This window comes from Carettochelys insculpta, chromosome 10 (assembly GCF_033958435.1).
Source record: "Carettochelys insculpta isolate YL-2023 chromosome 10, ASM3395843v1, whole genome shotgun sequence".
NCBI lineage: Eukaryota > Metazoa > Chordata > Testudines > Carettochelyidae > Carettochelys > Carettochelys insculpta.
Genome location: NC_134146.1, coordinates 48842644 through 49123329, shown reverse-complemented (window position 1 = coordinate 49123329; position 280686 = coordinate 48842644). Strand labels below are relative to the sequence as shown.

General features: G+C 52.8%; 9 protein-coding genes across 19 annotated transcripts; 4 read left to right on the top strand and 5 right to left on the bottom strand.

Moving 5' to 3' along the window:
* The first annotated feature begins 48527 nt into the window (after positions 1–48527).
* MASP1 (MBL associated serine protease 1) lies at positions 48528–119191 on the top strand. 6 transcript variants are annotated; one of them, XM_075004199.1, is made up of 16 exons: positions 48528–48781; positions 51872–52097; positions 68921–69098; positions 70653–70784; positions 71902–72098; positions 73373–73520; positions 75092–75210; positions 76393–76471; positions 88986–89123; positions 91843–91917; positions 110457–110591; positions 111290–111403; positions 111868–112053; positions 113637–113704; positions 117109–117208; positions 118612–119191. In XM_075004199.1, exons 1-16 carry the CDS (start codon positions 48777–48779, stop codon positions 118800–118802), a joined length of 2091 nt encoding a protein of 696 aa, XP_074860300.1. In that variant the 5' UTR covers positions 48528–48776; the 3' UTR covers positions 118803–119191. The 6 variants fall into 6 exon arrangements, with proteins under 6 accessions (XP_074860300.1, XP_074860301.1, XP_074860299.1 ...); XM_075004200.1 differs by lacking the exons at positions 111290–111403; positions 111868–112053; positions 113637–113704; positions 117109–117208; positions 118612–119191 and adding an exon at positions 94216–94281 and having other exon boundaries at positions 110457–110473; XM_075004198.1 differs by lacking the exons at positions 110457–110591; positions 111290–111403; positions 111868–112053; ... (1 more) ...; positions 117109–117208; positions 118612–119191 and adding an exon at positions 100854–103436.
* A 12671-nt stretch (positions 119192–131862) lies between these two features.
* On the bottom strand, positions 131863–133774 carry LOC142018669 (receptor-transporting protein 2-like). Its single transcript, XM_075004624.1, is given in 4 exon segments — positions 131863–131927; positions 132256–132532; positions 132534–132699; positions 133605–133774. Coding segments are annotated over 4 exon segments (678 nt in total).
* Positions 133775–138470: 4696 nt separating this feature from the next.
* On the bottom strand, positions 138471–141867 carry LOC142018668 (receptor-transporting protein 4-like). Its single transcript, XM_075004623.1, has 3 exons — positions 141804–141867; positions 140768–140936; positions 138471–138984 (listed from the first exon to the last, which is right to left on the bottom strand). Exons 1-3 carry the CDS (start codon positions 141865–141867, stop codon positions 138471–138473), a joined length of 747 nt encoding a protein of 248 aa, XP_074860724.1.
* Positions 141868–143400: 1533 nt separating this feature from the next.
* LOC142018571 (receptor-transporting protein 3-like) lies at positions 143401–147626 on the bottom strand. Its single transcript, XM_075004495.1, has 2 exons — positions 147481–147626; positions 143401–143977 (listed from the first exon to the last, which is right to left on the bottom strand). Exons 1-2 carry the CDS (start codon positions 147624–147626, stop codon positions 143401–143403), a joined length of 723 nt encoding a protein of 240 aa, XP_074860596.1.
* Positions 147627–167284: 19658 nt separating this feature from the next.
* Positions 167285–183093, bottom strand: PDCD1 (programmed cell death 1). Its single transcript, XM_075004622.1, has 6 exons — positions 182935–183093; positions 173752–174075; positions 170793–170925; positions 169272–169323; positions 169035–169037; positions 167285–167491 (listed from the first exon to the last, which is right to left on the bottom strand). Exons 1-6 carry the CDS (start codon positions 183017–183019, stop codon positions 167285–167287), a joined length of 804 nt encoding a protein of 267 aa, XP_074860723.1. The 5' UTR covers positions 183020–183093.
* A 23878-nt stretch (positions 183094–206971) lies between these two features.
* On the top strand, positions 206972–213749 carry DYNLT2B (dynein light chain Tctex-type 2B). Its single transcript, XM_075004283.1, has 5 exons — positions 206972–207098; positions 208425–208558; positions 210771–210840; positions 212193–212256; positions 213296–213749. Exons 1-5 carry the CDS (start codon positions 207019–207021, stop codon positions 213341–213343), a joined length of 396 nt encoding a protein of 131 aa, XP_074860384.1. The 5' UTR covers positions 206972–207018; the 3' UTR covers positions 213344–213749.
* Positions 213750–217195: 3446 nt separating this feature from the next.
* PCYT1A (phosphate cytidylyltransferase 1A, choline) lies at positions 217196–247698 on the top strand. Of its 3 annotated transcripts, XM_075004274.1 has the most exons (10): positions 217213–217316; positions 226311–226356; positions 227055–227207; positions 233083–233182; positions 235796–235912; positions 237395–237546; positions 239180–239258; positions 241887–242029; positions 242594–242782; positions 243419–247698. In XM_075004274.1, the coding sequence occupies exons 3-10, from the start codon at positions 227091–227093 to the stop codon at positions 243623–243625; spliced, it is 1104 nt and encodes a 367-aa protein (XP_074860375.1). In that variant the 5' UTR covers positions 217213–217316; positions 226311–226356; positions 227055–227090; the 3' UTR covers positions 243626–247698. The 3 variants fall into 3 exon arrangements, with proteins under 3 accessions (XP_074860374.1, XP_074860375.1, XP_074860373.1); XM_075004273.1 differs by lacking the exon at positions 226311–226356 and having other exon boundaries at positions 217196–217316; XM_075004272.1 differs by lacking the exons at positions 217213–217316; positions 226311–226356; positions 227055–227207; positions 233083–233182 and adding an exon at positions 233284–234263 and having other exon boundaries at positions 235448–235912.
* An 821-nt stretch (positions 247699–248519) lies between these two features.
* On the bottom strand, positions 248520–274278 carry SLC51A (solute carrier family 51 member A). 4 transcript variants are annotated; one of them, XM_075004523.1, is made up of 10 exons: positions 273164–274278; positions 261139–261216; positions 260258–260352; positions 259738–259892; positions 259180–259253; positions 254998–255156; positions 251951–252062; positions 251358–251504; positions 249588–249693; positions 248520–248982 (listed from the first exon to the last, which is right to left on the bottom strand). In XM_075004523.1, exons 1-10 carry the CDS (start codon positions 273244–273246, stop codon positions 248741–248743), a joined length of 1251 nt encoding a protein of 416 aa, XP_074860624.1. In that variant the 5' UTR covers positions 273247–274278; the 3' UTR covers positions 248520–248740. The 4 variants fall into 4 exon arrangements, with proteins under 4 accessions (XP_074860624.1, XP_074860623.1, XP_074860626.1 ...); XM_075004522.1 differs by lacking the exon at positions 273164–274278 and adding an exon at positions 272907–273137; XM_075004525.1 differs by lacking the exon at positions 273164–274278 and adding an exon at positions 269415–269539.
* Positions 265469–272889, top strand: ZDHHC19 (zDHHC palmitoyltransferase 19). Its single transcript, XM_075004526.1, has 7 exons — positions 265469–265945; positions 267612–267751; positions 269289–269461; positions 269851–269956; positions 270951–271036; positions 272072–272219; positions 272662–272889. Exons 1-7 carry the CDS (start codon positions 265669–265671, stop codon positions 272797–272799), a joined length of 1068 nt encoding a protein of 355 aa, XP_074860627.1. The 5' UTR covers positions 265469–265668; the 3' UTR covers positions 272800–272889.
* Positions 274279–280686: the final 6408 nt, after the last annotated feature.

Here is a 280686-nt window from a genome sequence, read left to right as displayed (position 1 = left end):
TTGCTAGAGAAGGTTCCACCCTTATTTCTGCACCCTCTCAGGGTGGCTCTGATCTCCCCACCAAGGAGGTGTAGGGGAAGGACAATTGTTCATAGTCATTACCGAGCAAGTAATAAAGAACTGGAACATCAGGGAGGATCAGGACCTGCGCAGACACAAGAATTGCAGAAAAGCAGCACCATCAATCAAATGCATGACTGCTAGTGACCCATTTGGTCTTAGAAGAGAGCAAAAGGACCTGAGTCCTCCCAGTCAAAAACCACCTCCTTGGCCAATCAGCATCTAGACTCAGAGCCAGAAGGCAGAGAGGGCTCAGCAGAAGCCCAGAAGTACGGCCCAGGTCACCGTGGGCGGGAATCAGTCCAACCCCAGATCTTTGTGAGGGTCCTCACAGTGACAGCAAACCCTTCTCACACACTCTCCTTGCTGGGGACAAGGAGGAATGGAAAAGGGGGGAAGAAGCAAGAGAGGAGAAAGAGGGAGGGAAGGAGGACAAGGAAAATATAAAAGGAGAAACTCCCAATGCCCCAGTGATTCTATGAGACAAAACCCTTGGTAGGAGATCAAAGCAGCTTAACTGAGTGATTTCTACGCCTGTCATTCACCTGGTACCAAGTGGATTCGACTGAACAGATTGCAAACTTCTCTCAGTCTCTCACCTTCTAACCAAGGACTACAAAACCAGCAGTTATGGAAGAAAACTCCAACAAGGCACCTCCTGATACTCACTCACATTAATCCTAATTCCCTCTCAGTGCCCAAGGAGACACTGTGAGAAGGAGTCTTGTGCTGCAAAGCCACGGGAGTCTCTGGGTTTGTCCTGCCTGCCCCTCTGTCCTGCCTAGTGGATGTCATGGTCTCTCTGTGAGGTTACCACCTCCCCACCACTGTCCCCCAGTAGGCTGAGATCCTGCAACAGCCCTTTGGGATGTCACTGCCACATCCACCCCTCCCTTGTAAGGCTGATCCCCTGACCCTGGCTACCCTCTCTGGAGGTTTGAGAGGCTTTCTCTGGGTCATCCCAATTAATGACATCTGAGTCTGGGGATCAAACTGGCTGCACAGTAAAGCCCCAGTGGGCCGCTCCCTGTGCCACACTCAGTTTATCGTTAAGGAGTAGACTTAAAGGCCAGAAGGGACCATTACAGCATCTATCTGATCCCTTCATATCCCAGCCCTCTTGTATATCACAGGAAGTAAATTTTGATCCAAACACACACCAAAAAGGCATCTCATCTGCATTAGAAGACATCAAGGAATGGAGAATCCATCACCTGCTTTGGCAGTTTGTTCCAGCGCTGATTCATCCTCACTGAGAAACATTTGTGCCTTATTTTTAGTATGAATTTGTCTGTTTTCACTTTCCAGCCACTGGTCTTGTTCAACTTTTCACTGCAACATTAAATGGCCCTTTAACACCTGACCTTTTCTCTCCCGCAGGGCACTTAGACACTTCAATGAAGTCAATTCTCAGCCTTCTTTTGTAGACGCTAAACAGATTGGTCTTCTTTCAGCAGCTCACAAGAAGGTGTTTTTCTTTTGGCCTCAAATCACTGGTTTCTTTTCAACCTCTTTTTAAAACATGGCCCCTAAAACAGGTTGCAGTATCCAATCCCAATCTCACTCAATCTGTGCCATCTCCCTGCCCTCCTTTCTCCTCTGCTCATATGTCTAATGATGGAGAGAACTGGACAAGGCATGGTTTGGGTCATGTCAGTCAGTCAGTCCCATCCCTGAGTGAGAGGTGTGTGTGTGTGCGAGAGACCTCTCCCTGTGCAAACTTTAAAGATAAGAAGGTAAATAAAAGACTCCAGCTATGCCATGTTTCCATTTAACAGGGCTCCATCAACTTGATGTTAATCTGAATGTTTGAAGTGCATAGTTCTGCTCAGTTGCTGTTGAATTCACTTGAGTACAGGTAATTTACCAGGTATCCCATGTAAATTATCCATGTACCAGGATAGGGAAATGTAGTCACCCTAGCAGGGAGCAGAACTTGTTTCTCAGGGTTAGACCAGGTGTCTGGGAGATGCATCCCCAAGTTTGCTCAGGAAGACCAACATTCCCCAGCTGACAAACACTGAGAGCTCAGGATCCGGCCGCCTTTCTGGTATTCTCTTTCTGCAAGCAGCCCGTAGAAGCTGGAAATTGAGATGATAAATGCCTCGCGGATCTCAAATGCTTGGAATTCTCGCTCTGGCTCAGACAATCACATCTTTCAAAATCATCAAGACAATTGGTCTGCGGGCAAAAGACGAAGAAAGAGATTCAGCGTCCCTAACCTACGAAGAAACATTCATCCTCAGCGTTATCGCTTAGGTTTTGCTCACTTCATATTGCGTACATCAACACTGATGGTTCAGACAGAAGGAGCCCTGATAGCACTGGGAGGAAGAAAAGAAAACATGCAGGTCAGAGGAACATCCAACTGCAGGGGCTGGATTGAAAAGATGAATGAAGATGCTTTTGTCAAAGATCTGTCTGCCCAAGACGAGGCAGCGCTATTGCAAGCACTGGACACAACACATGGGCTTTGAGAACAATGGGACTAAAGAATGCAGGACTGTTGCTCATCCAGTGTCAATCAAGACAGTGCCTGGACCACTGCCGAGCTGCTCTGATTCACACCAGCTGAGGGTTGTCCCCAGGGTGGCCTTTGGCAGGCAGAATCATAGGCCTTTAAGGAAGAGAAATTCGGAAGGTTGATATAAGTGCTGAGCAAGAGGGAGCAAAGGGTAAATCAGTCACTCTACTGGAAATGTAACCAAGGCTACATCTACACATGCCCCAAACTTCGAAATGGCCACTCAAATGGCCATTTTGAAGTTTACTAATGAAGCGCTGAAATGCATATTCAGCGCTTCATTAGCATGCGGGTGGCAGCGGCGCTTCGAAATTGACACAGCTTGCAGCCGCGCAGCGCGTCCAGACAGGGCTCCTTTTCGAAGAGACCCCGCCTACTTCGAAGTCAGCTCATGGGAATAAGGGGAATATGCATTTCAGCGCTTCATTAGTAAAGTTCGAAATGGCCATTTGCGTGGCCATTTCGAAGTTTGGGGCACGTGTAGACACGGCCCAAATGTTTCAGATGATGAAGGAGCATGTGATGTGACTGGCTGCAGTCATATGACCCTCGGCAAAAATGAACAGTAAATGAACTGCTAGCTTGTGCTGATTCATATATTACAGGGCTACTAGGGCCCACTGTAATCATTTAACCTGGTCTGCACAAGGCAGGGCCATAGGGACTGCCTGGGGTTAATGTCTGCTTAAACTGGAGTAGATTGCATGGGAAAACAGTCAAACTTTCCAGTCCTAGAGAACCCACTATAGTCTTTGGTAAATTGGTCTCATGGCTAATTACCCTCACCAGTGCTTTTTTTTGTAGAAGAAGAGGAGCTGGTACTGAGGTGCGGCTAGCCAGCCCTGTTATCTAGACCTGCTGCTTAAAAATTGTCCAGTTTTAGGACACCCTCCTGAGCATTTGCTTATGTAGGTCCACAGGTTTCAAACTGTTAACGAGTCATTCATAGATTTTAAGGGCATCAGGGACCGTTGTGTTCATTCAGTCAGATCATCTGCATGATGCAAATCCACGACACACACGTCCTTCTGCACAGACTTTAGCGGTGCCTCCATTATGCCACATCTCAGTGACGAGATTGCCCCATGGACGTATCTACCCTTCTGAGAGATTGCACCGATTCCACCTCCCATTTGCAGTCAAGTAGCCCCAGTCTACAACAACAGCGATTGCTCTCTTGGGAAAAGAACATGAAGTTTCAAATGTCTGTTTATGCCCTTTTAGGGTGATTTAGCAGCAGCCAAAAGAAGGCCGCGTCAGAACAATGTGGCTGGTCAGCTCCCTACAGAGCATCGCAATGGAGAGTTCCAGGAACCATTGTCTGAGAGCAGCTGATGGGTGCACCGGCATGAGGCCTCAACACTGGAATTTTGCAAACACCTGATCTGAACATTCGCCCACTTGGAAACATTCGAAATCAGGGTCCAAAGAGTGCAGCTCACAACCACCTGTCATATAAAAACAAACCAGCAGTCATGTAGCACTGTAAAAATTAACAAAATAATTTATTAGAGCTTTCGTGGGACAGACCCACTATAATGAACTAATGACAGATTCCATCTGTCTCCATCCTGTGCTCTGCTCTCAGGATAGGGGGATCCAGGGCAGATAACATGAGATCAGAGTTTACCTTTGGCCCTGCGCTATAAACCAGCTGACTGCTTCCTGGCTCCAAAAAGCAAAGAGCACAAGTGCTTCTCACCAGGCCTTTGTGCCCTCTGTGTTACCTGGTTCAGGGGCTGTGCCAGCGCCAGAAGGTGATGGAAAGAGCCATTAGCAGCTTCTTTCCAGCCAAGTAGCAGTGGAAAAGAGCAATGGCACTGGAGCTATTTTTGGGTGGAAGTCCTAACCCTGCACACCAGCCCCACCCTCCACCACACGCCCCCCAGACCTTTGGAGATTGGGTTGCCAACTTTCCCAGACTGAACGGACTGGACTCCATTGCTAGAAAGGGCATTGAGTCCATCTGCTCAGTCCAGTCCAGGAGAGGTGGCAACCCTCACCACCTCAGGCTGGGGCTGCAGCTGGGGGCAGTTGCAGAGCCCTGCACTGGTGGTGGGACCCTGGGCCTGGCCGCTGCCTAGCGGAGCCCACAGCAGAGCCAGTGAGTGACGTGACCTCTGGGGGCCATCAGGGAGCTGGATGCCGGGGAGCTGGTGGAGACCACAGCAGGGCCAGTGAGTGACAGGACACGGAGCCAGCCGGGGGTGGGACACCAGGGAGCCAGTGGAGCCCCCGGCAGGGCCAGCAGGACCCTGGGTGGTGCTGCCCTGTGGCATGAAGAGCTGGCAGTGAAGCCGGCCCCCCAGGTGCAGGGAAGCTGGGGGCACAGCCTGGTGGTGCTGCAGTCCCCCTACTTCCCAAACCTCGGGAGCAGAGCAGCCATTCCGAGCACACCCCCTCTGCTCACTACCATTTAGTTCCCTGCAGGTGGGTTGCCCATCAGAGGACACTCAGACAGATCGTTGCTCTGACTGGGGGCTTAATCTGCTCCCAGAGCCATGCTTGGTGCCACGCCATCGCCCGTGCCTCAGTTTCCCCATTTCACGGCCAGCACCTGGCGATGCCTCAGTCAGAGCTGAAAGGCAGCGGCCGCTGCACACAGTATCACAGTGCCTGGTTTACCCCCTGGGGCCGTCAATGGAAAATCTGCAGGGAAAGGCTCTTTCTGAATAAGCTCCTTATGATCTCTGTCTCTCTCAGATTTTTCAGGGCAGGCAATGAAACCTGCAGCACTTAGACCTAATTAACTGAAAACCGGTGGCTGTATCAGGGTGGCGAGCGGTGGCTAGAAGCCAGAGGTGCTGCTGATTGTCCAAACCACCTGCTAGACTGGGCCACTCTCTGTGCTGCTGCTTTATTGTCCTGAGGCCCATAAATTGAGGTGTTTTGACTTCCCCTCCTGCTTTACATGTTTATCTCTGCACTGCCTAGGCAGGAGAGCAGCCTGTGGTGGGGAGGGGCGGGCTTAGCACTCGGCCTTCATTCGTTCCCCTGGAAAGCCTCCAGCCCCTCAGCAGCCCATTTTTGCCTGTGCAAGGAGTGATCAATTCATGCCCTGCCGCTCGATACCGTGACGTGGGGCTCGTTAGCGTCGCCGAAAATAGATCCATCCCTGTCATGGATTGGCATACGCAGCTGATCGTTCCCAACCCTTCGGAGCTGCCGTTCAGCTGCTCCTTGTCGGCACTGGGTATTGATGAGTGAGTCTGTAATGATATCTAATGGACGCCTGGAAAATCCTTGCCCCTTTCCCTGAGCCGCCATGGACGGACCCACAGCACCCTCGAAATGGAAGGCTGTTTGCAAGGAAATGAAAGCAGGGCCTTCCGCCAGACTCAGAGAGCAGGAATAAGCAAGGGTGATTCTCGCAACTGATGGACCTGAGGGGCTAGAATGAACATTGCTGTCCTCCGCTAGACAGAATCACACCTGCTTACCTTTGTGTCAGAGCCCCTACGCTGCCAGCAGGAATGTTACACTGACTCACTTGGGGTCTGTGATCCAAGTTCTCCCCTGCTGCAGCTGTGATTTTCTGAGTGCCCTTTGCCTATCGCACTGTGACCTCCACAAAGACGTGGTTTGTTGCAGCAAGTGTAAATTCCCACCCGCTCGCTGTGCTCTTTGGGGTTCCCAAGGCCAGGGGGGTTGTTAAAGCGAGACGTGTCCAAAAGGAAAAATAAATAGCTCCTCTAGCTGTGATAATGTGGACCAGCCAAGGACCTGACAGACAGCAGAACAAGGAGCAAGGGTCTGAGCTTACAGAAGCAGAGAAGTGGGTTTGATACTGGGAAAAACTACCTCACCAGGGGGGTGGTGAAGCACTGGAATGTGTTACCTAGCGAGGTGGTGGATTCTCCATCCTTGGAGGTTTCTAAGTCCCAGCTTGACAAGGTCCTGGGTGGGTGACTTAGATGAGGCTGATCCTGGTTGAACCAGGGGGACGGACTAGATGACCTCCTGAGGTCCCTTCCAGCCCTAGGATTCTATGATTCTATAATCTGCATTTACATCTGCCTGGCTCTGTCTCACTGCCCTGATTTGCTCCAAGCATGAGCAAAATGTCCCTGCTCTCCTGACTGAGTTCTTCACTGCCGTAGCCATACTGAGCCAAGATGGCTACTCCTGCAGAAAAGCGTCCCAGGTTGGAGGCTGGAGGCCACAGAGCAGCATGTGACTGTACTGCAGAGGTACACAGGAGCATTCAATTCATGTCATGACTTGTTCTGAGATGTGCTGAAGGGATGTCACCTCCACAAGAACAAGTCACGGGAAATCAAACGGTTACCCTGGAGAATGTGCCATGGCATCAGGCCCCCGGGGACACAGAGAAAGGGAGGGTTAAAACCAAGCTAAGGAAATGGAGATGAACATCAGGAAAAGTTTCCTAAGAGTGCAACCTATCAGGCAGTGACAGTCCCCGGATGAGCCGGTTAGCCAATACACCAGCCAGCGGAGAGAAATTAAATCTTTGGTCAGAGGTGGCTTTACAGGCACCAGGAAGAATCCTAACCAAGAGTGACTCAAGTCGGAACAGCACCATCACACAGCCTTTCCCCTCAATCCGCCAGTGGGGAGGAAAGAGAAAACAGCATCCCCTTTCCTTCCTGCTTAGCCCCCTCTCAAATGAGCAAGGAATCTGTTAGCTTCTCGAACAGAAGGAGCAGCATTTCCCCCTGCTAAGCTCCCCTCGGCGAGCAGAAGCACTAGTAGAAGGAGAACAATCCAGTAGTCGCTTAGTCAGTCAGATAGGCCTTTTCTTTCCCTTGTTTGTTCTGATAACTCTCACACCACAGCGGCAGTTGATTGAAATACCGGCCTTGACGCTGGCAGTGGCAGACAAATGAAATTGAGATTAAAGTCTTTCCATCTGCCTAAAAGACTAATTTGAACTAGGAACTTCCGCAGACCCGCCTGCGTTCTCCAAGCTTTATGCAAATGAACCCCAGCTTTCAAGGCAGCAAATGAGTGCAAGAGGGAAATAAACAAGCCAAAGTATTGAACAGGGTGAAAGGATCTTATGGTGAGCGGAATACTTAAGTCAGATCAGATGAGGAAGACAGATGACTTGCGGGATGTGTGTGGGCCTAGGCAGATGTGCAGCTTAAAAATACGATGGTTATTGATAATTATTGCTAATTTGTGTTGCTGTAGTACACCAGAATCTGAGTCATGGGCCAGGTGCCCACTGTGGTATTATTAATTAATTAATTATTGTTAGATGCTCTTGGGTCTTAAGACACAAAAGATGTGGAGGAACTGGAGACGTTCCAGAGAAGAGCACCAAAAATGATCAAAGATCTAGAAGACATGACCTCTGAGGGAAGATTGAAAGGACTGGGGCTGTTTAGTTTAGATAAGAGAAGACTGAGGGGGGGACAGGATAGCAGCTTTCAAGTACCTAAAAGGGTGTTACAAAAGTGAGGAAGAAAATCGCTTTCCTTGTCCTCTGAGGATAGAGCAAGATGCAATGGGCTTAGACTGCAGCAAGGGAGGTTTAGGATGGACATTAGGAAAAACTTCCTAACTGCCAGAGTGGTTAAACACTGGAATAAATTGCCTGGGGATGTTGTGGAATCTCTGTCACTGGAGATATTTAAAGCTAGTGAGGTAGACATCTATCAGGGATGGTTTAAATGGTGTCCGGTCCTAACATGAGGACAGGAGACTGGACTTGATGGCCACTCAAGGTCCCTTCCAGTTCTAGTATTCGATGATTCGATGCCACAGAAGACCAGCCCGTGTTTCCCCGCCATCCGTCTAGTGCCAGGGTATTCGTTCAGTTGTACTCAACTTCCATGACAGTGCTATCTTTATGAATGGTTTTCCCATAAGCTATTATCTCTCTCCTTTCTGTCCTCACCAAGCAGCGTCGAGTCCAGGGCTTGTCTAGGAATACGGCATTTTGACATTAGCATAACATGCTGATCAACAGGCATATCCAGTGGGGTCCCACAGGGACTGGTCCTGGGTCTGATTCAGTTCAATATCTTCATGCACGATTTGGATAACGGCAGAGTAACACTTCTAAAATGCGCTAACAGTAACTAGCTTGGAGGGGTTAGAATCACAGAACTCTTGACAGCCCCAGGGGGAATTCTTTGGATTCAGTCATGAAGTGATGAGTTACTACAGTCCAGTAACAACCATCTTTCATCCCTTGCTTCTCACACTGCTGAGTGGCAACCCACAGTACGGGATTGGGTTGGCACAGCCGACTCGTTCACGCCTCATGTCCACCACTTCAGTTATGCCAGATAATTTACACAGTCTGGCTAATGTCAGCAAGGCAGCCCGGCAACTTTATTCTGGGGCAGCCTCAAACCAATCAAACGACTAAGGCTCTCTGAAGAGGGGACCCCTGTGATGCAGGGTGAGGATGCAGCGTCCACCGCAGCGTGGAACATATTTGCCTGCTGCATTTCTACGAGGATTGATGGTAAAAAGGGAGTCGGTTGAGACCTGGCTCCACTTAGGTCCCATAAGCAAAGCTGACTTGAGGCAGCATCCAGCGACAGAGCGGAGTTAGCCTATTGTCCGTCCAGAGCAGAGAGACAGACTGCATTTGAACTGCTTAAACACACGCTGCTGCTGCAGAAGCCGTGACGTATTTGTAAGGGAACAGGCAGATGACAGCCCATTGAACCAGCCACAAAGCTCTCAGTGAATTCAGTGGGATTAACCCGTGGGCCCTTGTTTTTTTCAGCAGTGTTCCCTTCTCCCTTCTGCCCGGCATCTCCTGCTTACTGAGCAATGTGGGAACAGGGCTGGGTGTGAACTCCCTGGACACGTGCTCACAACCCTGTAACTGAGAACTGGTCTAAAAGGACGACAGTGGCTGTCCATGGGGCTCCCCTCTGACGTACTGAGTTGGCACCTGTGTTCCCTGTAAGCTGAGCACTTGGGAGAGATTCAGGTGCCACCCAGATGAAGAGCAGAGCACCCACAGCCAGCAGCCCGTGTCTCTATTGATGGTGCACATCTGTGCATGCTTCAGCACCCATAATAAAATTTATCCCGCCCATGGATGGAAAAATTTGAGGGAACCCTGAATGGAAGATCCTTGGCTAATCTAAGGAGCTGCGACTCCAACTTCCTCAGTGGTTCCTCTTATCTTCTGCTGTGCATTTTAATTTTTCCAGCTGCATCCTGAAACGAACATAGGGGAAGAAAACTAGCCAGGCTGACGGGATGAGCCCGGGAGACAGCTGGGGTGCATCGAGTCTGGAGCGGGATCAAAGCTGACATCTTGCATCTGAAGCTTCCTTCCACACCAAACACTGACAGCTCAGGTCAAGCAGCCCAGGTCCAGGGCCTGCCACCGACAGCACCACTTTTTCTGGTATAAAGACATTACTTACAGTGATTGACTAAAACACTTTCTAACAGAGGGCTAAAATCCCCTGTTTTAAGAAAAGATGGGACTGATGCAAGCGGAGATCTCAGAGCAGAGGAGACGGGGTGATGGAACTATGGGTGAGGGGATCATGGAAGGGAAAAAGATGGAACGGGTTGAAAACTTTTTGTCTACCAGGGCATGACCATGCGCCTCACCATAGTGACCCAACCAGCCATCCCCTGAGCCACGTCTAGTCTCATTTTGCAAATCAGATGCCTGATCCAGGAGGTTCTGCAGAAGGAAAATCCACTTTCCTTTGCTTGGCTTTGACCAGCTCTTTATGTCACTGTGTGGGTGGGATGGCATGAAATTCCCTACGTCTCTTGTTCATTTGAAATTGTACCGCCTGCAAAATTAATTGCCAGGTTTCTAAAAGGGATTTAAATTTAATAAGTTGGGGGGGGGGATGGATGCAGCTTCAGTCACCCAGGGTTTGTTTCATTTCAGGGCTGTGTCACGGTGAAGGGCAGGGAGATGAACACGGGCTGGACAATTTAACTCAAGCCTGGGAAATGTTCTCAGAAGCCCATAGGAATGGAAAGAGAAGCATTGCCAGTGGGAATTCATTTCCACCCCTGCCATCAGCGCAGCGATCCTACAAAGCATTACTGTTCACTGACTAATGAAATTCCTTTACGTCTGGGAATAGGGACCCAATCTGTGTTCTCATTAAGCTGAGTGCTGGCGCGGCCGCCCAGGAGCGATTCACATGCTGCCCAGCTGACTAGCCGAGCGCCCACAGCCACCAGCATGTCTTCCTACTTGTGGTGCACATCCCCATAAGCCTTGGTGCAAATAACAAAATTTATTCCACCCGTGGATGGGAAAAATTAGAGGTCACACTGGACCTGAGCCAAAGCCCACTGGGACTCATTGGGAGATTCCATTGACTTCACTCCAGGCCCTGTGGGAATCTGACTAATTGGCTCTCTTCCTACATTTTTAAAAAGCTCTTCCTGAGCTGAATCTACCAATGCTGCTGCTGCTGTTCAGCCAGCCCTCAGGGAGCTGGTCTGTTTACATGCCCAACTCAGCCTGCACCAGACTTTAAGCACCTGCCTCCATCTTACAGAGATGAGATTTTGTGCATGAAGAAACTCCGATGTGGAGAAACTGGCCCGGAAGACTCCTGGCTGACCAAAGCTACTATCCCACTTTTAGAGGCCGTTTGGACAAAAGGAGCCCCGAAAGCTTTGCCAGTGGTGCTTTTAAAAATGAAATCAAGTCAAAGGAGAGTCACTGAAAGCCCTGCATTGACCACCTTGGAGACAGACAGTCTGCACCCAGCAAAGAGATGGGAAACATCAATGTAATCCTTCCTACTCTACTCCATGCTACTGTCTCTTTGCCTTGTCCTGGAGGGGTCACACTCCACTGTTCCGTGTAAGCTGAGCTCTTGAAGAGATCCAGGTGTTGTCCAGCTGATTGGCAGAGCACCCACAGCCAGCAGCATGTGTTTCCACAGGTGGTGAACTCTGCACATGGGTGGAAAAAACTAGAGGAAACATTGCCTCTCTCCACAGCATGGGGTTACTGCCGTCCATGGCCTAATTAGGTCTTAGCCTTAGTGGGTCAGTTGTGCTGACGAGGGTGATGTTCTTCTGCTGTGCATATCTTAATGGAGTTGAGGGAACTTCTGGAAGGCTTGGTATTTTCTCCATACTGATTTACCTAATTTAAACCCCGTCAACCTCCCAGGTGCTCTGAATGACCCAGGGTTTTTGCATTGCCCTAGATTTCTGATCTCATGCAGAGATGGTTGTCACGTGGTACCTACAGTACTTTCTTCGTAACTGTTACAAAACTGCATAACTCTCTGTTGTTTTCATACAGATTAGATCGTCTGTCACTGTAATTAGGCTGAGGTTTTTTATTCTGATTTTTAATGTACAAGAAAAAAAGACAGATAACAGTTCATTCATTTTTGTGGCAGTGATTATTAACAGCTTATAAAAAAAAGAGAAAAACAGAAGAGTACAACGTGTCTCCATTCTTCTGACAATGCAAAACTACAGGCACCAACTTTATCCATGAGAATGGCACCGGAGCATAAGGAGAAGAGTTATAACATCCATCTGTTCTCAAGAAACTGTCGTCTGCAAGAATATTCAATTCTTCTTCCCATGTGCTAGATAGAGTCATTTACACAGCATGTTTTTTTACTTAGCCCAGTAAGCCTCATTCATCTCCTTTAACAGCAGGGGTGATGGACTTCAGTGACAGCTGGACCTGGAAAATGTGCCTAAATATTCACTTAGGTGCCCAGCTTCTGATATGCAAGCCCTTGGCTATGTGGTATAATCTGCCCCACAGTTCATAAATGAAAACTGAGATTCTTACATACTCGCCTGAACCACAACCCAAAACATGACATATTGCACGTTTCGGATCAAATCACATGGGCCGACCCCACTGTGTTACACAAATCCCACCTGATTTACTGTCCATTATTTCCCTGTGGGATTAGGTCTTGCCTTTGTCTCTGCTTGGACCAGGAAACTGGATGAGGTGCTGCTTGTTCTCAGTAGTGACGGATGGCAGAACAAGGAGCAATGGTCTCAAGTTACTGTGGGGAATGTCTAGGTTAGATATGAGGAAAAACTACTTTGCTAGGAGGGTGGTGAAGCTCTGGAATGCGTTGCCTAGAGAAGTGGTGGGATCTCCATCCCTAGAGGGTTTTAAGTTCCAGCTTGACAAAGCCCTGGCTGGGATGACTTAGTGGGGCTTGGTCCAGCTTTGGGCAGGGCGTGGACTCAATGACCTCCTGAGGTCCCGTCCAGCCCTGGGATTCTTTGCTTCTATGAGCCAGTTTCACTTTTCTTTCTTGCTCTGGGGCCTGGGCACACTCACAAGGTCCCAAGCAGGGCTGGGTGATGCATGTTGAAAAAAGCTTCTCCATGGGAACTGGGCAGGGGGAAAATCCCACAGCAGCAATACGGCTGCTGCCTGAGCTGCCAGTCAGAGAAGGACTTCTTCAGCCTGCGCCCTGTTTGAAGCATGTGAGCCGGATGGAGGTCAGTAAAACCATTCCAGGGCTTTAAAGTTGCACATATTCTGGCAAGGACCTTCCCAGCCCTGCACCCAGCTTTGCAAGCCATCGGTGGGGTGAAAGAAGGCTGTACCTTCAACCCAAACGTGTCACTTCAGAGCCAGGTCACCACAACGCCCAGCCCAAAGTAGAACTGCTCGTCGCCGAGAGCCAATGTCCACGCTCCGCAGTGCCTGGCAATAACTGCACCCCTCTCTCCCCAACCTTGTCAGCAGTCCCAGTGGAGAAGAGGATTGTCCATGAGACTCCCCCACTGCAGTTTTGCTGTCCTCTGTAAACCAGCTCCACCTGGTGGCATTGGTGTAGGCGTCACACAGGAGCAGGCCAGAGCTTCTCTTCTGGGATCCTCAAATAAGTACCCCGGCGGATTTTTCCAGACTCAGCACAGCAGCGTCCTCAGAGCTGATCTTTTACCTTTTATGTTCAAACAAAGCACAAACTTCTGGGCTGGTCAGAGCCCTCCCTGCCTTAGCCAGCTGGTCTCAGCCAGTGCGCCCTGTAAACTGAGCATTTGGACGTCTCACCACAAGAGATACGATTGAGGAGCAGAGCACTTACAGCCGGTAGCATGCGTTTCTATCGGTGGTGTGCATCCATAAGAACATAAGAACATAAGAATGGCCATACTGGGTCAGACCAAAGGTCCATCAAGCCCAGCATCCCATCTGCCGACGGTGGCCAATGCCAGGCGCCCCAGAGAAGGAGAACAGAAGACAAGTGATTTATCTCCTGCCATCCATCTCCTGCCCTTGTTATGAAGGCTAGGGCACCATACTTTATCCCTGGCTAATAGCCATTTATGGACCTGACCTGCAAAAATTTATCAAGCTCTTTTTTAAACCCTAATAGAGTCCTGGCCTTCACAGCCGCCTCGGGCAAGGAGTTCCACAGGTTGACTGTGCGCTGTGTGAAGAAAAATTTCCTTTTATTAGTTTTGAACCCACTACCCATCAATTTCATTTGGTGTCCCCTAGTTCTTGTATTATGGGAAAAGGTAAATAATTTTTCTATATTCACTTTCTCCACACCATTCATGATTTTATATACCTCTATCATATCGCCCCTCAATCGCCTCTTTTCCAAACTGAAAAGTCCCAGTCTCTCTAGCCTCTCCCCATATGGGACCCTTTCCAAGCCCCTAATCATCTTAGTCGCCCTTTTCTGAACCTTTTCTAATGCCAATATATCTTTTTTGAGGTGAGGAGACCACATCTGCACGCAGTACTCGAGATGTGGGCGTACCATAGTTTTATATAGGGGAAGTATGATATCTTTTGTCTTATTATCGATCCCTTTTTTAATAATTCCTAACATCCTATTTGCCTTACTAACTGCCGCTGCACACTGCGTGGATGTCTTCAGAGAACTATCCACTATAACTCCAAGATCCCTTTCCTGATCTGTCGTAGCTAAATTTGACCCCATCATGTAGTACGTGTAATTTGGGTTATTTTTTCCAACATGCATTACCTTACACTTACCCACATTAAATTTCATTTGCCATTTTGCTGCCCAATCACTCAGTTTGCTGAGATCTTTTTGTAGTTCTTCACAATCCCTTTTGGTTTTGACTGTCCTGAACAACTTGGTGTCATCTGCAAACTTTGCCACCTCACTGCTTACCTCATTTTCCAGATCATTGATGAACAAGTTGAACAGGATCGGTCCCAGGACTGAGCCCTGGGGAACACCACTAGTTACCCCCCTCCATTGTGAAAATTTACCATTTATTCCCACCCTTTGTTTTCTGTCTTTTAACCAATTCCCGATCCATGAAAGGACCTTTCCTCCTATCCCATGACCACCTAATTTACATAAATTACACACACGCCTTGGTGCACAGAACAAAATTTATTCCACTCATGGATGGAAAAATTAGTGGGAACCTGCTCACCAGCCCTTCCTAGTGGGAGTGATTTACCTGCCCTGAGAGTCTTCCCTGGAGGAACCTCTCCGCTCTTTGTTGTGAAGGTCCTCACTCCCCTCAGTTCACTGCATCATCAGGGTTGGCCTGGCCCTGCAATCTCCTGTCCAAGTCACCCGGTTGCCTCCTTGTTCTGTGGCAAATCAGTTTTTAGCCTCACTCCAGGTAATTTCACAAGCAGTAAACTCAGTGGGAAGGGTTTGTGCTCGTGCATCGATTCCCAGGAAAAGTTTTCAATCCAGAAATAAAACCATAAAGCCCCTCAGAGAGAAATTCCAAATGGGATTCCCTGCCCCCCCGACCCCTGAAGAGGGCCTGGCGTTGGGGTGACGTGACGTTATCTCCGGGAGTCAACACAGCGTCAGAAGCAAGGAAGAAATAATTTCACAAACTACCTTTCACAGAGTGGCCAGAGATTAGCCATGTTGTTCATCTGCAATCTGCGGTGCAAACCCTGTGTGTTTCTCAGGGAAGGAGGAAAATGGCTACAGTGTTTGCATTGGGCAACGGGATGGGTTAACGAAGTCTTTCGCTAATTACACTTGATGCTTATGCATGGCAGGGGTTGGTCTCATTTCTGACACACCCTGTCCCCTCCTGCTTCAGCTGTGCTAGCTGGGAGCAGGAGAGGAGGTCTTTGTCTTTAAATAGCATTTATGCTTCAGAGTTGGGGTTGGTTTCCAGGGTAAGAATCACAGTCTGGTTCTCAACCCCATGAGGATGGTGAGAGCTTACGGGGTTATAAGATGAACCTGCAAAACACTATTGCAGCCCCCGTCCTAGTTTGTACCAACACTTGTGCCATGTGGACCAAATGAGGTGTCTTTTGAAAGCTGGAGATTCACTGAATCTGTGTGTGCTGCTCACAGGTTTGTATCACTGGAGTTATGAGTGTTGGCTCTGTGCTTGTATCAGAAATCTTCGTTTCTAGGAGACCACAATAGGAGGTGTGGCAACCTATTGTGAAAGGGCTCCTAGCCAGGTGAAGCTGTATTTCTCAGAGAACAGGTCTCATTAGATTCCAATCCACACCTGTGGAATCTGGCTGTGAATGTGCAGCCCAGCAAACAGGCAACAGCTGATCACCTAAAAAGGACTTGGAGCGGGTGACCTGCTCATGTGACAGGCACCATCTCAGCCATGCTTCCAGACAATGGATTTCCCTCCACATGGGCAAGAGTAAACAAGGACCCTGAGGTTCCTCCATCTTTGTCTTCAATCCAGCTCATCTCTTCAGGAGCAAGTCTGCTGTGGACTGTGCCTTGAGTGATGGCTGATCCATCCTAACAGAGGATGTTCTCCAGAGCCTTTTAAGACAGCAGCCTACCCCACCTCAGCTGCAAGCCTGCACCAAGAACTTTGTGACTGATGTATGTCATTTGATTGCTTTAACAATTTCACGCTCACCCTCTTACCTCTTAGTTCTTTTGATTAATAAACCTTTAGATTTTAGATGCTAAAGGATTGGTGCAGCGTGCTCTTTTGGGCAAGATCTAAGTATATATTGACCTGGGGATGTGTCTGGTCCTTTGGGACTGGAAGAAACTTTTTTGGAATTGGCGAGGTTGTTTTTTCATAGCGTCTCCTCTGTGCAAGTTGGGGACTGGTTGTGGCACATGGGAAGCTGAAGTTGCTTGTGTGACTTCTTGCTAGCCAGAGTGGCAGAGAGACTTGCTTTGTGTGACTGGTTTGGTGCCTTAGAGAGGAGGATCCCAGCCTAGGACTGCCAGTAGTCCTGTTTTAAGCAATTTACTCTGGTTTGGCCCTCTCAGCTGGGCCCGGAAAAACCTCCCATGTTACGTGGGGGAGGGATAGCTCAGTGGTTAGAGTATTGGTCTTGTAAACCCACAGTTTTGCAGTCAGTCCTGTTAAGGTTCTGAGGGCACGTGAGGTTTTTATTTTTAAATCTATGTGGGATGGTGATAGGGCCGGCTATGAGGGCAGGGGACTGGATTCAGTGACCTCTTGAGGTCCCTTTCAGCTCTATGAGACACGTATGTCTCCATAGCTGTGTCTACACGTGCACGCTACTTCGAAGTAGCGGCACGAACTTCGAAATAGCGCCCGTCGCGGCTACACGCGTCGGGCACTATTTCGAAGTTAACTTTGATGTTAGGCGGCGAGACGTCGAAGTCGCTAACCTCATGAGGGGATCGGAATAGCGCCCTACTTCGACGTTCAACGTCGAAGTAGGGACCGTGTAGACGATCCGCGTCCCGCAACGTCGAAATTGCCGGGTCCTCCATGGCAGCCATCAGCTGGGGGGTTGAGAGACGCTGTCTCTCCAGCCCGTGCGGGGCTCTATGGTCACCGTGTGCAGCAGCCCTTAGCCCAGGGCTTCTGGCTGCTGCTGCTGCAGCGGGGGATTCATGCTGCATGCACAGGGTCTGCAACTCGTTGTTGGCTCTGTGGATCTTGTGCTGTTTAGTGCAAGTGTGTCTGGGAGGGGCCCTTTAAGGGAGCGGCTGGCTGTTGAGTCCACCCTGTGACCCTGTCTGCAGCTGTGCCTGGCACCCTTATTTCGATGTGTGCTACTTTGGCATGTAGACGTTCCCTCACAGCGCCTATTTCGATGGGGTGCTGCGCAACGTCGATGTTGAACATCGACGTTGCCAGCCCTGGAGGACGTGTAGACGTTATTCATCGAAATAGCCTATTTCGATGTCGCCACATCGAAATAGGGTACTTCGATGTAGGCTTCACGTGTAGACGTAGCCCATGTTTCTTATTTAGATGGTCACTCCAATTCAAACGAGGTCCATTCAGAACTCTAAGCTGCCCTCCTGGCCTGGCTGCGATTGGCTGAAATCAGAGTGGGTGTTAAGTGATCACAGTGTCTCTGCCCGCATTGAAGGCATGTGTCACCACCTGTTTGCATAATTAGCCAGCCAGACGGGGCTCGGGTTTGGGTGCATGAAGCCCTCCTTCGTGACCTCACACCTCCCTGGAAATCACGGCCCAATTTGGAAGAGGAAGCCCTGTGACTCTCACATGCTTCCTGGTGCAGCACAGCTCAGTTCAGCTTGGAGCGGAATGGCTGGGCCAGCAATCAGGCCATTTGCTGGGGACTTGGGAGATCTGGGTTTTCTCCTGCTCTGCCACAGGCTGTGGGTGTGACCCCAGGTGAATCACAGAGCCTGGTTGTGCCTCGGCTCCCAGCTGTAAAATGGGTAGAACAGCGTTCAGGGACAGACTGTGATCCCAGAGGCCTGCACTGCTTGCAACCAGCCTCTCTCGATTGGCTTTACACTAGCTGGAGACATGGCCTGACAACGCCAAGAAAATCTTAGCCCCTTCGCTTCTTCCAAATCCCTTCCCCTTCAGCTCCACAATCCATCTCACTCCCACAACCCACGTGAGCTAAAACTGGCTCACCTGGGCTGCTCTTCGGGCTTCCAGGGTGATTATAGCCAATTGAGCAGCATAATGAATGGACGTGCGGCACAGTTCTGAGTCAAATGCCTTCATTAAATGTAGTCACTGGCTCCTGGTACAAAGTGACAGCCCTTCTCATTCCTGCTCAGAGCCGGTGACTAATTGCAGCACAGCAGCTCTTAAATGATCCTCTGGTTAAATGATCCGTGTTCCTCCCAACTAATGCACCGTCAAGCCGCGCTCGCACCAAATCAACCTGATAGCAGCTTGTTCAGATCGATAGCACTCCGCGTGCCCGCTCCCCGTGATGCTGAGGTACTGCCTCAGTAGTTGTGAGGGACCAGAAGCACCTCTGACACTGGGAAGGGTCAGAGAAGCTGCTAGATGTGCCAGGGGAGCTGTGCTGGAAGCAAGGGCAACTCAGAATCCAGAGGTGAGGAAATGACAGGGGTAGTGGCTAAGCTCTAACCAGAGTAGAGTCAGGTACAAAGTCCTGAGTTTCTACCCAGCCCCAAACTCTCCAGCCAGAGACCAAGAGTCAACATATGACTGGGCAGCCTCAAACCTGGGACCATCCTGCAGGTGCCTCCACAGCTTGAGCTAGAGGCCTGGTGGCTTTCACTTTAGGCTGCAGAGGACACTTATTCTTCCTTGGTGAAGGGGTCTAAGTACCACACAAGGGACAGCTAACCACACCTAGGTGTGTGGGTCACAAATGCACCCAGGAAACACCAAGGGTCTGTCTGCAGACAGCAGCTGCCCCAGGTTCTTGGCGCCCATCTCCGAGCACCCAGGCTCACCTCAGTGTGAGAATCTCGGGTTACTATATCTGAACTTTCAGAAAAAGAGGCACCCCAGCGAGGGAGCGTACCTGTATCAGTATGTACCAACTCCCCTGGTATTCATGGGTTACAGTGTATCTAGCACATGAATGCAAGGCGAGTGGGGAGATATAGCTGCAGGTAGACTCCCTCGCAGGGGTGCCTCTATTTGAAAGGTCAAATATGGTAACCGTAGAGAATCGTGTGCCGAACCGTGCACTCTGTGTCTGCCTTCGCGGTGTCAGGTCGCAGTCCTTGGCGTGGAAGCGGTCCAGGATTCACACGCGGCTGGTTGTGCCAAGTGCGGGAGAATGTCTCTGTCTCTGCCTTCAGAGGGGCACTGAGGGAAGTCACTCGTGTGACCCTTCCAGCCCTTGGGCGGCTGAGCCCATTCTCACCCGAGTGAATGGAAAGTCTCCCGTCCCTGTGCCCAGACGTGACAGCGAGTCCCTGCTTCTGGCGCTTCCAACCCTGAGTTCCAGGCTCAGGCAAACAGCCCCCTGACACCCACGCAGGTCACGTGTTTCTGAGCTCCTTCACCACCGTCATAGACTCTAATGGGCCGTACAGCAAACCTGTAGCGGCTCTGGGGCCCAGAGGGGAACGGTGACCCAGGGTTGGGGGAAGCACTGCAATTAGCACAGGACTACGCTGCCTGCTGAGTGCCCCCATTGGTCTGAGCTGACGACTGATCTGATCTCCCGTGGGCAGCTCTGGGACTCCTGCCGTATCTAACACCTGCATGTGTGGCCTGGAAACCAGGGGAGACGGGGAAACGGTCCCTCCTCGCCTGGCAGATATGGGGGAAGGGGGTTAGGAAAGGGATGGGAGCAGAGTAGAGAGGCAGATCCCAGGGCCGTGCAGGTGGGTAAGAGATATTGGGGGCAGGGCTTCTCCCACAATTCACTCACAAGGGACTCCCCTCACCCCAACCCAGCCACTGGCACTAAGGCCATCGGGGACCCTCATGGCAACCCTGCACAAGAGCTGATCAGGAAATGCGACATTGCTGGGTGAGGGCTATTTATAGGCTCCCCGACCTGAGCAAATGGGACAGTTGTGCCCAGCTGCTTGGACACAGGCCAGGCAGGGCTGCCAGCAGACTTCCTGGGCCCATGGGCAGGGCGGGCTGGTTCTGGTCCCCGGAAGGAGCAGGGCCTCGGACAGATGGGGCAGGCTGGGGGCTAGCCTCTCCCAACCAGCCCTTCAGTGCTGACCTCTGTGCGCCTTCTGGGGCTCTGCGGTAGTGGCGGCAGTAGTGGCTGGGAGCCCCAGGCCCTTTCCAATTGCCAGGCCCCTCCACTGCCCCCCGTAGGCAGCCCTTAGGCCAGGGAATGGCCCCAGAAGAATTCCTAGAGCAGGTCCCCTAGACACACACAGGGCGGGAAACCCCCAGGTGCATCCAGCCCGCAGCTGGTCAGGATCTGGCCCCACGGCTGGTCAGGATCCGGCCCCGTGGCTCGGGGCTGCCCTCCGTGGGACTTGCCCCAGGGTGCCGGGAGGGCTGGGAGCCTTGCAGGCTGGATCCCAACCCCAGGCTCAGCGGAGCCGGGGACAGCAGGGTGGTGCCTCAGCTGACAGGGAGGAGGGGGACCAAAGCAGCCTCAGCAGCCTGCCCAGTGGCTTCAAACCGCTGCTGTAATTGGCTGGAATTCCAACCAATCAGAGGGAGGGGTGAAGAGCCATGTGAGTCTGGGGGTGAGCAGGTCAGGGCCCCACATCATCCAGCACCGGGGCCCCTTGACCGTTCCTGCGCCCCCTCCCACCCACACCCCCATTCCCACCCTCACTTCTGACCCCTCCCTCCCCGGCCCTGCACCCCAAACCTTCCACCCCTCCTGCCCAGACTCCCCACCCACACCCTGTTCCTGCCCTCTCCCTCCTGGCCCCATCACCCCCACCCTCACTCCTTCCCTACAGCTCCTGCACCCTTCCTCCCACCTAGACCCGCACCCCCAGCCTGCTCCTACACCCCGTCCCGCCCAGATCCCCCACATGCAGCCTGCTCCTCTACCCCTGCTCCCACCCACACACCCCACCTCCAGCCCACTCCAGCACCCCACTCCTGCCCGGATCACCCATTCCCAGCCTGCTAATGCACCCTCCAGACAGGCAGGGACCATGCCAGCGAGGGGGCTTCATTTTATTTGTTTATTTATTTTGCTTCTCACTTGTGTGGTCCCTGACTGATTTGTCTATGGATCAGCATCCCCCACCCAACCCAAAAAAGCTTCCCCCAACCTGGAGACTCTCCCATGACCCCTGGCATTCTGGGACTTCCCAGCCACCCAGCTGCCTCGCTAGTTTAAGGAGCTTCCTGATCATACATGGGAAGCAGGGGTAATTGGACAGAAGCCACGTTACTTGCCCACACACACAGCCTGGAGGCCACAAAGATTCCTGCCCGTTCCTGTCCCCACTCCTGCACCATCAGCTAAGTCCCTTCTACGGATTTTCCAGCCGCCGGGCACGTTAATCACAGCCACAGGGAGCAGCGATCGGTGACCTCCCGGGAAAATGGCCCTGTGGCGACAGGCAATTCTTATTCCTCTCCAAAAGGCGCTGCCGGGCTCCAGCTTGCTGTGCACGGCTCACTGCCCCCGGCTCTGACCAGGGATTTATAAAAGCAATTACCACACTAATGAAAACTGCCACTTTCGTCTCCCCACAGCACCTTGCAACAGCACGTTCTAAACCGTGTCCAGACTCGCCTGCAGCCCCCGGGGCCCCTCCGACCTCTCGCAGTTCCTATGGTGTCAGTCAGCAGGATTCAGGAGGCTGTTCTGTACCCCAGTGCCGGGCGCCGGCTCCTTAAATTAACTCAGGGAAAGCTTAAATTGTCAGGGCCGGCCGAGATGAGAGCCGATGCCACTGCTGACTCCCTTAATCTTGGGGCTGTCAGGTGCCCATTCGGCTGCTGCAGCTCAACGTAGAGCAGCCTCGGGAGTGCTCTAAGCTTCACACGGCTACAACAGTGGGCAATTCTGGCTGCTGGAGTTCCATGGACCACAGTACATTCTTGCCAGGTGCTCTGGGTCCTAACCTGACACCCCCACCCACCACAATGGATTTGAAAGAGACGTGGCAGCAAAGATTCCCCTGAGCGAGAGACTATTCACCTGGCCAGGTGTAAGTAAGGTGACCATCCGTCCCCTATTGAGCAGGACGGTCCCATATTCGGGACGCCATAAAGGCATCCCTACTTATTGTTTAAAAGGAACGAACTGTCCCATGTCTGGGCCCAACCCCAGTGACCTTTTCCACCAGCAGTTGGACAGGCACAGCTGCTGGCTGGAGAACATGTAGGTCACTTCCCTTAGCCTCAGGGAAGTGGGGGAGCCTGGGCAGGTGCCGCGTCCTTGCCGCTTCCCCCGGGGAGGGCCAGTGGCTATGCTTTCTTCCCAGCTCCCCGGGGCTTGGTGGAGCCGGGAGCAGCTGCCCTACCCCCACACGTCTCCCTGTCCCATATTTGGGACAAGGAGATAAAGTCGCCTGAGGCGTAAGCTGATTTGCATCACCAGACTGGGTCTTTATATGCCTGTATCTGTATTTCCTGGCTTGGCCCCTGCCCTTCCCTCCAGCCCACATCTCTTTCCCTGGGACCGGGACAATAGAAAGACCCTTCAGCTCCCTAACGGACACTGCAATGTCTCAGGCCGGTAACAAACCATTATTGCAAACAGTCTCCAAGCCACGCCTCCAACCAGAGCTCTGGGAAGTCAGCAAAATGCTCCACCCATGTGCTGAATCTTGGATCAGGCCTCCCCTGAAAAAACAAGAAGGATGAAGAATTCAGACCTGCTCGTGGACAGCTTAAGAGGTGACCACCAGGGCTGAAATCTGAGGATTGAATTGCCCACCCTGAACAGTGTATCCCCTTCTGTTGGAATGTCTTTGCTGTACTCAAACCCATTTGTATCACAGCTTCTGAGCTTCTGAGGCCAGAAGAGGTCAGATCTCTTGCATAGCACAGGCAGGGGGGACCTTACCTTCTAATTCCTGCATCCAGCTCATAATTTCTGATTTAAAAAAAATTCTTTTCAGAGTTTTTAGTCTAGCGCTCCCTAGGCATTGAGGCTAGTGTTGAGGGTGGCTCTCTCAATATCACCAGCAACTTTGTTTTATTAGCATTAATTATTTTCAAGTCACACTTTGCTTCTGTGTGTTAGCTTGTTTGCTTGCTAGTTTGACTGCTTGTTTTATTGCTTGATTGCTTGCTTGGTTGTTAGTTTGCTTGCTTGCTTGCTTGATTGGTGGTTTGCTGGGTTTTAAGATGTTTTGCTTCTCCAAGCAAACACGGGGTCATGGGATCATAGAATTCTAGGGCTGGAAGGGACCTCAGGAGGTCCTTGAGTTCAGCTCCCCGCCCAAAGCAGGATCAACCCCAACTAAATCATCCCAGCCATGATTATGTCAAGCCAGAACTTAAAAACCTCTAGGAATGGGGATTCCACCACCTCTCTAGGTAACACATTCCAGTTCTTCACCACCCTCCTGGTGAAATTTTCCTACTATCCAACCTAGACCTCCTCCTCTGTAACTTTAGACCATTACTCCTTGTTCTGCCATCCATCACCATGGAGAACAGACTCTCTCCAGCCTCTTTAGAGCCCTTTTTCAGGAAGTTGAAGGCTGTTATCAAATCAACCCTCACTCTTCTCTTCTGCAAACTAAATAAACCCAAATCCCTCAGCTTCTCCTCATAGGTCAGGTCCTCCAGCCCCCGAATCATTCTCCTCGCCCTCAGCTGAACCCTCTCCAATGTGTCTACATCCTTTCTATGGGGGGGTGCAGAACTGGGTACAATACTCCAGCCAGGCATCTGCTTTCCCTTGTAAGTCTCACTGGGCTGGGCACTGTGGCTGACAATTCAAACAAAAAGATACAGTTTCTGAAATCCACCCCAGAGCTGCACATGGGGTTTAAAATAATAAAAAAAAAAAAGCCAGGGGATCCTGGTGTGATAAACAAGGATATTAGCCTCTGGCTAATACAGTACAGAGATAGGAATGCTATGGATTGGATAATGCAGGACTTTAACATACATTTGCAAAAGACTTCCCAGTGAACTTTAGTGGTGATTATTCTATGCACTGAACGTAACACTGTTATGCTAGAGCTTCCATTATTAGCATAACAGGTAGGAGCCCCAGGCAAGGCCCAGAACCCTGCTGTGTCAGGGGCTGTACAACCACCAAACAGAAGGCAGCCCCTGCTCCAAAGAGCTTGCAATCTGCGAGACACTAGACAGATACAGACGGTATCACTGTGGTACTTTCTACATTACGGCCGGCTTCCATTTTTCCCGTAACGCTGGCATTGCCTTGGCTTGTGTGACAGGGCAGCTGCCAGGCAGTGGTCCGTATGGGTTAAAGCAGCCCTGGTTGGAGGCGGGGGCTGGCACCCAATCAGAAGAGGGCTAGAGACAGCCAATCAGGGCCTGGCTAGGCCCTATAAGAAGGGTGCCAGGAGGGGAGGAGCTCTCTCTTGCTCCACCTGTGGAGCAGAAATGACCTGGCGGCTTGGGTTGGCTGGAGAGGGTACCTGGGACAGAGCAGTGCTGGGAAGGGCAGGCAGAGCTGGGGAGTTCTGCCCAGGCAAACTCCCAGGCTGCAGCCCAGCTTTGAAGGCCTGAGGGACCAGGGCTCCAGGGAGGTGGCCAGGGCAAGTCCACACTCCTTGCCAAGGACGTGTGGCCGTTTCAGGCTGTGGTCTGCCCCGAGGGAAAGGGCTGGATGCCGACGAGCAGTGCATCAGTGACGCTAGCTGGCTGGGGCTCCCCGGGAGGGGAGGTTCCCCCAGTTTGGAAGCCCTGGGGGGTGGGAGGGACACCGGGCCTGAAGGGTGGTGGAAACACTACGAGAAGGTCAGCAGAGGGTGTTAGCCGAAGAGCTAATTCCCAGGCCGGCCAGCAGGAGGCACCACTCGGGTGAGCTGTATGAATGGCTAAGGACAGTAACGCTGGTTGTGCGCACACGCGCCACAGCCGTCAGCGGTGCCCATACACGCTTGCACCACTGGCGGAGGAGGCGGGTGAGGGCCTGCTTTTCTGCCAAGGCCTAGAGTGGTGCCTAACCACAGGCACATCCTTCCTCTCTGATGTCTGATGGGTCCTTAGAAGTATAATGCATTAAGGTCAAGATTTGTAAAACTGGCTTGTCACTTGGGCAACTTCAACTTTCAGGGTCCTTCCCCCACCCAGCACCCCCCACTTGAGACATCTCGGTGGCCTGTGGCTTTCAAATGGCAGAGGCTCAGCATGTCCTGAAAACCAAGCCTCTTACGCTCTCTCAAACTGAGCTACCCAAAATCACAAGTCACTTAGATCTTGGCCTCCCTCTGTACTGGGACCCTTTCCATGACTGGGTCTGCTGGCACTCCGTTTCCGATACCAGTGCCACATATGCACCCACAAACCACACTGCCTACTAGCAGCTAATCCTAGTGACCACAGCCACTTGCCATCCACTTGCAGTTGGAAGGGTCCTCCTGTGGCAGGGGCTCATGTAACCAGGCTCAATCCCCCAGAGATGACAGTAGAGTCTGTAATTTGGCTGGCTGCACACCTACTGGACAGAGTCATGGATGGCAAAGCTGGATGAGCTGGGGAGCTGTTTCTTGAAATAACCAGCACAACTGAGTCACTTTGCATGGAAGAAATTTACAAGCAACTATTGTTCCGGCATCAAGAGAATGTGGGACTGAGTTTCCTCTTAGTTACATGGCACTGCAAAGACACCTAGCTCTGCCGGCAGGCAAGAGACAGGGCCAATATAAAGCAAGGCAGAGAGCAGGCCCTGAAGCACTTAAAATTTAAGAGGACAGGACAAAGGTGTATTATGGGCTCCATGGGGAAACTGAGGCACAAAGCCAGGGCCCAAGCAATGTGTCCAGAACCACGCAGGGAGTTGGGCCAGAACTGGATCTGAACCCCGAGTTCTGACGTCCCGGTGAAATAACGAGAAAACCAGTTTCTCCCAACCTTGTCTAGACCCACTTTGCTGAAGTAAGCGGGGTTAGTCCCAGTTCAGCCCAGTCTAACTTAGATCATAGACTCATAGAATCGTAGAACAATAGAGCTGGAAGAGACCTGAAAAAGCCATCGCGTCCAGCCCCCTGCTCTAAGCAGGACCAAACCCATCAGATCAGCCCTGCCAGGGCTTTGTTGGGGCAAGACTTAAACACCTCCAGGGATGGAGACTCCACCACTTCCCTGGGTAGAAAATTCCAATGCTTCACCACCCTCCTAGTGAAAAAGCTTTTCCTAATGTTCAGATTAGAACCTTCCTCTTGTGTCTATATTCTCCTGTGAGCCTTACCTGGCATTACAGTGTCCGCCTCAATCCCCCTCTCTCTGCATGTCTGGCAACAAGACAGCAAGATAAAACAACACTTACAAGTCCTAAAACCTTGTCCCCTGTCCTGGCGGCTGGGTGGGCGGGAGGGGCTGGATGCTTCAGGGAAGGGAGGGGAAATTTATTTGTTTTTTCACACACTGAAAGCTCTTCCATTGCACTAAGTTGTTTACCAAAGGAGGACATAATTCAAAATGCATAGATGTCATTTTATTGATCATGATGAACATTAATTAAAGATAAACACCACAGCAATATGAATTGAACCAGGACTGGAAGCTGAAAGGCAGCTCTGGATCAAGGGTGGTGTTTAAACTTTCGATAAATGAAATTAGCCAGAGAGAAGGCAGAGCAACAGAGCCCTTCGGGGGCACTGCCGGACAGGGTTGGGGACGTGGCCCATCATGGGAGAAGTGGAGATGAAGTGCGCAAGGTTTATGAATGCTGTAGGAACTGCTATGTATTAATCTATGAGTTCTGCTGTGAAGTATCACGGGGGGCCCTGTATAAGACCCGGCTGGTATATGGGATGGCATTGATCTAACTTCGTTTGGGCTTAGGGAAACATGTTATACACCCACACTGCTCATATCGTGTTAGAACTGTACAGGAAGGCAATGCAGTGGGTTCTCAGATGAGAAGCCCGAGGTACACAGGACAAAGCTAAAGGTTAGCTTCAGAGTGCCTCAGTCTTGTGATCTGGGAGCTCAGCTCAGTGGAGTACGCTGCTAATAATGCAAAGATTCATGGGTTCAGTGCTGATGCTTGCTGGTTGACAGCTGTTATTTCATCAGGAGGCTGGTGAAGCACTGGAATGCGTTACCTAGAGAGGTGGTGGCATCTCCATCCCTAGCGGTTTTTCAGCCCTGGCTGGGATGATTTAGTTGGGGTTGGTCCTGCTTTAGGCAAGGGGCTGGACTCAATGACCTCCTGAGGTCTCTTCCAGCCCTGGGATTCCATGACTGTGTGTCCAACATATGCTGCAAAGCTCGGCTGGAAACTAGGGGCCCAAAGGGGACTAGAGTTAAAAAGGCTCTCACACAGGTGGAGGAAGGGGGCAGGCTCACCTGGGAGTGGTGTCTAGCTGTTGCTACTCTGTTTTGATTTCTTTATGAGCTGTATGTATACTCGGTTATCTCTGGGCACCCCACTGTGCTCGGGGAAGCGCTGTGCTCATTCATACCAGCTGCACCAGCAGGGAGATGCATTCTGATCAAACTCACCCCCGGGGCACTGAAAGGCACAAAGTCCATGCAAGTGTTTGAGCAAGCCTAATGCCAGTGGAGCCTTTTCCCCTTGCCAGAGTGTCTGCAGAGCATCACACTAGAGCACAACAGATCAGCCCATTCCCAAATCCCCCTGAGAGTCCTCAGACCCCTTTGCCACCCCGGGTAGCAGTTTATATGGAACTTCCTGGATGCCGTCTCTCGACTGAGCCTCCAGTTTGCAACCCTGCTCAAAGGAGTGAGATCTAGGGAGAGAATGTAGCCCCGGTGGCTGGCAGGCGGCTTCAGGGCAGTTCCATAATATTTCAAGAAATGCCCAACCTTGCAGACCTGGGAGATGGGTAGAAAGTGAAACTGACCAGGGTGAATTTCACCATACAGTCCACAGCCATACTCCTGTAATAAGCTCTGCACAGGCTTGGGGGGCATCACACTCCTTTCTCTAGGCTGTGCACCTGAAATCGTAACCGTTTTAGTCCCAAAGACCAAGGTCTGACTAGCCCTGTGCCCTGCTTGCATTTCAGCTCAGGCCTCCAGGCCCTGCCTTCCTAGAATTCCCCCTTTGCTTTCCATCAGAGGCTGCTGTCTTCTTTCTTTCTTCTGTTAAAATATGTTGTGCTGTTCGGCGGTGTGGTGTGCTCTGCCCCAGGGGTGGCTGCCTTTCAGGGATGGGTGAAATGATTTCTGTATAAATCACTTGAAGATGCTGTATAAACAAAGTATTGATCTGTTATGGTGGAAGGTGGTACTGAGATTCTCTCATGGAGGATGAGTGAAAACATTGCTCTTCCTGACTAAAGCCTGGGGTACCATCTGTTACTGAAAGCCAACGTATTCCCTTCAAATTTGTTTATTACTCTGCTCCTGAAATGCACGCTTAATCTTTGGTGTTATTTTTTTGTCATGCTTTTTATTGTGAGGGGTGAGACACAACAAGTCACAGGGCTCGATTAAGATGGTAAAAACTGCACCATGTCACATGGGGAATTGTACCAAAAATAATTATTTGCTACAAGATCTAATCAATACGGCTAAGTCCTTAATATTAACCCAGTGCGCCGGCCCTCTGCTCTGCGATGCATTCCGACGCTTGCTTCCCCAGACAATACTGTGCCTTGGCTGCAATTCATAGTGTTTTGAGCGGGTCCCACTGGCAGGCGGCTGGCAAACATTTAACAGGTTATTCATGAGAAAGGAGCCGATGACTTATCAATACTATTCAGTAGCAAGCAGGGAAAAAGTCCGAGGAGATGCATATGAGGAATGGTCATTAGCTGTTGGCTTTGGAATAGTACACAATGTTTCCCTGGACTAAAACGAACAATTTCCAGGCTGCATCTGGTCCTTCTCCTTTATCTGCTCCAGTCCTTCATTGCCTGGTGTTTTCACAGGTTTGTTTTGTTGATTCAGGGAGGAAAACCTGGGAAATACTCATCAGAAGCGCTTCAGCAAAGTAAGCAGCCATAGGCTAAGAGGGCCAGGCTTGTCCGGGCTCAGTAACTGGTGAAGGGAGAGGATAGAACAGGTGGGACTGGATGAACAGTTTTCACAATGCAGAGTGTTAGTGGGATCCCCACTGGCACCTGTGCCATTCAGTATGTTCATCAATCATCCGCAAAGGGGCTGAATTCCAGCGTTCCTGTAAGTTGAGTGCTGGGGCAGTGGCCCAAGAGAGAGTCACGTCCCTCCCAGCTGATTAGCAGAGCACCCACAGCCGCCCATAGCTGGCAGCGTGTGTTCCATAGAACACTAGAACTGGAAGGAACCTCAAGAGGTCAGCGAGTCCAGTCCCCTGCCCTCACGGCCGGACCAAACACCAGCTAGACCATCCCCGATGGGTGTGTATCTAACGTGCTCTTAAATATCTCCAGCGATGGAGATCCCACAACCTCCCCAGGGAATTTATTCCAGTGTTTAACACCCTGACAGTTAGGAAGTTTTTCCTAATGTCCAACCTAAACCTCCCTTGCTGCAGTTTAAGCCCATTGCTTCTTGTTCTATCCTCAGACGCCCAGGAGAACAACTTTTCTCCCTCCTCCTTGTAACCCATTTTGAAGTACTTGAACAAACATTATCATGTCCCCTCTCAGCCTTCTCTTTCCTAAACTAAACAAGCCCAGTTGTTCGTCTTCTCTCCTAGCTCATGTTCTCTAGACCTTTAATCATTCTCTTGGTGGTGAGCATCCGCATATGCCTCGGTGCACATAAAATTTATTCTGCATGCGGAGGATGAAAATTAGAGGCAGGAGGTGAATACAATCAAGAGGTGCTGCTTTTTTCACACCATTAACCTGTGTGACTCATTGTCAAGGGAAGTTGTGAAGATCAACAGTATACCTAGGTTCGAAAAAGAACTAGATCGCTCCATCCTCCGGGATTTTGTCAGTGATGGTAATTGGCCAGGGTAGGCAGGGATGCAGCTCTAAACACGTAACTGCCAGAGGCCAGGAGGGGTAGACTGACGGGATTCTTTCCTGTGTTCCCCTGTGTGGTATGTTGCCCACGACACTCTAGCACTGGATTGTCCGTCGACAGCCTCCTCGGTGAGACGGACCATTGTTCTGACCAGCATGGTCATTCTTATAAGGTTAAATGGATTCAGTTCAACTGGGGGAGTTTTTAGACCTCTAAGGCCTAGAGTCCCAGGCCAGCGGTGGGGTACGTTACCTGCTTCAGCTCATGGCATTATAAGGACTCTGTTCTGGAAACACCCGGTTTATTCTAAAGCTGATTAAAGATTTTTCCTCAATTTATTTGTATCGACAGGCTTTTTCCTGGCTCCATCACCACCTTCTCTGAACATCTCCCAGGAATTCGAGGGTTTATCCTCAGAGAGCCACTCAGACCTGGGGCAGTGCTGGTTTCCCTGCGTGGCAGCTGGGGAAACTGAGGCGAGGTGGAGTCAGGTGACCTGTCTCAGGCCACATAAGGACTTGACGGCAGAGCTGGCGGGACAGTGGGGAAACTCTCCTGTGTACCTGGACGGTACCCGATGGGTCCCCACTTAGCAATATGAGCTTGGGGTTTAGGTAACTATATCTCTGTGTGACATGGTGCCTGCCCGGTGCTGGCTCTAGCAAGGGTTGAACCCAGCTGGGAGAGGACTCAGGCTGAGGAGCCAGCAGCTGAGGCAATTAAGCCCCAGCTGGGGCTGTATAAATGGGGGATCTGGGGCAAGGAGGAGCATAGACTCTGGCTCCTGCTGTGGAGCAGGAGGGGCCTGGCAGACGGGGAGCTGCAGAGGCTTCCTGAGCCAGAGCAGTGCAGGGGAAAGGCAGACAGAGCTGGGGAGCTCTGGCCTGTCCCCACGCCCAGGCTGTGGGGCCTGAGACAAGGCCTGAGGGTACTAGGGCTGCAGGGAGGCAGCAGGTCCATCCCCTTGCCCATGAGGAGTGGCCATTTCAGACTGACATTTGCCTGTGGTGAGGGGCTGGATGGTGACTGGCAGTGGGTCACTGAGGTAAGGTGGGTCTAGGGGGTTGGGGTTCCCTGGGGGGAGGACCCCAGAGAGTGGGGCCACTGCCAGTGTGTCAGCAACCTGAGGGAAGAGCACAGTTGGCCAGCTGGGACATGGGGCCTGCAGTAACTCAGAAGACAGGTAACTGAGGGGAGCTATGGGTCAATAGGGGGCATACCAAGGCTGGAGAGCTAATTCCCAAAGGGACCAGCGGGAGGCACTGTGCTGGTGAGTCACGCCCCGTTACAACCTTGTTAACGATTTGAGCCAGGGAATGATGGGAGCTCGTTCTCAGACAGTTCTGCCTCTCCGTTGGAGGGCATTGTGGGTGCTGACCTGCAGAGATGCTCAGTTGTGGTCCCTCCTAGCTGGCTAATTGGATGTGATAAGCACTGCAATGCCACAAGGTCCACATGACAGGGTTTCTTCATGCCAATGAAGGGTGACCTAAGCGGTAAAGGGCAGGAACTAACACACCTTGTGAAGGACCCAGGTTCTAGTCCCCTCTGAGCTTCCCAATTTCTCAGTGATCTCCTGCAGATAACTCAGGACCAGGTTCCCCAAAGGCATTTAGACTTCCGTTGCAATCAGACTCCCCCAAGGATTTTGATTTCAATGGATGTTAGGAATCAACATGTCCTTTTAGATCTGGATCTTTGTCCCTCTGTGCCTCAGTTTCCCACCTGCACCCTGCCACTGCCCTACCTCCCAGGCACACTGGTGAGGAAGCCACATAGGGAGACAGACAGAACATTCCTTCTGTTAGCGAAAGAGGCTGTCACAGCCAGAGCTGGGGCCGTTGCCTTTGTGTCAATGCACTCACTGCATTACCAGAGTCTAACTCATTACTGGGTAAAGTGCTCCGGGAGACCTTGACCATGAAAGGCACTAATAGAGACAACTCACTGATTCTCTGCTCTCCGAGCTGCCTCCGTCCTGGCCAATTTGGCGCCTAAAGATCTGTAGTAAAGAAAATAACTAAAGTGCACCTGAGAGCCGCTGGGAAGACAGGGCTGGCAGAAAGTTTATATTTTAAAAAAAAGGAAAAGTTTAAGCATGAAATGAGGGGGAGGAGGGCTGCTCAGCTGCTCAGCTTGTTCCCAGGCATGGGCCGAGGAGGGGTGGGATCAGAGCAGCAGGGGAGGAAAATGAGGAAGAGTTGCCCCAGGCTGGGCTGCATGGGCTGGGTTTGCACCCTGGGTGCCTCAGAGACTCACGATGACCCTTCCACTGCCTTAGGTCTTTCCAGCGGCGAGGGTCTCCACTACCAAGCCATTTTCATCAGCAGCAAGTCACGAGAGGGGGGCACAATCCCTTTCGAAGGGTCAGATGCCCCTGTTCTTCCACTAGGGTGGCTCCCAAGGGGAAGGGTGGGAGGAGCCCAGGCCCACCCACTACGCTGAACTCCGGCCCAGGGATCCTTGATGGGAGGCAGCTGATGGGGCTTTTCCCCTGCCCCAAACACAGCAGCCTTTCCCTGGGCCAATTCTCTGACTGCTTCCCTCTAGCACCTTCCCCCTGTCCCTGGCTGAGCCACTTCTGTCTTCTAAACTTCAGTTCTCCGACCTCTCTTACTGGTCCACTCCTCTTCTCCTTCCCCCTCCATGCCTGGGGCAAAACCTTTTATAGCAAGCCAGGAGGCCTTATCTGGGAGCAGGTGTTTGACTGAGCCTTTTTGTTGCAGTCTGATTCTTAAAGAGCCCCAGCTGCCTGCCCTGACTGCTGGGCCACTCTATGTGAGCCTAGGTGGGGAACAAAAAGGCACTGACCCAGCTCCTAGGATATTTACCTTCCACCTGGCGCTTGTAATGTGCTGTCACAATGTGCAGAATTTGAAGCTGGAATGGAGACACATAGCACTTAAACAGGCCACTTGGTCCAGAGATCTCAAAGTAGGGTGAGGGCAGGTATTTCAAATGGGGGATGATGATTCAGTGCACATAACAAAATTTATTCGGCCCAGAGCTGGAAATAAATTAGAGGGGACCATGGGTTGAACCCCTGTCTCTCAAGGTCTAGGACCCCAAGACCGTGCTGCTCCCCTTCAAAGGCTGCCCGACCAACTGCATCCTTGCATCTCTGCTACGAATGCCAATGTGGAGACCAACAACATCTGCCCAGGGAGGACAGGCACCTGAGCAAGACATGAAGCACAGGAGCCTCAGTCCTGGGGCCTGATTCCCCAGGGCAAGGAGATGACCCACTGTCCCCCAGCTGCTGCACACACAGAGGCGATCGACACAAGTGTCTGAGGAGCTGAATGTGTTGCACCACCTGGAGATGATGAAACTCACACCCCTTGGGCTCCGGACCAACCTCTCTGACTCTCTGACTGGGTGGATCTGAACTCCTCCCCTCCGCTCCAAGAGGACGGCTGTGTCACGCACGGATCGCGCCTGCGTTGGCAATGGGGTCTCAGGTTGGACGTAGGAGGTCAATGTCCCCTAGCTATTAATCACCTTCCAACAGGGGGCGAACTAGCCCAGGAGTCGGGTTCGTTTTACAGCTTTCCTAGAAGCTGATTTGGTGCTGGGAGGATGAGTTAGCAGAACTCAGAGCTCCTTCGTTGTGAGCGACACCACCTGCCTTGGCCAGCTCCTGGGAAGGTGAAAGCTCAGCGATGGGCAAAATGGGAGAATAATTACTACTGGTGCTGTTTAATCCCTGGCTTCCCCGGAGATCTGGGCAGCCTCCCAGGCCCAGAGCCTGTCTGGCTTTGGGGTGCTCCTTGGGAAACTCCCTGACTCTTGACTTCGCGTTGTTAAAGGCCACAAATCTCACGCGGCCCCAGTGATGGCAGAAAACACATCAGCCTGGAGCTCAGGCCACCACTGCTGCTACAGCAACAGTGGCATTGGCAGTAGCTCCGGGCCCCTTTGAAATGCCCCGGCAGCGCTGCTCTGCATGGCTCTGAGAGAAGCGGGGGGACCAGCGCTGAAGTCTGAGCGGCACTATCAGCTGACTGCCCTAGGCCCCGCCCCTTCTGCCCTAGGCCCCGCCCCTTCCTGGGATGTGGAGCTTGGCCTCCCCTCCCACCTGGCCCAGGGCCCGCAGGGGTTGTCCGCTCTGCTGCATCACTCATTTCGTACTCTGCCCATCCAAACCACCGACAGGGGCCTGCACCAGAGCCAGCCCTGTCCGAGCAGGTCGTTCGTTCATTGTGATCAGCTCCCGGGGCCAGAGGACTAGCAGCAAGTGAGCCAGAAAGGCCTGCGTGGACCCACCCGGCGTCCGTGTAACCTTATGCATTTCAATGGGGGTCAATATCTCCTCTTGTCCTTCTAAGACCCAAAGGAGACGGCTGCACTGTAGTCTTTATGTGGGGAGTTTTCCCTGCACATCTCCCTTTCGGGAGCCATCAAGCGGCTCCCCTGGCAGACATGGAGCACAAGCCTGGAGAGGGATCCAGTTTAGCTATGCAGCCTGCCCCCCACACCCAGCCCAGCCTCTCCATGCCTGCCATGTCCTTGCCAGGAACTGGCTCAGTGCCCCAATGAGTGGGGCTCCCAGACCCTCTTGGGGCTTTGGGAGGGGCAGTCGCGAGTCCTGCAGCTCATGCTGTCAATGGCCAGGCCACGGCACATGGTCGAGATGGGAAGATGCCACTGTTAGCATCCCAGCCTCCCCAAGGTCTCTTTAAGCCTCCACAGGCATCAGTCACCGTAGGAGAATGGGTGTCTGTGGCCCACTCTAGTGGCTGCACTTAGAGGATAAGAGCCTGCTACAGCCACTGGCAACACAAGTTACTCCTTCCAGTGCAGCATCAGCAGAGGCCTGCTTGTTAGACCCTGAAAGGCGAGGGTTCAGTCCCCAGCATGGACGCAGGCAGTGCTGGTTATGCACACAGGTGCCTGCAAATTAGCCAGCCAGGCACTGTGGGAATCTGAACCGGTTCTCTTGAAACCCCTTGCTCAGCCGAAGGACAGGCAACGCGAAGAAATGGCTGAGCCAACGAGCAGAGGGTTGATCGGCAGCTGGCAGGCAGTCCCTTGCAAACCGGGCAGCTGTGCTATCATCCTCTGACACTCGTGTAATCGCATTGGTCACACCACGCTCCTCCACTGCTGCAATTTCACAGCTACTCAGCTGGGGAAATTGTTCTGATCTGGGCTGGTCTTAAGGCACCTTGCCCTTCCCATTAAAGGGATGCAGTAGATGTGGGAGGGGGTAGGGCTGCACTGGGAGGAGACATCTCGCCCCTGCCAGTGCCCAGCACTCCCCAGTAATAACCTTTCAAGGCCACTTGCCTGGGTCTTGCATACACCCGGCATTCCAGGAACGAGGGGCCTTGCACCCAGTGGTGCGTGTGGCCTCCACTTTTAAAAGGCACTGGGTAGCAGCTCCTCATGGAGCTATGCGCATGGGAGATGCAGAGGGGCTACGCTATCATAATGGAGTCTCCGGCCAGTGTTTCCTCTAATTTTTTCCAACCCGATGCAGAATAAATTTTACTATGTGCACTGAGGCACTTGCAGATGTGCACCACACATAGAATCACAGGCTGCTCCCTGTAAGTGCTCTGCTAATCAGCTGGGCAGCCCCTGAATCTTCCAGTGTGGTCACCCGAGCACTCGGCTTATAGGGGGCACAGGCCCCTGCCTGTTCTTGTCTCTGCAGCTGGCGAGACACTGGGGTAGGGGAGGCAGCTCACAGTCTCCAACAATCACTCCTCTTTAAAAGGCCAAGCTGATGAGTTGGAATCACACAGAGGAACTCTTTGCACCCAGCAAAAACCCAGCCAATCAGCCCTCCTCCGCTCCATCAAAGAAATCAGCTGCTCCGCCTTACACCTCAGCACTCTGCAATCAGACCCTGCTTGTCTGCATCGCGTCTGGAATTAGCGAGGGAGAGAGAGCAGATGGAGGAGAAAGTATCTTCCATGGGACCTAATACCTCTGGGCCAGGAGGGCTCCCTGGAGTCGACAGCTTCTCTTTTGCCAACAGTACTCAGTCTGGTAAAAGATGTTTTCTCACCTGGCTGGTCTCTGTTGCACCTTGGCACCAGCTGGCTCGTACAGCACTGCAAAGTGCATTTCAGTCATGGCTGGGAGCTGCCAGGGAGGTCGAGCCTCGTGATTCAGGGCAGAAGCTGGGATCAGGAAGACATTTCCGCCATAGGCTGGTGCTACCCAGTTGAGATCTGGGCTCTCCAAGGCAGTCTGCGTCCTCACACATCGGTTACAAGACTGAAAAGCTCATAGCGATAGCTCAGCATGGCAGCTAGGTTGTCTGCAGACCGTTCTCCTTTTAGGGTTCGTCATCAGTGTTCCCTGTAAGTTGAGCGCAGGGGCAGCTCCCAGGAGAGAGCTGGGGCTACCCAGCTGATTAGCTGAGCGCCTACAGCCGGCCTGTGTTTCTAGTGGTGGTTCACATCCACACATGCCTTGGTGCACATAACAAAATTTATTCCGCCCACAGATGGAAAAAAATTCGAGGGACCCCCCCATTTGTCATACCCAGCTAGGAGGGCACAGGGCCTGGAGTTGGCTGTTCCCACACTCAGAAGGCCAAGAGCAGGACAAAGGGCCGGAACAGACTTTGACCCTACCTGTATGACCAGTTGAGAGCTGGGCACAGGAAAACAGAGGCAGATTGCAGGTAGACGAGGAGGAAGGATTGTTAATGCTAAGCCCAGGGCAGGCTCAACGCAAGCTTCCCACAGGGGCAGCCTGTTGAATTCTGCTGCACAGGATGGCCTAGGGCTTAAAGGCGCAGTAACCCCCTGGGATCTGTACTGCTCCATCCGTCGCCTGGACCAATCTGAATTCTTCCTTCACAGCACAGCTGTCACTGCCTGGGGAGCTTTGACACCATCATGCCACTGGGGTCTCCAGAGTAAGGCGGTGTGTCATTACAGCACACCTGTGACACTGGCGGGGGAGTGTTTACTGACGTGTCCCAGCGCCTCCTGCTGGCGAGAACAAGCTGGTTTTACAGCTGCCAGCCACCCACTGAGCTAGGAGGATTTGCAGTCCCTGGAGAGAGCCCTGTGTTGGGGGGTTCTGCTCTTTACAAGGCTGGAGGGGTTTTGCTCGTGGCTCGATAAAGCCAATCTGAGCTACAAGTCCCACAGTGCGCAGATGAGCTTGGGCTGTTATTTGAGCCAGGAGCCAGCCCGCTCCCGCCGGGCGGTGAGGAATGCCACGCTTTCAGCCCCGAGTCCTGGGGCCCAGCATGGAACTGCAGCCACCTCTGCGGTGCAAAGTCCATGCAGCAGTCGGGGACTGGCAATGAGGATGCATGTTGCAGCCGAGGCCCACAGGCAGGCGGGGAGACAACACGTAATGGCTCAGGTGGAAACGCAGCAAGGGCAGTGGGCTTACGCCTGCGCTCCGGCCCAACTGTCTCAGTGCTTTGACTCTCTGTTTTGCGTAGCCCCAGCAAGAGACAAGGCCAAGAGCGCAGCCTCCCTTCCCCCGACGTTGGGGCCTTCGTTCACCAGCAACTGGCCTCTCATCCTCCAGAGCTCCCATCCAGGGCCATCACTGCTCAGCCGGTGAAATCCAACCAGCGGCCAGGCCGCAGTCGGGTATATGGGCTGGTCAGGGAGCTTTGACAGTGGGGGTGTTTGCAGCTCACTGGTTTGAGCATTGGCCTGCTAAACTCAGGCTTGTGAGCTCAGTCCTTGAAGGGGCCATTTAGGGATTGGGGCAAATAACATCAAGCATGGTGCTTGGTCCTGCTAAGAGAGCAGAGGACTGGACTAGATGCCCTCCAAGGCCCCTTCTAGCTCCATGAGAGGTGTATCCCCAACAGGAAAGGGGGGACGCTAGAGCAGCCCTTAGCTGGGTTAGGCCAGACAAAGTGACTCATTTTCCTGGGCTGCAGAGTGGGTGAAGACATCCTGGTTGTGCTAAAGAGAGGTTAAATCGCCATCTGGTGGGCAAAAGAAGCTCCTGCGTCACTCCAAAAGATTCACGGCCTCCTGGCAAAAGCCACCTCGCAGCTGTTCTTGTTCCTGGTGTTTTTTCAAAGCAGGTGGGGCCCCGGAGCCCACGCCACTGCCAGAGACAAGTTACAAAGAGAGAGAAACAGGTAACGTCCCCGGGCCCTTGGCAGCACGCAGGCGAACTCCGGGGGTTGGTCTCTTAGCTGCACGGTGTGGTGGAGGGATGGCTGACAGCCTGAGCATCCTCAAGGGACCGGGCGATGCATGAAGAGAGACAGGAGTTGAGAAGGGGGTTGGACAGCACTGCCCACCACCCTTCTCTGGCCCCCTTGACCGGAGCTTCCAAGCTCCTCGCAGTCCCTCACGTGGCTAGCCTTGCACACGCCTGCGAGGCTGGGTGTTACCCCACTGTCCGGCCACACACAGGGCTGGTGAGCGCTGCTGGCAAAGGGCCTTCGGCACCCCAGGGTGACGTGTGTGAGGGCTCCTGATGGCAGCACCCTGTGCGTTGGGTGCATCAGGCGAGGTCAGCGTTGTTTCTCCATCCGCGGTGTGTTTTCTTCTCTGTGGTTACCGGAGGCGCGCACACACACACACACACACACACACACACACACACACACACACACACACACACACACACACACACACACACACACACACACACACACACACACACACACACACACACACACACTCTGGCCAGGTTGCTTATCTGCACCAGGTCCCAGCAGGAAGGCTGTGCTGGTCTCCTCAGGGATGTCGACCACTCATATTAATGTGGTAGAGCTGCTGGCTGTCTTTGATGCTGTTGGCGATGGGATCCCCTGGGAACCCTGACCAGGACTTTGGACCAACTCATGATGGGACGGCACCCCTCCGACCCACGCACACACACACACCTAAGGCCTCTCCAGCGCATCATCAGTGATCTGCAACCCATCCTGAACAATGATCCTTCACTCTCACAGACCTTGGGAGGCAGGACTCTCCCCGCCTACAGACAGCCTGCCAACCTCAAACAAATCCTCACCAGCCACTGCAAATCACAAACCAGTGACTCTAGGCCTGGAACCAGCCCCTGTAACAGTCCTCGCTGCCAACTCTGCTCACATATCTACACCAGTGACATCATCACAGGACCAAACACCAACTATACCATCATCAGGGGCTCCTTTACCTACACATCTACTAATATAATTTATGCCATCATGTGCCAGCAATGCCCCACTGCAATTTACATTGGCCAAACTGGACAGTCTCTCCGTAAAAGACTAAATGAGACGTCAGGAGCGGTAATGTACAGAAGCCTGTGGGGGAACGCTTCAATCTCCCTGGACACTCACTGGCAGATTTAAGGGCGACAGTCCCAAAACAAACAAATTTCAAAAATCAAATGGAGAGAGAAATCTCTGAGCTGCAATTTATTTGCAAATTTGACTCCATTAACCATGGATTAAACAGAGACTGGGAGGGGCTCGCAGCTTACAAAGGCAGTTGCTCTGCTTTGGGTGCTAATATCTCCCCATTAGACACTGACAATGGCTCACCTCCCCCTGTCTGATCTGACTTGTTTTTTCCTCTTTTGGTAAGTACTGTTGATACTGGGCCATTTCCACCTTGCTGAATAGACCTTGTCAGCTCTGGCCCTCCCTCTTACTGGGACCCCACTCTTTAAATACCCCTCTGAAACCACCCCCCCCCCCCGCCACTCATGCATCTGATGAAGTGGGTCTTTGCCCACGAACGCTTATGCTCCAAAATATCTGTTAGTCTATAATGTGCCACAAGACTTCTTGTTGTTCTCAAAGCTACAGACTAAGACGGCTCCCTCTCTGTACCCATCCTTAGCAGGTTCTGAGCTGAGCCCTGAGTGCTGGGACTAGCAGTTTAGTCAGCACTCTGTGCATGCAGGATCGCTGCCACTAGGGGGTCTTGGGAGTCGTGTTGGGTGGCTCTGCTCTCTCCTCCAAGGGCTGTGCCTGCAGGGAGCTCCAGGCCGAGGCTGGGAAAGATCGTGAGCTACCCTGGGCAAAGACCTCGCTCTGCAGTGCCGGGAGTATGGGCAGCACTGCCTGCTTTGTCAGTGCCAGGGAAACGGGACTGGGGGGCAGCACGTCTGGGCCAGGCTTGGGCCAGGATGGAGAAGCTCAACCCATGCAGCCTGGGTGGCCATATCCCAGGCCTAGTCCTTTTGGACTCTTCGTTGCACATGGACACACAAAGGCACCTGTGGCCAGCCAGGCTTTCCCGCACCTCTGCGGCTGGGCAGCTGCACCCTCCCCTCTGCTGTGCCACCTGCTGGGTGAGAGCACATTACCCGTACACTCAGCACCAGCTGCCAGTCCCAGCCAGGGCCAGCCCCTGCCCAGGGGCATCCCGATTAGGCGAGGGCGGGGGTGCAACTCAGGATCTCCTGGGGGTGGCACCAGGCCTACGAGCGGTGGTGGGGCAGAGGGGGGCCCAGCTGGGACCCTGCTCCCAGGCCCTGGCAGCCTTTCCATCATGCCAGCCCCATGCTGTTCCCGGGAAGCCAGGCCCAGCTTGCTGGATGTACAGACGTGGCTGAGTCTCTTACAGAGCCCGCTCCAGCACACGGAAACGAGCAGCTGGTGGGATACATGAGGGGGCCGGAGAAGGACAGCTTGGTGCTGCAGCTGCTGCAATAGCCTGCAGCTCTCCATCCGTACTGCCTGGGGGCTCCCTGTCCAGGTTCTTCCTTCCATGTTGCCTGCCTGCACCTTGCCCAGGACTGACCCAGAGCCAGGCTGCACCCTCGTGGCAGCTGCAGACCGCCAGCCCTTGGCCACTCAGGCCTCCTCACGACCACAGGCGCCCTGTGTGGAGGAGCAGCCGTTGGCGGCCAGGGCGCAGGGGTGGCTGCAGACGTCCAGAGATCACCTTGGGCAGAGAGCTGGGGATGCAGCCGTCACTGAGCCGGATCATGTGTAAACAGAAGCATCTCCTTGTTCCAAGGCACAGACTGGTCTCTCCCTGCTGAAAACAACACTGGGGCCTCCACCCCAGATCTATGCAGTTGGGCCATGTGACTCACGTCTATAAAATCAGAAGACTCGCACACTCCATCGTGCCAGGGTGCAGCAGGGAGCAAGCCAAGAGACAGGGGCAGAGCCTCAGCTGGGGTCGGGGGAAGGCAGCTGAGGATTTGACCCAAGGCTCTTTTTATTATGAGGCCGCTGGTCTCCTCTGGCAGCAGGTTGGTGTTTTGCGCAGGGCCATTGGTGCTGCTGTGCCTGATTCGCACCGTCAGCAGGGAGGGGAGAATCAGGCCCCAGAAGTGAAGGAAATGCCTGTTGGAAAGCAGCTGGATTGACTGAACAATTTGCTCTCGGGGCTGGGAGCAAGTGGCTGCAGAGTGCGATGCCCTCTTAGCGAATCGAGCACCGCAGGCCCGACTCGCGGGGCTGGAGCTTGTAAACATACACAGGAGTGATGCGTCGGGGGGGCTTTTCTGCAGCTGAGCCAGTCCTGAAGCTTGCGCCCGCGTGGAGCTCTCAGCAGGCCCGCGAGGTGCAGAAGGAATGCAGCTTCCGATCAGAGACATGTTGCTTCACCAGCAAGCAGAAAAGGTGACTGCAAAGGCGGTGGGACGTGGCCCCTGTGCATTTTAGCCCTGCTTGATGGGAGATGAGAAAGGCCTAAATGGTTTAAAAACCAAGTGTGGAGGACTGGAGATGGTTTTTCACCTAAGGAATGCACCTATCTTGTTCAGTCTAGAAAACTCAGTGGGTGATTGGGAAACTAGCAGGATGATGCCATGCCAGGGGCCAAGAAAGGTGAACATCATTTGCTGGAAATAGGAAGTGATTTGCATTCAGGCAGTTTCAAGTGCTCCTTCCTGATTGCTATCACTTAACTCAAATGCCCAACCAACGCTCAGGACAAAGGCTGTCTGTTAAAGACCACAGAGGTCGCCATGTTAGTCTGTAGCTTCAAGAACAACAAGAAGTCCCGTGGCACCTTATAGACTAATAGATATTTTGGAGCATCAGCTTTCGTGGGCAAAGACCTGTCATTATTTAGGCTTTAAAGTCTATTCATGCCTGTTATTATTCATGATGCATAACAAAATGACACTTAAATTCATTCTCAAATAAGAATGACGTGATGCATCTCATGAAGCAGGTCTTTGCCCATGAAAGCTCATGCTCCACAATATCTGTTAGTCTATAACGTGCCACAAGACTTCTCATTGCTCTCGGTCTGTTAAAGAGTCATTCCGGCGGCTAAGGACTGAGGTAGCTGCTGAAATGCATCTAAATCCTCCAGCAAGACATGGGTAATAAGACTCAATGTTTCAGATGTTTCCTATGGCCCATTGCTAAATTTTGTTGTCCTATCACCTTCCACCAACTTGCCTGTCCATCGGGGCGGGATAGGGCCCAAGCCTCTGCACAGAAGCCAGGGGATCAGAGGTATGGGAGTGTGCCAGCACCCTCCATCGTTAGGTGGGGTCCCAGCTCCTGTCCCCACACCTGGGGTTCTGCTCCCATCCCCAGCTGTGGTCTCAACCTTAGCCCCCTGGCTCCTGTCTGCATTCCTCCAACGCAGTCTTGGCCCCAGCTCTGGGCAGAGGGGCAAGGACAGAGGTAAGGCAGGTGGCAGGTAATAAGTTTGGGCACCACTGGCTTTCACCACCCTCACTGTAAAAAGTGCTCCAGCCCCATTGCCACCGTGGCCACCATGGGGCTGGGGCCAGGAGCACGGGCTAGCCCTGCTGCAGGGAAGCCCTGAGCCTCACATGTCCCCATGGGTGACTGGCCCACCATCAACTTTTCTCTGCTGGTCAGTGGTCTGCGGCAGAAAAAAGGTTCCACTCCCCCCAAAGTCATCCTGGTCAGGGGATGGTTTGGGACAGCCACCCCAGGCCCCATGCTTCGGGGCCCTGCAGGCTGGGGGAATACTGGGGGGTCTGCCACTGGTAGCAGGAGGTGGACCAGCCCCCAGCACTTACCCAGGAGCCAAGGGACATGGAGAGCCCCAGCTCGCTCCACTCCCCCGACCGATGCAGTGGGGAGCTGGGCTTGCGGAGGGCAATAGACTGGGGCCAGGTTGCTCTGCTTCCCAGCCTGGCGGTGAGTGCTGGGTGGGTGACCCCTGCTGCCAGCACCAGGTCCCCTGGGAATCCTCTGGGGCACCTCAGTTGGGAGACGGGGCTTGGGAAGAGTGAAAGGGGCAGGAGCAGGGGTGGGAAGCGGCACGGTGGGGACAGAGCAGGGGCAGGGCTTGGGGGAGGTGGGGAGAGTGGGTTGGAAGAGAGAGAGCAAGGCCTGGAGCAGAGCTGGGGGGTGTCCCAGGCCTCACCACCTCCTAGGGGTGGAGCTGCCCACCGTGACCTAGACCAACTCTACCAGGCATTTGTCCATCTGGGTCTTAAAACCTACAGTGGCAGGGACTCCACAACCTCTCTCGGCAACTTGTGCCTGTGCTGAACCAGCCTGATACGTAGGAAATGTGTCCTCATGTCTGACTTAAATCTCCCTGCCAGCAACCTAAGGCCATTGCTTCTAGTCTTGTCCCCAGTGGTGAAGAAAAACAACTGGCTGCCCTGCCTTTATAACAGCCTTTTATGTACATGAAGACTGTTGGCATGTCCCCCCCAGTCTCTTTTTCTGGCAGACCAAACAAACCAATTTTTTTTCAATCTTTCTTTGTAAATCATTTTTTCTAGACCTTTAATTTTTGTTTTGTTTTGTTTTGTTTTTTGGCATTCCTCTGGACTTCCTCAGCTGCTCCATATCTTTCCCAAGCTGGTCACGAGTCCGTGGCTGTAGCCATTCGGAAGGTGCAAGAAAGCTCACTGTAAGTAGATGTCAGATAATTTGCCCATGACGTTTGGTCTCAACCTAGTCCTCAGCAATTACAGATTGGCGTAAACCCTGAAGCAGGTCTCATTCTCCTGTCAGACTTGTTGTTGGATGCAGTCTTTGGTTCCAAGCTATCAGAGACAAGGTGCGGAGACCGTGATCCAGACCATTTGGCATTCACGTCCTTCATGCTACTCTAATAACCTTGGTCACAGAATATGCCTGGTAAGTCTTATCATCACATGCACTGTAGCAGTACACACACCACTTGTTAAAAATGTTGTGTAATCTGTGTTAACAGACTCCTAGGGCTAGAAAAGACCTCAGGAGGCCACTGAGTCCAGCTTCCTACCCAAAGCAGGACCAACACAAATTAAATCATCCTAGCCAGGACCTCGTTGAGCTGGCACTTAACAACCTCTGGGGATGGAGATTCCACCACTTGACTTACTTGACTTAAACCCCTGTACTCTGGGTGGAGCAGAGGTCATCAGTGAGTCTCCTCCACTTCACTCTTTCCCAGGACAACAAGAACGCCTGTGGCACCTCATAGGCTACATCTACACTAGCATTCCTCTTTCGAAAGAGGCATGCAAATGAAGGAAATTGAAAACGTCGACGAGGCACAGATTTGCATATCTGGCACCTCACTCGCATATTCTTCTTTCAAAAGAGGTTCTTACGAAAGAAGAAAAGCAGTGTAGATGCAGCACTTTCGAAAGTAAACCCCATCTTCAAAAGACCCCTTCTTCCTAAAAAAAATAAGAAGAGTTCTTTCACAGGTGGGGATTACTTTCGAAAGAGCTGCGTCTACGCTGCTTTTCTTCTTTCGAAAGAAACTCCTTTGAAAGAAGAATGTACAAATGGGGTGCCAGATATGGAAATCTGTGCCTCATTTGCATTTTCTATTTCCTTCATTTGCATGCCTCTTTCGAAAGAGGAATGCTATTGTAGATGTAGCCACCATAGACTAACAGATTTTTTGGCGCAGCAGCATGCATCTGACAAACCGCGTCTTTGCCCAAGAAAGCTTATGCTCCAAAAAAATCTGTTAGTCTGTAAGGTGCCACAGGACTTCTCTTTGTTTTTGTGGATACAGACTAACATGGCTACCCCTCTGATACTTGTCTTGGGACAAAACTTCTAGCTGACTCCAGGAGTACCCCAGTTGTTGTCCTTCAGTCTCAGTAGATCTTCTCCACGTTGTCTGAGGTCTTTCTCTTTTACGTTTTCCTTACAGGTTCCATTGGAGAGCTTGACAGGCTATGCTGGAGGATGGTTTTCTGAGAGTGTGGCCCAGCCATCCCCACTTACTTCTCCTGATTTGAACCACCTGTCTAGGGGTCTCATTCCACTGCTTCACCACGCTCCCCGTGAAATAGTTTTTCCTAACATCCAATCTAGGCCTCCCCCACTGTAACTGAAGACAATTGTTCCTTGTTCTGCCATAGATCACTGCTGAGAACAGTCTCCTTCCATCCTCTTTAGAACCCCCTTCCAGGCTGCTATCAAATCGCCCGTCACTCTTCTCCTCTGCAAACTAAATAATTCCAAACCCCTGAGCCTCTCCGCATAGGTCAGGTGCTCCAGTCCCTGAGTGGTTTGTTTGCCCTCCACTGGACGCCCTCCAATGCATCCACATCCTTTCTGTACTGGAGAGCCCCGAACTGGGCACAATACTTCAGATGTGGCCTCACCAGCGCCGAATACAATGTGTATAAAGAGTTATGAACATACAGTGAATTCATGACTGGAGCGTGTTTACAGACAAGTCTGAAGAGGAATTAAAACTGCTTCGCAGAGATCAAGTACAGTTGATGCCTCTAGCCAGGTATCATCAAAGTTGATTGGGAATCCCCGGTCATTGATGATTCTCTCCCAAGGAATGTGGGGAGAACAGACATGGAACTTCCTGCACTATGAGATTCCTTTTCTCCTTCTTCATAGATGGAATGAACTTTATCTGGGGACCCCATGGGCAAATGTATTTTCAAGGGTGACTGGACTGTAAAAAACACACCAGGACAGAGCTGGAGAACCTATGGCCCACACAAGTGATCTGGCCCATGCCTTGCTCTGATTCAGCACATGGCATCGCTCAGGCTTTCTACCCGCAGCGGGGTGAGCCAGCCCATGAGCTCCAGCCAAGTCTCTGATCCTGTGTTTCTCCCTCTCACCCCTCATCCCCCCATGAGGCTGGAGCACAAGCGAAGCCCTGATGTCCCACTGAGTGAGGTGTCGATGTGTGAGGGGTGTTTTGAGTGGTGCTTTTCAGTTGGGGGCCAGGTCAGTGAGGATTTTGTTACTTGCTTTTCGCTTGTATGTAGCCCCTGACTGATTTTTCTGCAGGTCAGTGGCACCCAACGGTAAAAATTTCCCCATCCCTGACCAAGGAAGACAAAGGAACCAGCTTTTCGACTTTGCAGAGAGGACGGTGGGGAATCCTGACCTGAGCACGGGGTCAGCCATGTTGCTAGAACTGGTGAGAAGGATTTGCTCTTGACTCAAGTCTAGCCCGTTCGGTTTTGGCAACAAAGAAGTGTTTTATTGTGACTTTTCATGTAACAAGTTCTGATGTTAATCCCTTCGACTTGTACTCACTGAAAATCTACCCCTTTGCAGTTCAATAACTTTGTTTTGTTTTTTTTAATCGAAACCAATCCAGGGCTGTGTTAAAGTGAAAATGTTTGGTAACTCTAGTTAGAGCGGCAAACTGTTGCACGCTGACCCTTTGCGAGGGCAACGGACTGTGAACATCTGATTTGTCCAGGAGACAGCTGGGCCGCAAAGAACAAATTGGGAGGAAATTCAGGACTGGTAGTATGTTCAGGTTGCCCTGCATGGGGTAACCAAGGCTGGTGGAAGGCAGAGTGTGACTGGCATGTTGCTCACAGGCTTCTGTGCTTAGAGTTGCTGGCTGAGGGCTGCATCTATACACAGATCCTCCAGGTGACCTGCATGTCGACAACACACAGCGAGGCAGCCAAGTTTGCAGGCCAGGCAGCGATACAAACCCCACTGGTCTGGATTGCAGGCCACAGTGAGACAGGGGAGGAATACACTTCATCAGTCCCGCTTCTGGGGTTAAGAGAGACTGGCTGTTAGGCTTGCACAGAGCTCTCCAGCAGGGCTGGGAAACACACTCCAGGGATAGGTCAATTGCGCAGTTAGACACTCTGTGGCCGGGCTCGGGGGCTGTTTATTGTGCTGTAGATGTTCAGGCCCAGGCTGTGGGATCCTGCGAGGTGGGTGACTTTGAAGGGGTTTCTAAGTGAAGATGGAACCCTGGTGTTAGTATCGTGATGATCTCTTAAAACGTCCTAAATAAAACTGTTATCGTGGTGGGGGGACTGCAGCGGCTACAGACCCTCCCTCCCTGCCGATATTTTGTGGCTTTACAAGGCCACTTTCCTATCTTCTTTAAAAAACATTATTTCTTCCCCTGCAGCTTAGAAGGAGTCCTACATGGCCAACAGAGGGCAACTGTGAAACTGACCACATACCAAACACTGACAGGGAACATGGACAAAAGCAGAGCAAAATATCTTCCTTTCTCCCTTTATAATCACTCTTGAGGTCATAAGGAGCCACAGAAGATGAAGGGCCTTTCCAGCTGAAGTACAGGTCTTAAATCAACAGGGCCCCTTTAACTGCAGAGCCACCCTCTTGCATCAGATTGCTGGTAATGTCCCTGGAGCTTTAGAAACATGCTGTTTAGAATAAGCTGTGCCAACACATCCTCATTTCCCTGCTGGGGTCTGTGTTTAACATGCTGCGTATGTACCCAGGCCTGCCTCTGGATGTCTGCAGGATTTACATGCACTGGATTAAGCAGACGCTGGCCAACCGCTATTTAAAATTGTACTCTGAAACCCTCAAAGAGCATCTTATCTGGCACAGGAGTGGGTGCTGCCTTTGATTCCCTGATGACAGCCCCCTCTTTTGCAGCCTACACAGACTTTGTTCCCATTATTGGCTGGAAGCAAATCTTTCCTTTTGTTCAGAGACAGGGGAAATTAATCTATTCTGGGTGGGAAAGTGTTCGGGGGTTTATCTGTTCCTTTTAGAGTGGGCCTGGAGCAAAAGCACTGGGCTTTGAGGGGCTCTAAACCTAGAACCAACGCCAGACCTGCATGTTACCTTTCGCTCCATAATGAGAATCCTGAACCCTCCCCTCCTAAGCTTTGTGGGGTTTGGAAACCTGGATCTGAGCCTAGAGCTGATTGTCATTATCAGAATCTTTCGCTGAAACAAGAGTGGAACCCCAAACTGCAAACAACTTAGGCGCTGTAGTGAGAAGAGGATGAAATCTGCTGTCAGAAACCCATATCTTGGTTCCAGCACCAGGGCCCAAGTCTAACTGCAGTTGTTTAAGTTGGACAATTTTGTGTTTCATAAATTCCCAGCTCGTGTGTGGCTGGTGCCTCTGAAGCATGCCCTCTTGAGAAGCAATTTTAGCCATCTGGCACGGCTGCCTGGAAAAAATACTTACAGCGCAAATTCATACACATAACCTGGCAGATTTAGAAAGACAAAATCCTAGCTGAGCCTGATGGCTTTTGTTGGAAGTCCAGGAGACAGCCCTGCGGAGTCAGAGGAGGGAAGGAAAGACCAGCCTGGCTGAGCGGAGGACGAAATCAGCGCAGTCAGGTTTGTGTGTGTGTGTGTGTGTGTGTGTGTGTGTGTAGAACTGTAGCAGGCAGAGGAAGGCGTGACCTGCATGGAGAATGCCAGACACACACACACACACGCTCACACAAATCTCTGCTGAACAAAGATAAGGCAGACAGCCCAGCGTTTGGGACAGGGCAAGCTTGTACCTAAAACACCCTCAATTCAAGCACATCGAAACACACCAACAGCAGGAAAATGAGGTATGTAACCATCTTGGAAACTGACAAGAAAAGGGATTCCCACGCTACTTGGGCAGGGCCAGGGTGGGGGAGTTGCCTCTGGAAAATACTTGGATGATTGTTTTATGGATTGCTTAGTCCGCAAGACAAGCAGCATATAAACTAGTGCCCGCATCTCAACCCCATGCAAGTGCTGAGATTGTGTGCCGGACTCCTGGGGAATTCTAGCTGACTGGGGGGATGAGTCGCCATGCCGGCTGGCTTTTTTGGGTTGCAGAGAAAGCGTGTGATATTACTGCCGCTTAGTGCTTTATTTACACAGCCTTTGCTGGGTTGCTGAAAAGTGCGAGTTTCAGCAGAGGCGTTACATACTGTACATGTTTCTGCTTCTCCGTTCATGCCAGTCATTTTTTTTTCTCCCTTTCCTGAGAATAAGACTTTCCTGGCATGGCAGAGAAGTTTGATCTTGTTTTTCCTCCCCAATTACTGAGAAAACGAAGCAAAGACATAAAGGGCCAAATCTTTAGCTGGTGCAGATTCGCATAGCTCCATCAAATTCAGTGGGGTTACATGGTTTACACCCACTACAAATCTGGCCCCATAGATTTATTTCTGCTAGAAGAGAAACAGATTTTTCCCTTTGCACATTTTTGTGGTTTTGAAGGAGCCATCCGAAAGTTGCATGTTAACACTCACTTGCACCGAGAGAAAAAATCATCCAAATTTCTCAGTTCTCATTAACTTTCTCGGCTTCTCAGCAAAAGCTGAAGAAAGCGATTGTGGTACATGACACCACCACAGATATCTACTGCCCTGCTTTGAAAGGGATACAATCAGGTTAAAAATTACCCGTAGATATATTTTTAATTTCTTCACCATCACAGGCAGTTCAAGCCCTGAGCTTGAAAACATTTATACCCACTTTATACCCAAATAGTTCTGTTGGCTCTCATGGTTTGCAATGGTCAAGGCCTGAGCATCACGTCTTTTTAAAACTGAAATGATACTTTAATGGATCTGATGTTTTACGCGGTCCCTTGTTGATGGACTTTATTCATTTGGATAATGGAATTAAATTGCTTCAGATCTGGACAGCGTCACACACCGCAGTGGCAGAATGTCGAGTGCCAAGCAGTGTTCTTTGGTTTTGTTTACAAAAATACTTAACTCATATTAGATTTTGTGCCAGAAGAGGAACAGACGACTTGGCATCACAAAGGCTGGATTATTAGCAGTAACTTCCGGGGACCTCAGACAGGCACAGAATCCAAACTCTCTTATGACTTTGGGCACATCACCTACACCCCCAGAGGAAAAGCCTGAGAAATGGATTCTAACTTCCATTGATTTTTAGAGTTCCAAGCCTAATGACCTTTGAGAATCTGAGCCTTAACCTCTCTGTGCCTGTTTCCCCCTCTGTAAGAAGAAAGAAAGAAAACTACTCTCCCCTTCCGTTAACATCCAGAATGTCTATTGCCGTAATATTATGGAGATATATAAGCTTGGAGAGTCCGTACCGGTGTACGCTGGGATATTGCACTGGCTTAGCTATGCCTCTCGAAGCTGTGATAAATCCACACCCCTATGACATGAAGCTCTGTCGACCTAGCCCCCACTGTAGACAGTGCCAGGTCAACAGAAGAATCCTATGTCTACCTAGTGACTGCCCTAAGAGAGGTCCTTCACCTACACTGAGCCAACAACCTCTATGGGCTCTGGGGCAAGGTATGAGGGGGGCCCAGCTCCACATCCTCAAAGGGGCGGAGCCAAGGGTGGAAGGGGCGTGGCCTAGGGCAGCCAATGGCACTGCCCCACACATACGCCACGCGGCGTGGTGAAGCAGCACTGCCGACCCTTCAAAGGGGCTGGGAGCTCCAGCCAATGCTGCCACTACTCTGAAGCATCGGGCCCCCAGGCAATTGCCCCCACTTTAGTCAGTGGGCCGGTGTCTAAAGTGTAGTCACACCCCAGTGATCCAGGTTTCATGAGAAGAGGGTAAATAATACAATGCTTAGTTGCCAGCGCCAGGAACCTTTCATTAAGTCTGTTTGGAAGTTCCGTTATTGCAGTGAGCTTTTGTATGTTTATTCTTCCACAAAATTAAATTGCCCAGCCCCACGGCCTGAGTTCACAGGCTGCTTTGCGGACAGCTGTCTGTTCCTCCCACAGCGTTAGGGGCCTTGGGTCTGGGAGGGGGCCACATGCACAGGGAGGAACTATTAACGCATAGCAGAGTGTGGACTGCACCTGTGCCCTGTAGATTTCAAACAGATGTGACTCCCTATTGTGAGTCCGCATGGACACCACCCTCCAACATGGGGATAGAGGACGCTGGGCTCTGTGAGTGTCTGCCAGTTGCGGGGGATGAAGTCCCATCTGCTTGCAGTTGTTGGGGATCCTGAACAGCTCCTGTTGGAGTCGGAGTCTTTGCCCCAGTAGCTCACCAAATCCTAAGTCTGCCTAAAGGCCTCCCCCTGCAGGGAGCCATCCTTGGTTAGAATGTAGGGCCAGAAGGTACCATCTGATCCTCTCATTTCACCCAGCCCAGGCTGATAAATTCCACATAATTTGCCCCATTTTATGCTCAAAGGGTGTTTCAACTGTTTTAGTGCCATGGGCTGAACGCCCATTGTGCAGGGCACCACCAAGGGCCACATACAGATAGAGGCGCTCTACAAAATGGTGTCCTGCATGAGGTGTGACCTCACGGTTACGGTGTGTGTGAGCAAGCGCCACTCAGGGGGCGCCATTTTATAGAGTAGGTCTGCAGAGGAGGCAGACATGTTGAAGGGCTTGGTGGAACCATTCCCTGGGCTAGACTTCACCCAGAGGCTGCCAGCTGGACCAAGAGGTCACCAAGGTTCCTGCACTTGTGTGGAACTATTATGTGAGACATGGCCAGGGAATTTTGGCAGGCAAATCACGTCCCATGCTACAGAGGAAGATGAAAAAACCTTTCTCGCTTCCTCTTAAAGCCTTAATGAGCTGGTCTGAGGCATTTTCAGAATAGAAATCCCTCATCCCCCGAACTGGGGATAAGCCACGTAGATCATGTGCTTGACAGGTTCATCACTGGGAAACATTAATTTGATCTTAATGTGTGTTTTACAGGTACCTTCTGGCCTGGTCCCTTTGTGCCTTTCTCCTTGGTAATTCAGATGCCATTGAGCTGACGGACATGTTTGGAGAGATCCAATCTCCTAACTTCCCAGATTCCTACCCCAGTGACTCTGAAGTGACTTGGAATATTTCTGTGCCGGATGGATTTAGAATCAAACTCTACTTTATGCACTTTGACCTGGAATCGTCCTACCTCTGTGAATATGACTACGTGAAGGTGAGATGCACAAACTCCTCTATGCCGTCATTGTACTGTCACAAAGCAAGAGCCAGGTGGGCACGCGGGCACCAAGGCGGGTGGCCTTTCCAAAGGGGAATCTAGGAGGAACCTGAATTGGCACTTATCAGCCAATGGATACATGGACAAAGGCAGATCAGGTGATGCTCTTAATTAGACTAAAGAGTATGTTGCCAGGAGGGATGCACAGAATGTTCAGCTTTCGGCCCCAAGTGTAAACCCAAACCCAAATGCCAAAACACTGTGATGCTCACTCAGGAGCACCTGTGGTGGCAAATGTGCTTGGGTCATGATAGGTGGGAAGGGTATCATGGGCATGGTGCCAAGGCCATGCCCAGGAGACACAAGGGACAAAGAGCCTACCTGGAAAATGTCTTTCATTTGGAGAGGTTTTTTATTTTCCGGTGCTTCGCCTACCATCTCGGAGGCTAGCTGATCCTTGCAGGCATTGCTGCTCGCGCAGAACAAGCCTGTGTCCGGTGCAGACTGTGGTCCGTTCAAGCCACTAGATATGGACTCGAACGGCTACGTTTGAATCTGGTTCTAGACTTTCCCGAAGGTTATCGGACCCAATGGTTTTGTCTGGTCCATCCAGGAGCAGGGATTGGCCGTTAACATTTGAATCCAGACTTCCAGGCTGTCTTTTACGGTCACGCAGGATGTAGGCAGGACAGTCTGATTGAGATACGTCTCTGGGAGCTCTAACAACACTGAGCCAGACAAGAGTTCAGGTTGATGGCTGCTCTGAAAGACAGCACCTCCAGCCACACCCCCGACCTTACTCTCATCTTGGGGCACACTGATAAGTGCTGCCAAATGCGCCCCTCCACCTGAGAAGGCAATGCAGACAAAGCTATACGTCAGTAGTAAGCTCTGGGCTTGCCCTGGCCTACAGGACTGGACATATGTCACCCTCTCTGTAGGTTATCAGTAGAGATGAGTCCAAATTCAGCCTCCAGTTCCGAACTCTGCTGCTCATTGTGACGGGAGGCGCATGCAGTTGAATTTCAGGCTTAGCCTCCCTCTCTCATTTCAGCTCATTTAGATTTCTGCTTTGAGAAGTCAGGCCCCAAAGGCTGTATTTTATTTTTCCTGCTCTCATTGTTGCCTCCATCTTGCTGGCACCGTTCTTCTTCCTAACCGCATGGGCTGCTCTTTGATCAGTCCTTTCTGCTTTTCCTGGATCTCCTCCAAGAACAAAGGTCACACACACACACACACACACACACAGATACAGACACAGATAGATAAATAGCTTGATAAAGAAGCAATGAGCTTGAAGACCAAATTATTACAACCCCCAGTTCCAAGCCTTACCCCTCCACCCCTCCCTCAACCCTCACTTTTTTGCCATTGCAAACTATTCCGTTTGCACCTGGCGCCCCATGGCAGCAGAAGTCTCCTTGCTCCTGAGTTTCTCCAAGAAGCTGGTATTTTTCAAAGGGATTTAGCTCTCAGCTGTACAAATTTGCCCAAGGCTGAAATCTAGCCTGCAAAGCCTCAGCCAGAGAATTACATTCTTGCTCTGAAATGCTCAGGCGTGTCCCTCTGGCTGTTTTGAGGGTGACCTGAAAACCATCCATATATGTTTAAATGAAATAATGAGACAGTTCTGAGGCAAATGACCTGGCTAGGAGAAGTAATGTCCAGGTGGCTGTGTGAATCGATGAAGATTTCCATCCTGGGGTCATCTGTCCAGCTTTGGTTAACATCAGTAGATAATGTGAAGGACTAAAGCCAGTTAAACTGAGCGGTAGACCCTCTGTTGATTGTGATGGATTTTGGACCAGGCAACAACATCCCTGCATAAACACCTAGGCTAACCCATTGTGCCCAGCACTGTAACACAGAAGTAAATCCTGGGTCATGTTTGGAAGAGGAAATGCACATGGTGCATCAGTCGATGACCCCTATTTCCCAGAGGTCAGCCTGGCTGCAAACAGGAGCTCTACTAGCCAATAAGCCCACATGGGTGAAGGCCTCCTGACTGACAGCTGCAGAAGTCAGGGCAAAGGATGAATCCCCTCTGAGCCAATTGGAGACCATGTCCTAATCTCTGCTTCCTGACTGGCTCATCAGAGGGGAATAATGACTTTTCTGGTGCTGTCAATCCATTCCTGGTTCAAAACAATAGGCATAACAACAATAGAGGACAAGAACTTGCTTCTTTCAGGAACTGGCCAGTGAGAGAGAAGAGGCTTTGGACCTGCCACAGCACAGGGAATCCCTCCTGCAAAGAGAGATTGAAAGGGATGGGCAGGTTCACCTGAGAAAGGAGCCGAGGCAGAGGGGCCTTGAGAAACGTGTGTGAAATTACACCCAATAACCTACATTACAGGGCTGGGGAGGGTGTAGCATCAAGCACTTAGAAACTAGGTCATCTGTGCAATCTTCATTCACCCCCTTGTATTCCTGTGCTGTGCCAGCATCCTTAATTGTATGAGCACGTGCGATTTTTCCCAAAGGAGCTCTGCCATATTCAGTACATGGGATGGATGGTGCTCACTTAATATCTTCTTTTATCCTCACTGTTCTGTGGGCAGCCCCGGCCCTTCTCTACTGCTCACCTTTCCCAGCCTGCTCTGAAGTCAGAATAATTCATTTCCTGTTGGGGTTTTCCATGACAGTGCTTATAACAAAGTGCTTTACGGATGGTAATGGTGAATAGTTTCACAGCTGGCCAATGAGGTAGGGCAGTGCCATTACCCCCATTTTACAGAAGGGGAACTGAGGCACAGGGATAATAATGTCACAGTGTTTGCTAATTTCGGGTGGCTGATTTGAACCACCCAGGCTGTAAGTTTCCAGAGCGCTTAGTGTGATACAGCACTTTGTGTTTTCACAGCATTGGCTTCAGTTGCAGCTGTGAGCGTGCTGGGCTTCTATAAATTAGGCACCACCATTTCAAATCAGGCCCCAAGAAAAGGAGGAAACCACAGCTCTGACACCCCTGAAAAGGCAGATTTTATGTGACTCTCTCAGCACCCAGAGACTCTAGGGATGAGGCAGAGACAGACAATAATTCTCCAACACAACGGTTAACATGAATGTGTCCCTCAGTGTTGTCGGATGGCAGAACAAGGAGCAATGGTCTGGAGTTACAAAGAGAGGTCTAGGTTGGAAAAACTATTTCCCCAGGAGGGTGGTGACGCACTGGAATGCGTTACCGAGACAGGTGGTGGATTCTCCATCCCTAGAGGGTTTTAAGTCTCAGCTTGACAAAGCCCTGGCTGGGATGATTTAGTTGGGGCTGATCCTGCTTTGGGCAGGGGGCTGGACTTGGTGACCTCCTGAGGTCCCTTCCCACCCTAGGGTTCTATGATTCTACAGTTCTCTTGCAGCAGTCTTCCAACGTCAGCAACAGAGGAGACAGAGGTCCTATGGATAACAGCCAGCTGCCCTACAAAACCTGATTTATCCCCCAGCAGTCTAACCTGTTGCAAGCTCTTCCCTTCCCCCACCCCAAGTCTGCCTCTTGTCTCCTTAGCATTTGAGTCAGGCAGCTTCCTCCACCACACCGCAACTGTGATGGTGATGCTTTGCGTGAATGAAGTTGTTAGAATCTAGTGGTGGGAAAATCTGGCTCCAGCTTCAGGAGATCCTGAGCTGATTGGGGAAGGTGGAGGCTGGGCAAGCGTGGCTGTACAAACCCACCCCCCAATCAGCACAGGTTCGCCTGCAGCTGGAGCCAGATTTTCCCACAACCTGATTCCAACAGCCTCATTCAAGGTGAGGCAGGTGGGGTGGAATTTCTCAGCTCCCTCAGACTCAAAAAATCTAGGGGAGCTCCCAGGGCTGTGACTCCAGAATTGCAACAGGTTTGCAGGATTTCCTGCAAACCAGACCTAGCCGCTGCAGCCAGGACAAGACAACATCTCTGAGAGTCACCAAAACACACGTCAATGAGATTCATTGTTTATGTCACCTCTGAGATATCCAGGGCCCTTTGCTCGCAAACTGGGAAGAAACGGCCTCATCCCCAAGGCGCTTACTAGGTTGGGTTGAGGTTTTCAGATCTGACTCAGGGGTGTAGACGCATGACTTCCATTCCTTTTGAAGGAGGGATTCTGGCGAAAGCCCTGAGCTGAACGCGAAAATCTCTCCTTACGACCCTGTGTTCTTACGGGCCTGTGTACACGCCAGGCATCTCTGGCATAGAAGTCAGCCCGATGGGTTTGATAGCAGGAGCAGGGCTGAGGTGAGGCATTCCTGACATTAATTTTTATTCTGGTAACGTCTTCATTATAATTCAGCCTCAACCCTTTGAATAAGTCGGTTGCATCGCACTCGGTACATCATGCGCCTTCGTAACCCATAACCTCTCTGCCCCAGCCTTTTCATCAGCCCTGATTCAGGAAACCACTTCAGTTTGTCCTAAGGCCCCTTGGAGTTAATGAGATCTTACCATGTGCTTAATTGCTTTCTGGAACTCGGGGCTGTTTGCAACTGCAACTTGTTGCAGTCGTTGCTCAGATCAGGGGTGCCATGAGGCGCTGCAGATTTTATGTTCAGAAATAGATGGAGCTCCCCCTGCCCCCGCATCAGGGCTCTCTGTAAGCTGAGCACTTGGGCAGCTGCCCAAGAGACATCCAGGTGCTTGCCAGCTGGTTAGCAGACCGCCCACAGCCGGCCACAGTGGATAGCATGTGTCTCTGTTAGTGGTGCACATGAGCACATGCCTTGGTGCCCATAACAAAATTTATTCTGCCTATGGATGTTAAAAATTAGAAGGAACATAGAGCTTTTCTAAACCACATTCTAAACTCTGAGCCAAATGAACTGCTGGTGAACGGGCCTTGTGTCCACTGCACTAGCAGGGAATACGTTCTGAACGGCCTATTTTCTACACACACATTTGCTTGCTTGAGAACCTAGATACGTACCTGCTTTCCACAACTGCATGCGCATTTTAAAGGACCATTTTGAAAGCATTGCCCATGAGCTGTATATGCCCCTAGAATCTTCATTCATACCACCTGCCGGCACAGTGCGACAGCTGTGCTCTCTGGCCAAAGAGATCTTGGTGTCATCAAGGACCCTTCTCTTTTCTCTGAAAACATCTGCTCTGTGTGCAGCAGCCATAGAAAAGTGAACAGCTCTGGTCTCTCCCATCTTAGAAAAGACATTAGAATTGAAAAGCAGACAGTGAACAGCAGCACCAATATGCCTGAGTGTGGGACCACCTCCACGGGGAGAAAGCTTGAAAAGTTTCAGCTTAGAAAAGAGTCATGGGAGCAGGGCTATGATAGAGGTCTATAAAATGTGAGTGGTGTGAAGAGAGTGCTATTTGCCCCATCACATAATGCAAGATGCTGTCCCTTGGATGTCAGTTAGTCAGGACACAGCTCATGGGGAGAAGAGGGTGGCAACATCTTGGCCAAATTGTGACCTGGGTATACGCAGACCATCTCTTTACATCTCTGCCGGGGTGCCAAGGGACAGTACCATTCCCACACAACGTTATGGCATTATTTAGAGAATCGCCTGTGACCCCAGAGGCACTGAGACCCCTGACAAGGGTGAGGGAAGTCTCTGCTCCACAGCCTTGGATAGGAAGCAGTTGGCTTTCAGCTCATGCGGTGGAGCACAAGGCTTTAGCCCCTAAGTCACAGGTTCGTTCCTTCCTGATGACAACCTGAGTGCCTCGGCCTTACACAGAGAACATTAGAACCGGAAGGGACCTCGAGAGGTCATCGAGTCCAGTCCCCTGCCCTCATGGCAGGACCTAGCACCATCTAGCTCATCCCTGATGGATGTTTATCTACCCTGCTCTCAATTATCTCCAATGATGGAGATTCCACAAACTTCCCAGGCAATTTATTCCAGTCCTATTATCAGAAGTCAAGGAGAATAATTTTTCTGCCTCCTCCTCCTCACAACACTCTTTTAGGTACTTGAAAATGGTTCTCACGTCATCCCCCCTTTCCTAAAAGGAGACTCTTCTCATGCTGTGTGCCTCTTCACATGCATTTCGTTTAAATACACATCTCATAGAGCTAGAAGGGACCTCAGGAGGACAACAAGTCCACTCCCCTGCCCTCTTAGAAGGACCAAGCACCATCCCTTCCAGGGATTTTTTTTTAAAACCCAGACCCTTAAACAGCCCCCTTAAGGGTCAAACTTACAGCCAGGAGTTTAGCAGGCAAACATTCAAACCACTAAGCTAGGCCAGCCTTCTGTGTGCTCCAAGGTGGTCATAAGGAGGACAGTGATCAAATGTTCTCCATGTCCACCCACAGCAGGACAAGAAGTCACAGAGTTCAGCTGTAGCAAGGGAGATGGAGACAACATATTAGGAAGCATGTTGTCTCAGAAAGGGCAGTTAAGTATGGCCACAAGTGACTCAAGCAGGCTGTGGCATCCCATCGTTTCAGGTTATTTTGAACAGACACCTGTCCAAGATGGTCCGGGTATGTTTGGTCTTCCCTCATCACCAGTCACTGAACTAAATGACCCCTTGAGGTCCCTTCCAGCCTTTGCTTTCTAAACTTCCGTATATAGAGAGACAAACACAGAGCCAGAATCTGGAACCCTTCCACGCAATGGCTGTTTCTCACAGGGCTAGTCCCCGGGCTCTCAGAAAACAGCAGGGACTCGCTGAAGGTATCTGAGCCTCTATATCTGTAATGGACTCCATCCTCTTCAACACACGGCACAGTGACAGCCCTCTAGCAATAAAATAAACAGTAAGGTCATCCTCCCTGGTTAATATTTGCTGCTGCTGCTGAGGACTGTATACTTTTTCATAGATCATTTACATCCAGAGAGCCGGCTGGTAATTAAATCTCGGCTGTTTGTTTGAATCTCCCCATGCAAGGTCATGATGTCAACATTTTCACTAGAGAAGATGTGTCCCTTCGGGAAACATCAATTGCAGAGGAGAAATTCACTGCAAGAATGCAATGAACTCAGTCCTTGCTTTGAAAACAGCAACATTCTCTCTATTGTGTGCTAAACCCTCTTAAAAGCTGGACAATCAAATGCCCTTTCCTGCTCCTCTGGTTTCCAACTGGGTCCATCTCACATCCAAGGCACAAAGCTATTTGCACCCAGAGCAATCAGGAGCGTAATGGCCAGGGCATGTCTTCTTGGACAATTGCTGAGAGGCCCAGAAGAGATGGGGTCTCCCTGGGCAAACCATGAAGCAAGAGATGCTTCGTAGTCAAGGCCAGATCCTCAGCTGGTTTCAATTGTCTTAGGCCCTTCAGTTTAGGCAGAGCTATCATGGCTTTATTGAGCCCTGAGACTGCCCTTCATGTGATGCCAGCGGAAGGATAAACAGGGCAATGACACCTTGGACATCTCTTTTGAAACCCCCAAGCTAATGACATTTCACCAGCTCCAAATGTTATTTGGTCTTTCAGTTCAGAGCTGAAAATATCTGCAGCAGGAAAACAGGACAAAGACTAATAAAGACTGTGCAGCCATCCCCGCTTCCTGCACCCTCGCAGGAATGCACTAATTGGACTGCAGAGAGTAAAACATACCACTTGTAATGTATATAAATGGCTCATTAGGCAGAGCAATCTGAGGACAGGGCTGAACCTCTCTGGGAACATGACATGAGGAGGGGAGATATGGACAGATTGGAGAGGGACATTCAATGGCATCTGCAGAGCTTCTCGGCTTTAGCTGGTACAGCCTTCTCATCTCAAATGAGCCACGGATTATGTAGAATCCTCACAAAACTAGCAGAGATGCTGCTTATTATTAGAGAGGAGGCCAAGCAAGTACATGTGACCCAAGCCGCCTCAGTCTCAGCAGAAAGGATGAAGTCTGAAGCATGTGGGACAGGTTTTCTGCTGCATCAGGACCACACGAGATCTACACCCCTCAAAGCTTGGAGGAAAGTTTGGGATCAGAACTGAAGACAGAGACCTACCTTCATTCATCGCTCAAATCTGGGGGTTGGGAAGGGAGGCACTAACATTTCGCTAGCGTTCATTTGAGTTCCCCAGGCTACATCCAAGTCCTATGTCTGACCCTTGTGGTCTTCCCCATTGGTGGACAGATCCAGTGTTCCAGCACAAGGGAGATGTATTGGGAATTAGTTGCAGAGGCGTGGCGTGTCTCAGGGAGCAATGGTCAGTCCTACGGAGGGCTTTGAGTAGTGGGGCAAAGACCTGGTGAGGCCGTGCAGAAGGGAACGCGCACAGGGGAGGCCTTCACAGTGACTAGTGCTGGCAAACAGAGGGACCTCTGCATTTTGTACCAGAGGGAGTTTTCCTGTGAACTTTCATTCTTGATATGCTTCCTCGGCCTTACCGGTGCCATGTCACACACAGACGGCTTTGTGCGGAGGGCCCTGTCTGCAGCTGGCATTTGAATTGGGTCAGTCGGACATGGAGGCCAGCTGAGAACCAGTCACCATAATGCAGGGTTACACGTGCACAGATGCTGCGAGAGAGAAGGCTGTGCCCGGAGTTGGGGTTAAGTCAAACCAGGGCTATGGAGGGGTTCCACCTTGACGTGTTTCCCCTTCATTACATCAGAAATCTAAGCCCCTGAAGGTGCACATGCTGCCCCCTTTCTCGGTGGGCTCTGGCCCAATAGAACCATCGCCACTGCACGGCAGAAAGGGCTGGGTGGGCGTGGAGGCCTATGTCCTTCTGGGGATCCTAGCACCCTTGGGTTGAGGGGGGACGTAGGCATGGGCTCAGACGACTGGGGCTGGGGTTGGGGTGCACCACAGCAAAACCCTCCAGCCCAGGAAGGGGGATCACATGAGCCCAGGGCTGCTGCCGTCTTGAGACAATGGAAGTGGGCAGGTCAGGATGTCAGCGAATGGATGGCGTGCCAAGTTCCACGGCCCCTCCTGCGGGGAGCTAGGCGGCACGCATGGTGTTATGTGAGGGGACAAAATTTTGCAGCTCTGCCCGCTGGTGAGCATTAGAAGCACCTTGAAACCTCCTGCCTCTCACACTCATCATTTACTCACACACCCCACTCACTCTCACAAATACAGCCCTGTTCAGCTCACGTCCCCCCACGCACCCATTCCCCCTACTTTTGCACACACACCCCATTCCTCTCACATACACACTTGTCACGCTCACCCCACACATCCACTTCCTCGCACACTCACCGGCCTCTCTCCCACATCTGTTGCACTCTCAGATCTCTTCATTTGGCTGGGGCGGGCCCCATTGTTACACCCATCCCCATCAGGAACTCAGCAGCTTGGCGTCCCCCCGCCCACCCCCCTTTCCCAGGACAGTCCAGATTGTTCAAACCAACCAGCATGCCCAGCTGCCTCCTCTGCAGGGGGAACCAGCCATTCCAAACCCTGAACCGGCCCGTCAGAGGGAGAAGGAAAGATCAGTGCAGACTTAGTGCTGACTAGCCTCTGGGTGAAGCCGGGGGGCGGTGGGGAGGGGAGCGCCTTTAGTCATCCCCTTAATAGAATTCCCTTGGCATGCCAGCGCTGGCATGAGCTGGGACAGCAACATTCCTGGACACCTCCCCTCCCCTTCCTATTCAAATCTCCTCATAGAAATGCAGACAGGGAGCCGTAAACAGCAGCTGGAAGAGGTTACAATGCACAGGCCAGCATGGAGCTCAGCGAGAGTGGAGCAAGAGGACAAGCTGACAACAGAAAACCACAGCAACAGGCCAAGACGCGTTTACCAGGGCAGAGTCCCTCTGTGCTCTGAATGGCAGGCAGCCGTCAAACTCCAGCGTTCACTGAGGGTCTGCCAGCACTTGGCGAGGGCGGCCTCATTCCCAGCGTGGGTACACAGTCTCCCACCAGCCTTGATGGAGTTTGCATGCTAAAAATAGCAGCCTAGCTGCCATCTGAACGGGCAGCTACCCCCCCCGAGACACGAGGGAAATGGGACATACACAGGGTGGCTCATGCCCAAGACCCTGCAGCCTGTACGACCACAGCGTCAGCTGCGCTGCTGCACCAGAACTAACACAGGTACATTTAGCCAAGAGGGAAATTGCACCTTCAGTGCCAGGAGAAGGCACATGGGACCTTGTTCAGATTCTGAGCTCAGGGTAATGAAATAACACCCACCTAGGGAATTCCCAGGCTTAACATGATTCCTTCGTCCCTATCCACAGAAAGAGCACAAAGGGGGATATTTTCTGAAGCCTCCAAAGCTCCGTTTTCAAAAGTCACTTGCAGGACTTCCGGTGGGACTTTGGCTCTGAAGCCTTTTCAAATTGGGAACCAGGCTCCAAAGTCATTTCAGGTGCTTCTGAAAAGTTTGCCCACCACTTTTACCAAAGTTAATGAGTTTAGCCTCCCGGCCCACTGGCAGTCAGGGACTGGCTCCATTTTATCAAGGAAGATGAAGAAGCACAGAGCCACTTGCTAGAAACCAGAGGCAGCGCTAGCGTGCCACACCAGAGTCCTCTCTCCTTTACCATAACACCTACGAACAACCTTTCAGTAATCAGGTGGCTGGTGGATTGTGATCACTCCCTCTTACATTGGCCAGCATTGTTGTGCTGTGACATTGTGTGCCTCTGTCTGCCTGTATCCATTGGTATACTTAGCCTGCCAACCCTGCAAGGCAGGGTGCGTTATGTCTGTTCTGTGATTGTGCAGAACCTAGCACAAGTGGGTCTTGGTCAAAGACTGGGGTGGTTATGTACCCACACAGCATGACTAGATAACAGTAGTAGTAATCACTTACACATGTTTAACGCAGAAGCACTGCAATCCATGAGAGGGGAAAGCTACTCTACAGAGTCATCTAATGGATAGTTAACTTTTATTTGATGCAGTAGATTCTTGTGGCTTTAGCATTTAAGGTCCCAGGTTCAATCCCACCTGCTAACAGCCGTCAGTGTTACATACAAAACAGAGCTAACTGGGTGCTTTCTACCACATGAGATTTCACTGAAATAAGCTGTTTCATCAAAGTTGTAATGTTTTGTGGGGACATAACAGTTCCAGTGAAGTTTCATCAGAAGGGTTTTGAGGTTCAATGCTCTCTGGTTATTTCTAAGCAGAGAGAGTGAGCCAATAGCATTTTGACACACTTCTATCTAGTGAAATATGTTCACAAGGTTTTGCTTTTGTTCCCAAGTATAACCAAAACAAATTTTGAAACCTCAGAAGTAGTTGCGAAACGGAATTGTCATCCCGTGGACAAGTTCTAATAATCTCTGTGCATGCCAGCTAGGTCCCTGGAGGCGAACGTGCAAAAACGCAGGCATGGAAAGTCAGAGGAGATAGGTTTGGGTTGGGGGGTACTGGTCCCATCTGTTTATTTGAAAAAATGTTCCTGCCTCCGGTCCTAATCTCTCTTTCAGACATTAAAACTGAATGCAGTTCCACATGTCCAGACGCAGTGTGGTTACTTATTGCACTTTGCTCAGCTGAGGCAGTAAAACTAAGCTGGCCAATTGCACTTTGCTTCCTAGTCAGTTTCACTTTCTGGAGGTTTAGGCAGAGGACTAAACCAGTTGTGTTTGGGTCTCCAGTACTGCAGGGGAAATGCATATCCCAATAACTCCCCCACCCCCAAGCCTTTTCAAGTCAGCTTTAGAAAATAAGCATGCAGAAGCCATTGGGTTCGTTTTTTTCAACAAAACCAAATGCTGAGCCTTTCCCTCTTTGATGGCCCACCTTGAACTGGCTGATATCACCCTGGTGCTCTTCTTGTTTAAACAGCCCGGAGAGCTGACAGTCTAAGGCTACGCTCCCAGTACTAACTGCAGAGAAAGGCTGTGCCTGGTGAGCTAATCTGTGTATAGGCAGGAGACCCAGCCAGAGGTGAAAGGCTGTGAATACGAGCTGCACACCTTGACTGTGATCTCCACAATCTGTCCTGCTCTCCCATCTGCCACGGCAGACTTCCCTCCCCTCTGCTCTGCTTTGTGGAGCTGATATTACTAGGGCTGCGTCCACACTATGAGCTAAAATCAATTTTCTTAACATCTGTTACTAACACTGGGTTTTATCATTTCAATTTCGAGCTTCCTCACCTTCCCACATGCTCCCCACAAAATCGACTTATTTCTGCCACACACAAGTAGCTTAATTCAACTGCTGCAGCTGTGTATTGTGGGAACCTGTCCCACAGTTCCCCCTGAGCCCCGTAGCATTCTGCCAATTGTCCCTGGTGCAGCATGGGAAAAACACGCCCCATGAGTGCATGTGGGTATCTGACACCTTCCCACATTTCATTCCCCTCTTTCCCCTGCCATGATCACCAAATGTCCCTTTTTCCAGATGGGGTCTGGATTGCCTTTATAAGAGATGTGCTTTTTATATGGGTGGGGGGGTAAAGCACATAAGACTGGTTAGAAAAAAAGAGTTTGGGTTTCCCAACCGACAGGTTATTGAAAATGGGATGCAAAGGCACTGGATCTTTGCAGGCTTGGATCTGGATTTAGACCTCCTGGCAAAAAAAGGACCCTTAGAACAAGAATTTGTGTAAGTAGACACAGGTGCTACACTGAAACTGCAACGAATCATTGAAACAGTTATGACTCAGGGCAGCTAAAAGACCCCAGACTACAGCCAGGCTTGGATCTGCCAAAGACGACCCTCAGAAGAAGAATGTACCTCGCTGCAAGCCTTACTTTGAGAACTGTGCTAATTGTATAGCTACTACATTGCCTTCATTGAAACAGTTACAGCTCAGGGGGGCTAAAAGACCCCCGGCTACAGCCAGCACCCAAAAATCGTGACCACCGAGGGAGACTTCCCCTGGGCTGCTAAAAGACCTGCGACTATAGCTAGCCCATTGGCCTTTGGCTAAAGCCCGTCCAAAAATTTCCTCTTGGAGGACAGCCACGCTAGTAACCAAGTAATTTCTTCTGTTGCCCTAAAATCGTGACTGACCAGGGAGACTTCCTCTAGCCGGCTACAGGACCCTCACTGCGCAAGCTGCCTGGCACCTTGTGCAGCACACCCTTATATTGGTTCGGGGCCAAGCCACGTGATGTGTCTGGGCATGGGGACGTTCCTGACTGCGTGGCAACCCCAGGGAAAGGCAAGGGCGGGGATGTGGAGTCAGGACAAAATGTAAGAGGCTGAAAAGAAGTTTCTTATCCGAGCATGACCCCCACCCACAGCCTAGCTGCCGCATGGTGCAGGGGGCTGGGGGGGAGCAGCAGCTGGCGCCAGGCAGTGCAGAAAAGAAAGGCAGCTCGCAGAGGTAGACGCAGAACCACAGACCCCACAGCTGTGCTAATAGCAAAGAAAGGAAGAAGATTTTTCAGCCTCATGACCCTACAGCACAGGCTTCTGGGTGACAAAACGGAACGGTCTTCCTGTTGCTGAATTCCTCCGCACCTGAGAGCAGTGGAGAGGGAAGAGGCCAGAGCGGAGAACTGTGGGGCACGTACAGGACATCTCTGGAGGCCAATGGATTCGATTTAAAGACACGGCATTTCCTCACTACCCTTCATTCGGAATTTTAAATCCAAACTGAATGCTACACCTGTCCAGTTATTACGATATTATGATACCGATATTTATGTCGACTTTAGTGCTCCATAAATTGAGCTAATGGAAATTACAGCGAAGACAGGCAAATGCGGCTAAGTGACTTAAAATTGATATTATCTCATAGTGTAGACATAGCTGAGGTCTCTTCGGTGTCTCCCTCTGTGTGACAAGGTTCAGAGGTAACGCTAGAGAGGAAAGCGGGGGAAACAGCTGCTGCAAAGGGGCCAGGGACCATCCTACTACTGAACTATTTGCAACCCCAGCTTGGAAGACTGTGAAACAACCTGATTTCTGTCCAGGATGAGAACCCACGGCACAGTATCCCTGACCCTGCCTGTGCACATCAAGATGATGTTGCATTATGTCCGTTCAATGTTGCATCTTACGGCAAGTTTACACTGGGGGGTAATACTGACATAATTGACACAACTCCAGCTCTGTGAATACCATTGCTGGCGCCGATGTAACTTACGTTGATGTACTGCAGGGTCTCCTCTGCAGGAGAGTCGGGGGAAAAACTCCCGTGGACTTCCCTCAAGCTTCTCATTGTGGGGGAGTACCAGCATCAATGAGAGAGTTTGGCAGTCGATTTTGTCTTCACTAGACCTGCTAAATCCCCCCAGGGAGATTATCGCCACAGCACTGATCCCCCACTAAGTGTTACCTGCCCTTAGGGACAGAGGAATTACCGCACAGCGTCAGCTCAATGGCCCAGCTAATGCATCCGTGAGAGCATCTAGTACCAGCTGCAATTTCAAACACATTATAGAACAACCTCCCAGGGAGGAGGTTTCTTCTTACCCCCAGGCAGCTGGTTGTGGCTGCAGTGATGTCATGAAAACTGCCTGGCTATGGGCTCTGTGAGCGAGACAGCGTATGGGGAAGCCTGCAGGATCCTTGCTGACACAGGGCCTAGGAGGTGGTTACGCAGAAGAGATGTAAACCTGGCAAGTTTCAGTCTGGTGGCTCTTTGGCAGCCGGGGAGAAAGGAGTTGCTGGTTTCTCAGTCTGGTTTAAGTGAGCAGGTGCCTCCTGTATAAATCTCTCAGTGGCCTTGTGACAGGGATGGGCATAACCACAGTGCCTCCCGCTGGCCATGCTGGGAATTAGCACTCGTTTCCCAGTGCACCTTCCACTAGTGGCATCTCATGGTCATCACCTTTGCTGTACCTCTGAGACACGTGCGGGTCCCCATCCCATGGCATCCTCTTCTGGGCATGGCCCTCTGGCTGTGCCCCACTTCCTTCTCCCCTTTACCAGTCTAGTCCATGCATTTGTCACTGTGGCCTACTGCAGGCTTCGGGCTAGTCCCTCGCCTCAGCAGCACACTGTAGTCCAAACACTGGCCACCCCTTCTGTGGAAAGTGGGACAAAGGGGGGGGCTGCTCCTGCCCCTCCCAGGACACTGTAGCCAGCAGCCATGCGCTACCACTCCTCCAACTCCTGCTGCCCGTTTCCCTGGCCAGTTCCAGGCTGGCAGGTGTGAGCTCCCTGTTGCTCCCAGGATCGTGCCCAGCACTGCTCTATTTGTGGTAGTCCTCTAAGGCAGCCAGTCCTTCTTCCATGCACTCCAGGAAGCCCAAGCCCCTGCTCTGTCAAGCAGCCCTTTTTATATGGCCTTCCATGGCTCTGATTGGCTGCTCTAACAAACCTCCTGACTGGCTCTCTGCAAGCCCTGCTCCCATTGGCTGGATTTTGCAGAGCCTCCCTGAGGGCTGATTTAACCCTCCATTTACCTGTGTGGGGCAGCCACCCCACCAGAAGCATGCTGTTGTCTGGCTCAGTAGCAAGGTTAGAATTAAATGGATGGTGCAGCATGGTCTATGTTATTCACGCTCATAGGGAGGCTCCCTGTTTACTGGTGCACCGGCAGGGTTGGGGGGTGAATGGAAGCTCGTTCAGATGCCATACAGAGAGAGAGGGGGCGTTGGTCTCCAGCAGGGTCAACCCAGCATTGCTCACTAGCTCTTTATCCTCCAAAATATAGAGGTACCTCTTTAAAATAAAATAAAAATAACAACCCTACGGAAACTGCGTCTCATACTTCCTGAGAGTCATTCCACAGCTGCTTCTGAGCCGGGTTAATGGAGACAACCTGCTGAAACATTTCAAGTGGTTGCATGACAGATGGGGCTCGAGCCTCAGCCGCAGCAAACAGAATGTACGTTACAGAGGAAGGGGGACTTTATGGAGCTTCAGAATGGGTCTGGGCCAAGGCGCAAGCACCCAAGAGAAATTGCAAAGTTGCCGGCATTGGAGCTCTTCAGAGATAATCTGTTCCTCATCACGTGGAGATGCCTTTCTCAGTGTTCAACCACAAGTTATTGGGTGCAGGAGTGTATACTCGCTCAGGCAGGGGAAATAATTCCCTCCACTCCAGAATTTGCTGAGTGACATTTTGTGGCGTGTGCTGTGCTGGGAGTTGTTATGAAGTGGGGTGGGTTGGATTGCATGTGTTTCCTACTGTCCTGTAGTAACTCTAGGTATGTGCCTCAGTTTCCCTAGGCGCAGCTTCGGTGTGTAGTAGTGACCGGAGTTTTGACATGATGATTTCTCACATGTACACAATGGGCCTCCCTGCTTTTTGTAACCTAGGCAACTCGGTGACACCTTTCTTCCCTGGAAAACAGCACAAAGGAGGGAGAAGGGGCCTGGCTGGTTTGAACTGGAACTGAGCAGTTGAGTTGAGAGTCTCATCTGTCTGGAGAGGGAGGAAAGAGGCATGGGACCCCCTTTGGGCCACCTCTCCTCAAAATGGACTGTACTGACACCTTCTGTTTTCTGTGCTGATAAGTCTGTTCTACGCTGTGTCCCTGGCGCCTAATAAACCTTCTGTTCTCCCTGCAGAACTAGAGCCACATCTGACAGTGGACAGGGTGCAGGGCCTGGTGCACCCACGCTCCATGACAAGTGTCTCATTAGCTAATCATGGTGGGCCCTTCCAGTTATAGCCTCTCTTAAATGGCTGGTTTAGGAAGAAATTAAACTTGCCATGATACAGGCTTGACTAGAGAAACTCTTCCAAACACAAAAAAAAAGCAGTCAAGTTGCACTTTAAAGACTAACAAAATAAGATATTAGGTGAGCTTTTGTGGGACAGACCCACTATGCCCTGAAGAAGTGGGTCTGTCCCATGAAAACTCACCTAATAAATTATTTTGTTAGTCTTTAAAGTGCTACTTGACTGCTTTTTTGTTTTGATAGTGTATAGACTAGCACAGCTCCCTCTCTGCTACTGATCTTCCAAACCAAGGCAACCTACTTGTTGATGTCTCTGGTGTCCTGTGAGCCCTTTCCTTGCGCACCATGCCAGCTGTCTCAGCAGACCAGACAGGTGAGTCTCCAGCCATGGCTTGTGTTAACAGAGTCTTTCTTGGGCTTTTAACAGATTGAGGCTGAAGACCAAGTCCTGGCAACTTTCTGTGGCAGAGAGACTACGGATACAGAGCAGGCCCCTGGACAGCAAGTGATATTGTCTCAAGGTTCTTACATGGGCCTTACATTCAGATCTGACTTCTCCAATGAGGAGCGCTTCACTGGCTTTGATGCACATTATACAGCAGTGGGTAAGTAGCCCTTTGGCGGTCAAGTACCAGAAACAAATACACTGTTATGGCTACACTCCTATAGCCCTTTAGGACACCAGGGCTCTGATGATGATGCAAAACTTTATGGCTCAAGATGGGATAAGCCCAGATTCTTCTGCTCCAAACTCCCAGGGTCCTGCTTTTGGAGCACAGAGAATTGCCATCAGCTGTTAGCCGTGCAGGGCCTCTGGCAGCAGGAAGTGTGGCATGCTAGGGGAGCCAGGCGCAAAGGCATTTGGCATATGGAGACATTTTCAGGGCAGCAGAGAATATGTGAATCCCACCATCATGACACTGGCCAGCAGCAGAGACTGCCCGAACTGAAGGCTGCAGGACACGTGCCGGTGGTGTGCGAAGAGCTGGCTGGGCACATGGGGCTGGCTTCTCCTCGCTGCTCACAGCCATTAAATTGCACGCAAGACAGTTAAAAACTCTCATGTTAGTTTCCTAAAATTACTTGCTAATGACAGCATTTCCTGTGGTTTTGGCTGAGAGATGGAGATGCTGTGAATGGCAGGGCAGTGGTCTGGGAGTTCGCCACTGAGAGGAGAGTTGTCCAGGAGACAGTCTTTGTGCTAAGATGTGGTACATGCTGTGGACAAGCTTGACAGCTGCTGCTGGACAGTGTGCCAGTCCTTTCTCCTTCCAGGCCATCTCTCTCTCCTTCTCTCTTCTTTATCCTCTTCTGGTTTAGTCTGGACCCCTGCAGCAGTAAAGTCTGTTGCAGGCAGCACAGGCTGAGTAATAACATCAGAGGGCTCCATTTTCCTAAACTGAACTAGTTCTTTGTTAGGAGAACTATTTACAGGGCTCCTCTAACAGCAGCTCACACGCCAGCCATGTACACACAGACTGACTTGCTCTTCCCCCCATAACCTCTCCTCCTCCCTTCAAGTTCCAGGCAGGTTGCTACAGAGTAACTGCAGATTGTCTGGCTGGTTTCTGTCTCTCCTCAAAGTGCCCCCGGATTCTGGGAATCGGGCTTCAGGCTGATATACCAGCCCAGCTCCTACACTCCAAGGCTAGTCCAGCATCCCCTTTCCCCTCATTCCCTAAGGAATATCCAGTTAGGTCACCCTGGCCTTAGCCCTCAGTTTTGGGGACCAGGCTTCAGACCCTTCATCCACACTTGCAGGCTTTGAAAGGCAACGGTTCCAGCTACCATTTACCACTGCTTGAAGATACTCTTGCACCAGGGCGATATCATGCATTGACTCTAGAATTATACAGGTGAAGCTGAGAGCAGAATCTGGCCCTAGGCGTCTGGAAGACAACACACAGTGACGGAAGCAGGAGGAGATGCAGGGATAAGCGTGACCCTTACAACATACACACAAACACACGTGCATGCACACACACACACACTCCAAGGGCCCCAACCGGAGTGGTACTCCTGCCAAGGATAGCGAGCGGCTGTTACAAACAAAACACTCACTTCCTGCTAGGTGGCTGCAGGCGTAGGGCCGGGAGATCTTATCTCCTCTCCCCGTGCCTGCCTTTCTAACGCCCGACTCTCCTCCCTCTCCCCCGCAGATGTGGACGAGTGCCTGGAAAAGAGCGACGAGGAACTGGCCTGTGACCACAACTGCCACAATTACATTGGGGGTTACTACTGCTCCTGCCGGTTTGGCTACATCCTGCACTCTGACAACAGGACGTGCAAAGGTGCCGCCCATCTCTAGGGTCGGCACTTTGGGCCCTGGGACAGCTCCCACTGTGCTTCCTCTGCCAGCCTGAGAGCTTTACCCCACAGGGCAAGTCTGCCCTCCCTCGACGGGGTCGTCTTTCCCTGCCCAGCCCCACACCCCCAGCTGGGACTTTGGGAGCACACTGGCCATGCACTTTTTTCTCGGCGTGCCCGTGCGCATGTTCAGCCAGTGTGGTGGTGCGGCCAGGCTCAGCCCTGCTCTTGGCATGCGTGACACCACAAAACCCCCCAAAAAAACCCACATAGCGATTATCTGAGGCCCTGATGCTGCAGCAGGATGGGCTGGTGCAGATTCCTGCACTGTGCTGAGCTCTGCTGTACACGAGGGTCTCACCAGACTTGGTTTGAGCCCAGCTGCAAGGGGGTTCCCTGCACACAAGGAGCCTGAGTGGCTTACAGCCAGGCAAAGCCTATGACTGTGTTCCCTGTAAGCTGAGCACTTGGGCAGACGCCCAAGAGAGATTCAGGTGTTGCCCAGTCAACTGGCAGAGTACCCACAGCTGCCCAGAGCTGGCAGAATGTGATTCTCCGCACATGCCTCGGTGCACATTACAAAATTATTCCACGTGCGGATTGGAAAAAATTAGAGGGAACGTTGGCCAGAGGACCAGCAAAGACACAGATCCTTCAGCTACCCCCACCCCAGGGAATGAGGGGTTGAAGTGGCAATGGGGACCGAGACAAAGACAGCAGAACGGCCGGGGGTGGAGCAGTCCTTCCACGGATCCCAGCAGACCGCCCCTGGGTCTGCAGTCGTGCTCGGGATGCGGAGGGGGCATCCTCAAAGCAGTGATGGGCCCGGTTCCCCTCTGGCTCACACCAGTTTTACATCAGGCTAACTTCATTGGTGTCAGCGGCGCCAAGCCTGATGGAGACTCCTGGAGCAGGGGTTCCCTGTCAGAAAGGTTAGGTGGAGGCACTGAGGAGGGAGATTGCCCTGGGCTAGGACTAGGAGACAACAGGGGGTCCACGGGAGCACCAGCTGCTCTGTCAGGGCAGCAGGCTGGGTTTTAACTCTGGGCGTCCTGCGGGACCTGCGAGGCCAGTTGCTGAAGCTTCTTGTGTGCCGTGCAGTGGAGTGCAGCGACAACCTCTTCAGCCAGAGGAGTGGCGTGATCACCAGTGCGGACTTCCCCGGCCCCTACCCCAAGAGCTCAGACTGCCTGTACCGCATCGAGCTGGAGGAAGGCTTCCTCATCAGCCTGCAGTTCGAAGACAGCTTCGACATCGAGGACCACCCGGAGGTGTCCTGCCCCTATGATTACATCAAGGTGAGCTGGCTGGCCTGGCCCCTTCTCCAGGAGACCTCTCGGTGTCCTCACAGGATTCACCCCATGTTACCTAACCTTCTTGTCCTCCTTACCAACTGCACCCCAGGCCCAAGTGGGGATGGACGTGGGAGCTGAGCCTGCTTACAGCAGGGCTGAAGCGGCTGCTTGTTTACAAGCGAGGGCTCTGTAGCAAGTGGTCAGAACTGGGCTTTTGCATCAGCCCACTGCAGATGAGCCGTGAAAACTGGACTGAAGCCTGGTCACCATTTGGGTCTGAAATAGCTGTTTCCAGGATTATCTACGTGTCACCAGACGGTGCCCTCCTCCTCAGCATCCTGCATCGCCTCTTACTTTACACCTGGGCCGCCCTTGCGTGAAAGGTCGCAGGGGGAGCTGTGTAAGTCTGTAACTTCGCCAAAAAACCAGCAGTCCTGTAGCACCTTAAAGACAAACAAATTTATGTCTCACCCACGAAAGCTCCTGAGATAATAAATAAATTTGTTATTCTTTAAGGTGCTCCAGGACTGCTTGTGTTTTGTCTCATGTGAAAGGTGCTGGATGGGTTCCCAGCCATCAAGGCTTCACTGTTCACAGAGTATTTCCCAGACCACAACTGCCACAATTAGACTGGGGGTTACTACTGCTCTTGCTGGTTTGGCTACACCCCACCCCCACCCCACCCAACAGACTATAACAACTCAGGGGTGTTGAAAATTTTTACCTCAGCTCCGCTCCAGATGGCTCCGGTGAATTTAAGCTTAGCCTGCAAAACCTAAAGCCCAGTGCTGAAGATGTGCTCATGTTTAACTAGAGCAAACCACCTCGTGCCATGCTGTGAATCACTCGCTATTTGCAGCACCCTTCCTGGCCCAGCACTGGCGCCCTGCTCAGACCCCGAGCATTGCCAGTACATCCCATTCCTGAGCCATCAGGCAGCACGGCTGCTGGGTCTCTTCTGGGTTTCTCATGGCAGTCCTGGTCTGCACGTGACCTTGTGGCCTTTGAGTTTTGGGCAAAGATTCACTGGAGATGAGCGAGATGTGCCCTTCCTTACTCCTCCTCCACAGGACGTTGCACAGAGGGCCTAAGATGTGTTTATATCCACCCACATGGCGGCCTCAGGGCATAGACAGGTTCACGTGCCGGCCTCAGGGTATAGACAGGTGAACACACCAGCTTCAGGGCGTGACAGGCCCAAGCGCCAGCCTCAGGGCATAGTGAGCTCCCCAGTGGACCTAACTCTCTACATCATCAGCTCTTGTTTCTCTGGGCAGATTAAAGCCGGTCAGAGGGAGTTCGGGCCTTTCTGTGGGGAAAAGTCCCCAGGACGTCTGGAAACCCAAAGCAACAGTGTTCAGATCCTGTTCCACAGCGACAACTCCGGCGAGAACCAAGGGTGGAAACTGTCCTACACAGCAGTCGGTAAGTGCTCTGGCTTCTGCGCTTCACTGTGCATGGGGAGCTTGGCCCTGTGGAGAGAGACCCAGGGGCCACCTACTCCAAGCTCCTGTCTCGGACAATAGGCAAGGTCAGACACTTCAGGCAAGAGATGGCATCGATCTTCCATTGAATTTAACTGGGCAATCCCATCCTTTGGACGGGGACTCTCCCTGAGCCTGGCTGTGCCCTCAGACATGGGACCAGGGATCCCCTGTGACCCTCACTAACCAGTATAACTACTCATGCTGCTGCTGTTCAGACAAGCATCAGTCCCTGTGCTCTGGTACTGACCAAGCTCTTTATGTATCTCACTGGCGTCCTAGGGCAGCGAGTTCCACAGCTTAACTGACCAAGCTGCCTGAGCTGGCTTGTGTTAATTTCCTGCCATGGCCTCCCTTGGTAACGTCTCTCCCTAACATTGCCCCAGCTGGGTCATGGTTTGGAGTCTGAGTGCAGCCTGCCCATCGGCACAGTCCATACTGGTGTGTAAGAGCCAGCTGGCCTGGAGGTGTAACCAGCCCACATGCAGCTCAGTGCTCTGTCCCCCTCGATGGAGGTGGGGCCGCAGAAACAGGTGGCAGCAGCCAGAGCTAATTCAGCCAGGTAGTGGCCTGAGCTCAGCAGAGGCTTTCGGCTCCAGAGGTTCCCAGGTTCAGTCGCTGCAGCTGGTGTCCCATCCTGGTACAGCATTGCACAGGGTGGCCAGCTGGGGGACCTGGCCTTGGCTGTGTCTCCGAAGGGTTGTAAAGGCAGCAGCTCTGTTGGGCTAGTGGCAGGGGAGCGTTTGCCAGGCAGTGGCAAAGCCTTTCTCTCTGTGCAGCTCCCCAGGGGAGTTCTCTGCCCCCTCCAGGCTTTGGCAACCAGGATTTCTCCAGCACCACCTGCTCTTCCTCCACCTTCCCCACCTCGGCGTGGGCAGCCCGGCAGAGGCCACCTAGGCTGTCCTAATCATGCACGTGCCACTCCACGCCCTATCTGCAGGGAACCAACACCTAGCTCCTTCGCCCCCCTGCTTCACTTGCCCTGACCTGGTTCCATGGCAGCGCGCTGCACGGTGTGCCAATCACATTGCAGGCACAGCCCAGGTGCCCGCTCACCCCGCGCATTGGCTTAGCCACAGGGATGACCTCTCCACCCCACCGGCCCTGCCAGTAAATACTCTTGCCTCCCGGAAATCACTTTGCTGGAGCCTGACTCTCAACAGCAGCAGCGCTGGGCATGGAACAGTGCAAAGCATTGGGCCCCAGGGAGGATCAGGATCTCTGGTCTATGCTCAGCCTCAGTGAGTCTGCAGCCATTGGTCCTCATTTCATCCCTTGTGCCCGGACAGAAACAGCTGTGCCAGTGAGTGGGCAAGGCAGCTCGTGGGCAGTCCAAAGGCCAAAATAGCTGTGACACCGTCCTCTGCCTGCGCCTGCCCCCGTGAGACATTGTGGGCACTGTCATGCCAATAAACAGCCATGGTGCTGGAACACAAAGCAACCATGGTTGGATGGGGCCCCCTGCTCTCGCCTGTTAATCGGTGTGGTCTTTCTGTGCCCCCACTACCAAAGGGAACCCGTGCCCACTGCTACAGCCGCCGATCAATGGGAAAATCGAGCCGTCGCAGGCCGAGTACACTTTTAAGGACCAGGTGGTCATCAGCTGCAACACCGGCTACAACGTGCTGAAGGTACAGGAGCCGCTGGCTTCTATCTGAATGCTGGGGGTGGGGCAGATTCTGCTCTCCCACACCACCAAGGAACCCAGAGTTGTACTGGGGGGGGGGGCTCCACGTGTCTGGCATTCCATCCAGAGACCTGTCCTTATGTACAGCCACGTTTGGCATTCGCTGGTATCGATGCAAAACCCGGGCACAGGAGGCCACGCTGGATGAGCTGATGATCCCTTCCACCCTGAGCTCTCTGAAACCATCTCAGGATGGACAGCATGGCCATGGCAAGGCTGCAGTTGTGCTCTGCCAGGCTTCAGCCACTCCCGAGCCAGAGGCTGCTTTGCCCTCATTGGACCAGTTTCTTTGGTGCCACGAATTTGGCTCTACTTCTCTAAGAGGATCCCTTCATTTCCGTGAGACTAGGCTCTGCTGCTAGCTCCTTTCCTTTCCCGAGAGAGGGCTGGGAAGCCCGTCAAACTCTCTGGGAGCAAGGACAGTCCCCAAGGGCCTGATAGCGCCTCAAACTCAGCACTGAAGAAGTGGGAGGAGAGAGAAGCTAGTGCACCTCCCCCAGCCACCAGCTAAACTGCTCGCCCGCACCAGGACACTAACTTCCTGCAAATACGCCACCTGGACATGAGGTTTGTCATTGCCCCAGAGACGGCGGCACCGTTCCTGCTCTGTCTGCGTTGCCCCTCAATGCTCTCCCAAGCTAAGCCTGGATCGTCCTGTGGGAGTTGACCTCCACAGAGCAGCTACCCACTGAAGGAAGTGCTGATGAATTATTAGGCGGGGCTCTGTCCTCTGAATCAGCATTGAGCTGCGGGCAGTTCTAGCTACCCCATCTCTAGGGCTTCATGAAAGGACCCCTCTCTCGCTCTTTCTGTAGCATCCCTCCTGCAAGCTAGTAGACTGATACATATGAGAGGCTGCACCACCCTCCTAGCTAGGTTCTACTCCTGTGCCCACTGCCATATCTGAAAGAAAACCATGTTGGCTTTCTAGAATTCTCTCAGACTCAATAAATGTAGGAGTTCTTAACAGCAAGGGAACTCTCTTCGTTAGGGCTGCCGCGTGCAGAGAGGGATGTCTCTGTAATGAGGATAAGGAGGTCCAGCCAGGCCCCTGGGAAGTTCACAGTGAAAGGAGAAGGGCCTTGAGCTAAGTGGATGATGGTTTCCTCTTGTCCCTCCCACTCAGGACAACGTGGAGAGCGACTCCTTCCAGATTGAGTGTCTGAAGGATGGAACATGGAGCAACAAAGTCCCTGTCTGCAAAAGTAAGTAACCGGACCCAGCAACTTGTTCAGTCACTGAATGCTAAATGGAGTTACTCTGCCAAGCTATTAATTATACCTCTGCAAAACCAGGGCGGCTCTTTCTCCTTAACAGAACAGGACGTGTGCCAAATGCCACGAGTTAGATGCTTATTATTTTCCCTGGGTGACTTACTAATGTAATTAGTCTCAGAGGGGTACCCCTGTTAGTCTGTATCTGCAAAAACAATGAGTAGTCCTGTGGCACCTTATAGCCTAACACATTTATTTGGGCATAAGCTTTCATGGACAAAAAAACACTTTGGCAGGTGCATCTGACCAAGTGGATTTTACTCACAAAAGCTTCTGCCCCAATAAATCTGTTAGGCGATGTCTACACAACAAAGTTATTTTGAAATAACAGCCGTTATCTCAAAATAGCTTTGCTAGCATCTACACTACCCAGCCGCTATTTTGAAATACATTCGAAATAGTGGGTGCATTATTTCAAAATTGGTAAACCTCATTGCAGGAGGAATTGCCGAAGATTCTGGGAAACAGTGCAGCTCAGAAAAGGCCCCTGCATTGGTTGACCTAAGCTTTTTAGCTTCAAAATTATGAGTGCAGGCACTGACCTACAGTTTCCAGTACCTCCAGCCTTTGTCTTTTCTGGGTGTGCCGTGATTTCCACTTCTGATCCCATACGAACCCAGGAACCTCACCGCCAGCCTATGAATTTTGGTGGAGCTCAGACTGGGTCCTGATTCAAACTCTGGAGTCCTGGAACCCATTCGGCTGATAAATCCAAGCCACTACATGGAACAATGGATCCAAATCCAGTGACTTGGATCCTGCCGTCGCGTGAGAAAACATTGACTCTCCCCATCTACTTTCTCTCTGTCTCTTTGCACATGCACAGCCAGAGATAACTTCCGTGATTCTACTTGCTTGCTAATCCCTGCAATTGCTTTGAGCCACAGTTGCTCATTTTGGCTTTATTTTCCTCCCGTGCATTGGTAACACCTTGGGATGGGAGATAGGTCTGAGGGCTGGCTGGAGTTTTCCTGATCTGCAATGACCTCTTGCAAATATCCTTGCAGACAGGATCTTAATTTTAGAATAACACCACTATACACACCTGGAGAACCCACTGCACTGTGCTCTTTATAAGACATCATTTTGGTTTGCAGCTCTCACGGAAGATGAAAAGTGTGATGCTGCTAGAATTGTAAATATTATCCTGTCTTATGCATCTGGAGCAATTACTATGATAAAATACAAAAGAATCCTGCTAACTCAATCAATTCTATTCCCCTGTTACTAAACCAATCTCCTACTGATTTCATTTGAGGTTGTGCTTGAACAGAGACAGAATAGCAACAAACTGGTTGCAAGTTTTCCTCACAAACTCTTTCTCCACTAGCCTTTGGACAAAAGAGACGTGTTCATCTAAATCTTTTTAAGAGTTTGCTGAAAAATTGAAAGCTCCAAAACTAATAGTTTTGGTTGTCAAAAATGGGGCCACAGAGCAGGAACTGCAGTCAATTGAAATCCCTCCCAAGAAATAATTGACAAAAAATTGTGCAAAAATGAAACTTTGTCCTCCAAAACATTTGGCAGTAAATAAAAAATATGTTTTGGGATGAGCTCTCATAAACGTTACCGCGGGAGCTGGCTCGTGTCTGGCAAGGAGAGTTTCTTTGTAAAAGCAGCTGGCCAAGCCGGTGCTGGCGGCTTCCCAGTGTGGAATTTTGTGCAGTAAGGCCAAGGAGGACAGGTGGAAGGTGAATGCCTGTTGAACCAACAGAGGACCTTTACGCTGGGCCCGTTCCATGATCATGCCTACAGACTCTTAGTACACAGAGCAGCATCCCCGGGCAGAAATTCCAGCCCAGCTGGTGTGTATTACCCAACCTGCTTTTCATGCTTTCTGATTGATACTGCGTATTGTTAACTATTCCTGGTCTGACTGGGCTGTTTCCTGCATGAACTTGCTCTGCCTGTCCACTGATTCTGCTTTCTCTCTCTTTGTGCTTTCCTCTTTCTGCCTTTCTCCTCTGCCTCCGGTGCAGCTGCAGCAACAACCGACCCCTGGCCGGAAAGAGGAGCTGAGTCGGACCAAGCGACCGCGTGACCCCCATCAAGCCACAGCCCCTAGAGTGAGCAGAGTGTGTCTTAGATGTGTGAGGGAGTCGTTAGGGCTCCAGTCGGGGCGTCCTCATCCCCATCACCCTTCCCGGTCTGCATGGGACACAATGGAATCCATCAGTGCAGTATGTAGGGTGCTGTGCTCTGTTAACCCCTTCCTGCCCGGCGCACACGTAACGCCAAAGGAGTCCCCAGAATGGGGAAGTAAAAGAAAACTGAAGCGTAGGCAAATGAGCAACCCCCCCCCACCCCCCCATCCGAAAAAATAAATAACCGTTGAGGCTGCTGGGAGACATAACACATCATGGAGCTCAGATCCTGGGGCTTTTCATGGACCCCCTCTCTCCTCCCACTACACGACAGCCTTGCTCCCACCCGCAGAAAAGTCCTTCTGCAAAGGTCAGTAGCTTTATTTGGGCGCTTATGGTTCGCTTGCTTTAAATTCACTCTTTGCTGCCCTGTCTCTCTGAGCCATGCCAGGCGAGCTCGGGATCTGTTCCGGCACAATGAGTAAGAAACATTCCTTCCCCTAGCTAAATAGCATCTGGCCAAAAAAGTCAACCTAAGTCAGCATTTCAACCCTCTCTCCCCAGCATTTTTGTGACTAAAAGGTGCTTACAAAAGACAGACCCACAAGGAGACTGTCGGCGATCACAGGTCTCTTTCACCTGCTTTTGCCAGCTCCTCTGCAGCTTCTCCCTGGCAAAACCCTGACTGGACTCTTCCTTCCTCCATGCCGAAGGTTCTGCCTCTTTGCACCAGGGTTCCCTGGAAGCTGAGTGCCTGGGCAGCCTCCCAAGAGAGACTCAGGTGCCACCCAGCTGATTAGCAGAGCACCCACAGCCATGTACAACATGTGTTTCTATTTTTGGTGCACATCCGCGCATGCCTTAGTGCATGTAACAAAATTTATTCCACCCATGGATATGAAATATTAGCGGGAACCCCACCTTGCACCTATCCCAGGTCTATCAGAGGTCTCCAGGGCCAGGGAGCACTGGCGGGAAAGAACTGTTCCATGCTACTGGGGAAAGAAAAACAAGCAGTCCTGTAACACCTTAAAGACTAGCAATATTACTTATTAGGTGATGCACTTTTGTGGGAAAGACCCACTTCAGGACTGGAGAGTCAGGAGCCAGGCAGACCTGATCGTGCACGGACAGGGGAAATGGTGGGCTGGGCGGTGGGGGAGAAGGGGTGAGGATGGGGTCTTGGAGTAGAAAGCTTTGGGGCCACACAAACAGTGAGCAGAAGCCCTTTGAAATTGCTGGAAATCTGGGCTCCGGCCCTTAGGGAGCCAGGCTTGAGCAGGAGCCAGACCTCCATCGAGGAGCGGGACAGGAGTGGGAGGCGCACAGGCTGGACGCCAAGTGAGTGTGGGAGCAGCAGAGGGGGTAGCTTGCGGTGGACAGAGCGAGGGGAAAGAAAGAGAAGGGCCAGAGAGCAGAAGCCCAGGCCTGGCGGGAAGAGCAGCTGTGAGGGAACCGGCAGCTGGGAGCAGAGCTGCTCTGAGTGCAGCCAGGCCCTGGTGCCAGGTTCTGAAGTTAGCCAGGGAGGGAGCCAGAGAAGGCCCCACATGAGGCAGAGGGAGCTGGCAGCGGAGGGAGTAGTGGGGCTAGCAACTGAGGGAGAGCCTGGCCCCAGCAGGGTTCAAGCCTGAGGCAGCTAGCCAGGGGGGAGCAGGAAGAGCGGATCCGGCAGTACGGAGAGGCTGGTACATGAGGCGAGTGACCACCAGGGACCTGAAAGCAGGATGTTCTGCAGCACCAGGACTGGCTGAGTGGGGACCCAGAGCCAGTGTCAGGAAATGGGGCCCAAGGAGGGACCTCTGTCTGCAGGGGCCCCAATCCCACGTCCCACCCCGGCCCAGGCCAGGGACCAGAGAGCGCGGCTCCTCCAGGGTGAGTGTCTTGGCAGCTTAAACACAAGCAGACCCAGATTTGTGTTTCACTCTCTGAGCAGCAGGGCCTGACTCCCATCACAAAGCCCTAGTGGGCCAAGGGCAGATGCAAGAAGGCCCTGCCAGGCCTGGCATCTTCAGCGTACGTCTGCACTGCAGCTGGGCGGCTGCTCCCCAGCGCACAGAGACAAACCACGCCAGCTCTGCTCCAACCAGTGGGCTTAGAAAGCGTGGGCATCAACCTCGGCAAAGAGGCCAACGATGGCTGCACCATGGAGTACAAACTTTGAGGTGGTTCTTACAGAGCAGGGCCCAAGGACACTGCTGGGGTGACACAGAGGAACTAACCCTGCCATTGCCTGTTCTGGACCCGTCCCGTCTCCAGGGCTGGCTCTCTGGTGCCTGCCAGCCCTAGATGTGCTTTTTCGATTCCAAACACCAGCAGCTGCTGTAGTGTCTGGGTCCCTCCCCACCCTGCTCCCCTGCCCCAAGCGCGTGGAGCAGGGGAAGCTGTTGCTAGAACTGTAGGTACGCTCCCTGGGTGATCATTAGAAAGATGGCGAGAGATGGCGTAAAGTTTTAATGGTGAGAGTAATTAACCACCTGGACCCTTTGTCAAGAGTCGTGAGGGATTCTCCAGCGCTGGTCAGTTTTAAATCATGCTGGGATGTTTTCCTATAAGCTCTGCTGTAGGAATTACTCTGGGGCAGTTCTATGGCTTGTGTTATGCCAAAGGCCGAACTAGGATAACAACGGTCCCTTCTGGCCTTGGAATCTCTGAGTCTCTGACAGGACAATTGGCTGCTGTGCTGGCTAAGCCAGCAGGAGCCGGGGCTCAGGAAGCAGTAGGAGCATGTGTTTCCACTCTGCCTTCTCCCAGACACGTTGAGACAAACCTAGGCATGCTCAGCTCATGCCTTCCTGGTGGCCCATGGATACTTGCTGCTCCTGCTGTCCTCCCAGGAGCAGGCAGCTGGGGGCAGACACTCAAACACAAATTGGCTCCAAGAAACTCTGGCAAATTTTCACCCAAATTGGCAGGTTTACTGGGACACGCCTGAAATTTTGCAAATAATTCCATCTCCCTTGTGTCCTGTGGCATTTCCATGGTCTCCCTTCCCTCTCCTGCAGGTCCCCGTCACCTGCCCCACATGGGAAAACAACAGATTGTCTTCTCTTCCCTCCCCAGGGAAGACCCTGTGGAAGGAGAGCAACAGAATTCATAACTGCCTTCACTTCCAGCTGGATACACTATCTTGGTTGAACCTACCTTTTGTGAGAGCCCCATGCTTAAGAATCTACCTGCCAAGACCCCATCACCTTTGCTCTGTTCCCAGGAGTCTGCATTGGCTAGGTCTGGGGTCACAACCCCCAGCACGGGTGCGAAGAGTGGCACACAAGTCGATTTTCATCGGCACTGGAGGTGGAAGCTCAGTCCCGCCCCTCCTCCCCCATGGGGCTGGGAGCTTGCTCAAAGCCAGGCCGCCTGTGGATTAATGAAAAACCAGCTAATGCTACTAACCCCCACCTAACCGGGAAAGCTCTGCATCTTCAGTTATTAATCATAGACTCCCAGGGCTGGAAGGGACCTCAGGAGGTCACCAAGTCCAACGCCCTGCTTCAAGCAGGATCAATCCCAACTAAGTCATCTCAACCAGGGATTTGTCAAGCCGTTAATCAAAGAAGCTGTTGTGAGTAGGACTATTAGTGACTTTCAAAAGTATCACTGGCACTCGGCCCATACATAGAGGTCACAAAGTCAAATTCCAGCTCTCCGCCTTGGAAAGGTTGCCTGCCCTTGGGCGAGGTGGCTAAAAGAGAATCAGGGACCATTAGGAGAGACGTCAATCATAGGACAGAAAACACCATAATACCACTGTATAAACCCATGGTACGCCCACCCCTCGACTACTGCATGCCGTTCTGGTCCCTCCCTGCCTCAGAAGAGTTATTTGAGAATGAGGAAAGGTACAGAAACAGCAACACAAATGAAGAGGGGTCTGGAGCAGCTTCCATATGAGGTGACGTTAAAAAGACTGGGGCTGTTTGACTTAGAAGAGAGGACTAAAGAGGGAGATGATGGAGGTGTATAAAACCGTGAACGGTGTCGAGTAAAGTGTTACTTACCCCTTCACATAGCACAAGAACCCAGAGGTCACCCAATGGTATTAATAGGCAGCAGGTTTAAAACAAACAAAAGGAAGCGTTTCATCCCCCAACAGACCGTTAACCCCTGGAACTCATTGCTAGGGGATGTTGTGATGTATGAGGGGGTTCAAAAAAGAAATGATAAGCGTGTGGAGGAGAGGTCCGTCATGGCTATAAGACAAGGTGGTCAGGGCACAGTCCTATATGCTGGGTGTCCCTAAGTCCCTGACTGCTGGCAGGTGGGATTAGAACAGCAATCGATGGATCACTCAGTAAACCACAGAAGTTCCTGGACCAGAGAGCCCCAGGGCCAGGAAACTAGTGGCAGGAAGGTCAGTGGCTGGTTGCCCTGCTGGGCCAGAAGCCAGGTAGGGCTGGTGTCTTCAGGGCTGGCATCCAGCAGCCCAGCTGGGGCTGGGGCCAGCGTCCACAGAGCTGTGACTGGCGTCAAGGGCTGGAGGTAACTCAGCAGGGGCCAGCATCCAGGATCAGGGCCAGTGGCAGCCCGCACTGGGGAGAGGGGTGCAGAGGTAAGGGGACCCAGCAAGGGCGGAAGCTGAGCTGGCAGCAGGGAGGAACAGCAAGCTGGAGGGGTGGAAGCAAGGGACCTCTCCTGGTCCAGCAAATTCCCTTGTTCAGGACCTGAGGATGCCTGACCGGGAAGGTCCAACCTGTCAAGCCTTGTGGAGGACATTGATTGACTAACACTGGTCCCCATGTAATGCTGCTGCCTATGGGCACTTGAATGTCCAGGGCTCCTTAGCTCTCTTCTAACTCCTGACGGTCAAGAGTTAGTGTTGGGGCTTTGCAGTCACAAAGAGCATCATCTGCAATCTCAGACCAGATGCCTTTGAGATCCAGGAGAGCAACTAGCAAAAGGCAGAGCAGCTGTAACGCCCCCAGGCAGCAGAAGGCAGAGTGTGTCTGCCTGAAGACAGATTCTCCCATAAGACCCGACCTGCCCCTCTGCTTGTTCTTTTGCAAGAGGCTCTTTCACCGCTACCTAAAACCAGACAAACACATGGGAGACTGAGCCGGTGTCCATCTCGGTCTGGGTCCTCCCCGAGGTTTCCCTGGTTAAAGGGCACTGATCAATGATCTCATCACTGGTTTCTGAGCCAGTTTTGCAGCCGCTTGTGAACTTTCATGCTTGTGTTATCCCAGGTTAGTAACTACAGATTCTTCTGTGTTTGTGCAGCAACTCACACAAGGGGTCGTGACTAGGATTCCTAGGTGGCACCCTAACCTGAATAATAATAACAAATACCTACATTAATTTCCCATGGGCTTTCGCCAACACCCTGTAATTACTGCTCACTGTCAGCCTGGTACCACCTATATTAATTACCCCCAGAGTCGTGACAGCAGACTGCAATTCTGGCCCAAATTGTGTGGTCACTTTAAAACACATGACAAAGCCCCAGCCAGGGAGATGCAAGATGCTAAAGCAGCTGGGGGAGGAAGATTTGAAATGATGCAGGGTTAGTCTGGCTTTACCATGAAGATCCATTTTTTACTATAACGTCAGTTGCGTGCCTCACCATTTGAGACATCAAAGACGTAGCCCTTTGGCTGGCTATTATCTCTACAAGACTAACCACATGCTCCACAGCTCAGAGACAAACATGAGGTCCTTGTCCAGGAGACTTCTCAGGGCTTGCCTTCAAGATATAACTTGAGCATTGCCGCTACCCTGTTGCCACTACTCTATCCACGCGCACACAGCTCTCGTTCAAGTTCAAGGAGGCTTTGAACAGGACTAGCTGATGCATTGCAGAGGTGGAAGGTGGAGACCTTGAAGCTCTGGTGGTGCTGGTGCCCCGTGTAGTAACGCAGTGGGCATGTGACTACAGGTGATGTTAGCATCACTCATCAGCTGTTCAGCCAATGGCTCTGTGTAACCCATGTTATTTTACAGCATGGCTGTTCCCGCTCAAGATAAACCAATTCAGGGGTAGAAACCATCACTAGCTGCTCCAGTGGAGACAAGCCCAAAGGTTCCAACCCATCAAATCTTTCCCAGCTGGCATGGTACTTGCTAGGGGAACAGGGCTGTTGGATTCTAGTAGTATTTGCAGGGCCAGGCTTGAGACACAGTGAGGGATGGGCAACAACTAAAACCCACATTTAAGCAAAAACATCCACTCGAGCAGCAATGTGAGACGATGGACAGAAGACTGGGCTGGGACCCAGAACAGGTGGTGTGTGAGAGGTTCCTACTGATGGCAGGGTGGCCTAGTGGCTAGTCCCCCTTGCCCAGGCTTAGGGTGTGGGTCTTCAGCCCCACCCAAGAGGCTAAGGGATAAGTTTGGGGCATGGCCCCAAGAAGCTAGTTTCCCCTCCAGCCAGAGAGGGGTTCCCTGGGAGGGGCTCTCCCCTATGTGCCTGGCAGAGGGTCTGAGGCTCTGCCCTCTGGTGGCAGCTCTGGCTCAGGCCCCAGAGCCAACTCCTGCCTCTTGGCTGCTCAGCCTCAGACTGGGGTGGCTTCCCTCCTTTTATACCCCTCCAGGCCTGCCACTAGCTGCGGGTGAACCAGGGTGGGGATGACTGGGCCAACAGGCCTTGTTTAACCCCTGCCCTGCCTGGCCTCCCTCTCACCCTCTTAGAATCATAGAATCATAGAAGAGTAGGACTGGAAGGGACCTCGAGAGGCCATCGAGTCCAGCCCCCTGCCCTCATGGCAGGACCAAGCACTTTCCAGACCACCCCTGAAAGCCATCTATCTAACCTCTTCTTAACTATCTCCAGTGATGGAGATTCTACCACCTCCCTTGGCAATTCGTTCCAGTGTTTGATCACCCTGACAGTTAGGAACTTTTTCCTAATGTCCAACCTGAACCTCCCCTGCTGCAATTTAAGTCCATTGCCTCTTGTTCTATCCTCAGAGGCAAGGAAGAGCAAGTTCCCTCCCTCTGCCTTATGACACCCTTTTAGATACCTGAAAACTGCTATCATGTCCCCCCTCAATCTTCTCTTTTCCAAACTGAACAAGCCCAATTCTTTCAGCCTTTCTTCATAGGTCATGTTCTCTAGACCTTTGATCATTCTCGTTGCTCTCCTCTGGACCCTCTCCAATTTCTCCACATCCTTCCTGAACGGCGGTGCCCAGAACTGGACACAATACTCCAGCTGAGGCCTAACCAGCGCAGAGTAGAGCGGGAGAATGACTTCTCGTGTCTTGTTCACAACATACCTGTTAATGCATCCTAGAATCATGTTTGCCTTTTTCGCAACAGCATCACACTGTTGACTCATATTTAGCTTGTGGTCCACTATAACCCCTAGATCCCCTTCTGCTGTACTCATTCCTAGGCAGTCCTTTCCCATTCTGTATGTGTGACACTGGTTGTTCCTTCCTAAGTGGAGCACTTTGCATTTGTCCTTATTAAACTTCATCCTGTTTACCTCAGCCCATTTCTCCAATTTATCCAGATCCTTTTGAATTATGACCCTATCCTCCAAACAAGTTGCAACCCCTCCCAGCTTGGTATCATCTGCAAACTTAATAATTGTACTTTCTATGTCAATATCTAAATCGTTAACGAAGATATTGAACAGAACGGGTCCTAAAACAGACCCCTGTGGAACCCCACTAGTTATACTTTTCCAGCAGGATTGAAAGCCATTAATAACTACTCTCTGGGTATGGTTATCCAGCCAGGTGTTCACCCACCTTATAGTATTTATAGTACTATATACTTATAGTATACTCTTACACGGGGACTCTTCCTGTCTCTGACCTGATTCACTGAATGACTTTGTAGTAGGTGTTTTCTGCCTCTGTTCATCTTCCACCCTGCATCAGCCCATCGTCTGTTTTGAGTGTAAGCTCCCTGGGGCAAGCACAGGGAGGCTCACATGGCAGTAGGTGTTGCTAAAATGTTCATAAAAGTAATGAGCCCTTGAGAGGCTCAGCGCTAAGAGCACACCCTGCTTGCTGCCCCAAGCTACTCTAGGCTCAGATCAAGTGGCCTTTTTCCGAGGCTTCATGGCGGGAGAGAAAGGCAATTGGAGGGATAGTCTGAGCGGGCAGCTGCCCTTGGAACGCCTCACCCTGGGGTTTATATCATTATTTTGCTCTTGTGTGGGCGACGCTACTGGGCCTGCCAGCTCCCACAGGAGACTATTTGCTGCCTGACAATTCTGGGCGTTTCTGTCCCAGCATCTGCGCAGACAGCTAAAGCTACCGATGTGTTTGTCATGGGATCCTTCCTTGGCCAGGAGAGGCTGGTCAGATGATGTCAGTGCCAGCCCCTCCCTGGCTGTGATGGGAATGCATGCCCCTCAGGAAGCAAGGCCAAGGGTAGTAACTGAGGGCACCTCTTCAATACAGGCCCTGCCACCGTCGATCTTCCAGAGTTCGATTTAGCGCAGCTAGCAGACATACTAAATCGCATCGGCACCGGTCCTCCAACCCCTGGAAGTCAACAGGAGTGTTCACTCCCATAGACCTCCCCTATTAGCGACGTTCTGAGTTAAGGTACGTCGACTCCAGCTAGGTACTTAAAGTGGCTGGAATTGCGCACCTTTATTCAACCTTCCACCGTAGTATAGACCAGCCCTGAATGGCCTCCGCACACGGAAATAGTCTCAGACCAGTTCAGCATGAACCCTCCACGCTTCATTGCCAGAATTCCCACAGTGCCATCCGAACCCTTTCGACAGGCACGTCCGACCGAATAGGTCCTACTCACCTGCACCGTCTCCAGTCCCTGCCTATAACAGGAGTTCACAGTAATAAATCCACAGCTGCCTATTGATTTCAGCTCAGTCCGGTCAGACACACTTCAGTGTCTCAGACTTTCACAGCAACAGCAGGGCGAGAACTCACTCTCCTCTTCCCAAAGCCAGGAGCTAAAAGAGAATCTCCCTTGGCTCTTGACAGTATAGCACCTATGACACACAGCTGAGCCGCCCTGGTTGCATTCAGTGGCGCACATACACACTAGCTAGTTCAACGGTCAGCAACCTTTCCGAGGCAGAGAGCCGAAATGTGATCTTTTGACCTCTGTGGATAGTCCGGTGAAACTTCTTAAAGTCACCAGTCGGCCTCTTTATGACAGAGTCATTAATAACTGAAGCTGCAGAGCTTTGCCATTTAGGTGGCAGTTGGCGGCATTAGCTGGTCGTTGGTTAATCCCCTTTGAGCAAGGGGGAGGGGGACGGAGCTGAGCTCCCACCTGGCGTGCCGATGAAAATCGGCTCTCGTGCCGCTCTTGGCGCCTGTGCCGGGGATTGCTGACCCCTGAGCTAGTTCCCTGCATCAGTGCCTTGGACTTGATCTGGTTCAACAGAGTCACATCTGCTCACAGACCAGCTGGAGTTACGGCTCATCCCCGGACAGGGCTGGCGAGGGAAGGGCTGGTTTGGGGCGCAGTGCAAGGTGTGAAGTGAGGGTTAAGCATGAAATCCCGACCTGCTGTAATCAGTGCTGTATTTCCCTTGACTTGAACGGGGCCGCTCTTCAGTAGGCAGGAAGGAGAGAGTCCCACAGGGCAGGGCTTAGGGGCATGCTGACAGGGAAGGAAAAAGCAAGGCACTAAAGACAGACATGCTCCACCTCAGTGTCTGAAAGGGTAAAACTGTCTCTCTCATGCACACCCCAACCCTGGTGCTGGCAGAGCCATAGCTCAGTGGGTCGAGTGTTGGCCTGCTAAACCCAGAGTTGTGCGCTCCATCCTTGAGGGGGCCATTTAGGGATCTAGGCAAATAGGTATTGGGGGGGTGGGGTAGCTCAATGGTTTGAGATTAGCCTGCTAAACCCAGGGATGGGAGCCCAGCCCTTGAGGGGACCATTTGGGGCAAATAAATTAAAAAAAAAAAAGGGACAGTGCTTGGTCCTGCCCATAGGGCAGGGGACTGGACTCCATGACCTCCCAAGGCCCCTCCCAGCTCTTTGAGATGAGTATCTCCATATATTTCTAAAAGCTGGCCACACCCCCACCTTGGTGCTGGAAGAGCGATAGCTCAGTGGTTTGAATATTGGCCTGCTAAATCCAGGGCTGTGAGTTCAGTCCTTGAGAAGGCCCTGTAGGGGTCTGGGGCTGGAGGGATGGTGCTTGGCTCTACCAAGGGGGCAGGGGACCAGACTGGGAGACCTCCCAAGGTCCCTCCCAGCTCTATAAGATGTGTATCTCCATATACTTGTAAGGGTGGGCCACACCCCCACCAGGGCACTGGAAGAGCTAGCTGCCAGCTGGCGGATGAGCCCCTTTCAACCTCCCCCTGGCACAAGCCATGCCTGGCCCCTGTGGCCAGCCCAGACAGAGGGAGTGGGTGGGCCCTGCTGAGCTGGGAGAAGTAAGCCAGCTGCTAAAATCTCCTTCCCTTGCGGACTTGCAGTGGCTGACTGCAAAGCGCCCCCAGCTCTGGAACACGGGTCCGTCGCCTTCGCCACGAGAAACAACCTCACCACGTACCGCGCGGGGATCCAGTACGCCTGCCAGCAGCCCTACTATCGCATGGCCCCCAATGTCACAGGTGAGGCCACCCGCAGCGGGGAAGGGGCTGACGGGCTGTGGCCAGGGAAGTGGGTGGGGCCCTGTCCCCCATCCCTCAGTCGTGTGCTGACTTTCACTGAGCTGGGGGGTACTGGCTCTGGCTGGGGGTGTGGGCTCCAGGGTGGAGCCAGAAGTGAGGGGTTCAGGCATGGGGGAGACTGGGGGCTCTGTGCTCTGCTGGCACTTGCAGGTGCCACCTCACAGCTCCCATTGGCCAGGAACCACAGCCAATGGGAGCTCTGGAGCAGGCACTTGGGGCAGGAGCCGCTGGATTCGCTGGCCACAGCCAGGCGCTGTGCAAGGACCTGCCTTAGCCCTGGTCCTGAGGCTGCACCGTTGGCTGGACGATTAGTGGCCTGGCCAGTGGTTCTGGCTAGAGCCGCCTGGTCCCATTCTGGCCAGAAGCTGGATGTCTGGCAACACTAATCTGTGCTCCAAGGGCCTTCTGGGCTCTGAGAGCCCGCAAGGGGCGAGGGAGCCAGAGCCCAGGCTCCAGCCCGTGTCTGGACATCCACACTGTGATTGTGGAGCCCCGTATCCCCAGCCAGAGTCGGCTGCCTCGGCTTATGAGCAGCGGTGCCCTGGCTCTGTGACTGCGGCGTAGAGACACTGTACGCTGCCCGGGGCTTTGCTTCCATCAGGTAACAGCTCTGCTACTCTCCCCTTGCAGGGAGTGGTCTGCAGCCACGACGGGGCGCAGCACGCCGTGCTACCAGCTTATCTGAGCAGCACAGCAGAGCCATAGGCCCAGATCCTCCCAGGCACTTAGGTGCCTGAATCCAACGGGTGTCAGAGCTTCCGAGGGCTCGTACTGGTCCTTAGCTATGGGAGTGGCACTGCAAGCCTCCATCAGCCACCCTCGTTCTCAGGGCCAGCCTCTGGGCACGCCGTGGCCACTGGGGACATGGCTCAGCGGCCCCCCAAACCTAGCCAGGAGAACACAGTGGCTGCTCCAGGCTAGGGGTGGAGAGCACATCCTAGCCCCCTGCTCATAACCCTGCTGCTACCCAGCCTCCCGGGCCCAGCCTTATTGTGCAATTAACTTTGGCCTACTGGCTGCTTGTGGGGGATGCTTCCTGGTTCGGACCAGCCCGGCGCCTCTGTCCTGCAAGACTTTACTGGGGACTAACAGCCCGAGAGGGAAATGCAGAGCAGAGCTTTCAGTCTCACCCCAGTGGGCACCAGGCGCTGATTGGCACTGGAACATGGCAGTGATGCTCCACAAGCATTTGGAAAGAGCAGTGGGGGAACAGAGGTGCCCATAAACCGCAACGTGTAGGTGCCTCCAGGTGCAAACACAGTAACTGCCTTAATTTCTCCCTGCCCTGCAGAACCATTTCAGGGCAAAGGGAGAAGGCAGTCGGCGGGGGGGGGGGGCATTCACACCACCCACCTCCTCCCTGACAAACACACAGGGCCAGATTCCACCTTTGTGGCACCTCCATGAGCCCAGCGCAGACAATGGCCCCTAGAATGAATATCTATCTATCTACCCACTCCCACCCCATCTATCTATCTCTCTATCCACTCCCACCCCATCTATCTATCCACTCCCACCCCATCTATCTCCTCCCACCCCATCCATCTATCTATCCACTCCCACCCCATCTATCTCCTCCCACCCCATCCATCTATCTATCTGTCTCTCTATCCACTCCCACCCTATCTATCTATCTATCCACTCCCACCCTATCTAGCTATATATCTATCTGTCTATCTATCTATCTATCCACTCCCACCCCATCTACCCACTCCCACCCCATCCATCTATCTATCCACTCCCACCCCATCTATCTCCTCCCACCCAATCCATCTATCTATCTGTCTATCTATCTCTCTATCCACCCATCCCATCTATCTATCTGTCTCCTCCCACCCCATCTATCTGTCTATCTATCCATCTATCCACTCCCATCCCATCTATCTATCTATCTATCTATTCATCCATCCACTCCCACCCTGTCTATCTATCTATGTATCTGTCTGTCTATCTAGCTATCCACTCCCACCCCATCTATCTATCTATCTATCCATTCCCACCCCATCTATCTATCTATCCCCAGCCACACCATCTATCTATCTATCCACTCCCTATCTATCTATCATCTATCTATCTATCTATCTGTAGCAATGCCCTGTAGACCAGGGATCCCCAACCTTCAATGGTGTGGACCTCCCAAACTGTTTGTGCACCCGCATCAAAGCCAGTTCTAACTCCTACGTGCACATAATTAAATGAAAAAGGAAACCACAGCATAGATTTTTCAGGCATTGTTGGAAGAGATTTAATTGAAAAGCAGTACTGGATTGTAACTTTGCAATTTATTTATAACTTCTTTGTGAGGATCATTTTTATTTATTTTTCTTCCCCTCAGGCCCCAGGTCGGGAACCCCTGGTGTAGACTGAGCATTTGAATGTGGGTGACTAAACCTCAGCCACACATGGCCCCCTGCCTGCCCTGGCTCCGCATCACTCCTGGAAGTGGCCGGCATGTCTGGCTTCCCCCTCCCCAAGTGCCTGCTCCAGAGCTCCCAGTGGCTGGGGTTCAGAGCTGTGGTTGTGGAGGTAGCTGGGCTGCCCAGGGTAGGCGTTGGACCATTAGCTGTGGCTGTGGTGTAGTCCCACATGGCAGGGCAACAGGCCACTGGAGGTGCAGGGGTGTGTCTGTGCTCACAGGTAACAGGTTGCTCTCTTCCAGGCAGGTACACCTGTGATGCTAAGGGGGTGTGGAAGAGCGAAGAGCTGGGGACCAAGCTGCCGTCATGTCGACCAGGTACCTAACGGGCTGGGGCCTGCTGGGCCAGCACCCAGGCTGCGCCTCAGATCAGGGTTGTTTATGCCACGTGTCAGCCAGTCCAGCATTTGCTCTCCATGGGGTTGCAGCGCAGGATCCATCTGGTACAAGTGGGGGAAGGAGGCGGGGGCTGGTCAGCACAGCTCTGCAGCTTCCGCTCCATGGCTGGGCCAGCCCGAGGCCTTCACTACAGAGCTGTGCCCCAGGCTGTGATCTGCAGCCCGGCACACCGCCACAGCCACCAGACTCCCTAGGAGTTGAGCCCCGAGGTCTGGTTCAAGGCCAGCACTAATGCCAGGTGGCCAAAGATTGCACTTGTCACCTTGAAACCTGCCTCAAGCAGCCACCCCAGAGCCCAGTAAAAATCCAACACCCAGCAGGGCGGGTCTTTAAATAACAGCCCAGCTCTGTCCCCTTTGGGGGTGTGGGGTTATACTGTGCCAACCAAGAGCCACTCAGACAGCACACAGTGCTTCACTGAAATTCACTGACTGGTCCCCACTTGGCCCCTGGCTGAGAACTAGCCCCACTTTACAGCTGGCAACACTGAGGCTAAGCATCTAAGGTAGCACCCCAGGCCACAGGGAGGGGCAGTGTTAAAGTTGAGAATTAGGCTCAGAAGCTCCTAGTTCCCACATCTGCATCTCATGCTGTTGCTTACGTCAGTGGTTTTCAACCAGTGTGCTGCGGCTCTGGTGTGCCCTGAGAACTGTCCAAACGTGCTGTAAAATTTCATACACTTCCCCTCTCTGTGGCTCTTTCCAGAGCCACTGCAGAGGGGAGGGGAACTGACAACTCCAATCCAGCTGGGGCTCAAGCAGCAAAGCCCACTGAGTCCCAGCTGGTGAGAGGTTCGTCAGTTTCCCCCTGGGGTTGGCTCTTCGCAGATGCACTGTGAAGGGAAATGCCAACCGTGCAGGATCCCAGCCTGCACAAGCTGCGGGGAGCCTGCCCTACTCCCTGCTGCGGCAAGGGGGAGGGAGGGTAGACAGGACCCTGTTAGAGCCGAGATGTGGTTTACGTGCTGCGTCCTGGCTCCAATGGGCTGGCGGGGAGGGAGCTGCTTTCCGTGGTTCCTTGTTTACTCAACATCCCTGGCATGGCCTTGAGCAGATTTTGAAACCATGTCTGCGCTCGCTGTCTAAGGCGGTGTCTTCTAGGGCAGATTGGAAACATTCATGCATTTGATCCTTGTTTGGCTTGTGGTTCGCGCTTCTGAGCTGCAAACCTTTCTAGTAAGAGCGAGGCAGCAAACCTCAGCTGACTCTTGGGTGAGGACAGAGACGTGTCTGTTCCTCTTCCATCCCCACTTCTCTTGCTCACGGCCTGCTTTACCTGTGCGCAAGGGAGAACCCCGACTCCGGCCCTGCACGTGATCTGCACACACAAGTGATGGGTGGTAGCACTCGGGAGGTGCAAGTCTCCGCCTGGGCCCCAGATTTGAATTGCTAAATGGGGGGCCCCCAATGCTTCCTCACCAGCCCTGCATGGCTCACCCTACACCTGCTCCCTCAGCAGGCAGCAGTCGCCTGTGTCTGCACACGCCAGCTGCTCTACTCTCTGGCAAGCGCTCCGGCTGAACGTCCTCTGCAGCACACGGCCTCGTTACAGTGCATGCTGCTACCTTCTGTACCCCCGGCTCTGCAGCAATGAAGAAGGCAAACATTCCCCTCGGCCCCAAGCAGCACTGGGCCAAGCTGTCTGCCATTCGGAAACACTCGCCAGCCCTTTCCCTCTCCTGACTGTGCACCCCACTCCCACCCAGCACTGGGCAGTTTCCTGCACATGGCTTGGGGGAATATTTGCTGGGGTTGCTTCGAGACTCCCACACTCCTTTAATAGACTTGCCCTTCGTGCGGTCAGGGTCTGCAGGCTGGGGTGTTTGCGGACAGTGAATTTCAAGGCCAAGTTCACAGCTATTCACTGAACCTGAGCACTGCAGCCATGCACACCTCTAGGGAGGGTTTGCAAGCTGACCCAGGCAAGCAAGACTAGACACAGTCCCATGGGACTTTGCTGGCAAGTCACCCCTAAGTGAGAGTGCAGGTGTGGCATGTTTCAGTGGCAGGCCCTCCGTGAGAGAGCCCCAGATGCAAAGCAAGGCTCTGCATCTGGATTTGGACTCCAGCCCGCTTTGGTGACCCGGCCAGAGTTTGGTGACGCCATACCCTGCCGCCTCCACCCGTGCTGGGCCGTTTCTGGGGACAAAGGGCTGTGAGTCCTGGGGCTTTCAATTGCGTGAAATGCAGTGATCAGAAACTTTCCTTTTATCCGCAGAGGTCCAGATTCTGTAAATCCAGAGCCTCTCCATGGGTTTCAATGTGCTGATTCCATCGTAACAAGGTCAGCTCCTGGCCCCAGAATGGGCATGGAACAGACATGCTGGAAGTCTCAGCTTTAAAAGCCCCTTCCATGCTGGAGGACCGCTCACCCTGGCACCCCCCCCCAGAGCGTGTCTGGTCACAAGGGCAGAGTGTCTCTGGCAGCACTGGAGGAAAACACTGAGCTGGAGGTGTAGAATGAGCAACCCCGCCCCCGTCCGTCAGTCCAGCAGCCTCCCGTGCAGGTTGTCTGCCACTGTTCCTACCTTCCCAGCTGTGCAGGCCGGAAGGAACCATTGGGATCCTCTGGTCTGACCTCCTGCCTCCTGTGGCCAGGAACCCAGCAAGCACTGTGCTTGCCTGGAGGAAGGATGCTGGAAAGTGACCACGAAGCATCCGCTTCTTGGGTCCCAGCTGACCTCACTTTGGTCACTACCAAGTGAGCTCGATTTGGGCCAGCGACCCAGAGGTGAGAAATGAAGCTTCCTGTCCCAGCGCCATTCCTCTCCCTGAGCTACGCACCGCGGCCTCCGTGGGGAAACAAACACGCCCCACTCATTCCCACCCCCTTCATCAAACTGTGCGTTTAAGCGGAAACCCAGGCCTTGTCGCACAGAAGGGACACCCTTACCAGACCAGGGTTCCCCAAGCTCCACCCGAGGGTCACTGGCTTTGTAGCCAATGGAGAGTGAAGAGGATTATTACGCTGCATGGGTCATTTAAGTACAATTACAGCCCATACCCTGCACTTGGATTTGCAGGGACAGATTCGATTGCAGGGGTGGGGCCAAAGCCAGAAAGCCAGGGATGTTGTGGCTCCATAATTACTGCCTCTGAACCTCTGCCAAGGACACCGGAGCCCCAGCCTGCAGCCCCAGGGCCCGTCCAAAGGAGCAAACTTTCCAGCAGCGTCCCTGCCAGGTGCTCCAAAAGAAGCTGGGAGAATCGCCTGAGCTCCCTTTGGACCTCGGGAACTCAAGGCTCAGGCTTGTGGCTGGGTCACTCTCCACACCCCACCGTGGCACTCTAGCCCCAGGTAGCCTGACTGGGAGCCTCTGGTGTCTTTGGGGCCTCCGTTTGGGCTGGAGAGTAGAGGCCGGTGGCCTTCATATGCCCCTCTGTGCTCCTTCCCTTGACGCCTGCGGGAAGCCAGGAGTGCCGAGGACTCAGGGCGCATGACGAATGACCGCAGGGATGAAGCTATCCAGACCTCGGCATCCGTCCAGAAGCGGTGAGACTCCAGTCCTCCCGTAGCTTAGGCCAGCTGGACCAGCGCTGCTGAAGCCCTCTGCCAGCCCCTGCTCCGCAGCCTCCATCTGACATCAGCAAGAGCTGTGCCAGGGATTTCTGGGCGCCTTGTATATTTTATTAGGATAAATATTTGGCTGGAAGAGCTTCCTCTGAACACAGCCCATCTCCTTAGGAGCAGCAGCTTCCCGGCCGCCTGCCAGTTGGGAGATGGGAACCATTTGGCTGTGCGTGTTCTCCAGTCTTGACAGCCTTTGACAAGGGAGAGAACTTAAACACACGTGCATTGGCGCACACACATCCGCACTTGTACACACGCACCCATGTACACATACACCCATGTGCATACATGCACACATGCACAAGTACACACATGTACTCACATCCAAAGGCCTGTACATACACACATACATGTACACATACACCCACATACACCCACGTACACAAATATGTACAGATATCCACACATGCACATGTACACCCCATACACACATGTGCAGACATACCCATGTGTATATACATGCATCTGTACAAATATGCACATACATCCAGGTACACATGCCCAAAAACACACCTGCACACATATGTACCTGTGCACAAGTACATGCATGTACACTCATGTCCTGGGACACGCATGCACACACGTATAGTTGTGCACATGTACACACACATAGCTATTTCCAGAAGGTTTCCCTTGTACGTCACCTTTCCCCGTGGCTTTCAGATGGAACAATGTCACACTGCTGTCACTAAGTCGGCAGCATGGGGGGAATGACGATTGTGTCCCTCTTCCATAACGTGGAACTCAACGTTATTGTCCCTCCTTAATCGTCTGGGTCCTCTTCCGGAGAGGCAGAGCAATCTTAGAGCTGGAAGAGACCTCAGGCGTCATCAGGTCCAACCCCCTGCCCACAGCAGGTCCAGTCCCAGTTAAATCATCCCAGTCTACTTATGTGACCACCCAGCGAAGTACTTGTCTGCATCTGCATCCCTGGTTTGCTCCATGACCCAGTTTCTGAGGTACCAACCTGACAAACACTCATCACACAAAACCTTGGAGATCTTTCCTCCCATTGCTTTCCTTCAGCGTCTCCACTCTGTTAAGCACCGAGCTGGCCACCCTCAACTGCCTGGCTAGAAATCTGAGTTACCACCCATCTTCCTCTAACAGCCCCTTTCCATCCCAAACAGAGTGAAGTGAACTAGAGAACCACAAAAGGGGGTAATTCACAGGCCTGCGAGCTAAGCTAGTCAAGGAAGTAGCATATTACGTCTCTTGAGGGAGTAATTTGGGGCCTGTTGATTATTGAGAGCAAGGGATCAGCCTCTAAAATCTAGAGTTTAGCACTTGGCAGTCAGATCCGTTCACTTGCTGAGCAGCCAGAAAGGTGGCGGGGTTTGAAATGGAGTAGCTGCTAGCAGGCTCATTAAGAGAAGGTCTACAGAAAGCACCAGAACGCTGGAGATCCTCCATCACCCTCCGGGGCGAGCCAACATACCCACCAGGTTTCCTTAAAGAACACTGGCATTGGAAAGACCCTGCGAGCCAGCGGTCAGAGCATCTCTGCCAAATGTCGGCGCCTTGCAGGAGAGTCTGAGCTCAGCAATGCTGAGGTGAGTCTGCTGTGGCGCTGGCTTACCCGAGAGCACGACCTGCCCGGGTGAGAATGTCGCATGAGAAAGGACAGTATCAAAACTGCACAAGAACTTCAAAAACAACGAGACGTCCTGGGGCACCTGACAGACCAACAGATATTTTGGAGCATCAGCTTTCGTGGGAAAGACCCACTTCGGCAGATGGCTTTGCCCAGGAAAGCTCATGCTCCAAAATATCTGGTTGGTCTCTGAGGCGCCACAGGACTTCTTGTTGTTTTTGAAAATGCAAACGAACTCGGCTGCCTCTCTGATACTTGTCACAAGAACTTCAGGAGTTCACAGACTCAGATGTGTGAGGCTGAACGTGGCCTCAGGTGGACAGCTTGTCCAGCCCCCCCTGCTCTGAGGTAGGACCCCCTAAACCTGCACCAGCCTGGCAGGGGTTTGTCCAGCCTGTTCTTAACCTGCTCCAGTGACGGGGATTCCACAGCTTCCCTTGGAAGCTTGTTAAAGTGAGAAAACTTTTCTTAACATCTGACCTGCATTTCTCTTGCAGCCTACACTTCACCTAACCTGTCAGCAGGTTCCCCCATCAGTCTTTTCTCAAGACTAAACTTGCCCGCTTCCTTTAACCTTCCCTCACAGGTCAAGTGTCTAACCCCTTTTGCATATGTAGCTCGGCTCAGTTTACTCCTATCTTTCCTGAAGCGCAATGCACAGAACTGATCGCAGTGCTGAGTCAATCAGGACAGTTACCTCCTGTGTTTCCACGTGACACCCCATTCATACACTGCAGGATGAGATTAGCCTTTTTCACAGCCACGTCCCACTGTGGACTTAATCACTTTGTGATCCACTCTAGTTCCCAGATCCTTCCCCGCAGGGCTCCCACTTAACCACTGATCCCTCTGGTTGTAGATGTGCCTTTGCGTTTTCCTTCCTAAGTGCAGCACTCGCCTGTTGTCTTTGCTGAATTTCTTTTGCCTGGTTTCAGACCAAATCTCCAATTTGTCAAGGTTGTTGTCAAGTCAAATCCTGGCCTCCAGAGTGCTTGCAACCGCTCCCAAGATTGATGTCATCTGCAGCTTTTAAACACGCTCTCTCCGCTCCATCATCCAAGTCACTAGTGAAAATATTGACCAGTACCAGACCCAGGTCTGACCCCTGCAGAGCTGTTAGATGTGCCCTCCTAGGCTGACAGTGAATTACTGTTTTTAACGCTGTCTTTCAGCCACCTGGGCATCCATCTAGAACACAGCTCCCTAGGTTGCTGATGAGAAGGTGATGTGGGACTATGTCAAAAACCCTACTAAAGCTTTGCTGACAATATATCATGTCTATTTCTTCTCCCTCGAACCCACCCACTGGGTCAGTAAACGTTTGACCCCTTGTTATCAGAGCAGAATGGCCATACCAGGTCAGACCAAAGGTCCATCTAGCCCAGTATCCTGTCTTCCAGCTGTGGTCAATGCCAGATGCCCCAGAGGGAATGAGCAAAGCAGGTCGTTATTAAGCGATCCAACCCCTGCCCCCCATTCCCAACCCTGACAAAACAGAGGCTAGGAACACCATCCATGCACACTGTGGCTAATAGCCACAGATGGACCTATCCTCCATAAATTTATCTAGCTCCTTTTTCGATCCCTGTTATACTCTTGGCCTTCACAACATCCTTTGGCAAGGAGTTCCACAGGTTGACTGTGCATTGTGTGAAGAAATATTTCCATTTGTTCATTTTAAACCTGCTGCCTGTTAATTTATTATTTCTCTCTTTTATTTCTGTATGTATTTTGCTGGATCAGGTCTTTATTTAGTATCAGTTTACACCTGTCTTGTTAATAATAGCCTTGATTAATGCATTGTTTTAGGATGGTCACTTAATTGCAAACAAGTTTCTCACTGAAGCACATGGGACAGCCCTGCTGATTTAGGAAATTGCAGAAGTCCAATAACAAAGGCCTGATATTTTGGGGTCTTTGCAGAAGTTGGGTGATACCCACATGCAAGATCCATTGATAAAGACCAGAGGCCCGATGTTGCTCTCAGTGACACAGGAGGAAACCCTGATTCAAGTCAATGGACTTCTTACACACTTCAGGTCACCCACGGGTTTAGCTGCTTTCCTGGGTCAGAGCCTAACACCTATGAAATCTGCTGAGTTACATCACCGCCGAACTGCGGTCGGTAACATCAGGCTCAGGGTTCATGTTCCTGAGACTCTTCAGGCACCAGCCCAGTAATATGCAAAGTGCCTTCGGAAACAGAGCTCTTCCTTGGAGAGCAGCAAGAAAACCAGCAATGCCTGTTGTGGGGAAAGAAGATGGCCACAAGGTCTCTGCTGGGGGCAGAAGAAAGGATGGGGATCTTGGGGAAAACGGAGTCCTTCCCATTAACCGAGCCAGGTCTTAGGATCAATTCAACTTCCTCCGCACAGGCATCGAACCCCAGCTCAACAATGGAAAACAAGGGGGACCATCAACTTCTACGGACCGCTCCGTCCCAGGGCAGTGGTGGCACAACTTGGTTTTGTTCTGTTTCCTTGCCAGCCTGGGCTAGGACCGAAGACCTTCCCCTGGTTGGTGGGGCGCACGAGCAGCAGGACCCCTCACATCAGTGTGTGTGGGTGGCGGGGGGGAGTGTTCCAACACTTCCCCCTCCCATGAAGGTATTCTGGGCTCGGAAGGGGCAATGATGGATGGCGCTAGGTGGCGTGTATGCATCATTGCTGGTAGATTATGCCATGGGCTTTTCTTTTGTGGTGTTGGTAATACGGCACATTGCCTACTGAGCGTGTGTCCTTCCTACAGCATGGGCCCCCCCATGCAATCAGAGGAAAGCCTGCCGGAGGCCTGCAAGGGTAGCATGTGCATTGCTAGGAGAGGGTGAGGTTGTGAAATTAATTCAATACGTAAGTGACAGCATGGGACAGAGGTCACCGAGGAAAAGCAGAATGACCTAGAGCTCAGGACGTGGGCATGAGAGTCAGGAGACTGGGTTCTCATTCTGGCTCTGCCACTGAGTTATGCCTAAATAGACAAGACAGAAAAATAGGGGGTGGTAGAGGTGGGACTAGGACCCAGGTCTTGTGGGGTATGTTCCAATGCGGTACCTACCAGGCTGCTCAGACCTGGAGACACAAGCACGTTAGTCCTGCTCCAAAGCCCAACAAAATCAGTGGACAGACACATAGGCCTCAGCAGAAGCCGATGCAGCCCGTATAGGCCCTGACTGGCATTAATGGGAGCAGAACAAGGCTCTGGAAATGCTAAGCAACTATGGTTATTGTCACCCTCATCAGCATCCTGGCCACAGCCCTGCCAGCATGGACCAAGGTGCTCCACTAGATGGCCCTTCCCAGCTCAAGCAACTCCGCTTTCCACCACGCTAGGGAGGGCTGGGGGTGAGTGACTGTCCTGAGGGACTGAGACAAGGTAGAAAATACATGTGCCCCTCTTCCCAGTGTAACAGAGAGGGCCCATTCAGGGCATGGCACTGGGGTGCCCAGCTCATTTAAAACCAGCCTGCTCCACACCCATGTACTGTAAGAACCAGACCTGCAGTGGCAAGCAGGGCTGGGTCTTTTCCAGCATAGATGTCCACAAGAACGAGGGCTCTCCCATGGGGGCAGAAATAAGAGGACGCAGTTCTTAAGAGACCGATCCAAACTGGCATAATCTACTGTCTCTTCTGCTGTTTCCCGTGGTTGTGCTTGCCCTGTTAGATTAACTGGCCTGTCCTTTCTCTCACCAGTGTGTGGCCAGCCCATTCGCCCTCTGCCAGGGATAATCAAGCGCATCATCGGTGGGCGGAACGCTGAGCCTGGCTTCTTCCCGTGGCAGGCCCTGATCGTGGTGGAGGACACGTCCCGAGTACCCAATGACAAGTGGTTCGGCAGCGGGGCCCTCCTCTCTGACTCGTGGGTGCTAACGGCAGCTCACGTCCTCCGCTCCCAGCGCCGGGACAACACCGTCATCCCAGTGTCCAAGGAGCACGTCACCGTCTACCTGGGCCTCCACGACGTGAGGGACAAGAAGGATGCTGTCAACCAGACCGTGGAAGAGATCATCCTGCACCAGGGGTTTGACATCCAGAACTACAACCATGACATTGCTCTGGTCAAGCTGAAGGAGAAGGTGACCATGGGGGACTATGTGATGCCGGTCTGCCTGCCCCAGTTTGAGCATGAGTTGGAAGGGCCGCACCCCAACACCTTGGGCCTGGTGGCCGGTTGGGGCATCTCCAACCCCAACATCACCGTGGACGAGATCATCAGCTCGGGGATGAGGACGCTGTCCGACATCCTGCAGTACGTCAAGCTGCCGGTGGTGCTGCATGCCGAGTGCAAGACCAGCTACGAGTCCCGCTCGGGCAACTACAGCGTAACCGAGAACATGTTCTGTGCCGGCTACTACGAGGGCGGGAAGGACACCTGCCTGGGAGACAGTGGAGGAGCCTTTGTCATTCAGGACCCCAGCACCCAGAGGTGGGTGGCCCAAGGCCTGGTCTCCTGGGGGGGACCAGAGGAGTGCGGCAGCAAGCAAGTGTACGGGGTCTACACCAAAGTGTCCAACTATGTGGACTGGGTGGAGGAAAAGACGGGATCCTCGCTCAAGTGGACATTCCTGGAACCAGAGCTGGAGAGATGAGCTCCCCCCACCAGCCAGCAGGCACCACTCTGGTCTTCTGCCACCAACAGCAGCACTGCTCCGTTCTCCCCACACCCTGGCCTCATTTCATGGGATGTGCTTGGGCTCCTGTCCCTGCATCAGCTGGCATAGGAAATGCCTGCTCATTGGCTCACGGGAATGAGCTGGTGGGTTTTGGCCAGGGACATTAGCAAGGCAGGAGCCACAGTCACCCAGAAGATGCCACCACAATACCTGGCCTCTGCGCCAGCATCCCCATAGAGGGCCAAGGACTGGGTGGGGCTGTGGAGACCGACTTCCTCCTGCATGCTTGCCAGGGAATGGCTCCTTCTGGATGGCACCCTGCACTGTGCCCAGAGGTGCCATCAGTGGCCAGGGCTGCCAAGCCAGCACGCCCCACCAGCACAGCACCTGTTTCTGCAACTCCCCCAGAGAGGGGAAGGGCAGGGAAACCCAGCTGCCACAACACAGGGCTCCCCAGAGCCCCTCACCCTGGCTCCAGGCACCACCTTGGTAGCAACAGGGAGGAGGCAGGGACCTTACTGACCTCTGGATCCTGCTTTCTTTTCAGCCAGAGCTCTTGCTGGGAGCTCTGTTCAGCACCAGGGAGCCGGCCATGTCCTGGCCTCAGCCCAGAATAAAGGCCCTGCTTCCACCAGGGCTTCTGGCTAGTGCAGGTAGATCAAGTCGCCCGCATGCATGTTGGGCAGGGAGGGGCAGTCACGAGAACCCCGGGTGAAACAAGACACCCCCTCACGCACATCCCCCGAGACCTGGGAGCATCTGCTTCTCCCCCAGTGCTGCCCTCTCCACTCGGCCAGCTTCCTGCACGCTCCTGTTCCCCGTCTCACCCTCCCCATTCCTCTCGCCGCGCTCAGGGCCAAGCGACGCCCCAGCAGCTTGGGGTGCCTTTGCTCTGAAGCCATGAGGCTCATTTCCCACCCTTCCCCCAGCCTGGGTTGAGTGTCTCCCCTGCCCTGGCTGCCCGCCAGCCTCACTAGCTCCCAACAGCATGGGGCTGCCTCCTGGCCCAGCTTCTTATTACACAGCACTTCCCAGCAAGGCACCAGCGGCTTCTGGTCTCACCCTGCCTCTCCCAGGCCTGGGGCGCCCCAGCCTGCTTTGAATGGGAGGGCTCCCAAAGCCAACCCCGCAGCCCCAGCACGCTCCCAGCTGCTGGAGGCCTGATAAGCCATTTGCACGAGCTTCTCGGGTCAATGTCTCGCTTTTCCAAGTAAGTCTGGCGAGGGGCTAGCTGCCAGCAGGCCAGCTCCTGGCGGCATTTCCACTGGCGCCGCTCCAGAGTCACTCCGCTGACTCCTGCAAGCTCAGGAGCCATGTGCACCAGTGCAAGCCAGTTCCCAGTCCAGCCTGCTGGTCAGCCAGGCCAGGGGTAGCTTCACTCCTAGAGAGCACAGCCACTGCATGGCAGTCCAGCCCTGGCAGCTGCCCTCCTGTGCTCACCTCCGTCTCTTCTGCATCCAGACAGCACAAGGGCTGCACGTGGGGCTGTAACGCCCCTGGCAGAACTGAACCTGGGACTGCTGAGCCTCTGCCGCAGCGGCGCCTGGTAGGAATGCAAAGATCGCCACGCTTGCGGTTGTCGCCTTCCATATTCGCCACCTTATAACGTTAAGTAAATAATTATCTAAATAAATGACCTCCCCCAGAGCCAGGTACCCCCGGCACCCCCAGTAAATGCCCTCCCCCTCCCCCAGAGCCAGGTACCCCCGGCACCCCCAGTAAATGCCCTCCCCCTCCCCCAGAGCCAGGTACCCCCGGCACCCCCAGTAAATGCCCTCCCCCCCCCCCAGAGCCAGGTACCCCCGGCACCCCCAGTAAATGCCCTCCCCCTCCCCCAGAGCCAGGTACCCCCGGCACCCCCAGTAAATGCCCTCCCCCTCCCCCAGAGCCAGGTACCCCCGGCACCCCCAGTAAATGCCCTCCCCCTCCCCCAGAGCCAGGTACCCCCGGCACCCCCAGTAAATGCCCTCCCCCTCCCCCAGAGCCAGGTACCCCCGGCACCCCCAGTAAATGCCCTCCCCCTCCCCCAGAGACAGGTACCCCCGGCACCCCCAGTAAATGCCCTCCCCCTCCCCCAGAGCCAGGTACCCCCAGCCCCCCTTCTTCTAATTCAGTGCCAGCAGTCACAGGAGCTGCCACCAGAGCTGTTGACGGGGCGGCTGCTGGGGCCACGACAGCCACCGCCACGCTCCTCTCCCACCAAGCGATGGGGTGCGTGCGCGGATAAGCCCTACAGCACCCCCTGCCTGCGACTCTCAGGAGGAGCCACGTTTCAAGGCTCCAAGAGCCACATACGGCTTGAGAGCCACAGGCTGGCCACCCCCGTCTTCGCCACAACGCAGTGTTCTATTCACCACGTGGGGAACGTGTTGGCCCCCACGTCTCTGCCACATGAGCTAAAACCAGCTGCCTGATCCTGTGCAAGGCCCTGCTCCAGACTTAAATAAGCACCTTGTGGCCCACAGGCTGTGACTCGTGGCCTGAGCTTATCGCCACCAGCGCCTGGCGAGAGGACGAATGCCTCCTGGTAGCAAACCCAGCTTGTTCTGAGAGCAAGGCGGGCAGAGGAGAAAGCAGAATATAGCCAGGTGTGGGAGCAGGGCTTCCACCCCCACCACAAACACATGCACCAACCAGAGCTGTGGGGCTTGGCAGGCTGAGTTCACAGCAGTCCTTCCCGGGCACTCCATTGCCACTGGGGCGTGCCCTGGGCTGCCTTGCATGGGCATGTTCCCAAAGCTGAACTGAGTCAACCCTCCCATGTTTTCCTGGGTTGGACACTGCAACCACATCACACTCCTGCATCAGGGTGGTTTCAGCACAACCCCATGCACTGACCCTCATCTGTGCAGAACCCCTGGCTCCCAACTGTAGGGCAATCAGCACTGCTGACCCCTCCTGGCCCCTCTACGCACCACTCCTGCCCTGAGCCTCAGGTCTCCAGTGCTCACCGGGGGTGCGTCTACACTAGGAACTAACTTCGAAGTTAGGCACTACATCAAAGTAGCCAGCAGAGAGTCTACACCCATTTTCCCTTACTTCAACATTAACTTTGCAGTAGGGAGCCCAATTCTGAAGTCCTTACTCCATTCCTGGGGATGGAGTAGTGCCCTACTTTGAAGTTTAACTTGGAAGTTGGGTGTGTTTAGATGCTCTACTTCGAAGTTGCTTACTTTGTACTTCAAAGTAAGCAACTTCTAAGTTATTTTTGTACTTGCACAATTCTCCCATGCTCCGATTGGGTCTGGGCTACAGTCCCGTTACAGTCAGCGCCTGCATGGGGCTGTGTCGGTGGACCCCACTGACCAGCTGCCTCCTCAAAGCAAAGTGTCATTAATTTACAGCAAAAGCATTTCAGAGAAAGCAGATCTTAGCGTATGTCTACGCTACAGAGTTATTCCGGAATAGCTAATTCTGGTGTTAGAATTCCAAAATAAACTATTCCAGAATAACATGTCTGCACTACAGGGAAGCCCCAAAGTTAGCAAAACTTATTCAGAAATAGTGTGGAGCTTAGTTCGAAACTGCCTGTCTTCCCTGTCTACACAGCCCCTATTCCACAATGGCTATTTCAAAATAGGTGCTATTCCTCGTAGAATGAGCTTTTCTAAACTTGAAATAAGCCATCCACTATTGTGAAATGATTTCAAGAGTGGTTGTGTTGTGTGGACACTCGCAAAGCTATTTCGGAATAGTGGCTGTTAGTCCAAACTTTGCTGTGTAGACCCACCCTTACGTAACCACACACCTAGGTGTGGTTAACTGTTCCGTGTAGTGGTACCTAGACCACTTCACAGAGGAAGAATAAGTGTCCCCTATAGCCTAAGCTAAAGGCCAGCGGGCTCTCAAGGACACTTATTCTTTCCTCTGTGAAGTGGTGTATGTACCACCACATGGGACAGTTAACCACACCTACATGTGTGGGTTACATACTTCCCCAGCTAAGGAAGCACATCCCACGCTTTGGAAACCCAGTTGAACTCCTGGACAAGCCTCCTTGTGTAACTGCCCCCAGGCAGACTCAAACCCAGGGTCGCTAGAGCTTAGCGGTCTTTAGTGCAGGCTGTAGAGGTGTCTGCATTAAGCTTCAAGCCTTCCTGTGGGCAGTTACACCGACACACTAAGAAAACCCACTACCTGCATGTCTAGCTGGCCAGGTGCTTAAACCACCTCCTGCATGAGGATCTGGTCTCCTCCCTGTGCTTGGAAGCCTCATGTATGCTCACACAGCAATGCCTGTTAGTAAAACACGGCAGGGTAGTTTTGCTCTCTGATAGCTACATGCATGTAGTGGCTGTTGGGCCAAGCCTTACCGTATTGGCTTGGTTTTACTCGGCTCCTGCAGAATTGTAGCTGGATAAAGGTTGAGTAAACCCAGCGAGACCCCCCAGCCATCTAAGCAGTGTCTAGAGGAGCAGGACCCTTCGGAGACTGCAAAGGACCGTGTCTATTGCACACCCATGCTATGGCCTGTATTCCTGATTATGCCGTGTAGCTAGAAGACCTCGTAAGCGTGATATGTTTGTACTCCGTGCTGTCCGCTGTGGAGCGCCGTGTGTGGACAGTCTGTATCGTTCTTACTGGGAACAGAATAAAGGCACACTAGGTACAAAGCATGTGTGCTGCCCCATTGCCTTTGTAACCAGCTGAGTGGAGTTCGTGGGAATGCATTTCGGTCGCCACCCATTGCAGCCACGGTGCTGTGCCCTGCCCTCTGCCTTCCCCAGCTGCGGGGCTCCTGGTTTCTGTGCGTCTCCTCCCAGTGCCCAGGCACCCTGAGAGTCTTCCTCTTCTTAAGCCAGTCGGAAAAACAATGCACTGAAGCACGGATAACAATGGGTTGGGTGAAGCAGCCACATGGCCCTGCAGCCACATGGAACTGGCCATATGTGACATGGCTATTTGATCCAGGCAGCCAATCCCTGCTCCCCAAGACAGAGGTGAAAAAGTACCCAAATGTTACTTGAGTAAAAGTACTGCTGATTTGGGCTGAATGTCCTTAAGTACAAGTTGCGGCGGCCCTCTGGAAAACTACCTGAGTAAAAACACACGCACACTTGTGCTTGCGCACATCACATCTAGATTGTATTCAAGTACCCAGAAATGAAAGCAGCTGCACTTTTACTCAAGTAACATTATGGGTACTTTTTTCACCTCTGCCCAAAGGGAAGTGAACCATTACTCTGGGTCCCACCAGTGCACCCCGGGGTGTGTGGAGGGTTCCTTCCCGCTGCTCCATCAAGTGTGTCAGTGGGATTCAGCTTGCCCATGGCCTGGTGTCCTCTCCTTGCTGAAGACTGCAAATTGGAGACCCATCTGCATCAAGAACCTCCATGGTGTGTCTCGGGCAGAAAAGAAAGGAGCAGAGGAACTGAAGCACACGACCCCATGCAAACATTCTTCTCATAATGAAGAGCGGAGGACTACAGAGCTCACCAGAAGGCTGCTTGCAAACTTTCCCAGTGTTTAGTCAGTGTTTCCTGCCATGCCAGAGCATCCCCGGCTGGCCTGTGTCATGCCTATCCGCCACCTCAGTCCTACCTGGTCCCACTTCCAATGTAGTTAATTCTTTGAGTGCAGTCCACCCCAAGGCAGTGCCAGGTCTCTGATTCCCATCCTGTCCCCAGGGAATCGTGCCTTCCTTTAGACAGACTAACCTGCATGCTTCAGGGTCACATCAGGGAGGCCCTGGACCATGCACACACCGGAGTTACGATCAGTGCTGCACTCTATGTGCTAGGCCAGTGGTTCTTAACCTGGGGTGCACGCACCCCCGGGGGGTGTCTGATGCCCTTTCCGGGGCTGCGAGTCATGCCAAGATTTTTTAGAAGGTAAATCATCGAAAGCACAAATTAAGCCCAGTCACGTAAGTGCAACTCTTTGTTTCATCAAACCTCTGCATTTATTAACATTACACATGTTAAACGATTCCTGTAACAGACCAACAAAAAATTTATTTGCAAGTTTTTAAGCTAATTGTAGTGAAATTATCTTGCTACACAATACAGCGTGCCGCCACACTTCGGGGTATTTCTAGACGCATGCGCAGGTGATGCTGTGGCAGTACAGTGGCTTTGTTGGAATTCAGTTAGCTGCTAACTGTTAGCGCGTCGGTTACAGTTTACTTCCACAGCAAAACTCCGCCACATGCCTGGGTAGTACTTGCTTGTTTTTGTACGCCTGTTATACTAGTAGGGTGTGTCTACACTTGCATTTCTCTTTTGAAAGTGGTATGCAAATGAGGCAAATCAAAAATGCAAATGAGGTATAAATTTGCACATCCAGCACCTTGGTTGCATATTCTAATTTCAAAAGAGCGTCTTTTGAAAGAAGAAAGCCAGTGTAGACGCTGCTCTTTTGAAAGTAAACCCATCTTCAAAAGACTCCTTCTTCCCTTTATTTAATGGGAAGAAGGATTCTTTTGAAGATGGGGGTTTACTTTCGAAAGAGCAGCGTCTACACTGGCTTTCTTCTTTCGAAAGAAGCTCCTTTGAAATTAAAATATGTAAATGAGGTGCTGAATATGCAAATTTATACCTCATTTGCATTTTCAAATTGCCTCATTTGTGTGCCTCTTTCAAAAGAGAAAGGCAAGTGTAGACACACCTGTATTTGTGGTGAGCAATAACATAAAATTATTTGGGATGGTCTAGACAGTACTTGCTCTTGCCATGAGGGCAGGGGACTGGACTTGATGGCCTCTCACGGTCCCTTCCAGGCCTAGCATTCAATTATTCTATTTTAAGTATATTTAATATGCATTTAAAAATGTACAGCCCTCCCATCTCCATTTTTGATAAGGGGCGTGAGAACCTATTTGATTTTTGGTAAGGGGTGCGAGAACATATTCTGAGCACCAGCGGGATGCAGGCTGCAGTAAAGGTGAAGAACCACTGGGCTAGGCTATTCAGAACTTTTGTAAAAGGCTGGATCCGAAAGCCCATTCTGGCTCATTCTAGGAGGGATTTTCCAAAGTATCTAAACTGTGCATGAAATCCAGGCTCAGACGCAAGGGTCAGCCCAAGCCAGCCTTCTGTCCACACTCAGATCAGGCTGATTCAGATCAGCCAGCCCTCAAGACCCAGGGCCTAGATCCTGCTGGGGAGCGGGTCAGAACCTGAGTCCCACTGTGACTGAGACCCACACACCCTGTGTGGGCACAGGTCAAGCCACAGACTTCAGTCAGGAGAACCGTGCACTTACGGACACATTAGCACAGCTGAGACCCAGGTCCAGCCACTGTAACCCCACCTTTCCAATGCAGCGTGGCCACTCAAGCAGTCTTGGAAACACCCAGCGCACAAGCCTGGGTCCCACAGAACCTGGCTGACAGCACAGTGTAAGACCAACTTTCAGTGAACACGTGTCCCATTGATGTTCTGTGGCATTTGTGCTTCTAAGTCACTTGGTCACTTCTGGACCTCTCACCACCTACTGCCATCAGCTTCCACAGCAACTTCCCTGTGTAATAACAGCCATGGGACTCAGGGCACATCCCAGAGTGCAGCTATATTTAAAAATACCCCAACATCTAAGGAATACAGGCTGTCAAGTGAGTTGCTCCCTGACCCTTTTCTCTCTGGGGGCCTGGGGTCCCCTGGTTTGGTTTCAGGGGTGATATTTTGCTCTGTGATAACCCAGCTCTCTCACACTTACTCTGGATGTGCTTAGAGAAATGACATTGTGGGGTAGGGAGGTGAACGGAGGGTCCAGGGGTTTGGGCCCCTGTTTAGAATTCCACAGGAGACATTTTCTTGTTGACGTCTTGTAATAATGTTTGAATAGGCCAAATCTTGAGATCCTGGTGCACTCTACACAGACGCATAGGATGCCAGGGCTGGAAGAGACCTCAGGAGGTCATCGACTCCAGCCCCCTGCCCACAGCAGGACCAAGCCCGACTAAATCATCCCAGCCAGGGCTTAAAAACCTTTAGAGATGGAGATTCCACCACCTTTTTAGGTAACCTCCTCGTGAAATATTTTTCCTATTCTCCAACCTAGACCTCCCTGCTGTAACTTGAGGCTATTGGTCCTTGTTCTGCCATCTCTCACTACTGAGGAGAATCTCTCTCCATCCTCTTTGGAGCCCCGCTCCAGGAATTTGAAGGCTGCTATCAAATCATAGAATCATAGACTCATAGGGCTGGAAGGGACCTCAGGAGGTCATCTAGTTCAGTCCCTTGCTTCAAGCAGGATCAACCCCCACTAAGTCATCCCAGTCAGGACCTAGTCAAACCAGGGCTTAAAAACCTCAAGGGATGGAGAATCCACCACCTCTATCAGCAACACATTCCAGTGCTTCACCACCCACCTGGTGAAGTACTTTTTCCTAATATCCAACCTACACCTCCCCCTCTGTAACTTCAAACCATTGCTCCTTGTTCTGCCATCTGACACCACTGAGAACAGTTTCTCACCCTTCTCTTTAGAGCTCCCCTTCAGGAAGTTGAAGGCTGCTACTAAATGGTCCCTCACTTTTCTCTTCCACAAACTAAATAAGCCCAAATCCATCAGCCTCTGCTCATAGGCCATCCTCTTCCCTCCAGTTTTATTCAAATGCCAGATAAAATCCACATAAACGAATGATCTGGTTATTGGCCACCAACTGCTCTGGAAAGTCATCCTCTCAGGTGGGCTTTGCATATGTCACTCTCGCCCCTGACCTTACTCCCTATGGTTTCAGTGTGTGGGAAGCCAAAGTTTTCCAGGAGTTTGCTGTCCAGAATTTCTGGTGGCCACTATGCCCAACGCGGAATATCTCCATGGATTGCCATGCTGTACAGGGGAGGACAGCCCTTCTGTGGAGGCTCTCTGCTAGGTAAGCAACTTTCTTCCATGAGTTAGACACTTAATGTTCAAGGTGGGTGGAGGGCTCTGAGTGCGGTAGATCCCATACAGCCCTGGAGAGCAGAGTTTGTTTTACCAGGAGAAGGAAATTCAGACCAGACACAAGAGTTCTCCCCTGGTCTCCTCAGACATGACCTTTAACTTCCCAGCAGGCAGCCTGTAGAGGGGAGCTGAAGGGCTCTCAGCTTTACACCTCACATCCCCAGGGTGGGGACCTTTTTGGGTCAGGGGCCATCGACCCCAGAAAAGCCAGTCAGGGCCACACAAGTGAAAAGGAAAAAAAATCCAAAATTTGGCCAATGAGAGCAGTGGGGGCGGGAGCCTTTCCAGGCAGCGCTGCACTGCCATTCTGCCAACTGGGGGGAGCGATGGCAGTGCACAGGAGCCCAGACCTGCTCCCTGCCCCCTGCCGGATGGGTGCTGGGAGCTATCCCATGCACTGGGACTGGGACTGGGCCGGACGGGTGCTGGGAGCTATCCCATGCAGTGGAACAGGGCCGGACGGGTGCTGGGAGCTATCCCATGCAGTGGAACAGGGCCGGACGGGTGCTGGGAGCTATCCGATGCACTGGGACTGGGCCAGACGGGTGCTGGGAGCTATCCCATGCAGTGGGACTGGGACTGGGCCTGGGCCGGGCAGGACAGACATTCCGACTCTCTTATATCTAGGAACCAAGTGGATTGTCACTGCTGCTCACTGCCTCCACCAGGAACTGAACCCGGAGGACCCCGTTTTGCGCAGCTCGGATGTTCTCAGCCCTTCCGCATTCAGGATAATCCTGGGTGAGTGGCAAGCAGCCAGCCCTGCCCCCTGCCTGCAGGGGCGGCTCTGGGGCAGACAGGCCATTAACCCCAGGGCCCTGCTGGTGGGTGGTGGCCTGGTGCTCTCCCAAGGCCACCATGGCCTGGGGACTTAAAGGCCTGATGGACTCAGGCCAGCCCCCTTTCTGCCATCCTGCTGCGCAAGCCCGTGCAGGTGCCTGGTTCATATGCTGGAGCTGCTCAGTGAAGATGCTCTGATGTTCACTGCCGCTGAGCCGGGCTCCCTGCCGTGGCGGCCTGACAGCCTGGCTGTGCCATGCTGATGCGCAAGGTCTGCCAGGCGGCACAAATCGGCTTGGACGCGTCCTGCGCTGAGCTATTTGCTCCTCCGAGCCCTTGCACGCCTCCGAAAGGAAGTCGGCCCCCATCGGCGCTGCCCTCCCACAGCTGCGCCAGCCCCATCTCCCGGCCTCCTTCCTTCACAGGGAAACATCGGACCCTCAAGCAGGACGACACCGAGCAGCAGCTGCAGCCGAAGAACATCATCCTCCACCCCTCCTACCGGGCGGCCACCTTCGAGTACGACCTGGGCCTGGTGGAGCTGGCCGAGCAGGCGGTCCTGAATGACTACGTGATGCCGATTTGCTTTCCCGATGGCTCACACCACAAAGGCAAGGGCTGGCTTTTCCCCCTCCCCCAGCCAGGGCCAGCTCAGAAACCAGCTGTGGAGCTCCAGGGAGTGATTTTGCAGCATTGCCGATGGGCCGGCAGCTTCTGCTGCGAGCAGGCCGACAGTCTGGCTAAAACAAGGCAATATGCATAGGGAAACCCAGCAATCAGTGCAAGGCAGAGATCCCAGGGAGGCTGGGCTCAGAACACCTCCAGGGACAATGAGTGAGAGCTCGGGGGCAAAACTGAGCCAGAGAAAAGAAAGATTTCCACGCCACCCCGCTGAGCCGTGAGCAGTCTGTTCTGGGATGACAGCACTGTCTCCCTGAGGTGGGGCTGATGTTTCCTCCTGCATGCCACTGGGCAAAGCCCAAGCAAACACTATCGGGACAATCAGCTGGGGGAACTCCTCGCCAGAGGATGGTGTGAAGACCAGGATTTTATCAGGGTTCAAAAAAGAGCCTGATACATTCATGGAGGACAGGTCCATCAGTCCTGTTAGCCAGGATGGGTCGGAAGGGTGTCCCCGGCTCCTGTCAGAAGCTGGGCTTGGAGGTCAGGAAGGGGATCACTCAATGTTTCCCTGTTCTGTTCACTTCCTCTGGGGCACCTGGCCTTGGCCACAGTCAGAAGACAGGACCCTGGGCTAGATGGACCTTTGGTTGGACCCACTCTGGCTGTTCGCATGTTCTTAATCTGGGGTTGAGCTCAGGATGGACTGGAAGCCTAGAAGCAGTATTCCCTCTAAGCTGAGCCCTCGGGCGGCCACCCAGGAGAGAGTCAAATGCTGCCCAGCTGATTAGCAGAGCTCCCCCAGAGCCCACAGCCAGCACCTGTGTTTCTACTGCTGGTGCACGTCCACACATACCTCAGTGCATAGAACAACACTGATTCTGCACACAGATGGAAGCAAATTAGAGGGAACCCTGACCGAGGGGTGCCCAGCTCTGGCCCCTGTTGTTCTTTGCTCTTACTCACCCCCTGAGTTTTTTTCTCTCTTGCTGGCTCGCCTGCCTGCCGTGTCTTAGTTCCGTTGTCTCTAGGCAAAAGGGGATTAAGGACTGTTCCAAAAAGTATCTCCTCTGCCTGAGACAGAGTCACACGCGCACACACACACTCTCTCTCTCCCGCTCTCTCTCTCTCTCTCTCCAAGATCTGCTCACTGTGTGTGCAAGCCTCATGTCTTCCCAGGCAGCTGTCTCGCCAAGAGCTGCCTATGTTCAGGGCCCGTCGGCCCTCCCAGCACATAGAAAAGGGCTTACAAGCTAGGATCAGTGCCACAGGCCAGCAGCAGAGCAGTTAATCTGCACAATTAAGGATGCAGTTGGCTGCATGGAAGGGCTTTATACACCTGCCTTTGGCTCCTCTTGTAAAACAGACCAGGCACGTTGGATACAAGCTCTGCCTGGAGGGAGATAACAGTTGCCTTGGTACAGGCCAGCTCTGGGGCAGGAAAAGGTTAGCTTAGAAAGATGCTAACATGGACTGATTCATTGCAGTGTTTGGCAGGGTCCAGTTAAGAGCAGGGCCCTCTCCCCACACTTGAGTATCCCATCGCTAGCGAGTTCCTCTCTTTTGCTTTCAGATGCCATGGTCATTGTCAGCGGCTGGGGGAAGCAGTTCTTGCAAAGACGCCCTGAAGCCTTGATGGAGGTGATATTGGCTTTTATTATTCACATGCAAATACGGGGATCTAGGGCAGTGTCCCTGTAAGCTGAGCACTTTGGGCGGCCACCCAGGAGAGACTCAGGTGCTGCCCAGCTGATGAACAGAAAGACCACAGACACCCACCGTGGGCAGCACGTGTTTCTGTGGGTGGTGCACATCTCTTGTGCCTTGGTGCACATAACAAAATTTTTTCCACCCTGGGAGGGAAAAATTAGGGGGAACTCTGGTCTTGGGGCCTGAGCCCAGGGCTGGGGTCTGACACTGGTGTTCTCTGCGACCTTGGGCATGTCAGTGCCTCTGCTACTGCAGCTGTCCAGTGAGGGTACTGGCACTGGCTTCCTTTTAGCAGCTGAATGAGTTAGTGGTGGTCCAGCTGCGGGGGAAAGAGGGGGACTGTACAGCCCAAGGGACACAGCAGGAGGTGCTGCCATCAGGCTGCCTCCTAACCGCATGCCGCGTGAGTACACTGCCACAGTCACACCGCCACCCGACCTTAGATGTGAGTAAACACACCTCTCAGCCTTGCGTCATTTCCCCTAAAGCTCTGTGCTCTGGTGGCCCCTCGGGAGAAACCAGTGGCCCCGTGAGCCACCACTGAGCAACGAGCAACAGCAACTGCAGCTTCACTGGTCCACGAGGCGCCGGTGCCTTGGACAGACCTTGGTTACAGGCCAGGCTGCCAGCGGCAGAGTCCAAAAGAGAAGTGGGGCCAATCTTCAGCATAAACTGGAGATGAGCAATATCAGCTGGGCTGAGGGAAGCAAACAGAAGGGCTTTCTCTCTGTTGGTGGAATAGACCATGTTTCCATTGGCCATCCAATGGGAACGTGGTATGTTCCACTAACAATAACCCCACCAGTGCCCACCAAGGTTTCTCCTGTGGCTTCGTTACGATGTTCTCACACAGAGTCACGTTAGAGACGATCTCTGCAGGTCAGTCCCAGTGCCTCCTCTTCACCATCCTTTTCCCAGACAAATCCCAATGGGAGCTGGTGGGCAACCTACAGGAAGTTCTCAGGATACCAGTTATTGGTTTGGTTGGTGGTGGTATCCCCAGTGTGGTCAAGAGCTGTCCACACACAGTAACAGGGGGGTTCCTGCCTTGAAGGCCTAAAGCCTAAAGGCACATCTACACTGCAATCCAAAGTCCCAGTGCTATCACCACTCATTACATTTCAACGCCCCAAAGAACCACTGTCCTCACCTTACCAAGCATATCACAAGTCCTCAGGCTTCCCCCAAAAGAGTCCTCTTTGAATTCAGAAACATGCACGCAATCACAGGGTCTCTGGGATGGCCAGGCAGCTTATGCTGCTATATTTACACTGAGACTTCTCTCTAGGCTGGCATGTGTAACACCAACAGACCTGAGTTGCTGGCACCAGGGATTGAACCTGTGATCATAGGGGCAAAAGCGCTGTGCTCTACTGCATGAGCTGAAGACCAGCTGACTGTCAGCCAAGGCTGTAGAGCAGAGACTTCGTGAGGTCTCAGTGCCTCTGGGTCCTACACATGGGCAAAGTTAGCTTGGCTCTGTCTACTTGATTTGGAGTCACATTTGGGACCTCAGTGTAGACATAAGCCAAAGTGGGAGACAATCAAGACTAGGCAGGATTTATCAATAGGAGGGGAGGGATAACTCAGTGGTTTGAGCACTGGCCTGCTAAACCCAGGGTTGGAAGCTCCATCCTTGAGGAGGCCATTGAGGGAGTAGGGCAAATAGATGTCAGGGATGGTGCTTGGTCCTGCTTAGAGGGCAGGGGACTGGACTAGGTGACCTCCCAAGGTCCCTTCCAGTTCCAGGAGGTGTGTATCTCCATTATTTTCTTTTCTACATGTTTTGATATGTACCAGATTTGAATGGGGATAGACAGACACATAAATACACAGCTGCCCTTAGCCTATCCATGGGGCCAGTGTCTTGTGGGCATCATGGTAAGGGGGAGGCTAAAGGAACCCACGCTGGTGGCCTTGCAGATCCGTACTGTGCAGGCACCATGTCCCTGGGGCAGCAGGAGGGAAGGTGCACAGTGGTGTATGGGAGTAGCAGAGGCATAGATGGACGAGGCCGTGGCGGGGGTACGTTGATGGGAACTGGGAGCGATGCCGTGGAGACCGGAGAAGATCTGGGAGGGTGTATTACACTTTTTGGCAAATACTGGGCGGGCCAATAATAACCACCACACCCAGCTTCTAGGGGTCCTGCATCCCTCCCCTCCTCCACCCACCCCCGCTGCTGAGCCAGAGCAGCCGTGTCCTGGTGTCCCTTAGCTACGTGTGCCTGCCTGGACTCACTCTGGTGGCTTGCCAGCTTACGCCCCGTCACAGCCCACAGGGGGGCCAGCCTGCATGGTGAAACACGCGTGTGAACAGGGTCCGACACCACGCCTCTGAGGGCAGGATCAGAGCCTGAACGTCCATTTCTGCCCACCTCACGTAGGACATGACGTGGACGCTTGCAGTAGACACAAGGAGCTGGGTCTGATTTCTGCAGGGGAAGTGAAGTCTCACGTGTACACCCCCCCAGGCTGGCTGGAGGCAGGGATGTCCCCCTCTGACAGCAGCTAGGCCAGAGAGCAGTACAGGAACCCACCACCGCTTCGGGTAGGGGCAGGCTCCTGGGGCTCAAAGCGGGAGATGCTCTTGCTTTGGGATCCAGCTATCCCAGACTGAGGCCCAGCCTGCAGCCAGGGGCGTGTTACAGTCAGGCAGGGCATGCTGCTGCAAGAACGTCTGATCAGGCTTCCATAGCTGTGGCTGTGTCAGTCCCCGGATATTCAAGGGAGACAGTGGGTGAAATGCTTGGCAGATTATTTCAGCATACGATAGCCGTATTTATCAGTAAGCTATTGTTCCAGTTTTGCTCAATTTAAACATTCACAGATGTGGGAGAGACTGGGGCCAGGGTGGGGGTCGCCTCAGGCAAAAGTTGGGATCGAGCAATTGTGTAATGCCAGAGATGCTGAAATTCTGAAAGGTAAAGGCTTTATGAGCATCACAATTCAAACTGCAACCAGCCGATGTCAAAATTTTAGCCTCAACTCAAAAACTCAGAAGTTCTCCAGCAGCATATTTCTGTCTTGGGCTCTATATACATTTCAGTGGCTAGTGACAGAGATGTTTTTCCCATTTTTGTGTGTGTGTGTGTGTGTGTGTGTGTGTGTGTGTGTGTGTGTGTGTGTGTGTGTGTATCTGTGCATAAATTTCAGTGGCTAGCAACAGAGATGTTTTTCCCATTGTTGAGTGTGTGTGTGTGTGTTTGGTCTATGACATTTCCTGCTAAAAGTCTGAGCCTTCTAAGCCTCCCTCCATCCAGCAGCCGCCCCCTGCCACCTCGCCGCTGATAACCAGCTGTCCTGTCTTGCAAACAAGAAATATTTTGACTGCAGATTGAGATCCCGCTCACGGACCATACTGTGTGCCAGGAGGCCTATGCAAGGCTGCAGAGAAAGGTGACCGACGACATGACCTGTGCTGGAGAGAAGGAAGGTACAGCTCCCTTCTAGCCAAACCAGCTTTCATGCAACAGTGTCCATCCGTCCCTCCCCGTGATAAGGTCTCACCGTCGGGCTGCCTGTCAGAAACCTGGCCAGCAGTGGGGAGACTCTGAGGGGGTCATGGCTTTTTAACCAGCGCCCTGTCTGAAGAGGGGCACGGCCCACTGGGCAGAGGTTAGTATGAGGCCAGCTGAGTTCATGGTGGACTGAAGAGATTCACTGTGGTGACCTGTCACATGGGGGACCTTCAGCAAGGCACCATCAGCTTCCCCCGCACAGGCTCTGTCCATCTGGGGACACAGATGAGGCCCTGTGCCCCGAGGCTGCGCTGAGGCTTGCAGGTGGGCTCTGTCTGGCAGGGAAGGGGCAGTATTTGAACAGTGCTTCCTGCCTGCCTTCCCACAGGCAGAGTCCTGCCTGCCTCCCCAGCAGAGCGGGGATAAGATGGGCAGGGACTCTGATCCTGGCAACTGCAATGGCCACACAGATCCCCCGCTGATCCTGGCCCTCCGGGGCAGGCCTGTCCGGCCCTTGCACCTCCCAGGAGGCCATGCCGCAGACTTGGAAACTATCTGACCTCATGCAACCAGAAATGACTGGGGATGTCAGCAGGGATGCTGGGTGAGCTCCCTCGGCCTGCGTCAGACAGGATACGGCTGGCTGCTCCCTTTACAGCCATGCCCTCTATGGGGAAGCTGTGAACAGGGATGGGTTTATGGACAGAGATTCACTCACTGCAGTGGCTATAAGAGATTCAGTATCCAGTTTGGTTCAGAACAGATAGGCTCATCCACACCATGCCAGGCCCTCTTTCCTGATAGACATGGTCACACCTTAACCCCTGGTTTTCACATCTCCTTGAAACCAGCATGAGAAGTTACTACCAGCTTTGCACCTATGACGCAGTCTTTGGATTAGGGAGATCGGGTAGCAGGATGGGGTTGAGGGGTAATGGGTGCCTGTCTAAGACAAAGCCCTGAATCTCAGGACTGTCCCTGTAAAATTGGGACATCTGGCCACAGAGCTTTGGATGAAACATCAGACCAGGGTCCTGACCACATGTGGTCAGTGAAGGTTCCACAGCACTTCCCCCTCCTAGGGTGTTAACTCTGGTGTCCTGGCCAAATTTTACAGTGGGTCCTTCTGTCTCCCATCCTGTCTCCTTTATTTTCATCTAAGTCCAGAATTCTTCCTCCCTTCCCATCCTAAACCACTGCTCAGCCTTGCTGGTAAAGAGGTCCCCTGTGCTCCACTCAGAGGTGGCTGCTTTTTAGTGTGGACACACAGCTAATCCTGTCCACTCTGTTGGAGTAGCAGTTGGCAAAGTCTGTGGAGTGTTGGGGTCCCTTGGGGGTGTCAGATGCCCCAGAAATGACCCTTCTTCTCTTCTCCCAGGAGGAAAAGACGCTTGTAGCGGAGATTCCGGGGGGCCCATGGTCACGTTGAGCACCCAGAATAAGCACTGGCAGCTGCTGGGCACGGTGTCCTGGGGAGATGGCTGTGGGCAGAACGATCGGTACGGCGTGTATTCCAGTGTGCCCAGGAGCTTGGCTTGGCTTAAGCAGGTCACTGGGGTGGAATATTGAATTCTCTAGGCTGCTCACAACCCTGGCTAGGTGAGACCTGTGCATGGTGCACAGACTTTGCCAGGTCTGAGGTGGACAATTAAGCTAGTGAAATGGTCTAATTTCTTCTGCCAAAAAACCCACCTCAGGGAGAGTCTTGGTCTGCCTCCGAGTGGAAATTCCCTCTGGACAGAGGGACAGGAAAGACCACGACTGGATTCCTGCTCTCATCTGAGCTGACCTGTGCTCTGAGCCCATCACTGCAGCTATCCAGGAGGGTCAACCCATTTCCCCTTGATTTCCGACATCAGTAGTCAGGGGAGAACAACTCTGCAATTCCACTGTCACTGTGCATTTACCAGGAAAGTGGAGGATGAATCCCATGCCATAATAAACCCTAATGATTGAGACTGAAAGGAACTCTGCTGGATCTTGGGCTTCTTTAAAAAAACCCTGGGGTTTTGCAAATCTTCTCTGCTATGAAACAAGGCACAGGAAACTTTACTCCATATGTCAAAGGAATATCTTAAAGGCCACAGAATATTTGCAAAGTGCTTCTAATTGTCTTGGCTGTGCAAAGAGAGGGCCCAAAGCCGCCAATATTTCCCTGTCCCCTGCTGTGATGCTACTAGGAGCATTCAAAGTACAGTGCCTGTGAGTTTTTCCAGGATCAACCTAGAGAAAGTTACTGCTTTTCTGCTTCTGGGAGTCGAGTGGGTGAAAGTCAACCCTCTGTCTAAGCCAGCACAAGATCTATTTCACTTTTAAGGGCAAAGTGACACTTCGGGGGTACGTATGACTCCGCCCAAGGGTGAATTTCACCTGGCAGGAAGAATCTCTCAAAACTGGCAGCAGCCCCGAATTCAGGACCTGCCAGAGCAAAAGGGTTCTGGAACCTTGGCTGTTTCAAGTGCTTTTCTCAGCACCCAGCCGATGTTCTTTAGATGGGCCCTACGTTTGGCAGGGTGACTTCTCCATCCCCTTGCCAAGGGCTGCAGTTGCTAGGAGGCAGCTGTATCTCAGTAACCCACAGCTTAAGCTATGTCAGCCTTTCCACACCAACTATTCCTGCCACATGAGAGCTGCAGGAGGGTGGGCTGGGGTAGGGGAGCAGAGAGCTGAACTTTGTCCAAATCCATGCAAAACTCCCCCTGAGCAGAGCCGCAGCGGGGTCAGATTCGTGGCCTACTGGGCTATGCAGCCCAGCTGGTGACATGAAGGCTACATCTCCACTACAGGGAAGAGCGACCCTGCCATGATTGATCTTCTGGAGTTTGATTTAGTTTGCCTGACAGGTAGGGTAACCCCACTGCCCTAAGAGAGATACGGGACACCAGCCTCCAGGGCGCCTTGGTGCTGGGCACTGCTGCCCCATGGCGAGGCACTGGAGATGGGAGCTCTGCAGCCTCCGCTGAGAGAGAGTGGAGGATGGGAACTCCACAAGCTCCTGGCTGGGGCAGGCAGGGTGCCAAAAATAGGGGCTCTGCAGTCTCCTGGCAGCGGGGGCGGGCGGGGAGTGAATGTGGCAGCTGCCCTGCAGCGGGGATCCCTGGCAGCCGTGCTGGGGAACAGGGTAGCTGCTCCACAGAGGAGCTTCCCTGCAGCAGGAGCTGCCACCCCAAGGCACGAGATACCTGTGGCAGCCGCCCTGTGGTGGAGGTCGCTGGCAGAGGGGGCTGCTGCCATGGTGAGCCAGCGAACGGGGCAGCTGCCTCCTGGCGGATGTCTCCTGTAGCGGGAGCTGCTGCTGCAAGGCAGCGGAGAACTGGGCAACGGCTGCCCCAAGACACTGGGGAACAGGAGCCTGGGAGAATATGGCACAAGTTGCCCATTTTCTTAAAAAAGCCTGTGAGACAGCTCAAATAAGGGACTGTCCCAGGAAAAACAGGACAGCTGGCCACCTCGAGGGAGAGGCTCTCCTGGCCTGTGGTCCAATCACTGCTGGGGAGGGCCAGAACATGGGGGCAGACGAGAAAAGGGAACGCAAGGGCAGGCACCACAGTTGCTGGCACCTCTCGGGGGGCAGAGGCCCCATTCTGCAACCAGGCGCCAGCTGATTCCACAGGGTGCGCAAGGCTGCCTGGTGTTTCTCAGCCTCTGGCGTCCTCATCCTTGGATGCAGCGAAGGTCTGGGGATGAATCGTGTCCACTTGCCGACGTCCGTGAGCAGGAGAGCTGGGCGCCCGCAGCCGTATGTGCCTTTCCCACGGTATGTACCACCAGCGGGGGGAGGCCAGGCTGCCCCAGGGGGAAGCCAGCTGTATGGGAGTGCCGCCAGCTGCCCCTGCCCACAGATCGTGGCCAGTTTTCCTTGTAAGCTGAGCTCTTAGGTGAACACCCGGGTGAGATTCAGGTGCTGCCCACCTGATTGACAGAACACCCATAGCGTTAAGTGGTGCACATCCACGCGCCTTTGTGCGTGTAACACAATTTATTCTGCATAGAGATGGAAAATGTTACCTGGTTGTGATGGAGATGCCCAACCTCAGCAGGCAGCGTGTGGTCAGCACTGGTCCTCGCTACTGCTTTAGGGCCAGCCCCTGCACCAAACCCTCCCACCCCCTCCAAGCCTGGCCTCTCTCTGCTGGCAGCAGCATGGCTCCCCTGCGTCCTGCCCATCAGACAAGCTCAGCCCCAGCCTCCCGTCCTGCTAAGGACAAGGCAGGGAGCGTGGCTCAGCTGGGAGCACCATGCAAAAACTGCCTGCTTGCTACACAAATATTGACTCTGAGGAACTGGGATACCAGGCCAGGGGGGCAGATGCACCAGGCTCTGGCAGCGATTCAAAGGATCTGAGACTCTGGCTGCTGGCATGGAAGCAGCTGGGAGTTCCAGGCCCTTTTAAATCTCCGGCCCCCATAGCAGTTGCCCCCTCTGCCCTCTCCTCCCCCATCGGTGGCCCTGTCCAGGGGCTACATTGGGCCTCAGGAAGAGACATACTGTCTGCAGTTCCTAGCTCACCCTGCCATGCTGCCAGCTGTGGGAAAGGCCAGCTGACCCCCAGCTGCAGTGACTGACCCTCGCAGGCACACAAACACAAACGCACACCCCCATGAGCTGTGACTCTGTCTCTGATCCTTGTGGTGGTGGAGATGCAGCTCTGCATCTTATCCTGCAGCCCCTCCAGGCTCTTGTGTAGCTCCACTGCTGTGGCCGAGGAGCAGACTCCCATCTTGGCTTTTCTTCGTCACATGACTGTGTGACTCAGTTTCTCTGTCTGCAAAGGGAGGCCATAGGGCTCCAGGAATGCTTGTCCTGTGCTCCACATCCTCGTAGTTGCCCAATAATCTAGCCTGATTAACTCTGATCTGAGCAGTTCTCATAATGCCTGGTGAGCTGAGCCTTACCCAGGCACAGCATTGCAACAAACCCTGCAGCTTTCCTTTGACTAATCAGTTATCGTGTAAGCTCAGTCAAGGCCAAGAAAAGAGAGTGACAAAGGGGGAGTCTGGAGCAGGAGGGGATGGATGCTTTACTTCAAAGTAAATCAAATTCCTTTCCTGGGCCACTTGCCTGAGGGCTTTGAGATTTAAAAGGCAGTGGGGGGATTGGAATCAAACAGAGCCAGGCCCTGACCTCATGGCCACGGGGGTAGAACTTTGATCTTGAGATGAAGCCAGTGCTACACAGATCCTGCCCTAGAAATGCCCCCAGAGCGGCCAACTCAATTCGCCAGAAAACCACGCCGAGGGTACCTTAGGTTTCCGCTGTCGCAGCAGAGCTCAGCATTGTTACAATCTGTACTGCAGTTTGTGCTGGGAACTGTCCAAACACGTAGCAAGAACCAGGCCCTGTCTTGCAATGATTCAGTCTCAGACAAAAGAGAGGCACAATGCATTGATTATCCCCTTCCTTTTCCCTGAGAGGAAGTGGCATGCCAAGGTCACCCCATGAGTCAGTGGCAGAGAAGCCGCCACAACAGGACTTTTTTCCTTCTCTATTTGGGTTTGAAGAAAAAAAGAGTTTCCTAGAAAAGGAAATCAAGCCCTGAGCTGAAGTGGGTATGTTCCTCCAGCCTCCGTCCCAGGAACGGCACTGGGTGCGGTATGAATAGACCCGGGGCAGGGGCACAACAGAACCAGTCAGTGTTTCTTTGGCGCAGACAGGACCTTCCAAACAGGGAAAAGGGGCAGCACAACTAGCACTGGGTAACGCTCTTGTCACAACACACCCGGCCCAACCCCAACTCACCCTGCAGGCTAAAAGGAGGCACCTGGCCAAGAGCGAGTCTAGGGAGAAAGGGGACGCGACAGCCCCCTGGGCCCAAAGCCCCAGTGGTGTCCGAGCTGAAAGGGGACGTGGCGTCTGAGCAGAATGTTGACTGCCTGGTCTGCCTGGGGACCGGAGAAGCCTCTGTCCTGTTGACTGGAATGGGGCCTCTCAGACACAGCCCCCGATATTGTTCTGGGTGAGGGGCCTGGCTGGGCTCGGCTCCCAAAGCCATCCAGTCCCGGAGACTGGGAAACACTCAGAGGCAGAACCCAGCCTGGGACCTTTGGTGCTCAGTGTGAGCTAAACGCACTCAGCTAAGTCTGGAGAGTAGACGCATCCTTCTCCCGTATGTGGTCTAGGTGCCACTCCATGGGCAGGGGCCCACATGCAGGAGGTGTGGGGCTTACAGTGGGTCTAGCAGCTCACCTGCTGGTTCAGGGAGTGGGGCTTCCCTGGCCTTTCCCCCCAGTGGGAATGACCGCTCCAGCACAGATGGTGGGAGTGAGTGGTGTTTGGTCACCATCTGTGCTGGTGCAGCAGAAGAGGGACTGGAAGGTGAGCAAGGCTGAAATCAGCACCCGCTCCAAGCTCCTTTCTTCTTCTTCTTCCTCCCCTCCAGGGAGACCCCTAAGGTCAGAAGGGCCTCTGGCAGGTGGAGCCCACAGCAGAGTACTTAGGGTGTCATTTCATTTCTGTCTCACCCGCACATACATGAACAATGTGCACAGGTGTGAGGGGGGCATATTCGTTTGAGTCCGTGTGCATGGGCACAAGCAGTCAGGAGACATCAGTCCACACCCGCAAACACAGTGGTGAACACAAGGGACACAGCGGCTCGTCCCTAAAAAACCCTGAAAAGTCCCCACTGCCAACATGGGCCTGGACTCCAATCTTGATCACGGTGGAATAGCGGAAGTTGTTGGCACCAGTGACATTTCAGCAAGGTGACTTTGGTCTGTTATGTTTCGCTGGGTGAATATTTTCACATCTCAATAGCTAAGAAACAGCATAAACAAGCAGACATTGTGGGAAGTCCCTAGCCAGTTCATAGCCGCCAAAGGCCACTTTGGCTTGAAAGACAGAGCCACAAAAGAATTCAGCTTCGTTAGAATGCCCAGCTGTATCCAGTGGGTTTAGTACACAGCAAGCAAGATAATTAACTCAATCACAGCCACTTTCTCACAGCTAAGCGAGTCCCGCAGAAGTTTTCAAATGCCTTAGCTGGTGATTAGGGAAAATACAGATGAGCACTCTGCAACGGTGGCCCAGCTGAAAGCTTGGAAGCCTTTACACTAGGCCAGAGGTATGTTTGACTAAATACCCACTTGGGTATTCCAGGCTGGATTCTGTGCAAGGCTCAAGAAATAATTCCAAGGATTGACCTACCTATCTACCCCCATCCTTCTATCTGTTGTGACTGGTTCCCTGTCGGCCCCTTTGAGGTGCCTGTACTTCCTGGCAGTTTTCTGGTGTGCCCCAGAGACTCACAGTGGCCCCTTCGCTACCTGAGCCCTCTCAAAGGGAAGGGTCTCTGCTTACTGAGCCATTCTCATCCCAGGCAAGTCCTGAGTGGGAGTGAGGCAGACCCCACTTTACAGGTTTCAGGCTGCTCCTGTTGTCCCAGCAGGGTGGCCTTCCATGGGAAGGGCAGGGGGAGTCCAGACTCTGGCCCAGGGTCCCTGGGAGAGGGAGGCAGCTAGTGGGGAGGTTCTTGCCCCCGCCCCTCCGTAGCATCCTCTCCCTGGACCACTTTGCCCACCACTTCCCTCTGGTACCTTATTGTGCTGCAGCTGCTCTGCTTCCTCCAGCCTTCTTCTCCCGGGCACCTCCCAGCTCTCCTTCCCTGCTGCCTGGGGGGTGGGGAGCCTTTTATAGGAAGTCCAGAGGCCTTAGCTGGCTGCAGGTGCTTGATTAACCCCTTCACAGGCTGGCTCCTAACGAGGCCACAGCTGCCTGCCCTGACTGGGCTTAGTTAGGGAACCAGAAGGCATTAACCCCACTCCCAACAGATCTGCCTTCTTTCAGGACTTTGCAGCCCCTGGCCCTGCGTGCCTCCCAATCACCTCCCCCTCTTCACCCGAGCCAGCTGCGCACCTTGCAGCCGGTCCCCTTCCGAGCCGCACCACAGCGTCCCCTGTACGCACTCATGCTACACACGCTCCACTTCCCCACCCTCGTATCCTGCCCACACCCCCAGTGGGGGAGATTTTACCACCAGTGGAGGGCAGAGAGCCCCAGTGGGCCCGATGGTACTCGACCTCGGTCCCACAGCCCGCCAGCAACATCAGCTGGAGGATTCTCCACGGGGCGGTGAGCACGGGCGTGTTCTTGGTGCAGTTGCCCCCAACACCTGTTCTTTCTGTGGCACCAAGGAGACCCTGACCCACATCTACCCTGAGTGCACCAGGCCATAGCCCCTCTTCCAGCTCCTCCAGAACCTTCTGCTGAGGTTTTGCAGCACTTCTCCTCATGCCTCCTGACCCTCCCACACCCCATCTGCGGCCCCACAAAGTCACAGGGCCTCCCGTCAGCTTCCTCCTGGCTACGGCCCAGGTGGCCATTTTCAAAACCAGCGAGGGGAGGGGGGCTGCAGGGGGGGGCCTGTGGCTGTGGGGCCGACTTTCATCCCTCGCTCCAGTCACACATCCAGGCGGAGTTCCGCTGGGCAGTGTCCACGGGCTCCCTCAACCCCTTCCGGGAGCAGTGGGCACTCTCTGGGGCTGTCTGCTCGGGTCCCCCTGCAGCTCCCTCATTTCAGCCCTATGATGTCCACACCCATCCCTGTTTTCCTTGTAGCTGCCCCCGGAATTTATTTGGGGGCCATGTTTTAGTGGGTGCCCCCTTGCAAGGGGGATCTTGTAGCTCTAGTTCTCGGGCCTCGACAGGATCAGAACTTTGCAGCCTGCAGGCTGTGGTCTGCCACACTATCTACCTATCTATCCTCATTCACACCATCTATCTATCCCCATCCATACTATCTACCTATCTATCCCCATTCACACTATCTATCTATCCCCATCCACACTATCTACCTATCTATCCCCATTCACACCATCTATCTACCTATCTATCCCTATCCACACCATCTATCTACCTACCTGTCTATCCCCATCCACACTATCTACCTGTCTATCCCCATTCACACCATCTATCTATCCCCATCCACACTATCTACCTATCCCCATCCACACTATCTATCCCCATCCACGCCATCTATCTATCTACCTATCCCCATTCACACCATCTATCTATCCCCATCCACACTATCTATCTCCATTCACACCATCTATCTACCTATCTATCCCCATCCACACCATCTATCTACCTACCTACCTGTCTATCCCCATCCACACCATCTATCTATCTATCTCCATTCACACCATCTATCTACCTATCTATCCCTATCCACACCATCTACCTACCTGTCTATCCCCATCCACACTATCTACCTATCGATCTCCATTCACACCATCTATCTATCCCCATCCACACTATCTACCTATCGATCTCCATTCACACCATCTATCTACCTATCTATCCCCATCCACACTATCTACCTATCTATCCCCATTCACACCATCTATCTATCCCCATCCACACTATCTACCTATCCCCATCCACACTATCTATCCCCATCCACGCCATCTATCTATCTGCCTATCCCCATTCACACCATCTATCTATCCCCATCCACACTATCTACCTATCTATCCCCATCCACACCATCTATCTACCTACCTACCTGTCTATCCCCATCCACACCATCTATCTATCCCCATCCACACCATCTATCTATCTATTTCCATTCACACCATCTATTTACCTATCTATCCCCATCCACACTATCTACCTATCCCCATCCACACCATCTATCTACCTACCTGTCTATCCCCATCCACACCATCTACCTATCCCCATCCACACCATCTATCCCCATCCACACCATCTATCTATTTATCAAAACAAAAAAGCAGTCAAGTAGCACTTTAAAGACTAACAAAATAATTTATTAGGTGAGCTTTCGTGGGACAGACCCACTTCTTCAGACCATAGCCAGACCAGAACAGACTCAATATCTGAGGCACAGAGAACCAAAAACAGTAATCAAAGTTGACAAATCAGAAAAAAATTATCAAGGTCAGCAATTCAGAGAGCAGAGGGACAGTGGGGGTGGGGGGTGGCGGGAAGTCAAGGTTATATTAAGCCAAGTATGCCAAAGAGCCCCTATCATGTCCCAGAAAATTTGCATCCCAGTTCAAACCACGTGTTAATGTGTCGAATTTGAATATGAAAGAGAGTTCAGCAGTTTCTCTTTCCAAAGCAGACTGAAAATTCTTCTTAAAGAAGACGCAAACTCTTAAGTCATTAACAGAATGGCCCACTCCATTAAAATGTAGACTAACTGGTTTTTGGACCAGGAATGTTTTGATGTCTGTTTTGTGCCCATTAACTCTTTGTCTAAGAGAGTTTGAAGTCTGTCCAATATACAAAACATCTGGGCATTGTTGGCACATGATGGCATATATGATGTTAGTTGAGGAGCATGAGAATGTGCCCGTGATTCTGTGAAAAACCTGGTTAGGTCCAGTGATGGTATCACCAGAATAGATATGTGGGCAAAGCTGGCAGCAGGCTTTGTTGCAAGGAGAAGTCCCAGGACTGGTGCTCCTGTGGTATAGACTGTGGCTATTGGTTAGAATCCTTATAAGGTTGGGAGGTTGTCTGTAGGAGAGAACAGGCCTGTCCCCTAGGGCCTTCTGGAGTGTGGCATCCTGATTAAGGATCAGTTGTAGGTCTTTAATAATTCGTTGCAGTGGTTTGAGTTGGGGGCTGTAGGCAATGACCAGTGGTGTTCTGTTCTTGGCTTTTTTGGGCCTATCTTGGAGCAGCTGGTCTCTGGGTATTCGTCTGGCCCTGTTGATTTGTTTTTTTACTTCTCCTGGTGGGTAATTCAAGTTTATGAATATTTGGTAGAGATCTTGTAGTTTTTGGTCTCTGTCAGTTGGATCAGACCAAATGCGATTGTACCTAAGGGCTTTGACTGTAAACAATGGATCTAGTTATGTGTGCAGGATGGAAGCTTCTATCTATATATCTATCTATCTGTCCCCATCCCTACCGTCTATCTATCTATCTAGCGTAGCATCTGGTTGCTTACCAAGTACAAACAATTCCAACAGCAAAATCCATAGAGGACTACATGGTATTTCTCCCTGTTTGAGGGAAATCATGGCTTGGGGTAGGGTTACATGGTTTAGATTTTTTTAATTTCCTTTCGGCTTTGGCCGATAGGGGTTGATTAGATAAAGGGGCAAAACTGAGACAATAGAAGGAACATTCCTTGTCTTCTACTTCAAGAGCAGAGGCCCCTGAGGGACGTTTAAGTAAACCAAGTTTTTACAGTAACAGAGCGGTCACTGGGTTAGTCTGTGTTGTAACCAAACAAACCAGCAGCTGTGTAGCCCTTGGAAGATGAACAGATGATTTATTCGGTGATGAGCTTTCTTGGGGAAGACCCACTTCTTCAGATCTATCGTCTTGTGTCAGTCTTTAAAGTGCTGCATGACTGCTAGTTTGTTTGGTCAGGTTTTTACGGGTTAAATCCATCCCTGAGTCAACCATTGCACCCAAAAGACAATGCTGTAGGTGCTTTAAAATCTCAGGCTAAGGGTGCACCGCTCCATCTGGAGGCACAGGCTCTATGCTGCACTTTGGTTGATGCCTCTAGGTCCGGACAGAGATTTCCCGTCATACCCAGCCTCGTGGGGGCTGGGCAGGTGGAAGTGGGGGCCTGCTAGGGGCTGCAGGAAACTCACCACAAGAGGATGTTGTGGGAGCGCCACACAGCTGCACTAAGTGAGGTGATGTAGCTTCATCTCTGACAGCCTGTGGCAGGGAGTGGTTACAGGGGAGGCTTGTCTGTGCCCATCAAACACCTCCTTGAGAGAAGTCGGCACTCCCCTTCCCATGACAAGAGAAAGGGGCAGCGTGGGAGCTTCACAACATTACAATTCCAACACCCTGAACTCAAGAAATGCCAGGGCTGAGGTTGCCTGGGCCGTTGCAATTCAGTATCCTGTGCCTCTAAGTTACAGAGTAGTGAGTCCAGTGCTGGGCACCACATTTCAATAAAGATGGGGCTAAAGTCCAGAGAAGAGCCACAAGAATGATTAAAGCTCTAGAGAGCATGAGCTACGACGGCAGACACAAAAAACGGGTTTGTATAGGTTGGAAAAAAAGAAGACCGAGGGGTGACTTGATAGAAGCTTTCAGGTACCTAAAAGAGGGTTACAAGGAGGAGGAGGGAAAAAAATTATTCTCCTTAACCTCTCAGGATAGGACAAGAAGCAACGGGCTTAAATTACAGCAAAGGAGGCTTACGTTGGACATCAAGAAAAATGTCCGAACTATCAGAGTGGTTAAACACTGGAATCAATTTCCTAGTGAGGTTGTGGAGTCTCCATCTCTGGAGATACTTAAGAGCAGGTCAGACAGACATCTGTCAGGCATGGTCTAGACGGTGCTCGGTCCTGTCCGGCGGCCAGGGGACTGGACTTGATGATCTCTCGAGGTCCCTTCCAGCTCTAGTGTTCCATGGTGTCACCTGCAGGACCCTCCAAGACCTTTGCTTCCTTCAGCGCACATCCTGGCAGGTGCTCTGGGGATGAAGCAGGGCTGGGACGTGAATGAGGCTAGCCAGCCCCTTGATCACTTGGTGCAGAAGCTGGTGCTGTGGCGTGGGACCCTACGCCTGGCCTCTCTGCCGAGAGAGAGGAACCACCGAACTGAAGGTACGAAAGAACCCTTGGAACTTCCAGTGGACTGTAGAGTCAGTTCCTTGACCATTCTGTGGTTCGTTACGAAATATACTCAAGAGACTCAATAGCCGACGTCACTCAGGTTTGTTAACATGATCTGGGGGAAATGTTCTCTATATCAGTCCCCAAAGACCAGTCCCACGCTGCTCCCCAAATTCACACCCCTCCAGCTATTTTATACCCTAAAAATAATGAGAAGTCCTGTGGCACTTTATGGACTAACAGATTTTTGGAGCGTAAGCTTTCGGGGGCAAAGACCTGCTTCATCGGAAGCATGATGAAAAATGTGCTCCAGAAATAGTCCATAAGGTGTCACAGGACTTCTCTTTGTTTTTGCAGGTACAGACTAACACGGCTACCCCTCTGGTATTTTATACCCTATTTATTTACCTGCAAAATCTTTATTTCTCCTTAACAGGGCTTCATTCATGAGCTTGTCACCTTGTTTGTTCCTGGTACCATTATGTAACCCTCTATCTTTTGTTCTTCTGACCCCATGCATTCCAGCCACTAAGGAGCGTGAAGACATCCTCTAGGCCAATCTCAGTATAAACAGGCTTGCCTGGGTAACTCCCTCTCTGTCAAGAGGAGGAAAAGATCCTGTATGCTGCTAAAGAGCATTTTCTCATCTACTCAGGCCAAAGATAATTTCAGCTAATGCGTCGTGGGACAGTTGGCATAAGTAAAAAGCATCATAAGAAAGTCATAGACCAGCCTGGACTATACAACTGCTGTCTTAATGCTTCACATGTGTATTCTTCAAGGCTTGGAATATAGGCTGCGGGTGGTATTATCAGCATACAATAGAAGAATGCAAGTCAGCCTGCATTAGTCAACAGGAACAACCAGTTTCAAGGGCAGCCCAAAGAATTGCTTCACTGTTAACCACAACATTACAACTGTGGCTTGGTAACTACCCAGCCTGCTTCACGGCCTTTAAAGAGACAGCAATGAACTGTCCCATAACTGTGGCTCTTCCAGTTACTTTTTTTTTTAAGAGACACAAAATTACTGACAGAACGATTCATTTCTTGCACAAGGAAAACATAAGGAACACACCCAAAGGGTCATTGTATACATGGCAGTGAAGGCACACACGTTTCCAGGCCTGCCGACAGGCGAAGGGGGCAGTGCCTGGTAATTCAGAAGGGCCCAGGGCTCCAGGTCCCGCTCTTGTCCTTTAAATGGCTTCTGGCACACAGCACCATGCACTCTGGGTGGCTGAGGGCTGCCTGGTGGCAGAGGGGCCACAGGAGGCCTGGCATGCTCTAAGCGGGGCTGAGGCCTGGATGCCCCAGGCCCGCCCCTTCCGCCTGAGGCCACACCCCTTCCAGAAGCGCAGAGCCAGGCTCCCCCTATTTTACCCGGGGGTCTGGCGACTCCCCCGGATCAATTTTGCCTATGTTACAGCCACAGATTTGGGCATGTTTAGTCCAGAGAAGAGAAGGCTGATGGAGGATGTGATAACACCTTTCAACCATGTCAAAGGCAAGACGAAGGTGATCCATTGTTCTCCAGGACAACACGTAATGGGCTGAGTTTGCAACAGCTGCAATGCCCACCAGATATTAGGAAAAGCTCTAGGGACAGCAAGGCACTGGGCCAGGTTACCAAGTGAGGCTGTGGAAACCATCACTGAAGGTTTTTAAGAGCAGGTTAGACAAACATCCTTCCAGTTGTGGGTAGATTTACTTTATCCTGCCTGAGCACAGAGGGATAGACTAGATGACCTCTTGTGTTCCTCTCTAATCTGATTTTCTTCTGAATTAACTCAGCTCCTTTGGCCCATCTTCCCTCGAATAGTTCAGTTGCTAAATCTAGTCATGCTCACTATAAGAGGCCTTAATAAACCTGAAGGCAATAGCCAGCTGAATGAGTTGTAACAAATAATGTTCATCATTCATGTAGTGCCTTTCTGGGTTCATAGAGCCAACCTGTTTGTTATCTGGATTGGCCAAACAATCCAGAAAAATAATTTCAGCCCTGCGGGCTGTTCACAAAGTGTTTGCTCTTGCCATTTGTTCCTTATGATGTGTGGTTGGTCACCTAGGTCACATGGTGTGGTTTCTGCTCCTTTGATTGGCCACCTGGAACTTTTCAAAGAGAAGAACGATAACTAGAGAGAAGCCAGGGAGGAATGGTATGGTATCATTCTGGGTTGGAATTTCAGAGGCAGAATTGTTCCTACCAGAATTCAGGACATTTAGGGAATTTCAAAAATGATCCTGAATCTCCAGCAATTAGCTAGATCATCAGGTGAAATAAGAAATATAAACTCACCAATTAGAGAAAAGCAAACTTGGTGACTGTATTTGAAATTATTTATGAATGGGGGGGTTTGTATCCCCCTTATTTGCCCTGCCTTACTGCATAAATCAAAATCAAAATCAAAATGAGAATAGCACAGAAACCACAGCAAAGCATTAAGCAACAGAAAGGGGGACCCTGGGGTAAATTGTTGGCTGATGGCTGAACGAGTGGCATTGTGTCCATGGTTGCCTCATAATGCACTGTGTCTTTGGGTCTTCCATAATGCAGCGTGTATTTGGGCCGCTGATGTATTCCCAACTGACAAGCCTCACAATGGTCACGCCTGTGTGGGCCAGAGTGCCATCCTCCCACGATCGCCTCAGATAACTGGGTGTGGTCCATGTATTCGCCATAGCATTTCTCCCTAATGCTGTTGACCAAGTTCTCCAATATCCTGTGGACACTTTCCTCCTTGAAAAAGTGGATCTTCTAATCTGCCCTCAGAACACTGGTAACATTCTTGTCTAAAGACTCTCATCTTCACCCGACCTCTCCTCCCGTGCGGGTCCAGGTTCATGTGGAACAGAATAACCACTTGAGCCGATGACCAGGAATGCTGGCACCATGAGCACTGGAAGCTAAAAGGAGGAAGGAGATACCATATGCACAAGGAGACCAGAGAAGGAGACTAGACAAGATATTATCAGGACAGTTCCAATATTAGACCCTGCTCCTTCGACCTGTTTAGCCAAGCAGGGCTTGAATCCATGTCCCGCCGCCTTATGACAGTGCCAAAACCAGGACCATCATAAGGAGCACACCTCCTCCAGGGTACAGTGCTTACATTGCACTGGGGCTTGCTGGCATCCCTGGCACCTCTGCATTTGATAATTCATACCCCTAACGCTGTGAGGCTCCCTGCCAGCAGCCGCTGCTCTCCAGCTGCCCAGCTCTAAAGGCAGCACCATCCCCTGTAGCAGCGCACAAATTAGGGTGACAACACACCGTATCAGGCCAACCTTGTTTCTGTGCTGCTGCTGGCCTGATGCCAGCAGCCACTGCTTCACAACTCATCCAGCCAGAGCTCACTTTGCACTGCGGCTTGTTTAGCTGAGCCCCAACACCCCATCCATTACAAAGGACATACTGGCTGGGGTTGCCATCCTGGTGCTACATCAATGTACAACAGCTGTCAGTTAGCATATGAGAGAGACAATAGAACCCAAACAAGAAATGAAACTGCTAAAACAACTGAAGTGTGGGCAGAAATGGGGGGAGGAAGGGAGATGCAGTAGCTGAAACAGAAAATGCCTCTTAAAAGAAGAAGCGATTTTGAAAGAAGGGGATGCATTTAAGGGCATCATTCATTCCAAGATATAATTAAAGCAATTGCATGACTGCTGCTACACCCCCCTGCCCCCCAGGCACAGACAAGCTCCATGTGTTGTTGAAAATAGATCATTTGGTAATGACTAAGGAGGTGGTGGGATTCGTGAAGCACCCAGAGGCACCCCCAGCTTCCTTATCAACTGCTGCTCCTCACCTGCCAAACGCATGCTCTTGCACTGACTGTTTCCAACCAGGTCTCAAGTCATTGTAATCAAGGTCCTGGTGCATCTTGAGGTCCCATTCATTTTGTGGCTTCACCTGGTCTACCTTCTCATAGAACATTTCTCTCCAGGAGTCCATGGTCAGCCTTTTCCTCTCACCCATGGCTGTGAGCACAGTCTGGAGAGGGCCAACCTGCAAATGGAGTTTCTGATTGCTGACTTCCCACTTCCAGGTCTTCACCTACTGAGCCGCAGGGTGGAGATGTGAGTTCCTTTGTCTTGCTACTCGCATTCGCTGGTCGAGAGACCAGATAAGCAGACAACTTCTCTATGTGTGAAAAACAAAACTGAAAGGAGTTTTATTTCCAAAGCTGATCCAGTTCTTGGGCTTCTAGATGTCATTGGGAACATTTCTACGTTTCTGTTATTCTATGATTAGGGCTCTACCAAATTCACAGCCATAAAAAACATGTCATGGACCATGAAAGCTGGTCTTTTGTGTGCTTTTGCCCTATACCATACCAGATTTCAATGGGGAAGGGCACAAGCATTTCTCAAATTCGGGTGTTGACCTAACAGGGAGTGGCAGAGGGGAGGGGGTTGCAAGGTTATTTTAAGGGCATTACCATATTGCCACTCTTACTTTTGCACTGCCTTCTGAGCTGGGTGGCTTGAAAGTGGCAGCTGTTGTCTGAGTGCCCAGCTTCAAAGGCAGCGCCCCGCCAGCAGCTGCACAGAACGAAAGGTGCAATACACGACTATACCACCCTTGCTTCTGCACATCTGCTAGCGGAGGCTTCGAGCTGGGCTCCCAGACAGCAGCTGCTGCTCTTCATGTGCCCAGCTCTGCAGGCTGCACCACTGCCAGCAGCAGCACAGAAGGAAGGGTAGCAGTACCACAATACACCCTCAACCCTCACCACCCCCCCCACACACACACACTATAACCTTGCAACCTCTCAACTCCTTTTTGGGTCAGGAAACTTACAGTTACAACACCCTCCTCGATGGAGCTGTCTCCATTTACATCAGCTCTGCATCTGAACCACCATGTTTTGCATAGACCACAGAGTGCAAACAGGGCCGGTACTCTGACTTCATCAAACCAGGACACTCACAGATAAAACCAGATCTCACCAACCATTGTCTTGGTAGCTGTTTCAAGGACTTACTGCTGGGTCAAATTTAATGAGGCAGTTAAAGCATTGAGAATACAGCGGGCAGGTGTATTCACAATGACATTCTTGTCTGCTGGTAGGGCATGATGGGACAGATATGTGCTGCACACAGCGTGGCCCATCATATGTTCTCCAGTGGGTAGCCTGCGAACTAAGAGACCACAAGATGCTGTTAGGCCAATAGCTTTCATTCCAGACCCTACCCTTATGGTGTAGATATGACACACAGCTGTGGAGTCCCCACACACCAGATCTGCAGCAGCACTGTGAAGGCCAACCCCGCTATCGGAACCGTGACTAGCTAAAGGATGGGCAAACACACTCCAGCCTTGAGGTGCCACCTCTCCTCTGCTTGGAAGTGGGGCGTGACAGCGACCTGACACAGTGAGTTTGCCATTCCAGGAGGGACAGCTCAGCCTGCAGGAGATGCACAGGCCAGCTGGACAAAGCCAGCCTGCAGAACTGCCTTCAGAGCTGCATGAGCTCTGCCAGGCCTGAGCACATAGCTCCTGCTCACCTTGCACTGCACCTAAGAACCAGCTGCTGCCCAAAGAGAAGGAGATGCCCCAACCTGGACCAAGGAACCGAGGCTGGAGGGCTGGTGGAGGCTGTGGGTGTTGGACCAATATAGAGCTTCCTCTTGGACATCTGGGATATCTGTTACACTCTGCCCCCTCGTCCCCGCTGAGGGGCTACTGTTTGCAGTGACCCTGGGGTGCTGGCCATGCTAATAAAGGCGCGAGGATAGATCTGTGCACTACAATGGCCACTGGGGGATTCCTGCCTCCCCAAAGTCTGTAGGGACTCTCAGCACCCCATCAGAGGGGGAAACACTCCTCCTGCCCCTTCAGTGTCAGTTTAAATGCGATGCTTTATTGAGCAGATGCACTCAGGACAAAATATCAAAGCCAAGGTTTGGTCTATCTGCATGTATTTTGCAGGGCAAGGAACTGCTCTATCCAGGACAGGCGCTAACATCCAGCAGGGGCTGGTTTTCAACAGGGACCCAGGTGGAATTGCCTTTTCCCTGTTCTGTATAAACCAAGCCAAGAACCCCCTTCACCTTCAGGCTGTGGAGTCGCTGGTGGGACAGACAGCAGCTGCAAGGAAGGCTGGGACCGAGGATTGCCAGGTAAACCCTTGTTTCCTGCCAAGCAAATGCCCAAGTTGATAATGCCCAAGAGGGCCATACTTAAGGATCTGAACTTGCTGTTCTCTGAACATCCTGCTAATGCATCTGGAGCCACAAGGCCAGCTTCTCCCTGACAGTTCTGCTCCAAATCAGGCTTACCTCAGCCCCTCTCCCAGGGCCTAGACAAACACCAGGGACCAGATCCTTGGCTGGTGAAATTGACACAGCTTCCTCGTGGCCCAGAGAGCAACAGGACACAGGCCCTGGTGTTTCCCTCCCACCAATGCAGAAGGAGATGGGCGTGGCCCTTCAGCTGCACCCATAAGACAGGATGCATCTTGCACCCCAGGGGAGCCATGCTTGGGTCCATCCCCCTCCCAGGAAGCAAAGTCCCCCTGGGGTTCCACCCTCCCCTCTCCGGGCAAGGCCATCCCTACCCATCACAGAGTACCCAATCGCTTCGGGCACCCTGCAGGGCGCATTAAACTGCCCCAAATTCTGCAAAAACAACGCAGAGTCCTGTGGCACCGTTACTTGGGCAGCAATAACCCACCTGTGGGGGTTCCCACTCCATGCAGCTGAACAAGTGAGATTTGTCCCCCAACTCTTCACCCCAGATGAATCCATGAGGCTCTAGGGTGCTACAGGAACCCTGGTTGGCTTTGCAGATTCAGACTGACATGGCTTCTCCTCTCATGCTCATTACAAACCCCTGGTGCCTTAGGCAGATGGGTGCTGCGTCTGAGGTGGCACCACCTCCAGTGGACAGACCTGTCCCCTGCCCGCCCCCACTCGTGGGCTGTGCCCATCGCTGCTGTCCCTGGTCAGGGGGCAGGAAACCTCTCCCCTGCTCTGCCTCCATCAGGCCCCCTACCACCCCCACCTCCTCCCCCTGAGCAATGCAGCCCCAAGGGTTGTGGGCGCTGACACTGGCAGTAGGGGGTCCCCCTGCCCAGCAGCAACCCAGGCCTGGCTCACTCCACCCTGCCAGCTCCCAGCTGCATCACTCCCCTTTCCAACAGCAGTCTGTGCAGGGGGGCAGTCCCCCCAGCCTCAAATCCCCTCCTGCCCCATGGGCTTGGGTGCAGCCACTGGAATTGCTAGGGGCAGCCTCAGCTCAGAGAGATGGAGCAGGAAGGGGATGTGGCAAAGAGCCCAACCCAACGCCCTCTGGAGTCAGTGGGAGGCTTTCCACTGAGTCCTCAGGGCTGGGCCTCTGCAGTGGATGGGAGGGGCTCTGACCCCTTTTCTAGACACCCAGTAGTCAGTTAACTAAATTGCCTGTGTAACTCCAACAGATGCAGGTTGCCAGCCCCAGGGATTGAACCTGTGAGCATAGGGTCTAAAGCCCTGCGCTCTACCACATGAGCTAAAGGCCAGCAGGCTCTCTGCTGAGATTGTAGAGCAGGGACTTCACTCACCCTACTACGAGGTCTCAGTGCCTCTGGGTACTACACCTGTAAAGGGTTAAACCTGGAGAGAGGGGGTTCTCTGTTAGCAGGCAGCCAGGTGAGCCAATGGGAAGGTTGGGGGGGATTTTTGAATGGAAGCAGTTACCTGCTGGGTGAGTCTTTTAGGTGGCCAGAGGCGAGCTACAGAGATGGAGTAAGCCTAGAACCGGGCGTGGAAGATGTCCGTAATATCCAGGCCTCGAGAGGAATCTTGTAATAACAGCTACGTGAGTAGAAAAAAGAAACGTTTAGTCAGACACAATCAGGTTTTGTTTTTTATTTGGGGGTGGGGGGTTGGTGAGGAACTTCTCAGCCTTCCTGGCGCACCCCACTGCACACGATCACTGTCACACCAAATCCCAGGGAAGAGAGTCTCCGGGTTTTAATCGACCTTTCTTTAGCTGCTCTGTAACACCTAGCGACCAACTATACTCGCCAAGTGTCTCTACTTTGTTTTGCTAATAAAATCGCCTTTTTAAAGACTCCGATTCCTGTGTGCTAGGGGAGGGTCTGTGTGTGTGCCGGCCTAAGGCTGAAAGCTCAGCTACTGCAGCTTGTTTTCTCTTTGTTTCCAAGGTCTTTCCCTAGGGAGGGTTAGAGCTCGGGATTACCCCACAGGGAGACATCCCAAGTGCATCTGCCTGGGTTCTAAAGAGGGGAGTTTTTCATTCGGGTGGTGGCAGCTACCTGCCAGGGTCAGGGGATCTGTGATTAACACGGCTATTCCTCTCATACCTGTGATTAAATTCCCCAGTGCCCGAGGCAGCTGTGTGCTGTGTATGAGGCAGCACCATCTCCAATGGACAGACCCTTAAAAGCTTCCCAAGGTCAAAGATGCCCTGACTTTGGGAAGCTTTTAAGTGGAAGCCAATAGAGACAAGGTATTTCCAGGTCTCTTGCTGGACCTGCCACCTGCACTCAGAGTGCCAGAGTGGGGATCCGCCTTGCCAGCATCTCCCTAACGCACGTCCCGGTGACATTCAGTGTGTGATGAATTGCTCAGACGAGGGTCCCCCCCCCAACCCCCGTGGAAAGGGGAAGGTGCATTAGCAGAACCTCTGGATGATACTAGGGAACCCACCCTGACCACTGCATTTCCTACTTCCCACTCCAGAGCTCAGCAAGCACCAGCAGAGCTGCCAGAACTAGTAACACATAGCACAAGAGCGTCCAGTTCTTCTTGTTTTCCGCTCCCCTCCACGCCAGATGCCTGGACTGAGAAGCTGCCATCTGCGAAGTGGAGATAACGAAGTGGGAAGTAGATGAGCAGGGCTGGGTCTGCGGATAACAGATCCCCAGCGCACACACCTCGCATCGGGCCGTGTCATGTGGCCCTTCCACCTCCTCTTCGACAATGAGATCCACTAAATGAGGGTTTGCTTTGAACTCTTGGTAGCATTTCTCAAGGATCTTCTGCATCAAGTTGTCCAGGATCCTCTCAGTGTTCTCCTGGCTGAATGTGGGCTTCTCATATTTAGCTCCATAGCAATTCTTACACTTCTGGCCAAAGAACCTCATCTTTACCTGTCCCTGCCTCCCCTCCAGGCGCATATGGAAAAGAATCATCACCTGAGCCGAGGCCCAGCGACGGGAGCAGTGAGAGCATTTGAACCTGCAGAGGCAAAGGAGGGGACATTTAGCCCGACACCCACATCAGCCCCCAAACTCAGTGCTGAAAAAGACTCATCACCCACCAATATTGGGCTTGATCCTGCTAGGCCCTGAGCACCCCCAAGCCCTGCTGCTGTCAATGGAAGCACCTCCCGGCAGCAGGCGGCACTCTGCAAGCCCCTACATGGCCTTTTCCTATAGCACTAACTCACCTTCATCTTCCACCCTGAAGGATCATGCAGCAAAGTGTTGGACAAGTTCAGCCAGGTTCCAAAGCCTGCTCCCGTTGGACTCAGCTCCACTACCGTCCAGACCTTTCTACCGCCACTTGCCCACTCAGAGGACTCCCCCGGTGAAAAATTCCGGTTTGACGACACTTCCTCCCCTCTAGCTGTCAATGGGCACAGCTCCACTTACTAATCAGTCCAAATGAAACCCAGTCCTCATTGCGTGTCGGGTTTTGCAGGGGAGAACAGTCACTGCCTGCACATGCTGCATGCCAATGGGTCAGAGCGCGCCCACGGCCGCTTTGCGACGGCTTTCCAACCGGGCACCTTCCAATTTACAGCTGAAGCCTGGGCCCATCGAGGAACAACCTCTAAGTAGAATTTATTTGCATTTGTGGATCAGTGGCTCACCCATAATAAGAGCTGAATAAAACTATCCTGCGGAACCATTTATTCCCCAGCGTTAGCTCTCCTGCTCTGGCACGCTGCCCAATGCTGTCTAAGTTTCCTGACGTAGCCATCTATTGGCTCTTATCTTATATTTGGACTGTGAACTCCTTGGAGTAAGGGTGGTCTTCATTCTGCATTTGCACTGCAGCTACAGGGCCACCCTTACTGGGTCTCCTAGGTGCCTTGGCAATGCAAACAAGATGCGGTGGTAATAAAGTGCTATTCGAGGGATAAGGCCTGTAAATAATTCATGACCTGCTGCAAGTATTCGACATTTGAAATGCGCTCAGCATTAGCGAGCTGCGCAGCTCACATGATAAGTCTGTGTCGCCAGATTGGCTGAGTGTGGCTCAGACGGCTGGAGGGAAGGTGTGTGGCCAGTTAGGAAACTGAAAGAGGCATATATCCTACCAAGTAAAACCACAGCTCCTGCCAACTTTCGGCTTGTTCGCTAACCTACGGGTGGAAATTCAAGGGAATTTGTTTAAATGCTGCTTTGCTCTAACCATGACAACCTTTCCCCTCCAGGGCAGTGGGACGTAGAATGCTGGGTCACAATTTCCTGTCCTACGGACTCTTCTGGGGTGGAAGATACGAATGAACAGGAGGCGAATGTTCCGTGCCATGAGGGTGACTCATCAGCACTGCTGACAAGGAACTGCACTGCCGAATCCCTCTTACAGGTGTGTGCAGCGAACACACGGTCTAGCCTGATGCATCATTACACTGCAGCTGTTCCCAAAGCTCTCACTCCGCCCCCTCGCTGCTTCCTTCCCCGATGAAACCAGTGTCCTGGGTCTGAGCCCTGGTGAAGTGCACCTTGGAGTAAGGGCAGCTCACCCAACCCAGGCCATGGCCGTGGCCATGCTCTGCCCCAAGACCTGCCCTCAGTGCCCATCTGTAGGGGCTCCGCTTGTGCCAGTGGCCAGGCCTCAGGATAGTTTGTTTGGGCTCCTCTGGCTGTAGTGGGATGGGCTCTTGGGACTCTGGTGGGTCAGGGAGGTGGACAGGGCAGGACCTCATACTGCAGGGGCAGAGGCAGGGCTAATTTCCCTCAAGCCGCCCTTCATGCATCATTTACTGGCCAGTTTGTCTGCTCCCCCTCACCTGGCAAATGCCCTTCCTAGCTGGTAGCGGCGCCAGCCAGGTTCCCGGGGTCCTGGCTTGAGGTTGTCCTCCAGGGAGAGAGACCAGCTGTCCTTGGGCTTCCCCCAGGCCATCTTCTCACGAAAGCTGCTCTGCCAGGTACTCATGTTCTCACCTTCCCCTTCACAGCCTCTCGGGTGGGGCGTTTACTGCCTGCACCAGGAATCTGATTTACCAAAGGGAGCCAGCTGCACCAGGGAGGCTCCTGGGTCTGCCACCTTTCCCTGTCTCCGAGCAGCAGACTTGTGCGCTCGGGCTCCTTTGCCTCCTGGCTGCGGGCTTGGGATCCTGAGGGAGTAACCAAGCTCTGCGCTTGTGAAAAATGAAACTGACCAGGTGCTAACATCCCACAATTGCCCTGCCCACAGGGATCAGCTCCACCGTGGGCCAGATCCCCCCAGGGGAGCACACGTCCCCGCTGCAACTCCACCGCTTTCACGGCACCTCTCGGGGACCGGGCTCCACGGACGGGGGGGAGCAGCAGACCCCGCTGTATCCCAGCTGAGTGGCAGCACTGACCCCTGCCTGTGGGCCTGGACCAGAACAACCCCAAACAGGAAGGGAGGGGCCTGGCAGCAGGGCCTGCCACTGGGACAGATGGTCTCTGGATGACTGCTTTTGCCTTCTGCACCACTCAGACGTCCTCAGCTCCCGCCTCACTCTGCAGAAGGCTGCAAGCCCCTCTCTTAAGGACCCCTAAAATGCCAATGCAAGAAGCCATTTGCAGGGCCTGGGGCACTGGATGGTCCTACAAAGACAAGAATTATGTATGCCTGAGCACTGGCTCCTGCACCTTCTCTAACACCTGCCGTGGGCTCTCCTAATGCCTCCCCCTGCAGAGAGAAGGACGCAGAGGAGAACTTGCCGCAGGCTTTCCAAGCCTCCCAGAGATTTTGTCACAGGCAGGCAATAGCTGGCCCTGGGCTGAATTGCTTTCCAGGGCGTTCTGTGTGAATTCACCAAACCCTGGTTTCATGGAAAGGGCTCCAGCCCTGACCAATCCACCAGGCAGACAAAGGGCCCGAGGTCGTGATGCTGCCTCTCGGTAGCAGGTGGGACATTTTGTGCCTACAGTCCCTCAAATGAAGGTGTCTCTGGGGTATTTAGGTGCCTCACAACTCACAGCTGTGGAGATGTTTAAGCAGGAGGCTGGCTGTCCGCAGGCACCTTTGAAAATCACACCCAAGGTCTCTACGTAGAGGCAGGGAGTTCTGCAGGTTCAAGAATCAATGAAGCCCTAAGATCAGGGGAGCTGATTCAACCATCTTTTGCCTGAGGCATATCTTTCTATTCTGTTGCTCAGCTTATCCTCAGCTGGATCCTGGGAAATAAAATATCCGTGACTATCAAAGGGCAGATCTACTCTGAAAAACGACCCCCAAAAAAGGGCTTTTAGGGGTCCATAGCTACTACTCCTCAATGGGTCCCCAAAGAAATCTGTTCAGCTGGTAGATAAACAGATGTTTTCACGAGCTCTCAGCCCAATGGTACATTCATCCCTATATATCCCTGCCTGTTCTTCCCTATGTATCCCAGCACATTGTCTATTACTAGATTTCCTTAGCATTGCTCAAGTCCTGGAGGGCAGGGTGCGGGAATCGAGGCAGGGGACTGGGAGGTGAGGGGAGGACCCAGGGTAGGGAGTGGGGGTGGTAGGCAGTGTTTCTCCCCAAGGCCAGCCGGGGTGGTGGGGGCCATGCTGCCCAGCCACCTGCATTGCTCCCCAGGGTGGGCCTGGGGCAGTGGGTGCTGCACTGCCCAGCTGGCAGGTGATGGGGGCCAAGCTACTTAGCAGGCAGCCGCTCCACTGTTCTCAGGAGATGTTGGTGGGTGTGCTTGCTTGCTGCCCCTCTGTGGTCAGTCTGGAGTATAACTGTCCCTGCTACCAGACCCCTCCCTTTCCAGCTGGTGAGAAACAATCTCATTCCAGGCACATCCTATTGTCCTAGCACAGCCAATCCCTGGCCTTGCTTTGAGTTTGGATCAGAGGAAGATGCATAGCAAATTTGGTGGTCCTTGCTCTCACCATTTAGGAGTTGTTCTTGAACGGACAGACTCACAGATGGCCAGATGCACACTGAGATAGGCAGATGTAAACCCCTCTCAAATATGTAGGAGATTACGCTGCCTGGCAAAATTTGATTGTTTTTACAACTTAATGGAAAATTTCCATGGTTATTTTTAAACTTCTTTTTATTTTTATCTCTATACATTTTCACAGCTGCAAAAAAAAATAATGGGGTAGGGTTATTTTCCCACATTTTTATTGATTTAAGCTCTATAGTTCTGGGAAATGATGAGGCAGGCGGATAATGTGGGGGTCTGACAATTATTTAATGACAGTGAATGTGGCAATTCAAAAAGCTAAAACTTCATAACTGTCAATGCACAAATTGTCAACCTCGCTTGTCAAAATATGCCAAGTAAATATCCAGAAATCAAATTCTAACAAAGTCTCAAGCAGTATTTTTCTTGCTTTGCCTACTGGTAAATTTCGATGACTAATGGAAATATTTTTTCATTGGTTTGTGTGACATTATCCGGGTTATGCCAGTTCCGTCCCATTCAGGACGAGTGTGAACACTGAGTTGCTGCTACTTGGCTTTGAAATAAAGCAGAACAAAAATGGGCACAGCCAAAAAAATGACCAAACAAGAACTGTAGCAGCAGCAGCGTCGCCAGTCACAGCTGCTCCTCCACCCAGAGCGGCTCCCTGTCTCTGCATCGCTCCTCCCTGTCTCTGCATCGCTCCCTTCCTGGTGGTCTGGGGGGACACGTGGGAATAGAAAAGCAGGCCTAAAGAAGGTGCTGGCTGGTGCTGGGGCTTCCTGTTGCATGTAACAGATGCCCGAGCGGCAAGCTTCACAGTGGGCACTGTCATGTGGCCCCATTGTTTGATCTTCCACTATGATCTTGGCCTCGGCTTTGGGATTGATGGCATCCCTGTAGCATTTCCCACTGATCTTCAGCACCAGGTTCTCCAGGACTCTCTCAATGTTCTCCTGGCTGAATTCGGGCGGTTCCAGTTCCGGCACAAGGCATTTCTTGCACTCTTGCCTAAAGATTCTCATCTTCACCTGGCCCTGTCTCTGCTTCCGGTCCAGGTGCATGTGGAAGAGAATGTTCACCTGAGCGGACTGCCAGGTGTGCCAGCACTGGGAGCACTGAAACCTAACGGGAGAAAGCAGGAGACAAAACTTAACCCACATTCAAAGCCCTGATCCAGCTACAGCTGCTAACCTGAGAACTCAGCTTCTACCCGCAGGAAGGGTCCCAGAACATTGTACGTGGGTGCGGCTGGAGAGGGATAGGTAGTGGAGCAGGGCAGTTGCCCTGCACTGGTTTGGAAAGGGTTAAAAACAGCCCTGGGGGAGCGTTGCCCCACAAACCAACTGGGGTAAGGTTTGTGGCAGCCATTTAGAGCCCAGGAGGGCTGTATAAAAGAGGCGGCTGGCCAGGCTGAGGACACTCTTGCTCCGGCCCTGGAGGGGGGAAGGAGGGTCCTGGAGGGACCTGCTGATTAGAGATGGGTGCCACAGAAAGGCAGGGTGAGCCAGGGGAGCCTGGCAAGCCAGCCCCAGGTGACAGGGCCTGAGACAAGGCCTGAGGGTACAAGGGCAGCAAAGAGGCAGCAGGTTGAACCCCTTGCTAATAACGAATGGCCATTTAGACTGCGGTTTGCTCCTGAGATAAGGAGCTGGATGAAGACTGGCAGTGGGTCACTGAGGCAAGGAGAGTATAGGGGGTTGGGGCTCTGGGGATGGGAGGACCCTGAAGTGCAGGGCACTGCAATAGGACAGTACCCTGAGGAAAGGTCCCATGGTCAAGGAGGGATGAAGGTCAAAGGTGGAGGACAAATGAACAGGCAACAGTGAGCGACCACCCAGCAGCAGAGGGCCCTGCGGAGACCGGAAGAGCTGATTCCCATGTGACCAGCTGGAGGTGCCGCAGGGGGAGTCACGCCCATTACAAGTACAGTAGTTACGACTCTACAAAGCTGCGTCGACTAGCACGGGGGAACATATAGCGCAGCTTGTTCGCTAGCAGATTCGATGCAGCTCTACACGGGACGCTTCTCCTCCGCCAGGGGACGGACGGCGAGAGCGGGTTTTGGCTACAGATGTCGGCAACGTTTTGTGCCGCTGCCCTGCATGCAGTAGCTAGGGCCAGGAAATAAAGCCCAGTCTGCTACCAGCCCACCCAGCCCCTGCACACAATGCCCCTCCTTGCATCCGGCCCCATGGCCACCTTCCCAACCCTCCTCCAAAGCAACTGCTCCGCAAAGGCTCCCGAGCAGCAGCCCCTTGGGCGTTTTAAAAATAATAATGGGCCTGGTCACATGACTTCCCTTTCGCCCGGTCTAGTGCGAGTTTCAGCTTTCTAGGGACAGACTTGCTCCTCCGTGGCTGGAGAATGCCGAGCAAGTTTGCTGGGGCCAATTGCCACAAATGCCTGTGCCTGGTGTGTGTTAGCCTCCCAAGTGACCACTCGTACATCCTGTCCTCTCCTTCCTCTCTCTCCCCTTTCTGGGCTCCTGGATCTCCTTAACTGAGACAGTCAGCTCTTTGGGACAGGGAGTCCTTCCTTGGCTGTCTTGTACAGCCCCATGGGGCCGGGTAAGAGAAAACAATCTTCTAAGGGCTCGGTAGAGCGATGTATTGTTTGCACTATTGATTTAGCTGCTGCCACACCCAAATTTGTCCCCGGAATCCCTTCTGCCAACCGGCCCTATGCTGCCGCGTGTCCACGGCAACCAGCCCGTGGTCCTTCCGTGGCGGCCTCGATCCAGACAGGCTCCTAGAAGCTCCCTCTTCAACTCAAGCCACGACTGGCCCCCCGGCGCTGGAGGTGCCCCCGAGGACAGCTTGTGCTGCAGCAGTCAGTGTCTGTGAGGCTGCAGGCTGGAGGCCCGGAGGTGGGGAAATAGAGACCGGGAATGAAACTCAGCAGAGCGCGTGGGCAGAAGCATTGGGGCAGATTGCGAGATGACACTGACAGTCTAGAGGAGCGGAAGTGGGTGTGATACGCTGCTTCCCACAGCCCTATTCATGTGTGTCCCAGCAGCCTGGCCCTCTCTGTCACCTTGCGTTGCCCTGCCTCGCTCACACATGCCCATTCTATCCCCGGCCTCCTCATCACCTCCTTCCTGCCAGCTTCACTACAGGGAAGATTAACCCTGCCACGGTCCCCTTCTGGAGTTCGGCGCAGAGCCTAGTAGGGACCCTCTGAATCAAACTTATGTGGGTCTAACATGCTCCAGAGCACTCGATTAGCATCCTAAAACTCCAGCACCTGGATGCGACGAGAGTGGTCGCTCTACAAATATTCAGGTAAATAAACTCTGTTCGAATTGGTAACATGATTCCTTAAGATGATTTGAAATGCCTGCTCCTTGTGTCAGAGCTCCTTATCGGTGCATCTGCCAAAGTGGGTGTTCTCCCATGAAAGCTTATGCTCTGATCAATCGGTTAGTCTATAAGGTACCACAGGCCTTCCAGCCGTTTTTTCCTTATTTTGTGGTTAGTGAGTCATTCATAAACAGAGCCTACTCTTTTTTCCCACAGGTTTGCTATGTGTAAGGAGTCACTAAATTAGTTTGGGCTAAAAGACTTCACCCACATCCATTGCTGCCATGCCAACTCTTTACGTGGTCCCCTGAACCACGTGGTGGTGCTTCCGCTCCCGGACTGGAGGAGGAACGTTCTCAAGCAGAGGCTAACGGACAGCAGAGTTCAGGGGTGAGTTTTTTCAGGTGATGCAGCAGCCGTGATTGATTTGGTGAAACTCCTCGGTTTTGCAAAAGTTTTGAGAAATGCGGTGCAGCTGTGTGCCCATATAGAACAGCGCGACCTCACGTAAAACAGGTACTGCAATTTGGCGTCTGTGTTCACAAGAAGAGTAGTGAATAGGTCTGGTCTGGAAAGTTCAAAAGTGGTGCAAAAAATGCACAAATGTCAGTGCACATCTCTTGGTTAGAGCTGGACATAAGTGACTTCACCCCCTCTCCCTGGGAAAAATTTTGAGGATGTTGAAAAAGCAAAGCAGTTTCACTCGGGGGTTGGTGGAAACCCCACCGCTCCTTGGAACGCCAGCTGGCTTTTGTGGAAGTTTTCATGCTACCCAAAAAGTGATTCCCCTTCGAATAATCCTTTAGGACAGCGGTTCCCAAACTTCTCAGCATCACGCCCCCCTTTTGAATTGAGAAACCTCCATGCCCCCGCACCTCTTTTTTTACCATGGACCAGCTGCCTGTGAGCTGCCTGCCTGAGCCCCTCCCCTCCCCCAAAGCCAGGCACCACCAGCCCACACTCACTCCCCTTTGCAGGAGGCAGCTAGCTCCACGTGGGCCTTGGCCGGCTGCCTGCTTTTTATAGCGGCTGTGCCAGGTTGCCCACGTGAAATGGCAGGGGTGAGAGCCAGAGCAAGGGTCGGCTTTTTCTTCAGGTGGGGGAATGGCTGCGGGGGGGCAGGGGTGGGGAATGGGTTGCCTCGTGCCCCACTGGGAATTTCTTCACGCCCCCCATTTGGGAAGCCATGATTTAGGAGGAAGATTTGTGACATAGTTCTTCCTTTGCTATTCAGCCTGCTCGAACGGCCCCTGTGAGGGCTACCAGAGGAAGATGCTGCTGCCCACGCAGCCATCAGCTGGCCCCGTCCTGCTGCCTGCCCCTTACCTGGCAAACGCATGTCGTTGCAAGAACTGCTTCCATCCAGGATCCAGGTCGTTGGACTGAAGGTTATAATCCATCTTCCGAGTCCACCTGTCCCCAGGTTTCATCTGCTCAATTTTCTGAGCAAATATTTGCTGCCATATCTCCATGGCCGCCCCTCCTCTGCCTGCAGGGCTGGTTTCGTTTCAGGGCTGTGCTGGGGCCCTGCTGAAGGGAGCTGGACTGAAATGGGGTCTCCTGGCTTGTGGCTTCCACAGCTGGGGCTGGCTCAGCGACCCGGCAGGTTGTTTTCCTTTTGCCACCAGCAGGTCCCACCCTGTGGCACAAAAGCAAGTTCTGCGTTTATGGGGATGGACCTTTGCTCCTGAGATAAGGTCCCTGCATAGAGTCACACGCCAGATGCGCTCCGGGTGTGGCTGTGCTGGGGGGCCATTCAGGGCCAGCTCACAGAACGGGGTCACAACGCACTGTGGACTGCCAAAGGTGTTTCACCTGCCGGGTGTAAAGTAGCGGAAGTCCAGGTCCAAAGGCAGGAAGAGCTTGTTTGTACGTATGGACCTCCCCATCCCACAGCAGGCCCTGCCCTTCTGCCCCACCCTCCGCTCTGCAGCCACCACCCCACCCCACCTCCAGCAGAATAAACCTCCTTGTAAGGCCCCAACATCCTTCCTTGCCTGAGCACAGTCCCCCCACCCCCTGCTCAGCCTGAATGCCCCCCCTTTGGCCCAAACACTCCACCCCCACCCCTACTCAGACTGACCCCCCCAGGCGGAAACTCCCCACCCCACCCCAGCTCATCCCGAAGTTCCCCTCCGTTGGCCTGGGAGGGGAGGGTTATCTGGGGCAGGGGATTGTCTCTCCCCCCAGCACTCACCATGCAGCATTCCCCCTCCGCCAGCCAGCCGGCTGAGCCCTGTCTCGCTGTGGGGGGTGGGGAGGCCCCCAGCAGGCCACAGGCAGTGGCGGAGGGCCATGGGGAGATCCCCTGACACTGCCCGGCTCCTGCCCCAGGTAATCCCCAGCCAGGCTGCTCAGGGAGGGGGCTGGGGTGAAGGTGGGGACAGGCAGCCCATTGGGGGAGGTGTACTCACATCCCTCGCGCCTCCCCACGGCCGGGCCTGAGCACAGGGTTCCCTGGAAGCTGAGCACTGGGGCACCTGCCCAGAAGAAACTCAGGTGCCGCCCAGGTGATTAGCAGAGCGCCTACAGCCGGCAGCAGGTGTTTCTATGGGTGGTGCATAGCCGCACATGCCTCGGTGCACCGAACAAAATTCATTCAGCACATGGGTGGGAAAAACCAGTGGGAACAACGGTTCGGACGCCCCTTAGTGGATCTCTTTGCCAGCATCTGTGAGCACCTCCCACTCCCGCCTCGCTCCAGCAGGTGGGTGAGCTTAGGGAGTGTTGTCGTTCGGTGGGGTTCCAAGGACAATGCTCAATTAGCACCCGGGTGTTTCTAGCCCCCCCCAAAGGAGCTGGCTGCCCACCCCCCACCCCCTCTGAACATATAGCAAAGGCAGGTCTCTGCTCCAAAGCATTTGCAGTCTACACCAGGGGTCAGTAACCCCCGGCACAGGCACCGAGAGTGACACTCACACCAATTTTCGTCTGCATACAAGGCGGGAGCTCAGCCCTGTCCCTCCTCCGCTGTGCAGCGGGGAGCTTGCCCAAAGCCAGGCAGCCAGTGGGTTAACAAAAGACCAGCTAATGCCACCAACCACCACCTAAGCGGGAAAGCTCGGCCTCTTCCGTTATAACTTACTGAAGCTCTTGTAAGTAGCACTGTCAGTGGCTTTAAAAAGCATCACCGGCGCTCGGCCAGTACATAGAGGTTACAGGGACAATTTTCAGCGCTCCGCCTCGGAAGGTTGCTGACTCCTGCTCCAAGGTGACATAGAGGGGAGGGTTCCACCCTTGCTCTTTTCGTTTCGCTTGAATCTACTTCCTAGGTAGTTGTCCACCCCAAGCTAGGGTGTATAATAGCCATAGGCAAACACAAGTCATTTCGACCCCCCTGTGACTTCCACTCCCCAGTCTTCTTCTGACAGCTTCTTCGAGATGTTTCCCAGCCCCACCCAAAAATGCAGGGCAAAGTTTCTTATAAGAATGTTGTTTGTACCTTGTTTTCCTTTCCCCAGGGTCTCCCCTGATCCTGCAGGTTTGATCTACCGCCTCGCCTAGAGGGACCGCTGAGCTAGCTGTCGCTGGGGAAGTGGATGGGCCCTCCCTAGGAATATCTTTTGCACAGGGAGATATGGATTTATTTGGGGGTTTGAGCCCATCTGAGGGTGGATTTCCTGGGCTCTATGTCCTAGATCTGCATCCCACACCACCAGAGCTGTGGTAAAAGTGTCTGCCTTGCTCTGCAGGGGCGTGGGAGCCCCAGCTCTGTGCATGTCCAGGGGAGACCAGAGGCTCTGGCTCAGCAGGACAGAGTGGTGGGGAGCCCCAGAGAGCAAAAAGATGGGGGTCATTGGCATGATCAGCACACTGGGGAACATCCCAAGGGGTCACCTGTGACTGGCCCCATCCCAGTATGTGCCCAGGTTGAAGGCTGGGAGCTGGCTGGCCCCTATCTCTGTGATTCACAGTCACTCTGGGTGCAATCTAGCTGGGTGTGATGAGCAATACAGGGGCGTGGAGGGCTTTGCTGGTTGCCCCTAGCAAAGCATTGTGTGAGCCAGCCCAGGCTGGAGAGTTTAAAGGGGCGCAGTGGTCCCACAGTCCCAGGCTGCAGCCAGGGGATCTCATCACAGCATATAAAATTAGCCATCCACCGTGGTGTCTCAGTTCGGCCAAGTGTCTGACACGCTATATGGCACCATATGCATGTTATATACACACACGTATATTTAATATGTATACTACTAATGATCTCATGAGCCCCAGAGCCCCCAAGCCGTACAACCAAACTCCTTTGGAAGGGACGAGCCCATCCACTTGCAAAGAAATGTCCATTCAGGATCTGCTTCCCTGGAGCGTTCTAAGCCCTAAAACGATGGCCTGGGTGCTGCCCGGCTAAGCTTAAGCAGCTTGACAGTGACAGGTGATTCACGTTCTCACCCAGACTCAACGAGTTTTAACTTCAAGAGAACATCAGTTTCCACTGTAGGAGGAAGAAACGTCTGTCTGGGGCTCGTGCCCTGGCTGCAAAGGTCACGCGCTTTGCTGAGCAGTCGTAGAAGTTCGGTGTCGGGGGGTAAGCGCCGGCTAAGTCAGACACAGCCCCTCTGCAGGTGGATCGCTGCTGGTGGTGGGGTTGGAGCCCTGTGGAAGTATCCTCTGGGGGCTGGTAATCAGAGGCTGAGTCTGCAGGAAAAGGAACCGGCACCGGCACAGCTGGTGTTTACACTCTGAAGTCTGGGCCCAGTTCTGAGCTCAGTGACGTGTGGTGAGGCCACAGCTGGAGTATTGCGTCCAGTTCTGGGCCCCCCATTATAGAAAGGATGAGGATGCATTGGAGCCGGTCTAGTGAGGGCAACAAACACAATTCGGGAGCTGGAGCACGTGACCTGCGAGGAGAGGCTGAGGGGTCTGAGCTTATTTAATTTGCAGAAGAGAAGAGCGAGGGGCAATTTGATAGCAGCCTCCAACTTCCTGAAAGGGGGTTCTAAAGTGGAGGGAGGGAGGCTGTTCTCAGGCGGCAGAACAAGGAGCAATTGTCCGAAGTTACAGAGGGAGAGGTGTAGGTTGGGTATTAGGAAAACTACTTCCCCGGGAGGGTGGTGAAGCACTGGAATGTGTTACCTAGAGAGGTGGTGGCATCTCCATCACTACATGGAAGTTTTTAAGCCCTGGCTTGACAAAGCCCTGGCTCGGATGATTTAGTTGGAGCTGATCCTGCTTTGAGCAGGGGGCTGGACTCGATGACCGCCTGAGGTCCTGTCAAGCCCTATGGATTCCATGATACTATGTCCGGTAGCTCCAGCGTGATCCAGGTAGTCCCTGCAGACTGCGGAGGGATGCTGAGGGTGGGCTCTGGGACAGGAGGTGGGAATGTCACACTAGGTCATCGGGAATTCAAGAAACGTGCGGAGCAGAAGGGGTGAAATGCGGGTGTGTTTTGTCTGGCCTGTAGTGGAAACTGAGGGAACAAGAAAGCAGCCCACAAACAGCTCTGCCCCTGCCGTAAACATGGAAAGTCTGTTTCAGGGCAGGTCCCTCAACAAACAGCTCAGGAACTCGCTGGAACCACATGAAAGGCTCTGGCAGCAAGTGAACAAGAACCCCAGGCTGGCGGGGGCAGGCGAGTTACATGCAGGGGGTTAACAGCAGCAAAACTAACACAGCTCCCGTCCCTGCCCTGCAAAGTGCATGGCGGACGGCTCAGCCGGGGAAGGAGCAGGTGGAGCTGGTTACTGGGCCAGGTGGGATTATGAAGGGGAGCAGAACTGAGCCGAGAGGTTTTTTGGCAGGCTGGATGTGAACAGCAGCAGAGTTGGACTACAGCGTGGCTGGGGGGGCGGTGGAAGGGCCCTACATGCCAGGAGCTCTCCTGGGGCAGGACTTTCCCTGTGGAAAGTTTCTCGTGTTTCCAGAACATGAGAACTGGAAGGGACCTTCACAGGTCATCAGGTTCAATTCCCTGCCCTCACAGCAGGACCTGTCCCCTCCCTAACCATTTCTTTTTTAATCTGTTTGTCCCGGACACCTAAATGGCCCCCTCCAGGGTTGAGCTCACAACCCTAGATTCATAAGGCCAATGCGCTAATCACTGTCTAACCTGCTCTTAAATACCTCCAGCGATGGAGATTCCACAAAACCTCCCTAGGCAATTTATTCCAGTGTTCAACCACCCTGACAGTTAGGAACTTTTTCCTAATGTCCAATCTAAACCTCCCTTGCTGCAGTTTAAGCCCATTGCTCCTTGTCCTGTCATCAGAGGCCAAGGAGAACAATTTTACTCCTTCCTCTCTGTAACATACTTAAGTACTTGAAATCCATTATCGTGTCTCCTTTATGACGTCTCTCTTCTCAACTAAACAAATCCAGTTCTTTCAGTCTTCCCTCCTAGCTCATGTTCTCTAGAACTTTAACCGTTCTTGCTCTTCTCTGGACTGTCTCCATTTTTTCCACATCTTTCTTGAAATGTGGTGCCCAGAACAGACCCTAATACCCTGAAGAAGAAATAGCTCAGTGGCCTGGGCATTAGCCTGTTAACTCCAGGCTTGTGAGCTCACTCCTTGAAGGGGCCATTCAGGGATCTGGGGGAAAAGTAGATTTAAAAAAAAAAAAACTGGGGGGGGATGGTGCTTGGTTGTGCAAAAAAGGGCCGGGGACTGGACTCAATGACCTCTGAGGTCCCTTTCAGCTGTCTGAGATGTGTATAATTGAGGCTTAGTAAGTGCTGAGTAGAGCAGAAGAATGACTTTCTGTGTCTTGCTCACAATGCCCCTGTTAATGCATCCCACACTCATGATTTTTTTCTTTTTTTGCAACAGCCCCACACTGTTGACTCCAGCATCCTTCCTTTGAGTGGAATGCCAAGCCTCTCAGTCAGCTTCTTCTCCCCTGGCCTGTTGTGGCAATGGCTAGGGTTCCTACCAGCCACTTTACCCGGTGCGGCCCTGGCTGGCAACACTTAAGATCCTTGCATAAACCAGCAATGCCCTCAGGGGGGAGACCCCCACCCACGCACACACCAGTAGCAAACTCCTGCTTTTATCTAGTCTTTTAGACATCCTCCAAAATGTTTGCCAAACACACTGAAGTACTGTAAAACAGACGCTACACAGTGTCCCCTGCCAGCCACACACGAAAACTATTGCGATTGTTTCCTGGTGCCTTGCTGTCATCTCTGAGGAGCTGAGAGCTGGCTGATTCCCCAGCTTACAGCACGTCTTACTGACAATCCCATAACTTGATAAGTACTAAAGATAGACATGTTGGGCTAGAACAGGGTGGTTCAGCGGTTCATATTCTTCCCGCTGATGCCTTACATGGCCTGCCTGAGATGCACGATCATAATGAGATATAAATGCAGGATGTGGGGGTTACAGGGTGCTCCCCCGTGGTATAGAATGTCACATAAGGAACTTGGTGGTGGTTGTTATGATGCTAGCCCTGTATCTGGGAATGCCAACCATGGCACAGCCCCCTGGGGTCAGATGCAGACATAGGCTGGTGTCATTAACAAGAGGGGCAGATGGGAAAGGACTGGGGGTCCAGAACTCAGAGCATCTGGTCACCCCATTGTAGTACCTGCCCATCTTCCTCAGACGTTATTGGTTGAGATTTTCAGGGCAGGCTAGGGGATTGAGACACACCCCTTCCTTTTATTTTATAGCAAATGTGTCCAAATCCTCTAGGCTGGTCTAAACATGGCAATGTATTTTGAATGGTAGTAAAACTTCTATGAGGTGAGCCTGTTATTGGTGCATTGTAACTTTTTTTTCTTGTGCCCGTATAAATAGCCTTCCTTCCTGTCACCTGCTACGCTGCGCAGGAGGGTGCCTGGTAATGGGGTCTATTTTATCCCCATTATGTAGCTGGTCCCAAACAACATTTCCTGTAAGCAAAGCGCTTGAGCACCCACCCAGGAAAGTGACATGACACCCACCTGATTAGCAGAGTTCCCCCTGCGCCACAGCCGGCCACGTGTGTTTCTATTGGTGGTGCCCAGCCACATGTCACAGTGCACATAATTTTTTTCCCACACACAGTTGAAAAATGTTAGCAGGAGCATTGGTCCCAAATACCCTTTAGTCTCCACACTGATTATGAGAAAAGCGCCTATAGCAGGTTTAAAGTAAAACCACGTTGCTTCCGAGACCCCGTGTCTGAAATGGTCCCCGCCTTAGAAAAGTTGGTGTCATGGAAATATCAGCCCTCACTGTATCACAACAGCACGACTCAAATCAGAACTCCTCAAGCTCTGAGATGCTGGAGTCATCGCTGGCCTCTGCTCCCTTGATTAAGTCTCTGATCTGCTATTACTAAAGGGGACTTTCCCATCACCACCCACAAGGCTGAAAGTACGGTGACGTCCGATTCCATCGTGCACCTACCAGCCCTGCCCGGGCATCCTGCCTTTTCCCAGCAGTCGCCATGGAAATGGAAACACACTCACTAGCGCCAGCAGTGGTTGGCAGGATGCCAGGCCCAGACCTCACTGATGGATGCTCTTACAGAATACAGAGAGATTTTGAAGGAGGCAGACGCTAGACACAGGCCAGTGTGTTGTGACTATGCTGATTCACACCCCTGACACTGTTTGTCCTGTGTGAAGCATCCAACCTAATCTAAGCTCAGCTCTGAGGCAGGCTTGCTAACTGAGTGGGTGAAGCTGGGCCTCTCTCCTTCACCTCATCTCATCAGTCATTCCTTCTCTCTGATGCACCCTCCCGCTAGCCTTGGGTAGAGCAGTCCACAGCTTCCCCTCAGCCTGTCACCCCAGCGCCCTCTCTGTTTGTGAGCCACCCCATTGGGCAGAGGTAGCACAGGCAGGGGAAGGCTGAACCTCCCCAAACAGCCGGGTGTGGCCCTGTCCATTCTCTGCCTCCAGACTTTCTCCCACCTGCTCCCACTAGTTCCCCACTCCTCCATGGCTGAGAGGCTGGGGCCAGAATGCACAAGGCCCAGGGCTGGAGACCATTCATCTATCCACCTCTCTGGGGTACTGGGGGTGCTGGAGCTTCACTGTGTCCCCAGTGCTCCTGGGCTGGGGGTGTTCTGGCTGTGCTGCCCATCTACCTGGGGCTGGGGGAGCGCCAGCCACACCCCATACCTGGAAGTCCAGGGCTGGGGGTGCCAGCAGCCTCAGAGAGATGAGTAATCTGGCAGGGAGAGGGCAGGGAAGGAGGTGGAGGTGGGAGGCTGGAGCCTAGTTACTCCCACTGTTCACTTGCCAGCCATGCCCACTCCATGCCATGTAGGACCCTGTACCAGACACACCATTCAACCTGCTCATCCTCTCTGCGCCTCCACACGAACTGCAGCTCCCTGCACGCACCCTCTCCCCTGGTTCTGCATCACAGCTGGCGTTCCAGGGCACTCCCCCCATGTCTCCAGACAAAGCTAGGTCTGCCTTGGGACGGGGGTCTGGAGCCTGCGGGCACAGCACCCATAGCTACACGCCATAACGAGTGGCTCCGGCAGCAGGGAGGTAGCAGGACAGAACCCTGCTAAAACTAGCAGTGTGCACATGGGAGCCATGGCTTGAAGGGCAGAGAGCCAGGGAGGGGCATACACTGGTGCTCAGGCACGTAGGGCCCTCTACTCTCCCCACCTAAGCTGTGGCTTCCCGTCTTCACTGTTATTTGCTGCCATGTTATCTGTGTGTGCTGTTTCTGCACTCTGCATGCTGCCCTAAGTGGTGGTGCACCAGACAGGAAGGCTTTCCTAGCGGTTATGGCAGTGGGTAGGTATGCAGGTGGCCTGGGCTCAATTCCACACTCTGCCACTGCTGCCCCATGAAACCTTTGGTATGTCCCTTAATCTGCCCATACCTCAGTTCCCCTCTGGCCAATTGTCCTGCCACACCACCCAGAGCTGTTGGGAAGACAAGTATGTTACTGACTGTGCAGTGCTCGGGGGGCCCATTAAGTAGCTGGACCTGTCATCGTCCTTCGGTTCTTGGCTGTAACCCACTGAGAGACATTCTAGCTGTGATGCAGACCCCTGAACAGGAACACCAACCTCCTTTTGCACAGGACAGTGATTTCTCCATCCTTGGGAAGGGAGGAAGCCACAGAACAAAGAGTTGCCAGAGCAAACTCAAAGCAAAACTAGAGAAAGCAAAGCGAGTCAACAGGGAGGAAATGCAGGCAGAATACAGCCCTGCTCAGTGAAAAATACCTGTCCTGCAGGGGAGCAAGGGAAGAGGGGAATTGGTTGGGAGGTGCCAGCTGACAGCATGCAGCTGAACTTACCCATAGATCCACTGATGATTACTGTTCAGGGGCCTTGCAGCGTGTCAGGATGCAGCAAGAGAAGGCTGAATTCTCAGCTCTAGGTCATCACGAGCCCCTGACCAGCATCAGCCGCTGTCCCCAGTGAGAGCTGGTCCCAAGAATGCTCCAATCTGTGGCTCAGGCTTAGTCACCAAGGCACAGTCCCCACCTTGGATCTGAACTGCCCCATAACCCAGGATGCCTAGTTTGTCCTTTCATAACAGCTCCTTCTACCCACAGACCTCCACACCCTTCAGAAACATGAATGAAGTTCCCAGTCCCAACCTGAGCAGGGACATACTATGGTCAGCCCCGTTCACCGGCACACAGCAGAACATTCCCTATCAGGGTGAAAGCAAATTTGGAGAACATTGACCTGACCGACCGGCAATCCTCTGGTTTCAGGCCCCTCTCGCCGGGAGTAACTCCACTGAAGTCGGAAGCAGGTCACCTGTCTAGAAAACAAGACCCAGAGGAGGGGAACCAGCAGTTTGGTCACCCCGTAGGGACCCCATGAGCTGGAAATGGGTGTGGTGGCTTCCCCTGAGACCTACACCAGTAGGCAAGGCTGAAGGTGGGGAAGAGGCAGGGAGTGGGTGGGGTCATGTTGGGAAGGGTGGGAGACGGTCTCTCTTCCTAGTCTGAGCTCAGCTTTGACCAAGGAGCAGAGGGAGGCTGGCGAGAACCTCACTGCAGGGAATCAGAGTGCTCAGCCCTTTCCCTCTGTAAGGCGTTTAGCGCAGCTGGTGGGAGAACAACAGGGCAAGGCTGCATGTGACTGGACCCGGCCCGGTTGTCAGAGCCATGCAGGGTGTCGGTGGCCAGACGTGGTGTTCTCACTGACAGCCCAAAGGAAAAGGGCAGTGGCCCTGAAGGTCTCCCAAGCTTGATGCAAACCGTGCCCTGGGAGCAGGTCTGTGTGGCAACCAGCGAGAGGATGAGCCAAGCTGGCCACAGTCTTGTGGGGGCAGGAGGAGCCACGTACAGCTCCAGGGACCACCTGCCCAGCACAGGGACAGCAAGCGCCTGGTGAACAGAGAGCTCTGCTCTGCTCTGCTCTGCTCTGCTCTGCTCAGCTCAGCTCAGCTGCGGGAGTTTCAGAGAAGTGTGGGGTGCCCAGGTTAGTCTGTAGCCACAAAAACAATGAGAAGGCCCGTGGCACCTTATAGACGAACAGATTTATTGGCGCATGAGCTTTTGTGGGCATCTGACGAAGCGGGTCTTTGCCCACGAAAGCTCATGCGCCAATAAATCTGTTTGTCTATAAGGTGCCACAGGACTTCTCGTTTTCCAGAGACGTGTATCGTGTATGCGGACGTGCGTGTGCGGGAATTCCACGAACCATTTCTGAGCGGTGAGCGCTACGGTGTTATTGGGCTGTGCAATAGTCTCCCTTGGGAAGTGGTGGGATCCTCCTGCTTTTGTGCAGACCACTGGAGAATGTACAGCCAGGGGCCAGGCTTCCTTTGCCATGAAAGAGATCGCAAGCGTCAAGCAACTTTTTTAATTGCATAAGTGACGCAGCAAGCCCAGAGGTGCTGGGCTCTGAACTGCCAGACCCAGAGGTACCAGGACTATGAACTGCCACGCCCAGAGTTGCTCATGCTCTGAACTGCTAGGTCCAGAGGTTCTGGGGCTGTGAACTGTCAGGCCTATAGGTGCCCGAGCTTTGAACTGCTAGGCTAAGGGGTGCCAAGCTCTGAACTGCCAGGCCCAGAGGTGCAGTGAGGCCAGCAGCAGGCGGCCAGAATCTTCCACGGACCCCCAGGCAAGGTGTGGGGGGGCATTGGCACACCCCTCCGGTAGAGGCGGGGCTTCTGGCAGAAGGGGCGGGGCTAGGCAGCCAGCCCTCAGCACCACCCAGAGCGGTGCTCCAGCAGTGATTTAAAGGGCCTGGGGCTCTGGCACAGGAGCAGCGGCCAGGGGCCCTTTGAATCGCTGGGCCCTGGAGCGATTGCCCCCTTCCTCCACCCCCCATCGTTGGCGAGCCTGCCCGGCTGTCACTGCAGAGATCTGTGCGCGTACCCCCGCAGAGCTGGAGGGTGGCGCAGAGGTGACTTAGTCATTCTAGAGGCAGCCCTAGCTACTCCCTCTCGCCAAAACCAATCCCACCGAAACCACAGAGCCCACCCTTCCCGCACTCGGCTCCTAGAAAGACCAGCTGCTGGTGCTGGTGCTGTCAGTTCAGCAGTGGAAGCTGCTGCGAGGCCGGCGGTGTGCTACCAAACCGCAGCCAGCTGGCCGCCTCCCCCTTTAGGCAACCTGCGGCCCCAGGGACAGCCAAGGTGCTAAAAGAGACAGCAGGGGGGTCACGCGGCATTAGACTTTCCCCTCTGGAGGAGCCGTGACCCAGCTCGCCTGGATCCCATGTGAAAATGAATTTGTTGGGTCTCAGCTTAGTCCAGAGTGGACAGCACCAGGGCTGGTCAATGCCCTTGGCCGCCTGAGCTGTAATGAGCAACTGATTGGGAACAGCCGGGGGTGATGGCATCGGCAGAGCTGTGGGCAGGGAACCACAGGACTGGGATAGTGCTGGGTGCTGCCATTTGGCATGCAAGGCTGGAGTAGTCCAGGGCAGGATGGGACCTGCAGGGGTGCTGAGGGTCAGTGTGTAAGGACGGAGCAGTTGAGCGCAGGATGGGACCTGCAGGGGTGCTGAGGGCCAGTGTGTAGCGACGGAGCAGCTGAGGGCAGGATGGGACCTGCAGGGGTGCTGAGGGCCAGTGTGTAGCGACGGAGCAGCTGAGGGCAGGATGGGACCTGCAGGGGTGCTGAGGGTCAGTGTGTAAGGACGGAGCAGCTGAGGGCAGGATGGGACCTGCAGGGGTGCTGAGGGCCAGTGTGTAGCGACGGAGCAGCTGAGGGCAGGATGGGACCTGCAGGGGGTGCTGAGGGTCAGTGTAAGGACGGAGCAGCTGAGGGCAGGATGGGACCTGCAGGGGTGCTGAGGGCCAGTGTGTAGCGACGGAGCAGCTGAGGGCAGGATGGGACCTGCAGGGGTGCTGAGGGCCAGTGTGTAGCGACGGAGCAGCTGAGGGCAGGATGGGACCTGCAGGGGTGCTGAGGGCCAGTGTGTAGCGACGGAGCAGCTGAGGGCAGGATGGGACCTGCAGGGGTGCTGAGGGTCAGTGTGTAAGGACGGAGCAGCTGAGGGCAGGATGGGACCTGCAGGGGTGCTGAGGGCCAGTGTGTAGCGACGGAGCAGCTGAGGGCAGGATGGGACCTGCAGGGGGTGCTGAGGGTCAGTGTAAGGACGGAGCAGCTGAGGGCAGGATGGGACCTGCAGGGGTGCTGAGGGCCAGTGTGTAGCGACGGAGCAGCTGAGGGCAGGATGGGACCTGCAGGGGTGCTGAGGGCCAGTGTGTAGCGACGGAGCAGCTGAGGGCAGGATGGGACCTGCAGGGGTGCTGAGGGCCAGTGTGTAGCGACGGAGCAGCTGAGGGCAGGATGGGACCTGCAGGGGTGCTGCAGAGCGTCGGCAGAGCTCCGATGCGGCGGGGGCTTGGCTCCTCGTGTTTTGAGCCCCACCCACACCCGTGCAGTCTTGCCCAGGTGTGCTGCGGTTGCCAGCTCTCCAGAGAGACGTTCACCAGGGTACCTCCTGCTAGAAGAGCCCGCCTGGCCTGCAGCTCTGCGGGCAGGTGGCAGCCGCCCCACAGCACCTGGCGTGGGAAAGGACAATGTGACTGATTTTCTCAGTTTCACGTGACCTGGAGCTGCCTCTCGACGAGCGCCTTGTGGGGAGCGCCTGTTCGTGGCTGAGCAAAGCCCGTCCCCACACACCCCTTCCACCTCCTCGGCCCTTCCTCTTCCTCTTCTTCCTTCACGCCCTCGGAGCCTGACTGTCGTTGCAGCCCATGGCCCGGACAGGGAGACAGTGCACCCAACGCACACGGACAGCGTGGGCAAAGGTCCGGGCTGGGTGAAAGAGGCTCAGATGTCATCCCCACGGCAGGAGCTCACCCACAATGCCACTTGAGAAGGTGCCCCCACTCCCCGCTGGGCGCTGTGCAGGCTCTGCTGGCAGGTGCCGATGGGATGGGCCATGGCCTTGTCTCTTCCCTGCCCCTTCCTTAATGTTTCTATGGTCCCAGGACCATAGAACCTCAGGGTGCCAGTCAGGATCAGAGGCCCTATTGCATGGGGTGCTGGACAGAGGTGACACCTTCCCCCACTAAGGACCATTCCCTGAGCTCAGGGCTGCCCAGCTCCAGTGCTGTGGGCTTACGAGGGGAAGGATCTTCATCCCCTCCTCACCTGTGCTCAGTCCCCTCCTCTCTGTTCATCGCTTTGCAGTGTCGGGGGGCTCTCTCCTCTCCAGGCCGCATGCCACTGGGCCCAGCGCTCTGGGAGCATCTCAGAGGCCCTACTGGAAGGTGCACTGGGTGCTACCCAGGCTCTGATGCCACAGCATCCTAGAATCCTACGGCTGGGACGGACCTCAGGAGTCCAGCCCCCTGCCCAAAGCAGGACCAACCCCAACTAAGTCATCCCAGCCAGGGCTTTATCAAGCCAGGACTTAAAAGCCTCTAGGGGTGGAGATTCCACCACCTCTCTAGGTAACACCTTCCAGTGCTTCACCACCCTCCTAGAGAAACAGTTCTTCCTAATATCCAACCTCCCCCCTCCCACTCTGTAACCTGAGGATAAGGGAGAACCACAGCTCTTCACTCCCCATGGTGTGTTGCCCAGCGTATGAGTAAAATCCTGGCCAGAAAATGGGGGGAAGGACCTTTCCCACCTCTGCCCAATGCAGTGGCACAGGAGCGGGGACAATGAAGGCCCCACCACAGACTTCACCCCTGCTTCTGCTGATGTCAGCCTGAGCTTTACAGCTGGCTTCAGAGGAGCAGACTCATGATGCCTTGGGGAGGCAGCGTGGCTGGCCATGTCTCCACAGCCAGAGGCAGGAAGCTGTAGCCAGACCTCCAGCCACACTCTTGCTGCCAGCAAGTTCTGGAAACACCATTGGGAACCACAGCAAGGAGCACTTCTCCTCGGCTGACCTGCACCACCTGCCCTGTTCGGCTGCTGCTGAGAGCCATGTAAGCCCAGAGCCTGTGTGCTCACCCACACTAGTGGTTTGTCTGTAAAGAGGGTAAGAACCTACTACTGCTCTGATTAATGGAGCTTCTCCTTCCGCTGATGTGATTGACCCTTGTGTTTTCAGTCCCATAATACCAGCACTTCAGGCCGCGTGCCCAGAATACGGATCGAACTTCCTGAAAGTACCCTGAGCCCTGGCCAAACACCCTTCTTTCCCAGGAGGCTGTTCACTTCTAGCAACAGCCCTGCCCCCTCTCCTTGGACACACCCCACAGCCCCAGACTGTTTCCTGGGCAGGTAGAAGGTACCGAGAGGCATAAACAAGCGCCTGGCAGGGTCCATCTGCAAACGTATGGGTGAGCTCAGCAAACCACAGTGCACGAGCTGTGACGGGGCAGCCAGCGATACCTCCTCCCAGCTCCAATCCCTCTGCGATGGAGGCAGAGTGGAAAAAGTGAAGCAGGCCCGGGCTGCAGCTAGAAAGTGTCAGGTCTTACAGGAAAGCGAAAAACAAAACTGCTGACTGAGTTCGCACTTCACCCCCGCGGCCTCCACATCTTTGGAGCTTTTCTGATGCACTCAGCAAATACGGCCCGGGCTCGCTATTAAAAGCAAATGGCTGATGCTTATCAGCACTGTCTTTCTGGTGCCCTGGCCCCAGCTTTCTGGCTGTGTGGTCTTCAGGCCTGCAACTACAACACTTAGCTCATGCAAGAAGCCCTCTGTGACTTGTGGAGAGCCGGGTGTGCGGACACCCTGAGGCAGGAGTCCAGCACCAATGTCCTCAGTGTTGCTCTGACATCAGACCGCAGGGTGTGGCTAGCTCTTTGGAGGACAGAGTTAGAATTCCCAATGACCTGGATGAATTGACGAAATGGTCCGGAATTCAACAAAGACAACTGCAAAGTACTCCACCTAAACCAAACGCACAGCGAGAAAATGGGGAATAACTGGCTAGGCAGGAGGGGCTCTTGGCCAGAGGAGGTCGTGAAGGCCGGAACTTTAAAGAGGTTCACAAAAGAGCTAGATACATTTAAGGAAGTTAGGTTCATCAGTGGCTATCGGCCAGGATGGGCAGGGAGGGTGTCCCTAGCCTCTGTTTGTCAGAAGCTGGAAATGGATGACAGAAGAAGAATCACCCAGTGATTACTGGTCTTGTTCACTCCCTCTGGGGCACCCGGCACTGGCCACTGTGGGAACACAGGACTCTGAGCTAAATGGACCTTTGGTCTGCCCCTGTGTGGCGGTTCTTTTGACTGCAGAAGAGGATCTGGGATTATCTGAGCTGCAATTTATTTGCAAATTTGACTCAATTAACCATGGATTAAACAGAGACTGGGAGGGGCTCGCAGCTTACAAAGACAGTTTCTCTGCTTTGGGTGCTAATATCTCCCCATTAGATGCTGACAATGGCTCACATCCCCCTGTCTGATCTGACTTGCTTGTTCCTCTCTTGATAAATACTGTTGATAATGCGCCATTTCCACCTTGCTGAATAGACCTTGTCAGCTCTGGCCCTCCCCCTTTACTGGGACCCCACTCTTTAAATACCCCTCTGAAACCACCTCCCCACTCATGCATCTGACGAAGCGGGTCTTTGCCCGCGAAAGCTTATGCTCCGAAATATCTCTTAGTCTATAAAGGGCCACAAGACTTCTTGTTGTTCTGGGATTATAGTGCACCGCATGAGTCAGCAACACGATGCAGTAGTGAAAAGGGCAATGTCATTCTGGGGCGTATCAGCAGGGCTGTAGCAGATAAGATGTGGGAGGTGGTTGTCCAGCTCTACTCAGCACTGGGGAAGGCCCAGCTGGTGTACTGTGTCCATTTCTGGGTGCTGCTCTGCCAGAAGGATGTGCATTAACTGGAGAGAGGCCAGAGCAGAGGGAAGGTGAAAAAACTGAGTGAGTTTAGTGCAGGGGAGAGAAGATCAAGGGGGCACTGGATAACAGACTTCAAATATGTGAAGGGCCACAATAAAAAGGAATGTGCCCAGTGGTGCTCCACGTTCACTTAAGGTAGGACAAGCACCAGCTACTCCTCAGCAACTAGTTGTAGGTGAGTTAGGAGGTGAACCCCCAGCTCTACAGGGAGTTAAGATGTGCAACAGTCTTTCAACGAAGACTCTGGAACCCCATCACTGAAGGTTTCTAAGGACAGGTTGGAGAAATCCTGTCAGGGACTGTCTAGGCATTCTTGGTCTTACCTCGGCTCAGGGGCCTGGGCTTGATCCCCTCTGGAGGTCCCTGCCAGCCCGACATTTCGAGGATTCAATGAATGTTCAGATGGGTTCTGCAGCTCCAATCCTGCCTGTTCTGACAGAGCTCACCCTTACAGATCCCCCCTCGCTGGGTGGAACCCAAAGCCTCCCCCGCCAAGGCCACTCGCATGAGTGAAGCTTTGGAGGCTGTAACCCTCCCTGGGAATTGGAGGGTCCCCAAGGTAACTCCAGTCGGTGGTAAGAAAAAGACCCCTATGGGCATCAGCCAGTATGTGCGAGTGAGTGTCTCATAGTGATCGTTTCCTAGGGACGCGTTCAGCTCACAGGCCCCTCTGTTCCCTTGGAGTGTCTTTAGTCCCCAGGGCTAGTTTCTGACAGAGGTGAAAAAAGCACCCAAAAAGTTACTTGAGTACAAATGCACCTGCTGGGGGGGGTACTTGAGTACAAGTCACCAGTGTCCCTCTGGAAAACCACTTGAGTAAAAGTACACGCGCGCACACAGAGACACAAATGCTCTCACACACACACACACACACACACACACATCGCATCTTTATTGAACTCAAGTACCCGGCCATGAAAGTAGCTGCACTTTCACTCAAGTAATTTTTGAGACACTTTATCCACCTCTAGTTTCTGTGCGTATTGTGTGGAGCTTAGCTGAATATGAATCAAAAGCAATAATTAGGTTCAATGCAAGGGCCCAAGCCTGAGCTGCAGAGTTTGGATCCGATGGGAACTTTCCCTATGGCAGGGCTAATGCTGAGGTCCTTTGTCAACAGCACACCCACCTCATTACCTCTGGCAAAGCCACTCACTGGAAGTGAAGGGGAGCTGGATGCAGCATAACTGTGGCCGGGTTGGTCCCAGGGCAGGGTAGGCTATATCTGTTATTGGACCACTTTCTGCGGGTGAGAGAGACCAGCCTGAGCGACACACCGAGCTCTTCTGCCGGGCTGGGAAAGGCACTCCCTGCATCACAGCAAAGCCAGGGGGACCAGAGTGTTTCCCTTCAGCAGTTAGTATGTATGGTAAGGCAGAGACACTGGGTTTATGAGTTATGACAATAATCTGAAAGAAACCAGAGGAAGTATTAACAGGCCTCTGCCTGGAATGGACTCTGACTGTGTTTGCTAATTACTTATGCTAAACCATCTTGTCCCCCTTGCGCCTTGCTGAGACACTGGGCGTTACTTTCCCAGCCCTAAGGAAGAGTGGAAATGCTTGTCTCTCTCCCCCGCAGAAGCTGGGCCAATAAAAGATGATCCCGCCCCTGCCTTGTCTCCCCAAGAGTCCTCAACCAGTGTGCGGTACGCCATCACGCACCAACAATGCCCCTCTGCTACCTACATTGGACAAACAGGGCAAACACTTCGGCAAAGAATGAACGGGCACAGAGCAGACGTGAGGAATCGTAATACGCACAAACCTGTCACTGAGCATTTCAGTGGAGTGGGCCCTTCTCTTAAAGGCCTGAGAACGTGTCCTATGACAAAGAGACTATAACAGCAGATTACAAAGGGAGATGTGTGAACTGCGGTTCATGCTCAAATTCAATACATTAACACTTGGTCTTAACTGAGACAGCAATTATCTCACGCATTACAAGGACTGTTTCCCTTCCTTTGGTATTGGTAATGCTCTTGGGCAAGACTGTTATATCTCTCCTCCTCACCCCATCCCTTAAGTTCCACGTATCTGATTTGTCAGCTTTTATTTCATGGTTTTTTGGACCTCTGTGCTCTATAACTGTCAGTCTAAACTGGAAATGTGACAGCTCTGAAGAAGTGGGTCTGTCCCACGGAAGCTCATTACCTAATTAAAGACTAACAAAATACTTTAAGTGCTCCATGGCTGCTGGCTGGTTTTGTTAGAATACAGACTGACCCAGCAACCTCTCTGTCACTATTCTCCAAGAGGAGTTGGAGTTAAGGACTGAGATCCACACTGAAACCCGAACCGGGGCACCTAGATCCAGACTGGCCTGCGATGTGTGAATGCGAACAAACCCTCAGCTGCTCTGAGCTCAGACAGGCTAGAACTTTGTAAGTCCTGCATCTTGTTCTGATTCTAGAACCCACAATGCCTGAGTTGGTTCTGAGGCCCTTCTCTTCGAGCTGGCCCATTCAGCCAGAACTTCTCAGCCCCCCAGGGTCCCACTGGAGTCAAAGAGCCCAAAATTCAGCCCCCAGGGATCCAGAGGCAGGACTGGGGCCAAAAGCTGGCAGAACGCTCTCCCCCAATCTCCTGCACTTTCCTCACCATTGACCAGTCAGGAAGCAAAGAACAAAACTGAAGGGAAAGTTCAAGCTTCGTTTTATTCACAAAGACCATCGATTGCTTCAGTGTAAACTCCCGGGGCCTGACCCCTGGGTTGCTGAAGCCCAGGGTGAAAGGGCCACTCAACTGGGCAATCCATCTGGGCGACTGTGGACCTCGGGCATGGCACCTACTGCCCCATGAGCTCAGTGATTCCAGCAGGCCTGGTGGAGAAACCAATTCTTCCTCATGCCTCCCAGGCTCTGCACCACCTGAAACCACTCGCGCCCAGGCCCTGGCCTGGCAGACCTGTATTTCCACCTGATTTGGTTTCAGTCCAGCTCTGCCCACCCGCAGCTCCTAAATCTCAAGTGCAAATATGTGAAACGGCAAAAAAGAAACGACCCATTACAGTACATTTCCCATTCGTCTTTCCAAGGCATTCCGTGTGACACAGCTTCCCACGCAGAGCGCGGAGAAGCCCCTTGCTCGGTACTTCTCCTGTCTGCCGCATCCAAGAAGGCCCACTGACTTCAGCTGGGTGCGCAGAGAACACAGCACACCAGGGCTACCGGCTGTTTCCTAGGACCCCTTCGCACTGCAGCCAGGTGCATGGCTTTATGAACTTCTCCCAACGTTTAGGTTTCTTAGTAGGTTCAAACCCAGCCTGACTGGGGAGAGCAAGGAGTGAAATATCAGTGCTGCAGATCAGCATTGGTTTGTCGGCCAGGTGGCAGCTTGCAGCCAAGTCCATGGACTTGGAAGACAGTGAGCAAGGCAGACTTTGGCTCTAATAGTCTAGGGTTGTACCTTCCAGGAGGAGTCCCTGCTTCCGCCTTTCAGCCCTCGAGATCCCCTCCTTTTCCCCTGATTTGCCCTCTCCCATCCTCTAAGCCCAGGGTTGTTAACACCAGGCTCAGGAATAAAGAGAACTGGCAAGACCTCTCTTTGGAGCCAGCATCATTGACCAATGGGGTAACAGCTGAGTGAAACGTGACTCTACCCCTTCCCCACCTGCACCCAAGGGTGCATGACGTGGCCCCCGCAATACACCCCTGCAGCACAAGAACCCAAGGACGGGGAATCAACGTAGGTCTCCAGCAGGGCAGCTGGGGCTTGAACCACACGGCCATCGGTCTAGCCCCTCAAGCGTGTTCTGACTGCACGTCTTTCTGAACAGCTTGCGACCTGCCATCGGCAGGAAAGGCCACAGCTCAGACGGGCCAGTGTCAATCATTACATGGCTGCCCGAGCTGAGGCAGGAGAGCCAGGGGCTGGCACACCATCACATGCAGCATGTCCAAACGGGCCAGTGCTGCTCCCTTCCTGTCCAAGAAAGCGGTGGCGAGACGACGCACCGGAAGGAGAAGCCCGGCTGGGCCCTGGCCCATCAGCAGGGCTGCGCTTGGGTTGATGGGCTTTTCGTCTTCTTGCCCCTTTCTGGCGTGACAGGCTTCTCGTCGAGGAACATGATGGTGGCATATTCTGTCTGGTCACAAGGGGGACCCTCCACTGGGGCCTTTAGGTTCTCCTCCGGCTGGAATACCAACACGCCGTAATCCACCGTGTACACCGTCATCTCTGGGGGCTGCTCCTCCTGCCGCACAACAAGAGGGGTCATTCTTACTAAAACGTCCATCCACATGGGAGTCCCACACACACGCCCACAGAGTCACACCTTGTAAGGCCAGAATAGGCCACTCTGACCAGCCCCTCAAAGCTCCTGTGTGGCACCGTCTTTAAAACCTGACCTGCAACTCCTTTTTGAGCAGGAGCACACACTTTTCAAGGCCACCCTGCCTTGGTTTAAAGGCTCCACAAAACAGCGGGCCCACCCCCATCTCCAGCAGCCGGTCCCAGTGGCTCATTGCTCTGCATTTAAAACCCACACCTTGTTTCTAGTCTGAATGTGTGAAGCTTTAGTTTCCAGCCCCTGGATCTCATCATGGCTTTTTCTGACAGATTCAGTCTCTTCCTGGGGATCTACTTTACAGCCCAGGAGCAAGTTCTCCCTGAGTTGCCTCTGGTACAAACTAAGAACAAACTCCTTTAGGCTCTTATGACAAGGCAGGATGAGAGAGCAACCAGCTGGGTGGAATCAGGAAGGCTGCAGTCAACGCTGCTGCCACTGTAATCCCACGAGTTCACACAAACGCAGAGGGATGGACCTGGCTCAGAGCGCATAAGATGTCTGCCAGGGGTTGGAGGCGCTAGTGATTCTGCAGGGAGCTCTCTTGGGAGGCAGGGCTGTCCCAGGTGGGAGCCATCAGACACACCATGTGCTGCAGCTGTGGGGCCTCGCTAAGGTTTGGGTTAGGGTTAGGGTTGGCACCTGGGGCCCTTTTACCAAAAGGAGGGCTGTTAATACAAGTGTCCAGGTCCAGGTCCAGGTCCTGGTCCAGCTCAGAGAATTAAACTGTCCCTTATTTGTTTCCATTTGGATCATTGTGTCCAGTTCTGGGGCTCCCCGTATAGAAAGGAGGTGGACCCAATGGAGAGGGTCCAGCAGAGGGCAACCAAAATGATTCAGGGGCTGGAGCACCTGACCTATGAGGAGCGGCTGAGGGATCTGGGCTTATTTAGTTAGCAGAAGAGGTTTGATAGCAGCCTTCAGCTTCCTGAAGAGGGGGTTCCGAAGAGGCTGTTCTCAGTGGTGACAGACAGCAGAACAAGGAGCAATGGTCTCAAGTTACAGAGGGAGAGGTGTAGGTTGGGTATTAGGAAAAGCTATTTCCCTAGGAGGGTGGTGAAGCACTGGAATGTGTTGCCTACAGAGGTGGGGGAATCTCCATCCCTAGAGGTTTTTAAGCTTGACAAAGTCCTGGCTGGGATGATTTAGTTGGGGTTGATCCTGCTTTGGGCGGGGGGCTGGACTCGGTGACCTCCTGAGGTCCCTTCCAGCCCTGGGATTGTATGATGCCACGCATGCAGTATGCTTTGCCGTGCTAGGGGGCTGCTGAGCACTGACACCGCATAAGCGATCTATATCGGGAGGGTTAATACCACAGCTCAGAGTGTTTGGGTTATTTGAGGCTAAAATGGGCCATATAAACATACAATAAATCAATTCCTGTTGTTGATAATCGTGATACATTATTAAAGCAAAGTACTTTGGCTGCAGCTCAGAGACTTTCAGTTACTTTCTTTCCTATCTTTTGTTTCTCTTTCTTTGCTGGAAGGTGCCCGGTGGCGCTGACCCAGGAAGAAACTGGGCAGGATTGTGGGTACAGGCGGGAAGCCCTGGCCTGGGGCAGTTCTGCCTGCAGCCCTGGCCTGGATCTGGGCACTTGCTGCTAAAGACCTGCAAAGCCCGGGTGCTCTCCTGCCTGGCCACACTCCACAGCAGCGCAGCCGCCTGTGCACACTGGGGGACTTACCAAGGGTGCGTTTTCTCGTGGTGGTTTCTGCTGCCCTGCAAAGTAACACATTCGGTTAGACCAGACCCAGGCGCTGGGCTGCAGCAAACCTCACAGCGGGAGTGGGTGTCGGGGTTAGCTCGGCTTCCTGCTGCATTATGGCTCCCGTCTGGCACACCTCTGAATGGCTCTGAAGCAGCACAGACTCCCTCGGGCTCCCTCCTTCCCGGGATATTTCCTGAGCGCCTACCGGAGGATGTGCCGGCATCCACCGATCCAGGCAGAGGTCCTCTGAGCCGCTTCCCAGGTCAGCTGGAGCCTCACCAGCACACGGCCAGCAGAGCCAGCCCCCCCGGTTCCTTTGCTCATTCAGAGACCAGAGCTGGAGCCGAGGTCCATTGTGGGGACAGCTGTGCCTTGTTTGCTACCCTAATGCTCTGGCCAGGAGCAAGTGGTCTCTCCAGGTTCTGGGCCAGGAGTTTGGCTGAGGGAAGTGAGGTCCTGGAACCAGCCACCGCTCCGCTAGGACGGGTGGGCAGGAGTCTCCTCACAGGTCTCTGGGGGGTAGCTGGGGTTCTCCCCTGCTCAGGGATGCACAATAAACGCACCCCAGCTCTGCCAGCCGAACTCATCAACCGGCCTTGCTGGATGGGGACCGAGTGCCTGACGAACAGCTGGGGGCCCTGCACTGAGACGGCCCCGGCCGCCGGGGGTCACTCAGGCCCTCGCCTGGGGATGGGGCAACATGAAGGGGAGGGCTGGGAGTCATGGCATGTGCTGCAGCCTTCCCTTGAGACCTCCCAGCCAGCCTCCCAGACCTCACACCCAGGTCCCTCTCTGCCCCTCCCCGTCCACCCCGGGCAGGGAGCCGCCCATGCACCTTGGGCTGGCTGTCCCTCATACAAGGCTCCAGACAGGGTCCTTGGACCTCCCCCCATCCCCCACCCTACAATGGGTCAAGCCGACCTAATGTGGGGCCAGGGGAACATCAGAGACCTGGGGCCCCATCCTGGGAGGTGCTGAGCACTGTCCACCCACATTCCTGCTAACCTTTTCCATCCACAGGCAGATTTTTCCCTCCGTGGGCAGAATAATTTTTTTTGCGCACCGAGATACGTGCAAGCGTGCACCGCCCATGGAAACAAAACTCCGAGCTGCGGGCGCTCAGCTCCTCAGCTGGGCTGCATCTTGCGCGGCCGCCCAGGTGCTCAGCTGACAGGGAAGGCTGCTGTCCGCCCCCCGCGAAGCAAGGGAGAGCTTCACTCGAGTCAGCACCCCGGAAGGGCCCCAGCTTTCTGCTCATTGAGCTCAACAGTGCTCAGCACCTCTCTGGATGGAGGCAGAATGGCAGAGCTATCCCTCCTATTCACAGTGGCCTGTGAGGCCTGTCTATAAGCTTCTGCTCACCACTGCCCCTCATCACCCCCCCGACGCTCTCCCTTCTTCCCCCAGTCGAGGCACCGGAGAGGAAAGGGCAGCGGCGTGCCAGGACCAAGCTCACCCCACCAGGACGCACCTCCCGGCTGGTGCGTGACCAGGAAGAGCATGTAGGCGATCAGCACCAGCAGCACGGCCCCTGCGACACTCAGGATGATGATGAGTGGCACTTGAAAGTCCCCCACCGAGACGTCCTTATCGTCCGTCACGCTGGGAAGGGTGGTGAGGGCAGGCGGTTCTTTGGGGGAATTGCAAAGAGAAGGAGAAACACGGTCATCTCGGTAAAGCAAAGCAAACCAAGTTCTCCCCTCCAGCGTGACGAGCCCCCACCCCTGCCTCGGGACAGAGGGGCCAGGGCATGGTCTCACCGCCACTGAGGCATCACTGCACTCCGCAGCTGGACTTAACGGCTCTTAAGGGAGCCCTGTGCCCACTGGGTTTCAACTGGTGACAAAAGCAGGACTTCATGGGGGTTCCTAGCAACGTTCCCTCTAATCTTTGCCCTCTAAGGGCAGAATAATTTTTGTCGCATGCACTGGGGTATGTGTGGATGTGTACCACCCATAAAAACAGCTGCTGCTGGCTGTGGGCGCTCTGCTAACCAGCTGGGCATCACCTGGATCTCTCCTGGGTGGCCATCCAAGCGCTCAAGGAAAAACACTTGTACTCAGAATAAGGCAGTGCCCAGCCTTCCTTTCAACTCAGTGGTGCTGGATAACAGGCTCACCAGGATGCAGATCTGGCCCAGTGTAAGACGGCGTAAGAAACTAGTTGCCACATTTGTACTGGCACCGTCTGCCCTGGGTCGCAGCCAAACCCAGGACTTCTGCATCCAAGACACATCTGGATCAACTGAGAGCAGAACATAAGGACAGCCAGGTGGGGTCGGACCACTGGTCCATCTATCCCAGGGTTCTGTCTCCTGCCAGCAGCCTCTGCCAGGTGCTTGAGAGGGAATGAACAAGGCAGTTAAGGAGAGATCCACCCCTTCCCCTCCCCGTTGTCCTGCTTTTGGCAGTCAGAGGCTTAAGGACACCCAGAATATGGGGTTGCATCCAATGTGCCCTGTAATTATTTTCCATTCATGTGCAGAATAAGGGAGCAGGAACAGCCAGCTCAGCAAAGACACCTGCCCCAGGCGCAGGCCAGGATGAGGGTTCCTCTAATTTTTAAACATTCATGGGTGGAATAAATTTTATTCTGTGCACCAAGGCATGTGAAAATGTGCACCCCCAATAGAAACACACTCTGCTGGCCAAGTGTTCAGCTTACTGGGAACACTGAGGTACATTCCTATTTTGACTAATAGCTATTGACGGACTGGGGAGACGCATGTGTAACCCCTTGGCTGTGTGTAAGCCAGAGACTGTCACAGTCAAGTGACTCGTTTGCCAGAGGGGTGCAGAGTCACACAGACGAAAGACAATTCGAGCGGTTACATTGGGGGCCATTAATTCACAAAATCAATTGAAACCTTGATGATGTTTCCATCTCACAGGCTGCAAATGGTCCCCAGGCTTTGGGTGGGGGGGTTCAAAAACTTTCCCGACATTTTCAAATCAAAAAGACTCGTGAAGCAGCCGATGAGACGTTTCACTGAAAAACGAGCTTTCGGTGGGCACAAAAGCCACCCCAGTTTTTGTGGCAAACAAAGAATGCTTATAATAGTTTTAACGATGGTTCCTGTGTTTTACACCACATCCATCGCCAACAATTTATCGTAACATTCTTTTTTTTCAAAAGGCCGGTTTTGACCCCAAAAAATGGGATTGAAAAGTTTGCCCGGCTCTAAAGTGAAGGCTTTGCATTCCTGCAATGTTCTGCGGGTACAGACTGGCCTTTGGGTCTGTGTCTGTACAGCACCTCACCAACGCTTCCATAATACATCGCAAAAATAGTCCCCGCTTATCCCAGGCATCTTAGTTCAAATTCTGCTGGCAGTGCCCTTTCATAACAATCTACAGCTATGCAAATAGACATCAGGGTTGTGGGGGGAGAACCTTCAGCATCTAAAACACACACCAGAGAGGAGCTGGGATTCAGAGGAAGTTTGAGAGATGTTTATGAGTTTGGCCTTCAACCTCCCCGTTAACTGTGGTATAGGCAGCCGTGGGTTCTTACAGCAGCAGCAGATAATTAGCTGGGGGGGACAGTAAAATAGGAAAATATCCATGACCCAGTGTTGGCTTCCAGGTAAAATGCTGTGGTTTATTATTTCTTGATATGGGTCAAGCTCTCCCCACCAACATGCTTTCATTAACCCACAGCAAACCCCATGGGGCCTGCCCCAGCACCGGTTTGGTCTTGACTGAGGTCAGCTGCTGGAAATGTGGCCTTGTGGTTTTTAAACTTTACACCCGAGATGGTTATTACTTCATCTTTGGCCAGGAAAGTACTTATTTTGTGTAGTCCTGGGGGCCCCGGCCCCTGTGTGGTGTCTTTGGGTGTGGCCATAGACTCAACAGTGGAAAATGTACCCCAAAAGTTACTTGAGTAAAAGTACTGCTGCAGGGGGGTGTAATTAAGTACATGTTCCCACCGTCCCTCTGGAAAACTACTTGAGTAAAAGTACATGCATATGTTCATGCACACAAGTCATATTTTGATTGTACTCAAGTATCCAGAAGTGAAAGCAGCTGCACTTTTACTCAAGTAACTTTTGGGTACTTTTTCGACCTCTGGCCATGGTGTATTGGTTGGAAAGAGGAGGCCCAGCTCTGGCAGCTGTCTGACCACCTGCAAAAGCAAACTCTTCAGCCAGCAATGTGGACTGAGTTGAGTGGCTAGGAGCTGCACAATTCTAACCTAGCTCTTTGGGGCATCGGGGGGTGGGGCGATAGGATGTTGGGCTGAAAATATTCGGGCCAACAGAGCATTGTATCATCTCCAGCCTCACGTGCATAGCACGGCCACCTGTAACGTGCCACTCCAAAAGCACGAGCCCCTGCCACCGCCGCTAACGTAGGGCCTACGGCACATGGCTCGGCTGCTCGGTGCCCCTCCAGCAGACAGCAGCAGTAGATGTGCCTACACCCTTGTTGGTTACACTGGCTCTGACACACACCTGTGACCGTGAGCTGGGACACGTTGCTTTCCACCACTTTCGTGGGCGAGGAGAAGTCAATCAGCCCGCAGTAGTACTCGCCGGTGTCGTTCCTGGTGAGGTTCAGAATCTTTATTTCCACAGCGGAGGTGTGGTTGACGAGGCGGAATTTCTCCTTCTGGATGCTCGGCGGATGCTCAGTGAGCTCGGCAATTTTCTGCGTGTAGCTGGAATTGACTTTTTTGTACCAGTTTAAACTAAACCGAGAGAGCGCTGTGGAGACGTTGCAGAAGAAGCTGGCTGTGTCTCCCTCGGGCAAGGATAATTTCTTCGGGTGGAACGTCACTGGGTCAGAGAAAGACACAAAAAACAAGACACTGTGATCAGCTGGAACCAATGTGCTGATGGGGGAGGGATGTCTCGCTGGCACATGGCACAGCCGTTATCATGTTTATTCCTTGTATTACCCCAATCACAGACACGGCCCCTCTGTGCCGGGTGCCCTGCAAACGTAGAACAAACAGACCACGGTTGTTACTGATACGGTGGTAGCACCTTGTGGCTTCAATCCAGGCTCCAGGCCAGTGCTCCCTATAAGCTAAGTGCTTGGCTGGCTGCCCAGGAGAGAGTCAAGTGCCACCCAGCTGATTAGCAGAGCACCTACAGCCGGCAGCTTGTGTGTCTACTGGTGGTGCCCATCCGCACACGCCTGAGTGCACATAAATTTATTCCGCCTGTGGACAGAAAAAATTAGAGGGAGCCCTGGTCAGGGCCCTGTCATTCAAGGGGCTTTATGAATGAGCTGCACAGAGGCAGTCTGTGCTCTGGAGTGTTTAGATTTCTGGACTTTCGCGCTCCCCACAGCTAAAAGCAGAGGGAGGATCCAGGCCCAATACACGTGTTAGACGTGGGTACGCTCCTGCACAGCAAACATTGCTCGCCTTGGAGAATAGGACCTTTAACCCTCGCCCCATGTGTGTTGAGAAGCCCGGTGCAGTGCTTGCTGTGTTCTCAGGCTGTGCCTCAGCTTCCTGCCTCACAGGGGCACAGAGCGGCAGGGTGAACTAGTGGGCTGCACGCTACACTGGGACTCAGACATTCTGGGTTACGTTCCTGGTTTTGCCATGGGTGAGTTGGGTGACCATGGACAAATCCCTTGCCTCAGTGTCCCCATCTTTACAAGGGGCATAAGTATCCCTCCTTTTTCAAGTATTTTCAGACCGACTGAAGGGAGTGGTGTAAAGCAGAGGAAAAGGGCTGCACTTGTACAACTAATGAATTTATTAATTACTGACCTACTATTACCACACCAAAAAACCAAGCAGACCTGTAGCACCTTAAAGACTAACCATTTTATTTATTAGGTGATGAGTTTTTGGGGGTCTTGAAGTAGGTCTTATCCCCAAAAGCTCATCACCTAATAAATAAAATGGCTAGTCTTTAAGGTGCTACAGGACTGCTTGTTTTTTGGTGAAGCTATAAACTACCACAGCCACCCCTCTCAGACTATTACCAGATAAAAACATGCAGTGAGCCTAAGCTCTAGTTACTGATTCGCGCCCTCCTGGGTGTCTAGGCAGAGCAGTGACCAGAATTAAAGCTACAGTCATTACATCTGTTCTGTCCCTTCTTTGTCAGCAACATGGGGCCCAGGAAGAGCTTTGGGAAATTTACAGGCTCCCCCCACCCTCCTGTAGGTGCCTCATTGGCAGCCGGCTGTTCTGAAAACCGCTGGACACAGAGGGCCCTGAAAACGCAGAGCTCCTGGTGAGTGAGGAGCAACTGGGTGTCCCATTCGAGCCACCTCTGCAATTCTTTGCCTGAGTTATAAGGTTTGTCTTAACTATTCGTTGTGTCGACCTGCGCAGGCGGAAGCTGTTTATCTGTAGGTACCACACAGAGTCCTGCTGGCCTGCCTCCGTGGCAATCTGGACAGCAAAGGATCAGGTCTTGGTGCTAAATAACAAGCTAACATTTAATCATTGGTAATATAACTGCTCTGTTAAATGTTTCTATCGGGGCCAAATTCTGCTTTCAGCTGCACCCACTTGACCACAGAGGAACTTCCAGCTGTAACATATGAAAATTAGGATCTATTTTTATACCTGGTTAGTCATCCTTTCTGCAGCTAATTTTGCCTCTGAAAGCCCTCAGGTGAAACTGACGCAGAGTCGATTTACAGGGGTATAATTGATCCTGTTCCTGATTCAGATCAGGGTGCGTGAGGCGACCTTGCCTGCCTTGGGAAGCTTGCCTAGCCATAGCTGTGTCACTTTGCTTGTCACTCTCTGTCACCTTTTCTCTTTGCTGGCCATTGACTGCGTAACAATCAAATTAGCTCTGCAGCAAGAGATTGATGCCCCAAACACAGAATTTTGGGTCCTGTCAAATCTGTGCTCAGCTTGTGGGACCCCTGTTGACATCAGTGGACGAGGCCAGGCCAATCACTGAGAACAGAGGATGGCCTCTGGCATCATCACAGGACTGGGGCAGGTGATGATCCCGGGGTGCAGAGAGGGAGACTGGATTCTAGGTCATACAGAGACCCCCTGGGGCCAAGGCTGTTCAAGGTGAATAGTTAAGCAAGACATGGGAAGTCATTCTTCCACTCTACTCCGCATTGATTAGGCACCACCTGGAGTACTGTGTCTAGTTCTGGGCCCCACATTGCAAGAAAGATGGGAAGAAACTGGAGAAGGTCCAAAGAAGAGCAACAAGAATGATTAAAGGTCTAGGGAATATGAGCTAAAAGGGAAGACTGAAAGAACTGGGCTTGTTTAGTTTGGAAAAGAGATGACTGAGAGGGGACATGATAGCAGTTTTCAAGCACCTCCAAATGGGTTACAAGGAGGAGGGAGAAAAATTGTTCTCCTGGGTCTCTGAGGACAGGACAAGGAGCAATGGGCTTAAACTGCAGCAAGGGAGGTTTGAGTTGGACATTAGGAAAAACTTCCTAACTGTCGGGGTGGTTAAACACTGGAGTAAATTGCCTGGGGAGGTTGAGGCATCTCCATCCCTGGAGACATTTAAGAGCAGGTTAGACAGACACTTATCGAGAACAGTCTAGAGCCTCTAGCCAGGGCTTGGTCCTGCCGGGAGGGCAGGGGACTGGACTCGATGACCTCTCGAAGGTCCTTGCAGTTCCAGTGTTCTATAATTCAATGGCTTTAGGTGCCCAACGACTGACCCCTTCAAGGGAGCTGATCTTCTGGTGCTGAGCAGCCCAACCCAGAGAACTCTTGTTTGGCCGGCCACAGCCTTGCCAGGCACACCTGACTCAGTTTCCCCCCCGCAGGTAACCCAACTGCTCTATGCCGCGCTCTCCCGCTCCAATGATACTCTTCCTTCATTAAAAATCATGACGCACACCAGCCCATTACGCCATGTCCCAAACACTGCCCATTTTCCACGCACAGTACAAGCAGTCGTGACAACTCAAGACAGCTCATCCCTCACTGCCCCACCTACCACAGCCTGGACCATGGACCATGGACCACGCCCACACTCTCTGGAAGTCCTCCTCTTTCCCTCCAGTCCAAGGGAGTCGCCCAGACCTTCTAACTAGAATGCAACCCTGCTCTTCCCAGTGGGAACCCACCCAAGCCAGCTGAGCATCCCTGATTGCCCCGCAGCTCTCCCAGCTCCTCGGCGTCCAGTGCTGTAGCCCTGGAGATAGCAGCAGGTCACCCCCTCCGCTGCCCTCCCACCAGGTCCCAACCATGCCATCTCTGGCAGTTCCCATCACCAGTCCATCTCCTGGTGCCTCTGACTCACCTGGTCCCTCTTGCCCTCGGACTGTCACCTCCCAGGCCCAGGGGCCTCTACCAGTCACTCCCAGAGATCTTCCTGCTTCTGGCCTCTCTGCCTATTCCCACCGAGCACCCCCCACCTGTTGTCTCTCTACCTCCTTCCCAGACTGACTCTGCACCCTGATTCCCCCAGGGATCCCACGGGCCTCCTCTCCTAGATCATTGTGCCAACTAGCCCAGCACAGGTGCACTGGTCCTGAGCATCAAAGGTGCACTGGTCCCCCTCTCCCACCTCAGTCATGACCTGTTGCTTTGCCTGCGTCACCCACCTCCTGCTTCTTGTCCTAGCCTCAGCAGTGAAGGATCTGGAGCAAGAGCAGCCTTGTTACTGTGCATTTGTGTAGGGCCTAGCAGAAGGGGGAAGGCACCAATGTGCTCTCCGATTTAGCCATCTGTGTGTAGAATAAGTTTTGTTCTGTGCGCTGAGGCATGTGCAGATGTCCACCAAGCTGAGAACACATGGTGCCGGCTGTGGGAGCTCTGCTAATCAGCTGGCCGGCATCTGACTCTCTCCTGGGCAGCCACAGGAGAGACGCTCGGCGTCCTGGGAACACTGGCTGGCTCCCTGATCGTTTCTAGGCACTACTGCACTCCCGGCCAGTCGTAATTATGATCATTGTAAAATATCAGTTTAAAGAGCAAAAGTCGTATCTGTCCCCTCTGCGCCACGATCATTAACAACCAGTCAAGTGGGCCCCTGCCGCTGAGGGATATGGGAAAGCACTGAACCACCATGGGACCTCCAGTCTTCAGCTACCCTTCTCAGACCACTGGCAGCCGAGCCAGACGAGCCCGTGGGATGTTGGGAATCATTAAAAAAGGGGTAGAGAATAAGACAGAGAATATCGTATTGCCCTTATATAAAACCATGGTACGCCCACAGCTTGAATACTGCATACAGATGTGGTCTCCTCATCTCACAAAAGATATATTGGTGTTACAAAAGGTTCAAAAAAGGGCAACTAAAATGACGAGGGGTTGGGAACGGGTCTCATGTGAAGAGAGATTAAAGAGGCAAGGACTCTTCAGTTTAGAAAAGAGGAGACTGGGGGGGATATGATGGAGGTGTATAAAATTATGAGTGGTGTGGAGAAAGTGAACAAGGAAAAATTATTTACTTGTTCCCATAAGATCAGAACTAGAGGACACCAAATGAAGTTAATGGGCAGCAGGTTTAAAACAAATAAAAGGAAGTTCTTCTTCACTCAGCACATAGTTAACCTGTGGAACTCCTTGCCAGAGACGGCTGTGCAGGCTAGGGCTGGACCAGGGTTTAAAAGAGAGCTGGATAAACTCATGGAGGTTAGGTCCATTGATGGCTGTTAGCCAGGATGGGTCTAGCGTCTGTCAGAAGCTGGAGATGGACAGGAGGAGAGAGATCGTTACCTGTTCGGTTCACACCCTCTGGGGCACCTGGCATTGGCCACTGTCAGCAGACAGGACCCTGGGCTAGACGGACCTTTGGTCTGACCCAGTGTGGCCGTTCTTATGTTCTTATGATGAACACTTAGCAATCAACAGCCCAGACGCTCCTGACACCTAAATTCAAGCCAAACCCTCGCAGGCCCATCTGCAAGGAGTTGCCCATTCTGTTCGTGTCCCGCTGGTGTTTATCAGCCGGGTGTCTGTGAATAAGGGGCTGTGAACTCAGTGGGGCCCTGCCTGGAGAACAAGGACTTAGCGGGTGAGTGACAGGGGATAGAGTTGGTTTCTGGAAGAGCCTGATGCTGGCAGACCAGCTGCCAGCTCCTGCCAATGTCCCCATGGCTGGCAGGACGCAGGGCTGGAGCCGATCTGGCTCCATGTGGGTCCAGCTGTTAAAGTAGGTATTAGAATTATAAGATCATGTTTCAGTTTTATTGAGTGTTAGTTGCTGCCTGAATTAATCTCACTCGTCACGTCTGTGTCCCACAGTGCAAGCGAGTATCTGTATTGCGAGCCGCTGTGACTACGTACAGCACCAGACAGCAAAGAGACGTGCACTTGGATAAACTGCTGATCTGCAAGAGGAGCTTTTGTGTCCTGCTCAAAAATTGTTGTTACAAAGGGACAGAAGACTCAGTTGTGTGGCTCTAACGCCCACGCCCTGCATGGAGGATCATAGAACACTAGCACGGGAAGAGATCTTGAAAGCTGATTACATTCAGTCCTCTGCCCTCGTGGCAGGACCAGCCACTGTCTAGACCACCCCTGACAGATGTCTAACCTTCTCTTACGCGCCTCCAGTGAGGGAGATTCCATGAAATTTATTCCAATGTTTAATCATCCTGGCAGTTAGAGAGTTTTTCCTAATGTCCAACCTAAACCTCCTGAGTCATGCGTGCAAGTTCTACCCATCATCCGAGTTTGCAGCCCCAAGCACAGGGCAGGAGGGGGATAAAAACCCCAAAGAGAGAGAACAGCTTGAAACTCTGGGGAACAACATTTCTAGGCACAAGCGAGAGATCCCCATTGCTTAGCCTGGAAGACATAGAGTGTGATGATAGTAGAACCTTCTCTTACCTGTTGCAACTTAGGATTGTAACTCAGTTGTGTATTCGTGTAAATAACTCTCCTGTTTTCTTTACATACTTTACACACCTGTACGTAGTTTATTAGAGGACTGGCTACAGGGCTGCCTTTGGTATAAAATTTAAGGTGTAATTGACCTGACTGGTCCTTTGGAAGTGGAAGTGACCTGAATGTTACTGGGACTCTTGGTGTAAGGGACCTGCTGGGAAGGCAAGTTGAGCAGGGTGGCGAGACCGATCAGGGACCAGGTTGCGGTTTTTACAGGGCCTGAAAAGTTTACCCAAGATCCTTGGTCGGTGTAATTGAAGCAGGGAGCTCACAACCGCATTGGGATTTGTGCCCGTCTCCCTGACAGTCTGCGCTGAGGTTGGTACCAGGCTCTTGAGTCACGGTAGTCAGCCTTACGCTCTCTGCTGGGACTCACTATCAGAAGAAGGCAACCCCTGAAAAGCCGAGAGACCTGGAGCTCACTCCAGCGTGGCTGGGGGAACTTCTCTGTCTTAACCAGAACAAACAACGTGTCCACCTCTCTTTTCTTCCCCTAACGTCGGCACTTGCAATGCTGTGTCCCAGGGGACAACAGAATCCTACCCTGCTTTGAAAAGGCTGCCTGAGTGTCATTGCAAATACTAGGGGAGATGCATTAGTCCCCAAGGAGGCTAGAACCCCTTCTAGGTGTCTCACTTGGGCTCACTGCACAGAGCCCAGGGTGTGAAACGGAGTGGCCTAGCCTAGGAGAAAGTGAGGCAACCTGGCCAAGCCTGAAGGAAGAGTGGAACCCCGCGGGGGTCAGGTACACTAAAGGGTTCCTCCAAAAGCTGGGGCAGCTTGTTCAAAGCAGCAGTGCACGGATGTCTGAGTTTATCAGCAGGTCAACACAGATGAGCCTAGCTCAGACCAGGCACCTCCTTGCAGATTGGCACCTGAGTGGGCATTGTTTAGATCAAAGCTACAGGAGTGCACAGAGCTGCAGCCATTCGTAGCGTGTCTCCAGGGTTATTAACATTAATCCTCTGAACCTGGCCATGAGCTAACCCTGGGCAAGGTCTATGTTATGACTGTATTTTAGCTGCTTACAAACACCATTGCTAAAACCTTGGAGGTGGCCGGAGCTTTATAAATACAACCCCAGAGTGGAGACCCTTCGCTTCCGCTGACTGAAGCCAAGGGGGCTAGAGTCATAACGGTAATGGGCATCATTGGGAAGAAGGGTTCCCGGTCTTCCCTATGATTATATCATTATTGATAATAAGCTTCTTGGGTGCTTTCCCCAATAAATCTGTCTGTCTGTCTGTCTGTCTGTCCAGATCAGCAGCAGAAAGGCAGTGTTTGAAACCAGATCTAAATCCGTATGTTGATGTGAGGCCCTGCCTGTCACAGCCTGGGAGACAGACACTACATTTCCAGCCCTTTCCCAATAAAAAAAGGCCATAGGAAGGCGTTTCTCTCGCCAGTTATAAGAGCCAGTGGCCCAAACTGGCAATCTCGGGAAAAGACGTGATTTAATAAATCCTTTTTCACTAAACACAGGGGATTCAAACCTCCTAGGTCCAGGCCTGAACTCTGGCACACAATTCCCTCAGCTTCTCGGGAAATTCTGGGTAGGCAAAGAACACAAGATTGGGACCACTAATGACTTAAAAAATGGTGAGGGGTTCTGATGAGATACAAAATTAGAAGGTCTATGGGTCTGTTGTGACATGGCGAATCCCATGATTAGGAGTAAATGACAAAGGGCATTCTAATGAGAAGAGACCACTGGAGAATGATTGCAGATTCCCCAATTAGGCTCTTTGGGGGCAGGGTTTTATTTGTACTCTGTGTCTGTGCTGCAGTTAGCACGCTGGGATTCTGCTCCATGACTGCTACAGCAATATACATATAATAATAATAATTAATAAGTAAAGGAGTTTGCTTGGGTTTTGCACTTGTTGCTATTATTAATTTCTGGTGGTGGTGGATTTTATTTGACTTAGAAAATTTTAGACAGGTTGGGAGGGTGATTTTTTTACACAGTGCACCTCTTTGTGCTGAGCATAGCAGGCAGAGGAGTTTATAATCTGACACTGGTTTTTTTTTCCTTAGCTCTAAAAAAACAACTTGCAGAAATTGCTCGTTTCTAGAACTTGGTTTACCGAATTTAGAACCCCTCCAAAACTTGTCGCAGTTGGTGTATATTTTGGCTCTGGTAGACGTGATTGCTGTGCATTCACACAGCTTGGATTCGATTCCTTTTTCCCTCAGCTCATCCTAAAAGCCAGACAAAGACTTTCAGGCCCAAGTTGTTATTGCTCTTCAGGCACGAGGTGTCGGTCGCTTACAGGCGCATGGCATTTTGGCTGGGTTTGTCACTGATGGATCTAAAAGGGCTTTACAAACATGGCTATGTCTCATCAGGCCCCTGGAGCCCAGAGACAGGACGTGGCCTGGCCACACATCAAGTCAGCGGCAAAGCAGGTACGGAAGCCTGGGTTTCCGTATTCTTTGCCCCATGCCTGTACGGGACCACGCCATGTTCCATTTCCAGCAGATCTCCTGAACATCAATGGATGCAGGGCCAAACCCTAGTGTTCCAGGGACCCCCACAGACAATCCACCTTCCCTTTCATTAGGCCCAGGCTGCTCCCCGCCAGCTGCACCCCAGAGTACAAGGCAACCAGATCAGGGCCCCACACCTGCCCCGTAAGCTTGTGTCTGTTTCTATCACAGTGCTCTGGCCCCCTCAGCATTTCAGGCCAGGCTTTGGGCTTTTCTGCCCTTCTCAGTGCTTAGCTATGTCCACCCCGCACACAGCCCTGTGCCGAGCTGGCCCTCCCCTCTGGGCGCAAGCCTCGCCACCTTCCTTCAGGGGCAACGTGAGCGTGTCGCAGCCCCAGATACATACCATGCTGGGAGAGCAGAGGCGCGGGCTGGCAGGTCAGCAACGCCGCACAGAAGCTGAGCACGAGAAGGAGCATTGTTCCCGGCATCGCCTTCGAGGAGCCAGGAGCTCTCTGGGGGGCAGCTTCCTGCCCTGCACGTGCTCCGCGCCAATCAGGTTACAAGCCGCTCCACCCAGGCTGCGTAGCGGGAGGACGCTTCGGGGGTCCGCGTCCTGGCCAAGCCACCTCGTGTCCCAGCGTTGCTGTCTCCCCAGGGCTGGCACAGAGGCAGGCGGCTGGCTGCAGCCAGAGCACGAGTGGAAATGAAATGTACCCATCTCGGAGGGAGAGGGAAACCCTCCCTGCCTTCCGCCCCCGGCTTCCCCCTCCTCCGACACAACGCGGCAGCTGCGCCCGGCCCCGCTCCCCCACCCCACGCCTGGGAGCCCGGGCACGTTCCCACGCACCAGTCACCCAGCACAGAAGAGAAAGCCACATCAGCAGAACGTTAGGGGGCTGAGGCACGAGACCACAAGTGGAGGAGGGGGGCCATGCCCTGAATTTCCTTTGCACATGTTTGACGTCACTCACAGGCTGCTCCTCCGGACAAACTGCTCAGCATTGCCGGCTCCTGGTGGGGGAAAGCTTCTCCGTGTATTTATTCTGGTTTTTACAAGGCTGGTGCCGGCTCCCAGCCTGGCAGCCCTAGAGAAAGGACTGCTCTGTGTACCCACACAGCCAGAACATCACACTGCCCCTAAGCTGCCCACCCGGTCTCCTCAGCCTTGGTCCTCAAGGATAGCCTAGAGTGATGGAGAGGGTCCCTCCGGCCCACCATCTCTGGTCACTCCTTGGCTGAGATTCCCATCCCGGAAATCTCATTAACTAGTGCTAATGGCTCTGCTTGTTGTAAAATATGGACACTTGTCAACAGGGACACCAGACTAAGAAGGCATGTAGGCCAAATTGCTATCAGGTGGCAACCCCTTTGATCCACCATCTTCCTAGCCTGCGTTGAGACCTGCAACCTACAGCCGTTATCAATACCTTTGGTTATCCAGATAGGAGTGGGATGGGGGCAGCGTTCCCTGTAAGCTGAGTGCTTGGGCAGCCCCCAGGAGAGATTCAGGTGCCACCCGGATGATTAGCAGAGCACCCACAGCTGCAGCCTGTGTTTCTACTGGGGGTGCACATCCGTACATGCCTCCATGAACATAACAAAATTTATTCTGCGCATGGACGGAAAAATTAGAGAGCCTATGTAGATAGGTAGACAGACAGACAGATCTTAATAACTGGAGTATTCTATTGCACCCAAACTCAAGAGCCTGAAGAAGTTGTGGTGGCAGATTTTTCTACCAAGCCAATTCCCAAGCTATAAGTGTAGTGTCTAAAATAAAGAGGACAAAGAGAAATGATCTGTGTGGCATGGCCGGGGGTCTCTGTAACTGAACCCATCACAATATATACAGAGGGTTCTGGCCCCACACACAAGGGAGCCATGTACAGAAAATCTTAAGGCCAGTTTGGCAAGAAAGAAGAATTAGATACCCCTTAGAAAACCCTATGCTGGGTGATGAGACAGCTGACCTATAGCACATGTTTGTCTTCTTGACCCACTTAGCTTCTGTGTGTCTGCAGTGCTGATTCAGATTTGCATAGGAAATCAGCTATGATGGAATCACCCTGCTCTCTGGTTCTTCCTGCCTGTCTTGAATGGAATTTCATTACCTTTAGAGCACCTCAGTGGAAAATTAGTGATTTTTTCTTCCTTGTCATTGTGATCTGGTAAATTTCTGTGCTTGTAGATCTGAACCCGGCTGTTGTGGTTAGCTCAATGACAGCATTCAAATCCAGAAGGAGGCTGGGCTAAATGAGTGGTTCTCAACCTGGGGTACATGTACCCTTGGGATATGTAAAGTCCTTCCAGGGGTACCTCAACTCATCTTGATATTTGCCCAGCTTTACCACAGGCTAACCAGGGAGCCCTAGACAAGTCGGTACAAATGTCGGTTTTATACCATGTGTTATTTACGCCGCTTTATATACACAGTAGATAGCACAGGGGCCACCTGCTAATTTGAAATGGAATAATGGTTAAGATTTCAGATCAGGAGCTAGAATGGATTTAACCTGGGTCTGCTGGGCTGTTTTCCCCCATCAGCCCAGAAAGGGTTAAGGTGGCCCAGAAGAGGGGAATGAGCCCATTCTTGATCCTGGGGCTGGCTGTGAGGCAGTAATCTCTGTAAGCTGAGTGCTTGGGCAGCAGCCCAGGAGAGAGTCAGATGCTGCCCAGCTGATTAGCAGAGAGCCCCCAGCCGCCCCCTGTGAGCAGCCTGTGTTTCTGCTTGTGGTGTACATCTGCACATGCCTCAGTAACAAAAGTTATTCTGCACATGGATGGAAAAAAAATCAGACCAGGCAGAGGCCCGGCCAGCAGGAGGCGCTCTCGCAGTGACAGGGATCCCATTGTCCTCAGGTTATGGGTTTCACCCCAAGGCAGAACTGGGCCAGTGTTCTGCAATAGAACTTGATGGCAAGGAACGCTTGTGCTACACGTTCCTGAAATGTCATTCACCACCCGCAGGGGCCATTGTGTGAGATCAGGTGAACACATGAGGGTTCTTTTGAGATTTGTGGCCTCACCTTAAAAAGCGGCTCCTTCTCCCTAGCATCTGTCTAAGCTCATTGGTAGGGTTCACTGCCCATCGAAAATCCAGCCTGGGTCTCTCCTAGAGGCTTGGGACTTGGGTTTTTTACGAACATTTGCATATTGGCCCCAGATGTGGACAATGCACAAAGTCTTAACAACACTCAAGTGTGGCCTGGCTGCTGGGTCACAATCAGCCTCTCCTGTAAGCTGAGCTGCTCAGGCGGCCACAAAGGAAAGATTCAAATGCCACCCACCTGATTGGCAGAGTGCCCACAGCCGGCATGTGTTCCTACTGGTGGTGCACAGTCACAGCGCATATAGCAAAATTTATTCTGCACATGAATGGGGGAAAAAAATAGCGGGCACCCTGGTCACAATGCCACTCGCTCGCATTCGCCTGAGCTGTCAAATCCTGAGCGGTGCTGGAAACCCATGCACCAGGTCACAAATCCTGGAGCAGGCAGCCAGGCCTAGCCTTGCGGGACAGGAGCCGCCGCTCTGGGGTGTGTGGGGCCGGCTCTCTCACCATCCACACTAGCTGGGAGCAGGGGTTAGGTTAAATTCCCAGAGCGCTGCTTGAAAAGCCCGGCCTGCCCTGCAGCGCTGGCCCCCTGTCCCCAGGTCCCCTTCTGCCATCTCTCCTGCCCCAGTGCAGTCACACAGCAGCACCCAGGCAGCATCGAGTCTGTTCAACTGAATCCCACAACAAAAGCCTCGCTCTCGACTACAAGGGCAAAGCACCCCTGCGTTGATGTCAAACCAGAGAGGCCAGGGCCAGGCTCTCGCAGGGCACCAGCTTTGGGCTGCACTCTACCCTGCGCAGCTGCTGCCCACTCCAGCCCGGCTTGTTTGATTAGATTTTACCAGCTATGGAAAAAAAAAAGTCTGATTGTGCTAAATGTGAGGCCGCCGAGACGGTACGTGAGCGTGTCGGTGGGAGGGGCAGCATCAGCTGCTAAACGGGCTGAAATACCAAACCCAGTCTGAGACTTTCTCCCGCTGCTTCTGCTCTTCTTGCGTCCCCATCTGGGGAAGATGTTAGCAACAAGCCCGCTGACGTTCATGGCCCACAGTGTTGTACCGCAGAGCAGAAGTGGTAGCCTGGGGCACGGGCTGGGTCTTCATTTGGGGATCTGCATTCTGCTTCTCTGAGGCTGGGTCTGCACTGCCGGGTTTTGCAGAAATAATTTATTTCGACTACCTAAGGTCGAAATAGATGATTTCTGAAAAGAACGTTCACGCTGCAAGAGCGTTTCAAAATGGAGTGCTGCCGCTAGAGAGCCCAGTTTCCAAATAAGATGCCTCCCTGGAAGCCAATGAAGTCGTAGTTACCTCTGCTTAGAACACAGGAGCATGGGGGTCAGGGAAAGACGTCTGTTTTGGTGGAGTTCCTGTTTCACGTTACCTACCCTGTTATTCCAGAATAACAAGCGTTGCAGTGTGGATGCAACAGGTGGTTTTTTCTTTCTGGAAAAAAGGGTTTCTTCCATGAAAATATCCCCAGTGTAGACAAGCCCTTTGGTACTCCTGGAGCTCTACTACACCAGCCCTCAAACCTTCAGGGCTCGTTTGTAATCTGGCTGGCCAGTAAATCACTTTTGTGCAAACCCCCTGAGTTAGTAAATATGTGTCCCTAACGCTATGTAATACACACAGTTACATCACAAGGACTAAGCACACCGGGTGTACCCACAGCCCCGGTTCCTGCTGCTTCTGTCCCATGGGGCTAGCTGGGCTCAGCTCCCCGCACTGGGTATTGTGACTTCTGGGGTCACAGCCCCATCCAGCTTTGGTCCACCTCCCTCCTCCAAACGTGTATGTGTGGCATTGCAACCGGGCACCTGTGCACCCAGCGCCAGGTACGTTTGGCCCGATTCCCCCTCCCCACCCAGCATCATTTGCCAGACCTGAGTGACTCTGCAACCCTGCGGATCAGGTCACAACTCCTGGCCTGGGAGCCCAGCCCAGCCAGCTCTGCAGGGCCAAAGTCACTGGAGTATCGCTGCTGGGTGAATGTGGAACTTCTGGGCTCTGCAACTCCCTCCCAGGGACCCCAACCCCGCCAGGAGCAGGAGAACCCCACCCTTAACTGGGGGCCTCATGTGCAACCTTTGATTCATTCCAGCAGCCTAGATTTCATGATGATAGGCACCCTAAAAATATACCCTTCCTCAGTCCCCCGCTCCTCATATCAGGCCTAGTGAGAGGCTGGTGCAATATGTCTGCAACATTCCCCTCCAGAAGTGGCTGCATTCCAAGGCTAAGTGTAATGGGGGGGGTTCTGCCCCTTTTAAGGCTGACAGGCCTGTTCCAAGGCAGGGCCTATTAAGGACAAATGTTTGGGATGTGGTAGGGCTATCAGGTGCAGCTGCGAAGGGCTCAGGCTATTCCTACAAAGGCTGAAAGAGCTGCCTTGAGGGGCAGAGCTCCATGGAGGAGGTTGGCTGGAGCAGGGTGCTTCCGGGAAGCTGGCCCCTAGGAGGACTGGAGCAGCGTGTTTTTTGTGTTACTTTGTGAGTTTTCTGCTTCAGTAACAAATAAAACCCAAATGGAAAGGGCTTGCTCCACCCGCCAACAGGGTGAGAAGACGGGATCCCCGGCCATCAGAAGCCGAGCAGTGACATTGGAGCTCCTTCCTGGGTCCTCCCAGGGCCTGTGTCAAATGCTGAGGGCTCCACAGGGGCGGCCTGCCGTGAGGTTTTGACATCCTATTAAGGTGCCCGTGTACAAAACTGGATGAGTGGTTTGTAACGCACTTGTGAGAGCCTTCCCAATGAAAGGCACCACTTAACCCATCAGATCTGGAACAGGCCCTGCTTGTCAATATCGCTTCCAGTTCTAGCCAGTGGTTTCAACCAGTGCCTTAATCTATGTGTAACCACCCTCAGGCAGGCTGGAAGGTGGGACCTCTGGAGTTTAGTGCGAGCGGTTCTACAGTTTGAGCTGAAAGTCGGCTGGCGCTTGGCTTAGGCTGCAAAGGACACTTGTTCTTTCTCTGTGAAATGGCCTAGTTGCCACAACATGGAGCAGTGGGCCACACAGGTATGTGGGTTACACATGCGCTCGCTGTAAACACTCCCATGAAGGAATCTCTTTTTTACAGCCTTATTAAGACCAAGGACGACTGTTCATGCAGCCGCTCACATCGGCATGCAAGCGGGAACGCATGTGATCCGCTATTTGTTAGTTTCCAGCTTTAAAGTCTGCATCAGTCATTCCAGAACCTAGGAGCAATGCCACGGACCCAAGTGCTCAGTCCCACGTCACAAGTAACAAACCTGTTGAGGGTCACAAAAATTGCATAGCACAAGTATTGTCGGCTCAAGCGAGGTAATAGATCGCTTTGGACAAGAAAGACCCTGGGGTAATGGGGATCTGTTCGGCAATCAAATAAAAGGCTAAATGTATCTAACAACTGCTTCACCCAGGGCTTGTCTACACGTATGGTTAGATCAACCTACCAGAGATCGATCTCTGGTGGGGAGGGGGTTGATGTAGCTGGTCTAGTAAGGACACACCAAATTGACTGCTTCTTGTGCTTCCGTTGATGCTGGCACGCCACAGGATCGTGAGGAGTAAGGTAAGTCAATGGGTGAGGTTCTCCCATCCACTCCTGGCAGTAGGGACACAGCAGTAAGTTGAAATAAGTGACAGAGACTCCAGCTATGCTATTCACAGAGCTGGAGTTGAGTAACTTAGTTCACCTTTCCCTCCCCAGCATAGACCTACTCTAAAAATCAGAAGGAAAGCCAGTCTTATGGTCAAGCCATAGGACTGGGAGTTAGGCGATCTGGTTCTATCCCTGACTCTTCCACAGTGTGTGATGGCTGTGTGCCTCAGTTTCACCACCTGTAAAATGGAGTTAAAATCCTTCTGCCTCCAATAGAGGAGGTGAGGGTTAATTAGTGCTTGGGGATCTGGAGAGGCAAGCTGCTCCAGAAGTGCAAATTATTATATTGTCTCATGTAATTTGCAGAAAAAAATGGGCATTGCCACGTGCCTGCATGATGATATTATCACAATGCACTGAAAGTCTGATTCAAATTGCAGCATGATCACTCAAACTTTCCAGCACAGGTTCTAAAAATAAGGAGCAAGGGAATTGTTTTCAGCTGGGGGGGTGGAGGAGAAACTGTTGTATCCGCTCAAAACTAAGCTTCTAAATATAATCCAGCACTCAGCGATTTTGATGGTAGGATTCCATTTGACTCAGGCAAAATTCATGCTGGGCTGTTACCTGTGTTTTTATTATATTTCCTGTGGCTCTAGAAGTGACTTGCAGAGAAGAATCTGTATAGTGTGCGCAGCAGACTGCTGTTGTTTAGAAATAAATCTGATGTCCCCTATGTGCAACATGTCTTCAGAGTCTTTAACGAGCAATTAACTGAATGGCCATGCTTCTCTGGGTCACGGTGTCATACTCATCTAGAGCCAAAATTTAAGCGTTTTTGCAGAAAAATAAGAAACTTCTCCTCTGAGCTTTGTGGGAAATCGTTTGAATAGAAAAGAGGCGCAAAATGTCCAGGATAAATCCAGACACATTACAACTCATTCCCGGGGTAAAATGTTTCCTTTTTCATCATGCATTTAAAAAAAAAAAACCTAGGAGGCCAGATCCTTAGCTGGTTCAGAAAAGCGGTGCTCCACTGATTTCAATGTCAAATTTATATCAGCTGAAATTCTAGTCCTGAAACACAATTCAGTTGGGTGTACCATAGAATATTAGAACTGGGGTCAAGTCCAACCCCTGCACTCATGACAGGACCAAGCATCATCTCTAGACCAGCCCTGACAGGTGTTTGCCTAACTTGCTCTTAAAGATCTCCAATGATTCCACAATCACCATGAGCAATTTATTCCAATGCTTGACCACCCTGACAGGAAGTTTTTCCAAATGTCCAACCTAAACCTCCCTTGCCGCAGTTTGAGCCCATTGCTTCTTGTCCTGTCCGCAGAGGGTAAGGAGAACAAGTTTTGTCCCTCCTCCTTGTAACACCCTTTTAGTTATTTGCAAGCTGTTATGTCTCCTCTCAGTCTTCTGTTTTCTAGACTAAATGAAGCCAGTTCTTTCAGCCTTGACTCACAGGTCATGTTTTCCAGACCTTGAACCACTCTTGTTGCTCTGCTCTGGACCTCCTCCAATGTGACCGTGCCCTTCTTGAAATGTGGCACCCAGAACGGAACACAAAACTCCAGCTGAGGCCTAATCAGCACAAGGTAGAGCAGAAGAATTACACTTTGTCCCATTCCTCATGCAGACGTCCCCAGCACGAGTTCACATTGCTCCAGGGAGTCCCTATAGACTGCTGGCTCCAGTCCCTATGGCCCATGACAATGGCTGCCTGTTGGGTGCGGCTCCTCCCAGCGGCGCGGCAATGTCATTTCTCCAGCGGTGCAGCTCCATGACCCCCAAACTCCTGTTTATTCCCATTCCCAGCTCTGGCCAGCTGGGGTTATCTCAGGCAAGTCACAGCCCCCGCTCCACAGCTCTGCCCTCTGTACAGGGGGAGTAAGGAGACCTTTGGAAAGCACTTGGAGATCTGCCAGTGAAAACCCTGCGTCAGGCCCACGGTTGGGTGGTGGGGAAACAAGAGGGGTAGTTGTGCAGGGGGCTGGTGTTTCAAAGGGGCCCAGGTACAGGGGCCCGCACAGAGGCCACTGTGAAGATCATTCATGGTCATTGGCTTCTGACCAATGTTCCCAGTAAGCCGAGAACTTGGGCAGCCGCCCAGGAGAGATTTGCTTAGCTGATTAGCAGAGTGCCCATGGCCGCCCACAGCCGGCAGCGTGTGTTTCTATTGGGGGTGCACATCCGCACATGCCTCAGTGCACATAAAATTTATTCCACCCAGGTATCAAAAATCAGAGGGAACCCTGCTTCTCACACCCATTTTCCCTTCCCTAGCACCTGCCCAATGCCCCTTGTAGGCAATCTGAAATTTAGCCACTGGGCCACCACCACCAGGCCACAGGCAAATCATAGTCCTGGTTTCCAGGGGTGGGCCCAATGCACAATGTTATCAACCTGCTTCTTCCCAATGTTTTCTGTCTCCCTTTCTGGCAAACCCCAGCAGGGACAGGGCCATGCCACGCTCTGCTGGGCAGCCTGGCCTTGGGCAATACCCCATGCAGCACTGAGACCCACATCCAGAAGGGTTTGGAGCAGGTGCCAAGCTGCTGGTGCACAAACATTGGCTGCATCTTACCAAATACAGCTCGGTGTTTGCAACTTTGCAGTGCTACCCATGAGCTGTATTTAATTGATCCACGTGAGCTATAAACAAACACCCACACGGCTAATGCGGTAACAGCTAGCCTTGCAATAAAGCAAAATAGCCAGGTATTATTCTAAAAGAGCGTTGATAACTATCACTGATATGCAATTATTTTCCCCTCCAGAAATACCTGACTTTTTCCGTAATGTCACATCTATTCAGTACCTCTCAGCCACCGCTCAAACCCCACAGAACTCCTGGCAAACTTTCCCTTTTAAGTAACCTCTCTGTAAGGAGCCAGTCGGTGCATGACCAAAATGTCTCCATGGGCATGATTGTTGATCGACCATTTTAATGTGCATTTTTAAATGGGAGTTTTAACTTTTTGTGCATTGCAACAGCACGGTGCAGCACCAGCTGAAAACAGTCAGCTGTGCTGATTAATAACAATAATAATTAGTAACCCTGCAGTTAAACCCGGAGCTGTTCCATCAAAGTCAAAGGACTCTCTCCAACTTCTACACGAGATCAGAATTTGCCTTTTCAGATCATCCCTTCTGAGGTAGTAGCAACCAAAAACAGGTGAAACCCCAGGATTTTTGCTACATTTGGAAAACTAAAAACTAAGCAGAAAGTTCTTCCTAAGCCATGACCAAGGCATGTTTTCTGGAATCCTTGGATAACAGTAATACATGAAGGGCTCAGGGCCACAACCGTTTGTGGCACATTTTTTCCCATAAGACACTGGCACAGAAACACAGAGTGCAAGGGAGCAGCAGGAACTGTGGGATAGGCGCCCACAGTGTACTGCTGACACAGTCAAGCCTAGCAGAGTCAATGGGGACACGCACTCTTGATTACAAAATCAAGTGGTATAAAGTTGAGGATGGTGAAAGAAAAAAAGAAAGAAAGCGAGCAAGCAATTAAAAGTTTTTGCAAAGTTTGAGAACACTTTTATTTTGAAATTTGCAAGAAGGATTTTTCAAACGTTTCCATGGGAGGGGGGGTTCAACAAAATTTTACAGTACAGAACATTTAAATTTCTCAATTCTTCCCTCACCTGCTGTTCCTATTCTCATCACTCCTCTCCTTGTTTCACTTGGCCTCTGAAAGACAGCAAAAAAAGCAAGCAATTTATAGTGAAAAATGAAAACAAAACAAAAAATGTCAGCTTTCATCAAATAGGAGAAAAATTTTCAGAAAACAAACTTTTTTTAAAGGCCATTTTTCAGCAACAAAAACTGAAAAATCGTATTCAGTTCAAACATACAAACAGATGAATGGTTACAAGGATAATACTATGCTAGGCTTCTATAATAGTCACGATGATGATGAAATATTTCTGTACTGTCCCGGGGACCCTTCCCACACACAGTAACCACCCCATGAAGCCCTGTCATTGGGTGAGTGAGTGCCTGCCTTTCTGTAGGTCCCCCAGTAAAGAAAGGGTAAAACATGCAAAGTCTTCAAGGGACCTTACCCACCCTCCTGGCACTGCCAGGAGTCTCAGGGAGATGGATCCGGCCAGAAGCCCTCCGCGAAATTGTTCAATTGTTACTAACAAGCCATCCTGTGGCCCTTAAAGACTCACTAAGGTAAAAACTGAGCTGCAAACAGACTCCAGGGTTCACATAGCAGGAAGGTTGGGGGTGGTCCCCGGATTCTGTTTCTCCGCTACATTTCCATCTGAGGAAGTGGGCTTTTCCCCACGAAAGCTCCTGACCTAATATATATGTGGGTCTCTCAGGTGTCACAGGATTGCTTGTTACTTGTGAAAGTGCCGACTGCCACGGCTCCCCCTCTGGGACTTAGTCCCATTCTTGGGAGCACGTTCTTCTGCCCTCATTTCCACGGGCTTCGCATCAGGCCTAAAAATACCCCAGGCTATTTTTTAAGACGCGTCAATATCGAGCCACCTTGGGAGACCACTAAAAAGGGCAGCCGCTGTCAGAGCTGAGGGGCAGCTCTGCACTGCACATGACTACAACATTCCACACCCCTCTCCCTGTAGCACTCTTCCCTGGCCAGGGAAAGGGAAACGTCCTGAACCAGGCAGAGGAAGATCGCAGCGGGGAGCTGGAGACAAGCTCCAGGACCCAGGAGTGGTGCACACAGCCGCCAGAGAAGACTGTGGGTGCTGGGCAGAGGGCCCCCAGTGAGAGACAGTAACGGAGCCTCAACCCTTTGAAGTGCAACTCTTTCAGCGTCTGTACCTTGGACACCTGCACCCTTTCCGACCAGCCCGTCTGCAAGTCCTTCCTTTAGCCAGGTGTCTGAGAGATCGTTAGGACCCACCAGAGCGAGCGCCTATGCTGCTTGTCTCTGAGCTGCTGTAAAATGGGCATTTTAGTGGTCCCCTGCAGGGTTCCCTGTAAGCTGAGCGCTTGGGCAGCCGTCCAGCAGAGTCAGGTGCTGCCCAGCTGATTAACACAGCGCCCACAGCCAGCAGCGTGTGTTTCTACTGGTGGTGCACATTCCCACATGCCTCGGTGCACAGAACAAAATTTATTCTGTGCCTGGCTGAAAAAATTAGAGTGAAACCTGGTCCCCTGAGTTACAGAGGAGCCCCAGTGGGGACAGCCATTCCTGCATTCCTTTGAGCTCCCAAACGGGACCTGGGCAGACTTGACAATACACTCCAGGAAAAAGAAATCTTCAGCCCTCTAAGTCTCCTTTTTTTCAGTTTAAATTGGAGCCACTGACTGCAGGTCTGATCAGATGGGAGCAGCAGCAGCTGGGGCAGGAACAGGAAATGGTTAATAGTGTTTGCAAATAAAGGAACACAAGGCCTGGGTGCTTTTCAACTCTTACTCAGAAGTTAAGAGGGTTTGTGCGGCTGATTTGCATGCAGCCCAGGGGAGCCTGCCGGGAAAGAGGGCCAGGCTGCTCGGAGCACAGCAGCAAAGAAGGAGCAGCAGGCGCCAGCGGCGCTGTTATATTTTAAAGGTGTAAACACCAAATACACTGCATGATTTTGTATGACAAGAATCAGGTGGTGCCAATGAACGGAGCTGTTTTCTGTCTTGGCCCAGCAGTGAGTCCACAGGACAGCAACAGCATGAGTTAGTCCTGAGCTGTTCTGTAACTGCACCTAAAGGTGACAACCAAGCCTGAGCTGCAGCGCGCAGGAGGCTGCGCACAGGAGACAGTGGTTTCCCCAGTCAGCTTGCAATCTACACCGACAAGCCAGACAAAGGAAGGAGCTTTAGGTCCATTTGACTTACCAGAGGCCCAGCCCCAGGACGTGCTGGGTACGTCTGCTGAAGCAGGGAGCAACCCTCTCTGCCCAATGTGACAGATGAGCACTGGAGGGTGTGGAGCTGAGTGGACCTGGCAGCGTGCACAGGCCAGCCCTACGACCCACCAGGATCTGAGCTTGGGTGGCTAGCGCAAGTCCCCGCCGGAGCTGCAGTGTTCACGCTGCCATTGTTAGCATGCTGGCATGGCTGTCTGGGCTGGGAGACGCACTCTCAGTTCCAGTGTAGACATACATTAAGTGACACGCCCAAGGTCACAGTGCATGTCTGTGGCACAGCCACAACCCTCCTTGGGTCCCCATGTAATTAATGTGTTAACCCCCAAACCAGGCCCTTTTCTACCTTTCTCTGGCCTGCAGGTGCTCCGCAAACTGTAGCCCTGCACCTTCTCCCCTGACTCCTGGGAACTCCAACACAGCCTTTTCCTCCCTTGGAAGTCCCTCAGCCGCTTCTGTAAAAGGCTCAGGATTTGGTTTCTGGGTTCAGTAAGTCAGCCACCTCCGGGGGAAAGAGCAGCAGCTGGTCAGAACACAGTGCACAGCGTGGTAAGGGACAGGGGAGCAAAGCAGACTTCCATCACTTAAAAATTACATGGGGATTATTAACACCACTGCAGGGCAGATGTATCTGGCTAGCCCGCCCCACTAAATGCTGGGCATCCTTTACTCACACCTATCCTATGTTCCAAACTGAGGGCCCTCCCCTGGAAGCTTTATTTAGGCAAGTAATCCAACCACTCCTGTAAGGCCCACTTGTGCGATCAGGGCTGTAAGACGGGGCCCTAACAAGATCCTTCCTCTAACGTGATTGAGGTTTATAACCGTCCAATCCCTCCTGTAAAGCGGCTGGTCGTGAGGTTCTGATGAGCGCAGCCTTGGGGCAGGCTGCTTCCTCTGTTGGGTTTGTGGTGATCGAAAGGGTTTCAGATGCGTAGTGTGTGGTCTGTATGCATAAGGGAAGGTGGCCTAGCTGCGAGAACAGAGCCCTGGAAAGGCAGGCCCAGGGGGTTTAATGGGGGCACTGCCAGAAACTGTCACAGGCACTTGGCCTGTGCTCAGAAACCTCCCGTGGCTGCTCAGCAATGGTGTGATTGCTCCATGCTGGAGGTCAGGGTCATTGTTATGCTTTGTATTGCATCTAGCTCAGTCATTCTCAAATTGCCCAGACAACTGTGTCCCTTTCAGGGGTCTGAGTCATCCTGGGTGCATCCAAATTTCACCTCGCTTAGCAACTGCTTGCTTCCAAAACCCACCATAAACCAAGAAAAGTGTCACAGCACACTTGTGCTGAAAAATGGCTCCCTCGCTCCTTTTTTACTCTACAATGATACACTAAAGCAAGGAGAAGATCATAAGTATTCCTCCATTTTGCTGGGTAGCACTATGTATAAAGCAGTAGAAACCTGTCATTATCCGTATGACGTTTCAGTCGGTACTGACATTGCTGGCGCTTTTTATGGAGCCTGTTGGGAAAATACCTAGATGAGTTGATGTACCACCCTGGAAGACCTCGGTGTACCCCTGGGGATACAAGGACACCTGGCTGAGAACCACTGACCTAGCACAACAGGATGCAGAGCTTATAGGCACAGCCACAGCCATCTGTTTGCAAGGTGAGAATGAAAACTGTCCTGACAGTAAGAGCTGTTTGGCTGTGGACTTGTCTCCCTCGGGAAGCTGTAACTAACTATCACCGAGGGCATTTCAGACTGGTCTAGAGCAGTGTTTCTTAAACTTTTTGAGACCATGGAACACCAAACAGTCATATTTTTTGTGCAGGACACTTATGAAAATCTTCTTAAAATAAATTGTTGTCAGACCAAAAAAACACCAAACAGCAACATATGGTGCCAAGCCAAAAGAAAGTCGTTTAATCGGGTCTCATAGGGGTGAAGAAGCAACATTGTGTCCGGTTTTAATAACAGAAAATCTGGATCATTGCTGTATTTTTCCAGACACTTCCAGCACACCTGGGAGTTGTTCACGGAGCCCCAGCATGCTGCGGAACTCAGTTTCAGAAGCGCTGGCCTAGACCAACTGCGATGCCCAAAATAATTCCTTTGGGCTGTACTATATCAGGCTTGCGTGTAGCCCCAAGCCAAGCACTCCTGGAAAGGCTGGGAAGAATCCAGCTGGGCATTTTTGGAGGGATCGACTTGGAACCAATGCGTGGACAAAGGCTGTTGCCAAATCTGTCAACCAATCTGTTGACAAAGGCGCACAAAGGCTGTTGCCAGGCTGCAGATGACAGCTACCTGCACACCCTCTCAGAGGTACACGGGGGCCAGGCCACTCCCAGCTTTTGAGGCCTCTCGCCTTAAAAAAATAAAAAATGACGACACAGGAAAACAGAAGAAGGCACCAAAAAAAGAGTGAGGCGTCATTTGACTATTAATAATCCAGAGCCTTTTTCTGTGCAAATGCACCAAGATTTGAGGGACGCCCATAGAAACAAGCTGCAAAACTTACCAAATACCAAAAAATTAACAAGCATCTACATCTGAGGCCTGCTCTTTGCTTAAGGCCAGGGCCAAACAGCCCTTCCCCACCTGCCTCACCACCACACACACACATAGATTGGCCCTGCATAGTCAGCAGTAGTAGAAATCAGGCCCTGTGCTCCAAGAAAGAGTCTGCTTAGCTTCACCGTACACCCTATCTGATGAGCGAGTGGAAAAATATCTATAGGGTCTGCGGTACAAGACCCACAACCTAAAAAAGAGCAGCAGGAGTGCTTCTGTACACTACCCAGGTTATTACTATATATTTGCAGACACAGACCATAGAAATGGTAGCCTGGGAGGACTCCTGAAAAGCCCACCCTCCTGGGCCCAGCAGAACCAAGAGAATTTAGACCATCCCTGACACATGTCGGTGCAGCCCGTTCTTAAAAGCCTCTAGCAATGGGGATTGCACAACCTGCTTTGATTGTCTATTCTAGTGCCTACCCTGTGCCTTGGTAACTCCTTCAGGAGTCTCACCCTTGTGGAAGAGCCTGAGCCTGTATTTTTACAAGGGATCAGATGCTTCCATCTTTTGCTGCAAGAGACAAAAAGGTAATTAGTCATTGTTTGAAAAGGAAAGGCGTGGGTTTGAATGGGAGATATCAGATTGTACAGGCAGATGTCAAGCACAGGCTGCCCAGCACGCACAAAATACACCAACCATGCACGACAAGATACTGGAAAAAACAACCCGTCCCTGCCATTCAACCTGAACGGTGGCAGGGAACTTCCCACGGCGAAGGAATCCGCAGCGTTTGGAAAGTGTAAACCGTGAGGCAGAAAAATTAAACCCCTGGCCAGGGTCCCTCTCATTTTTTCCATCCGTAGACGGAATGAATTTTGTGATGCACACTGAGGCATAAGCAGCTGCGCACGACTCATAGAAACACACACTGCCGGCTGTGGGTGGCCGTGGGCGCTCTGCTCACCAGCTGGGTGGCACCTGGATCTCTCCAGGCTGGGCACCCAAGCACTCAGCTTCCAGGGAGCACCACACAGGGCCTTCCATTCATGGCAGCCTCTCACCGTGGGGACTAGGGGAGCTGTACCGCCATGACACCAAAGTCTTATCCAGTCACCCCTTTTTGTAAGAGTCAGCATGTCAATGTCCCCAGTGACCTGGCTAAACCCCAAGCCGGGTAATGTATTTGGCTTTCTTAAAATCCCTCCGCGGCTTCAGCTGGAGACAGTTTCACCTCCTACCCTCAACCGCCGTTCAACACCAGTGCAGCGCTACCTCCCAGAGGTGGCTGAATGTCAGCAATTACCAAACCCACCAGACCCCACCAGAGGGCGAGTGGCAGCCCTGCACCCGCCAGCCGCCGGCCCGATCCAGTCGACTCGAGAGAAACCAAAAAGGAAGCAGGAAGTCAGCTTCTCAGAAGACGCTATTGTCAGAAGCTCGGCTGTTCGCCAGCCTCCTCTGGGACACCTGCAAGGAGCCCCTGATCGAAAGCAACCGTGAGCACAAGAAAGGAAACATCTCCGCATGACAAACCGGGCTGTGACACTGGCCTGTCTGGCACGAGGGCTGACTGGAAAGAATGTGCAGAAAGGGCATGAATGCAAGGGCACAAGTCCTGGACCCCGGCCTGGAGACGAAGCCAGGTGCAGGGTGGCCGTAGACTTGGCTACCTCTCCACACCCTGCTGGGGAAGAGGACAGTTGTGTTCCTCTCTGGCCATATCCCAGTTACTGAGGCTGCAGGAGGTTGTGGGGGATATGGTCCGGTTAGAGATAAGAGCAATGACTAGCTGGACCATGGTGACAACGTGCACTGCAGATCTGGGTCTATCTGCATCTTCTGGTGGCCTCTGGCATGGCAAGGTGGAGCATGCAGCAGCAGGTCTCAACAACGACACTCTAATCAGACATAATTGGGTCGCACCAGCCCTTGTCCCCCACTTCCTGTTCTCTTCTCCCCACTCAAATCTGCCACGGAACCTGGGCACCCTTTGGAGGCATTTCACATCAAATGAGACAGCCCAGTGGGCCTGCGGGGAGAGTGTAACTGCAGGAAATAATCATTGAATCTGAGAATACTAGAACTGGAAGGGACCTCGAGAGGTCATCAGTTCCAGTCCCCTGTCCTCATGGCAGCACCGAGCACCACCTAGGTCGGTTATTCTCAGCCTGGGGTCTGTGGACCCCTGGGGGTCTGTGAGGGTAATTGCAGGGGGGCAGTGAAAAAAATAAAAAATAAACAAAAATCATCATAGAAAATAATTTTAATAAATTACGAAGTTACAATCAATTATTACTTTTAAATATCTTCCAACAATGGTATTAATGTCCAACCTAGCCCTCCCTTGCTGCAATTTCAGACCATTGCTCCTTGTCCTGTCCTCAGGGGCTAAGGAGAACAATTTTTCTCCCTCCTCCTTTCCACGCCCTTGTAACCCTGCATGGGAGGGAATGGGTCAGAAGGACACAAGCTAATAAATCTCTTCGTATGATTTTCTCATTCCATGGGCTGCTCCCAATGCTTGTGAATACATTTTGCACATGTCCTGCTTCTTGAAGTTCTTGCTTCTAGCCTCAGAAGTCCTGAGCCAAAGGGGAAATACAAAGGCCTATGAGTATCTCAGCAGAGTCCTATCTCGCACCATCATCACCTCTGCCACATTCACTTCCCCTAGCATAAAAATAATCAAATGATTCATTCTTTTAAAAGAAAGTAGCGCGGAGCTGTTAAAAAACAACAACAACAACAAAACCGTTCCGCTAAGGTATCATAGGGCTCTGCATTTCCAGTAAAACAGAGACAAATATGTGTTGGGAGGAGGAGGTGCGATGGAAAAGTGGGCTCCTCGTTATCATGGCGCGTTACTTCATTTCCACATGACTTCTGAGCAGGCTCACCCTGTGAAGCTGAACCAGCCCCAACGAATGGAGCTCCGATTGCTTTCCTCCATGCCCGGCTGTGCCTCGGAGTCAGAACAGGGAAAAGGAACAGGGAAGGAAAAGCAGCTGCCATGAAGCATCTGGGGGGTCAAAAGCGGGAAACAGGCAGAAAGGCTTCTGCTAGGAAGTCATTGACTCCAGTTTCCTCCACGGGTTCTGGAACCTCAGCTCAACCATCTTGTCCTAGACACACCCTCTGACCCAGAGCTGGGAACTTCGAGCCACTTAGGCCAACATTCTGGGACCCAGCTGGCCTAAAATTCAATCCGTCTGCAGGGCCCAAGGGTGAACATTTGCATCGAAACGTACTGGGGGAAAATGGAAAGGAAGATGCCGTAAATGGACACATGGCAGAACCTGGAGACATAAGAGTCTGCAGAACGATGTGGCCATACTCACTGTCCTGTCCTGTTCGCACTGAAAGCTGACTCCTTTTGGGGATTCGGGCTCACGCAGGTTCCAATGATAGGTAGGACCTTCCGGGCAGACCCTTCAAAAGTCATATTATTGGTGAGCTGTTTCCAAGACAGCCTTGGTCTAGAACAAGGGTCTCAAACTCAATTTGCCTTAGGACCAGTGGCAGGACTCAAACCCTTCTAGTGGGCCAGCAGGCAGCCCTCTCTAGCAGGGCTCTGAGGCTGTGCCCCCCTGTGCCTACCCCCTCACCAGTGCATCCCACAGCCCCCCGCCTGTCATTCCCAAGCAATTTAAGACCCTTCTTCTCCACCACCGATACCGCAGCCAAGTCAGAGCAGCTTCCAGCGGTCGTCTGTGTCACTCTCTGGCACATCCCTGTGCCCTGGGAGAGATGCGTGCAGAGCCATCCCATCCATAGGGTGTTTCGGCACAGCCACCCTGAGCCCCACACTTTGGCAGCTGCTGCAACTATTGTGTGGCTGGGATGGTCCCCCACGCTCAGCTTACCCTGCAGGGCCCTAGCACAGCAGCAAGGGTTGGGCTGCAGGGAAGCAGAGGTACACCACAGCCTGCTGCACTCCACTGCCTTTTCTCAGGCTCAGGGGGAGGGGACGAGGGAAGGGATGCGATGGAGGGGGACAGCAGAGATGGAGCAGGGGCTGGGTGTGGGGGAAGCGTAAGGACATCCTCCCAGGGCAGAAGGGAATCTAGTGCCAGCATATGTGTGGGGGCTGGACTGTGGCACTGCTTGGGCTGCTGATGGCCCCCGGGTCTGAGTCCAGGACCCTGGTCTGGAATATTTTCTACCAGACAATGGCTCAGGTTTGTTTCTTAGAAACCTGATCTTGCAAAGGGCTGAGCATTGTAAGTGCCTGTGGAAGTAAGTGAGCGCTAAAATGTTCAGCAGCTGGGGGCTCAGGCCCTAAGGCAGGGGTCAGCAACCCCCAGCACGGATGCCAAGAGTAGCACACGCACCCATTTGCATCAGCAAACAAGGAGGGAGCTCAGCCCCACCCCTCCTTCCCCATCCAGCTGGGAGCTTGTCCAAAGCCAGGCAGCCAGTGGATTAACCAAAGACCAGCTAATGCCACCAACCACCACCTAAGCGGGAAAGCTCGGCCTCTTCCGTTATGACTTAATGAAGCTGCTGTAAGTAGCACTGTGTCAGTGACTTTACAAAGCATCACCGGCGCTCGGACCATACACAGAGGTCAAAAGGTCCAGTTTTGGCACTCTGCTTTGGAATGGTTGCTGACCCCAGGCTAAGGTCTGTAGATCCTCTGTGTATGGACTGTTCAGACACCCTGCCATGTATCCCACTTGGTTTTGATGGCTCTAGCTCATTTAAGGTATTATAGTTATCCTTATAGTTCCAGTACCCCATGTTTCATGCGTAGAGGGAAAGCAGAGAAATCCCCCGCCCACCATCTCTACTTCCTAGTACCTAGGTCTCCTGACTCCCAGGCAGACTCTCTATCTACTAGGCAACATTGCCTTCCCTATGCACGTCCACGTACTCCTGTGACAAAGTGGGGATTATGGAGATTTTATCCTCCTTGTGTTGCATGTGTTCTCTACTGCCCTGTAGCAACCCGTGCGTGTGTGCCTCAGTTTCCCTAGGTAGTGCACTAATACCTACACGATGATGGTAGTTTGGGGTGTGATAGCTTCTCACACACACACAATGGCCATGCCCTTCATAAGCTGAGCCTGGGAGGGGGGTGTGGCCAGTTGACACCTTTTGCCAGGAAGCAGAACAAAGCCAGAGGAGAAGCCTGGCTGGTTTGGTTTGGGCTGCTGGGAGTGAGGCAGTCTTGGCTGTCCTGGGAGGTTGCGGGGAGGCCAAGGCCCTGGCTCTGGCCCCCTCTAGGGTCCTCTCCCCAGATGGGTTGTACTGACTGCTGGCTCGTGTGTTGCAATCCTTCTGCACTGTTCCGGTTGCCTGATAACCTGCTGTTCTCCCGGCTGGCTGAGTCTCAGATCTGACTGTGGATGGGGGTGCAGGGCCCAGTGGCACCCCCACACCTCAGTAACAACGTCCCACATATCCTCCCAGCCCCCTGATCGAGCAGGGAAAGTGATCTCGTAGACCCACTTCCCAGACGACAAAACGTGAAGCACAGTGAGCAGATGAGGTTGGGAAGGCCAGTCAGTCAGCAGGGCAGCACCTGACTCTTGGGCACCAGCCCAAGTGCTCAGCTGGCAAGGAACACTGGTCCTGACTTACAGCCCTGGGCTCAGTCCAGTAGGGTGTGCTGACTGCCTTCCTCCTCCCCCCTCTCCATTCCTGATCAATAATGACTTGGTGAGGGGAAAACAGGCTGATGCACAAAATGCACAGTGACTCCTCCTAGTGATGGGACGAGATACAGGTTTCTGATCTGCCAGATCGTCATTTCCAGGTGGTGCTTCACACTGCAGTGGGTGGTGGGAAAAAGCTGAGTGGGTGTTTTGCATGTGAATCTGTTTTGCAGCTCCACTGCAGCTCCCCAAAACCCACCTGGCTGTGAGACTGTGCCTCTGCAGGAGCTATTTCTGACTTCTTTATCATGGCTCACAGGCTAGAACAAAGGCTGCCGGGATTGTTCGGTTTCTTTTTAAGGCCCCACATTTCCCTACTGTCTTTCATCCCACCTGATCCCATAGCAAAGGGCTCACTTCATCAACCACAGAGGCACCCCCCTCACTGGATGGAACAGGGGCAGCTGCTTTACAGATCATAGCTGTTTAGGACAGGAATAAAGAATAACACACCTAGGCCTTGTCTACACTAAGAAACAAAGTCGATCCTAGATACCAAATCGACATATCATGATCGATTTTGTTCCCTAGTGTAGATGGGGGCTCTTCAGGCTCACGCCAACGTCTCGTGCTCCATGCAGCAGCGTGGACAACCAAGGACAATGACCAAGCCCGGAGAGATCGATTTTGCTGCGTCTTCCCAGAGAATCAATCTTGGTGCGTCGAACCCACAGTAAGTATAGACACACCCCTAGTGGAAATTGCAGCAGGAACTTATATCTGCAACGGGCTGAGCAACGGGATGTTTAGTGGTCACCAGCGCCACTTGGTGTTTGTTCACAAGTGGGCCCTTCACCCTGAACCCTCATCTCTCCTTTTAAATGAACGTCATCGCCACAAAACGTGTCACAGGAGCAGATCTCTTACCAATGCCCCATCATAGAATCATAGAACACTAGGACCGGAAGGGGCCTCGAGAGGCCATCGAGTCCAGTCCCCTGCCCCGATGGCAGGACCGACCACTATCTACACCATCCCTGATAGACATCTATCTAATCTGTTCTTAAATATCTCCAGCGAGGGAGATTCCACAACCTCCCCTGGCAACTTATTCCAGTACTTGACCAGCCTGAGAGTTAGGAACTTTTTCCTAATGTCCAACCTAAACTTCCCTTACTGCAGCTTAAGTCCATTGCCTCTTGTTCTCTCCTCAGAGGCCAAGAAGAACAAGTTTTCTCCCTCCTCCCTATGACACCCTTTAAGATATCTGAAAACCGCTATCATGTCCCCCTTCAATCTTCTTTTTTCCAAGCTAAACAAGCCCAATTCTTTCAGCCTTTCTTCATAAGTCATGTTCTCCAGACCTTTTATCATTCTAGTTGCTCTTCTCTGGACCTTCTCAACTTTCTCCACATCTTTCTTGAATTGGGGTGCCCAGCACTGGACACAATATTCCAGCTGAGGCCTAACCAGTGCAGAGTAGAGCGGTAGAATGATTTCTCGTGTCTTGTTCACAACACACCTGCTAATGCATCCCAGAATCATGTTTGCTTTTTTTGCAACAGCATCACACTGTTGACTCATATTTAACTTGTGATCTACTAGAACCCCTAGATCCCTTTCTGCTGTACTCCTTCCTAGACAGTCTTTTCCCATTCTGTATGTGTGAAACAGATTATTCCTTCCTAAGTGCAGCACCTTACATTTATCTTTATTAAACTTCATCCTGTTTACTTCAGACCATTTCTCCAATTTATCTAGATCGTTCTGAATTTTGACCCTATCCTCCAAGGTAGTTGCAACCCCTCCCAGCTTGGTATCATCTGCAAACTTAATAAGTGTACTTTCTATGCCAATATCCAAATTATTAATGAAGATATTGAACAGAACTGGTCCCAAAACAGACCCCTGCGGAACCCCACTTGTTATGCTTTTCCAGCAGGATTGAGCACCATTAACAACTACTCTCTGGGTACGATTAGCCAGCCAGTTATGCACCCACCTTATTGCAGCCCCATTTAAGTTGGACTTGCCTAGTTTGTCGATAAGAATATTATGCGAGACCGTATCAAATGCTTTACTAAAGTCTAGGTATACCACATCCACTGCTTCTCCCTTACCTACGAGTCTCGTTATTGTGTCAAAAAAAGCTATCAGGTTGGTTTGATATGATTTGTTTTTTTACAAAACCATGCTGGCTGTTCCCTATCACTTTACGACCTTCCAAGTGCTTGCAGATGACTTCCTTAACTACCTGCTCCATTACCTTTCCTGGCACAGAAGTTAAGCTGACTGGCCTGTAATTTCCTGGGTTGTTCTTATTCCCCTTTTTGTAGATGGGCACTATATTTGCCCTCTTCCAGTCTTCTGGAATCTCTCGTGTCTCCCATGACTTTCCAAAAATGAGAGCTAACGGCTCAGCTACCTCTTCTATCAGCTCCTTGAGGATTCTAGGATGCATTTCATCAGGCCCTGGTGACTTGCAGACATCTAATTTTTCCAAATGGTTTTTAACTTGTTCTTTTTTTATTTCAAAAACTAACTCTACCCCTTTTCTACCAGCATTCACTATGTCAGGCATTCCTTCAGACTTCTCTGTGAAGACCGAAACAAAGAAGTCATTAAGCATCTCTGCCATTTCCAAGTTCCCCGTTACTGTTTCTCCCTCCTCACTGAGCAATGGCCCTACCCTGTCCTTGGTCCTCCTCTTGTTTCTAATATATTTGTAAAAGGCCTTCTTGTTACCCTTTATGCCTGTAGCTAGTTGGAGCTCATTTTGTGCCTTAGCCTTTCTAATTTTACTCCTGCATTCCTGTGTTATTTGCCTATGTTCATTCTTTGTAATTTGTCCTAGTTTCCATTTTTTATAGGATTCCTTTTTTAGTTTGAGATCATGCAAAGAGCCTAATGCAGTTTGTTGCTCTTCCCTAAATGCCTCCCAGCTCACGGTAAGCTGCCACGCATGAGCGTAACCCAGAAAGGAAACCCTGTCGGTAGAGGGCATCTTTCCACAGCATGGACATGGAGGCCCCCAGCCCAGATGTGCACGCTCCCCCAGCCCCCAGGCATGTCCCCTATCCAAATATAGTCTCCTCTGTGCCTTGGGCACACACCCACTCCAGATGTGCACCCTCTCCCCTGACCTGGACACACACCCCCACACACTCCAGAGGTGCACCCTTTCCCCTGACCTGGGCACACACCCCCACCCACTCCAGATGTGCACCCTCTCCCCTGACCTGGACGCACACCCCCACCCACTCCAGATGTCCACCCTCTCCCCTGACCTGGACGCACACCCCCACCCACTCCAGATGTGCACCCTCTCCCCTGACCTCGACGCACGCCCCCACCCACTCCAGATGTGCACCCTCTCCCCTGACCTGGGCGCACGCCCCCACCCACTCCAGAGGTGCACCCTCTCCCCTGACCTGGGCGCACGCCCCCACCCACTCCAGAGGTGCACCCTCTCCCCTGACCTGGACGCACGCCCCCACCCACTCCAGATGTGCACCCTCTCCCCTGACCTGGACGCACGCCCCCACCCACTCCAGATGTGCACCCTCTCCCCTGACCTGGGCGCACGCCCCCACCCACTCCAGATGTGCACCCTCTCCCCTGACCTGGGCGCACGCCCCCACCCACTCCAGATGTGCACCCTCTCCCCTGACCTGGACGCACGCCCCCACCCACTCCAGAGGTGCACCCTCTCCCCTGACCTGGACGCACGCCCCCCACCCTCCATCCAGAGGTGTCCCTATGCCCCGCCCCCGCGGCCGGGCGCGTGCCCCACGCACGCGGAGGAGCGGAGCGCGCCGGGCCCCTGTCACGTGCCGAGCTCGGAGAGTCCGGAAGCGGAAGTAAGCGGCGGTGGCGGCAGGGGTGGGGCCGGTTGCTGTGGTAACGACGCGCGGGCCATGGCCCTGGCCACGGGGGAGTCGGAGGGCCTGCCGAGCTCCGGGAACACGTACAGCCTGCGGCCGGCGTTCCAGCACAAGTGAGCGGCCCCGGCCCCGGCCCCGGCCCCGGCGGGTGGAGGGAGTGGCTGGGGGGGATAGAGCGGGTGCTTGCGGGGCCCGGGGGACGGAGTGCGGTGCTTGCGGGGGGGCGGCGAGCAGCCCGGCGGTGCGTGGTGGCTGGGGGGCCCTGGGAAGTGGGGCAGCAGCAGGGGCAGCTCCGGGAGGGGGGTGAGAGGAGACGAGACGTGCTGGGAGCTCCGGGGTGAGTGGTCCTGAGCACGGGCAGGGTGAGGTGGGAGATGGGGGCGGAGGCTGAGGAGGTTCCGGGACCGAGTGCGAAGCTCAGCCGGGGAACGGGAGAAGTTACCTCGGGGGGTTGTGGGGTCTCTGCCGTGGGAGATTTCCAGGAGCAGGTTAAGGGAGCCCGCTACCAGCGCGAGCTCGATTCGGGGCCCGCAACCCCCAGCAACGTGCCGAGAGCGGCACGCGAGCCAGTTTTCATTACGTGCTGGGACTGTGCTTCAGAAAGGCTGCTGAGCCCTGCCCTCGGCGGCGCTGAGCCTGGGCTGGATGCCCTCTCGAGGCTCCTTCCACTGCTGTCGCTCTAAGTGCGGAGGGAAGGTTTGGAGTTCTGCTCGCCCGCCGGCGAAGGCACAGGCACTGGAGTCATGGCATAACAGGGAGGCGGGATGAGCTGGGGGTAGCATGGGAAGGGACCATTACGGGATGCATAAGAAGCATCGAGTGCCTGGTCTGGTTTTTCTGACTGTCACAGGGTGCAACCCGCCTGGTACAATCCCCGTGGCCAGACATAAAAATCCACTCCCCCAAAAAGCAGGCAGCCACCTGGTAACACCAGGTAGGGGCCAATAAATTCTGAGGCAACCTGCTTCTGCACTTTTTTTCTGTCTCCTCCCTTTAGGAGAAGAGAATAGGTTTTTCTTTTTCTGCTGACGAAGAAATAAAAATTCTGGCTTATAAATCTTCAGCTCTGTCCCTTCCCCCATCTGGCTCCCTGAACAACGTTTTTATGAGGCTCAGAAAAAGGGAGGTGGACATTGCCCCACAGGTCTGACCCTTCAGTACTATGCGGGGAAGAGTAGGTATAAGCAGACAGTTATTGCCAACCACAGAGTGGAAGGGCATGATCTCATATTTCTTTGTCTTTCTATCTTACTAGAATTTACAGTGGGTGAACGTGTACAATTTTGCAAGGCTGGTTAACTAGCTTCTACTTTTCTTGCATTTTTCATGCCTTTCCACCTGCCGAGAATGAAAGGTGATTTTTTCCCCCCAAAAATAGCTAAATACCTGTCATCCTATACTGTGAACTTTCTGAGATTTAGGATTTTTTTTCCCATTAGATTCCGATCTTCTACAGTAAAAGAATGCATCCATGCAATACTGAAAGAGACTCTAGCCAATGTGCAGTACAACCCAGAGGAAACACCACAGCTCACACAGTCCTTATCAGAGACAATTAAAGATGGACTGAAAGGTAATGAGTCTTCGTGGGGAAACTGCCTCTTTTCTTACTGAATTTGCTCTTTTCCTTTTACAAGTATTGAGTCTCTCCTCTGGTCACTGATGACTGACCGCAACACAATATCATGTAATAAACTAGTATAACAATGTACACAGAGCTTTACAGATTGGTCTCAGCCCGAGGATCTTAACATTTAATTCAGATAAATATGACTACTTACACATCCACTGGTGAGAGAGATCATATAAGGAGGTATCATGGAAGGAGCAGAACGCATGGAGCATGGAAGAAAGTGCATAGCTGAGAAAACGCAGTCAAGTAATACTTTAAAGACTAACAAAATAATTTATTAAGTGAGCTTTCGTGGGACAGACCCACTTCTTCAGACCATAGCCAGACCAGAACAGACTCAATATTTAAGGCAGAGAGAACCAAAAACAGTAATCGAGGTTGACAAATCAGAAAAAAAATATATCAAGGTGAGCAAATCAGAGAGCAGAGGGGGGGGGAAGTCAAGAATTAGATTAAACCAAGTATGCAAAAGAGTCCCTATAGTGTCCCAGAAAATTTGCATCCCGGTTCAAACCACGTGTTAATGTGTCAGATTTGAATATGAAAGAGAGTTCAGCAGTCTCTCTTTCCAAAGCAGAGTGAAAATTCTTCTTCAGTAAGACGCAGACTCTTAAGTCATTAACAGAATGGCCCACTCCATTAAAATGTAGATTAATTGGTGTGTGGATCAGGAGTGTTTGATGTCTGTTTTGTGCCCACTAACTCTTTGTCTGAGAGAGTTTGAAGTCTATCCAATATACAAAGCATCTGGGCATTGCTGGCACATGATGGCTGAGAGTTGTAGAGAGAGAAGGACCTGATTCTGACCTCACGTCCATAAATGGAATCACTTTTGATTTAGCCTGATATAAATTAGGTTAGACTCAGGTCCAAAGGGATCACACTGGGAAGCAAGCTCAATGCTAGCCACTGAGGGAGAGGACCAGTATGAGAACAAGGAGTGAGAGGAAGGTGAAGCAAGAGGGTTGGGTCATGACATGGGGATATACTGCTGGCACGTTGCAGTATGGCAGTGTTGTTTCAGAACATTGCTTTGCATATTTTGGATTCCAGAAGTTACTTCAGGGGCCATTAAATGTTTCTCATGTCTACTTCTGGAATAACCACACTGATGAGAGTCCGCATTATCAGTGACTTCAGCGTCATTTTGGAATAGGGTTTTACTCCCTCTGCTGCCTGTTTTTGCAGCAAGAGAAACAAAAGGCCATGCATTCCTGCATTAACAGTGTGCTTTTAGACCTCCCTTACAGAGCTGCTAATTTTAAAAGAGATTATATAGCATACATATTTGGATGTTGAGTTAATATATCCAGTACCTGATTTCAGTGCTTTATAAATATGTGCATAGTACCCTGTGGGAGCAATGGCCCAATACAGCTTACAGGATTCTTTGCTGTCACCTTGAATAAAGAATTATGCTGATATTATCAGATCCAGCATGTCACGCTTCATCTTGCAGCTGAGATACAGTTGGAGAGTAACATGCTGGCATTTTGTTTTATTTGAAGCAAATTTTCTTTTGGCTGTTGCATTTCTGGCAAATTGCCAGTTTCACCCACTGTACTAAATTGAGTATCACCTATGGCTGGAGAGTACCCCGTACTGTTTTTTTGGAACAGAACCAGGCACCTTTGTAGTCATCCAGCTCAGATCTATGCATGGTCTTGAGAGGCCCCTAGTACTAAGACAGGAATATTAAAGATGCTAGTAACACGTGGCAGAAACAGCAGTAAAGTTCTTCAAAATTAGAAAAATTTCAGAATAATTCAGATTACCTAAAACTTCTGGCCTCACTTCTACTCTGACCCTTTTGTTTCAGTTGGTTTATTCGAATCCTGGAAAGTTGTCTAATTGGTATGGCTGGTGTTTAATATAGCTGCCTGAGAGTCTTTCTTCTCCTTGGCCTGTGTTTCAAAAGTGCTCAGCACCTGCAGCTTCCATTTATTTGAACAGGATTTTAGCATTTATGAAAGTGAAGCTATTAGACAGCTTGTGCTCTGTATTTATTGAATGTATTTCATTTTCCTCCATTAAAACTAAGAGTTTCTAGTTACAAAATAAATAGCTCTGTCCTTTTGTCCTATCTGGGTGTAAAGCAATCTTGTACTCTCCCGGTTTATAACTGTTGATTTTTCTCCCTCTTACTCTGCAGAAAAGGGATTTCATCGATATAAAATGGTGGTACAGGTTGTGATTGGAGAACAGAGAGGCGAAGGAGTGAAGTAAGTATTGTGCATTGCAGGCGTCTTGCTTTCGTCATCCTCAGCAAGACTTAATACCCCTTGCTCTTAACTATCCGAGACGGGCAAGCGTTATGCAAGACATCAGACTAGATAAATACCATGGTGATTCTGGACTTGAAAAATAGCTGACTTCACGGTTCTCTGTGCTGTAGTTAGGAAAGCAAAACAATTCCTATCCTCTTGTTAGGCAGCAGTTTACTAACAGCCAGATTTTCAAAGTGCTCACCTCCCTTTTAGACCAACTGTGGCCTAAGCATGTGGAGTTTCAAAAGAGCTCAGAATCCAACATGTACGTTTCTCTTGAAAATCTGACCTCAATTGTGGGTGCTGAGCCTTGAAAATATGGCCACAGATGCTGGCGATCAGACAAGAATTCTTACATGCTGACATAGAAAGATTGTGGCTTCCACTAGTGCTGAGCTAAGAAAAGAACTGACAGTAAACAGCCCCGGAAGTAGACAAACACAGCATATACAGATTATCTTCAGTATCTGTGTGCTCCACAATAAGATAAATGCAACAGATAAGGGTAATCAGACCTCTTCCTCCCTTGTGTAAGACAATTAGAGGTCAGGAAAGAATGCGTCTTTGCTGAACTTCATGACATCATACATTTGGTGAGGTACAATGCATGTGTGGTGATGGTCCCTTCCTCTGAAACATCTCTGTGTTGGTCGCTGTCCGAGGCTGGGTACCAAGCTCAATGGACTAATGATGTAATCCAATCTGATGAATCTTGTGTTGTTGCGCAGGCCCTACTGGTGCTGCTGCCCAAGTGCCCAAGGTTTCCAGTGGCGGGGGGCAATGCCACCCCTCACCCCCACCCCCCCCACCCCATACTACAGCCGTGTTAGAAAGTGCAGGGCAGGGCCCCTTGCTCCTTCTCCTTTTCTAACATTATTGTCCCATCCCACTGCCCCACACGCACTTCTAGAAAGGTCCAGCACCTTCAACTTGTTGTATAAATGACTGGAGAAAATTCTCTAGTCCATTATGCAGGAGGTTGGACTAGATTATCATAATGGTTCATTCTGGTCTTAAAATCTGTGATCTTAAGTTCTTTGCCATGGAGTATAAAGTTGGTTCACTCTGCTATTACTGACCTATGCAGTGTTCAATATGGGGAAATTGCAAGTAACCCTGACTGTCTGATGAAACATTAACTTCGCCCAGCACAAAGACATATTCCCAACTCCAAAAGCACTGTTAATGTTCTTTAAAGGAAAATACTCTTAATTTTCAGGGGAAGTTAGCAGTGACCAGATATTAGCATCTCAGTTCACCTCACAGGTGTACTGTGTTAATGGCTTTGTCCTGAATCATTTGTTTAGCATGGCTGCACGATGTTTCTGGGATGCTGACACTGACAACTATGCACAGGATGTTTTTATGAATGTGAGTATTTCCAATTTTTCCAGGGAAAATTGAATGCATTTATTTTGTGTTTGCATATAGAGAGAGTTTATGATCATAGGGTGTGGAGTTGATTCATTCACCTCTAGGCCATTTGTTAATATGAAATACCACAAAAATAATAATAAATATCAGTAGTAGAAGTGGCATTTGTATAGGCCCAATTCAGCCGTCTTTCCCTATTCAGTAAAGGACTTCCTGATGATACTATTATACTAAGATCTTATACAGTGTTTTACTTCCAGGATCTCAAAGCACTTTATAAAGGAGGTAGGCATCCTTATCTCCACTTCACAGCTAGGAAAACAGAAGCACGGGGAGGCAAAATTATCTAAGGCCAGGTATAATGCTTTGCTGGTTGGAATACAGGACTGGAAACCAGAATATCCTGAGCTTTCCAACTGACTTTCCTCTGATCTTGAACTAGTCACTGAATCCCACTTCAAAATGAGGATAATGTTTGGGTGGGGAGCTAAGAATGTTTTAAAGTATTATGAAGAAGAAAAGCATGACTCACATACTAAGTATTTTAAACAGTTAAAAGTGAATGAGGTACTAAAACAACGTCTCCTGCAAAACTCGAACATTTGTTGTTTCTTTTGTAACCATTTAGTGAGACTTTGAGTGAATGCCCACAAGTTTCATTAGCAACATGCAAGCATCCACAGGCAGAATTTGGCCCTTCATGTGAAGTCTGTTTGTAACACGGTATAGCTGCAGCATTAGGATTTCTAAGTTTTTAGTGGATAATAAATTGAATTTAAAATAAAAACAAAAATTTGATTGTCAAGTTGTTTTGGCCTTTTTTTTTCCCTAAGTTCTGTACTAGATTTTCTTTACATCAAATTATGGATATAATAACAAATTAATCTTTCAGCAGATGAATTCATCTGCCACAAACAGGCTGCTCTACATAGCAAAAAGTTCCTTTAACTTTAGTTGAGCTTCAGTGTGACCATTTGTTGGAGTGAGAGGAGCATACTTTTGTTAAAACTAACATGTTTCTATATTATTTTCTCAGGACAGCCTGTTCTGTGTGGTAGCTGCATTTGGCTGTTTCTACTACTGATGTCATGGAAGCCTGGAGAAAAGAACTAGAGTAATTTTAGAGAGAATTTCTAGTTTGGTTGGTTTTTTCGTGTAATTTATACTTAGGAAGCATGTACTTATGGTTTCTTAAAGTATCAGAATTGCAATTATACAAAGCACATTCACTGTATCTCTCTTAAACTAACATGTCCACAATTTCCTCCTCTTTCCTGCTTGCATAATTATAGATTTGTACTATATTGTGATCCTTCTGTTCTTTTATTCATCCTTCCTACTTTGTACAGAATGAATGGTATTAATTCCTAGGGATCAGGTATAGTGCCTTAAAAGAACTAGATTGCTTTTATTAATAGTGACTTGTTTCCACAATGTAATAAATATTTGAGTGATAGATGTGTAATAAATACAAATGTATACATTTCCCATCTCTGTCCCTCCCTGTGTATCTGTTTCTCTCTCTGCTGGTGTTAGTACCTATTCCCACCACACCACCAAATATGCCAGCCTTGAATACAGGTTCTTCTTCCACAAAATGTCTCTATGCTTCCTGCTATGGCTAGAGTGCGCCTTCCTGAGCTGGGCCGGGAGTCTACTGTTTTGTCGTCTTGTTAATCACTCCTCAAAATCACCTATGGCTGTGATTCCTTTAAGAAACCGCTGCTTAACCTACCTAACATTTTAATTGGCCAGTCTGGGAGAGTTGATATTTAGGAAGAAAAGCCATTAAAATGATCCAGAGCCCTTACACTGGACTTATTATCAGCCTGTGTGACTAATAATTGTCACTCTTATCCTCATCCTTTCTTTTTATCACTCGATAAACTCAACTGGTTGTTTCACATCAGGCCCAGATTCTGCAAGCACTATCACAATACACACCCTCAGTTTTAGCATGTGAGCTCTCCAGGGACATCCTTACAGTTTACACAGGACTGTTAAATGGGTGCCTCTGTATCCGATGGCAGCCGGGGGAGCGGAAGGAGAAAGATTTTTTTTAGAAATGTGATTTATAATCTTTGGCAACACTCTAATGAAATACTTCATAAATAAATTTTAAGCCAAGCTGCTGTCGACTAACACTGTACATTGAGAAACTGACAGCATTGCCTGTTAAATGGCTTCATTACCACTAGAATGGCACTTTTACAGGCTCAGTGTTCTGCTAACAGGTCTGGCAGGCTTTCTCACCTTTAAGTTAACTAGATCCTCTCTGGAGGAAGCAGAGCTATAAAACAGGGATAGGAGGAACCAGGTCAGTGGATGTTAAGACCCAGCAATGCCCCAAATTTTGGTGTACCCAGTGCATTTGTGTCTTCTGAATATGGGTAAAGAAGGCTCTGGAATTATCTCATTGCCAAGTTAAGCATGTGCTTAAGTGGTTGCAGGATTGTAGCCTCAGTTTCTAAGTCCTGTGTGGCTTAGAGACCCAGTCGACTTATTTCTCCATTCAACAACAGCGAGGCTAACATGCTCTAGTGGGTGATAACACTTCACTCCCATCTCCAGCAGTCACCCAAAGCAATACGTAGCTGGCTTCACCCAACTTGAATTCTGCTACAAAACCTTGACAGTGATCTTATGTGCTTTTTATGTGTCAACCAATCAGCACATCTGACTGTCACCCATTTATGGATTTGGGGATTTATTTTGCTTTAACACAGCAAGTTGGCTGAATCTAGGGTACAAACACAGTGAGACAATCCATTGAAAAGTCACCAGAAGGGATGAATTTTAAACTCAGTCTTTCTATAGCTATTCATTTTTCACTTAACCACTGTGAAAAATGAGATTTCTCATGAAAATGAGATTTTTTAAGAAAGGAAAATTTAAAGCTCCTCTTAAACTAAACTCCAACATAACTACTATAATCTACACAAGTAACTGACAGTGTCCACCCACACTTACAAGAAAAATTTCACAGCTCATGCATGCTCTAGAGAAGACTTGTATTAACATTGCGACAGTTTTTGTCCCAGTTGTGCTAGTTGCCTAGATAACATACGTGTTGTGATGCAGCATCCTTCTATTTTAAGTTCGGTTTTGCCTGCTCATAGAATCCACACGTGCAAAGGGTCTCTGGCTCCTTAAGGCAAAGCCATGTGCTTCCAAACCCACGGCATCTGTTTGTATGTAACATAAGACCTGGAGCATGTGCTTGTCTCCCTCTAGTGCCTGGCTCCTGAAATGGCATGAACCTGTTATTTCCTGATATGCAGTCCTCCACAAACGGGCTATGTTTTCCCCCTTGTGGACTGGAGAGGCCCAGAGCACTATTTCCTGGGGATCTTGTCATACACCAAGCTCCACCCCTCACTTCTAACCACCTTTGGCTTCCAGTACTGAAACTACTTCAGCTGCCATTGTTTTGTCTCTCTTCCTTCCACTGGCTCACCAAGGTTTTAACCCCCTCACCCTTCCAGCACAGCCCCTCCTGGCTGGGCTTCTTCTGCACCCTCAGAATGGCAAATCGGCCACAAAAGCACCGAAGCAAATCCAAAAGGTGTTCGGTATGTGAGGCTCCCTTTCCAGGAACGTCAGAGGGAGAGCTATGTTCTGTGTGCTGCCAGCAGGCCCCCTCTTTGTGCATCGCAGGACTGAGCTATGAGTCAAAGTGGCGTGATGGGGCCATATCTCCTGCAACTAGCCAGGACTCCACTGGGGAGCCGTGGAATTCACAGGAGGAGGAAACTCCTCCACTGTTGCCACTTTGGGTAAGTTAACCAAAGCCCCTTGTAATGAAGAGGAGGAGCTTCACAAGCTCCTACCCCAGCTCCTCAGGCAGGTGCTTTTCTCCCTGATCTCAAAGCTCTCGTGTCGGTTCACCAAGATTTTCCATCCACTTCAAAGATGATGCGCTTGCCAACATCCTACATCCTCAGGGCCTCAGCAGAGGTTCTGCAGTTTGTTCTGAGTAACTGATACGTGCCACACTTCGACGGCTGATAATCAGATACTGACTAGGATGCAGGCCCTGCATTTATCCTGGAGCCCGGGGGTTGACATACAGTTTCGCCCACGCAGCTCCAGGCTGAAAGTAAATGTGCAAATAGTACACCTCATAAGGCACCTTGGTTAGCAAACAAACCTTGTGGCACCCACAGGAGCTCCCCAATAACACACTTGGTCAACCTACAGCACTCGCTGCCAGGGAATGTCATGAAGGTGCAAAGTCTAACTGGGTTCAGAAAAGAACCGGATGAGTTCACGCTAGGACAGGTCTGCCCAGGGCTATTACCCGAGGTGGTCAGGAACGCGTGCCCTGCCCTGGGGGCCCCTAGGCCTCCGACTGCCAGAAGCTGGGGGTGGGTGGCCGGGCAGCGGACGGCTCTGGTTCGTGGCCATGCTGTGTTCGTGCTCTCTGAAGCATCTAGCCCCGGGCGTGCGGGCAGACAGGGTGCTGGCCCATCGCCCTGACCCAGTGCGGCTGTGCTGATGAGGGGCCTGACCCAGGGCTTCGGAGGAACTCAGCCCGGGCCTCTCACAGCCCTGAGCCGGGCAAGTCTCAGCTCCCCTCTGGCCGGGCAATGAGCGACTGACCCTAGAATCAGAGCCCGGGGGGCGGCCCCAGGGAGCCCCTAGCCCGCTGGCCTGGGCCCGGCCCACGTCGGGCCCTTCTGCAAGCGGGGCTGCTCCGCGTCCCGGCCCCGCTGACACGCTCCGGCTGCGGGCCAGCAGCGCGAGCCCCGCGCACCCGCGGGCGACCCTACAATAACAAGCCGGGCGCAGAGGCGCCGGGCAGCTCGTGACCGGCAGCCGCGCGGGGGCCAGGCGGGCACGCGGGACCGGGCGGGGCGGGCGGAACGCCGGGGCCGGCTGCGGTTTCCCGGGGGCCGCTGGAGCTGCTGCGCGCGGCGGGTCCCTTCCCGTGCGGTCCGGGCGGCAGCCCCGCTGGCGAGCCAGGGGAGCCGGGAGCCGGGAGCGGCCGCGCCCAGCCCCGCCCCGCTCGGCTCGGCTCCGTCTCGACCGCCAACGAGCGCGCAGCGGCCCGGCAGGTCAGAACGGGGCGGGTGGGGGCACTTGGTGCCGGGGTATCCGGGTCGGGGCCCTGGCTGGGGGAGGCAAGGGGGGTGCGGTGCTTGGGGCGGGGGCCCCTGGCTGAGGGAAGCAAGGGGGGTGCGGTGCTTGGGGCGGGGGGCCCTGGCTGGGGGGGGCAAGGGGGGTGCGGTGCTTGGGGCGGGGGCCCCTGGCTGGGGGAAGCAAGGGGGGTGCGGTGCTTGGGGCGGGGGCCCCTGGCTGGGGGGGGGCAAGGGGGGTGCGGTGCTTGGGGCGGGGGCCCCTGGCTGGCGGGGGGGCAAGGGGGGTGCGGTGCTTGGGGCGGGGGCCCCTGGCTGGGGGAAGCAAGGGGGGTGCGGTGCTTGGGGCGGGGGCCCCTGGCTGGCGGGGGGGCAAGGGGGGTGCGGTGCTTGGGGTTGGGGGGGCTGGCTTGGGGAGGTAAGGGGTGGTGGTGCTTGGGCCTGGGGGACCCTGGCTTGGGTTGATGGGGGGGGGGGCCCTGACTGGGTTAGGTAAGGGAGGTGGCGCTTGGGGTGGGGGGGGCCCTGACTAGGGTGGGTATGGAGGTGTGTAGTCTTTGGGGGTCTGGCAGGGGGCACCCAGTACTGAGGGGTGTGGAGGGTATGGCCCTGGCTGGGGTGGGTGTGGAGGATGCTGGATGGGGGAACTTGACTTTGGGGGCATTGAGGGGACCCTGCCCTGTGTGGGTAGAGGGGGCCCAGTGCTGGGTGGGTGACTGCTCAGGGCTGCCTGCCACAGGGAATACTTGCTGGGGTTGTATGGAGCGAGAGAGGTGGTATAGTGAAAGTTGACTTCCTCCCTTGGTTATCCAGGAGGGGAGACTCAGCTAACATGGGGGTGTCCTCACCCTGTCTCACATCAGTGCTCAGATGTAGCACTAAGGACAGATTGCACACACAAGCACCGCTTCTGACCCATTATTTGCTTTTGCATGTCCTTTCTTGCCTCCAGTTTCCTTATCTCTCATAGTGATGACAAAACTGGAGTTCGCACCCTGTCCCCCTACCTTCCACCCTCATGTGCTCCACTTACCTGTGGCTTCTGACACAGATTAGGGCTGATAGAACTGAAGCAGAGTACGCAGATGAGTTATGTTATTTATAGTAGTGTGAGAGGAGGTATTTTTAACTCCTTCTGGGCTCATGTGGACCATGCTTACGTTTCAAATCAAGACAAAATATGCCTGCCCTAAAAACCTGCAGGTGTGTGTGGTATATCATCAGACTGTTGAATTTGGGCATTTAAAACTGATCTAGCGTGTGGATTTTAATATACACTAGGGTCCCCACATTCGCAAACTTAAGGTTTGCTAATTCAATTATTCACGAGGGCTGCTTTCCCCGAGGCTCTGGCCAGGAACACCAGCAGCCGCTGCCTTGCTGGTGCTCCAGGCAGGAGCCCCGGCAGCCAGGCTCAAGGTGGGGCGCACCAGCGGCTGCTATATTTGCAAAATTCAACATTTACGAGCGTTCTCAACACAGAACCCTTGCAGTTGTTGCAGCCCTACTGTACTCAGTGTTGAACTAATGCCAAGAAATTGTTGTAGACTGAGAATTCAATGACAGATGGAAGGTGCAATATGTTGCTAACCACCTACTTAATTTGATTTAAATGTGCTGATACAATAATAAAAAATCTTTTACCCTGGGTTCTAGGGGATTGGTTATCAATTTTAAAATACAATACCAAAGCCATTAGCAAACCAAAACCACTGCACATCTTCCCTCACTCACATGATGTGAATAAGAAAGAAATCAAAATCTCCCCTCCAATTCCCATCCCATCATCTCCCCCTTTTCCTTTTTGCCTGCTGCAGTAGATGGGCCTTGCAAGGTGTCTGGTCTATCAACACCATATTTGAGCTATTTTGGACCAAAAAAGAGTGTGAATTTCAGAGGTGAGAGGCCTTCATGGAGACTGACCTGCCCACAGTTCTGATTTACTAAGAAAGCTCCGGCTGAGATGCCTTTGTTTATTTCCGATGTGGTGCTCTCATGGGGGTGGGGGGGACATTTTGATAGGAAGGTTTCAGGCCAGTTAGGGCATTATAGGTGAAACCCAAAGCGCTGAACTCCCCAGATCACAGCGTGCCATTGTGAACTACCAAGGCCTGCTCTAGGCTTAAAAAGGTAAGGGATGTGAAATTTTTTAATCGTTATGATGTTGGTAAAAGCTTCAGGGTATATCTGTGCTTACCAGAAGATTGACTCGATCACTGTCAATTTAACAGGGTTTGATTTAGTGCACCTAGAGGGGACGGGCTAAACTGAACCATCAAGGCTCTACTGTTGACCCTGGTACTCCCCATTTTCAGGGCAGCCAGAAAAACTGATTTACTATACATCAAGTCCAGCTACACAATTGTCATACCTGAAGTTGTGTATTTTAAATGGACTTTTTGACATAGTGTAGACCTGGCCTAAGTGTAGATGCTGTTACACTGGTAATGACACATGAGTCTAGCTTGTTTTCCTCTGCCAAGCTGTATCTGGTAAAAGCTCCCTCGTACCAGCGTAACTCAGCTTGCAGTGTTGTAGCTGGCTACTGACACTGTACCAGAATAGCTAAAGCAACAAAATTATTAATGATAGATAAGGCCTACGTTACCACGTCCTGCACTAGCTTTTGTCTTCCAAATGCAGTATAGTTGTAGCCCCACCTCGAACACATTTCAGTCCAACCCAGATGTTACCAAGGCCTGGTCTATGCTGAAATTCTGCCAAAATAGCTGTGTTAGGTAAGGGTGGGACTTTATTCTGACATAGCTGTGCTGGCCAGCACCCGAAGGAAGAGATAAAAGGTATTCTGGTAAAGAAGTCTTTTTGACCTTACAGGGAATGGGTATAAGCTATACCAGCAAAAAGTCTTTTTTTTTCCCCATCCCCATTAGGAGGGTTTGTTAGTACAAGTAGCCAGTTAACCTTTTAAGTGTGGATCAGGCCAAAGGTACTGACTATAGTATCAAGAGCCACATCTTAGAGGGCAGATTGCTTTTTGCTTCTGCACCCTCCTGCCCAGTCTGGATCACTAATGCTGTTTGGCCACATAAAAATCAAGGGAATCTGAAATGTTATCAAAGCTTCCAACCAGGATAGCCTCTGCAAACCCTTCTAGTTGCTTCTACTGCTATACAAGTAATACAGTTAATATATTGATAAAGGTTATACACATTCTGTCACAGATAGTGAAGGTGGAAGAAATATTTGTTCTAGATTAATGTCCATTACCACTTCATCATACTCCAGCAATGCTCAGTGATTCTAGTAATTTGCCCAGTCTAGCTTTTAGAGTCATGTGGTAACAGGGCTTCTCTATAGCTCTCACCATATGTTCTTTCTGTCATGGTCAATCTCCGTAATGGGTGGCTGCAATGCAAACCTAGTAATAGTTGTATGCATATGAGTCACCAGAGGGGAAATTACAGACTTCTGTGTTGGAATAATCTGTAGGCAGGGCAGCACAGCACAGCACAGCTCATGACTGCTGCCATCTCACTGTGCTAACACCTCCTGGATTTACAGAAATGCATGTAAGAGAGAAAGCAGACAGCACGTGCAAGGAAGCCTTGATGTTCTCGCATATAATTCCTTTGGTTCCTGTCTCAGTTAATGCGTGATGATTTCAGACCAGGGCTTGAGGGCAGCTACAGAGCAGCACTGAATGAAGGTATTCTCACTCAGGCCTCTTGATGAAGCAGTGGAATTTATTCTCTGCTCCTCCCTGTTCATCTGCAAGCAAAATTATTCCCTTAATGAACTCTTCTGGTGGAATGCAGTTGGGTCAGTTGCCGTGTTTGGATGGATATATTCAAAATTATTGGGGCTGTTTCTCGGCAGTATTACAACACACGGCTCTCTAATGTTAAACATGCGCATGAACATAGAATGGCCTGACTGGGATTGACCAAAGGTCCATCTGAGCAAATATCCTGTCTTCCAACTTTGCCAAGTGCCCCAGAGGGAGTGACCAGAAGAGGAAATAAGCAAGTGATCCGTCCCATGTCACCTGTTCCCAGCTTCTGACAAAGAGAGTCTAGGGATACCATCCCTCACCATCCTGGCTAGCGGCCACTGAGGGAATCTATCCCCTGTGAATTTATCTAGCTCTCTTTTGAAGGAAAGAAACAAGAAGAACAAATAAGCTAACAGAATATTAACACCCCCTCATCAAGGAAGGTTCATCTCTCCATTGAGACTAGCCCTCAGTTTAGCAACAGGAATTGGCATGTGTGGTCACTAAAGATTTCACAAGCCTCTTCTCTAGCATGGGGGTGTTAATCCTCATATCCTGGCCGATTTCCAGCTCTGCTAATTTGGCTACATTATTTGTTCACTCCCACCCTCAGATGTTTGGGTAGGGTTTCTGTGTACTGTGGAATGCCTATCGCTTTCCACCACAGAAGTGGCTTTTTCTGGGGTGGGTGATGAGCTCTCTACAGCATTTCTATCAGGAAACTGTTTGGGGATTCGTAGAATCCTAGGGCTGGAAGGGACCTCAGGAGGTCCTCTAGTCCAGCCCCCTGCTTCAAGCAGGATCAACCCCCAGTAGGTCATCCCAGCCAGGAGCTTGTTGAGCCAGGACTTAAAAACCTCTAGGGATGAAGAATCCACTACCTTGCTAGGTAACACGTTCCAGTGCTTCACCACCCTCCTGGGGAAATAGTTTTTCCTAATAACCAATCTACTCCTCTCCTTGGCAGCATCTACACTAGCCAAAAACTTCAAAATGGCCATGCAAATGGCCATTTCGAGTTTACTAATGAAGTGCTGAAATACATATTCAGCACCTCATTAGCATGTGGGCGTCCGTGGCACTTCGAAGTAGCTGGGATCCTTTCGAAAAGGTGCCCTGTCTGGACAAGCCAGACGGCGGTGAGCTGCGTCAATTTCGAAGTCCCCTTATTCTTATGAGCAGATGGGAATAAGGGGACTTTGAAGTAGCTGGGGTAGTTTCGAAAAGGAGCCGCGTCAATTTCGAAGTGCCGCAGCCACCCGCATGCTAATAAGGCACTGAAAATATATTTTAGTGCTTCATTAGTAAACTTCAAAATGGCCATTTGCATGGCCATTTCGAAGTTTTTGGCTAGTGTACACACAACCCTTCTGTAACTTCAGACCATTGCTCCTTGTTCTGCTGTCTGTCACCACTGAGAACAGCCTCTCTCCATCCTTTCTAGAGCCCCCCTTCAGGAGGTTGAAGGCTGCTATTAAGTCACCCCTCTGTCGTCTTTTCTGTAAACTAAACAATCCCAAATCCCTCAGCCTCTCCTCGTAGGTCGTGTGCTCCAGCACCTTAATCATTTTTGTTGCCCTCTGCTGAATCTGCTCCAGCACATCCATGTGGTTTTCGTACTGCACACAGTATTCCAGATGTGGCCTCACCAGTGCCAAATAGAGGGAAATAACCACTTCTCTAGATCAGCTCGCAATGCTCCTCCTAATGCAGCCTAATATGTCATTAGCCTTCTTGGCTAGAAGGGCACACTGTTTACTCATATCCAGCCTTTCATCCACCATAGCCCCTAGGTCCCTTTCCGCTGTACTGTTGCTTAGCCAGTCAGATCTGGAAGGGCAGTTTCAAAGTTTAATGGGGGTTCGCTTTTTCTGCCCTGTCTTGCACCATTCTAGATGTAGAATGCAGTGCTTTTGTTCTCCAGCAAGGGCTGAATAGTCCTACCATGAGAGTCTTCTGCCAAAGGAGGGCTTGTTGAAAATTAATGCAAGGTTGTCCCATGCGCTCAGCTGAGCCTGGTCTGTGCTGCTAACTCCGGGGTCAAGATGGCTTGCCCTGTGAGGCTTGCTTTATGAGAGTTGTTTCTAACCTCCCTGCCTGTGACCTGGTTCTCTTGTTGAATGTGGTGCAAGTGAGGCAGTGGGAGTTTTAGAATGAGAATTCGCATAAAACAGAACAATATTAAAACTTTGCACAAGGGTTTTTTTCCTTGTGATTAAGCCAGGTTTGATCCAGAAAGACTTCAATATGAAGTTTTGTAAGCAAAGCCCCAAACCACTGTGAGTGCAATTAACTGTAGAACAGTGAAGCATTCCAAGCAGACAGGAGAACGAAAGAGAACATGTGCTAAGCTCTGATACGAATGTTGGATCTCATTGACATTAACTGGTGGGTCATGGTGCTATTTTAGTCCTTCATGGCTAAATACATGCTGAAAGATTAGTAGCTGCATTAAAGGGACACCCTTTAATGCAAGAACTTCCCAGTTCTTAACAGTACCTTGTGCGAAGCTCAAAAATTCACCATAAATCTGCTAGCCAGAGGTAAAGATGAAAGACTGAGGAGGGAAGACCCAGCAGAATTCAGAGAAACAACTGGGTTTGCAAATGTCAGGGCTTCCGCAAGGGAGCTGTCTCCGGACCCCATCAGCCTGTAGCCAGTACCTCACTATCTAAAAGTCCCGCCACTATCTAGCTGCTGGGTGAAAAGCGACTCTTCCGTGGCTGCTGAGAGGGGGCATATCTTCATTACTGAGGCTAAGCTGCTGTAACACTCTGCCTAACGTTAGCTGTGCCATGAAGTTAAGGGAACTTTGCTCTCAACCCTGCAGGTTTGTGCCTGCAGGATCAGAGAGATTAAACTACATCCACTGGTCCTGATCTATGACAGGGGCTCCTGAGGGCTACCGTGATACAAATAATAATTTGTTCACCTTTGGAGGCCGCCTTTGCAGCTAGAAGAGTAATAAACCTGTTTTTTCAATGGAAGCTTAAATACTGTGGAAATTAGCTGCTAAAAGCTCTCAGTCGCTGCAGAAGTCTTTTACTCCATCACAGGCAAGTGGAGTTTTGACACCTGGAATACTGCAATATTTGCTTTATCAAATAGCTGCATTCGCACTCAAGTCTACTGGAATTCCAGTCCAGCTGTCCTGGATGTACTGGACTAGCTCACTCTGATTTCCAAGTGCCTCCTCCAGTTCCAAACCCGGGCTTCCATCACTTCCCAGAGATGGTTCCCCACTATTAGCTAATCTGACTATCAAGAATTTTTTCCCTTGATTTTCTGCTCAGGTTTCCCCTCATTCGTTTGATTCCTTGCTGTACCCCATGTGCTGCTCTAAATACCCTGCTTGGTATCTGCTCTCTCTCATGTACTTGCAGATGGTTTTGTTCCCCATTAGCCATCATTTATTTCCTCCAGTCTCCTGATACTACAGGTTCTCTTCTCCAAACTCCCTTTCTGATGTGGCTGCCTAGAGCTGAACAACTAGTACGTGGGCAGCCCTCAGGAAGACTTCAGTCTGTCTCATTGCATGGCCACTGTGCTTTTGGCCCAAAGCTGCAGCTCATCAGAGCATTTCCAGTGGAGACTTAGCCAAGATCGTTCTCCTTCCAAAATTAAATATCTTTTAGACAAAGACTGTGTCACACTGTGGTCTGGTTGGGATGCTGAGAGGGGATGAGAAAAACTATGATCTCAGAGCACTAGAAATCAGGCAAAGCCAGGACATGAACCTGCATTGCCCATATCCACATCAGTGCCCTGGCATCCTGGCTGGTACCCTCCCACTCCCACTTGCATGCTTTCCCGAGAAAGTCAGGAACGCTTATGGTTTTGTTCCGTTGTGGAATAACAACACGTTTCCAACCTGCCACAGAACTGACTTGTCCTCCAGTCAGTTCTACCCAAAATCACATTAGCCAGTTTTGCTAACATAACATTAGCTATGTCTACACGTGCACACTACTTCGTAGTAGCGGCACTAACTTCGAAATAGCGCCCGTCGCGGCTACACGCGTCGGGCGCTATTTCGAAGTTAACTTCGACGTTAGGCGGCGAGACGTCGAAGTCGCTAACCTCATGAGGGGATCGGAATAGCGCCCTACTTCGACGTTCAACGTCGAAGTAGGGACCGTGTAGACGATCCGCGTCCCGCAACGTCGAAATTGCCGGGTCCTCCATGGCGGCCATCAGCTGGGGGGTTGAGAGATGCTCTCTCTCCAGCCCCTGCGGGGCTCTATGGTCACCGTGGGCAGCAGCCCTTAGCCCAGGGCTTCTGGCTGCTGCTTCGGCAGCTGGGGATCCATGCTGCAGGCACAGGGTCTGCAACCAGTTGTCGGCCCTGTGTATCTTGTGTTGTTTAGTGCAACTGTGTCTGGGAGGGGCCCTTTAAGGGAGCGGCTTGCTGTTGAGTCCGCCCTGTGACCCTGTCTGCAGCTGTGCCTGGCACCCTTATTTCGATGTGTGCTACTTTGGCGTGTAGACGTACCCTCGCAGCGCCTATTTCGATGTGGTGCCGCGCAACGTCGAAGTTGAACATCGACGTTGCCAGCCCTGGAGGACGTGTAGACATTATTCATCGAAATAGCCTATTTCGATGTTGGCTTCACGTGTAGACGTAGCCATTGTGTAAGGCCAGGTTGAGCCCACATCAGAATGCTATAAAGTACAACTCCAGTCCCCATAGCCTAAGAACTCTCCCAGGCTCATCTGTACTCCTAAAGTGCCCACCAGTAGTTGTCCTTTTAGAAGCCCACCTTTCACAAATGTCCTTGGGATCTGACTGATGGAGCTTCACCGACACCACTTTCAATTGTCCAGTAGGGGTCACTGAGCAGTTATACTTTGCCGCGATTGGTAAGATATGGTTACATGGCTCGGGGCGGTAGCATTCAGATGATGATGTAGGTTGCGAAAGGTTCGCTACGAGTCCAGTGTCAGAGGGGCAGCCATCTGTATCTGCAAAAACAACAAGAAGTCCTGTGGCATCTGGTAGACTAACAGATTTTTTGGAGTATAAGCTTTGGTGGGCAAAGACCCGCTTCATCAGATACGTCTAGCAAAGTGAATCTTTGCCCCACAAAAGCCTATGCTCTGACTATCAGTCCAGAGACCCCCACCAGACACTCCCTCCAAGTGTTCCAGGACAGCCTCTGCATGTGGGTGGGGAATAGTCTAAAATCCACAGGGTATTATTATTAAAGCTTCTAGGCTTCAGTGTGACCCATATTTCCCAGGCATGCCGGTGGTGGCTGACAGAAGGTGATACAGCAGTGCAGTGAGGTGAGCATACATTATTTAGTAAAGCAAAAACTTCCACTCTGTCTTCAGTCACCTACTTGCAAATCCATCATCTATGTGTGCCTCTTTCGATAGCTGGGGTTGGGATTTTCCAGTGTTAGCCGGTCCTGTAAACGCCTAGCTCCATTTCATCAGCAAGCCATGGGGGGCTTCCCTGCGTTCCTGACATACGGAAAGTGAACAGATAAAAGCCCCCTGCAAATAGCTTAAAAATAAGTTAGTTCCTGAGTCAGGTTCCCTCCCCCATGTACACCCCAAAGGAAACCCAGCCTTACCCGTCAGCTGTCTTGTTGGGTGGGGAGGGGGTTCTTTTTGTTCATCTAGCTTGTAGTTGAAATGAGAGCTGGGAAATTGTACAGTTACCCTTCAGATATGTGGACTGGGCATATTTTAATCTTTGACCTGCCACTCAGATACTAATATAGTATAACTAGTTTCATGCTAATGATGATATAACTCATGTTGCAATTCCTGTGCGAGGGAGTTCCTGTGATGAGGAGAGAAGTTATTTAGAGTTCCCATTGGGTGATATTTATCAAGACATTTTGGCACCTGATGCCCCCGCTGTTCAGGTGGCTTTGGACTGATCTTTTGTATGCAGCGCTCATTGTAGGCTGGTTTCTCAGCCCTTCTGCAGTGAAATACCGTGATATTTCTTGCTCTTTATTTCGTCCATACAGTCTGCTGGAAAGACCTTACCAAGCCCATCTCCTGTGATGGAGCTGCCAAGCTCATCCAGGCTGAATCCGCGGAAGAGAAGAAAAGATGGGTCCGGACCCAATGGGGCAACAGAGCCAGATGGAATACCTCTGAAAATGCCCCGTCACTCATTTGTAAGTAAGAGCTTCTGATCAGAAAGGGTTCAGTTTTGGAAAGCAGCTGAATGATGTTGAGGTTGCGACATTGATTAGAGCAAAATAAAATGCCCTCAGTGCCCCAGGGAAGAGATGGAATAGTGCAGCCTGGCTTGTGCTGTTTGCTTCTAGCAACACTGATTCAAAACTCTCCTTTGCTCATGCTAATGGCCGTACTTGCGACACAGGTGTGAAAAATGGAGTTCCAAGCAAGGTGGGGAGAGCTGTTTTGTGGTGAGTGTGGTGGTGGGTGTGGCCGGACTTGAAATAAGTCAGCTTTTGACTGTTCTAATTTCTTTACTGACAAAGGCAAGATTTTAAACAAAATTGAAATTGGATCTTTAGACCCACTTGTTGCCTGGTTCCTGCAGCTACTCCTGCAGTTAACATTAAGCCTATAAATAATGCCACTGTAACCGATGAAACTACTTGTGGGGTTAAAGCTGTGCATGCACGTGAGTGCTTTCAGAACTGGAGGGCTAAATATAAAAAAACGTCATTTGAATTAATATCTTGCCTTGAGGTAGATTGATTTAAGTCAGCAAGCCTGAAACCATCTTGTTTCACATTTGAACTTTTTAGTTATTTTCTGAAAGGCTCCATCTAGACTAGAGGAGTTTGTCGGCAAAATGGCCCTTTTGTCGACAAAACCCACAGAGCATCCAGATTCCCAAGGGCATTCTGTCGACAGAACACAGCATTTTTGTTGACGTCGATCCCCTGCTCATCACGGGGAAGAACGCTGCAGTCAACAGAGATCTGTCGTCAAAACGCTGCTCTGGACGTTGCGGGAGGCTCTCTGTCAACAGAAAAGGCTTCTGTGACACCAGGCAGCCCTGTCTGTTGCACTTACAGGTGGCTGTTTTGCTGGTAGAGTAGCCAGGCAGTCCAGCCACTCTCTGTTGACAGAGCAGATCACTCTTTCGATCCACTCTGCAATCTGGACACGATCTGTTGACAGAAGTTTTGTTGCCAGATGTCTTCCGACAAAAACTTCTGCTGATAAATCCCTCTAGTCTAGACATAGCCAAAGCAAGATTGGTTCTTATGGATTGGTAATACTTAAGACATTGCTTTGCAGCTAAATGTAGCCTTTATGCTAAATTTGGTACCACTTTTTAGTAACTAGGGAGACACACTATGGCTACATGTAAATGAAGCAGGTCAAAAATGCTAATGAGGTGATAATATGCAAATGAGGCACTGCGTATACATAATGGCAGCCACCTGGCACATCAGAAGTGCTGCTTTCATATTGCAAACTAGCCGGGTAGATGGGGTTCCTGTGAAAGGAAACCCCAATTTTGAAAGCACCCTTCTTTCCAAAAAAGTTGGAAAGAGGGGGTCTCTTGAAATTGGGGTTTCCTTTCAAAGGAAACTTGTCTACACAGCTAGTTTCCAATTCGAAAGCAGCACTTTCAGTGCTCTGTCATATGCAAATAGAGCACTGAATATCCATACTGACACCTCATTAGCATTTTCAACCTGCTTCATTTACATGCCTCTTCTGAAAGGGAGGGGTATGTGTAGACGTAGCCTATATATTATGCACATTTATTTATGCAATTATATAGCTTAGCACTTGCTCAGTTTCTTAATTTTTACATGATGATGTCAGAAAATGGTGAATTCTTTCTTATTTACCAGTTGGTTTGTGGGTGGTGTATACGTGTCAAGCTGCAATTGGATGGGAGTTGTAATTAAATTAAAATGCACAGAAACAGCATGTACAATTTTTAATTAAATAAAACTACCTGAAATGTGCTAGAGACCTGTGAAAATGTAGCCACACATGGTTTACGTTTAAAAATAAATGTCGGCCAACCTTGTTTCTCTTCCCCATGTCCTTGGAGGTTTTAGAACTTGTGGATCTCATCTGCTCGCACCTCCATTTTTGGAAAAGGAAAACAAGCTTTCCTGCTCTTTAAACTTTCAGTTGGTTTCTCAACTTTGAGTGAATCTAGTTGTAGAACTGAACTAATTGACAAGTATTAGAGGGGTGGTCATGTTAGTCTGTATCCACAAAAACAACTAGAAGTCCTGTGGCACCTTATAGACTAGCAGATTTATTGGAGCATAAGCTTTCCTGGGCAAAGACCCGCTTCGTCACATACATGTCGTCTATAAGGTGCCACAGGACTTCTCATTGTTTGAACTAACTGGGTAAACTGAAGTGAAGCAAATATTCTCTCTGCACCTGCAGAAGAAACTGCTGTCTGTCCAAAGCTGGTTTAGTATTTCAACAAATTCTGGTTCCAAGTTCTTGGCCTATGACTGGTTTGACTTCCTTTAAAACTTGTACAGTAAATATGTACTGCTTGTATATTATATTTTTATTTAATTTAAACAATAGAATACAATAAGTTTAGGCTTAATATAGGTTGTCTATTCAAATTTAATTTTAAATAGGTTTTCTTTAATTTACTCCAAATAAAATCTGATATATTTAAAAACTATTTTTATACACCCTGTTTTGTCATCTGTAGTGATGGTAGACTGGTTAGTTTCATTGTGGGTTTGGTGGGTTTTGCTTTCTGTTTCTCATACATTTAGCAGAAAGCTGCATTTGTGTTTCCAACAGCCCGGGAAATTTTGTAGGCAATCCAAGAGAACCTTTTGTGTTTATTAAAATTGAAATGTTACGGCCTCCATTAAGCTGATGGTGCCTCAGGCTATGTCTAAACTTGAGGCTTTAGGGCAAAAATCAGGGTTTTGTGCAAAAACCACACTAGCAACTGCACTGGAAGTCTATATTTTGCACGGAAACTGCTGAGTTTCAGCGCAAAAATAATACCACCCCACCAAAAGTCTTTTTGCTTGTTTTGCTGAGATACCAGTGAAGAGCTGGGGGAACAGGTGGCACCATCACTAAGGGGGCAGAGTGCTTTATAAAAGTATCTGCTGTGTGCCCCAGCTTTTACCTCTCCATATTTACAAACAACACTTTGCCTTCAACACCACCTTCCATTAGAGGGTCTCCAGTGCTTTACAAACCTGAATGGATATGAATGGGTATCTTAGTTTTACAGATAGGGAAAGTAAGGCACAGATGGGTGAGGTCACCATTTAGCAGGTCACATAGCTGGACATAGCACCCTGATCTCCTTGACTTTCATACTTGTGCTTTAATTAACAGACCATGGAATATACCATCTAAAGACAGAAGGGGACCACTGTGTCCCCACCTTCTGTGTTGCTGCACTCATAAGCTGTGTCTACACGTGCACGCTACTTCGAAGTAGCGGCACTAACTTCGAAATAGCTCCCGTCACGGCTACACGCATCGGGCGCTATTTCGAAGTTAACTTCGACGTTAGGCGGCGAGACGTCGAAGTCGCTAAACCCTCATGAGGGGATCGGAATAGCGCCCTACTTCGACGTTCAACGTCGAAGTAGGGACCGTGTAGACAATCCGCGTCCCTCAACGTCAAAATTGCCAGGTCCTCCATGGCAGCCATCAGCTGGGGGGTTGAGAGATGCTCTCTCTCCAGCCCCCGCGGGGCTCTATGGTCACCGTGGGCAGCAGCCCTTAGCCCAGGGCTTCTGGCTGCTGCTGCGGCAGCTGGGGATCCATGCTGCAGGCACAGGGTCTGCAACCAGTTGTCGGCTCTGTGTATCTTGTGTTGTTTAGTGCAACTGTGTCTGGGAGGGGCCCTTTAAGGGAGCGGCTTGCTGTTGAGTCCGCCCTGTGACCCTGTCTGCAGCTGTGCCTGGCACCCTTATTTCGATGTGTGCTACTTTGGCGTGTAGACGTACCCTCGCAGCGCCTATTTCGATGTGGTGCCGCGCAATGTCGAAGTTGAACATCGATGTTGCCAGCCCTGGAGGACGTGTAGACGTTATTATTTCGATGTTGGCTTCACGTGTAGACGTAGCCATAGCCTTGTAAGGGCATCTGACTGAAGATGGCACAAAGTGAGCTGTGCTTCTATTTCCTCATGCCACCTCTGAGCTGTCCTCTGGAGAACTCCTCAGCCTCTGTGAGGTGTAGACTCTCTGGGAATCTCTTGAAGAGTTCACTTCTCTGCTCTCGTCACAGGCCTTCTTCCTAGGAGTTCATAGCAGGGCTCCTTGTTCCTGCAAGGGCACAAGTGTCACCCAGATACTTTATACTCTCTTGGCTCATACTCGTCTCTGAAAAGCAGGCTGCTTATTTCGAGTATGACAGTGCCAGAGTTCACCTGCATACGGTAATAAAAAGCCGATTGATTTATAGCTTTGCTCTGATCGTCTCTTGTATCCAGTATTTCAGTGTGCAGAACCTGACTCTGTTACATGTGGAAAGACTGACCTTTTTATCTAGAGAGGCGGTTTTGAGGGGGTTTTTATATGATCTGTTATATTAGTTGCATGAGTTGCTGGTGTTTCTGTATATTCCTGATAGTCTGGTGCATATGTGCTTGTGAAATTGCAAGCAGTCTGTTCACACACACTCACAACACCTTCCCTACACACTACGCTGCTCTGGCTTAGAGAGCCTGGCCTAAAGCACAACAAGAGGCAAGCACAGAAGTATTAGAAAAAGTCAAACCCCAGCTAGCAGAGGGATTGAGTGTTAAGAAGGAAATCAGAAGGCTGTATGGGGGAAATTTACTTTGGCCTCATTAAAGGCAGGAGTTTAATTTAGAACCCCTGAAGCGAGGAGATGCACTCCTGGGGCTTTGGCCTTCACGAGGTGCAGACTGTAATGGCCAAGACGGCGCATAGGAGGCCAGAGACTCCATACAATACCCTTGTTAAAGAAAGGTTCGAAGGGCAATAGCTCGCCGTGGTGTAATGATCACAGTGCTGCCTTCCCATGCACACTGCACCTGGAGAGCTCTTTCAGCCTAGGGTTGCCGCCGGGAGTGACCACTGCAGTGCCTGCAGAAGGGCTGCCAGGGCTCACAGCAGGACGCCGCAGTGGGGCAGGAGGTAACTGCCAAGGAACCTCTGGCAGCTGTGGGTTTAGATTAAATCAAGAGGGGGTTAGCGAGATTAATTCCTGGCCATCCAGTGGCGGGGAGGGGATCTGCTGTTCTGACGCTCCTTCCTCCGTATGTCACAGACCCCGCACCGCCATTAAACTGACACTGAGCTGCTGCTTACTGGAGGGCAAGATGCTCTGCTTTGTCCCTGCCAGATCAGTCCCCCAATGGGTTATAATTGGACTTTATGCCTCTTCGTTCTCCCTATGAACTCTACCAATGTGGTGGTTTTGCTGGCGGTTGTTTTTTTATTTCCTTGGGGGCGGGGGTGGGTAGGGAGGTGTGAGGTTGTAATGTTCCATCAGGTTTTTGTGCTTTGCCACAAAACGCAACTGTTTCCTGCCTTCTCGGGCTTACAGGTTGGTTCTTATAAACACTTCCCGTGGAGAGTCAGGCCAGCTATTGCCAGCTTCTCCTCAGGTGGTGACAGCTGCCGGGTTGTAAGCATGGGGAGATTTGTCCCAACATACAGTTTGGCTGAGGCAGTTTGGTCCAGTGGTTAGATCTGAGGACTTGGGGGTAAAAGACTCATGGGGCAGGTCCTTAACCGATGTGAAGTGCCACAGCTTCAGTGTAGCCCACAGAGCTATCACCAGTGACACCAGCCAGGAATCTGCATCCTGAGCTTTGCTGAACTTTCCCCTTGATTCCGCGTGTAACTATAATCTCAGCTCCCCCGAGTTCTCTCCATCCATAGGTATGGGGTGATTCACCCACCAGACTGCTGCAGGGCTTAGTTTTAGAAAATCTCCTTAGTGCCTTCGGTACGAGGCTCTCCTCGTGCAGCGTGTCTGCTGGTGAATTGCCAGGCTACCCGAATTCCCCTGCTGCCCGTTTGCTTGTGCAGTGGACATATTTGCAAGCTGTTCTCCTCTCTGATTACGTAGGGCTTGAGGGAGCCAGCTCCGTTCTCAGATGAAATTGAAGTGGACTACAGTAAGCCGTACGTCCGAGTCACATTCGAAGAGGCGACCAGAGGCACCCCCTGTGAGTACTGTACAGCCAAGTGAGAAGCCGGTTCTCTAAACCTGCACGCTAGTCTGGGATTTCTCCCGGCTCGGCTAGAAAGTTTCATTCTTCCTGGCATCTGGGTGGAAGGAGCCCTGCTTTGCTAGTCAGGAGCTTACACCCACCCTGGTAACTATTATTTGTGTTACATGTTTGCCTGGAGGCTGCAGCTGGGATCAGGGCCTTTTTGTTCCAGGAGCTGTACGTACACTTAATTAGAGGTGACGCCTGCCCAAAGAGCTCACACCTTCCTCAGTACTAGTCTTGCTTGCAGCCACCCTTCTGAGTGGCGTCAAAGCTACAGCCAGCCGGAGAGCAGTAGCCGTGCTAGCCCTCTCCTTTGCGGCAACTGAGACAGCTTAAATATCTAGAGGAGTACAGCAGCCAAGAGCACTGTCTCACGGCAAACATAAGGTGCCTAAGCAAAACAAATGCCCTTAACAGTGTCAGTGTTGAGAGGTGCCCCCCACAGGATGCTGGAGAATACAGCAGCATACAGTCAACAGTCAAAACAAAAAAACCATCCAATAGCACTTTAAAGATTAACAAAATCATTTGAGGTGATGAGCTTTCATGGGACAGACCCACTTCTTCAGACCACAGCCATACCAGAACAGACTCGATTGATTGTAGTTTTTTGATTTGTCAACCTTGATTACTGTTTTTGATTCTCTGTGCCTTAAATATTGAGTCTGTTCTGGTCTGGCTATGGGCTGAAGAAGTGGATCTGTCCCACGAAAGGTCACCACCTCAAATTATTTTGTTAAAGTGCTACTGGACTGCTTTTTTGTTTAGATAGTATATAGACTAACACAGCTATCTCTCTGTCACTAGTCAATACGCCCGGCAGATCTGCTCTTAGGAATAGGAGGGTGCTGATTTCTGTAGTCCCATCTCTGAGTAGAATGGCAGATGACTCACTGGCCAAAGTCTTGTTCCAAGGTATGATAAGAGCAATTCTAGTAACACCTGTTTGAAGCCACATTCTTCTGCTGTTCCTGTATTGACTTCCAAAGTGCCGCACCTCTGGAGCTATAGTGAAAATACTTCGCTTCTTTCTGTAAGTAGAAATAAAGTAATTAAAGTAAGTTTACTCCTGTGGAGGCCTATTTAACAATCTCCCTCAGGAATTTCTGGAAGCCCCTTAGCTTTGCATAGTGAAATTGAGAGTGGCCTAAACGCTAGCACACAGCTTTCCAGCCCACTGTCTGTGATCCATGCTTTGAGCAAGTTCAACACACCCTTTCTCCCATACATAGACCAGGGACAGAGTGTATTGACCCACAATTATGGGCTTAAAGGTCTTGAATCTCTGACTTCAGTTTCTCTATGGAACCACTTGGCACATTCAAGTTCAGCCAGATCTGCTCTGTGAGTAATAAGTTGTCATTGTCTTTACTCGGTAGCTCATCTGCACCATCTAACATCTCTCCCTTATCTGCTTCTCCCAGCCTCAGTTTCATGCCTACATCAGTGCTGTCCGCTATTTCTGGGGTAGTCTGACTTCAGTTTAAGTGTTCTTCTGTGGCTCAGTCTTGTCCGCCTGGCTTTGATTGGCCCTGAGAGTGGTGTGTCAGATGCACTGGGTTCTCACCTATTCAGAAATAAGTGCCAGGGTGGCTGAAGCATCCCACAGCTGCATAAGGGAGGCCAGCATGAGCCCCAGAAATGGAAGTTAAGAAATCTCCCGGCATTGTGGTTTTAGTAGTAGATGGACTCCTGGGTATCCTTTAGGCTGAGAAAGGCACGTGTGGGTAAGCTCAGGTGTCAAAATAAATGAGCTGCTCTTTACTGAGAGCTGAAGTAACCATTAATCCCCATGGAAATGAACCTTCCGGCCCCATCCAGGGAAAGCTTTATTCAGCATTAGTTTCTCCATGCAATTATCTGACTCCCCCAAGGGCCAGCAGGACTGTTTTGTGCTGCCTCAAGATGATTTTCAATGCACCGGGGAAGCAGAAACCATGAAGATTGACTCGATAATAGTCCTGCCTGAGCAATTGAGGGGTCAGACTGAGCACAAATTCCACTTGGCTAGAGTAGTGAGGGTCAAGCTTGGGGAAGGGAGAGTTAACTCATGGGGGAAATTGGGATGATCTCAGGATTTCCTGCAGGAGCCAGCTGGGCAAATGACACAGATTCAGGAATGTTTTGGGCAGGGGTAATCAGGTGCAGAGCAGAATGTTGAGAGGCTGCATTTGATTGCCAGAGGATGAAGGTGTTGGATGTTTCCATTTTCCTCAGGTTTCCTTTCACGCTGTGTGCACCGCATCCCAGAGTGGCTGCACTTCGCCCCATGAAAACCCCTGGCCTGGCCTTTTAGGGGGTTTTGTTTGTCTCTGAATGTCATTCCATGCTTATTCGGGCACTCCATGCACTGGCTCCTATCAGAAGAGGACACAAACCAGCAATTTCCCTTCTCAAACCTTTTCGGGCTACAGCTCCACATTCTGATGGTGATACACCTTGTTCCAGAAACAACTGAGTTCCTCCCACAAGGAACCCAAGGCTCCCTAGGTCCTCAGACCCACGCAGCAACTGCTTCCCTCAGGACTGGGTCTCCACGAATAACGTCTGTGTTTTTGTGCTCAGCGGATCGACCAGTCAGGGTTTACGCTGATGGGATATTTGACTTGTTTCACTCCGGACATGCCCGGGCCTTGATGCAGGCAAAGAACCTCTTCCCGAACACATATCTCATTGTAGGAGGTAAGGAGAAGTCTGTGGCCTTGTGCAGCCTTACAGGAATAGTAAACCTGGCCTAAGACAGGATTGCTGCTGGTCGGTTCCTCTGCACTCTCACCCTTAGTGCCTTGCCCTGGGCCTGGCACTTGTTAAAGCTCAAAGGGCAGCCACGTTGTAATCTCATCCCCTGTAGCAGTGAGGTGGGTGCAGTGCAGCGTCAGGAGACAAGTGGCCCTGTCTATAAAAGTGAAACTCCAGAAGTGATTTTTTGAAAGGCAGGAACTACTTTCAGGCCTGACCAGCATTCCCTCTAATTTTTGACATCCATGTGCGGAATAGATTTTATACATCAAGGCATGTGCAGGTGTGTACCATCTGCAGAAAGACACACTGCTGGCTGCGGGCACTCTGCCAATCAACTGGGTGGCATTTGACTCTCTCCTGCGCAGCTGTTCAAGAGCTCTGCTTACAGGGAATGTTGGTCCTGACCACATTAGTCTTACCTTTTGATCTAAATTTTATGCATCAAGAAATGCTGTTCAGAGCTGAACAGTGAGTGCCGTAATATAACAGGACATTCTGATCCTCTGCCTGGAGGAAAGGAAAGTTGAAAATTAAGAAACTGTCCCATCTGTGTGCATAGTCTCAATGTTCGCTTCAAGCCGAGACTCGTTTTCCCCTCTCTGTCTCAGCTGTTTGGCTGGAGCAGCAGCAGTTTATCCATCGAGATGGATAATGGCCTGTTTTGTTTTGAGGCCTTCTCAAATTATTACAAGGAGGTTATAAAGAATTGTTGATTTTATTTCATGTGGTTTAGTTGGCCTGATAACGGGACTAATTTGACGACTGGCTGGGAACCCATTCCAGTTTGCCCTGATTCATTCAGGTGGCACCAGCTTAGTTTCTAAATTTGGAAACCTGGTTGGTTTTGCTGTTTCCTTGGTAGGGGGTCAGTGTTCTGGACCCAAGTCAAGCACATGGTAAAGGAGGCAATTCTCTGTCCTGCCTACGGGTGATCCGTAGAGCTGCCTTGTGCTCCCAATACTGGTGCCCAAAGGGGAAGAACACCTGATAACTTCTGTAGCTGCCATTGGATGTGCAGCAGAGGGGCTGGGTGACAGCCAGTCAACCCCGAAGCTTGCCCAATTTTACATAACAATGCCATATTCGTCCCAAGATATGGAGACCAGTGGAATTGTTTCGATAGGGTTCCTTACCTCCCTACCACTCCGTTTCCCCCTCTGTCTCCAAACCTTTCCCACCAGTGGTCTACTGGGCGAGAGTTGCAGACTGGGTGTTAAAAATTGGGTTCTCTTCCCAAGTCCCCAACACCTCCTGTAGCACGTTAGCTGAAGCAGCTGAGCCTGCTTAGCTTGGAAGATCTGTCAGGGTCTTGGCACAGGGGTCACCCGGGCTGCGGAGGTCAGGTAGTGGCTCCTGGCAGGGGTGGGGGCCAGGGTGGGTATTGAGAAGACTGACGGACCTCTGCTGTGTTCTGTGCCCCAGTCTGCAGCGACGAGCTGACCCACAACTTCAAGGGCTTCACGGTGATGAACGAAAGCGAGCGCTATGACGCAGTACAGCACTGTCGCTATGTGGACGAAGTAGTGAGAAACGCGCCCTGGACCCTCACCCCGGAGTTCCTGGCAGAGCACAGGGTAAGACGCAACGGCAGAGTTGCTGGGGGCTTTCCGCCAGCCAGGCACCTGTGCTGTGTGCGCTCGTAACTGCCGTGCCCCCGCGAACCTGCAACATGTGTCCTGCACCAGTGGCGCGTACCGCGTTGCATGAGTTGCTGTACGGGGCTGGGTTCGTTTGTAAGGGCGGTGAGAAGCCTAAGCAGAACTAACCTGGAACGGCAAGTACCATCAAAATCTGAGCTGTACTCAACTTGGGGAGGAGGCCAGATCTATGGGGGGGCAAGTTCTCACAGTCCCAGTGAGGCTCCTTTTTGCTGTTCCCTTTTGTGAGAGCAAGGGGTCACTGCAAGAAAGTGGCAGGTAAACGCAAAACAAGCCCCATGCCTGCGGCTGCCGTCGTACTAGAAGTCGCTGAGAGAAGCCAGTCCCAAGGCTGGCAGGTTTATTGAGAAGTCATTCTCTGACAAGAAGTCACTCTTCTGCTCTACTCTGCACTGATTAGGGCTCAGTTAGAGTACTGTGTCCAGTTCTGGGCACCACAGTTCAAGGAAGATGTGGAGAAACTGGAGAACACCCAGAGAAGAGCAACAAGAACGACTTGAGGTCTAGAGAACATGAACTATGGGGAAGACTGAAAAAGGTGGGCTTGTTTAGTTTGGAAAAGAGAAGACTGAGACATGGAGACATGATAGCGGTTTTGAAGTACCTAAAAGAGTGTTGTTAAGAGGAGGGAGAAAAATCGTTCTCCTTGGCTTCTGAGGATAGGACAGGAAGCAGTGGGCTTAAATTACAGCAAGGGAGGTTTGGGTTGGACATTATGAAAAACTTCCTAACTATCACAGAGAGGTAGCCACGTTAATCTGTATTCTAACAAAACAGCAATCAAGTAGCACTTTAAAGACTAACAAAATAATTCCTTAGGTGATGAGCTTTCGTGAGATATTCTGTGGCTCATCACCTAATGAATTATTTTGTTAGTTTAAGGTGCTGCTTGACTGCTGTTTTATTTTCCTAACTATCAGGGTGTTGAACACTGAAATAAATTGCCTAGGGAGGCTGTGGAATCTCCATCACTGAAGATATTCAAGAGCAGGTTAGACAGATCGATCGGGGATGGCCTAGAGACAGGGCTTGGTCCTCTTGAGGTCCCTTCCAGTTCTAGTGCTCTATGATTCTATGAGTGCTAGTAGTAACACTGGCATAAGGTAGATTAAGATAAGGGGAATGGAATCTCCTGCTTCAGGGAGCTGCAGCAGGGGTCAGGAAGTGATTTGTGGCCAGACACACTAAAGCTTGGTCACCTTCCTCCAGAACATGAGGTATTGCCCTCTGCTGGCACCAGGCTGCTTCTCACAGGCCAGCAGTTCACTCTGTTGATAATAAACTGTTTGTAGCTTGAAACTGCTGTTTGCATCGAACTCAGTTGTCTGCCTCCTTGACATACACTCAGACTTGTCCAGGGTTGCTCAGGAGGGCCAGGCTGCAGAGGGTTAACCTTGTTTTAAAAGCAGAACACGTTGCTTTGCTCTCCACCTAGCAGTACACAGTGGGTGAGCAGCAAGTAATTAACTATCCCCAGGCTGTTACAGAAAAAGGGACCTTCTGTGGGTTCAAGGACAGATTTATTCTAACTCTTTTCTTCAACTCCCAGATTGATTTTGTTGCCCATGATGACATCCCATATTCTTCTGCTGGGAGTGACGATGTCTATAAACACATAAAAGAAGCAGGTGAGGCACAAGTCGTGGTGGTGACCTGTGACTTTAACCATCTGGAACTAGCTGGTGGGTCTCAGACCTGTTCCTAGTGGTACAGGTGTTTTGTAGCAAAAATGTGGTTGTAGCTGGTGCCAGTTACTGGCCAGCACGGCCCGGATCGAGCGTCTAGGGAGACTGAGCTCCCCTCTGTCTAGGTTCTTCTGCTGTTCCCTTCCCCATGGTGTCCAAGTGCCTAAAGGATGGACCCTTCCACATGAGGTCTGCACCACGGTGGCAAGGCCAGTCCTGTGATCCATGGAGTAAGCAGAAGCCATGGATCTCAGAGGCTGCTAATTCAGAACCTGTAATACCAGCTATCGGAGAGGCAGCCAAGTTAGTCTGTATCTTCAAGAACAACAAGCAGTCCTGTGGCACCTTATAGACCAGGAGATACTAAGGTCGCTCTTAAAAAGAATTGAATTCATTAGTCTTGCTAGGGTGGGTGGATCTGCTCTTTCCTAATGTAGCCATTTGATAACGAAGATCTAGCACAATAAGCAGCCCGCCACCAGGCATCTCTGTTTGAAACGTAGCAAGTGCTCCTTGTTGGTGAAAAATGGCACTGGTCTGACAGAAGCAAAATGCAGGCTGCAGTGTCGCCGCTCGTGGGCTTAAATGAATGTAAACCTCCTGTAGTGCGACTCTTCTCTCTTGGGCAGGACTCGACTTCGTGCTGGCAGTTTTGTCGCCAATCACAGAGCAGTCATGGTGAATGTAAGTGTTGGGTGACTGCTCCCTGATCATGGAGTTAAAAAAAATTCCACTTTCCTTGCTCTGCTCCAGAGCACCAACCACCCGGAGCATCCCCAATACCTTACTCCTGGCTGTGTGAGGACAGGTGGCCCAGAGAGGGACCCTGTCTGCCCTCACCCCGCAGATCCTGTCCTGCAAAACTGGTGCTGGGTTCAGTAACCTACTGGAACAGGGGTTCAGATGGGCTGCAACCCAGTGTGCCAGGTTTTACTGCTCACCTCATGGCACTGGGCCCAGCCCCACAAGACAAGGAACTGCAACAGTTGGGTGAAAAGACAACTTGTAGGAAAACCACACTATCTGTAACTCTTGTCCTGCTGTGACAAACCTCCATCCATCCCCACGGCGACCAGGGCTGTTTGTATTCCGACAAATGCAGCATCTTCTCTGGCTTTCTCTCTCTGTTGTGTCATGTCCCATTGCTTTGTTGTGTCCTGGTGTCCTAAGCGCAGTATCATAAACTCAGTGCTGGAAAGTCCCTTATTAAAACCGCATCTCAGATGGTAGCCAAGAGAACTGAGTACAAACCAACCAAACATGAACTTTGCTTAGAAACATCTTCTCCCCCAAGTCATGGTTCCCCTTTAGTCCTATTCACTAACCCGTCCTCATAGTCCAGTAACAGATCTGCTCTTTGCTTCGAGTCCAGCTTGTGAGCAGCTTCCCGCTCGGTTTTATACGAAAGAACTCCGGCGATCCAGCAAAGGAGCCCGCTTGCCTTCAGGGGTCGCTCAGTCTGTGAGGGACTCAGCTTCCCATCCACTCAGCTGGCTGCAGATACACTTGGGTGGGCCTTTTTCATGGGAAGGGAAATAACATTTGTGCTGCTGCCAACCTGAGCTTTGTTAAGTGTGCTAAGTTCTCCAAGGTGGAAGGTCCCATTTTGGGGAGCACGTTAAGCGGTGTGTGTTGGAGACCTGCCGTATTTTCCCTCCGTCCTTCATGGAATCGGTACCTTTGGGTAAGCAAGGAGTCACCTGCACAAAGTAGAAGAATCCCATGGAAATATCTCCTTGACTTGCATTCTGCAACCTTGGTCCAGCCAGTGTATGTGGCTGACCCTTGGATCACTGTACCGCCCTTAAAACTTCACGGCCTCTCACTGCAGGTGCCTCTCAGTGCAGGTTTCAGGCCTGGTTCAGTTGCTGAGCTGTTTGCATCGATTCGAAGCCTAGATGCTGTGGTCGTCTGTCCTGGATTCCTCCAGAAAACAGACCAGAGCACTCCCCTGCATTAATTCCCACTGCGAGTCCCATTCTTGGGGGTTGAACGAGAGCAAATTTTTTAGAAAAACTTCCTGTCTTCATTTAAAATCGGCCAGGGATGGAAATTCTCCCCCTTGCCACCCCAAACTGTTCCAGCAATCGATTGCCATCAGAGTAATTTAACTCTCACTGTTAAATGGTCCACTTCATTTCTCATCTCTGTGGCTCTAGCTTCACTTTCCCTCCATTGGGTCTTGTCTGCTAGACTAAAAAACCATCTACAGTCCCGTTGCTGTTCCCCATGCAGTTACTTAATCAAATCACCCCAAACCTGCTCTTTGATAAGCTACATGGCTTGAGTGCTTTCAGGATCACTAGAAAGTGGACTTTCCAGTTCTTTGATCGTTCTTGCGGCTCCTCTCTGAACTCTCCTGTTTTTGACCGTGACTTATGGAAATCAGAACTGGGCAGTTCCAGGATCAAAGTATAGAACAGGGCCAATGGGGAAACAGAGGGGAAGTTGGGCATTTAAGAGCCTGTGAAATACCCAGCCTCTGTACTGAGAGTCAGTAAGAGCTCCTCGCCTTCCATCTGACTGACGACTCTCCTGGGCGCTCTTCCCCCCTCCCCTCCCCGGTGTTAGGTATGTTTGCACCGACTCAGAGGACCGAAGGGATTTCTACGTCTGATATAATCACCCGAATTGTACGGGACTATGATGTCTATGCCCGACGGAACCTGCAGAGGGGGTACACCGCCAAGGAGTTGAATGTCAGCTTCATAAACGTGAGTCTCCAGGGGTTTGACTGTAAACTCTCCCAGGTGAGGACCATCTCCCAGCACAGTGGGAGCCTGATCCTGACCGAGGCCTCTGGGACATGTTGCAATACAGATAGAATAATAAATTGCAGGGCTAAATAGTCCCACACACTGTGACAATAGGGCCTTATCAGATCATTTTCCCCCTTTTAATCCTGCAGAAGAGACTCAATGCCAACAAAATTGGAGTCACAATCTTGGTTAAATTGTCTGTTTTCTGCCTGTCAGCAGCGTGACTGCGTAACAACAGCACCTTGTTCTGTACTGTGCTGTGGCAGCTAGCGGTGCAGGTTGCAGAGTGTAGTTGGTATTTTTGATTGAAACGTCATGCCTTCCTAACTGTGGCTGTGGTGTGTGCGGGAACCTCTGGCTGCTCGGCAGTAAGGCCAGGGCTCTTTGCTTGTGTTACCACCAGCCAACTGTCTTCCTCTCTAAATCCTAAAAAAGTGAGAGTGAATTGTCTGTGGGGACAGGTAAAAATCTAAATGCTCCATGTCCTGATGCTTCCCTCTGTGGTGTTTGCTTCCGCAGGAGAAGAAATATCACCTGCAGGAACGTGTGGACAAGGTGAAAAAGAGGGTGAGGGACGTGGAGGAGAAATCGAAGGAGTTTGTCCAGAAAGTGGAGGAAAAGAGCATTGACCTCATTCAAAAATGGGAGGAGAAATCCCGGGAATTCATTGGCAACTTCCTTGAGATGTTTGGACCAGAAGGCGCACTGGTAAGATGTTCTCCCTGGAGATGGGGACAAGACACGGGGTGGGCAGGGGATTACCCTGGCACACGTGAATGCTTCTGGGAGATGAAGTTGTGATAGTGCTGCAGAAGGGAGCCCTCCAGCCAACCACAGCACTGGTGCCGTGCCGGCTTCCCTCCTAGACTGTCTGCTCCAGCAGACATCATGTGTTAAGATGGGGCTTTGCTGGAGACCAAGAAGGTAGCTCAGTCTGCAAGGGTCACTTATCCTTGGCCTGTCTGAGAAGACCAGCAGGGATGCCACACAGTGCCAGCCGCCCCGGTGGCTTTCTGTTCAGAACACCCATTCCCCGAGAATTGGCCCAACACCTGTCATCAAGTAGCCATGGGAGAGGGGTAACTTTCCAGCCCAGTGGTGAGACAGTCCTGATCTGTTACACAGCCCTGCTAAAGCTGCGTGCTGCAAGTGTGTGACCAGATGGCCGCTGAGCCTGTACAGCGAAAGCTTGTGCCCTTGCAAGTGGAGATTTTTCCATAGGGTCCATGGGCCAGAGCAGCCATAAGTGCACTTAAGTGCTGTCTCCAGCACCTATTCCCATCACCATCTAACATGCTGCCAGCTCCATCATTAATCTCTCTCCTCTTTTCCTCCCCTCACTAGAAGCACATGCTGAAGGAGGGCAAAGGCCGGATGTTGCAGGCCATCAGTCCGAAACAGAGCCCCAGCAGCAGCCCGACGCATGAGCGCTCCCCCTCTCCCTCCTTCCGCTGGCCCTTCTCCACCAAGAGCCCTCCTTCCTCGCCGGCCAACTTCTCCAGGAACCAGTCCACAGTCGCCTACGACATCAGCGAGGATGAGGAGGACTAGGGGACACTGATTCACTGAGAGCCGAATTCCAGCTTCTAACCCAAGGGGAACTTGAAATGAGCGCAATAGTAACATGGTTGCTGAGGCCCCTCCAAGAGGCACCATCTGCTCTGAGCAAGGGCTGCTGTCTGGGAAATGTTCTCCCTCACCCCGGCCCCTTTTTATTGTTTACCTTCCAATGGGTTCCAAGAGAAAAGTGGGTTTTATTTTCTTTTTTTAGAGTATTTTAAAGAAGGTGGCACTGGAGTCCTTGCCCTGTTAAGCCGCCGCCAGGCAGGGCAAGGTCGCTGTGGGGAGAAGAGTTAATCAGACCCTTCCCTCTGTCTGCTGCTTTGACCCCCGGCAGTCTTCCATTGTCCCACAGCAGGATTCTCCATCGCTGCTGAACTTCTTGAATGATGGACACACCAGGTCCTAGGATGGTGTGAACTTGGGAGAGTGCAGGATGTGGCTGCGTAGATGAGCTATTTTTTAATTCTAAAGAGACGTCTGTACTGCACTGGAATCAGGAGGAATGTACCCAGCTCGCTGCATCCTGACCTTGCAGCTGAGGTTCCTGCACCCCATGTCTCCCGGTTGGGAAATTCACGATCTGAGAAGACTTGCCACTGTAGAACTGGTCACTGGCCATTCTGTAAAGTCCAGTAAACCTGCACCATGCATCTCTCTGGGCCTGATCCTGCAAAGAAATGGCTTTTCGAGCGCTCAAGCAGCCATTCAAGCCCGTAAAAGAATCACTAAGTCTCAGGCTAAGAACCTTATTTTGCCCTTCAGTTGCTGTGTGAGGAAGGAGTATCACCTTCTGCGTTCGTACGCGCACACGCTCAGCGAGGCACTAACAAATATGCTGGCTCCTTCAGAAAGGTCCTCTCCTGCCTTTGCACCTCCCCCCACGCTCTGGTGTTCCCCACGTATGTCCGTCTGTCCAAACATCCACTCTGGGTGCTCTGCTTTGCACGTGGAGTCTTCGTTTACGTCACGGTGCGCTGAGAGACGGAGAGCTGTGATTTCTCGCAGGCCGTTGGGGGAAAGGCCCTGCTAAGAGAGCTCTTCAGAATGTTCGTGGCCTGTTCTTCCTCCATTTCGATGTGCGCAGTTCTTAGGTTAGGAGTCAAATCCTCTGTGCGTTAAATGCAGGTCTCTCTCCATGGGCTGTTTCTTTGGGAGTGCAGAAATAGCATCAACAGTCTTTTTAACTGTTCGTTTGAAATCGTGGTCCAGTTACGCTTTGCTACTCACCGTGTAATAAATATTTATATTGCGCTTTAAAGGCCCCTTGGGTAAGGTCTGTGGCATGGTGTCAAGCATCGAGTTCCCCACACTGTGCTTGCCCAAGGGAAGTCCTTTGGGCAGGCAGGTCGTGGGTCTTCTGACACACTGTATCCTGGAAGCCAGCAGTCAGGGAGTAGAGGTGCCATGTCCGCAGCCATGAAACTCCCAAAATTGCTTTAGTGCCTGAGTTTGCCTTGCCGCCATCTCCCTCTTTGGAGAGAGCTTTCTTGAATGTTGCAAACAGGCAACAAGGTCAGGCTGAGTCTCCTGGACAAAGTCTGCAGGTTTTAAAACCCGCATTGTATGACCTGGGAAACAAAGATTCTGTGGAGACAAAAAGGCAGATGCTCGAGCCTTGCTACATCCTAATGCGCTTGTATAGACCATGGTCATCCTGCACCTAAACGGGGCTACTTCTTCCTCAGCATTTGGTCAAGCAATGCCACCTGCAGGGCTTGGTGTATACTCTTGTCCTCCATGCAGCTTGGTTGCATTGATTCCTCGCCCACCTTTATGTTTCTAGCAAAGCCAGAGCTAGTACTGGGGAAGGAGAGTCTCCGTTTCCCATGACCGTGCAAGTGATTCCTCCCAGCAGGAGTGGCTGTGGCTCTCGGAAGGTTTTGATAAGTGTAGACCAGCTGGAGAGACACTTGCGTAGTTCTGAGCCGGAATGGCGAGAGGCAAGTGGTTCTTAAGTTCTTGGCGTCTGAGCAGTAGAAGACAATGTACATAACTTTCCCACTTACATGATGATTCATCAGTAGATGGATTCTACTTCCACAGATGCTGAGTCTGGTATTTCCTTACCCTAATCACAAACGTTAGGCCGGGCAGCCTGGGCGATGATCAGTCATGTTAAACACGGGGTGCGATGATGAGGGTGCTTATGGTGCTGGGTCACCCCAGGGGGGGATCCCGCACAGGGAAGTGACTGCATGGTTTCTCTGCATGGTGTGGGTCACTTGTGCAGCTGGGGCATGTTGATTGCCTGCAACTAGGAATATCGAAGCCATTTCTTGTAACCCACAAGCTTTGCTTTCCCCCTTGCACTTTGCAAATTAAATTGGACACCCCGGTCCCAAATCAGTGTGTTTATCAGGGCTTTTAGAGAGATTGCATCACTGTCTGAACGCCACCATCTGGCACACTTCATGCCTGTTGCTGCATGAGTTGAGTGCCAGAAATCCTTCGTCAGCACAGCAGAGTTCCTTGTACTGATTGGTGGGGGCCAGAAGGGGCAGGATCATTTCCTCCTCATAATCGCTTGACTGTTTCATTCTATGCTTCTCTTCCAAGCCTATCCTCAACACCCCGCCTCCATTGGAACCACTGCTAACAAGCGTCAGAATGGGGTCTCCTTAGGATCAAACCCTGGCGAGAAAGTTGCAGAGTAGAGGGATAAGAGAAACTCATGTTTCTCCTTCATTAAGAGAACAATCTCCATGGAGAATTTGCGCAGTAAGATGGAACCTGGTACCATTTAATCCATATGGGTCTGTTTCTGCAAGACCATATGAGCTGCAGCTTTGAACCCTTTCTGCCCTCGTGCATGGGTCTGCTGACTTTGAAGCAAGCCATCACAAAGGCCACATGGAACAGGGTCATAAGAGTGATGCTAAAAAGTACAGCAGAAGATAGGCAGAGGATGAGCGTAGTCAGTGCTGCTGTTGCTATTATGCGGATGCTTAAGAAGCTGTGATACTGGCATTCAGTCTCACGTGAACTTCAGAAGAAAGTTACTCAAGCACATGGCAGGACGAGGGGAACCTGTCCATTAAAGAGTCTAGTCCCATAAAACTTGAACAATGATTTAACCCCCCCCACCCCCACACACACAGAGAGCCCATTTGTAGCTCAAAGCATGGGCTAGTGCAGCTAATGCTGCCAATGTTCTTTCCCTCCTCTTTGTAACCATATATCCGGAACATGCTGGTGTGGGACCTTGTGCGGGAAGCCAGTATGCAACCCCCCTCCTCACTTGTTTCTTGTGGCTTTTAACAGTGTTCCCATCCCCTGCCTTCCTCTCACATATTGAGTGGGGACCAGCTTGTCCAGTGAGAGGACAGAACCCCTCTTTTTGCACATGGTCAGGTACACCGAGCACGTGGTGGCCGTAGCTGCTGTTTGACCCCCCAGAAAGCCGTATCTATCAAGCGAGAGTATTTTCAGCAATACGTTACCCGTCACAAGAGCAGAGCCAGCTGGGTGAAACTGGGCTGGTTTGTAAGTCACGGCGAGTTAACTTTCTCAGATGCTGTCACCTGCCTGTGTCTCGACCAGAATAGTAGTTTCATTGGTGGTTTGGTTTTCTGTCCTTTCGAATGAGATCAGTGCACAGATTTTTTTTTTTTCCTGAAACAACGGGGGGCGGGGTTGGAATTTGTTCTAAATTCCTGATTTTTTTTTTTTTTTTTTTTTTTTTTAAACAACGGTTACGTTTCTGTTCACTGAAACGGCACTTACCTTGTTGGGAAACGCTACTGGATAAGGTTTTATGTGAAGGTGTGACTGGAGCTTGAGGGAATGGTGGATCAGACTGCCAGGTTGCAAGCAGGGCTTTCCACCCGTGCTATCACCCCAAGTTGGCTGATGCCCTAGAGCTTTGAGATGTTTGTCGTCTTAGCAGGGCAGCGTGCTGTCGTACTTGAAACACACTGGTGTGGTGCTTTACTCCTCTCGTTGGGATGTGTCTCCCCTCAATCAGTGTTAACTGTATCGGTTTCTCTGTGTGCGTGTTACTGGCTTGTTCCGAATTGGGTTTTGGCTTTTATGGTTCGCCAAATAAACGCAAAGTAATTTTACCCGACCCTTGTCAAACTGTGCCAGATATTTTTGTCTCTGGTTGATGTGAGTGGTTCTAATCTCCCTTGACTTCCTGGTTTCCTTACCGAAAAGGCCCAAGATAAAAAGATGCCCAGACAACTCCTGAAGTCGCAGCCTTTCGTAGGAGATTTCCCACCAATTCCCCTTGTGTATGCAAAACTGGTCCTGAGCTGCTGACCAAATGTGCCCTGTGCAGCGCTGGTTAATGCTGCTTTTCTTTACGTGTTTTTCACCACAGACCCTATTATGCAGCTCTGCAAGCGCAAGGCTGCTCTTTCCGTGAGTCTAGCCTGGCAGCTGATTCTGTTCTGCTGAAGCAGAGGGGACACACCATCTGTGCCACGTCCATTTTGCACTCGGGAGAGCAGCAGCAGTGGCCAATGAAAAACAGACCTGCCTGGGAGTTCATCTGGGTTCATCTCTGTTCTGCCTCTGTGACCTTGGACAGCTCAGCCCATCTCTGTTTGCTTTCCCTCAAACTAATGTAATAAGACCCCTCTCTCTGGCGGCCTCTCAATGAGCGGTGCTGTAGCTGTGGTTATGTCCTGATGTCATAATTAAAGCAAACAGCTGAGGCCACCGGTTCATTCAAAGGGGGCTGGGTTTTCATGCTTCCCTGAGTGCGTAGGTTTGTAGCCTCTCATTTGTGCCCCCCGGTGTCAGAATATCCCCATTTGTCGTAGCAAATAGAGGTAGTGGTCCTGCTCTGACCACCTCCACTCTCTGGGAGACCAGAGGAGGCAGAGTTCAGCCCCCGCTTTTTGTCCTCAGAGAGGTTTAAATGAAACGTTCATTCTAACAGCAGTGAGCCCAGCTGCAGTGCCTGGACTGAGTTTATTTCGTATTTATCCAGCACCCGAGGCACGCTAGGCACTTTACAGACCACATCCCTGCATTAAGGAGCTGATTTGCAGAAACTTTGGTACGTATCCTTTGGATTTCTGAGCCACCTACCATCTGGATGCAAACTCTTATTTCCCTCCCATACGTGGCCTGCCAAATGGTAGCTGTCTGAAGCTTCTAGGACAATATTCTATCCTCTTGGAATTGCAGAGGGGACATGTTGGCAACATGGGAGAAGCCCCTTGTGCCAGAAGCTCCTTTCTCATCCCCACTGCATCCTGTTGAAGGTTTGATTTCCACGTCTCCATCCAGAGGGCTGAAAGGTTGGTACCCTGCCTTGTCGTCCTGCTTTCTGTAGTACATCCTGGTCACCACCGTCATGAGGAAGGTCTCCATGATGATCAACTGCATACTCATGTCTGAAAACAAGCCGTGAAGGGGAGGAGTGAGCTAATGCGCCTTCTGTTAGGGTATGTCTCCACTAAGATTTACTTTGGGTTCGATTCTGCGCGCCTAGCAGGGGAGCGTGAAATCGAACTGTCCAAGGTCAGCGGTTGACCCCTGTACTCCTCAGTCACCAGGAGTAAGGGAGGTCCACAGGAGAGTTTCTCCGATTGACCTCCCTCTGTGATGGTGGCCAGGTAAGTCGACGGCAGGTAAGTCAATTCCAGTTACGCCATTGCCCTCACTGATACAGCATCGCTACAGTCGACTTTAAGGTCTAGCGTAGACCTGGCCTGAGCGTTCTTCCCACTCGCTCCCCAGCCAGAATGGTCGAGCTGTTTAAAGAGGCACGTTAGAAGACTAAGGGGACGCATCCGTGTTCGCTAGCGCCCAGCAGATACTGAATGGTGATCAAAGGCGTACGTCCGCCTAGTCTGCCGCTTCCCCGTGCTAAGAATAGATGGGGTGAAAGTATCCCTGCCCGTCGGGGCCAGGTGGAGAGAGGCTGATTCTGTTCTGGGCCCATTTCCTTTCTTAAATGAGCTGTGCTAAGAGGGGGCTGGAGCCTCGTGCTACTCACACTGTGACCTCGTCCTGGAAGGGAGGGGTGGGGAGCAGGCAATCTGGCCGCTGCTGGCCAGGATGCTGAGGATGGCGGGCTGGAGCGCAGTCAGGATGAGCAGCACCTGGGACCAGAAGCAGAAGGGACAATCACTGGCACGCCAGGATCCCGTACAGCTCGCGAGTTGGGTGAGATTGAGACGTGTGGAGGACCGAGAATGGTGGGTAGGTTTCCATTTACACCTGGAAAACCCAGACAAACCAACACCTGTTCTGCCCAGACCCCACCACCTCTGCGTCCCCTTCTAGCTTCTATGGCTCCGGAGGCCTTTTCTGTGCGGGACAGCTGAGCAGCAGCCCCACGCCAGCACATAACCCTACTGGAATAGTCACTTTAGACTGGAGCAGCGGTTCCCCTCTCAGTGGGGGTGTTACACCGGGGACAGCTGCTGGCCAGGTTCCCCAGGCAGACCAGCCCTCACCTCCATGGGGGGGGGCAGTTTTTAAACCTGCCCTTTTCTTCTCCCCCTCCTCGGTCTTGCCAGTACCTGGTGCCTGGCCCCTTCCTCAGCAGTGGTAACTTCTTATTTCACCTCCTCACTTTCGTCCACACCCTCACCCTCTAGCTCCCCGGAGTAAGTTTCAGTGGTGCTTGGCGCACACAGCCGCCGAGCAGCCTGGCTGCCTCTGCATTCTGATGGGGACGTGACCAACGCTTCACTGTTATCCCTCAGCTATTCACGCCTCTTGCCCTCCTCTGTAGCCCCATGATGAGTAGCTGAGGTGGTTTTGCTGTTAGCCAAATTGCCTGACCCTCAAGCATCTCCATTCGTTCCCAGGATCCCTCCCTGCATTCCCATGTCAGGTGCTTAGCTGCTCCCGGCCCCTATCAGGTGTTCCATCAGCAAGCTTTGTGGCTAACCGGTAACTAGACGTTAGTATTCAAACCCCAGTGCCCAGCTCAGTCTGAAGAGGAGTCCTTCGCTGGCCTTGTCATGACCTTGGAGCACCGTGTTGCCCTTTCTTTTGGGGCAGACCTCAGAGAATCATCTCCATATCTTCCTGGGGTACAGACTTTGCCTTTCCTTTTGGTTAGAACAATAAATCCAATATCCCTGCTCCCTTAAAGGAACCTCAATACCACTTTCTCCATTTTCATATAATCAGAGGTGGCAAAAGTCATCCCCCAGAAAAAAATTAGTTAAGTAAAAGTACAGCTGCTTTTGGGGGGAGGGGTGTACTTAAGTACAAGTTGCCAGTGTCCCTCTGGAAAACTACTTGAGTAAAAGTGTGTGTAGATACCCACATGTGTCATCTTGATTGTACCCAAGTATCCCGCAGTGAAAGCAGCGACGCTTTTACTCAAGTAACTTTTCGGGTACTTCTTCCAGCTCTGCATATAATTTCCCCCTTTTGTGTCTCCCGTTTCATTGCAGGTATCCTGGCCTGGGCTGGCATCCGTGGCAGTCTGTCTTGCTCCACCCACAAGCCCTGCTGCTCCTTGCTCACGTCACCTGTGGCAGGGCTACCCGGGGCAAGGTAGGGCTGATCTGAGGCAGTGAGTTGGTCCTGTCCTCTTTCAACACCTGAAAACTCTCATGCGCCATGAGTCGATGAGGTAGTTTCAAGCCGGGACTAGAAAGGCAGCCGGCTGCGCGGGCTCAGCCAGCCAGGGCAGGACATGGCACGGCATAGCTGTGTGGTGCGTGGAGTTTGGAAGGACCTGGTTTCCAGGTGCTTTGTGTCCAGGAAAACACCAAAGGTCGCTAGCCACCCTGAGTGATATTACCTGGAAACAAACGAACTTGGCTCCCATGTTCTGCTCTTTCAGATGCGTCCTCGCCTGGCGGAACAGGATCCCTAGGGCCCACAGAGCAAACATGGTGGAGACCCCAAGGCAGCTGTTTATCCAGACAGCCACACTCTGGGCAGAGATCTGGGGGAGAGAGAAGACTAGGCTGTGAATTCCAGGCTAAGCATGTCCAGGTGGGGGGCCCATAGGTTGCCCTGAAATCTATAGGGACTGGGGAGGGATGGAGAACCAGATCAAGTCAGCCACCCCCCAGATTGCTGTCCCATCACCTCCCACACCGGCCAGGGAAATGGTCTCTCTGCTGCAGCTGTGACTGGCTCGGACTCAGAGGTAGGGCGAAATTGGTACCTAACCTCTCTCTCCTTCCCCCAGTGCACTGTGTAAGTTACGCTAGCCTGGCTTCTCTTCCTTAGCCTCGCTTCTATACCCTCGCACACCCCCTCTACGCAGCACCTCCCCTGGGCCCGCCGCCTGCAGAGATGTGGCCGCTCCTGCAACCCACCTCCATCTGGAGCAACTGGGGCAAGTTGCTCCTCAAAGCTTTCCCTGGGGGAGGGGCCATGACTTACGTCAGCCGGATCGTAGCTTCCGTCTGCAGCCAGGGTCAGCCCCACAAAGACGCTGGCTGTCTTGAAGAAGGTGAATTGGAAAGTGCCCAGAAGAAAGAGCTGCAGTTTTCTCCTAAGATGGCAACAGAGTGAGACATCAGTGACTGCTCCAGAGACGGGAGCCTCCTCCTTGTCCATGTGCTTTTACCCAGCCTTCCCTCGCTGACCTCCTTGCCCTGCCCTCGGGCCATGGCAGGGCCTGTGGAACAGACTGTAATGCAGCACTGGACTGCCCTGCAAGCCAGAGACCAAAACCACCGAGTGCAAAGCCTGTTCCCTGACCACCCTTCCTGGCACTGGCCAGGCGTGGCCTGACTTGGCTAGCAAGTTCTCAGGGGCAGAGACCTTACCTTGTGGCGCTGGCCTGTAGCTTGATTACATGACTGGCTAAGTAGCAGTGCAGCAGAAAAGGACCCTGGGGGGTTACAGTGGATGAGAGGCTGGATATGAGTCAGTGTGTCCTGGTAGCCAAGAAGGCGAATAGCATACTGGGGTGCATTAGGAGGAACGTTTCCAGCAGATCTAGAGAAGTGATTATTCTCTGTTAGACACTAAGAAGGATGTGGATGCATTGGAGAGGGTCCCGCAAAGGGCAATGAAAATGATTAGGAGGCTGGAGCACGTGACCGGTGAGAAGAGGCTGAAGGATTTGGGGTTATTTAGTTTGCGGAAGAGAAGAGTGAGGGGCAATCTGATGGCAGCCTTCAACTACCTAAAGGGGGGCTCTAACGAGGCTGGAGAGAGGCTGTTCTCAGCGGTGACAGATGGCAGAACAAGGAGCAATGGTCTGAAGTTACAGAGCAGGAGGTGTAGGTTGGATAATAGGAAAAACTGTTTCCCCAGGAGGGAGGTGAAGCACTGGAATGCGTTACCGAGAGAGGTGGTGGAATCTCCATCCCCAGAGGCTTTTAAGTCCCGGCTTGACAAAGCCCTGACTGGGATGATTTAGTTGGCATTGATCCTGCTTTGGGCAGGGGGCTGGACTCGATGACCTTCTGAGGTCCCTTCCAGCCCTGGGATTCTATGATTGTTCTGCATCTTTCCTTTGGCATGCGGTAATACCTGGGAACCCTAGTCATAGGCCATGCACCCGTGGTTCTGGGTTGTGGCAAACCCCAGACAAAGACAGGCGCTGTCCTAGGAGCCTGGCAGCTCAGTGTAAGACAAGGTGGCAGTTCAGTACAGACAAAGGAATAGGAAAAAAACAAGGACTCACACCTGGCTCAGCCCCCCAGCCTCACAGGTCCAGCTGCCTGTAGGTATGGTAGGAGGGACACCGCAGGTGGCCATGGGGGCTGCTCCCAGGTGGGAGGGGCAGCCTGGGCAGGAGCCCCCCAGGGGCTGTTGGAAAAGGTAAGTGGGTACCAGAGGCTGGGATCACGGGCTGCTGGCAGGTGAGCAGCCCCAGAGCAGTAATGAAATGTTGGTGGAGGGGGGGTGTGGTGGGCTGTTTAGCTTGCCAAGGAGAAGGGTGAGAGGGGATCTGGTTACAGTTGATACCAGGGGCGGCCGAACTGGCTGGCAAGCCACAGGGGCTCTTTTACTGCTAAAGTGCCCCTCCTGCAGCCCCCTCTGCTCCCCCGTTCTCCACCTATCAGATATGGGGCGGGGGAGCTCAGGACCTCAGCCTTGCAGCATGGTGGTGGGGAAGGGGCTTTGCCCAGTAGCGAATGGGGGTCTAGGGGCTTCTGTCCTGCAGAACACTCCTGCTGGGGCCTGGGGCCGGAGCAGATCTAGAAAAACCCAACTCAAGGGCCAGTGCTAGAGCCTCCCATATGGCCCCTGTGCATTCAACCAGTGTGGGGGGGGTTCTCCAGCACTGGTAGTTTGGGGGGGCTGATCTCCCACCTGGGTTACATGGGATTGGACTATGTGGGCCCAGCAGTCCCTGCTGGCCTGGGCATCTCAGTTAGCTGCGGTGTCTGGGGTTGTGGCATGACCCAGAGGAGCTGCATACAGTGTTCCCTGTAAGCCAGGTGCTTGTGGGGCCCCTCTGGTGAGCAGAGCGCCTGCAGCCAAGTTTTTCTTCTGGGGTTGCACCTGCCTCAGTACACATGGCAGAATTTATTCTGCATGTGGGTGGAAAAGATTAGCAGGAACGTGAGCTTGTCGGTGGGCTGGATCTGACCCCAGCGGATAGCCCGGCCCTACGGGGGTTTCTGGAGTGACACGCAAGCTGCCAGCTCTGTTGGTGTCTGCTTGAGCAGGGGTAAACCGAGAAGAAGGGGCTCAGTCAGGCAGTCCGTATGGCTGTGCATGGCCATGGCTAATCCCCTGAATGCCCTGCAGAGCAACCTTGGGGCTGCCCTGGGCCCAAAGCAGCCCTCCTAGGAGCTCACAGGTGGATTGAAGCTATTTATTTTACCTTCCCACCACTGCAGGCTGTGCAAGCAGAGCTCAGCTATGCCCATGTGTGATGGAGTGGGGCGGGGGGTGTGACAGGCAGAGCAGCTCACAGCAGCTAAGGATGACCCCCTGGCGCTGTAACCTAAGCTGGCAGGTAACACCTCTGACCTGAGCAAAGCAGGGAGGAGTGGAGCTGGGGTTTGAATCAGAGGCAGCAGTTAAAAGCTGGGGAGAGTTGGAAGGCAGCCAGCCTGGCAAGGGGGAAGCTAGACCCCAGAGGGGCACCCCTCAGGCTCCTCTCCCCAGGACGGGTTGGAATGCCTGACTCTGAGTCTGCCAGCTGCACTGACACCTCTGTGCTGTGCTGAGCTGGGCCTGTGTCACCTAATAAACTTCATGTTCTACCTGCTGAGTGAGAGTCACTCCTGCCTGCGGATGGGATGCAGAGCTTGGGGACCCTGAACCCCATCACACCATGCCTCTGGCTGTGCGCCTGCAGAGGGCGTTACAGGGGTCAGTGCACCCCATGGGGGAAGCTGCACAGGCCAAGGACTGGCTTCCCCTACAGGGAAGGGGCTCCGGAAGTGACATTCCTCCCAGCCAGCGCAGCCCCTGCTTCAGGGCCTACAGCTCCCAGCCCTGCCCGTGCCCAGCAGCCTTACTTGGTCATGGTGACGCGGGGACAGCAGGGGCAGCAGCAGCAGCAGGGGCCGGTGCTGATCGCCATGGGCGTGTCCCTCAGCGCTTTGAGCAGGGCCTCCTTCCCGCCGAAGCCTTCCACCATGACCAGCATGAGCAGGTAGAAGCAGACGCTGTAGTACCTGGGGGCAGCCCACGCAGAGGGAGAATTCAGCCCAGGGCAGGGCAACCAGCCCGCCATGGAGTCCTCTGCGCCCCACCGGAGCCTGGCAGAGCAATGTGTGGGGGCAAAGAGGCCGAGCCCAGGATGGATGGAGCAGGTGAAGGAGCCTTTGGTGGTGTGGCTGCTGTGGTCAGGTCCTGAGATGGTGGCACTAGGGTAGACGCGTGGACACAGCTAGCAACAGGGATTGGTTCTTGGGTTAGTGTTTTGGTCCATAGGCTACAGCCAAGCCAGGAAAGCTGGAGGTGTGCAGGTAATTTTAACACTGCCCTTACCTATGTGCCTCCAGCTTTCAGCCAGAGCACATCACTGGATGTGTTGTCTACAGCCCTGCCCTGTGATACAACCGCATTTGCTCCAAGCCCTCTGAGACAGACTCCTACAGGAGCTCCATTGAGCATTCTTAAAACCACTACCCAGCTGTGGGGATGAAGAAGCCAACTGACAGATCCGAGCGGGTACCCAGAAGTTACCTAGTACAGAACAGATCCAACAAAGAAACCAGCAACCCAACAGAGCGCTGCTGGCCATTACCTACAGCCCCCAGCTAAAACCTCCCCCGCACACCACCAAGGATCTACAACCCATCCTAGAGGGGGGTCCCACATCCTCACAGACCTTGGTAGGCAGGCCAGTCCTCACTTACAGCCAGCCTCACCACCAACCACCCCATGCCCCACTGCGCAAACAATGACCCAGGAATGAGACCCTGCAACAAACCCCATTGCCAGCTCTGTCCACACATCTACCCTAGTGATACCATCAAAGGACCTAACCATCAAAGGCTCATTCACCTGCGCATCATCTAATGTGATCTATGCCAGCAGGGGCTAGCAATGTCCCTCTGCCATGTTCCTTGGCCAGACTGGATTGTCTGTGCAACCAAATAAATCAGGTGTTAAAGATGGTAACACACCATAACCAGGGGGAGAACATTTTAACCTCCTTGGAGAGAGAGTTACACATCGGAAAGTTTCGAGAACAGCAACATCATCATTGAAGCGGGTCTTTGCCCACAAAAGCTTATGCTCCAAAATATCTGTTAGTCTATAAGGTGCCACAAGACTTCTTGTTGTTCTCGAAGCTACAGACTAACACTGCGACCTCTCTGATACAGATCGGAAAGTTGTCATTCTCGAGCAAGCCACTTCAAAACCAGACTGCACCATGAAACCGCTGGGCTGCAATCTGTGGGTAAATTGGACCCCAGCAGATTGGGTGTGAATAGGGCCTGGGAACAATAAATAATTTCCCACGCTAGGTATTCTCACCACCCTATTCACGTGCATCCTGACAATCAGCTCTGATGTCGCGTTCCCATCTGTGTCATGTGACTGGCTTATTATATTGGGCCTGGAAGGCATTTTATTGTGTCCAGTGTATCTATTGGCCCCACATATTGAGCTGGGGAGGGCAGGTGAGGTGTCTAGTGAAAGCTGAGGCTGTCCTGAATCTGTGTGTGCTACTCACATGTCTGTATCAGGTATGTAGGGAGAGTTACAGTGTTTAGCTCTGGAGCTGTGCTAGAAGATGTTTGAGTGATAAGTTCCACAAGAGAAGGTGTGAACTCAGCCCCTGCCAGGATGAAGGGACCAAGAGCAAAGGCTTAGGCAGGGGAACCCACCTCCAAGAGGCTTGGGACTTGGCAGTGGAGTGCAGCCCACTGGCCAGGTGACCTAGCCTGAGGAAATGAATTGAAATGAGATGCCCAGACATCATCCCACCTGCCATGTTAATGACTGGGGCGTGCTGGCAGAGCCATTCTTCCACAGCGGCTCGCCTGGGGCAGGTGACTTCTGACCCTCGGGGGCCTGATGGGAAGAAGACAGGCCTTTGTCCATGGACATGAAAGAGAGAACAATGATGTGGCCCTAGCAATGTCCATCTTGGAGCTTTTGTCTTTTGGTACCTGGGCCTGTCTCCAAGGCTCCGTGTCCCAGCATGTGGACCCCAGCGGGCCGGATCTACAGTGCTCCAGTAACTAAAACTGTGTAGCCTGAAATGGATTTTCAGAGACTTCCAAGAACCAGCAAATATGGCGGGCTGCATCAATGGCTGTAATTGACCTATGTAAAGTATCTAACAACTTTTCTCTCTCACCCTGTTCTTTCTTTTTTATGAATAAATCTTTAGATATTTAGATCTAAACGATCGGTGAGAGTGGTGATTTGGGAAAGATCCAGGTATATATTGACCTGGGGCTGGAGCTGCACCCTTTGAAGCCCAGAAGACTCTGTGTGGAGTTGGTGAAACAGACTTTGGAGCCTCTCACCTGAATTTGGGAGCTGTTGGTCTGGGCTGGTAAAGCCGCTGAGAAGTCTGTGGGTTTGCTTGTGTGGCTTCTGGCTGACCAAGGGGCTGGCAGAAGTGCCAGTGGCTGGTTGGATTTGCCTTAGTGAGAAGGAAATCCCAGCCTGGGGCTGTGAGTAGCCTGGATTTTAGGCAAAGTTACCCTGGATTCACTTCTCTAGCTGTGCCCAGAAACCCCATCCTCGCACTGTCTGTACTATCTATTTCTTTTTCTTGGTGTATCTGAAAAAGTGAGTTGCAACTCACAACAGCTTATGCCATAATAAAACTGCTGGTCTTTAAGGTGACTCCTTGTTGTTTTTGCTGAAACAGATGAACATGGCTACCTCTCCAAAACCCAGATAGTTACGGACATGGAAAAAACTTAGCTTGGGAGGCCCTTTCTTCCCAGTGACTTTTTTCACTCTATTGCACCAAGGACCAGGCACTGGTAGAATAAAGTGATCAATATTCTCTTTCTCCCTCTCTCTCTCTGCAGGCTAATTGGAAAAATCATATTTTTATTGGCTTGGTAACCAAACCCAATGATGTGTGCTCAGGCTAATCAGGACCTGGCCTGATTTTATAAGTGTGATTTAGTGGATGCTAGCTTCCAAATAAGGTTTAGGACGATTTCAATGAACTGGTCAAATGCTGCCTTTCTCCTGTTGACAGACTTGCCTTTGGCAGGAAACCAGGAAAGTCACTGGCACGCATTAGATTGCTTCAATGTTTTATCAGAGCTTACGTGATCAGTGGGAGTTGTTTTCAGCTAGTTCTCGCCTGAGCCTGACCCTGTGCAATAATGTTACCTCAGGGTAGGGTTATTTCTTTGAATTTTTTCTTTCTGGAATAGTGCTGGCTGGCTTTCCGACAGCGTTGCTTCAACAGCAGAAAAACTGGATGTAACGTGAGCAGCAGGTGGGGAAACTGCAGAAAGTTTCAGAAAGTTGGAGGAGGTGAAAGAACCAGTTGTTAGCCTGTGAATGACTGGTTGGTGTCACCCCAGTTTTGCCCAGGTTAGCCAGGAGATGCTATGGCTGACATCCAGCCTGACTGATTTTCCACGTGGAAAGCTGAGTAATTAATACAGGTATAAAGAGCTGGGCTGTGCTATTAATGCAGTGTGTAATCACTGAAGGGAGTTGTCCTCTTAAGACAATTCAATACACCATGGGTGCATCTACACTTGCATTTCTCTTTAGAAAGAGGTTTGCAAATGAGGCAAGTCAAAAATGCAAATGATGCATAAATATTTGGTACCTCATTTACATATTCTAATTTCAAAAGAGCTTCTTTCAAAAGAAGAAAGCCAGTGTAGACGCTGCTCTTTCGAAAGTAAACCCCCTCTTCGAAAGAATCCTTCTTCCCATTAAATAAAGCGAAAAAGGATTCTTTCGAAGAGGGGGTTTACTTTTGAAAGAGCAGCGTCTATACTGGCTTTCTTCTTTCGAAAGACGCGCTTTCAAAATTAGCATATGCAAATGATGCACCAGATATGCAAATTTAAGTCTCATTTGCATTTCAGTTTGTCTCATTTGCATACCTCTTTCGAAAGAGGAATGCAAGTGGAGACGCACCCTGTGTGTCCTTCGTGTCCAGGGCTCTCACACCTCTCAAGCCACTGGCCAGGAGAGGAGGGGCTAGGCCAGGCCAAGCCCTCCGGAGCTGCAGTGGGGTTTGTACTACTCACATGCCGATAGCCATCTCCACCACCATCATGGAGCGTGGGATCCAGAGCCCGAAGCAGCAGAACACGGAGACCATCTGCGAAGACGGAGGGGTAGGCCCCGGTCAACGGGCGGTACAGGGCGGGCTCCAGTCTGGTTCCCCTACCAGCCCTGGGGCGTGCGGCTCAGCAGAGGGGGCCCAGACCAGAACTCGGGATCACCTGGGACTGTGCTGTTTACAGTCAGGCTCTGGGGAGCTGGGTTTTGCAGTTGGTCCCTGGCTCTGGAGTGGTGGCAGCATCCCATCACCCCACAGCTTGGGGCAGGTCAGAGCCCTGCAATCTTGGCAGTGCCCCGAGCTCTGCATCCACCTGGACAGCTCAGGTCCCTCTCCAGTGTGGCTGTAAGGACCCAACCAGCGTGGCCTCACCCTCAGCAACAGAGCTAAAGTTCCAACGCTTGCAAGCGGCCCAGGTCCCTCCCCCGGCCGTCAACAGAAGAGGAAGCCTACGGCCTGGCGGTGAAAGCCTCCCAGATACCGGTGACCATCCCCTCCCTGCCCAGCCAGAGCTGGGGCTCACCATGGGGGCTGAGCTGCTCCAGATAAGGGTTTTTCTCTTGACCAGGCAGCGGATCTTCTTGAACAGGTAGGTGACTTCTTCCAGGAAGATTACGACCGACACCAGCACCAGGAAGGTCATGAGGCCAAGGATGGAGAGCTCAATGTTGTCCAGCTCTGCAAGGGAGGGAGGGAGGGGATGAGAGACCCCCCCCAGCCATCCTGCCCAGGCAACGAGAGCCCAGCCTGTGCCCTCCTGTATGGCTGGGCCAAACTCAGGCCAGGGACCTCCCTGTCTTAGGGAGCTTGAGTTAGTGGCTGCCCACCTTCCCTCTGCCTTTCCCACTCTGCCCTCTGAGCTGGGTTCCTGCCCCTCCTTGGCCTCTCCCTCAGCCCCACAGCCTGGAGCCATCTCCCCTGCTCAGCCCTGGGGCCAGGAACCCAGAGCCGGCAGGCTGGAGGGCAGGGCTGCTCTGGGCCACACCCGCAGTCCTTTCCCAGGCTGCCACCCCCCGGCGTAACGCCCCCTCTCCCCAACATACGATGCAGCATCTGCTGCGAGGTGGGTGGCTGGGAGATGCAGGCCAAGGGGATGCTGAAGTTCTTCGTCAGCAGCTCGACCAGGTGAGGGGGGATCCTGCAGGGAAACAAAGCCCCAGGTAGCTCCGTGCAGGGGTTAGGGCCCCGCTCCAGCCACGGGCAGGGAGCCAAAGAGGAGAGGTGCTGCCTCAGCTCTTTGGAGCCAGCAGCTTGCACTGGGGCAGGTAGGATCTGCCTCCCTGCAGCGGGTCAGCGGCCAGGGTAGCCCAGCCCAGCTACACGAGGGTTAATCGTGCGACATGTCCCCTGCAACGCTGCCATGGCCACTGGCAGTGCTGCTGGCCTCCCGGCATGGCGGGTGCCCAGTGAGTGGCCTTGATTCATGCCCCCAGCTGGAGCAGCAGCTGCGGAGCGGGGCTGCACAGGAGCTGGGAGTGATGCAGTGCAATGAGCGCGGCAGGTCTCAGCCCAGTCCCCCGGGGAGCAGGCGCGCCAATGGTTAACCACCCTTCTCCTGCAGGCCCTGGTTTTAGGAGAGGAGGACGAGACGCTGCAGGGTGGGTGCACTGTGGTAGGAGGCAACCAGCACTGGCCGCCCCAGCGCTACGCTGGAGGGACCCCTCTGGGGGGGAGCCCAGCGGGAGCAGTGGGGTGACCTGTCCTGCCCCCTGAGTCCTCAGCCCCCACGGCAGACTGGGCCGGCCGCGGGGGGCTCATAACGCCAGGCAGAAGGGGGCAGGCTGCCCCAAGCGCCCGGCATTGCCCCGGGGTGGGGTAAGGGGGGGTTCGCCTGGAGCCTCTCTGCAATTCCCCACCTCCCTCTGCCCCCGCCCCAGAGCACAACCTGCGGGAGCCGCTGTGCCCACAGCCCCGCTGGCCTTACCTGGGGTCGGGCTGCAGCTCCGCTGCGGGCTCCATCCCGCCGGCTCGGGCTGGCTCCCCGGTGGACTCCTCCAGCTGCCTGTGCCGGGAGGGGCAGAGTCCCAAAGGTCAGGCGCGGGCAGCGGGAACGCCCAGCCGCGGGAGACGGCGCACGCCAGAGCCAGCCCCAGGGGGCGCCCAGGTGCGCTCCAGGCAGATGCCACCCGAGGGCCGCCGGGCCGTACGCTCTGCACCCGGCCCTCCCCTGCCGCGTCCGCGGAGGCTCCTGGGCGCAGGACGTGGCTCATCCCCGCTCCGAGCGGAGCTGCCCGGCCAGTGACCTGGGGCGCGCCGGCAGGAAGCGGGCGCCGGCGGCGGCGGGGGGGGGACTTTGCCTCCGCAGCAGGGAGCGGGCGGCCCGTGGAGTTCGTGCCGCGGGGTGGGGGGTGGATGAGATCTGGGGGGTGCAAACTGGCCCCCCGTGCTGGGCAAGGGGGGTGAGTCACGCGCTCAGCGAGCACTGGGGGTGGGCGGCAGCGGAGGGCAAAGCCACGGGAGTTTGCCGTGGGACCCCCGCGGGCTGGGGCGGTCCTGTGCGCCCCTCCCCACAAGCCTGGGCACTGGGCCGGGGGCCCCCGCAGCTCTGGCTGTGCAGCGGGGGGGGGGCCCCGCGGGCCCGGGGAGAGCTGAGCCAAGTGGAGCGGTTCGGCAGCGCCCAGGAAGATGACAGCCCGGGGCGGGGGCGCAAGGGAACCCGGAGAAGCAGCAGGGGCTGCGCCGGGCTGAGCGCAGCTGGGGGGCGGGGGGCTCCCATGCCAGTGGGGGAGTTAATCCGCCAGCCCCCGCAGCTCCCGCCTGGCTGCTCCCCACCCCGGCCCCAAGCACTGAGCCAGGGCAGACAACCCCCCCCCCCCCTCAGCGCGGCAGCCTGTTCTCCCCCGGGGGAGCTGGGAGCAGTCCGGTGCCAGGGCGTAGGGGCCTGAGAACCAAGCCACATAGTGGGGGTCAGACGTTGAGCCGAACCCAGTGCCCCAGCCCCCCTCCAACATGGGCCTGCTTCTCCTCCCCGGCTGGCGGGCAGTGGGTGAAGCTGGCCCCCTCCACCCCAGGCCCTGAGCTGCCCTTCCCTGCCCCCCAGTGGCTGGACCCCCAAGTGCCCCCGGCCTGCCTTGTGATGGGCTGCTCCAGCCGCCCTGGGCTGCACCCGCTGGCCTTTCTCCCACCAGCCCGAGCCCCCCGGCGGCTGGCCACCTGCTGGGAGAGACACGAGGGGCTGGGGTAGGCGCTCTGCTCAGGCAGAGGCAGTTTCCGGTTGGGGTCGGCAGAGGGGAGCGCGAGAGATTTGTGTCCATGCTGAGGGCGGTGCAGGCCCCTGAGCTGAGCCCAGCTGCTGGGCGCACTAGGGGGACTCCACGGCACCACCGCCCTGCAGCTGGGATAGCGCCGTGTGAGCCCAGGCTGCCCAAGGGGAGCGCCGGGCTGCCTGAGCCAAACAGCTTGTGTGGGGCCCACCAGCCAGACAGCACAAACGGGCCCATAGCCCAGAGGCACCGAGCCCCCGGCCTAGGGAGAGGGACATTTCCGCTCTGCAGCCTGCCTTGAGCGCCAGCTGGCCTTTAGCTTGTGCAGTAAAGGACAGGACTTTAGCCCCCAAAGTCACAGGTTCAGGGCCTGTTCCCTCCTGCCAGCGACCTGGGTTCATTGGCCTGGCAGGCCTCTCCTGCATGTCCTGCTGTGTCTCGGTACCCCCCAGCCTGCCGCACAGCAGCACTTGGCAGTGTAACGAGCCCACCAGAACACGCGTAGCTCAGGCTGGCGCTGAGCAGGAAGCGGGTCCCTGCAAGGAGAGGCCACAGAGGGTCGGATTTCCCTTCCCCTGCAGGGCAGCCCCAGCACGCTGCCCAGGAGGTCAGAGCAAGGCTACTTCTACCTCAGGCATGTCCACGCTGGCAGGGGCCGAATGCAGCGTGGCCAGACCCAGCACGGCCCTCCCCTTCCTCGCTTACTCCAGGGCTCGGCTGGGGCTGTGTGCTGCAGCTCCCACGGTGCCCAGGGAGCTGGGAGCGCTGAGAATTGGGCCCGGCAGGTGCTAAGCCGGCCTGTTCCAAACAGCTGCTGGTCTGTGCTGAGATGGGTAGTAGCTGCTTCTGGGGGCCTGGGGGGGTCGGTCCCCAGGCAGATTGGCCCCACCGAGCCCCACAGGCCAGCTTCCCTCTTCCCTGGTAATCCTGGCAGGCTCCAGCCCAGGAATGTTCAGTCATGCTCAGTTGGAGCTGGAATTAATGGGGGCGGCGGGACAGAGCTGTTCTTCTTGCACCTACAGCCGCCTCGGTGTGTCCCGCTCAGGGCCAGGACTCCTGGGTCCTCTCTCCAGCTCCACTGCTGATTTCCCGAGAGGCCTCGCCCTTGCTCCGTGACTCAGTTTCCCCACCTGGAGGGGGAATTCCCCTTCTCCCTCTTTCAGGGCCACCTGACCAAGTCTCTTGCCCAGTGCGATGTGCTCCATGGAGGGGTCTCCGCTCTGCCACCCTTCTGCAGGGGCTGTGGTACAGCCCTGCCTGGGGCTGTTCAGATAAAGCCGCGGGCGGCTCTGGGCCTTTGTGTGTCCATTGAAAGGCCATGTAAGAATCAGCAAGTCCCACAACACTCCTGTGGGAGGCGCTGTCACTCCACCGCCCGTGAATTGTAGAGGGGAAACTGAGGCACGGCCTGCAGGCGAGCCCTGCACGAGCTCACACAGCGAATTGGGGTGGAGGGGACCCTCAACCGCAGGAATCCTGACTCACAGCATCCCCCACCCTCCCCCGGCGCTCTAACCACTGAACCCCACTCCCCTCCCCTGCACAGGAGCCAGGGCAGCATTGTGATGTCCCTTGGCCCAGCACGTCGCCGTGGCAACAGGGTGCATACATTCCAGGGGAGAGGGTCCCAGGATTCTGGGAGACCCCCAGCTGCTTCCACAGCCCCCACGATGATCCCTGCCCGGGCGGTGCCACAGTGGGTCCTGCCCAGCCTTTTGGCCTCCTTCCACGTCAGCTCCCTGGCAGGCCTGAGTGTCCTGTTCTTCTCCTTCCCGTAAGCAGGGCTACTAGTCTGAGTCCCTGGCAAGGAGCCGTGGGCAGAGTGCTTGCAGCTGCCCAGGTGGGAGGGGACAGGTTCCCTGGTCAATCCCACAGGGGCAGGTACACAGCCCTGCTGCAAACCCCAGCACCTGGCAGCCTTCTGCCACTGAGCCCCTGCTGGGTATTGGCCTGCAGTGCTAGGAAGAAGGCGGCTCCCCCAGGGCGCAGGTTGGCGTGGGACCATTCAGGGTAGCCGGGGCTGGCTGGGAGAGCACCCCACTCCAAGCTGGGGCACCTATCAACAGATGCATGTGGCTGCAGAGAGGGGTGAAGCCCGTGACTGCCAGGTCCTGCGTGGCAGGGAGAGAGGCCGGGGAAGGGCCTGATGGATTTAGCACATACCCCAGACAGTGCTGTAGGTCAGAGCCTCTGGGATTGTCTCGAGACCCTGAGCCAGGTGGGGTTCCTTGTTGGTATGGCACATGGGGTATGTCTGGTCTCAGCGCCGGGCCGGGGTGGCACCGGATCAGCTGTAGCTAAGCTCCACATGCCCCAGGAGACAGAGCTGCTAGGCCGTGGTATACCAGCACAGCCGGCCAGGTTGGCCCCATTTTACAGATGGGGAAGTCGAGGCATGGAACCTGAGTGAGGGCAGAGACTCCTCACATGGCACTAGTGCCAGAGCTGGGGGTTACAGGCCAGCACTGCTCTAAAAAGTGCATCTTCCCCCACACTGGGGCCCTTGGTCCTCCACATGCAGCTGTCCTGACCTCAGGGCGGGGCTGGCTGCTCCGGTAGGGGTGGGTGACAGCAGAAAGGAGGCGAACCCTGGCACCCAAACCAGATCAATCCTTCCTGGGGGGTCAGGAAGGGCTGGACACCTGTCCATGTTATTGTCACTGGGCACAGCACTGTGGCTCTACAGCCTTGTGCAGGTGTGGGGGGGTGGGGGTTGCTGCACTAATGGGGCTTTGTAGCATAACAGGGCTCTCGGGCCACCCGCACCCCCAAGTGGGGGGGGTTGAGCGGGACTGGCGGCATCGCTCGCTTGAGTGCGTTTGGTGCACAGACCGCAGCAGAGCGGTGCCTGCTGCAGCCAGCACGGACGCCCCAAGCCTGGACAAACGCCGTGCTCGTGGGCCAGCCAGACAGTTTGCCTGCTCCTGCGGCACAGCAGAAGCTGCCAGCTCAGTGAAGGAGCCTGCCCCCAGGCTCAGGCCAGGACCCCGGCTCCTCTCGTTTCCTTCCATCTGTGGGTGGAATAAATTTTGTTACATGCACGGAGCCCAGTGCAGGTGTGCGCCACCGACACACACACACTGCCAGCTGTGGGCACTCCACTCACCAGCTGGGTGCCCCCTGAATCATTCCTGGGCGGCTGCCCAAGTGTTCAGCTGGCAGAGAGTGCTGACCGGACCCAGCGGGGGCACCTGCCCCAGACATGCGCATTAGCAGGGCCTTTCCCTTCCGGAAGAGGTGCCGGCTCCGCAATGGGTTGCCAACCTGTCTCCCCTTCCTGGGATGCTGCCGTACAGCTGACACTCACTGCCCCAGCCTGCTCACTGTTTAGTCCGCCTCCCAGCACTGCACAGGCCCCAGGCATGCTCTTCCTGCAGGCACCACCCTCCCACGCCTTCGCTTGCAGGTGCAGCTGGCTGGCCAGCCATGTGTCCATGGCTTTCCCCCTCCTGGCAGGCAGCCTGTTCATCCCAGCCATGGCCAACCTCCTGCTGGCCAGCTTCACCGACCCGGGGATCCTGCACCAAGGTAACGGGTGCAGGGGGGTCCTGGGGAGGGCAGAGCTGTGGCCCCTGCAGGGGAGAAGGGGCTGAGCCTTGACCTCAGCCTGAGTACTATGCAGGGCTGCTTGGCCCACCGGTGCCCAGGCTGGGACATGGGCTGGGACACTGGGCCCTGCAGAAGGCCAGGGACGGGCGGGCGCCTGTGGGTTGGAGCTGTGGGGGGATGTGCATTGGGATGGGGGGGAGTTGGGGGAAGTGGGGTGGGGCTGGGGGGAATGTGGGTTGGGCATTGGGGGGATGTGCGGGGGGGATGTGGGGGGATGTGGGGTGGGCATGGGTGGAGTTGGAAGGATGTGGAGTGGGGCTGTGGGATGGAGCTATGTGGGTCGAGCATTGGTGGGGATGTGGGGTGGGGATGTGGGATGGAGCTGTGCGGGGAAGTGGGTCAGGCGTGGAGGGGCGTTGGGGGGATGTGGGGGTCAGGTTGTGGGATGGAGCTGTGGGGGGATGTGGGTCGGGCATGGAGGGGAGTTGGGGGGATGTGGGGTCAGGCTGTGGGATGGAGATGTGGGGGGATGTGGGTCGGGCATGGAGGGAAGTTGGGGGGATGTGGGGTCAGGCTGTGGGATGGAGCTGTGGGGGGATGTGGGTCGGGCGTGGGGGGGTGTGGGGGTCAGGCCGTGGGATGGAGCTGTGGGGGGGTGTGGATCGGGTGTTGGGGGGATGTGGGGTCAGGCTGTGGGATGGAGCTGTGGGGGGATGTGGGTCGGGCGTGGGGGGGAGTTGGGGGGATGTGGGGGTCAGGCTGTGGGATGGAGCTGTGGGGGGATGTGGGTCGGGCGTGGGGGGGAGTTGGGGGGATGTGGGGGTCAGGCTGTGGGATGGAGCTGTGGGGGGATGTGGGTTGGGTGTGGGAGGGAATGTGGGGTCGGGCTGTGGGATGGAGCTGTGGGTCAGGCGTGGGGGGTGTTGGGGGGATGTGGGGTCAGGCTGTGGGATGGAGCTGTGGGGGGATGTGGATCGGGTGTTGGGGGGATGTGGGGTCAGGCTGTGGGATGGAGCTGTGGGGGGATGTGGGTCGGGCGTGGGAGGGAATGTGGGGTCAGGCTGTGGGATGGAGCTGTGGGTCAGGTGTTGGGGGGAATGTGGGGTCAGGCTGTGGGGGGAAATACCCTCAGACTCTCTCACAGCCTGGCCAGAGGCAGTGCCAGCCCCACTCTCGGCCCCGCCGGGGGGCAGGCGGGTCTCTCTGGCCCTGCACCTGGAGCCAGTGGGTGTCAGAGCCGGGGCAGCCCTTCGGAGGGGCACAGACACCCCCCAGCTCCTCGTGGGCCTCACGAGGGGACAGACCCCAGTCCCGGCCGGCGCTGCAGGCAAATCAGTTTCCTTCTGCCACGAGCCATCTCGCCGGTCCCAGGCCGGGCCGGTGCCACGGCCGGCTTCCCCAGGGCGGCCCCCACCCCCAGCGGGACAGCCAGGTACCTCAGGGCGGGCGGCTGCGTCCCAGGCTGGGCGCAGTCCCAGGGGCAATCCCCACCTGCCCTGCCCTGCCCTCCTCAGTGCTTTGTGGGCTGCAGGGCAGGGCAGGGACAGGGTGCGAGGGGCTGGGGCCCAGCTCCGGAGCCTGCTCTGGGCTCCCTGCCAGGCCCTGTGCTGGGGTACAGGTTCTCCCCCTTGTCTGCCTGTGCCAGGCGCCGAGGGCCAGGCCGCCTTAGTGATCCGGGCACTTCGCGTCAGGGGGAGACACTTTGATCTGCACTGGTGCCGGACGTGCCGCTACTACTGCCCGCCACGGACCTTCCACTGTCCCCGGTGCAACGTCTGCGTGGAGGTCAGTAGGGGGCTGGCCCGGCACCTGGGGTGGGACCCTGCTAGCCTGCGTCTATGTCCAAGTACACCACCTGGCCAGCACCCAGCCACACCGCTCCGCCCCTTGCCGTACCCCCCAACACACGCCAGCCACACCGCTCCGCCCCTCGCCGTACCCCCCAACACACGCCAGCCACACCACTCCGCCCCTCGCCGTACCCCCGACACACGCCAGCCACACTGCTCCGCCCCTCGCTGTACCCCCGTAACACACGCCAGCCACACCGCTCTGCCCCTCGCTGTACCCCCCTAACACACGCCAGCCACACCGCTCCACCCCTCGCCGTACCCCCCAACACACGCCAGCCACACCACTCCGCCCCTCGCCGTACCCCCGACACACGCCAGCCACACTGCTCCGCCCCTCGCTGTACCCCCGTAACACACGCCAGCCACACCGCTCTGCCCCTCGCTGTACCCCCCTAACACACGCCAGCCACACCGCTCCACCCCTCGCCGTACCCCCCAACACACGCCAGCCACACCACTCCGCCCCTCGCCGTACCCCCGACACACGCCAGCCACACCACTCCGCCCCTCGCCGTACCCCCGACACACGCCAGCCACACTGCTCCGCCCCTCGCTGTACCCCCGTAACACACGCCAGCCACACCGCTCCACCCCTCGCCGTACCCCCGACACACGCCAGCCACACTGCTCCGCCCCTCGCCGTACCCCCGTAACACACACCAGCCACACTGCTCCGCCCCTCGCCGTACCCCCGACACACGCCAGCCACACCGCTCTGCCCCTCGCTGTACCCCGTAACACACGCCAGCCACACCACTCCGCCCCTCGCCGTACCCCCGTAACACACGCCAGCCACACCACTCCGCCCCTCGCCGTACCCCCGACACACGCCAGCCACACCGCTCTGCCCCTCGCTGTACCCCCGTAACACACGCCAGCCACACCGCTCCACCCCTCGCCGTACCCCCCAACACACGCCAGCCACACCACTCCGCCCCTCGCCGTACCCCCGTAACACACACCAGCACACACCAGCCGCACCGCTCCGCCCCTCGCTGTACCCCCGTAACACACACCAGCACACACCAGCTGCACCGCTCCGCCCCTCGATGTACCCCTGTAACACACACCAGCACACACCCAGCTGCACCGCTCCGCCCCTCACCGTACCCCCCCGTAACACACGCCGGCACACACCAGCCACACCACTGTGTTGCTCACTGAATGCCCGTAACACACTCCAGCAGAAACACACCCACAGAGATCTGCATCCCAGTCATACACCTGCGGTCACGCACCAGCCCAACTACAGGCAAGCAGAGCCGTACCTGCACATAAACCCGTATGCGCAAACATACCACCTCACACACACAGGTCGCCACCTTGCAGAGCCCTCCCACACCAGGTCCCACTTCCCCGTTTGCCATGGGCTGGGATGGCCCCTCGAGCACCGGGCCTGCAGCTGCAGCTGCCCCGGCGAGGCCAGGCATGACCCGGCAGAGACAGGCTCTCTCTCCCTGCACACCCAGGAGTTTGACCACCACTGCAAGTGGCTGAACAACTGCGTCGGCTGCCGCAACTACCGCTTCTTCTTCCTCTTTGTGGCCTTCCTGTGCAGCTACACTGTGGTGGTTCTGGCTTCCTGCATCACGTACCTGGCACTCAACTCCCATCAGGCCTACAGCACCGAGAAGATCTGTGTGTATCCTTTGAGTGGGCCCTGGCTTCCCCCTGCCATGGCCTCCGAGCATCTGGCCCCAGGCGTGCACCTGGCATGGAGCACCCAGCCCCGGGCGTGCACCTGGCATGGAGCCACTGCATACTTTCCCCACCCTGGCACGCTGCACGCACGCTAAGCTTCACCCTGCACAGGCCAGCATTGTGAGGCTGCAGGATGCTGGGTCCAGTCTTTCTGGTCCTTCAGGTTTTTACAGACATGCGTGCAAGTACACACGGTTGTGTGCGCACACAGGCTTGCACACACAGGCCGTGTCCCACACTAGGTGGCAGGGCAGCGAACTCGTCCTGTGCCAGCAGCACAACCCTGCCCAGATGTGGCTTTTTATTCTTTCCTGACACGCCTGCTGCCAGCATCGTGGTGACCATCCCGGCCGCGCTCTACCTGCTGCCCCTCATCATCCTGCTGGGATCCCAGGCCAGCTTCATCACGCTGGCTAAACACACCTATGAGCTCAAGGTACTGAGCACCCAGAACCGGGCGTGCAGCTGGCCCAGAGCACCTGGCCCTGAGTGTGCCGCTGGCACAGAGCACCCGGCCCAGCCTGGGGCACAGGGTGTCCATTCCTAGGGTATGACGTAGGCAGGCAGGGAGCACCCAGGGTACTGTGACTTCTCAAGGCTGCTCCAGGCTTTAGGGGCCCAAGAAACCAATATGGGGCAGGGCACATGTGTGTCTCTGCACACGCTGATGTAATGCACATGCGTGTGCGTGTGCCAGTGCTTATGTACACGTGGGTGTGCGTGGTGCATGCCAGGAAGCCCTTATCCTGTGTCTCTGCTGCACGCCCTCCCTGCCCCGGCTTCCCACCACTGGGCTTCTTGCCTGCCATGCCTGCATCAAAGGGGCAGGTGTGAGGCTGGGGGCCCTGGCTTAGCCCCCCCAGACTGGCTGTACATGGTGTTTGCCTAACCAGCCTGGCAGCCGGTGGGGGTGTCTGGCCTGAGCGGTGAGTGCCAGTGCTCACCAAGCCAGGCAGCTCGGGCGTGTTTTGGAACAGGCATGCGGTGCCCTTTGCTTACCCTGCTGCATGTCTGCCCTGGCGGTGACACAGTCGCTCTGGCCCCAAGAGCAGGGGAGCCAACCCCTCTGCACGCTGGGAGGGAGCCAGGGTGCATGGCCTAACCAGGAGTCCCCCCCCTCCCTGTGGGCTCCCGGCCGCTGTGCCGAGCCCGGCACCGTGGGGTCAGCATGGCAGTTCAGTGCCTTGCAGGCACAGCCCCGGGGTCACCGCCACGGCACCAACCCACCTGCTGCCAGCAAACCCTCCTCCTCCCAGCTGCTCGCGCGCTATCAGTGCCGGCCTTCGGAGCCCGAGCAGGTGCAGGTGCCAGCACTGGCCAACAGAGGGTCCTCATGTCTCACCTGTCCGGGAGCCCGGCCCTGGTGTGGGCGGTGGGGAGCCTGGCCCAGGGGTCCACAGCTGACAGCCCTTGTGTCGCTCTGTCCCCAGCTTTGTGAGGTGGGCCGAAGGAACCCCTTCGACCTGGGATGGGCCAGGAACTGGTATGCAGCTCTGTGCGCCCCGCAGGGCCCAACGTGAGTGCCAGCCCCCGTTACCCCACCCTTCCCAAGCTGCTCCCGGGGGACGGGACGGGACGGGACGGGCATCGCAGCCCGGGGCAGACCAGGTGCAGGAAGGGCCCACTCTAAGCAGTGCAGCATCTGGCACCTCCTCCCTCCTACCACCGACAACACGGTTGCGTGCAAAGTGGCGGCAGAGCGCAGGTGGTGATTGGCAGAGCTGCCTCTGCAACCCCAGCAGTCTAGGCCTCTGGGGTGTGGAGAGGCCAGGCAGTGACTGGGGGTGAATGCGGTAATCTGTCAACAGCGAAGGAGATAAAATCAGGATGGTAATAGGACAGAGGGGAGTAGAACTGAACCCCGGCTGGGCTTGTAGCAGACACTCGAGGCCTCAGAGGGACCTGGCCTGAGCGATGCCCCTAGAATCTGATCTGGAGTCTCTCGCATTAGCACCCAGAGCCCCAAGCAGGGTGAGGGCCCTGTTACGCTAGGTGCTGTACAAACATAAAAGAGCTTCAGTAGACAAGCTCCACCCCAGGATGGGACCTGTCAGTGATCGAGGCAAGCGCGTGTGCCTGCCCCAAGGAAAGTCCCTGGAGCGGAGCCACACTGAGTGACTTTCCTTGTGATCCATCACACGGGTGACTCCCATGGGGGGCAGATTTCTGCCAGGAAAGGTGGCCTTCCAGCTGGCCTTGCTGAGACTCACCCGTCCGCATCTCTGGAGTGGGCTTGACCCATTTATCCGAACATCACCTGCACCCTGTTGCCTGGCAGAGTTGAGACAGGCTGGAAGCCGTCCTTTACAGAGCCCCACTGGCCCCCCACCCTGCGCTGCCCAGGAGCCGGACAAGCTCTGCTCTGGGTCTGGACTCAGCACTCACGCATGGGCCAGTTTGCCACCCTTTCCAGAGCAGTTGGGGTCCTGCGGCAGCAGGTCTTGTCTCAGAGCCACTCCCAGTTCTGGCTCTGCAGTGCCTGGCGTTCTGCCGTTAGACCCCACACGCTGGGTTCGGTGGGCATGGTAGCAGCTGCCTTCTGCCCTCCCAGGTACATGGCCAGAGCCGCTGAACCAAAGGCAGCACCCCACAGGAAGGCATCTGTGGCCCAACTCCTTCCCCGGCCGTCACACCTGACCACTGCACCTCCTGGACTCTCATCGCACCAAGATCTGTCTGGCCAGGGCCGGGCAGCCAAGGTGCGTGGCTCCTTGTTCTCCACCATGGGAAAGCCTCCACCGGGGCCGGGCAGCTGTGGGGCCACCTCTCAAGAGCAGACTACCCTGGAGGGGATGGCTCAGCTGGAGTTATAGCAGCCACAGGACTAGCCACATGGCCTTCTCTTGAAAGGCTCCTGCTCCCCTTTCCTTGCCCGGAGCCAGGGCGCCCTGGCTCCAGCTCGCTGGGACACCCTCACCCTCCTGGCTCTCAGGTCAGCACCCCAGAGGCAAGAGCATCAAGAAGCATCAGCAGCATCTGTCCCCTCCGGGGTGGGCTTTCACCCACTCCCGAGCGGAGCAGCTGCCCTTAGCAGCCATTGATGCTGCTGGCTGGGAGAGAAACGGAGAGGCGCTTGTGGAGCTCAGCGTGTCACTCACTGTTTGCACCTTGCGCTTGGTGGCTGGGTGCATCTCCCTGCAGGCCAGCGCCGAGGGGACCTGCTGGCCGGCGAGCCCAGAGGCGGAGGTGAACATGGCGATCGCGGGTGAGCAACACCTCCCAGCTTGCGCCCCATTCTCATCCAGCACGGCGCCCCTGAGCCCTGCTGCCCGGTCGTAGCGCTGGGGCTTCGCCCACAAGGCCTGGGAGTGAATGCCAGCCCTCTCCCACTGAACTCCGTAGCGAACACCCATTGTCCCCCAAGCTCCCTGCCCCAAGGAGCTTACATGTGTGATGCTGGTGGAGCAGCTGGTTCACAACGGCAGCGAGCCCAGCGTTTAGCTGGCGCTTTCACCAGCAGATCTCCAGGCCCTTCGCAAAGGAGGGCCAGCTCTTCCCCCCTCTCCAGGGTAAAGCAGGGAACCTGAGGCATGGAGTTGTGAAGTGGCATAGCCAAGGTCACCCAGCTAGCCAATGGCAGAGCTGGGAATATCGCCTCAGTCTGCCAGTCCACTGGTCTATCGACTAGGCCACGCAGCCTCACCTTCGTGGCCCTACGGCTTTTCCTCGCCCAGTCGGCACCTCCGCCGGGAGTCGGACCAAGCTGGGAAAAGTCACAGCCAACATGCAGAGGCCGTGGTTTTCGTTTTCAAAGGCAAAGTCTCATCAGGCATGCGGTAGACTTCATTGCTTCTCTTTCCCACGGGGGCGAGTGAGTTGCTGTCGTGAGCCTTGGAGAAAGGTTCCTCTGCTCCATCCAGGGCCAGGCTGGTTTTCCTCCTTTTCATTCCTTGCTGCAGTCCTTGGCATTCCAGCAACCAAAGGCAAATTGTCCTGCAGAGGTTCACTGCAGTGTCCTGCTGGCCAGCCCTGTCCCAGCCTGGGAGACTGCACAGAATATTTGCTGTTTTCTTCTAGCAACCCTGACTTACAGACTGAGAGGCCCCAAGCGCCAGTTGTGCTCATCTAAGGTGCTGGAGGTCAGAAAAAAAGAGTCACCCAATGGAAAACGGCAATGTATTTTAATGAGAGCAGGTTTCGAATTAATTCAGAGCCTCGCTCCCACACCCCGCCCCTGAAGTTTCCTGCCGTTTGCGGGGAGGTTATAATCACTGTGAACGGTTAAATGTTTCTGCTCCCCTGTGGCTGTGTGAGACTCACACTCGGCAGGGAAGTCTGACTACAAACCGTCCATAAAGGGGAAGTGAAGAAATATTTTTACTCTCAACTTTTTGGTCACCTTGAGGGGCTCTGGGTAGCAATGACAGGAATCAAAACATGCCAAAATGATGACCCAGGGCAAGGATCAGTAAAGGGCGGGTGCCCTGCCAGCTTCCACCTGTCTACCCTCAGCTGGAATTCAGAGTGCAGCTGATCCAGGTGGAATTCAGAGTGCAGCTGATCCAGCCAGGGCTCAGCAGGGATCTGGGGCCTGCGCTCCCAGCTCGGTGCTTTCCTGGTTCTGCCTGGTGGTTCATGGCGGTGTTAAGGACATGAATGGAGCTGCCCCTGCCCCGGTGGAGGAGGTGCAGGGAGTGCTACAAATGGATGAGGAGAGGCTGACGAGCCACAGTGCCCAGGGGAGCTGTGGGCGCTCCCCAGAGCTGGGAAGCAGGCCCAGCAGGGCAGGTTTTCACAGGCGTGCAGCTCCTCTTTAGGCACCAGAATGAGGCCAGATTTTCTAATAAGCTCAACCTGCTGGGACTGAGCCCTTTGAAACCTGCCTGAGCTCTCAGGAAAGCCAGTCCTGAAAGGCAGCAGAGGAAACGGGTGGTAGGGTAGAACCCAGCCCGCCTCTGACAGCCAGAGAAGCTGTGGGCCGATGGCCATGGCCCCAGGGGACCTGCTTGCCACTAGCAGACATCTTCTGCTTTCTCCCCCAGCCCCAAGCATGGCTGAGTGGCCAGCGACGGCGGCGGCTGGAGAAGGAGGCTCACACTGGAAATCCCAAATCCACATCAGTGGCAGCAGGGCAGCCTGGCCCACAGCCGCGCTCCTCTCCATGTCGGATATTTAACAGGACCCGTGACGGCTGCCCTGGTTTATTCCCGGCAGAAAGGTTCCCCTTGAGAAAAGCCCTGGGCAAACCACAGTAAAGTTTCTGACCCCCAGTGCTTTCGGTGAGGCGTGTCTCAGTGTCTCCAAAGATGGGCATTTCCCTGTGGGGCAGCTCCCTCTGCGGGTGCCCTGCCAGCTCCCGCCTGCCTACCCTCTCCCCGCTGTATGAGTACAAGCCCTGGTCGGGGAGAGCAGCGCTAGTGAGGGAGGCACAGAGCTGGGCGAGCGACCACCAGGGCTGGCGTGGGAGCCTCAGGTTGAAATGTCGGTTATCCAAGCCGTGGCCGTGCAGGCAGGGTGAAATTCAGCCCCCGGGCCCCGAGCGGTGCTCACAGCCCTGCAGCGCTGGCCGGCCTGGGGCCCTGGCAGCTGGCGTGCAATGCTGCCCCGACTGGCGCACCTCGTGTCTCACTGCCAGCTCCATCCCGCCGCAGAGGCAGGCAGGACGTGGCTCACAACACGTGGCTGCCCCGTGGGGCAGGCCCAGCCAGGCCAGGTGGGAGCCGGTGGCTGAGCCGTGGGGGGAGCAGGCTGCCGCTTGCGCTGCCCCACGCATTTGGCAGGGTGGGGCTGCTCCTGGCACGGGGTTTCATTTCCCTCCCGGGGATTATAATTAAACTGGTGCCTCTCTGGCGCGAGCTGCAGCGCCAGCACTGGGCGCGGATCTCTCTGCAGCTGGTGCCACTTCCCCGGGCCAGGCAGGGCATCAACTCTGCTGCAGAGGGGGCCTCCCCAGCAGCCCCCAAGCAGCGGGCAGACACTGCATGGGAAGCTGTGGCCCCCAGAGAGCCCGGCTGCATAGCAACCACCCCAGAACCAGCCAGGACCTGGCGCTCCTTAACTCGACGGGCATCCGCTGGGCTGCAGGGAGGCAACTCTCACCCCTCCGCATCGCCCTGGGCAGGACAGAAGCTAGCCAGAGGAGGTCGGGGGGTCCCCTGGTGTAACGGTATAACCAGTATGGTTTCTCTAGCCCTTTTGAGAGGCCTATAGCTTGTCTGCAGCCAGACCAAAGAGCAGCAGCCAGTAACTGAAGCTACAAGTCACACACTCACGTTCCATCTACATTCCAGCACAATAGCAGCATATTAGGCTGTTAAGAAGACCCCATCCTAGTGCCACCCACTGTTAAACAGATCACAAGATGGGTAAAAAAAAAACACTTAGCTAACAGCATTTCCTCTGGCAGGCAACTACTTATCAATGGCTGAGGTGGAACCACCATTCTCTGATGATTATCTTCACTTTTCCACTGTTTTCTGTATATTTTCTGTCTGCTGTATAAGTCATTTTGTTAGGTGTAAATCAGTGAAGGTGGTGGGTTATGACTAGTGAGGTAATTCTGTTACCGTAGACTATTATTGGCTAGTAAAATTGTACTAAAATAATTGGTCAAGGTATAGCTAAGCAGGACTCAAGTTTCACAACTTAAAAACTGGGGTCCAAGAAAAAAAGACAGAGAAACAGACCATCAATGGGGGAGAAAGAAGAACAGAACATCAAGGGATGAGAAAGAGCAGCAGAACTTCAAAGCGGGGAGAAAAGAAGAACAGGACATCAAGCGGGAAGGAAGAAGAAACACCCTACGGAGGACTCAAGACCCCTCAAGACCCCCCAAGACCCTGAAGTGCAGCAACCAGCATCCAGAGAGTGACGTTGTCTGTCCCAACAGGGGAAGGCTGCCTGCCTGCCATATCAGGACTGGTGAGCATGACACTGGGTGCTTAGCCTGTATTCTGCTTTCTTGGTGATTGTAAATAAATAAAGAATAAGAATACTCCTGTGTGAGGCTTTTTCAGTGGCACAGACCCTGCAGACCCGCAGGGAATTATGCCCTGAGCCCTAGGAATTGGGTAAGGGTGGGAGTTTAAATGAACAGGGTCACACCTTGAGCCCTACGGATTGGGTAGAGGTGTATGTGCCCCCGAGTGTGGAAGGGATGAGAAATTTGTGCAGGTAACTCTGGGGTCTGTTCCTGCCCGGCCCCCCCGGCAGCTCCCCAGAGCTGGGTCCAGCACCTGCACCCTGTTCCACACAGCCACATGGCACACAGAGCCGAGAAGCCGCCAGGGAGCCAAGCTCTGGGGGCCAGGCCTGCAGCTAGCAGCAGTGTACGGAGAGCAGCCTGCAGCGGCTGGGAGACCTGGGCATGGTTGGGTGCTCACAGGAGCTGAGCACAGCTTGCCCCTCACCAGCAGGCGCCAGACGGCCCCTACCCAGGACAGCCAGTGGGAGAAGTGCCATTAACGTCCGCAGGCCTCACCCCACCCCCCTCCATGCCCCACCCACATGGCTGCCAGCCCCCTTCTCTGCCCACACGCCTGCAAGCTGATAGCCAGCAGCTGCCTTTATCGGCAGTGCTGAGGACGTGCACACAGGCAGCCAGGCCGGGGAGAGGCCCCTTGGGCGCTGGGATCACACTGTGCATTCCAGCTCCTGTGCTCTGGGCGGGCAGCCGCCCCTCCCCAGCCCCTAACTGCACGATGGGGAGGGGTCTAGGCCAGGCTCCCAGCACCAGGCTTGTGGTTAAGCTGCTGTGATGGAGGAGGGTGTGTGTGTGAGTCAGGCTGGATGTGTGTGTGACAGGCAGAGCAGCTCCCAGTGCCTAAGGATGACCCCCTGGGGCTGTAACCTAAGCTGGCAGGGAACACCTCTGACCTGAGCAAAGCAGGGAGGGGCCGAGCTGGGTTTGAATCGGAGGCGGCAGTTGGCAGCTGGGGAGAGTTGGAAGGCAGCCAGCCTGGCAAGGGGGAAGCTACACCCCAGAGGGGGCACCCCTCGGGCTCCTCTCCCCAGGCTGGGTTGGAATGACTCTCTCTCTGCCAGCTGCACTGACCCCTCTGTGCTGAGCTGGGCCTCTGTCGCCTAATAAACTTCCTGGTCTACCTGCTGAGCAAGAGTCACTCCTGCCTGTGGACGGGTGCAGAGCTTGGGGACCCTGAACCCCATCACAGCTGCTATCGCCAGCCCTCACCTGCCAGGGGCTTGCAGCCGTCCCAGCCTCACCAGGGTGCTCCCCGCAGCATCCTGCCTCTGACCTGGAAAGCCACATGGCAGCAGGCTCATGTGCAGTGCTCGAGGTGCCCAGGAGTGAGTCACCCTGTCATCCCAGCATGAGGTGTCTGGCTCATGCTAACGTCCTGACACCTCCTGCCTGTCACGGCTCAGGCACTCCTCTGGCTGGGCCGGCCCCCTGTGCCGGCCGGTTAACAAGGAGGGCGCCCTGCTCCCCAAACCCCAGGAGACCTCTCCCTGTGCTCTCCAGTCCCAACGCCAGCTAACCCCCCAGATCCCAGTGCTCTGCCTGCAGGCAAGCAGGATGCCTCCCTGCCACCTCAGGCCGCCCACCTGGAAGGGAACCAACCCACCGAGGTGTCTTTAAGAAGAACAGGTTCCCCTCGTAACACGGGCGAGCGATGGAAACCAACAGTCATGCAACCACCTGCTGCAAACTCCTCCCTGGCCTTCTCCGCAGGTCCCTTTGCTGGCTCCGAAAGAAGGTTCTCCCCCCACGCCCATGACCCCACATCCTGCTGCAGCTCTGGCTGGCTTCCCAGGCCCCAGGATCCACACCTGACCAACCCCCTTCGAGACCAGGGCAGAGGGCCTCTCCCCCGCTGTGTGCTACTGAAGCAGGCTCTTGTCTCCTCCCAGCTGGGGACCCCTGGCAGGGCCCTTTCCCGCTCCCGGCGCTTTGGCTTTTTAGCTGTTGGCTTTGATGGTTTTCCATTGGCTGTTCCGGGACAGGCCCAGGGTGGACAATTGAGCCAGGCATTATACTGGCTGGCCTGGAGCTGAGGGGGTACGTCCATCAGCGGCTACTAGCCAGGGTGGGCAGGGAGGTGTCCCTAGCCTCTGTCAGTGGAAGCCAGGATTGAGAGCTGGGGGGTGGCTCCCTTGATGGCAGGTCCACCCCCGGCAGGTCAGCAAAGGGAGCTACTGCCCCAAAGCCGAGTGATTCAAAAGGGCCAAGGGCTCCGGGCCACCGGCGCTGCTGCTGTGTTCAGCCGCCCGGACAGGAATTTTTCCGAATGTCCGACCTTAGTCTCCCTTGCTGCAGTTCAAGCCCATCGCTCCTTGTCCCATTTACAGAGGCCCAGGAGAACAAGAAGGGGAAGGTGTGTCGCAGCCTAGCAGAAGGGTGCGAGCCTACCTGGCACACGCTGCTCGGCGAGAGCCAGGAATCGGGGAGCCCTCCAAGGGAAGGACAAACCTCTGATGAGAGGAGATTGCGCCACGGCTGGGAACTCCTCAGAGGGATCCGGCCAGGCCGGGCTCCTGGCTTTGGGCAGGGGAACCTGCTTGCGTCAAACCTCCGTGGGCACCGCTTGAGCCTGAGTTCGGAGACATTACAGAGGGCAAAACAACGGGTCCCCCCCGTGCCCCGCAGCGTTTTTGTGAGGCCTTTGCCCATGGCCCAGCCTGTCTTTGCCATCAGTGGGACAAAGTCCGCCACGTGCCCCCATGGCACCGAGGAGATGCCCCTGCTCAGGGACACGGTGCAGGGCAGCCTGGAGCAGTGGCTGCTGGGGCAGGGCGCTGGCCATGGGCCAGTGGAGTTGAAGGGATGGGGTGCGGCGGGGGGGCAGGCCTGGCAGACCGCTCACTTGTGCGTAAGGGGGTGGAGGAACGGGCGGCATCAGCCGTGGGCTGGCACCAGCATCAGCAAGAGCAGGAGGGATGGAGTAGATGCAAACCTCCACCCCCACCCACTGCACTGCAGCCAGCGTTACACCAGTGGGCACTTGGCCCTCGGGCATTGCAGCCTGCACAGATCAGGGGCCCGGCTCACCGTGCTGGGGGGTGGGGGATGTGTGTGCCAAGAACACCCTCACCCCACGGCCGGGGGTATGGCACCTGCTGCCCATGCACCAAGCACCCCCAGGTCCCCTAAGCTCACCCAGTGAACGCCAGCCCACCTCGGCCTTGGAGGCAGGACACACATCCCACGGCGCGAGCTGGTTGCCAACACCTGTCCCCTCCCCTCCCCTCCCAGCACCTGGCTCTGGGAGCAGGCCTGGCGGGGGGCTATTAGTGGGGGAAGAGGCAAGGCCTGGAGGGCCGGACGCTGCTCTCAGGCATGCCAGGGCCAACCTGGAGTGCGTCTGCATATTGCATCAGCTCCACTGATGGCACAAAACAGAGGAGAGCTGCTCCTGGAGCTCGGAGGAGCTGCTGGTCATTTTATTCATGGCACAGTAACAGCAAAGCAGCTGCAACTACCACCTCACTGGGCAGCCTGGGGCCTCAGACCCCTCTCCCCGGGGCTCAGTGAGGCAGCTATTCTGGCCTGCCAGGGACGGCTCTGCCCTGGCCACCACCCTGGCTAAGTGCAGCCTGGCAGTCCAGCCCAGCCCGACGGCTGGCAGGGCAGAGCCACTGCGACTCAAGGCCCCCCCGGCTCGCCTGGGCCACAAGCCGGGTGGGGGTGGGGGTCACGCGGACCCAGTTCCAGGCAACAGCGGTGCTCTTCCTAGGCTCAGCTCCAGCCAGGCGCTCCTGCTGATAACGGGCCCTGCCCAGCTGTGAGCAGCGCGATACACCAGCAGATTCCTCCCACGGCCGTGTGCTACCCGGAGATGACCTGCTCGGGGCCCCTTCTGGATGCTGCCCAGCTGCTCCCCGGAGATACGGCGCCGGAGAGGAAGTGAGAGCCCCCCAGGCGGCTAAAGGCCCAGGTCCAGGCTGCTCAGAGGCCAAGCCACCCTGCGCCCCAGGGCCCCATTGCTTTCCAGCAGGGGCTTGGGCTCATATGCGCAGGGTTTGAGCAGCCCATTCCCCACCCGCCCCAGGGCATATCACAACCCAGGGCAGCCCGCGGACCTGGCGTTCGTGAGAGCAAGTCAGACCACAGCCCAGCCAGCCCAGGGGCCTAGCTTCTGCCAGCGGCCAGGGCCAGGTGCCCCAGAGGGAACGCCCCCCCCCCAGCATCTGGTCACAGGGCACTGTCAGTTCGAAGCAGCGCCTCTGATCGCGCCTGCAGCCTCTCCTGGAATGACAGCTGCAGGC

Excerpts from the sequence above, each read along its gene's own strand:
- MASP1 (XM_075004198.1), top strand. Across the intron at positions 52,098-68,920 it reads GTGAATATGACTACGTGAAG|ATTGAGGCTGAAGACCAAGT; the intron begins GTGAGATGCACA and ends GGCTTTTAACAG. Across the intron at positions 89,124-91,842 it reads CATGGCCCCCAATGTCACAG|GCAGGTACACCTGTGATGCT; the intron begins GTGAGGCCACCC and ends GCTCTCTTCCAG.
- LOC142018668 (XM_075004623.1), bottom strand. The coding sequence starts at position 141,867 with ATGTCCCACCTGCTACCGAGAGGCAGCATCACGACCTCGGGCCCTTTG. Across the intron at positions 140,937-141,803 it reads TTTGTCTGCCTGGTGGATTG|GCTGTGAAGGGGAAGGTGAG; the intron begins GTCAGGGCTGGA and ends CCCACCCGAGAG. Across the intron at positions 138,985-140,767 it reads CTAGGAAGGGCATTTGCCAG|GTTCAAATGCTCTCACTGCT; the intron begins GTGAGGGGGAGC and ends TTGCCTCTGCAG.
- LOC142018571 (XM_075004495.1), bottom strand. The coding sequence starts at position 147,626 with ATGGAGATATGGCAGCAAATATTTGCTCAGAAAATTGAGCAGATGAAA. Across the intron at positions 143,978-147,480 it reads CAACGACATGCGTTTGCCAG|GTTTCAGTGCTCCCAGTGCT; the intron begins GTAAGGGGCAGG and ends TTCTCCCGTTAG.
- PDCD1 (XM_075004622.1), bottom strand. The coding sequence starts at position 183,019 with ATGCCGGGAACAATGCTCCTTCTCGTGCTCAGCTTCTGTGCGGCGTTG. Across the intron at positions 170,926-173,751 it reads GTCCCAGCTCACGGTCACAG|AACCGCCTGCCCTCACCACC; the intron begins GTGTGTGTCAGA and ends ATTCCCCCAAAG. Across the intron at positions 169,324-170,792 it reads GTGCTGATCGCCTACATGCT|AATGTGTTACTTTGCAGGGC; the intron begins CTTCCTGGTCAC and ends CTGGTCTAACCG.
- DYNLT2B (XM_075004283.1), top strand. The coding sequence starts at position 207,019 with ATGGCCCTGGCCACGGGGGAGTCGGAGGGCCTGCCGAGCTCCGGGAAC. Across the intron at positions 208,559-210,770 it reads AATTAAAGATGGACTGAAAG|AAAAGGGATTTCATCGATAT; the intron begins GTAATGAGTCTT and ends CTTACTCTGCAG. Across the intron at positions 212,257-213,295 it reads CACAGGATGTTTTTATGAAT|GACAGCCTGTTCTGTGTGGT; the intron begins GTGAGTATTTCC and ends TTATTTTCTCAG.
- PCYT1A (XM_075004272.1), top strand. The coding sequence starts at position 235,576 with ATGCACTGGCTCCTATCAGAAGAGGACACAAACCAGCAATTTCCCTTC. Across the intron at positions 237,547-239,179 it reads AGTTCCTGGCAGAGCACAGG|ATTGATTTTGTTGCCCATGA; the intron begins GTAAGACGCAAC and ends TTCAACTCCCAG. Across the intron at positions 242,030-242,593 it reads TGAATGTCAGCTTCATAAAC|GAGAAGAAATATCACCTGCA; the intron begins GTGAGTCTCCAG and ends TTGCTTCCGCAG.
- ZDHHC19 (XM_075004526.1), top strand. The coding sequence starts at position 265,669 with ATGGGTTGCCAACCTGTCTCCCCTTCCTGGGATGCTGCCGTACAGCTG. Across the intron at positions 269,462-269,850 it reads AGCACCGAGAAGATCTGTGT|CATCGTGGTGACCATCCCGG; the intron begins GTATCCTTTGAG and ends GCCTGCTGCCAG. Across the intron at positions 269,957-270,950 it reads AACACACCTATGAGCTCAAG|CTTTGTGAGGTGGGCCGAAG; the intron begins GTACTGAGCACC and ends CTCTGTCCCCAG.
- SLC51A (XM_075004522.1), bottom strand. The coding sequence starts at position 273,070 with ATGCCACTTCACAACTCCATGCCTCAGGTTCCCTGCTTTACCCTGGAG. Across the intron at positions 259,254-259,737 it reads GGAGCAGCTCAGCCCCCATG|ATGGTCTCCGTGTTCTGCTG; the intron begins GTGAGCCCCAGC and ends CCGTCTTCGCAG. Across the intron at positions 248,983-249,587 it reads TTCCAGGACGAGGTCACAGT|ACATGAGTATGCAGTTGATC; the intron begins GTGAGTAGCACG and ends GCTTGTTTTCAG.